At 42.0% G+C, this 218,351-nt stretch overlaps 2 protein-coding genes across 5 annotated transcripts; both read right to left on the bottom strand.

The window, feature by feature from the left end:
- Positions 1 to 4,142: 4,142 nt before the first annotated feature.
- On the bottom strand, positions 4,143 to 66,868 carry LOC125459499 (uncharacterized). Of its 2 annotated transcripts, XM_059652064.1 has the most exons (14): positions 66,600 to 66,868; positions 61,126 to 61,464; positions 60,336 to 60,650; positions 59,119 to 59,223; positions 51,752 to 51,808; positions 44,516 to 44,938; positions 29,927 to 30,034; positions 25,898 to 26,320; positions 20,263 to 20,370; positions 18,321 to 18,428; positions 14,292 to 14,714; positions 11,163 to 11,279; positions 10,513 to 10,620; positions 4,143 to 4,335 (listed from the first exon to the last, which is right to left on the bottom strand). In XM_059652064.1, exons 1-14 carry the CDS (start codon positions 66,649 to 66,651, stop codon positions 4,319 to 4,321), a joined length of 2,703 nt encoding a protein of 900 aa, XP_059508047.1. In that variant the 5' UTR covers positions 66,652 to 66,868; the 3' UTR covers positions 4,143 to 4,318. The 2 variants fall into 2 exon arrangements, with proteins under 2 accessions (XP_059508047.1, XP_059508048.1); XM_059652065.1 differs by lacking the exon at positions 25,898 to 26,320.
- Positions 66,869 to 74,010: 7,142 nt separating this feature from the next.
- Positions 74,011 to 176,910, bottom strand: LOC125459498 (probable serine/threonine-protein kinase MARK-A). 3 transcript variants are annotated; one of them, XM_059651870.1, is made up of 29 exons: positions 176,773 to 176,910; positions 171,605 to 171,940; positions 162,606 to 162,956; positions 157,237 to 157,335; positions 155,174 to 155,269; positions 154,829 to 154,924; positions 147,987 to 148,067; positions 145,553 to 145,630; positions 141,618 to 141,698; positions 139,184 to 139,261; positions 135,250 to 135,330; positions 132,816 to 132,893; positions 128,882 to 128,962; positions 126,448 to 126,525; positions 122,560 to 122,640; positions 120,126 to 120,203; positions 116,192 to 116,272; positions 113,758 to 113,835; positions 109,823 to 109,903; positions 107,389 to 107,466; positions 103,454 to 103,534; positions 101,142 to 101,219; positions 97,207 to 97,287; positions 94,773 to 94,850; positions 92,344 to 92,424; positions 89,625 to 89,705; positions 86,907 to 86,987; positions 84,189 to 84,269; positions 74,011 to 75,905 (listed from the first exon to the last, which is right to left on the bottom strand). In XM_059651870.1, the coding sequence occupies exons 1-29, from the start codon at positions 176,825 to 176,827 to the stop codon at positions 75,889 to 75,891; spliced, it is 2,805 nt and encodes a 934-aa protein (XP_059507853.1). In that variant the 5' UTR covers positions 176,828 to 176,910; the 3' UTR covers positions 74,011 to 75,888. The 3 variants fall into 3 exon arrangements, with proteins under 3 accessions (XP_059507853.1, XP_059507854.1, XP_059507855.1); XM_059651871.1 differs by lacking the exon at positions 89,625 to 89,705; XM_059651872.1 differs by lacking the exon at positions 176,773 to 176,910 and having other exon boundaries at positions 74,013 to 75,905; positions 171,867 to 171,888.
- Positions 176,911 to 218,351: the final 41,441 nt, after the last annotated feature.

Here is a 218,351-nt window from a genome sequence, read left to right as displayed (position 1 = left end):
TCCAGGGAAGACGGACAGGTCAAGGAGGTGGGATGAGGTTAGTCGGTAGCTGGGGGTGCGGCTTGGGGTGGGAGGAAGGGATGGGTGAGAGGAAGAACCGGTTAGGGAGGCAGAGACAGGTTGGACTGGTTTTGGGATGCAGTGGGTTGGGGGGAAGAGCTGGGCTGGTTGTGTGGTGCAGTGGGGGGAGGCGACGAACTAGGCTGGTTTAGGGATGCAGTTGGGGAAGGGGAGATTTTGAAACTGGTGAAGTCCACATTGATACCATTGGGCTGCAGGGTTCCCAGGCGGAATATGAGTTGCTGTTCCTGCAACCTTTGGGTGGCATCATTGTGGCACTGCAGGAGGCCCATGATGGACATGTCATCAAGAGAATGGGAGGGGGAGTGGAAATGGTTTGCGACTGGGAGGTGCAGTTGTTTGTTGCGAACTGAGCGGAGGTGTTCTGCAAAGCGGTCCCCAAGCCTCCGCTTGGTTTCCCCAATGTAGAGGAAGCCGCACCGGGTACAGTGGATGCAGTATACCACATTGGCAGATGTGCAGGTGAACCTCTGCTTAATGTGGAATGTCATCTTGGGGCCTGGGATAGGGGTGAGGGAGGAGGTGTGGGGACAAGTGTAGCATTTCCTGCGGTTGCAGGGGAAGGTGCCGGGTGTGGTGGGGTTGGAGGGCAGTGTGGAGCGAACAAGGGAGTCATGGAGAGAGTGGTCTCTCCGGAAAGCAGACAGGGGAGGGGATGGAAAAATGTCTTGGGTGGTGGGGTCGGATTGTAAATGGCGGAAGTGTCGGAGGATGATGCGTTGTATCCGGAGGTTGGTAGGGTGGTGTGTGAGAATGAGGGGGATCCTCTTAGGGCGGTTGTGGCGGGGGCGGGGTGTGAGGGATGTGTTGCGGGAAATACGGGAGACGCAGTCAAGACTTGTCCCCACACCTCCTGCCCGCCTGCCCCTCTCTCCCTATTTATTCCAGAACCCTCATCCCATCCCCCTCTCTGATGAATGGTCTAGGCCCAAAACGTCAGCTTTTGTGCTCCTGAGATGCTGCTTGGCCTGCTGTGTTCATCCAGCCTCACATTTTGTTGTCTGGGCAATAACTTCCACCTGTAAACACCATTAACATTTTCTGCAAAATCTGCCCGATTTGCTGCGTGCTTTGAGAACTTTATATTTCAGATATCCAGCACCAGCAGTATTTATATACTACCGTTTAGATGTTTCACAGAATATTATAACTCGAAATTTGACACTGAGAATTCATAAGATGATGTAAGAGCGATGGTGAGGTTTGGGAAGACAAGTTGACAGTTCTGTGCCTTAGCATCTGAAAGGCGTGGTTGTATGGTTGAAAGATTTAAAGATGCTCAAGAGACCAGAATTTGGGGTGCTGACATTTAACAGGAAGTTTTATAGTTGGAGGAAATTCAAAGATCAAGCTGTTTTAAGGCCATGGAAACGCTTAACAAGCAAGGATAAGGATTTTAGAACACCGAGCAATTTTAGTGAGTATGGTGGAGATGGTGAATAGGATTTGGAGCACGTTATGGTTCAAGTAGCAGAGTTTGGATATCTTGGATGCTGGTGAGGATTTTCAAATAATGTAAATGCCCGCAGATAATAAAGACATTGATAAGAGTTTCAGAGGCAGATCAACTGAGTTAGGGGTGTAGTCAGAGGATGTTACTGTGGTAGAAATAGAAAGTCTTCATGAACATGCAGATGAGGTTGGATGCTCGTCGTATAGTTAAAAATGAAACTAAGTTTGTAAAAGACACAAGTCAGCCTCAGACAGTTGCTGGGGAAGGAGCTGTGATCAGTGGCTAGGGAATGAACTTTATAGCATGAAAGAAATTTTCATATTTATAAAAATTTATTTTAAAAATTAATTTTTTTTAGCTGTGTCATGTTTATGAAGGGATTTTGCTGTGAAACCTAGTGAGATTTCTTAACACATCTTACCAAAGCTGCCTAATTATCTCAGCAGGTCTGCCAGCAAACAATATTGGCCCCATCTTACTACATGCCATTTCCACAACAAATCACCTCTCTACAGATATCTGCTCAAAGACAACCAATGAATTTACGTTCTTAGCCATCCCATGCACCTGCACCATCTTTGAAAGGCCACTGTGTACCAAAAAACTGTTGGCAATACAGTGTTGTTCCTCACCAGCAATATCATGCCATGTTAATCACAAAGGCACAATGCCCACAGCAGATGGCCAGCATGGCTGACCCTCCCTCATACATGCCACCCCATTCTTTCACCCTACTCACTGTTTAACCACTGCACCACACATTGTTACAATCTGTGTGAACACCTTCTACATCAGCACTACTCTGTTCCCAGTGGCACTGGACATCGACAATTTGTCACTGTCCAGTAGGGAAAAGTCACATCCTGGCAAACAATTGGACAAATCTCAATGTAAGCACTTTCAACTGACAATTATGCTGCCCACCTTGTGATTTTCCAGTAGTATTTCACACCTAAAGGATAGGAAGCAAACCAGGCTTCACCTGGTGATGACAAGCAACTGTCTATATGTCTGCACTAAAGACCACATTAATACAGCAGCTCTGGTTGAAGCATTAATGCACTAACAATGTAAGGCATAGATGGCATGAGCAAATGGGTGGGACTGACTGAGTGCTAAGACATAAGTGAGCGGTCCCAAGATGCAGCCAGGTCCAATCCATAAGTTGGGTGTCTGGCCATGGGTGCAAAGTGTTTCTTTCGCAGCTTATCAATGCTTAATGCCAGTGTGCCCCTGCAGTGTGAGTCTTATGCTTTGTAAGCAGCTTACAAGTGTATTGTAAAGGTGTCATGATGGTCATGAGGATTTGACACATGCCAGGTGCCATTGTCCATGGATGAGGGGCTATTGTGACAGGTGTGCGAGGGTCAAGCCCTGAACTGCAGTTTGTGTGTAAGCAACATGGAGGTTATTTGGAGTAAGTTGTGAGTTAAATCTGCCAGGCACCCCTCGTGTGTTCATGACAAGTTTTCTCAATGTCTAGCTTGTTTATTGAGTTTGGTAAGACAGCAATCTAAATATTAATAAGGCAAGTTGGATTATCAACTAGGTGTTTAAAAATCAGTAGTCCCCTTAATTGACATCTCAGCACCACTCGGTGAGAAACATGCTATATCTATTGTGACTAGCATATTTGGCTCTCAACATTGAGTTGAGTCTCACCAGACTTCTCATCTGATACTGTCACAAATCTCACTGGTACCAACATTGTTCTGGCTCAGATTTTGGCCAATGACTCTGCTTTTCCTAAAACCTACATTCATGGGTGGAGGTTTCTGCTCTGCCTTATGAATCTGACAGCAAACCTTTTGGTAATTGGCGAAAGAAGTATAGTAATGGTGATATTGGAAAACATTTTTCTGCAATGAGTGGTTAGAACCTAGATTACATGGTGAGACTTGTGGTAGGGCCAATGTCAACTAAAATTTCAAGACGAATGCAATCATCATCTAAAGAAAACATTTGGAAGTCTAGAGGGAGTGGCATGTAGTGAATTGTTGCTTCAAAGGGCCAGCAAATAAATCATAGGTGAATTCTGAGCTGCAATCAGTCAATAGTTCCATCTAATACACACAATATTCAGAACACATTAAATTTTAAAATAATTCACTTCCAATTTCAGAATTGTTTCAACAATCTTTACAAATTGGTCAGCAGCTCTCATGAACAAAAACTCCTCCCACTGAAGATGGTGTTACAAACCTTACCTCACAAGGACAGCTGGAGGAAGGCTTATACTGGTGATTGAGGGGTGCTATTGACTTAAAGGTGACGGCTGATCAGGATCAAATTTATTCTGTTGGTGGAACAGTGAGGGTTCTCGGGTGAATGATATGCCCCCTCTCTCATTTTTGTGAAATTCTGCCCTGTAACTGATTTTGCTGCTGCCCAGGGGACATGACTGACCTGATTACTCTGCCTTTAGAGAATAGGAGTAGATCGGTACTGCTTCCCCTCATCATGGCTCCTGACAATCAATTTATGCTCCTTGGAGTGGCCCGTGATGACTTTCATCAAGCACGCAAAATTTTTCACAAGAGGAAACAGCATTAATACTAAACTGATAATTATAAATTTATTGAATTAAATTGTTGAAAATGGCCAGTAACATCTGGCAATGATGATCCATTCACAGTTTCTTTAATAACAGCAGAAGGCTCATACGACTCATTTAGTGTTGTTTGAGATCTCTTCACACCCATGAGTTCAACATGATCTTATGGTAGAAGAACATCTTAATGTGGTCGAAACATCACAGCAAGTGTCCTTACACTTGATGGTTCACTATTGACTTGGATTGTCTATGGAAAGAAAACTAAATTCAATTATTGTTATCTGATAATTCAATTTTAGCATCCATAAAAAAAAACACACCTTCCAGTTATAGAATGGGCATTTAATTATAAGTAAGTTTCTAGCCAATTATCCTTGTCAAGTTAGTCTGAGCAGGAAGGCATGCTGTCATTACTCTCCATGCAGGTTAACAAACTCCACGCTCATGGCAGTATATGTGTTACACTGGAGACCGTGAAAATAAGTCAGCAAGTAATAGAGATGTAAGAGCCGTTTAAAAGAATGAAATTCCACAGTTTGTTTTTGTTTGTTTGCGCATGGGATGTGGCTGCCACAGGCATGGCCAGTATTTATTGCACATTTTTACATGTCTTAACAAGATAATGGTGAGCTAACTTCTTGAAACTGCTGAAGTCAGTTTGGTATAGACACAGCAAGAGTGCTGTTACACAGGGAGCTCCAGGATGTTCACCCAGTTCAGGAACCGTAGTTGTGGTTCCAAGTCAGCATGGCGTATAACTTAAAGGGGAACTTGTTCCACAGGTCCGCTGTTCTTATGCTTTGAAGTAACAGAGGGTATGGGTTTGGAAGAAGCTGCTGAAAGAACCGTAATTGAACTACTGTAGCACATTTTACAGTTAGTACATAGTGCTACCACTGCACGCCAAAGGTGGATATAAATGTTGAAGATGGTGGCTAAGCTAAGTTGAAAACCAAGCAGTTGCTTTGTTCTTGGTGCTGTCAAATTATCAATGTAGTTGGGACTGCACTGGTTCAGGCCTGCAGAGTCTTCCATCTTGTAGGTAATGGAAGGGGTTTGGGGAGTTACGATGTGAGTTACCTGATGACAAATATTAAGCCTCTGAACTGCTCAAACAACCCAAGTTTCTGGATGATGGCAGCACCACAGTTAGGTGATTCAGCAATGGGCGTGCCATTGAATGTCAAGGGAAAGCTGTGGAATTCTCTACTGGAGAAAGCATTGGGATTCAGCCTGAGGTCTCTACAAGGGGCAAGAATTTTTTGTGAAATAAATATATGCAATTTACGTAATTACTGTTTTATAAGCTGTTGCATTGTTTTAGAATTTTGGGGAAAAGAAAGATCAAAACAACGGCAATTTAATAAAGATGGAAGAGAGACAAAGGCAGTGACAGCATGGGAAGTGAATCAAACGGAAAAATAAACCTGCTCTACTGCCTGAACCAGCAGTGAATCTGTACAGCTGACTGCCTCTGCTGTTTGATTTTAAGTAACTCTTGACATTGAAGTTCGTCCAAGAAAAATAAACAAACAGCGAAATTCACAGCTGACCTTGGAGAAATGTGTGTGGGGGGGGGGCTCACAACAGAGGAGCAGCAAAGTGGCTAGTTTTAAAGTGTGATCTCACTTTTGTTTTGTAAATCTACAACAGTGAGTAAATCGGGATTTTTAAAAAATTGTTTATTTTTATTGAGATCTGTCTCTTATTTAACCTTTGAAAGCACAAAAACACAGATACTAAGTTAGCCTGGAGCAGTGTTTTTTAGAGCAGTAAGACTGCTATTTTATGGGTCTGCAGATTGTTAAGGTGCAAAAATAGCATTTAGTAGAGTGAGAGGTAGTAAGAACTGCAGGTGCTGGAGATTCTGAGATAACAAGTTGTAGAGTTGGGTGAACACAGCAGGCCAAGCAGCATTGGAGGAGCAGGAAGGCTGATGTTTCAGGCCTAGACCCTTCTTCAGAAAGACCCAGAAGAGGAGTCTAGGCCCAGAATGTCAACCTTCCTGCTCTTCTGATGCTGTTTGGCCTGCTGTGTTCATCCAGCTCTACACCTTGTTACCTCTGTTATTTAGTAGATTGATGTGCTCTTCCTGTCAGGTGTGGCAGATTAGGAAAAGTTTCTATGCTACTTATGATTATGTCTGCAGGAAATGTGTTTGGTTGTGAATCCTATCGGATCGCATGGATTGGTTGGAGTGGTAGTTAGAAGAAATAAGGAATTTACAGCAGTTAGGAGGTGTGATGGATGACTGTTGCACGAGGGGAGATAAACCAAAAATACACTCAGGTAGATCGGTTACCTGCAGGAAAGGTAGGAGGGGGAGGCAGGTCATGTAGGAGTCTCCCGAAGCTATTCTCTTCTCAAACAAATATGCTGTTTTGGAAAATGTAGGGGATGATGGACTCTCAGGAGAATGTTACACTGACAGCCAGGTTTCTGGTACCAAGACTGGCTCTAATGTAACAAAGGATACGTTTGGTTCTGAGCGATCAATTGTGATAGGGGACTGTCTAGTCAGAGGAACTGACAAACAATTCTGCAACCGACAATGAGACATCAGAATAGTATGTTGCCTCCTTGGTGCCAGGATCAAGGGTATCTAAGAGAGGATGCAGAATATTCTCAAAGGGGAGAAGGACCAGCGGGAGATCGCTGTACACATTGGAACGAACAACATTGCAAAAGAAAAGGACAAAATTATGAGGAGAGAATCTAGGAAGTTAGGCAGGAATTCAACTATCTGAATTACTCCTGGTGCCATGAGCTAGTGAGGGTAGGAACAGGAGGATAGAGGAGATGAAAGTGTGGCTGAGGAGCTGGTGCAAGGGAGAAGGATTCACATTTTTGGATCATTGGAATCTTTTCTGGGGAAGAAATGATCTGTATAAGGAAGGAAGGATTGCACCTGAATTGGAAGGGGACTGTTTGTGTGTGTCCCAGGGAGATAGTTAGGAAAGAGACCTTGGAGTGCAGGTTCATAGTTCCTTGAAATTAAGAGTCCCAAGTAGACAGGATAGTGAAGAAGGCATTTGGTATGCTTGCCTTTATTGGTCTATGCATTGAGTGTAGGAGTTGAGAGGTCATGTTGTGACTGTACAAGACGTTGGTTAGGCCACTTTTGGAATATTGTGTGCAATTCTGGTCCTCCTGCAATAGGAAGGATGTTGTAAAATTTGAAAGGGTTCAGAAAAGGTACACAAGGATGTTGTCAGGGTTGGAGGGTTTGAGTTACAGGGTGGGGCTGAATAGGCTGGGGCTATTCTCTCTAGAACATCAGAGGCTGAGAGGTGACGTTATACAGATTTATAAAATCATGAAGGGCATGGATAGGATAAATAGAGGTCTTTTCCCCAGGATGGGGGAATCCAAAACTAGAAGGCAAAGGTTTAAGGTGAGAGGAGAAAGATATAAAAGGGACCTAAGGGGCAGTGTTTTCATGCAGAGGGTGATGCATGGATGGAATGAGCTGCCACAGGAAGTGGTGCAGACTGATACAATAACAACATATAAGGAGGAATCTGGATGGGTAAATGAATAGGAAGTGTTTAGAGGGATTGGGTCAAATGCGGGCAAACGGGACTAGATTTATTCAGGAGATCTGGGTGGCGTGGATGAGTTGGAACATAGCATCCGTTTCCGTGCTGGATATCTCTCTGACTGTGACTGTGACCAATTTGAACAGAGGTACACTAGGAATGGAAGCACAATGCTACTATTAATGGACTGGTAATCTTGAGGACGCAATCAATGTTCTGGAGACAAGATTTCAGATCTCACCATGGCAGACAGTGAATTTAAATTCAAGTAATGAAATAAAATTTTAAATAAACAATAATGATTGTGAAATTACAGGATTGTTGTTGAAACCCATCTGCAAATCAAAAGTAAATCTATTTCTATGATCCATTCTGGCTTAAATGTGAATTCAACTACTGTGTGAAGGGATTCAGCAATCTATAAAATTCAGTACTTTCAGATTTCTTTTCTTCTCGAGAATCTGAGTTGATGACTGACTATAACTATCTGCGCATTGGCTGCAGAAAGGGAATTCCTCTTAACATTCACTTCTCATTTTCATGCACGCCTTACCAGAAATGAAAGTTTCTTCAGTTTTCATCTTTCCAGTAACCCATGTCAGATTCTTATCACAATTAGTGCGAAGTATATCTCCCTTACAACCAGTGTGACGTTCAGGCTTAACATTTAATAATGCACAAAATGGACTGGTTTGGAGCAAATTACTTGCTCCATTGCTCATTGATCAATGGAGATCATTGATATATGAGACTTACGTAGAACAGTTTTCATTCTAAACAATTCACAAAAAAACTTTGAAAATGTGGAACATTATAATGCGAACAAAGAATCCAGAAGAATTTTAGGCCTAACACATTTCCATTGAAAATCTGTTGGAGGTGCAATAGGCATTTATTTCCTCCTCCCACTGTTGGTTCTCTGTCTCACTGTATCCATTCTCTACTGCCTGATCTCATTGTTGCTGTCCCTGCTGGCCTTCATCCCTTCCTCTTTCACTTCCCCATCTCTTTCATGCTGCCACTGGTCTTTCACACTAGTCTCCCACTTCAGATCTCTTTCATGCTGCCACTGGTCTTTCACACTTGTCTCCCACTTCAAATCTCTTTCATGCTGCCACTGGTCTTTCACACTAGTCTGCCACTTCAAATTCAGCAGTTTATTCTGGAGAATTATTCAAGTGGATTCAGTCAGCACAAGAGTTTAAGAGCAGGGACTGGAGGTGAAGGCATAGTTGGGGAAGAAAGAGAACAAAATTTTCACTTGCTGCTTCAGCAAAAAGCATTTTCATTCGCCCGGATGTACGTTTCAGCTGATCTCAAATTTTAGGCTATTTTTGCATTCAAGACTAAACTTGTTCTCAAAATACAAATTTAATTAAAGTTATAGGATCTACTTTTTGCCTTGTTCAGCGTTATTTATGGCTGTTCAGTGTGTATCAGCACAAAACTAAGTAACAGTGATTCCTTTCTCTAACCAGCAACAACATAGAGGTGAGACATGAAGAACTTGAATTTATAGAGGACCTTAATAAAAACTTGGCATATAAGAGCTCCTCATGATGTTTAGTCAGAGATGTACAGTAGGGAACTGGAACAGGCTATGAGTAAACAAATTAGCGTCTATAAACAGCTTTGAATGAACTACTGACTTTTTAAAAATTGATACTGCAGAAAAATAGATGTGGAATATTCCGTAATCCACTTCAAACTGTGTTGAAGAATCTTAAATCTGTCCTGTAGGCTAGTCAGAGCCTTGTTTCAATGCCTCTTCTGAAAGCGTACATTGATAGCGATGTGTTACTTGAGAGTACAAATTCCAAACAATGGATTGGGAATTGACTCCTCAAGAAGAAGATGCATTTGGAGGTTGTAGAAATGGAGAGGATGATCTGGTGGAACAAACATGCTCCTCTTTTCACTGACAGGATTTCTGCTTGTCTATTCCGTCCTGTTCACCTTTATTGCTTTCCATTTCCCTGCTGTTATCTGATCACATGGTAATCAAAACTCATTTTGAAAGCCATGTCTCCTTCCCCAGGGACTGTCAGCTTGGTTTGTGGAATACCTTGACTCCATCTGCATCTTCCTCGTATGCTCACATTGCAGTCCTCAGTCTGCTAGGATGTTCCAGTGAAGCCCAATGCAAGCCAAAGGAATAGCAGAAATAACAAGGAGTAGAGCTGGATGAACACAGCAGGCCAAGCAGCATCATAGGAGCAGGAAAGCTGATATTTCAGGCACTTCATTATTTGTTTGAGCAATTTACAGCATTCTGGATTCAACATTGAGTTAAACAACTTCAGACCACAAACTCTGTTCTCTATGTTGTCTCTTCAGCATCACATCAACCCCTTTCCATCTCCATGTCACTCACTATGAACCCCCATAACCACGTCTGATCAGCTTGCAGCAGAGATTCGCCATTTTCTGCAATTAACCTCTACTCTGAATCTGTTCTGTGTTATTTGTGACCTCTGATCTCATTTGCCCTCTAATTTTTTTCCTGGCTGTCCCTTCTGTTCTACTTGTCCTCTCTCCCTTTTATACAATATAAAATCATCACTTTTCCACCTCTTGGTTCAATTCTGAAGGAGAGTCTGACTTGACTAACAGCTATCTTTCTCTCTCCCGAGGTGCTGCTAGCCCTCTTATATTTCTCCAACACTTCCGTTCCTTATGTCAGAGTGAGAAGGAATAGTTTACATGTCAGAAACAAGACTAATTTTCTTTCCTCAAATACTTACACAAGCAGATTTTTGAATGACTTTTACTATATATTTCAAAACAATTTAACCTGTCCTTACAAATAGTCATGTTACTCTTCTCCTTTCCTGCATCACTGAATTATATTGTACAAAACATTTAAATTGTCCTGAGATTTTTACCTGCTTGATTAATTCCAGCTTCAGCTTCCTGCTTATTTTCACCTTGCAACCATTCTTGACTGAGGAGATCAGGAACTTCCATTGTCTCCTCTGGCTGGTTTTCATCATCTGCGCAGATTTGCCACATTTCAACATTAATGCAAAGTAAATAACACTGCAACAACATAAACCTCAGTATGGAGAAGAAGGAACAGCAACATTGGTTAATGTTCACAGACAGCACATATTCAGTCGGCCAAAATACAACTTTTACCCAGTTGGAGCCAATCTGCTGTCAGGCTGGAAGATTTCAATGCCAGAAGTGGGTGGGGAATTACATTGGTGCCATAAACCCCACTAGGTATGCTGGGAATGAAAGTTGGGAGAGTTTTGAAATGAGCATTGGAAATCAAAGGGAAAATTACATGGGATTTCAGGTTACATTCCTCGCAGACAGTCTTGGAATGATGAAGATCTTGAAGATCTTAAATACCATGCATAACGAGATTTGAGAGACATTTTCGAAATAAATTTAAATTAATTGGAACGTAACGTATCTCCACTAGACTGTCCTTCCTTTTAGGTTATAAAAGAGTCATGTTACTGTACTCCTTTCCTGTATCTCTCAAGTATATTACACAAAACATATTTAATTGTCCTGAGTTTATTACCTTCTTGATTAATGCCAGTTTCAGCTTCCTGGTTACAATCGTCTTGGTTGTGGTGATCAGTGCCTTGCATGGTCTCAGGCATATGGCTTTCTTGGTCTTTACAGATTTCTTGAGATTCTACATCAATGTAAAGCAAATAACACTGTAAACAATATCAACCTCAGGATGGAGAAAAAGGATGAGCAATAGTGACATCGGCTAATGTTTGTAGATAACACAGACACAGCAGGCAAAAACACAAATTTGTCAATCAATTGCAATAATGTACATTTATACACAACTTTAAAGTGATGAAATGAGCCAAGTTAATGTACAAGGGGAAATGGTAATCATCATTTGAGACCAAGCAGCACATGACATTAGTACAGCAAACTATTGTAAGTGGTATGAAATTTGAACATACAGATAACCCAAGGATGAAGAAATGTGGTTCCTTATGTCATTGGTATCATGCTTTACAAATATGAAAAGAACTTAAGGGTATACAAGGAACTATTTGTAGCATTTTACATCAAAGGAAACCTGTGGGAAAATTCTGGAGGAAGGAATTCATTTGTCTGTCTGCTGATCTTTTTACACCTTACTTTTCCCAGACAGATTCCATTTAACTGCTCCAGGTGCGGTCCCTCACTGTCATGACCTGCTGGTGGAGGATGTCCCAGCAAACTACTTAGCTCCCTGGCTCAGTGCTCCAGCACCATCATCACCTGCTGCTATGTGGCCCATTACATACAGATGTGGGAAATGAGACAGTTCAATAACAGTTCAGAATGAGGGTTGGAGTTAAAGAGGAACATGTTGAAACTTTTAGTCTTCGACAGCTGAATATACAACCATCAGTGACAGAGCAACTTGATAGGTTTTTGTAAGATTCCAAGAATGGAGGAGGGTAGGGATGTGAAATGAACAGGGGGGAGTGACACTATGGAAGGATTTAGAAACAGGTTTTAAAATTGACATGCATGGGGCCAAATGTAAGCCGTGGGGTAATGGGCAAACAGATATTGGTGAGAGTGACAATAGGTTCAGATTTTGAATGAGCTTACATTGCAAAAGCGTGAAAGATTGGATGCTGGATAAACGTGCACAAGAATAGCCAACCCTGTATGTGACAAAAGAATGGATGATTTATGGATTTCTCCAGCTTTCGGTGTCTGTGTTTCAGGATTACCTTGGCTTTGTTTTGTCTGAATTTTATCGTGTCAGGTTGGTTACATGCTGTGCATGCAGACAGTGTGGAGGATGCAAGGAGGCTGCAGAAGGACTTGGACAGGCCGGGGTAGTGGGCGAAGCAGTGGCAGATTGAACACAATGCGGAAAAGTGTGAGGTTATGCACTTTGGTAGTAAGAATAAAGGTATAAATTATTGCCTAAATGGAGAAAGGCTTCAGAAATCTGAAGCACAAAGGCAATTATCTTGAGATAAATTGGCAAGTGGAGCTAGTGATTTGGAAGGCAAATATAATGTTAGAAATCATTTCCAAAGGGTTAGAATACAACAGCAAGGATGTACTGCTGAGGTGAAATAGAGCCCTGGTCAGACTGATTTTGGAATATTCAGAGCAGGTTGGGTCCATGCATCAAAGCAAGGATGTACTAACATTGGAGGAGGCCCACTGGTGGTTTGTAACAATGATTCTGCAGATGAAAAGCATGTCATATGAAGAGTGGTTCACAGCTTGGGGTCTGTACTCAATGAGGTTTAGAAGAATGAGAGGAAATGTGATTGAAGCTTATAGAATTCTGAGAGGTGTGGACAGAGTGGATATGGAAAAGATCTTTCCAGAGTTTAGAAGAATGAGAGGAAATGTGATTGAAGCTTATAGAATTCTGAGAGGTGTGGACAGAGTGGATATGGAAAAGATCTTTCCAGAGTAGGGGAGATGACAGCCAGAAGGCACAGCCTCAGAATGAAGGGAAAAAACCCTTCAGAAATGAGATGAGGAGGAATTTCTTTAACCTGAGGGTGGTTAATTTGTGGCATGTTTATTGCTGCAGAGGCCTGTGGAAGCCAAATCATTCTTTGGATTTAAGACAGAAACACATAGATTCTTCATTGATCAAAGGTTGCGGAGAAATGGCAAAATAATGACGTTGAGAAACACATCAGCCAAGATCAAACGGCAGAGCAGACTTGATGGTCTGAATTGCCTACAAGTGCTCATACATCTTACAGTCTTATAAGAAAACGATGCAAAAGATGTACTAAATCTAATTGCTTGAAATGAAACGGGGGATCTATGGCAGTAATGGGACAACAAAAGGAATCTTCAGAAATGTGTAGTAAAACTGTATCGGAGTAAAGATAGAGAGCGTTCCCTCAGAACCTAGCAGAAATGGAGAGAGGATTCCATACAGTAAAGATAATTCATCCTCAATGAAGACTACTGATGTTTCTGAGCATGTCAATTCATCAAGTGGAATATCGACTTATGGTCTTCTCCAATATCGCACTATGAGCTAAGAATCAGTCTTATCCTTATCCATAACTATCTGAAAAATATTATGGAATTATGATCACTGTTCCCAAAATGTTCTCCCACTAAAACTTCGAACACCAGGCCAGAATCAATCTCCAAAACAAGATCTAGTGCAGCTCCTTCCCTCGTTGGACTATTTAGATCTTGTTTCTCAAGAAACCCTCATGGATGCACCTAACAAATTCTGCCCCATCTCAGCCCTCATTAGAGGGCTCCATTCTGAAGAAGGGTCACAGGACCTGAATTGTTATCTCTGATTTCTCTGCATAGACGCTGTCACATCTGCTGAGATTTTTCAGTTATTTACATTTTTGTTCGAGAGGATTCCAAAGATCTGCACTACTGGAGAACTTGTTTTATTCTTGTTCTCCAATCTCCCTGCTTTCCCAATCACTTCCTGCACTTGCAAAACGGCTGCAAAAAGTGCTTTCAGTTCAATGACATAGTTCTGAGTAAAAAAGCAAATGATCTCTGACCTAAATCCCACATCTATGGTTCCACACCTCAAACTGGTGCACGGTTCATTGTATCTAATCACAGTACGTACGGGAAATAACATTTTCAGATAAGCTTATGCTGGCAACAAGAATATATAGCAGCACATTTTTACCATCATGTGTACAATTATTTCTGGAATGTACAAAATTACCTGCTGTGACTTTTACTTGTATTTGTTTAGTGAGGACTTTGCCAATGGAATCCTGTTCAACTTTGATCGTTACCACAGCACCATCATCCTTGGATACATTGGGATGCATTGTAATTGTGCAGGGAATGAAGAACGTCCCGTCAGAACTGCGGTGTAATTCTGGCTCTTCTGCACAGAAGGAATCATCTTTCTCACATGAGCCTGATAGACTTTTGAGGGGAGAAGTTACTCTCCTTGGTCCTGACTGTGGCGCTTCAGATTGCCAGTGAAATAATTTCTTTTCATCCTTTTCGTGCTTCCTTTTGATCGATGTAACAATAGTCACCACTCCTGGGCTGACTACAGCAACTTTCCAATTCAGACGGCTTTCCACACCATCTCTGATTTCAAACGGTGTCTTGATATCACTAATTATATGCAGAACTATGATATAAAAATAAAACATAAATGTGATATAAACATTTGTCCAAGCTCTCTGCTTTGCTTTCTTGTTTAGACACAAATTATGAACTGAACGCACCATTTATTGTATAATTTGAACAAGATTGTTTGATTCTCAGTTTGTACAATTTAATGTTATGCCTAAATCTACTGAACTTCCACTGGTAAGCTGAGCAACCACTGTTCTGGGCACTTTGAGTGAATACTTTAACACGACCCACTTGTGGGAAGTTTAGAAGCAAAGGCACTTTGTCCTGGAAGGTTTAGTGAACTGCAAGTTCATTGAATGTCAACCCCATGGAAATCACTGTGTAGATACGCACCAAGTGCCGTGTTTTAATGGGCAGGATATTCTGAGCATTAGCAAGTACAATAGGTCTGGCTCCTTTGCTTTTATATAAGAAAGAAGCTCCACATTTCTGAGGTGTGATTCCACTCGAAGCCCCTCAAAATGTAGAGCCATATTTCCATGCTGGCAGTTCTCCTCAAAACAGGACTGTCACAGGAAGGCATATCATGTCCCCTTTTCTCATTGGTCAGCTGCATACTCTGAAATGTCAAGGTCCTGACAGCCACTTTGATCATTGCTGTGAACCGTAAGAACATAAGGTGTGCTATTACAGTTTTATAATGGGAGACCCTGATGCTCGCCAGCATATTAATCATAATGAGGCCAGATGACAGTCAAAATGAGCGAAGAATTAAAATCAATCCAAACATTAATTCCTCATTGAGAAATCATTGCTCTTCCACAGATGTGAACAACGGATTCCTGCTGAAGAGGAACAGGTAAGTGAGCAGAGTTTGACTCACTGAACTGCTATTTAACTTGATTGCTTACTATTATTGCTGTTGTGTCCATTCAGAATTGCATCATCTATCATCTGCAAAGTGATGGAGGTAATGACCAATACTCTACCGCTCAATAACTAGCTCATTGATATTCTGTTTTTGCTAAGGCCATTCAGCTTCTGACCTCAATACGACCTTCATCAAGCATGGAGAAAGGAAGTGAACTCAAGAGGTAATGTGAGAGAGACTGTGTTGACAACATGGCAGCATTTAACCAAGGCCGGTATGAAGGACCCCTACCAAGTATGGACTCATCGTGAATTGGAGAGCAAACCTCCACTGGTTGGAGTCATACCCAGCACAAAGGAGACTAGGTGCTTCTTGGAGGTGAATCATTTCAGCTTTAGGACATCACTGCAGGCTGTTGTCAAGGTAGTGTCCTACATGTGACCACCTTCAGTTGCCTCACCAATGACCTGGCCCCATAATAAAGTCAGAAGTGAGAACGTTTGTTGATGTTTGCTCAATGTTCTGTTCCATTCAGGACTCTGTGATACTGAAGCAGACTACGCCTGTACGTAGCAGCAAGATTGGCACCTCACAAATATCAACTTCCACCTCCAATAACGGGCGATGTAACCTTCTTATCTCGACATCTAATGACATCAGCTGAATCCTCCACTGTCAAAATTGTCAGGCTAACCTGTGGCCAGAAATTGGACTGAACCAAGACTTAGTCACAGGCTGAGAATCGGATTATCTGAAATAGATTAATTCCTCTCCTGACTCCCCAGAGCTGGTTCACCATTATCAAGGCAGAGGTCAGGAGTATGATAGGATAGTCTCCAATTTCCTGAATGAGTGTAATTCTAACAGCACTCAGGAACCATGACAACATCCAGGACAAAGCAGCCACTCAATCGTCGCCTTATCCATGAGCTTAACCTTAAACTCCCTCAACCAAGAGTGAAAGCAGGTTGCACCATGTACAAGATGTACTTCAAGAACTTCCCAAGGCTCCCGTGACAACACTTTGTCTCTTCCATCCTGTTCACCTTCATTGCTTTCCATTTCCCATCTGGTATCTAATCACGTAGTAACCAAAATTCACTTTCAAAGCCATGTCTCCTTGCCCAATGACTGTCTGCTATGTTTCTGGATTCCCTCTGCTCAATCTGCCTCTTGCCTTTCTGCTCATTTCTGATCTTGGTCTGCAGTGATGTTCACGTGAAGCCCAACGCAAGCCGAAGGAATAGCACCTCATTTTCGTTTTAAGCACTTTACAGCCTTTTGGATTCAACATTGAATGAAACAAGTTCAAACCATGAAGTCATTGGGTATTGGTGCTGCCTCCCTTTCTCTCCTGTAAATGGAAAGATTGCTCAATTTCTCTTTCAATTTCCACCCACTCTCACTTTTACCTCGTCCATCTCTGACTCGGCAGCTCCGTTTCCATTTCTGCGGATAAATTGGCCACCAATATCAAGTGGAAATGAGCAGAATGCCACAGTTACCTTGACTATAATCCTCACAGCGCGCTTCCTGGAAAGACACTATTCCATTTTCCCAGTTTTTCTGTCTCCACTGCACCTGTTCTGATGATTCCAACTTTGACAAGGAGGACTTCAAAATGTCCACCTTCTTTGTCAGCCAAGGAGTCCCCAGCAACATAACCGACAGGCCACACTGTCAGGATCTGACCCATCTCCCACATCTCAGTTCTCACTCCCTCTCTTCCCTCCTACAACAGTGATAGGCTTCCCCTTGTCCTCAACTACCATCCCAGCAGGATCTACACCCATAGGCTGCCACGTCCGCCACCTCGAGTAGGATGCCTCGACCCCGCGCATGTACCCCTCCCCTCCTCTATAAGTGTTCATCGAGGACCATTCCCTTCGAGACACCATGTCGACTTCTCCTTCATTGACAGCACACACCCCAAACCCCGGCAGCAGCAGGAAGTGTAACACCTGTTCAATAATTATAGGATTTCAGGCACCTTATCCCATGCCCTTACACCAACCTCCACACACCAGGCCATTGTATCACATGGTCTGCTTTAATAAACAACTCTTTGTTCGCCACTAATAGTCCCCATCAGCAGCTAGTCTTTCTCCCAGGCTGATCGCTATCCAGTCCTTTGTCTTTCCAACTGTTCTTCTCTGTCTTTGGGATGTGACTCCACCTTTCGTTTGCTCCTTACACCCTTTCCCCATTCTATCTTCTGCAATAAAAAAAAACAACCCTTTCCTGGCTACCATTAGTCCCAAGGAAGGGTCACTGGATCAGAAACATGAATTCTGATTTCTCTTGACAGACACTGCTGGACCTGTTGAGTTCTTCCATTAATTTCTGTTTTTGCTTGTGATATCCAGCATCTGTAATTATTTCAGTTTTTATTTTGACTATGAACTCTATTCTCTGTTCTGTCTCCTCAGCTTCGCACCCACCCACTTTCCATCTCCATGTCACTCACCGCCACCTCCCACCCCAGTAAATGTGTCTAATTAACTTCCAACAGAACTTATCCATATTCTACTATTAACGGATATTCTGGAACTATTCTGTGACATTGGTAACCTTGGATCTTGCCCTTTAATCCTCTCCTGGCTTTCTCTTCTGTTCCACTTGCTCCACTTGTTACTTTTCAATATAATTTGAATCAATTTGAACTTCAAGTGCTTCACTCAGACTGTCCTTTACTCTACGTTATAAATTGAATCATGTTATTGTGCACCTTTTCTGCATCTCTGAATTATATTACACAAAATACTAAAACTTTCCTGACATTATTACCTTTTTGACTATTTCCAACTTCAGCTTCCTGCTGATTTTCATTTTGCAAGTGTTCTTGGTTGAGGTGATCAGTGACTTGCTCTCCCTGATCTGTCTGGCTTTCTTCACCTGTGTAGACATTTCAGAATTTCTACATTAATGCAAAGCAAATAACACTGTAAACAATATCAACCTTGCTATGGAGGAGGAAGAACAACAATAGTGCTGTTGGTCATGTTCACAGTGCTATTGGACCAATGCTATTGTAAGAAAATTGATACGTCATCCAAGGTGTATAAAGAGAGAGTTTTTGAAAATCAGTGTGAGAGCAAACCACCATCTGAGAAATTTGCATCTAGCTGTCACAAGAAATTGCTAAGCTCTCAAAAGAATGCACTATCTGCCCATAAAAGGTACCACAGCACTTCTAGCTATAAGTCCTCACAGGCAACCTCACAGAGAAAACATTTCTGACAGATAGATCAGCAGAAGAGAGGCATGTAAACTTTGAAAGACAAAGATTTAATTTATTTTCTTATGACTTAGGTTTATATAAGTGGGATTTGTGTTTATTTGAACAGCACACCAGTAGAATTTAGTTCAGTTTGGGATTAGCTCGCAGTTAAGGGGGAATTGTTTGGCTTCTTCATAATTCTGTTAACTTGTTCACTGTCAGAATTAAATAAATAAACTGTTACTTATTACTTGTAAAGTGAATATCAGGGATTTTCTTTCATTTAACCTCTCTACTGCGTAACACTACTTTGCAGACTATCTACATTCTGTCTGCAAAAAAAAAAACGACACCCTGTGGTTCCAGTTGCTTGCCACTTCCTCACAACGCCCTGCTCCTGGCCATTGTCCTTATCTCAGGCCTGCTGTGGTACTCCAGTGGAGCTCAGTGCAAGTTGGAAGAAGAGTACTACGTTTACTACATGGGAACACTGCAACTTTTTCAACTCAATGTCAAGCTCAATAATTTTAGGGCTTGAGGCTCCTTATCCCAGGCCCTTACACCAACCTCCACACACCAGGCTATTTTATCACACGGTCTGCTTTAATATACAACTCTTGGTTAGTCAGTAATGGTCCCCGTCAGCAGCTAGTCTTCCTCCCAGTCTGATTGTTATCCAGTCCTTTCTCTTTCCAAGATAACAAAGTGTGGAGCTGGATGAACACAGCAGGCCAAGCAGCATCTCAGGAGCACAAAAGCTGACGTTTCAGGCCTAGACCCTTCATCAGAGAGGCACAGCTCCAGCTCCACACTTTGTTCTCTTGGATTCTCCAGCATCTGCAGTTCCTATTATCACTTTGTCTTTCCAACTATCTTCTCTGTTTCTGGGCTCTGTCTCTACCTTCCGTTTGCTCCTTACACCCTTTCCGCATCTGAGATTCTGCATAAAAAACAAATCTTTCCTTGTTACCATTTGTCCCGAGAACGGCTCATTGGACCCGAAACATGAATGCTGATTTCTCTTGACAAATGCTGCTTGACCTTTTCTGTTCTTCCATTAATTTCTGTTTTTGCTTGTGATTTCCAGCATCTGTAATTATTTCAGTTTTTATTCTGACCATGAGCTCTATTCTCTGTTCTGTCTCCTCAGCTTCGCACCCAGCAATTTCCCATCTTCACGTCACTCACCACCACCTCCCACCCCCGTAAATGTGTCTGATTTACTTCCAGCAGATCTTATCCATGTTCACCTATTAATGTCGATGCTGGATCTATTCTGTGACATTTGTGACCTTGGATCTTGCCCTATATTCCTCTGCTGGCTTTCTCTTCTGTTCCACTTGCTCCACTTGTTACTTTTTCGATATGATTAGAAATAATTTGAATTTAAAGTGCTCCCAGCAGATTGTCCTTCCCTCTGAGTTATAAATCAAATCCTGTTATTGTGCTCCTTTTCTGCATCTCTGAATTATATTACACAATATATTTTAACTTTCCTGAGATTATTACCTTTTTGACTATTTCCAACTTCAGCTTCCTGCTGATTTTCATTTTGCAAGTGTTCTTGGTTGAGATGATCATTGACTTGCTCTCCCTGATCTGTCTGGCTTTCTTCACCTGTGTAGACATTTCAGAATTTCTACATTAATGCAAAGCAAATAACACTGTAAACAATATCAACCTTGCTATGGAGGAGGAAGAACAACAATAGTGCTGTTGGTCATGTTCACAGTGCTATTGGACCAATGCTATTGTAAGAAAATTGATACGTCATCCAAGGTGTATAAAGAGAGAGTTTTTGAAAATCAGTGTGAGAGCAAACCACCATCTGAGAAATTTGCATCTAGCTGTCACAAGAAATTGCTAAGCTCTCAAAAGAATGCACTATCTGCCCATAAAAGGTACCACAGCACTTCTAGCTATAAGTCCTCACAGGCAACCTCACAGAGAAAACATTCCTGACAGATAGATCAGCAGAAGAGAGGCATGTAAACTTTGAGAGACAAAGATTTAATTTATTTTCTTATGACTTAGGTTTATATACGTGGGATTTGTGTTTATTTGAACAGCACACCAGTAGAATTTAGTTCAGTTTGGGATTAGCTCGCAGTTAAGGGGGAATTGTTTGTCTTCGTCATAATTCTGTTAACTTGTTCACTGTCAGAATTAAATAAATAAACTGTTACTTATTACTTGTAAAGTGAATATCAGGGATTTTGTTTCATTTAACCTCTCTACTGCGTAACACTACTTTGCAGACTATCTACATTCTGTCTGCAAAAAAAAACGACACCCTGTGGTTCCAGTTGCTTGCCACTTGCTCACAACGCCCTGCTCCTGGCCATTGTCCTTATCTCAGGCCTGCTGTGGTACTCCAGTGGAGCTCAGTGCAAGTTGGAAGAAGAGTACTACGTTTACTACATGGGAACACTGCAACTTTTTCAACTCAATGTCAAGCTCAATAATTTTAGGGCTTGAGGCTCCTTATCCCAGGCCCTTACACCAACCTCCACACACCAGGCTATTTTATCACACGGTCTGCTTTAATATACAACTCTTGGTTAGTCAGTAATGGTCCCCGTCAGCAGCTAGTCTTCCTCCCAGTCTGATTGTTATCCAGTCCTTTCTCTTTCCAAGATAACAAAGTGTGGAGCTGGATGAACACAGCAGGCCAAGCAGCATCTCAGGAGCACAAAAGCTGATGTTTCAGGCCTAGACCCTTCATCAGAGAGGCACAGCTCCAGCTCCACACTTTGTTCTCTTGGATTCTCCAGCATCTGCAGTTCCTATTATCACTTTGTCTTTCCAACTATCTTCTCTGTTTCTGGGCTCTGTCTCTACCTTCCGTTTGCTCCTTACACCCTTTCCGCATCCGAGATTCTGCATAAAAAACAAATCTTTCCTTGTTACCATTTGTCCCGAGAACGGCTCATTGGACCCGAAACATGAATGCTGATTTCTCTTGACAAATGCTGCTTGACCTTTTGTGTTCTTCCATTAATTTCTGTTTTTGCTTGTGATTTCCAGCATCCGGAATTCTTGCAGTTTTATTCTGACCATGAACTCTATTCTCTGTTCTGTCTCCTCAGCTTTGCACCCAGCAATTTCCCATCTTCACGTCACTCACCGCCACCTCCCACACCCGTAAATGTGTCTGATTTACTTCCAGCAGAACTATTCCATGTTCAACTCTTAATGTCGACGCTGGATCTATTCTGTGACATTTGTGACCTTGCATCTTGCGCTATCTTCCTCTGCTGGCTTTCTCTTCCGTTCCACTTGCTCCACTTGAGACTTTTTCAATATGATTCGAAACAATTTGAATTTAAAGTGCTCCTCGCAGATTGTCCTTCCCTTTGAGTTTTCAATCGAATCATGTTATTGTGCACCTTTTCTGCATCTCTGAATTGTATTCTACAAAATATTTTAACTTTCCTGAAATTGTTACCTTTTTGACTCATTCCAACTTCAGCTACCTGCTTGTTTTCATTTTGCAAGTGGTCTTGGTTGAGATGACCAATGATTTGCTTTGCCTGCTCCGTCTGGCTTTCTTCACCTGAGAAGATTTCTAAAAATTTCCACATTAATGCAAAGCCAATAACAAAATCAACAACATAAAGCTGAGTATGGAGAAGAAGGAACAATAACGGTGCTGTGAACTAATGTTCACGGATAGCACGTGCTCAGTCGGCTGAAATACAACTTTACCCAATTGTCACCAATCCGCTGACAGGCTGGAAAGTGTCAGTGCTGGAAGTGGGAGGGGAATTAGATTGGCAGCATTTACCCCACGAGGCATGCTGGGAATGAAAGTTGGGAGAGCCTTGGAATCAGCATTGGAAATACAAAGTGAAAATACCATTGCGTTTCAGGTTGCAATCCTCGCAGATATTCATGGAACCTTGAAGATCTTGACCATCTTAAATACCATGCACAACTAGATTTGAGAGTCTTTTTCTGTATACGTTTGAATCTAATGTATCTCCACCAGACTGTCTTTCCTTTTAGGTTATAAAAGAGTTATGTTACTGAACTCCTTTTCTGTATCCCCCAATTATATGGAACAAATTATTTTTAATTGTTAACTTCTTGATCAATTCCAACTCCAGCTTCCTGGTTATTTTCATCTTGCAACTGATCTTGTTTTTGGTGATCAGTGCCTGGCATATTTGCATCCATATGGTGTTCTTTACCTTTACAGATTAGAGATTCTATTTGAATGCTGAGCAAATTACGCTGCAAACAATATCAGCCTCAGTATGGAGTAAAAAGAATTGGAATTGTGCCGTTGGCTAATGTTTACAGATAACACATAGACAACAGGCCAAAATACAACTTTGTCAATCAATTGCAATAATGTACATTTACACACAACTTTAAAGAGATAAAATGAACCACATTGCGTACAAGGGGAAATGGTAATCATCATTTGAGACCAAGTAGCATGTGACGTTAGTAAGGCAGACCGATATGAAATTTGAACGTACAGATGACCCAAGGATGAAGGAGCAGGGTTCTTTATGTGATTGGTATCAAGCTATTACAGACATGAGAAGAAATTGAGGGTATACAAGAAACTATTGGCAGCATTCTCCATCAAAGAAGCCTGGGGGTTAATTCTGGGCTGAGGAATTCCTTTGTCTGTCTGCTGATGTTTTTACACCTTATTTTTCCCAGAGAGATTCCATTTAACTGCTCCAGGTGATGTCCCTCACTGGCATGGCCTGCTGGTGGAGGATGCCCCAACAAACTACTGAGCTCCCTTGCTCAGCGCTCTCCAACACAATCATCACCTGCTGCTTCGGGGACCATCACATTAAGTTGTGATAAATGAGGCCACTAAGTAACATGTTCAGAATGAGAGTTGCAGGTAAAGAGGAACATGTAGAAAATTTAGGCTTCGACAGCTCAAGGTGCAACCATCAGTGACAGAGCAATTTGATAGGTTTTTGTAAGATTCCAAGATTGGTGGAGGGTGGGGTAACAGTTAATACTGTAGCGAGGAGTGACACTATGGAAGCATTTAGAACCATCTTTTTGAAGGAAGATTTTAAAATTACCAGGCTCGGGGCCAAATGTAAGCCCTGGGGTAATGGGCAAACAGATATTGGTGAGAGTTACAATAGGTTCAGATTTTGAATGAGCTTACATTGCAAAAGCGTGAAAGATTGGATGCTGGATAAACGTGCACAAGAATAGCCAACCCTGTATGTGACAAAAGCATGGATGATTTATGGATTTCTCCAGCTTTCGGTGTCCGTGTTTCAGGATTACCTTGGCTTTGTTTTGTCCGAATTTTATCGTGTCTGGTTTGTTACATGCTGTGCATGCAGACAGTGTGGAGGATGCAAGGAGGCTGCAGAAGGACTTGGACAGGCCGGGGTAGTGGGCGAAGCAGTGGCAGATTGAACACAATGCGGAAAAGTGTGAGGTTATGCACTTTGGTAGTAAGAATAAAGGTATAAATTATTGCCTAAATGGAGAAAGGCTTCAGAAATCTGAAGCACAAAGGCAGTTGTCTTGAGATAAATCGGCAAGTGGAGCTGGTGATTTGGAAGGCAAATATAATGTTAGAAATCATTTCCAAAGGGTTAGAATACAACAGCAAGGATGTACTGCTGAGGTGAAATAGAGCCCTGGTCAGACTGGTTTGGGAATATTCAGAGCAGGTTGGGTCCATGCATCAAAGCAAGGATGTACTAACATTGGAGGAGGCCCACTGGTGGTTTGTAACAATGATTCTGGGGATGAAAAGCATGTCACATGAAGAGTGGTTCACAGCTTGGGGTCTGTACTCAATGAGGTTTAGAAGAATGAGAGGAAATGTGATTGAAGCTTATAGAATTCTGAGAGGTGTGGACAGAGTGGATATGGAAAAGATCTTTCCAGAGTAGGGGAGATGACAGCCAGAAGGCACAGCCTCAGAATGAAGGGAAAAAACCCTTCAGAAATGAGATGAGGAGGAATTTCTTTAACCTGAGGGTGGTTAATTTGTGGCATGTTTATTGCTGCAGAGGCCTGTGGAAGCCAAATCATTCTTTGGATTTAAGACAGAAACACATAGATTCTTCATTGATCAAAGGTTGCGGAGAAATGGCAAAATAATGACGTTGAGAAACACATCAGCCAAGATCAAACGGCAGAGCAGACTTGATGGTCTGAATTGCCTACAAGTGCTCATACATCTTACAGTCTTATAAGAAAACGATGCAAAAGATGTACTAAATCTAATTGCTTGAAATGAAACGGGGGATCTATGGCAGTAATGGGACAACAAAAGGAATCTTCAGAAATGTGTAGTAAAACTGTATCGGAGTAAAGATAGAGAGCGTTCCCTCAGAACCTAGCAGAAATGGAGAGAGGATTCCATACAGTAAAGATAATTCATCCTCAATGAAGACTACTGATGTTTCTGAGCATGTCAATTCATCAAGTGGAATATCGACTTATGGTCTTCTCCAATATCGCACTATGAGCTAAGAATCAGTCTTATCCTTATCCATAACTATCTGAAAAATATTATGGAATTATGATCACTGTTCCCAAAATGTTCTCCCACTAAAACTTCGAACACCAGGCCAGAATCAATCTCCAAAACAAGATCTAGTGCAGCTCCTTCCCTCGTTGGACTATTTAGATCTTGTTTCTCAAGAAACCCTCATGGATGCACCTAACAAATTCTGCCCCATCTCAGCCCTCATTAGAGGGCTCCATTCTGAAGAAGGGTCACAGGACCTGAATTGTTATCTCTGATTTCTCTGCATAGACGCTGTCACATCTGCTGAGATTTTTCAGTTATTTACATTTTTGTTCGAGAGGATTCCAAAGATCTGCACTACTGGAGAACTTGTTTTATTCTTGCTCTCCAATCTCCCTGCTTTCCCAATCACTTCCTGCACTTGCAAAACGGCTGCAAAAAGTGCTTTCAGTTCAATGACATAGTTCTGAGTAAAAAAGCAAATGATCTCTGACCTAAATCCCACATCTATGGTTCCACACCTCAAACTGGTGCACGGTTCATTGTATCTAATCACAGTACGTATGGGAAATAACATTTTCAGATAAGCTTATGCTGGCAACAAGAATATATAGCAGCACATTTTTACCATCATGTGTACAATTATTTCTGGATGGACAAAATTACCTGCTGTGACTTTTAGTTCTATTTGTTTAGTGAGGACTTTGCCAATGGAATCCTGTTCAACTTTGATCGTTACCACAGCACCATCATCCTTGGATACATTGGGATGCATTGTAATTGTGCAGGGAATGAAGAACGTCCCGTCAGAACTGCGGTGTAATTCTGGCTCTTCTGCACAGAAGGAATCATCTTTCTCACATGAGCCTGATAGACTTTTGAGGGGAGAAGTTACTCTCCTTGGTCCTGACTGTGGCGCTTCAGATTGCCAGTGAAATAATTTCTTTTCATCCTTTTCGTGCTTCCTTTTGATCGATGTAACAATAGTCACCACTCCTGGGCTGACTACAGCAACTTTCCAATTCAGACGGCTTTCCACACCATCTCTGATTTCAAACGGTGTCTTGATATCACTAATTATATGCAGAACTATGATATAAAAATAAAACATAAATGTGATATAAACATTTGTCCAAGCTCTCTGCTTTGCTTTCTTGTTTAGACACAAATTATGAACTGAACGCACCATTTATTGTATAATTTGAACAAGATTGTTTGATTCTCAGTTTGTACAATTTAATGTTATGCCTAAATCTACTGAACTTCCACTGGTAAGCTGAGCAACCACTGTTCTGGGCACTTTGAGTGAATACTTTAACACGACCCACTTGTGGGAAGTTTAGAAGCAAAGGCACTTTGTCCTGGAAGGTTTAGTGAACTGCAAGTTCATTGAATGTCAACCCCATGGAAATCACTGTGTAGATACGCACCAAGTGCCGTGTTTTAATGGGCAGGATATTCTGAGCATTAGCAAGTACAATAAGTCTGGCTCCTTTGCTTTTATATAAGAAAGAAGCTCCACATTTCTGAGGTGTGATTCCACTCGAAGCCCCTCAAAATGTAGAGCCATATTTCCATGCTGGCAGTTCTCCTCAAAACAGGACTGTCACAGGAAGGCATATCATGTCCCCTTTTCTCATTGGTCAGCTGCATACTCTGAAATGTCAAGGTCCTGACAGCCACTTTGATCATTGCTGTGAACCGTAAGAACATAAGGTGTGCTATTACAGTTTTATAATGGGAGACCCTGATGCTCGCCAGCATATTAATCATAATGAGGCCAGATGACAGTCAAAATGAGCGAAGAATTAAAATCAATCCAAACATTAATTCCTCATTGAGAAATCATTGCTCTTCCACAGATGTGAACAACAGATTCCTGCTGAAGAGGAACAGGTAAGTGAGCAGAGTTTGACTCACTGAACTGCTATTTAACTTGATTGCTTACTATTATTGCTGTTGTGTCCATTCAGAATTGCATCATCTATCATCTGCAAAGTGATGGAGGTAATGACCAATACTCTACCGCTCAATAACTAGCTCATTGATATTCTGTTTTTGCTAAGGCCATTCAGCTTCTGACCTCAATACGACCTTCATCAAGCATGGAGAAAGCAAGTCAACTCAAGAGGTAATGTGAGAGAGACTGTGTTGACAACATGGCAGCATTTAACCAAGGCTGGTATGAAGGACCCCTACCAAGTATGGACTCATGGTGAATTGGAGAGCAAACCTCCACTGGTTGGAGTCATACCCAGCACAAAGGAGACTAGGTGCTTCTTGGAGGTGAATCATTTCAGCTTTAGGACATCACTGCAGGCTGTTGTCAAGGTAGTGTCCTACATGTGACCACCTTCAGTTGCCTCACCAATGACCTGGCCCCATAATAAAGTCAGAAGTGAGAACGTTTGTTGATGTTTGCTCAATGTTCTGTTCCATTCAGGACTCTGTGATACTGAAGCAGACTACGCCTGTACATAGCAGCAAGATTGGCACCTCACAAATATCAACTTCCACCTCCAATAACGGGCGATGTAACCTTCTTATCTCGACATCTAATGACATCAGCTGAATCCTCCACTGTCAAAATTGTCAGGCTAACCTGTGGCCAGAAATTGGACTGAACCAAGACTTAGTCACAGGCTGAGAATCGGATTATCTGAAATAGATTAATTCCTCTCCTGACTCCCCAGAGCTGGTTCACCATTATCAAGGCAGAGGTCAGGAGTATGATAGGATAGTCTCCAATTTCCTGAATGAGTGTAATTCTAACAGCACTCAGGAACCATGACAACATCCAGGACAAAGCAGCCACTCAATCGTCGCCTTATCCATGAGCTTAACCTTAAACTCCCTCAACCAAGAGTGAAAGCAGGTTGCACCATGTACAAGATGTACTTCAAGAACTTCCCAAGGCTCCCGTGACAACACTTTGTCTCTTCCATCCTGTTCACCTTCATTGCTTTCCATTTCCCATCTGGTATCTAATCACGTAGTAACCAAAATTCACTTTCAAAGCCATGTCTCCTTGCCCAATGACTGTCTGCTATGTTTCTGGATTCCCTCTGCTCAATCTGCCTCTTGCCTTTCTGCTCATTTCTGATCTTGGTCTGCAGTGATGTTCACGTGAAGCCCAACGCAAGCCGAAGGAATAGCACCTCATTTTCGTTTTAAGCACTTTACAGCCTTTTGGATTCAACATTGAATGAAACAAGTTCAAACCATGAAGTCATTGGGTATTGGTGCTGCCTCCCTTTCTCTTCTGTAAATGGAAAGATTGCTCAATTTCTCTTTCAATTTCCACCCACTCTCACTTTTACCTCGTCCATCTCTGACTCGGCAGCTCCGTTTCCATTTCTGCGGATAAATTGGCCACCAATATCAAGTGGAAATGAGCAGAATGCCACAGTTACCTTGACTATAATCCTCACAGCGCGCTTCCTGGAAAGACACTATTCCATTTTCCCAGTTTTTCTGTCTCCACTGCACCTGTTCTGATGATTCCAACTTTGACAAGGAGGACTTCAAAATGTCCACCTTCTTTGTCAGCCAAGGAGTCCCCAGCAACATAACCAACAGGCCACACTGTCAGGATCTGATCCATCTCCCACATCTCAGTTCTCACTCCCGCTCTTCCCTCCTACAACAGTGATAGGCTTCCCCTTGTCCTCAACTACCATCCCAGCAGGATCTACACCCATAGGCTGCCACGTCCGCCACCTCGAGTAGGATGCCTCGACCCCGCGCATGTACCCCTCCCCTCCTCTATAAGTGTTCATCGAGGACCATTCCCTTCGAGACACCATGTCGACTTCTCCTTCATTGACAACACACACCCCAAACCCCGGCAGCAGCAGGAAGTGTAACACCTGTTCAATAATTATAGGATTTCAGGCACCTTATCCCATGCCCTTACACCAACCTCCACACACCAGGCCATTGTATCACATGGTCTGCTTTAATAAACAACTCTTCGTTCGCCACTAATAGTCCCCATCGGCAGCTAGTCTTTCTCCCAGGCTGATCGCTATCCAGTCCTTTGTCTTTCCAACTGTTCTTCTCTGTCTTTGGGATGTGACTCCACCTTTCGTTTGCTCCTTACACCCTTTCCCCATTCTATCTTCTGCAATAAAAAAAAACAACCCTTTCCTGGCTACCATTAGTTCCAAGGAAGGGTCACTGGATCAGAAACATGAATTCTGATTTCTCTTGACAGACACTGCTGGACCTGTTGAGTTCTTCCATTAATTTCTGTTTTTGCTTGTGATATCCAGCATCTGTAATTATTTCAGTTTTTATTTTGACTATGAACTCTATTCTCTGTTCTGTCTCCTCAGCTTCGCACCCACCCACTTTCCATCTCCATGTCACTCACCGCCACCTCCCACCCCCGTAAATGTGTCTAATTAACTTACAAAAGAACTTATCCATATTCTACTATTAACGGATATTCTGGAACTATTCTGTGACATTGGTAACCTTGGATCTTGCCCTTTAATCCACTCCTGGCTTTCTCTTCTGTTCCACTTGCTCCACTTGTTACTTTTCAATTTTATTTGAATCAATTTGAACTTCAAGTGCTTCACTCAGACTGTCCTTTACTCTACGTTATAAATTGAATCATGTTATTGTGCACCTTTTCTGCATCTCTGAATTATATTACACAAAATACTAAAACTTTCCTGACATTATTACCTTTTTGACTATTTCCAACTTCAGCTTCCTGCTGATTTTCATTTTGCAAGTGTTCTTGGTTGAGGTGATCAGTGACTTGCTCTCCCTGATCTGTCTGGCTTTCTTCACCTGTGTAGACATTTCAGAATTTCTACATTAATGCAAAGCAAATAACACTGTAAACAATATCAACCTTGCTATGGAGGAGAAAGAACAACAATAGTGCTGTTGGTCATGTTCACAGTGCTATTGGTCCAATGCTATTGTAAGAAAATTGATACGTCATCCAAGGTGTATAAAGAGAGAGTTTTTGAAAATCAGTGTGAGAGCAAACCACCATCTGAGAAATTTGCATCTAGCTGTCACAAGAAATTGCTAAGCTCTCAAAAGAATGCACTATCTGCCCATAAAAGGTACCACAGCACTTCTAGCTATAAGTCCTCACAGGCAACCTCACAGAGAAAACATTCCTGACAGATAGATCAGCAGAAGAGAGGCATGTAAACTTTGATCTCCTCTTCTGCGTCACACTACTTTGCAGACTATCTACATTCTGTCTGCTAAAAAAACGACACCCTGTGGTTCCAGTTGCTTGCCACTTCCTCACATCGCCCTGCTCCTGGCCATTTTCTCTATGTCAGGCTTGCTGTAGTACTCCAGTGGAGCTCAGTGCAGGCTGGAAGAAGAGTACTACGTTTACTACATGGGAACACTGCAACTTTTTCAACTCAATGTCAAGCTCAATAATTTTAGGGCTTGAGGCTCCTTATCCCAGGTCCTTACACCAACCTCCACACACCAGGCTATTTTATCACACGGTCTGCTTTAATATACAACTCTTGGTTAGTCACTAATAGTCCCCGTCAGCAGCTAGTCTTCCTCCCAGGCTGATGGTTATCCAGTCCTTTGTCTTTCCAACTATCTTCTCGGTTTTTGGGCTCTGTCTCTACCCTCAGTTTGCTCCTTACACCCTTTCCCCATCTGAGATACTGAATAAAAAACAAATCTTTCATGGTTACCACTTGTCCCGAGAACGGCTCATTGGGCCCGAAACATGAATGCTGATTTCTCTTGACAAATGCTGCTTGACCTGTTGTGTTCTTTCATTAATTTCTGTTTTTGCTTGTGAGTTCCAGCATCCGTAATTCTTTCAGCTTTATTCTGACCATGAACTCTTATTCTCTGTTCTGTCTCCTCAGCTTCGCACCCAGCAATTTCCCATCTTCACGTCACTCACCGCCACCTCCCACACCCGTAAATGTGTCTGATTTACTTCCAGCAGAACTATTCCATGTTCACCTATTAATGTCGACGCTGGATCTATTCTATGACATTTGTGACCTTGGATCTTGCCCTATATTCCTCTGCTGGCTTTCTCTTCTGTTCTACTTGCTCCACTTGAGACTTTTTCGAAATGATTCAAAACAATTTGAATTTAAAGTGCTCCTCGCAGATTGTCCTTCCCTCTGAGTTATAAATCGAATCATGTTATTTGCACCTTTTCTGCATCTCTGAATTGTATTCTACAAAATATTTTAACTTTCCTGAAACTGTTACCTTTTTGACTCATTCCAACTTCAGCTACCTGCTTGTTTTCATTTTGCAAGTGGTCTTGGTTGAGATGACCAATGATTTGCTTTGCCTGCTCCGTCTGGCTTTCTTCACCTGAGAAGATTTCTAAAAATTTCCACATTAATGCAAAGCCAATAACAAAATCAACAACATAAAGCTGAGTATGGAGAAGAAGGAACAATAACGGTGCTGTGAACTAATGTTCACGGATAGCACGTGCTCAGTCGGCTGAAATACAACTTTACCCAATTGTCACCAATCCGCTGACAGGCTGGAAAGTGTCAGTGCTGGAAGTGGGAGGGGAATTAGATTGGCAGCATTTACCCCACGAGGCATGCTGGGAATGAAAGTTGGGAGAGCCTTGGAATCAGCATTGGAAATACAAAGTGAAAATACCATTGCGTTTCAGGTTGCAATCCTCGCAGATATTCATGGAACCTTGAAGATCTTGACCATCTTAAATACCATGCACAACTAGATTTGAGAGTCTTTTTCTGTATACGTTTGAATCTAATGTATCTCCACCAGACTGTCTTTCCTTTTAGGTTATAAAAGAGTTATGTTACTGAACTCCTTTTCTGTATCCCCCAATTATATGGAACAAATTATTTTTAATTGTTAACTTCTTGATCAATTCCAACTTCAGCTTCCTGTTTATTTTCATCTTGCAACTGATCTTGTTTTTGGTGATCAGTGCCTGGCATATTTGCATCCATATGGTGTTCTTTACCTTTACAGATTAGAGATTCTATATGAATGCTGAGCAAATTACGCTGCAAACAATATCAGCCTCAGTATGGAGTAAAAAGAATTGGAATAGTGCTGTTGGCTAATGTTTACAGATAACACATAGACAACAGGCCAAAATACAACTTTGTCAATCAATTGCAATAATGTACATTTACACACAACTTTAAAGAGATAAAATGAGCCACATTGCGTACAAGGGGAAATGGTAATCATCATTTTAGACCAAGTAGCATGTGACGTTAGTAAGGCAGACCGATATGAAATTTGAACGTACAGATGACCCAAGGATGAAGGAGCAGGGTTCTTTATGTGATTGGTATCAAGCTATTACAGACATGAGAAGAAATTGAGGGTATACAAGAAACTTTTGGCAGCATTCTTCATCAAAGAAGCCTGGGGGTTAATTCTGGACTGAGGAATTCCTTTGTCGGTCTGCTGAACTTTTTACACCTTACTTTTCCCAGAGAGATTCCATTTAACTGCTCCAGGTGATGTCCCTCACTATCATGACCTACTGGTGGAGGATGCTCCCAACAAACTCCTTCTGCTCCCTTGATAATAAAATGTGAGGCTGCATGAACACAGCAGGCCAAGCAGCATCTCAGGTGCACAAAAGCTGACGTTTCGGGCCTAGACCCTTCCCTGAAGTACTCTCTGATGAAGGGTCTAGGCCCGAAACGTCAGCTTTTGTGCTCCTGAGATGCTGCTTGGCCTGCTGTGTTCATCCAGCCTCACATTTTATTATCTTGGAATTCTCCAGCATCTGCAGTTCCCATTATCTCCTTCTGCTCCCTTGTTCAGTGCTCTCCAACACCATTGTTACCTCCTGCCAGAGGATCCATCATACACAGGTTTGCTAAATAAGGCAGTTAGGAAGCATCTTAAGAGTGAGAGGTAGAGGCAGAGAGAAATATGTGGAAAATTTTGGACCTTAGGGCTGAGGAAGTTGAAGGCGCAACCATTAATGGGAGAGCAATTTGATAGGTTTTTCTAAGATTCCAAGATTGGAGGAGAGTAACGATCTTAAATGGACAGGAACAACATAGAACATAGAACATTACGCACAGTACAGGCCCTTCGGCCCTCGATGTTGTGCCAACCTGTCATACCGATCTCAAGCCCATCTAACCTACACTATTCCATGTACGTCCATATGCTTGTCCAGTGACGACTTAAATGCACCTAAAGTTGGCGAATCTACTACTGTTGCAGGCAAAATAACATAGGGAGGAGAGACACTCTGAAGAATTTGGAAACAAGATTTTGATACAAATTTTAACATTACCAGTGCAGGAGCCAATTACTGCAGATGCCGGAATCTGAAATGAAAACAAAAAAATCGGTGGAGATCACAGCACACCAGGCAGCATGCATGGAGTGAAAGCAAACTAACTTTTCGAGTCTAGGTAACTCTTGATCAGAAGTGGAGTGAAGTGTGGACAGGATAGAATTCATGCAAGCGTGCGAGGGGGTAGGTTTGGAGGTCTAGGGGAAACAGGATGTTGATGAATCAGAATAAGTGATCAGAATGTGAGAATGGCTGACCAAAGGTCTAAATAATTGCCAGATTGAAAATAACAGACAGTCCCACTGGGGTGTGATGGAAGGGAGAGATGATGACAGAGAATGTAACAAGCAAAATTAAATAAGAGGCAAGGAATACCTTCACAATTTGAAGGTGTTGACATCAATCTTGAGCCCAGAGGTTGTAAACTGTCTAGTGTGAAGATGACATGAAGTTCCTTCAGTTTGGTCGGTAATTTTCTGGAACACTGCAACATGCTGAGAACAGACAAGTGGGTATGCTAGCAGGACACTGTGTTAAAATGCCCTGCTTTGGCAATATTGGGCTCATGCTTGTATACAGACTGAAGGTGTTCTGCAAAGTGATCATGCAATCACACAGTCTGCGTTTGGCTTCTCCACTGTGGAGTGGGCCACATTGAGTGCAGCAAATACAATACACAAGATTGGAGGAGGTACAAGGGAAATACTACATCACCTGGAAAGTCTGTTTGAGCCTTTGGATAGTGAGCAGGGAGAAGATGAAGGGGCAGGTGTTGCACCTTCTGTGGTTACATGAGAAGATGCTGTGGGAAGGGATCGGTGTTCGTGGGCGATGAATGGGACCTGGGTGTCCCAGAGGGGATAATCCCTGCAAAGTGCAGACATGGTGAATGAGGGAATGTCTGAAATGCCTCCACACTTCACTTCAGCTCTGATGAAGCGTTATCTAGACTTGAAATGATAGGTTGCTTTCTTTCTGTGGATGCTGCTTGACCTGCTGTAATCTCCAGCATCTTTGTTTTGAGTTTAAAATTACCGGGCTTGTAGCCAAACATAAGCACTGGGGCATTGAGCAAACGGATACTGGTGAGAGTTAAGAACGGAGCAATTTTGCTGAGTTTACATTTCAAGGAGGTGTAAGATTGGAAGCTGGATAAAAATACACTAGAACAGTCAAACGTATCGATGACAAAAACATGGATGAGTGTTAGTTTTCTCCAGCATTCTATGTCTGTGTTTCAGGATTACCTTGGGTCTCTTTTGTCTAAATTATATCTGGTTTATTACGCACTGAGCATGAAATTGACAAATACCCGGGTCAACATGGGTTGGTCAAAACATGTTGGCTGAACCGTAAGTTTTTTTGGTTTATTGTCACTTTCAGTTTCAAGGTGGGGTTCTCGCTATGTGGCCAAGCCTGTCTTCTTGCTGCATCTTACCAAACTCATCTGTTAACTATCTAAATCACTCGTATGGTGACTATCTTGTTCAACAGGTACGAGGTACTTGCTCCCTGTACAGATAAGGTAAAGGAATGTCAGGAGGATGGCCAACCTGATGACTGCACCATGGTACAAGAGGCTATTCAAACAAGAGCAAGAAGTGGTAGTGGCAGTGTATTCTATAACAAGGGGTACAGATAACATCCGTTGTAGGCAAGATACAGTATCACACATGGTGTGTGGCCTGCTTGGTGCCAAAGTAAGAGACTACCCAAAGCATGATATTGAAAGGATACTGGAGTGAGACAGGGAGGATCCAGTTGTCAAGGGATATAACCTCTGGATCATTAGTTGAGCTACGTATAAAATGGTATAGAGATAAAATAATTATGGAAGTAAACGTATGGCTGAAAGAGCAAGACAGGAAACAGGGATTTCATTGCATGGGGCATGGGCCTCAGTATTGGGGTGGGAATGAACTGTACTGGTGGGATGGGCTGCATGTGAACCAGCCTAGGATCAATGTCTTATCCGGCATTATAGCACATGACAGTAGGGGGTGGTGTGTGTGTGTGTGTGTGTGTGTGTGTGTGTGTGTGTGTGTGTGTGTGTGTGTGTGTGTGTGTGTGTGTGTGTGTGTGTGTCACTTTCAAGTAACATGACAGAGAGTAAAGAAACAGTCAGGAATCCTACTTCATGAATGGTAGCTAATGGCAAAACAACAAGAAGTCTGTTGCTTAAACTGGAAGAATGAAATAATATACAGGTGAATTAAGTATCAGTACTGAGGGACAGGTGACAGTGCACCATCCAAATCAGAATTTATTACATGAATGGACAGCGGATAAGGAATAAATTAACCGAGCTGCAAGCACAGTTCAGAAATACAGATTCTGATGTAATGGAGAGAACTAAAACACGGCTGTACGATGGTGGGGAATAGGAACTAAATATACCAGGTCATAAGTTTTATACGACAGATGGGAAAATGGCAGAGATGTAGAGGACCCTTACAGATTAGAAGCAAAATTACTTCAAGTGGGGAGAGAGGAATATTGAGGGAGGAGCATTCAGTGGATATTGTACGGTGGAACTGAGAAAGAGTAAAGAATCTGAACCTTACAGATATTGTGTTCAGACCTTCTTCGGTAGCTCTGAAGTGCTAGATTGTATAAATGCTGAGATTAGTCACATGTGTAGCAAAGCACAGCAATTTTAATGGGGGATTGGGAAAGTCAGAAAAGGACCTGTCAGAATGGTGGTAAATTTCTGGAAATTGACTGGGATAGCTTCCTACAGCGACGTGCCCTGGATGGAATATTAGATTTAGTGACAAGTAATGAGCTGGCTGTAATTAGTACCGTAATTGTGTGTGAACATTTATTAAATAGTGAGCATAACATGATCAGGTTCAATGCAGTGTTTGAAAGTGAAAAGTATGAATCATGAATGTAAATTGGATTTAAGTTTTCAAAGTTATGAGGAAGTCTGACCTGCTTTTGAAAGTAATAGTTGTAATTCCATTTGGAAAAATGACAGCCTTTCCAAGAAATCATGAGACTCAACAATTAGACTTGTAAGCTAAATTCTTCTTCTTGCTGTCCTGAATTTTTATGAACTACAGCAAGACAGATGATCAGGGGCCACAAGCAGGTTGAGGCCACAAGAAAAGATCCATTCCAGCAGAACAGACTTCTTTTTTTTCTGCAAAATATGTTCATACCATCAGAGTGGGAAAGAAATTTTAAGCTACTTTTGCAGCTTCAAGTAGTGAAGTCAGTGCAAAGTCAGTTAACCTGTCCCTGTGTCTTGAAGAGGGATGGAGAGAATAACATCCACTGCATATGTATAAAGACACCAAAAGGTTAACAGAATACCGGCAGTGAGGATAAAGTGATCCGAATCAGGATAGCAGCCAGTCACTAGTCGAGTTCTGCAGTGTTAGTGTTGCGAACACAACTATTCATGTTATACATTAACAATCTAGATGAAAGAATTGAGGGCATTGTTGCTAAGTTTGCAGATGATACAAAGATAGGTGGAGGTGCAGGTAATTTTAAGGAGGCAGGGAGGCTGCAGAAGGACTTGGACAGGCTTGGATAATGAGCAAAGTGGTGGCAGATTGAACACAAAGGGTGAAGTTCATGTGCTTTGGTTCAAAGGATAGAGGCAGGATGTAATTTTCTAAATGGTGAAAAGCTTCAGAAAGCACGATGGGACTTGGGAGTCCTACTTCAGGATTATCTTGACATGAGTGTGCAAGTTGTGCTGTTAGTTTGAAAGGTAAATTTCATGCTGGCACTCATTTCAAGATGGCCAGAATACAAGAGCAGAGACGTACTGCTGACGCTGTATTAGACCCAGGTCAGACTGTATTTGTAATATTGTGAGAAGTTTAAGCCTCAGATCATGTGCTAATGTTGGACGGGGTCCAGAGAAATTGATTTGATTTGATTTTATTATTCTCACATGTATGTGGCGACAGTGAAAAGTTTTGGCTTTGTGTGCAGTGCGGGCAGACCGTACCGTACAAAGATCATAGGGCGATAGAGCAGAATGAGTAATACAAAGTTACAGCTGCAAAGAAGGTGCACAAAAGTAAGATCAACATTTGTCTTGAAATTTGAGAGGTCCATTCAGAAGTCTAACAACAGCAGGGAACCTGTTGGTATGTTTATTTAAGCTTTTGTATCTTCTGCCTGATGGAAGAGGTTCGACAAGTTTATAACCAACGGGCGAGGGGTCTTTGATGATGTTGGCAGCCTTTCTGAGTCAGCAAGAAGTGTAGATGGAGTCAATGGATGGAAGGCTCACTTGCATGATGGACTGGGCTGTGTTCACAACTCTTTGTAGTTTCCTACAGTCCTGTGTAGTTGCCGTAGCAGGCCGTGATACATTCAGATAGAAAGCTCTCTATGGTGCGTCTATAAAAATTGGTGAGAGTCCTTATGGATATATCAAATTTCCTTAGCCTCCTGAGGAAGAAGAGGCATTGTTGTGCCTTCTTGACCAGTGCATCGATGTGGGTGATCCAGGGTAGATTATTGGCAACTGTCACCCATAGGAACTTGATGCTCTTGACCATTTCCACTTCAGCTCCTTTCATGTAGATGCCCTCCTCCATCCTGCTTCCTTAAGCCAATGATCAGCTCTTTAGTTTTGCTGACAGTGAGGGAAAAGTTGTTCTCTCTGCATCTTGCCACCAAGCATTCTATCTCTTTCCTGTATTCTGACTTTGTCATTATTTGATATCTGGCCCACAATTCTGCCGTTGTCAGTAAACTTGTAGATAGAGTTCAGAGAAAGTAGATTTACAAGAATGATCTCAGGGATGAAGGGCTTGTCATGAGAAGTGGTTGAGGATTCTGGGTCTGTACTTGAAGTTCAAAAGAATGATGGGATCTGATTGAAATTTACAGAATATTGAGTGGCCTTGTCCTTATCCATAACCATATGAAAAATTGTGGTATTATATGATCACTGTTCCCAAAATGCTCTCCCACTGAAGCTTCAGTCACCTGGCCGGACTCACTCCCCAATGCAAGTTCTAGTACGGCTCCTTCCCTGGTTCCACATTCTGTTTCTCAAGAAGCCCTCACAGATGCATCTAACAAATTTTGCCATATCTCTGCATCTCTGCACCTCTGCACATGGATTTCTAGTTGCAGCAGCGGCGCAAGAGGGAGCTTGGACCAGGGGCCTGTCGGGAAGCCGGTGAGTCAGAGATTTTGAATCTTTAAAAAGCCTACCTCGAGCGTCGGAGCCTTCCATTTCTGGTTGCAGCAGCAGCAGCGCGAGCGGGAGCTTGGAACAGGGGCCTGTCAGGAATCCGGTGAGTCAGAGATTTTAAATCTTTAAAAAGCTTACCTTGATCAGCAGCACCTTGGAGCAGAGGTTTCTGGGAAGGGAGTGACCTTTTATTTCATCCCTCAGCTATAAGTGATCATTGTGTAAACCCGAGCCCTCGTAGGGCCTCCCACCCATCCACCTCCTCTAACCTTACACACGAGGGACAAATCAAGGTAAGCTTCTCTTGTTTTTTTACTTTCTGTTTAGGGATTAGCAGGGATGGCAGTGCGGGTGGAGGAATGTTCCTCCTGCATGATGTATGAGGTGAGGGACGCCATAAGTGTCCCATCCAAATACATCTGCAGGAAGTGCACCCAACTCTTGCTCCTCCGAGACCGCGTTAGGGAACTGGAGTGGGAGCTGAATGAACTTCGGATCATTCGGGAGGCAGAGTCAGTGATAGACAAGAGTTTCAGGGAAGTAGTTATTCCTAAGCGTGAAGAAAGCTGGGTAACTGTTAGAAGGAGGAAAAAGCAGGGATCCCCTGTGGTCGTTCCCCTGAAAAACAAGTATACCATTTTGGATACTGTTGGGGGGGGGGACTTACCAGGGGCATGCAGTAGGGTGAAGGTCTCTGGCACAGAGTCTGTCCCTCTTGCACAGAAGGGAAGGGGGGATAGGAAGAGAGTGATAGTCATTGGGGACTCAATAGTAAGAGGGACTGATAGAAGGTTTGCCGGGAACAAAAGAGACTCATGGTTGGTGTGTTGCCTCCCAGGTGCCAGGGTCCGTGATGTCTCAGATCGTGTCTTTGGGGTCCTGAAGGGAGAGGGTGACCAGCCCCAAGTCGTGGTCCACATAGACACCAATGACACAGGTAGAAAGAGGGATAGGGATGTCAGGCAGGAATTCAGGGAGCTAGGGTGGAAGCTGAGAGCTAGAACAAACAGAGTGGTTATCTCTGGTTTGTTACCCGTGCCACGTGATAGTGAGGCAAAGAACAGGGAGAGATTTCAGCTGAACGCATGGCTGCAGGGATGGTGCAGGAGGGAGGGCTTCAGGTACATGGACAATTGGGGCTCATTTTGGGGAAGGTGGGACCTCTACAAACAGGACGGTCTCCACTTGAACCAGAGGGGCACTAATATCCTGGGTGGGAAATTTGCTAGTGCTATTCGGGTGGATTTAAACTAGCTCAGAAGGGGGATGGGAAACTGAGATGTAGTCCTAGTACACAGGAGGATGAGTGTAGGGAGGACATGGTCAGGACCTCACTGTCACAGGAGTGTGCTGGCAGACAGCAAGCTGGATTGAAGTGTGTCTACTTTAATGCCAGGAGTATCCGGAATAAGGTAGGTGAGCTTACAGCTTGGATAGGTACCTTGGACTTCGATGTTGTGGCCATTTCGAAGACATGGATAGAGCAGGGTCAGGAATGGATGTTGCAGGTTCCAGGGTTTAGATCTTTCATTAAGGTCAGGGAAGGTGGTAAAAGAGGGGGAGGTGTGGCTTTGTTGGTCAAGGACAGTATAATGGTGGCTGAAAGAACTTTTGATGAGGACTCGTCTTCAGAGGTGGTATGGGCTGAGGTTGCCGAGGAAGGTTTGTCGACTAAGTCAGTATGGGTGGAAGTTAGGAACAGCAAGGGAGCAGTCACCTTACTGGGGGTTTTCTACAGACCCCCAAATAGCATTAGGGAGATCGAAGGACTCATAGGCTGGCAGATTGTTGGAAAGTGCAAACGTAGCAGGGTTGTTGATATGGGTGACTTCAACTTTCCCAATATAGATTGGAACCTCCTTAGTGCAGATGGTTTGGTTGGAGCCGTTTTTGTCAGGTGTGTTCAGGAGGGTTTCCTTACTCAGTATGTGGACAGGCCGATGAGGGGAGAGGCCATTTTGGATTTGGTGCTCGGCAATGAGCCAGGACAGGTGTCAGATCTCGTGGTGGGAGAACACTTTGGCGACAGTGACCACAACAGCCTCACATTTACCATAGCCATAGAAAGGGATAGGAGCAGTTACCAGGGAAAGATATTTAATTGGGGTAAAGGAAACTATGACGCTATCAGACAGGAGTTGGGAAGTACAGATTGGGAGCAATTGTTCCACAGAAAGGGTACGGCAGACATGTGGAGGCTGTTTAAGGAGCAGTTGTTGCGAGTGATATATAAATTTGTTCCTCTGAGACAGGTAAGAAGGGGTAAGATTAAGGAACCTTGGACGATGGGTACAGAGGTGCTTCTTGTCAAAAAGAAAAAGGCAGCGTACGTAAGGTGGAGGAAGCAAGGGTCAACCACAGCTTTCGAGGATTACAGGCTTTCTTGGAAGGAGCTCAAAAGTGGATTGAGGGCGGCCAGGAGGGGGCACAAAAAAAGGAAGGATTAGGGAGAACCCGAAGGCATTTGACTCACACGTGAGGAATAAGAGAATGATCAGGGAGAAGGTAGGGCTGATCAGGGATAGCGTAGGGAACTTGTGTGTGGAGTCTGAGCAGATAGGGGAAGCCCTAAATGAGTTTTTTGCTTCAGTTTTCACTAAGGAAAGGGACCTTGTTGTGAATGAGAACTTTGAGGAGCAGGAAAACAGGCTTGAACAGATAAAGACTGAGGAAGTTGATGTGCTGGAAATTTTGCAAACATTAAGATTGATAAGTCCCCAGGGCCAGACCAGATTTATCCTAGGTTGCTCCAGGAAGTGAGAAAGGAGGTTGCTAAGCCGCTGGTGAAGATCTTTGCTTCCTCACTCTCCACGGGAGTCATACCGGAAGATTCGAGGGAGAGAAATGTTGTTCCTCTTTTCAAGAAAGGGAATAGGGAAATCCCTGGAAAGTACAGACCAGTCAGTCTTACGTCTGTGGTCAGCAAGGTTTTGGAAAGAATTCTGAGGGATAGGATTTATGACTATTTGGAAAAGCATAGCGTGATTAAAGGGAGTCAGCATGGCTTTGTGAGGGGCAGGTCATGCCTTAAAAATCTTGTTGAGTTCTTTGAGGAAGTCATGAGACAGGTTGACAACGGTCGAGCAGTGGATGTGGTGTATATGGACTTCAGCAAAGCATTTGATAATGTTCCCCATGGTAGGGTCATTCATAAAGTCAGGAGGTATGGGATACAGGGTGATTTGGCTGTCTGGATTCAGAATTGCTTGGCTGACAGGAGGCAGAGAATGCTTGTAGATGGTAAGTATTCTGCCTGGAAGTCAGTGCTGAGTGGTGTCCCGCAGGGCTCTGTTCTTGGGCCTCTGCTCTTTGTAGTTTTTATAAATGACTTGGATGAGGAGGTTGAGGGGTGGGTTAGTATGTTTGCTGATGACACAAAGGTTGGAGGTGCCGTTGATAGTATCGAGGGCTATTGTAGGCTTCAGCGAGACATTGACAGAATGCAGAGCTGGGCTGAGAAATGGCAGATGGAGTTCACCCTGGATAAATGCGAAGTGATGCATTTTGGAAGGTCAAACTTAAATGCTGAATACAGGATTAAAGGCAGGATTCTCGGCAGTGTGGAGGAACAGCAGGATCTTGGTGTTCAAGTAGCTCCCTCAAAGTTGCCACCCAGGTGGATAAGGTTGTTAAGAAAGCATATGGTGTTTTGGCTTTCATTAACGGGGGATCGAGTTTAAGAGCCGTGAGGTTATGCTGCAGCTCTACAAAACCCTGGTGAGACCACACTTGGAATATTGTGTCCAGATCTGGTCGCCCTATTATAGGAAAGATGTGGAGGCTTTGGAGAGGGTGCAAAGGAGGTTTACCAGGATGCTGCCTGGGCTAGAGGGCTTGTCTTATGAGGAGAGGTTGACTGAGCTCGGACTTTTCTCTCTGGAGAGAAGGAGGAAGAGAGGTGACCTGATCAAGGTGTACAAGGTAATGAGAGGCATGGATAGAGTTGATAGCCAGAGACTTTTCCCCAGGGCAAGATTGACTGCCAGAGGGGTCATACTTTTAAGGTGTTAGGAGGAAGGTATACAGGAGATGTCAGAGGGAGGTTCTTCACCCAGAGAGTTGTGAGCGCATGGAATAGTTTACCAGTGGTAGTCGTGGAAGCGGAGTCATTAGTGACATTTAAGCGACTGCTGGACATGCACATGGACAGCAGTGAATTGAGGGGAATGTAGATTAGGTTACTTTATTTTTGGATAAGGATTATTCCACGGCACAACATCGTGGGCCGAAGGGCCTGTATTGTGCTGTACTTTTCTATGTTCTATGTTCAATGCTCTATGTTCTATGTTCTAAAAGAGAATTCCATTCTGAAGAGGGGTCACTGGACTCAAAACATTAACTCTGATTTATCTCCACAGATGATGTCAGATCTGCTGGGTTTTTCTTGCAAGTTCTACTTTTCTTTGAGAGGATTCAAAAGATCTGCACAACTAGAGAAGAATTTTCTTAGACACAGCAAGAACTACAGATGCTAGAGTCAGAAATAACACAGTGTGGAGCTGGAGGAAGATAGCAGGCTAAGCTGCATCAGAGGAGCAGGACTGTTGACGTTTCGGGTCGGGACTCCACTTCAGAAAATTCTTATTCTTGTTCTCCCATCTCTGTGCTCTCCTAATTGCCTCCTGTACTTGCAAAAGGGCTACAAAAAGTGTCCAAGACATTTTTCCATCCCCACCCTTGTCTGCCTTCCGGAGAGACCACTCTCTCCGTGACTCCCTTGTTCGCTCCACACTCCCCTCCAACCCCACCACACCCAGCACCTTCCCCTGCAACCGCAGGAAGTGCTACACTTTCCCCCACACCTCCTCCCTCACCCTCGTCCCAGGCCCCAAGATGACTTTCCATATTAAGCAGATGTTCACCTGCAAATGTGCCAATGTGGTATACTGTATCCACTGTACCCAGTGTGGCTTCCTCTACATTGGGGAAACCAAGTGGAGGCTTGGGGACCACTTTGCAGAACACCTCCGCTTGGTTCGCAATAAACAACTGCACGCCCCAGTCGTGAGCCATTTTAACTCCCCCTCCCATTCCTTAGACGACATGTCTATCATAGGCCTCCTGCAGTGCCACAATGATGCCACCCGAAGGTTACAGGAACAGCAACTCATATTCCGCTTGGGAACCCTGCAGCCCAATGGTATCAATGTGGACTTCACAAGCTTCAAAATCTCCCCTTCCCCCACTGCATCCCAAAACCAGCCCAGCTCGTCCCTTCCCCCCAATGCATCTCAAAACCAGCCCAGCTATTCCCACCTCCCTAACCTGTTCTTCCTCTCACCTATCCCCTCCACCCACCTCAAGCCACACCTCCATTTCCCACCTACTAACCTCATCCCGCCTCCTTGACCTGTCCGATCTCCCTGGACTGACCTATCCCCTCCCTACCTCCCCACCTATACTCTCTCCACCTATCTTCTTTTCTCTCCATCTTCGGTCTGCCTCCCTCTCTCTCCCTATTTATTCCAGAACCCTCTCTGATGAAGGGTCTAGGCCCGAAACGTCAGCTTTTGTGCTCCTGAGATGCTGCTTGGCCTGCTGTGTTCATCCAGCTTCACACTTTGTTATCTTGGATCTCCAGCATCTGCAGTTCCCATTATCTCTCTTCAGTTAAATGGAATGGTTCTGATTAAAAACACAAATCATTCTCACTTAAACCCTGTATCCAGTGCAAGTCCATGCCTCAAATCCATACAAGAGTCAACATATTTACCCACAGTAGGTATAGAAAACAACATCTTCTAAGAGCATTTTATGCTGGTATCAAGAGTATCTAGCAGCACATTTTTACCATCATGTGTACAAATATTTTTGGAATGTACAAAATTACCTGCTGTGACTTTTAGTACCGTGCTTTTAGTCAAGGTTTCCTCTATAGAATCCTGTTCAACTTTGATCGTTACCACAGCACCATCATCCTTGGATACATTGGGATGCATTGTAATTGTGCAGGGAATGAAGAACGTCCCGTCAGAACTGCGGTGTAATTCTGGCTCTTCTGCACAGAAGGAATCATCTTTCTCACATGAGCCTGATAGACTTTTGAGGGGAAAAGTTACTCTCCTTGGTCCTGACTGTGGCGCTTTAGATTGCCAGTGAAATAATTTCTTTTCATCCTTTTCGTGCTTCCTTTTGATCGATGTAACAATAGTCACCACTCCTGGGCTGACTACAGCAACTTTCCAATTCAGACGGCTTTCCACACCATCTCTGATTTCAAACGGTGTCTTGATATCACTAATTATACATGGAACTATGATATAAAAATAAAACATAAATGCAATATAAACATTTGTCCCAACTCTCTGCTGTGCATTCTTGTTTAGACACAAATTATGAACTGAAAGCACCATTAATTGCATCATTTAAAAGAGATTATTTGTTCTCAATAGGTGCAATCTCACCTTCTCTACACTGTGCACAAGTTATGCTCAAATTTACTTAAGTCAGAAGTCACAAGTCACCAGGTTATGGTCTAACAGGTTTATTTGAAATCACAAGCTTTCAGAGAATAGCCCCTTTGTCAGGTGAAGTGTGGGTGAAATATACAGACATAGAATTTATAGGCAGTGAGATCAAAAGATCATACAAATAGCCTTAGTGGAGTGTCGAATAACACACCAGCACCCCCAACAATGACGGCCTCAATGCAACAGCCTCTATACTCAATATCAACACCTGCCAATTTCCAGACGTAATCCTCCAGCTCATCTGCGTCATCCTCGACCATTTTTACCTTCGACAACCAGTTCTTTTTCCAGGCGCAAGGAACTGCATGTGGACCGTAATTATTCTCCTGTTCCCCTGAGAAGCAGTGCAAGCAGGAGCTTGGAGCAGGAGCCTGTCGGGAAGCCGGTGAGTCACGGTTTTTGAATCTTTAAAAAGCTTACCTCGTGAATAGGCGGAGGTACGCTGAGCAGGAGCCGACACGGGACTGGTGAGTGAGTGAGGTAATATATTTGCGTGGTTGCGTTACCCGAAACACTACCCAGGTAGTGTCTCCCACCCATCCTCCTCCTCTAACCAAAAAAAAAGGTTCTGTGTGCCTGATTGGTAAGGTAACAAGTGTATTTTTTATGCTTTTTTTAAAGTCTTGGGAGTTTAGAATAATGGGAACGGAGGTCAGGGCAGTTGAATGCTCCTCCTGCAGAATGTGGGAGGTAAGGGTCACCACTAGTGTCCCTGCTGACTACATCTGCAGGAAGTGCACCCAACTCCAGCTCCTTGAAAACCGTGTTAGGGAACTGGAGCTGGAGCTGGATGAACTTCAGATCATTCGGGAGACAGAGGGGGTTATTGAGAGGAGTTACAGGGAGGTAGTCACTCCTCAAGTACAGGATAAAGGCAGATGGGTTACAGTCAGGGGACGGAAAGGGAACCGGCAGGCAGTGCAGGGATCCCCTGTGGCCATTCCCCTCAACAATAAGTATACTGTTTTGGATACTGTTGGGGGGATGACTTACCAGGGGAAAGCAGTGGGGCACAGGTCTCTGGCACAGAGTCTGTCCCTGCTGCTCAGAAGGGAAGGGGGAAGAGGAGCAGAGCAATAGTCATTGGGGACTCCATAGTTAGGGGGACAGATAGGAGGTTCTTTGGGGATGAGAGAGACTCACGGTTGGTATGGTGCCTTCTAGGTGCCAGGGTGCGTGATGTCTCTGATTGTGTTTTTGGATCCTTAAGGGGGAGGGGGAGCAGCCCCAAGTCGTGGTCCACATAAGCACCAACGACATAGGTAGGAAGAGAGATGGGGATTTAAGGCAGAAATTCAGGGAGCTAGGATGGAAGCTGAGAGCTAGGACGAACAGAGTTGTTGTCTCTGGTTTGTTGCCCGTGCTACGTGCTAGTGAGGCGAGGAATAGGGAGAGAGAGGAGTTGAACATGTGGCTACAGGGATGGTGCAGGAGGGAGGGTTTTGGATTCTTGGATAATTGGGGCAGGTGGGACCTCTACAAGCAGGATGGTCTTCACCTGAACCAGAGGGGTACCGATATCCTGGGGGCGAAATTTGCTTAGGCTATTCGGGTGGGTTTAAACTAATTCAGCAGGGGGATGGGCACCAAAATTGTAGTTCGACTATAGAAAAGATTGAGAGTAGGGTGGTCCAAAATAAAGTTTCAGGGAAGCAAGATGGCACTGGCAAGCAAGAAGTTGGATTGAAGTGTGTCTACTTCAATGCCAAGAGCGTCCGGAATAAGGTGGGTGAACTTGCAGCATGGGTTAGTACCTGGGACTTCGATGTTGTGGCCATTTCAGAGACATGGATAGAGCAGGGACAGGAATGGTTGTTGCAGGTTCCGGGATTTAGATGTTTCAGTAAGAACAGAGAAGATGGTAAAAGGGGCGGAGGTGTGGCATTGTTGGTCAAGGACAGTATTACAGTTGCAGAAAGGATGTTTGGGGACTCGTCAACTGAGGTAGTATGGGCTGAGGTTAGAAACAGGAAAGGAGAGGTCACCCTGTTGGGAGTTTTCTATAGGCCTCCGAATAGTTCCAGATATGTAGAGGAAAGGATAGCAAAGATGATTCTCGATAGGAGTGAGAGAGACAGGGTGGTTGTCATGGGGTCTTCAACTTTCCAAATATTGACTGGGAACACTATAGTTCGAGTACTACAGATGGGTCAGTTTTTGTCCAGTTTGTGCAGGAGGGCTTCCTGACACAGTATGTAGATAGGCCAACAAGGGGTGAAGCCACATTAGATTTCATACCGGGTAATGAGCCCAGCCAGGTGTTAGATTTGGAAGTAGGTGAGCACTTTGGTGATAGCGATCATAATTCTGTTATGTTTACTTTAGTGATGGAAAGGGATAAGTGTATACCACTGGGCAAGAGTTATAGCTGGGGGAAAAGGCAATTACGATGAGATTAGGCAAGATTTAGGGAGCATAGAATGGGGAAGGAAACTGCAGGGGATGGGCACGTTAGAAATGTGGAGCTTATTCAAGGAAAGGCTCCTGTGTGTCCTAGATAAGTATGTACCTGTCAGGCAGGGAGGAAGCTGTAGAGTGCAGGAGCCGTGGTTTACGAAGGAGGTGGAATCTCTGGTCAAGAGGAAGGAGAAGGCTTATGTTAGGATGAGATGTGAAGGCTCAGTTAGGGCACTTGAGGGTTACGAGGTAGCCAGGAAAGACCTAAAGAGAGAGCTCAGAAGAGCCAGGAGGAGACATGAGAAGTTGTTGGCAGATAGGATCAGGGTAAACCCTAAGGCTTTCTATAGGTATTTAAGGAATAAAAGAATGACTAAAGAAAGATTAGGCCCAATCAGTGGAGTCAGATGAGATAGGGGAAGCGCTAAATGAATATTTTTCAACAGTATTCACTGTAGAAAACGACAATGTTGTCGAGGAGAATACTGAGATACAGGCTACTAGACTAGGTGGGATTGAAGTTCACAAGGAAGAGGTATTAGAAATCCTTCACAAGGTGAAGATAGAGAAGTCCCTTGGGCCGGATGGGATTTATCCTAGTGTTCTCTGGGAAGCCAGGGAGGAGATTGCCAAGCCTTTGGCATTGATCTTTAACTCGTCATTGTCTACAGGAATAGTGCCAGATGACTGGAGGATAGCAAATGTGGTTCCCCTGTTCAAGAAGGGGAGTAGAGACAACCCTGGTAATTATAGACCAGTGAGCCTTACTTCAGTTGTTGGTAAAGTGTTGGAAAAGGTTATAAGGGATAGGATTTATAATCATCTCGAAAAGAATAAATTGATTAGGGATAGTCAGCACGGTTTTGTGAATGGAAGGTTGTGCCTCACAAACCTTACTGAGTTCTTTGAGAAGGTGACCAAACAGGTAGATGAGAGTAAACCGGTTGATGTGGTGTATATGGATTTCAGCAAGGCGTTCAATAAGGTTCCCCACAGTAGGCTATTGTACAAAAATGCAGAGGAATGGAATTGTGGGAGATATAGCAGTTTGGATCGGAAATTGGCTTGCTGAAAGAAGACAGAGGGTGGTAGTTGATGGGAAATGTTCATCCTGGAGACCAGTTACTAGTGGTGTACCGCAAGGGTCAGTGTTGGGTCCACTGCTGTTTGTCATTTTTATAAATGACCTGGATGAGGGCGTAGAAGGATGGGTTAGTAAATTTGCAGACGACACTAAGGTCAGTGGAGTTGTGGATAGTGACGAAGGATGCTGTAGGTTGCAGAGAGACATAGATAAGCTGCAGAGCTGGGCTGAGAGGTGGCAAATGGAGTCTAATGCAGACAAGTGTGAGGTGATGCACTTTGGTAGGAGTAGTCGGAAGGCAAAGTACAGGGCTAATGGTAAGATTCTTAGCAGTGTAGATGAGCGGAGAGATCTCGGTGTCCATGTACACAGATCCTTGAAAGTTGCCACCCAGGTTGACAGGGCTGTTAAGAAGGCATACAGTGTTTTAGCTTTTATTAATAGAGGGATCGAGTTCCGGAACCAAGAGGTTATGGTGAAGCTGTACAAAACTCTGGTGCGGCCGCACTTGGAGTATTGTGTACAGTTCTGGTCACCGCATTATAAGAAGGATGTGGAAGCTTTGGAAGGGGTGCAGAGGAGATTTACTAGGATGTTGCCTGGTATGGAGGGAAGGTCTTATGAGGAAAGGGTGAGGGACTTGAGGCTGTTTTCATTAGAGAGAAGAAGGTTGAGATGTGACTTAATTGAAACATATAAAATAATCAGAGGGTTAAATAGGGTGGATAGGGAGAGCCTTTTTCCTAGGATGGTGACAGCGAGCACGAGGGGGCATAGCTTTAAATTGAAGGGTGAAAGATATAGGACAGAGGTCAGAGGTAGTTTCTTTACTCAGAGAGTAGTAAGGGAATGGAACGCTTTGCCTGCAACGGTAGTAGATTCGCCAACTTTAAGTACATTTAAGTCGTCATTGGATAAGCATATGGACGTACATGGAATAGTGTAGGTTAGATGGGCTTGAGATCGGTATGACAGGTCGGCACAACATTGAGGGCCGAAGGGCCTGTACTGTGCTGTAATGTTCTGTGTTCTATGTTCTATGTATGCAACATTTTCATACCCAAGCTTGCGCAAGAGCTCTTTGCTGTGCAGGATCTCCAGTCAATGCTATACACCAGATACATCAATGACATTTTCTCCCTTTGGACCCATGGTGAGGAATCACAAATTACTACATAGCAATATTAACAAGTTTCATCTTGCTGTCAGACTTACCATGGACTACACTTCAGAATCAATCTCATTTTTGGGCACACACATCCATATCAAGGACGGAAACCTTAACCCCTCACTCTATTGCAAAGCCTATGGATAACCTCACAATGCTGCTCTTCTCTCGTTTCCACCCTAAACATGTTAAAGAGGCCATCCCCTACAGACAAGGCCTGTGTATGCACAGGATCTGCTCGGATGAGGAGAAATGTAGCAGGCACCCAAACATTTTGAAGGATGCCCTCCTAAGACTGGGATGCAATGCTCAACTCATCAATTGCCAGTTCCGACGCGCCACAGTGAAAAACCGCAAAGACCTCCTCAGAAGACAGACACAGGATGCAACCAATAGAGTACTCCTCCACCGTCCAGCACTTCCCTGGAGCAGAGCAACTACACCACGTTCTTCTTCACAGCCTTCAGCATGTCATTGATGATAATTGAGCATCTCGCCAAGGTCATACTAATGCCTCCCCTTTTCACCTTCAGACAACCACCAAACCTTAAACAGACCATCGTTCACAGGAAACCACCCAGCCTTTAGGACTACATCGACCACAACGCCACTCAACCATGCTATAGCAAGATAGGTCAGATCTTCGCCATGGCCACTACCATCACACATGGGAACACCACCCACCACGTGTATGGCAGATATTCATGTGACTTGGCCAATGTTGTCTATCTCATACACCACAGGCAAGGATGCCCTGAGGCATGGTACATTGGCGAGACCATGCAGATGCTACAACAAGGGATGAATGAACAGTGCACAACAGTCACCAGATACAAATGTTCCTTCCCAGTCAGGGAACACTTCAGCGGTCAAGGGCATTCAGCCTCCAATCTTCGGGTAAGTGTCCTCCAAGGTAGCCTTCAAGATACACAACACAGAATTGCTGAGCAGGGACTGATCGTCAAGTTCTGTATCCATGAAGACGGCCTCAACCGTGATCTTGGATTCATGTTGCTCTAAATGTGACCCCACCACATTGTTCTGTATCTGTAAAACTTTCCTTACTGTCCTACTTGACACGATCACTTGGATAAATTGTTATGATTTCTCAACCTTAAATATGTTGTGCAGTTTTGGACTTCTTTTTGCTTTGGTTAGATCCTCAGCATAACTGTCATGTTATTCCAGTCACTTAGTTTTTCTCCAGCACCAACTTTTTTTTTTGTAATTATCTCCCCACCTCATTTAATCAGATTATAGGTTATCCCTTCGCTTGTTATTCAGCTGTGAACACTTTACTCTCACCGTCTGATACCTTTGATCTCCAGCAGAGACTTATTATTCAACACTTCCCTCACATCATTTGTATGATATTTGATCTCTTTGCCTATAAATTCTATATCTATGTGCTCCTCCCTCTCTTCACCTGACATTGGGGCTGTGCTCCAAAAGCTTGTGATTTCAAATAAAGCTGTTGGACTACAATCTGGTGACATGAGACTTCTGACTTTGTCCACCCCAGTCCGATACCAGCACCTCTACATCAAATTTACTTAAGTTATGATGTTCCATATGTAAGCTAAACAACCACTGTTAAAGGCTCTTTGAGTGATCGCTTTAACAGTGCCCAGTTGGTGGAAACTTTGAAAGTTAAGGCAGTTTGACCTTGCAGGTTTAGTGAACTTAAAGTTTACTTGAATGTCAGCCCCATGGAAATCTGTGTGGATACGCACCAGGTGCCGTGCTTTAATGGGCAGGATTTTCTGAGCAGTGGCAATGGCCCTTTGCTTTTATATAAGAAAGAAGCTCCTCATTTCTGAGAGGAGATTTCACTCGAGGCACCCTCAGAAATGTGGAGCCTTATTTCCATTCTGGCTGTTCTCTTCCAATGCAGGGCTGTCAGTGAAGCAGCAAAAATCAACATTATATACTTGGCATAGTATTTACCTTTTGCAAGTAACGACCTTTCAGATTCATGTTTAGCTTCATCTGCTTCTTGTTGTCCTTAAAAACAATGAAGTCAAAATATATCAGCCTTGTGTACAAAATACATTGACTTGTATCAATGGTATTTGCTTCTTGTCACCCTTAAAATCAATGCCATCAAAATACTTAGCCATGAAATAGAGTCAGAGTCATGGCGTTGTACAGCACAGAAACAGACCATTTGATTCAACTCATCCATGCCCGCCAGATATCCCAAATTAATTTAGTCCCATCTACAACCATTTGGGCCATAACCTTCTAAACCCTTCCTGTTCATGTACTAACGCAGATGCCTTTTAAATGTTTTAATTCTAACAGCCTCCACCATGTTCTGTAGTAGCTCATTCTGTACATGCTCCAGCTCTGTATGAAAAAGTTGCCTCTTGGGTTCTTTATTAATCTCACCCCACTCACCCGTCATATCAATGGCATTTGAACCCTGAATGGGGCAGTATTACAAGTGCACCATTAGCTCAGTTCTTCAGCCGACTTCTATTCAGACATTTGGAAACCAATTCAACAAGACATTTGTCTCAATCCTTTCACTGCCCAAGATGAACATAGCAGTAACAAATACCTGGTTATGGATTTATTACGAATGAATCTGTTCAAAGATACAAAACTCTGCAGCAGGTGGGGCGTCAAATCAGGCCTCCTTGCTTGGAGATAAGAACACTACCAATATGCCAAATGAGCCCAGTGTCTGGTCATAGTGAACAACCAAAACAAAACCGTCACAATTAGATAAAGTAGGATTTCAGCAATATTCACACTTACGATGCCAGTAAATAGCGGGCAAAATTGTTGCTGGAGAATGAAAGTCCACTTGTGAATTTTGTTCGCTCATTAAAATGTGATTTCCACATTTGTGAACAGTAAACTGAAGCTGGAGAGCAGCAGAAAATTCAGAGATAATGTGAACTGCAGATGCTGGAGAATCCAAGATAACAAAGTGTGGGGCTCGATGAACACAGCAGGTCAAGCAGCATTTCAGGAGCACAAAAGCTGACGTATCGGGCCTAGACCCTTCATCAGAGAGGGGGATGGGGAGAGGGAACTGGAATAAATAGGGAGAGAGGGGGAGGCGGACCGAAGATGGATAGAGGAGAAGACAGGTGGAGAGGAGAGTATAGGTGGGGAGGTGGGGAGTGGATAGGTCAGTCCAGGGAGGATGGACAGGTCAAGGAGGCAGGATGAGGTTGGTAGGTGGGAAATGGAGGCTTTTGTGCTCCTGGGATACTGCTTGGGCTGCTGTGTTCATCCAGCTTCACACTTTGTTATCTTTAGCAGAAAATTCAGATCTGTTTTTCACCCATTCACTAAGTTAACTGATGGATTGACAACTTATTATCATGTGTGCTGCATTTTAAATATTTTAATTTTCCAATTGGACTTTAACTGACCAGTTCTGAATCTTACTGATGAGTGGTGACTACTTTATTCCATACATTTGCATTTCATTTGTAGATTTACTCACTTCTATACAGCTTTGAATTGTCGAATCCTTTCCCAGGAAACTAGGTGGTGCCAGTTTCAGTGAGAGGCCTCAAGCCCCAACCTGTACAGTTTGTTAATGCAAAAGGCCACCAATCCATTAATGTTGAACTTATCTGTGATCATCGATGCCAGATCTTGGAGCTCAGTGCGATATATCCTGGGAGTTGCTGGGAGAACACAAAGGTTCCTACTTCTTTCCAAGTTCCTTGGGCTATGCAGGGATGGCTACTGAGAGACAAGACCTAACCCCTTTCAAATACAGCTCATAAAACCTTTACAAAACCCTCAGAGTGATACAAATGGAGATACAGCACAGTCCATACTTCCAACAGTGTCACAGTGGAACAGACCACAGGCTTGTTATGATAAGGTTTTAATGCCTGGAGAAGTTTTACAGTGTAGGCAAGAAAGGGTATGTTACATGATTATGGCATACTGCACCCTTCACAACTGGAAATGACAAAATCCTGAATGTGGAGATAATTAGTGGTCAACAGCAATCTTCAGAGGAAGATGATGAGGATCAGGACAGTGACTAGGATGGAGTGTAATGTTGGTGGCAGTCAGGCAGCACTACAACATGGCACAATAAGCGCATGGCGTTGGTTGCTCATGAAGCCCCAGTGAGTGGCTGTGGTCTTCTCCAGCCAAGTGCAACCTTTTCTTTGTTTCTGAGGTGGGAGCCTTTTGTCCACCATCACCCGCTGCCTAGTCTTCGCCCTCTCAGACTCGTTGAGGTTCATTTTTTCATGCAATAAGACATAAGGTGGGTTGGGTGTAATGGAAGTGGATGGAAGGGCAGCCAGCAATGATGCATGAGCAGGACAGCAGGTGAGGTGTCCCCAGTGAGTAAATAGGAACCAATAGTAATTTGCTGAGAAGGTGACTGCAGCTACATGTTTTATACAATAATCTACACATCGTCATGAGAGGACTGCATGGTGGTAGAGTTCAAATAAGTGGTGACCTTGAATGTGTAAGGTAGCATACAGAAGGTGGTAGCACTAATCCTTGTGAAGTGGAGGAAATCGTTGCTGGGCCTCCTGTTTCACCTGAGACACAGCACTGACTCAGCCACATCTCAGTCCAAGCTAGACGAGCCTGAACAAAGAACACATAACAGCACAGCACAGAAACTGGCCCTTCAGCCCACCATGATTGCGTCAACCATGATGCCAATCTAAACTAATCTCATGTGCATGCACACGCTCTGTATCCCTCTGTTCCCTGCTTGTTCTTGTGACTGTCTGAATGCCACTTAAACATTGCTACTATATCTGTTTCTACCACTTCCCTTGGCAGTACAGTCAAGGCACCTAAACACTTTGTGTAAAACAAAAGGCTTTCCTCGCACATTTCCTTCAAACTTTTCCCCTCTTACTTTAAATCAATGCCCCCTATTATTTGACATTTTCACCCTGGAAAAAGGATTTTATGACCTGCCTTGTCCATGCTTCTCAATTTTATATACTTTTATCAGGCTGCCCCTCAGTCTCTGACACTCGAGCAAAAACAATCCAGCTTTGTTCAACCTCTCCTTATGGCTAACACACTCCAATCCAGGCAACATCCTAGTAAAGGGAGAGGGAACTCGTCCTCACCTCAAGAACTTCTCTTTCAATTCCTCCCACTTCCTACAGACAAAGAGAGTGGCCATGGGTACCCGCATGGGCCCAAGATACGCCTACCTCTTTGTAGGTTACGTGGAACAATCCCTCTTCCATAGCTACACTGGCCCCATCCCCCACCTCTTCCTCCGTTACGTCAACAACTGTATCGGTGCCGCCTCGTGCTCCCATGAGGAGCTTGAACAGTTCATCCACTTCACCAACGCCTTAGGCTCACCAGGACCATTGCTGATACCTCTCTCTCATTCCTGGACACCTCTGTTTCCATCTCTGGCAACCACCTGGAAACCGATTTCCATTTCAAGCCCACTGACTCCCACAACTACCTAGAATACACCTCCTCCCACCCACCCTCCTGCAAAAATGCCATCCCCTATTCCCAATTCCTTTGCTTCAACTGTTTCTGCTCCCAGGATGAGGCATTCCACTCCTGTAACATCTCAGATGCTCTCATTTTTCAAGGACTGCAACTTCCCCCCCTCATTGGTCAAGAACGACCTCGACAGTTTCTCCTGCATTTCCTGCAACTCATCCCTCAAACCCCCTCCCCGCAGCAACCAAAACAGAATCCCTCTCCTCCTCACGTACCACCCCACCAACCGCCAGATCCAAAGCATCATCCTCCGACACTTCCACCATCTGCAATCTGACCCCACCATCGCCAGTCGCAAGCCATTTCAACTCCCACTCCCACTCCTCAGACAACATGTCCATCCTGGGCCTCCTGCAGTGCCACAGCGATGCCACCCAAAGGTGGCAGGAACAGCACCTCATATTTTGCTTGGGAACCCTGCAGCCCAATGGTATCCATGTGGATTTCACCAGCTTCAAAATCTCCCTTCCCCCTACCGCATCCCAAAACCAGCCCAGCTTGTCCCCGCCTCCCTAACCTGTTCTTCCTCCCACCGATCCCCTCCTCCCATCTCAAACCCCACCCCTGTCTCCTACCTACTATCCTCATCCCACCCCCTTGAGCTGTCTGCCCTCCCTAGACTGACCTATCTCCTCCCTAACTCCCCACCTACACTTACCTTTACTGGCTCCATCCCCGCCACTTCAACCTGTCTGTCTCCTCTCCACCTATTTTCTCCTCCATCCATCTTCTATCCACTCCCCCTCCCTATTCATTTCAGAACCCCCTTCCCCTCCCCCATTTCTGAAGCAGTGTCTAGGCCCGAAACATCAGCGTTCCTGCTCCTCTGATGCTGCTTGGCCTGCTGTGTTCATTCAGCTCTACACCTTGTTGTCTAACATCTTAGTAAACCTCTTTTGTACCCCCTCAGAAGCCTCCACAACCTTCCTATGGTGTGGCAAACAGAACTACATACAGTACTCCAAATGTGGCGTAACTAAAGTTATATGCTGATGCAACTTAACTTGCCAACTTCTGTATTCAATGCCCTGATTGATGAAGGCAACAGTCATATGCCCTCATTACTACTTTATCCACTTGTGTTGCTACTTTCAGGGGTCATGGACTTGCACTCTAAGATCCTTCTGTATATTCATATTCCCAGGTGTACTGCCATTTACAGTATACCTTCCTCTTTTATTTGACCTCCTAAAATGCATCACTTCTCACTTGTTCAGATTAAGCTCCACCTGCCATTTCTTCACTTGACTTTTCAATCTTGAAAGTGGAGTCGCAGGTAGATAGAACAGTGAAGGTGGCATTTGGTATGCTTGCCTTTTATTGGTCAGTGCATCGAGTATCCGAGTTGGGAGGACATGTTGTGGCTGTAAAGGACATTGATTAGGCCACTATTGGAATACTGCATGCAATGTTGCTCCCCCTGCTGTTGGAACGATGTTGTGAAACTTGAAAGGGTTCAGAAAAGATTTACAAGGATGTTGCTAAGGTTGCAGGGTTTGACCAATATGGAGACACTGATTAGACTGGGCCTATTTTCCCTGGAGCGTTGGAGGCTGAGGGGTGACCTCAGAGGTTTATAAAATCATGAGGGGCATGGTTAGGGTAAATAAACAAGGTCTTTGCCGAGCGTAGGGGAGTCCAAAACGAGAGGGCATAGGTGTAAAGTGAGAGGGGAAAGATTTAAGAGGGATTTAAGTGGCAAATTTTTCATGCAGCAGGTGGTGTGTGTATGGAATGAGCTGCTGGGGAACTGGTGGAGGCTGGTACAATTCCAACATCTGAAAGACATCTGAATGTGTATATGAATGTGTATATGAATAGGAAGGTTTAGAGGGGTATGGGCCAAATGTTGGCAAGTGGGACTAGATTTATTTCGGATATCTGGTCAGCATGGTCGAGTTGTACCATATTCCGTGTTGTATGTGTCTGTGACTCTATGACCTATGTCCTTTTGCATCCTTTGACAACCTTCCTTACTATCCACAAGTCTATCAATTTTCGTGTTGCCTGCAAACCTACCACCGACATTTTCATCCAAGTCATTTGGCTATCTTAGAACCAAAGGAGGTCCCAGTACTGATCCTCACAGAACATCACTGATCACAGGCCTCCAGTCAGAAAATCACCCCTCCATAACTAAGCAATTGTGTGTCCAACTTATAAACACACCATGGATGTCATGTGACTTAACCTTCTGGATCAATCACCATGAGGGAAACATCATCAAGTGCTTTAGTAAAATCCATGTAGAAAACATCCTCTGCCTTACACTCATCAACCACTTGTTACTTTCTCAAAAATCTCTAAAATTCATGAGACAAAACCTCCCTGCGTTAAACCGTGCTGACTTTTCCTCATAAATCCATTCTTCTCCAAATGCAAAAAAATCTTCTCCAATAATTTCCCTACCACTAATATATAGCTCACCAGCCTATAATTTCACGTTGCTTTTATATCATTCCATGGTCTTCTGGCCTATCTGTTCCATTATCTACCATTGGCTATTGGGAGACTGATGGCGTTATTGCATCACAGTGATTGTGCCTTTCTTAATTCTGAGTTCTACCCACGTGGCCTTGCTGGATGTACCCTCCAAGATGTCCCCTCTTAGTCCAGTTGTGATATTCTCCTTAATCTGTGTTGAAACTCCCCCATCCCTTTTACATTCCTCTTTATCTCACCTGAAATATCTGAACGTGGAACATGGTGCTGCCAGTTCTGCCCTTCTTTCAACCAAGTTTCTATAATGGCAACCACATCATAATCCTGCGTACAACCTAGGTTTTAAACTCATTTGCCTTACCTGTTATACTCCTTGCATTAAAACAAATACACTTCGGACAACTAGTCCCACCGTGTTCATTAACATCACCCTGCCTGTTCTTCCTATTAGACTTACTTAACCTAACAATGACCTTTTCCTCAATTACACCACATGCTGACTGACTGCTCAGTTTCCCACTGCTCTGCCACTGTAGTTTAAATTCACCCAAGTGACAGTAGCAAATCTCCCTGCAAAGATATTGGTGCTCCTCCACTTTAGATCATAATTATCGGATTTGAGTTGAAAACTAAGAATGTTATGTTTAATTGTGAAATTGCAATAGAATAAAGAAAACTTGATTGCACAAGGACTAGATAACAGAGATAATGGGAACTGCAGATGCTGGAGAATCCAAGATAACAAAGAGTGAAACTGGATGAACACAGCAGGCCAAGCAGCATCTCAGGAACTCAAAAGCTTCATCAGAGGGGGGTCCAGGACCGAAATGTCAGCTTTTGTGCTCCTGAGATGCTGCTTGGCCTGCTGTGTTCATCCAGCTTCACACTTTGTTATCCTAGATAACAGAGACTTCAGGTTTCAGTAGGAGATACAGCGAAGATGAAGAAAGGAATTGTTTTGTGCAATGAGTAACAAATGGCCTGGAATTTACCCCTAGCAGTCTGATGGAAGTGGAGGTAATCAATGATTTTAACAAGTAATATAATGTGTACAGGGAAATAAATCTATAGGGATCTAGCAGGTGAATGGGACCAACGGGATTGCTCCACATGTACAAAGTAACCTGTGTGACTCTGTAACTTGTAATGAAACAGCGTTGCGGTGAAACCAATAATGATCACAATCGGGACCAAACAATATTAGTCAAAACCACTGTCAGAACAATAAAGCTGCCCACAGATGGTAACTTGTCAAAAAACAATTCCCTTTCCACCATTATGACAAATATTCAGCATTTTCAGGCAAGGTGCCATGCAACGTTCTAATAACAAAATAGTTCTTAGAATATATAGTCAGTCAGTCTCAATGAATATAAAAATGACTTTACCTTTCGATTTTTTGTACCAGATACAAATTCCTGCACAAACTCCTATACATAGTGCACAGAAGCCAGCAATGCCTCCAATAATTTGGTATACAGTCAGTATTTTATCTGTTGAAGTAGAAAACATGCACAACTCTTTCTAAAATTGACAACGAATAGATTGCAACATTTGTACATATTCATTAGAAGCTTTATTGTCCCGTTCTGTTAATCGGATCAACTTACTTTCAAGAAAATATGATTGAACTGAAATAATTTATGTAAACATGTGATATGTGCTCAACATTGTGCAGAGCTTGAAACTAATTTTTTATGCATTTAGCCTTATGCTAAATTAACGAGGCTTGTTTTTCAGTCATCCCAGTCAGATACCTAAAACAGGAATCTGGGCTTTTGGGTATGTTGCTTAGGGTCTAGTCTTGTCTGGAAGAGCCCACACTGGAAAATGAGTGAAGTAGGTTGCAGCTATGTCCTGCTTAAGAATTCTTCAGGAACCCCAACAATAAAAATTTACATTTTCAAAGAAAACTTTCCAATAAAATGAGGCGTAGCATCAATGCAGTTTGAATTCCAAACACAACATTGATCAATGATCAAAGTTGATACAATATAGGTGCACGTCTGCTCGACACTCCCTATCTTTGCTTTGGTGTATTGTGCTGTGGCATGCGGGCGTCTTCTGCTATGTAAAGAACAGGGACCTATATAGGGATGATACTAATCTGTGAAGAGCTGGGCATGGCAAGTAGAAAGATAGAAATTCAAATTTAGGGGAATGCAATGACAAAGTGATAATTTCACTGCAGATCCTTAAACTAAAGTTGAGGGGACATATATTCAAATCCTACCATGTGGATGGTGAAATTTGAACTTAATAAAAATCTGGAATCCAAAGGTCACCAAATGGCAACCATTGCCAATTTTGCAAAAAAAAACCCTTCTGGTTCACTAATGTCCACTAGAGGAGGAAATCTGCCATCCTTACCCAGTCTGTCCTACATTTGATTCCAGACCCACAGTGACATGTTGCCTCTTAACTGCACTCAGGGCAATTAGGGATTGGCAATGAATGCTGGCCTGGTCAATAATGCCCACATCCCACGAGTGAATAAAAGAAAGGGAGCAATTACAAAACTGGAAAGGCCATCTAAACAACTCAATGCTACAAGGTTATAAAATTATAAATTATAAGCAAACTCTGTACTCTCACTAGGTCTTACCTGCAGCACTGTCAGCATCCAGTGTAAAATTGTCGAAAATGGTTTTATGTTCCACTACACATCTGTAGTCAGTTTGTTCATTCAACATTGGTTCAGTTCTCACTTTAGTGGAGACAGTGAATGTTCCATCACTGTTCATAATGATATCCTTAGTTGAATGGTTTGTTGAAACATATTCCATTTTTCCATTTGATAACTTGAACCAACTAACATTGATCAGTTTAGGATAAAATTCTTTAACATCACACTCCAAGAAGTGCTCTATACCATTTTCAGTTTTGATTTCTTGTTTAGACATGCTGACTTTTGGTTGGACTGTGTAAAATAGAATAGAATATGAAAGTTGTTAATATATCACTGTGGATTTTACTAATTCTTGCTCTGAGAACGTAGCTTTGCTTCAGTTCTTTACTCCCTTTGCTATTTTCATTTGTTTTTACCTGCAGGATGATCAGTTGAATGTGGACACTGGTGGAATGGAAAGTTGAAGATGACAGGATCCTATCATAGTTGTGGAGCGATTTTTGTGTGATTTTGATGTGCAATGTTTCTCTTCACACATTTTTTCTTATACCTCTTACTATTGCTGCCCCAAGCATGGTCAGCTAGCTTTGTGAAGACTGCAATTTTGATGGTTGTTATTAACTGGTATGCTCACTTAGTCATCAGCAGAGTTGGGAGTCTGATGTTGTTAAGATTGAAATAAACATTTTTGCATATAGCAGTAAATACCCAGCACTGTAAGTAAAATTGCATGTTATGGGGCTGAAATTGATGTTCTCTCTCCTACCTGATACTCGCATCATTGAACTCTTTTCTTCTCTATGGGGAGTGACAAAAACAGTGCAGGTGTATGTTCCTTCTTCATAAAGTTTCACATTTGGAAGGTAAAGGGAAGCATTTCCTTTCCGTAAATCATTGTCAAAAATCTTTGCTCCATTTCTGATTGGTTGATGATTTCCTCCATTGAATACATACACATCTTTCTGGATGGTTTGTGATGTTAAAGCCCATCGAACAGCTACATGTGAGAGGTCAGGTTCTGGTTCTTTATATTCACATTTTAAAAGAGCATCCTCATTTGCTAAAACTTCCAGTGGTGAGGGAAATATCTCCACTTCTAAAGCTCCTACAAAATAATTTAGCATTTTAAAACGGTAATATGCATAAACATTTCTCAGTATCTCAAATACATAGAGAATTATTGTTACAATCTTAGTAGGGAGCAGTATCAATTTTCTAAAAAGACCCCTGAAATTTTCAAAACACACAGATTCACGAGAGTTCATGGTTAAAACAGAAGCATTTTTACTATACAGGAGTCAAACAAAGTATACACCAAATCCTTTGATTAACCCTTACACTCTATATCCAGAATCAGTATCAGTTCAATGTGAAGTAACAGACAACTTATGGCTGGTTATAAACTATAAATTATATATTAAAGACAGTGTCAGAAGTTAGGAATTGGTTTGGCAATCCACTCAGCATAAGTCTAATCAGTTTCAATCAACAAGCGTTTTTGAAACTATGTCTTTCTCACAAGATTTCCAGGTATTCTCCTCCTAGGCTTTCAACACTATAATTCCAACCAGACTAATATTCAAACTCAGAGCTAGGTCTCTGTTTTGCCCTCTGCAACTGGATCCTTAACTCCTGATTCACATAGAAATAGGCAACAACACCTCCTCCATGATAATCCTCAGAACCAGCTCCCTGCAAGGCTGCATACTCAGCACCATACTATATTCCCTGTACGCTCATTAATGTCTATCCAAATTTCATCTTGATTCCATCTACAAGTTTGGTGATGACACAACCATTGCAGACCAGATCACAAACAACAACGAGACAGAACACAGGAAAGAGATTAAGTGCTTGGTGGTGCATTGTAAAAATAACAATCTCTCCCGCAACATCAGCAAAATAAAACTGCTGGTCATTGACTTCAGGATGCAAAGTGAAGGGCACGGCCTGTCTACATCAATGGTGCTGAGGTGGAAATGGTCAAGAGCATTATGCTCCGAGGAGTGATGATCACCAATAACCTGTCCAGGATAGTCCACGTTGATGCGACAGTCAAGAAAAGACGACAACGTCTCTACTTCCAGATAGTAGGAACTGAGAATCTGAGTGAACAAGGTGTGGAGCTGGATGAACACAGCAGGCCAGGCAGCATCAGAGGAGCAGGAAAGCTGACGTTTTGGGTCGGGACCCTTCTTCAGAAATGGTGGAGGGGAAGGGGACTCAAATAAATAGAGAGAGAGGGTGGCGAAGATGGAAGATAGATAAAGGAATAGATAGGTGGAGGGAAGACTGGCAGGTCTAGGAGGTGGGGATGGAGCCAGTAAAGGTGATTGGAAGAAGGGAGTTGGATTGGGGGTTGGTCATTTGAGGGAAGACAGACAGGTCAAGGAGATTGGGAAGAGGCTAATAGGTAGGAAGTGGGGGTGGGGGTTGGTCAGTGAGTTGGGAGGAGTGGATAGGTCGGAGAAAAGACGGACAGGTCAAGGAGGCGGGGACGAGCTGGGCTGGTTTTGGGATAAGTTTGGGGAAGGGGAGATTTTGAAGCTTGTGAAGTCCACATTGAGACCATTGGGCTGCAGGGTTCCCAAAACGGAATATGAGGTGCTGTTCCTGCAGCCGTTGGGTGGGCATCATTGTGGCATTGGAGGAGGCCCAGGATGGACATGTTGTCCAAGGAGTGGGAGGGGAAGTTGAAGTGGCTCGCGACTGGGAGGTGCAGTCGTTTGTCATGAACCAAACGTAGATTAGATTCCCTACAGCGTGGAAACAGGCCTTTTGGCCCAACAAGTCCACAACGCCCCTTGGAGCATCCCACCCAGACCCATGCCCCTATAACCCACACACCCCTGAACACTATGGGCAATTTAGCATGGCTGATCCACCTAGCCTGCACATTTTTGGACTGTGGGAGGAAACCAGAGCACCCGGATGTTCCACAAAACAGTCTCCAAGCCTCCTGCTTGGTTTTCCCAGTGTAGAGAAGGCCACATCGGGAACAGTGGATGCAATATACAACATTAGCAGATGTGCAGATGAACATCTGTTTAATGTGGAAGGTTTTCTTGGGGCCTGGGATGTGGGTGAGGGGGGGAGGTGTAGGGGCAGGTGTAGCACTTCCTGCGGTTGCACGGAGAAGTGTCAGGGGTGGTGGGGGTAGTGGGGAGTGTGGAGCAGACAAGGCAGTCAGGGAGAAGCGGTCCCTCTGGAAGGCAGATAAGGGTGGGTAGGGAAAAATGTCCTTGGTAGTGGGGGCAGATTGCAGGTGGCGGAAGTGGCAGAGGATGATGTGTTGAATCCGGAGGTTGGTGGGGATGAGGGAGATTCTGTTTTTGTTGCTATTGCATGGAGGGGGTGTGAGGGATGAGTTGCGGGAAACATGAGAGATGCAGTCCGCAGTTCTGAGGAAGGGCCACTGGACCCGAAACGTTAACTCTGTTTTCTCCTTCACAGGTACTGCCAGACCTGTAATATGATTGAATGTTATTTTCAGTTTGAAGGGGATAAGAGGTGGTCCAAGGCAAATACGTTAAACATGGTTAGGAGCAACTACGAGGGCATGAAATTAGAGGTAGTTAATATAACGATGGCATGGAGGCTCAGTGGTTATCACTGATGCCTCACAGCATCAGGGACCTGGGTTTGATTCAAGCCCAGTCTAACGATGTGCATGTTAGGTGAATTGGCCATCCAAAATTGCCCTCAGTGTCCAGGAAAAAGTCAACTAGGTGGATTAGCCATGGGGTTTGCTGGGATGGGGTTAGGATGTGCTTGGGTGGGAGCCTCTTTGAAGGGCTGAACGGCCTGCTTCTTCACTGGAGTGATTCTAACCTAAACTGGCAAAATAGGTTAAGCGATATGGCAATTGAAATGCAGTGACAAACATTTAAGAGAATACATCCAGAGGATAGTTACATTCAACATGATGGACAAATTTCAAACGAAGACACACCATCCTTGGTTAACTGAAAAAAAACAAACATTAAGTAAAAGCATACAACTGCTCAAAGTTGATTGGCAAATCAGATGCACAGGCAGAATATTTTAAAAAATGCAAAGAATGATTGAGAAGTTAGTAAGGAAGGGGAAAGTAGAGTCCATGAGAAAGTTAGGTTAAACATTACAATACAAGAGAAAATTAGAAATGGAAAGAAAGTGATCAAGAATTAACGATAGATACCAATACTTTACAGATATTTTCAAAAGTAAAAAGTTAACAAAGTGAACATTGATCTGAGATAAAGTAAATCCGGTGAATTAATAATGGATAATAAAAGAGATGATAGATTAACCCAAGAGCTATTTTGCAATTGGTCTTCATTGCACAGCACATGAGCAACACCCAGAAATATCTGCAGATCAGCAAATGGAAAGGAGCAAAGGTGCTCAAGAAAACTACAGTTGCCAGGGAAATGGTACTCAGCAAATTGTTGAAACTGGGGGCTGAAATGCCCCGGTCTCCTTAGTACGTCAAACTTTGGCCTTAAGCAGCTAGTGATATTGATGATATGATATGATATATTGAAATGCTGAGACTTCCTAACTTAAGGATATATTCCATTAGACTGGGAATGCAAATGTAACTCCTTTATTAAAAGAGAGTAAGACGGAAAATTACCGGGCAATTGGTTTAACATCTATGATGGGGAAGATAATAAGGTATTACTGAAGTTACAGCAGGATCCTTTAGGAAAGTTCAAGTCAATCAGACAGGGTCAACAAGAGAGAGAGATAATAGGAACTGCAGATGCTGGAGAATCCGAGATAACAAAGTGTGGAGCTGGATGAACGTAGGTGCTCCTAAGATGCTGCTTGGCCTGCTGTGTTCATCCAGCTCCACGCTTTGTTATCTCGGATTCTCCAGCATCTGCAGTTTCCATTATCTCTGATACAATTTTAACTTCACTGCGAAGCCTCTTCCAGGGATGCCTAATCTTAAGAAGTTACCCTCCTTCCTCCAGACAAACCTCAGGGGATCTCTCTCCCACTTCAACTCTTTTGTCCATCTCCTCTCCACCTATCTTCTCCTCTATCCATCTTCGGTCCGCCTCCCCCTCTCCCCATCCCTCTTTTCTGATGAAGGGTCTAGGCCCGAAGCGTCAGCTTTTGTGCTCCTGAGATGCTGCTTGGCCTGCTGCGTTCATCCAGCTCTACACTTTGTTATCTCGGAGTCAACAAGATTTCGTGAACGAGAATTCGTGTTTAACAAATGTATTGGGCTTCTGTGAAGAAGTTCTACTGCAGATAGAAGAAAACCTGGATATATTCTCATTATATTTCAAGAAAGCAGCAATCAGTTCAACCTTGAAGGTATTAAACGGTGAAGAAGTCTCAAAGGGCTGCTCCTAGCTGGTCATTTTCAAATTTGTAGAACGAGTACAACACGTCCGGAAATCACGGAGCCACAGAGTCAATGCAAAAAATAAGATAAACAATTTAACATCGTTTCTTCCCCAAAATTCAACTGACTTTGAATCATTGCATTTGCGTCTTCGGTTTGTCAAACGGGATATTAGGATAAATCACTGCAGTGATGTCCCTCGAAAGAAAATCAGTTCTGAGGACTCACACCTGACTTGAACTCGGGGTTGTCGCTTCACAAATGCTGCTACACTGCTAACCAGCGCGCTTTGTGTTTGTTTCAGGGATATGTACAGATGGACACATTGAAAGCAAGGTGACCGCACACAAAGCTGAAACTTCCGTTTTGGAAGCTGAACCGCCTTCACCTCAATACGTTTTTCTAGGAAGATACACCCCTCTGAAGAGATTTACCAACAAAACCAGTTAATAAAACGTGAGGGTGGATGAACACAGCAGGCCCAGCAGCATCTCAGGAGCACAAAAGCTGACATTTCGGGCCTAGACCCTTCATCAGAGGGCCTCCAGCATCTGCAGTTCCCATTATCACTCACCCAACAAAACCAGTTACTGGTTTTATCACTTCTCTCACACACAGCCAAGTATTTATTCTGATACAGAAAGGTCAGTTAAGAATCAAGCTGCACAACCTTTTCACAGTTGGCATTCAAATAAATATCACGACTACAAATATTTTGAAAAGCGTTGTAAAACATCGTCATTAAAGGCTAAATCCACGCAATACAGCAGAATGTTTTTAAAAACCCTCCCCGCCTATTGGCCTGAAGCAGAATTAAAGTTGGAGGTTTGACCTGACATGTACGTGTTTAGGGTTTCCAACGCTTAAGGACCAGGAGACACCAAAACTCATATTCTTACCTATTAATGAAGTGAAAAGTACGATGACGACACAGAAAAGTGATATTCCCATCCTTTTAAACTAGAAAGTTTCCTTTTAAATCCAGGGAATAGATTCTTCAGACTTCCAAACTAGACGATTAATTTCACTTTCGCTTAATCGATTCACGCCCAGTTTTATGGAATCAAAGGACAACTTTCCAGCAATATCAGATTAAAACACTGGATCGCCACACACTGACACAGATTTTATTCGAAAACAGAGGTTTTTTTTTAAAAAAGGTGTTTATACCTAAGCGGAGAGACTGTTCAGAATTTTACACGACTTTTTTTGCGCATGAACAACCAATCGAAATTTTGAACTCATTCGATAAGCAACTAGCCGGTAAACAGGGTTTTAAAAATCGATTTCTAAATACAGCCTTAAACGAACGACAGCAGCCCACTTTCGCCCAGGAGGTCATATATTTGGAGAGTCACACAGGTTCCATAGACTTTGCACGGAGAGCTGTGCAATGTACCCCACACTGTTCAAACTGCAGTGTTAGTGAATAAAACTATAACTCCAATTTAAATCCACGTTTTATTTTCACCTTGTACGTACAGTCGTGTAGCTATTTCTCGTGTATACCCCTATCTCCTTGCTCAGTTGATGGTGATGAATATGCTGTAATCATGGCAGGAATCAGTGTGGTCACTTCTCGTAGAACCTTAATTGAAATGCTCTGCTCCACTTGAATTGCCAGGGTAACACTTCAATTTGGGATAACACGGGGTGGAGCTGGGGGATCGGCAGTTCTTACTATCTCTGAATATTTTAATTTGGGTGGCTTCGCTAAGGAAAGACTACAAATCAGCTGAGGTTTTTAATGGTCTGCTGTTCAGAGAAGACCTACATTTCTTGGTCACTAAGGTACGACAGAGTTAATGAAATGCTGTGGCCAGTGCAGAGAGAAAATTAATAAAAGTAGGATCATGAGTATCAGGGAAAATAAAACCAAACCAAATGTGGGAATATATCAAGAAATCATTCATTACTCAAGGTGCTTCACATTACCTTGATCAGCATTTTTATCTTGTTTTTTTCAATAAGAAAGACAAATAGCGAGGGAAGGAGGGTGAGCATCATTCATAGATCCACACAACATAACCGGCAGCTTCCCGGCTGCTAAAACACAGATAGATACTAACTTGACCAAACAGCAAGGGTTGCTGGGCACGTTGGACAAGTAAAACTCTGAAACAATGAAACCCACACAACAGACACGGAACAAACACCACAGCCAGCTGCTAGTGTCATTAGCATATTGTAAAAGGAAAAGTATCCTGGACTGACATATCCACAACTTATCTGCTAACCAAAGGACAGCCCAGACAAAGGCAGTTGGTCCTGCTACATAATGAAATAAACAGTAGCATTCCATGCAAATGATTGACATTATTTCAAACTATTGAGTCTCCCTGATTGTCCTCAATGATAGAAAGTTCCAGGAAAACCATGTAAAAAGGTGTCATAAAAGGCTCATCCAAAGACCACATTCTTGAATCTTCTGGAGGCCATCTGAGGAGACCACATGGCAAGAAGCAGAGACTAGTTGACCATTCAGAGAGAGAGAAAGAGAGAGAGGGGGAGAAAGGAAGCATTTTCATGGGCCCAGTACAGAGGCAGAGAGAAAGTGACTGTGCAAATCCACAAGAGACTTGGGGAGTATTGTAAGATTAAGGGGGTGAATAAGATTAGAGTGCATATGTTTAGTGTTATGGACTATTGGAACATTTGCTAATAGAGTTTGGACTGTTTTACATTGGTACCAGCTTGTGTTCGTAGTGATTTGACCACTTTGGTATTGTGAGGCACCTAGGTGAATATATTCACAACGTGCTGGTTGGAATTGTCTAATCTCAGGAGGAACTTGACAACATTTGGCATCCCTGGATGCTTTAGATAAGTGACTGTCAGGTCCTCCAAAGTCGAACTCATGTTTGAAGTCAATACCATCCTTGTATCCTCAGAATTTAGCATGAGCTGCATTAAGAGGGTAAATAACCCACATGAACACCAGGATTCAAGTGAGTATCTGAGGATACAGGTAGCCGACCAGAAATTGACCAACCAGCCAAGTTTTCTCTAGCCAGACTGACTAAAGCAGGAACTGGAAAAGGGTAGTAGAGTGTAGAGGGACTGTAAGGATGTCAGCCTGAGGGGGGACAGGTGTTTGCCTCTTGAGTGGAAACCCTGGGGTCTTTTTGGACACCTTGAAAAAACCAAGGCAGCTTTTATTTTAACCACCTCCTGTCCTTGTCCCCAATGTGGTTAAGGGATCAGTGTGAAGGGAGCTTTATTTTATTCATTTTCAGCTCCAATAAGTAGAAGAAATATTCTTTTTAATTTTAAATCCTTGTTGTCCCTGTATCTGGAGCATTCAATGGCGTTGGAGCTGAGGGGATTTGATTTTTAGTTTACTGTGAGTTCAAATGAGTAGAAGAAAGGTAGTTCTGTATTTCAACAACAAATTGTCCCCTCCCCAAGAGTGTTTGGTGGAGATAGAGTTGAGGGAAAGTCATTCTTTGTTTTCAGAGTCAAAGGAACTTGATTTCGAGAGAGTTGAGGGACCTTTGAGTTCCAAAGAGTTGAGGAAATGTTACTTTTCTGTTTCAGAGTAGAAGAGATGTTGGCTGCTGTTGGCACCCTTACATAGCCTACTACCCTAATCAAACTGACTGCTAGGTGTTTTAAAGAGTACCTGGAACATGGAGCCTGAGATTGGGTTGGGGTCCGGAGTAAAAGAAGTTGGGTAGAGAACCAGGGACCTGTAGCTCAGCAAGGAGCCAGAGACTGAGTTGAGGACCCAGGGTCAGAGCTGTAACACGGGTGTGAGGAATTCTACTTCAGGACAAGAGAAAGAGTTAAGACCTAGTTTTGCATAGTGTTAGAAGAGGTCACTGTGCTTTAGTTCTGTACATCTACGAATTTGAGATGCTGCAATAACAATTTAGCCGAAGCCTTACCCCCAACTACAGCTGTTTCCCATGAAAGTGAAATCCAGTAAAGGACACTAACACACTTCCTAGCAACATGGGACGAGTAGACCACCTCCCCCCACCCCACCCCCCCGACCTCCATCTGACTCACTCAGACAGTGTCTTTTTATAAAATGGCTCAAATGGACTGAAATTTGTAGGAGCCGGACTGGCCCTGGACCATGGGCTCTGTGGCTTAAGGCATATGTCAACAAACACGTAACAAATGACGAAAGAAAGCGACTAAGATAACCACAGCAACAGCAATTGTATGTAGCCTAGAAGATTCCCCACAGCTGACCACCTGAGATTAGATCACTGCAGGAGCATTTAGAAATCACTACTGATGAATTGAAAACTTGTAGTTAAACAGCGGGATACCAGAAAACAGGAAAACACGATCCATATCGGATTGTTCCAGTCACAAATTGAAACAGCATGTTCTAGTGACATTTGAGTCATTGGGTGACAGGAAGCAGCCTCATCATACATTGACAGGCTAGAATAGTAGTATGAGAGTTTCAAGTAGCTGTGCAGTTTCTCTTAGCCCGCAATGCATAGCAATGCACATCTCGCCTCCCAGTATGGAGCATTCAAAGTGCCAGGAACAAATACAAGCATTAGTGAACCAGGCCTCTGCCCAGAATGGGATAATGTGCCCTTTTGCAGTCGTACCTCCTCAGGGAGTTAATGAGGAGACCCTCACTGACGCATCCACACCCAATCTGCCTCCGCCCCATAAACCTGCCACCTTTCTCCCTGGTGATGGCATCTTCAACTGCATCCCCAGCCCACAGCCGAAACCAGAGCCCACACACATATGCACGCTCTGGAGTCCAACTGGGAAGGATGAACGAAGGGCCAGTAATACACTCAGGGGCCCCAGACAGACTCACCCCTCCATATTAATCCCCTGTGCCCAGAAGAAGCGAATTCCCACAAACAAACTCCAAGCCCAATCTGCATTACAACTGCAGAAGAACCAGCCATTTCATTTGGAAGTTTGGAAAAAGGGGCCAACACCAGGGTACCATCCTGGCAGCAACAACTGGAGTGAAAACGGGCTGTGGCTTATACAATGACAATGACAGGAGCAACCCCGTAATGGAAATAGCTTTAAAGCTCTCCAGCCACATGAGTGCACAAGCTGCCATGTGGCAGCTAGTCAGGAACACCTTCCTCCACTGCCAAAAATCCATTTGCACACTGGGTGACAATACACTCCTCCACACTACATCCTGCTTCAGGGCACATTTTTTCTATCACTCCTCTTGTGTTCTCCTTTTTCTCTCACAGGGAATCAGACTACCCACCAATTAGTGACCATACTAGAGGCTCACACCAAGATGATTAACCAGGTCATGCAGGGCAAAATCAAGGATATCAGTGAGCAGCAAACTCATACCCTATGCAGTATCTACAGTAACTGGTTGATTGAACAGCTGAGGGAGGACCTCAGGCAGGCTATCCAAGAGAAGGTTCCATCCTGGGTCAAAGATGAACAGCTCGAACATTTGTTCCAGGAGAGAACCAACACTAATGTCTCTTGCTGCCACTTGTGGCAGTTCACCAAGGTATGATATAATGGTAGCCAGACATTGAACCTAGATACTTACAGCTAATTGTCCTGGTTGTTTTCTAGAAAATGCACTGGAGTAGCCACTCCAAGACAACGATAGAATGCTTATAAAGCATTAATTGTGTATTATGGATGATTATAATGACAGTATGGAAAAATGTAGTGCATGCAGACGGGAAAACAATGTACTCAGGATACCTGTGGTACAACACACCAGAAGCTGGAGTGTGTAGATGGGATCCTCTAGGTTCATCCTGTAAAATCCGTGGTATTTGGGTGGAAGCATTAGTTGGTGGTGTACAGGAAACTAGGTGGGAGTTTCGCATTGTGTTATGTGAGCGTGGTGATTATAGATAATTAGTGTAATGTTTCTCAGAATGGGTGCATGATAGTGTGTTGCTGAGCATATAGGCCAGTCAAGGGGTCAGAGTTAGGACGGCAATGCCCCAGTAAACCCCACCAGGGAGAATCCCTTGAGTCCTAATTTAGAAACAGCCTAAGACCAGTAGTGAAAGTGCCTCCCACAGCTTCTCCCACACAAATACCAGGCTGTCATAATGGATTAGTAATTAGACCCACAGGTAACATCTTGTTCGACACACCACAGTCTGATGCCAGTCATAATTGATGTATCGGGGATTCAGTTAATGGAGCAGTCTCCTTCCACATTAAAACAATCATACTTCCCCTTGACCTGCAGAATAATGGGATGAGGGACAAGGAAATATGAAAGGAAACCCAGGCCAGTAGTTACTCAATGGAAGAGATGGGAGCTCCTTAATGATTAGCCCTTCATTTGACTAGTTTAGACAATAAACTCAGGAGCTTGACCCAACAGGCCAAACAAGCCTGAGACAGACTGAAATTAGACAATCAACTGGAGACCACAGGACAACTAGTGGAGAATAAGGCTAACCACCACTTTGTGACCTTACTAGAGGGTCACACCAAGCTGATTAACCAGATTGTCCAGAGCAAAATCAGGGATGTCGGTAAGCAGCAAAACCATACCCTGTGCAGCTACAGAAACTGGATGATTGAACAGCTGAGCGAGGACCTCAGGCAAGCTAGCCAAGGAAAAGTCCCAACCTGGATCAGTGATGAACAGCTTGAATATTTGTTCCAGAACAGAATCTGCACTAATGTCTCATTTGCAGCTGCTCACCAATGTGTGGTTTATTGATAACTGCAAGGACATTCTCAGTGAGGCGCTGGGCTTGGTACCAGGAATTCCAATTATTCCTGGTGACAAAGCTGGGTTGAGGACTTTTGAAGTTGAAAATATTGGAATTATGAAAAACAGGGTATTTGGAGGTATTACCATGAAACCTTCCCATATGCGGTGGAGAGACAGGGGACATTGACAGGGACCACTCTTAGTAAATGTGAACAAACAGGCCATACCATCGCGCCTATAACATATCATCCATGAATTCAACTCCTCTCATATCTAGCTGCTGTCGTAATTGCACTTACCTTGATATACCTCAGGATATTGGTGGTTCAGATTGCAGTCTGGGAAAGAAAGTTATCCCAAGATAACTGAATAATCCTGTATATGCACACAGGGGCTATAAAACAGATGGAATTCCCAGGGTTATCAGTATTGTCAATTCTATGTGTTCTGTTTACTGAATGTTTTCTATGCACCACAATCCTGTATGGATTATCATGACAGGAGTTTTCCTTTCTATACATATATTTAAATGATAGGCTTGACCAAAAGTATACAATGGCTTTCACACCAACACGTGAGGTCCCCTGACAACAAACATAACCAACTTTTACAACTAGGTTTGAACTTCATTTGCATGAGCTTCTTTCCGTTCAGAAGTGGTGGTGGTGGGGGAGGGGGAATTGTAGCAGGGTCCTTGCTGCTAAAACACAGATTGCTAACTTGGCCAAACAGTGAGGAATGTTGGGTATATTGGTCAAACACCACAGCTGGGTGCTAATCATATTAGCATAATGTAAAAGGAAAGTTATCCTCGACACATAGCTCCAACAATTTATCTACCAAAGCAAGGAGGTCCCAGACAGAAAGGCACTGGGTCCTGTTACACAGAGAAACTAACAATAGTGTGCCATCCAAATGATTGAAATTATCAAGTGAGTCACTGTTATTGGCCAGAACTATAGGAAGTTCTGGAAAAACATCCAAAAAGGTAGAAAAATAGGGTTCACCCACAGAATGATCTCTTAAAACTTCTGGATGCTTTCTGAGGAGATCAACATGGCAAAACACCAGCTGACTACCCAGAGAGAGATATCGAAAGAGAGAGAGAGGAAGGAGGGAAGATTAAAAACAGCTTTGCAGAGACAGGGCCAGAGAGATGGTAACTATGTTAATTTACAAAAATTTAAGTGACCACTAGGATTAAAGACAGTATGTTTAGTGTTAAAAGTTATTGCAACTTGTTTCCTAATAAAGGTGGGATTACTTTACATTGGTACCTGCTTGTGTTTGTCCTGATTTGACCTTTTTGGTATCGTGGAACATCTGGTCAAATACATTCATACATTCTGGTCAGAGTTGTATAATTTGTTACAGGAGGAACTAGGCAACATTAGACATAAAACAATGTGCTGACAAGGGCAGGTTAGTGTGAGGAAATTGTCATGAATAACTCACCTCCTGACCATCTACAAGGACCAGCCCAGTGGTGTGATTGAATACTCCCCAGTTGCCTAGATGAGTGCAACTCCAACAACACGCAAGAAGCTTGACACCATTCATGCCAAAGCACCACATTTTATTGGCATCACATCGAGAAACATTCACTTCCGCCATTACTGAAGCTCAGTAGCAGCAGTGCTCAGTGGATACAGCGCACAAATTCACCACAGCCTCAGAGACAGCATCTTCCAAGCCCATGACAATTCCCATCTAAAAGATCAAGGAATCAGATACAGAGAAATGCCATCATCTGCAAGTCCCTCCCCATTCACTATCCTGACTTGGAAATATATCACCTTTCTTCAGGCCGGCTTGGATTCCCACCCCCACTGCCCCATAGTATTGTGGGTATACTTACACGAAATGGACTACAGCAGTTTAAGACATTAACTTGCCGCAACCTTCTCAAGGACAACTGCAGATAGAAAATAAATGCTAGCCCGGACAGCCCACACCTCATGAATGGGAAATATCCTTTTATTGCTAAATACAATGGGATTTTCATGTTTAAGAATGTCATTAATTCTTCTCTTCCAATTTTTAAAATAGTTGTGTGTGACTCCACTAATTAGTTATATATATTTGTTTTTTTCAAATCCATATTTCTAACCAGCCATCATTGCAATCTGAGCAGAAATGTAAGAATTCAGCTATAAGTTCAGAACAATTGCCTTCAATGATTCACTAAAACAGAAGTTAGAAAAATAGTTACGGCAAAACACATTTAAATTCCTTTTAATCAGACATTGCCCAAAACATCATGCCCTGAGTTATCATTTCTATCAGATTGTATATTCTAGTGAGATTACGTGGATGAACCAAACATCAACATCCAGTTGAATTCTTTTCAAAGTTTGAGAAAATTCTGCACTCAATGATCACTGTGATTAACCCCATTATTCCAAAACTTCCTCAATAGCCACAGCAGAAACTCATAATAAAATTAAAAATTATGATCGGATACATACAATATTAAGGTTAGCAAAACTGACATCTTAGCACAAAGCTTACAATTAGCTATAGTCATATGTAAGTGGAACAATTCATCTCTAAAAAGGAATATTATACAATCATGAACATTATTGTAAAATGCATGTACAATTTCCGATATTTATTATTTTAATACATTAAAATACACAACTCATAAGATGATTTATTTTTCACAAAATTCAATGCTTTTCCTTGTAAAGATTGTCAATACATAGACACATGAGAGTGCCTAGTTTTTGCAGTACAAAAAATGTACATTTCTGTTTAGATGAAAACAAGTAGGAACACAAAGTAAAATAGCCTCATAATTCTTCTTTAGCAGCATGCACAGATTCTCAATGCTTCATTTCAATTAAAAAAAAAGGTTTGTCAAGGTTTACCATGCTAGAAGATTGAAGTTCAATCTTTTCCAAAGAGCAGGTCACAATCCTCTGAGGGGTCACGACACAAGATTCTGGTGTCACATGTGTGAAGGCAGCAATGACCACCGGATAGCACTGGCTGAGTATTAAAAGGTGAGGCCCCTTTAAACGGCTGTATCCAAAGTGGTGGACGTGCTCTCATTGATGGACCTTTGAGCCATGATTTCTGCTCCAAAGGAATCAGAAAAATCCTTGAAGTTAAAGCGATTTGTCTCCTGCATTTCACAGGTTCTTTCACCCAACATCGCTGTCAGGGCTCTGGCCTTGCTCTCAGTTTCATTGAAGGATCATGGCAACTTTTGAACTTGAAATGTGTTACAATGGGGGAAAAAAAATTGGGAAGCATTACTCTAGTTTGACGGTCCTGGTACAGATAGGCTGGATGAACCAAACATCAACATCCAGTTGAATTCTTTTCAAAGTTTGAGATAATTCTCCACTCAGTGATCACTGTGATTAACCCCATTATTCCAAAACTTCCTCAATAGCCACAGCAGAAACTCATAATAAAATAAATGATTGAAGTGCAAGCAATAACATAAATAAAAATATACAGTCTGTGGATGTTATCCACCACATTTCTTCATATTCAAGTGTCTTGCTTCTGCAGCACATCTGACCTTAACTTGAATCATTCCCTGTATGGAGAAACAAAATATGAACAGGCATCCTCAAATTTTAACATGAACAGATTTTATTGAAAGTTTGTAATTAATTTTAGTATCTTTGACTAAGTTGTTACGAAACTAAACAGAAGTGGTATGGCTTACACAATGCTGAGCAGTCTTTGAAAAGCTAAAAACAATTTTAATGAATGAACCTGTATTAAAAACAGTGATAATGGGAACTGCAGATGCTGGAGAATCCAAGATAACAAAGTGTGGAGCTGGATGAACACAGCAGGCCAAGCAGCATCTCAGGAGCACAAAAGCTGACGTTTCGGGCCTAGACCCTTCATCAGAAAAAGGGTCTGATGAAGGGTCTAGGCCCGAAACGTCAGCTTTTGTGCTCCTAAGAGCTTGGCCTGCTGTGTTCATCCAGCTCCATGCTTTGTTATCCTGTATTAAAGGCACTTCATTTGAACAGAACATTTAAATTAACAGGAGACTGTAGCAATTTGGGAATTTGACAAATTTCCTGTCAGATCATGAGGCTGGAATGAAGAAGCCCTTGTTTTATTTTTTTCAAAAAAGCTGAATCGACATCAAAGTTAGTAACGTGCTAATGAAAAAGGAGTATTTGTGGTGTTAGCTGTTCAACACTGACAGTAGAATCGAAAAGAATAGAATAGAATAGAACATCCTTTGCTGTCACTTTCAAAGTTTATATTCAACATTGGAAGTTTAAAACTGAACAGATTATGATCTATTAACGTTTGAGGAATGACTTTAAAATAAGACTGCAAGATCATTAAGCTGGTGTGTGGAACTACAACCATTTAACAAAAAAAAGTGTACATATTGCCAGGAAGGAAAAAGTAATTGCTGATGCTTTATTCTGAATATAAACTGTTGCAAATTTGAGTTTGTGACCAGGCACTTTGAATAGTGATGAAAAGTAAGTTGGGAGGAAGAATGAAGTGCTGAGAGTTTGTGTTTGTTTGAGTGTTTAAGTGGGATTAACCTGGGCGAGAAATACATTTTTAAAGAAATGATACTTCACGTTTTGATGGTGGAGGTATGCTAAAACAATCACTAATTTTTCATTACTTTTGTTTTATTCTTTTATCAATCTTAGATTCTCTAGTGTGGAAGCAGGCTGTTCAGCCCATCAGGTCCGCACCAATCCTCTGAATAGCATCCCACCTAGACCCACACCTCTACTCTAGGCCTGTAACCCAGCATTTTCCATGGTTGATCCACCTAACAAGCATGTCACCGCACACTATGGGCAAGTCTGATCCACCTAACTTGCACATCTCTGGACTGTGGGAGGAAAGTGAAGCACTGGTGGAAACCCTTACAGACACACGGAGAAGATGCAAACTCCACGCCATCGCCCAAGGATAGAATTAAACCTGAGTCCTGGTGCTATGAGGCAGCAATGCTAATCACTGAGCCACCATAACACCCCTTTTTATCGACACTCTTACCAGGATTCTTCACTGTAGGACACTCCTCCCAAACTGCTTCACTGTGATGCTGCCTGCAGGGCACACTTCGATTTTGGTTCGGAGATGTAAAAACTGGGAACTATGTCTTTTGAACTGCGGGTAACAACTTGTGTTAAAAGGAAAATATGCCAGACTTTGAAGATAATTTATGTTGAAGTTGAACTCAGGCACATTGACGATATGAGTGAGATTGTTAAATGTCTTCCTATACAGCATTCATGATCTTGGAACAAAACTCTGACATTCACCTGCTCTGCTTCCACCTGCTTCTAAACATCTGTTTGGATTCCATGTTCACCCCTCAAAACACAGCAGATTTCTCGTTTTTAAGTCATTTACCTCGACCTCAAATTCTCTGCCTAATCAATAATGCGGTGTACGGTGGCTAACATATTTCAATCATTGTTCTACGTGTCAGAACACAACTTTATTTTCGAAATATGTGCCCCATTTTGGCACTGGCAAAATAAGGGCATTACAGGATTTGGGCAATGTCTTGAAGTAGCTGTTCCCTCTCAAAATATAAGGACCTGCTGATGCATGCAGCAAATGAACAACATGAATTTCAGCACACTGAAATCAAGTAGTGTAGCTGGTAGCAAAAACATATTGTGCCCCTCTGATGCACAGGCAAGGATTATATGCACTGTTATTTCAATACCAGGTTACCAGGTCTTGACCAAATTCCACAGTCAGAGTTTTGCATTAGATCAGGTTTTGCACCCAATTACATTTTAATTTTTCATATTTTTACATTGTGGCAACTCAGCTTTCTCTGTCAAGTGATCCACTGCATTTTCTTTTCCGTTCCCAACAGTATCTTGATGATTTTCAGAATCTTCCTGTAATTCTGCATCATCATAAAATAACAAAATAGATTGTGAAAACAGTGGGGATTCTGGTTTTGATCAGTAATTTGCTGATTTTTAGGTGGTTCGAATCATCCCCAGATCCCTAGTTCTGATACCAGACATAATTTAGGGAATGTGAAGTGAGGAAGGCAGTAGCCAGGTGTTTCAAGGCAAAGAATCTCTGCATCAATTAAATGCAAAGGTGAGCATATCCAGGAAATTTAAAAAAGGCAGAAGTAACACACAGAGAAATAGAAAAAAGGTGAATAAAATTCAAGCATTAAAAAAAGGCAAATTCAAAGCAGTGAAACTTTTGCTATCAGTTATTAACTTGACAGGCTAATTACTATAAGAAACTGAGTAGAAGTTTGAAACACAGACATTTTTATCAGACTTCCTGGCCTCGGGGTTCCCTGCACTGTCACTAACACACCTCCCCCTCCCTACTAGGTCAGTTGGACAATTTGGGTCTTGAGGAAATAGGCTCACCACTAGGGATAAACACAATTTTGAAATACAGCTGGCCATTCCCACTTGTGGTAACTGGTGCTTCACTGAAGACTTTGGACGGCATTCAGTCTGGTTTGAGAACTTGGGTTTTCTTAATTTGTGGTGGCTTTATGAGCTGGTTTTCACCGCACGATGTGTCTGAGGCCTTATCAGTCATGTCGGTGGCTTTCAAAGTTCATAGGTCGCCAGATCTACTGGCCATGGTTGGTTGCCGTTGGATCCCCTGGTCTGGGGAAGCCCTGTGTCAGTCGGTTTCTGGGAGATACTATGCAGATAGTTCTCGGGAAGAGTAGCTGTCTGGGATCCCTCTTCTGTTGGTATCTGTGGGAACGATTCTTCCTTTCTCTCAGATCGGGGGCCAGCAGTTATATGGACTGAGTGCTCCATTACCATCTCGCAAATTTGTGTTATCCATTGTGTTTTTGTTATGCCCTTTGTGCTGAAGTGGCTTCTGGATAGGTGTAGAGCTGGATGTCACAGCGGGCCAAGCAGCATCAGAGGAGCAAGAAGACTGATGTTTTGGGCCTAGACCCTTTTCTGAAGATTGTTGTGTGATGAACAACAGCTGGTTCCAGACAGCTATCCCTATGATTAAGTATTTCAGAGCATAGCCCAGCTGCCATTTCATTGTTTTAAAAGATCTGTTAAAAATCTGGGGTTTTTACCCAGTATTCCAAATGACAGGGAGTTTTGCTCTCTCCTACAAAACCCAGCACCATAAGGAAGTAGAAACTGCCATTACAGTGCTTTTACGCAAAAATCACATACACAGGCATTAATTGGAGCTCACTGTAATGAATTTGATAAATTGGGGAAATGATCTTGCAATACACTCGCTAAATATCTGAAAGTGGTCAAATCATTGTACAAATCATGCAGTTTGCTACTGGAACAGATCAGTGGACTTCTCAGCTTAAAATGCAATCATTTCTTGAATTTGAGACATCTGAACAGTCAACGTGCCTGAATGTGTTGGATTCTATGAAAATGGCTCCTTTTAATGATGATGTTCTACAGTTTCAAGGTGGAATTTGCTCAATAAATGTGAGTTCATCACACAACAATCTGAATGGCTCAGAGACAAAGGTGTGGAATGACATCCATACTGTCTGCACCAAACTTGCAATTTTGTCAAGAACTGGAATGGGAGATCAACCCTCAACAACCTGACAGAGAGAAAACATGCTGGCTAATTACATAAGATTTCCTCCAGTACTACAAAGGAGCCAGAAGGTGAGATGATTTTTGAAGTGTTTTTCGGGTTGAATATTCAGGGCAATAGAGAGGTTCTCCAACAGCTCCAACATGGTAAGGAAACCTGCTTGGTGCAATGTCAGACCCAGTGATGCTAATTTCTGAATCTATCACTTCACAAGTAGACAAATCTGTCGCCCAGGTGTCATCAGTGATTTTGGTGGGCTGAGGTTCCCCTGAGTAATGATGCTATCAGTGCAACATGGATGGCTCTTGCATCACGAATCAGGCAGTGGGTCAGGGAGAAATTACAATATTTCCGAATGAGTCCAAAGATCTTGAATGGCAAAGACTTCAACACCAAGTGCATTCATCTTTCAAAGCTAACTATAGCTCTGGGAAATCTCTGTACTTTAGCCAATTATATTAAATCATAAACGGTTGTTTAAAAGGGGAGGATTACTTGGTTGAACAGCTTGCAGTGTTTAGGAGCATGAAACGATAACTCTGATTTCAATTCACCGACGCCACCGGACCCGCTGAGCTTTTCCAGCAATTCTCTTTTCGTTTAAGGACTTGTTGTGTGTGCAAGTTTTGTTTAATGAGTGATTCAGGAGTTAATGACACAAGTTTGTATTTGAAGACTGATTGTTGGGAATTAGATGATGGGGATGTGGTGAATGGGCTGAATGGTGTAGTTGGCATGGATGCCCTCTATACATGAACTCATTCACAAAGACAACTTGAGTGAGAATGTTAAAGTTCTTCCTGAACAGCATCCATGGCCTTGGAACAACATTCTGAAATTCACTGCTCTCTTTCAATGAGCTTCTAAACACCTGTCTCAATACCACGTGCTCCTCTCAGAACACAGCACAATGCTCCTTTTTAATTTTTCCACCTGGATCTCTAGTTCCATGCCTCGTGAAAAACTTAGTGCATTCTACCTCACACATTTTAACCATTGGTCAAAATATCAGAGCACAGATTTATTTTAGGAATGTGTGTACCAAGTACTTGTGCTACTCACAATGTCAGGACCTACTCCTGCAAGGAGCCAATGTACAAGTCGTATGTCAATGAAGCACACTGAAATCAAATAATGTAGCAGGTAGCAAGAATGCACAATGTGCAGTCAAACAAGTTCTGCCATTTCATTTACCTCAATTCACTAAGGTCTCCGCCAAATTCGATTATCAGAGATTTGCATGAGTTCAGTTCTGGCACCCCAATAACTACATTTTAGTTGGTCACATTTTTAAATCGTCGCAAAATACCTATCTCTTTTTATTCTTCATCTACACCTTCTTTTCTATCCCCAGAAGAAACTTAATGAGTTTCACAGACTTCCTGTAATTCTGCATCATCACAAAAATACAAGAAGTACAGATTAAGCCCGGCAAAATAAAAGAGTAGAAACGGCCTGAACAGTGCTTTTGTGCAAGAATGAAGTTCACACATGTTAATCTCAGCTCAACAAAATGAATGAAAGAATTTGGTGATTCAAACGTCCTGGAATGAAAGTGCTCAATACCTGAAGGTGACAAAATCATTGTGCAAACTACATCATTTTCTGGGGGGAACAGAACAGTGGATTTCTCAGATTACATGCAATCAGTTCGTGAATTTGACAAATCTGAAATGTCATCTTGCCCGACTGGGATGGTATCTACGAAAATATATCTTTTCAAATTTGATGCAGTGGAGTTTTCAAAACTGAATTTGCTCAAGCACTGGAATGGAACTTTATCACACAAGAATCTGACTGACAGAGAGAGAAAGGTGCGGAATGATGTCTATAATAGTTGTAGCAATTCTGCAAAGGACCAAAAGAGGTAATATTCTCTGAACTGTACTTATGTCCTGCAATTTTGATTAACAGAATTGTTGTTTATAAGGTCAGAGCAGAATTTTATTTTTGAACGTAATTCTCCAATCTGTGCAGTAACAAGATGATGGCACTGTACGAGTTAGGGATTGTGTTTTGGTAACATTTACTTCATTCGATATAACGTCCTACTGATGCAAGAAGCCAATGAGCAGAATGCATCTCATTGACAGAAATGTGAGGTCTGTGTGTCAGCAGGGGAAGAAAAATTGCACAGTGTGTCTTATCGTGAAAAAGCAATGATTAAAACACACAGTTGTGTCAATAATAACTTTCCAGGAGTTGATCAAATTCAAACGTGATAGTTCAGCAGCAGATCAGGTGCATCACTGAGATAATTATTCATACTTGTTGCTTATAACTGGTCACAGTTTAAAATCGTAATGTGTAGCTTGTTCAAATCATCCTCTTCAGCTTGGTTTGTATTCATGGCATTACTTTGTGTATTCATGGCATCATCCACAGAGCCTATATCATCGCCAAAATAGAAGTTGGACAGCTAAAGCACAGGTGCATAAGAAAGTAGAAACTGCGGTGATGATGCTTCTGTTTGACCATAAATTGCACACATGTTCAGTTAAGCTCAGGCCAACAATATCTATGAAACAGTGAGACCTATTTTCAGACAGGTGCTGCATTAATGTTCTCACAGTTATTGCAGAGCTGCTGCTGCTCACTGTGTGTATCACGTCCCATTCTTCATTGGACACCATGCATTTAAATGTGGCAACTATTCATTGAGCAATTCAAACAACTTGGTGATTCAAATGGTCCCGGCATGCATTTATAAAATATATTAAAGTGGCCAAATCATTTTACAAACCACGCAGTTGGGTGTAAAGATTGAATTGGTGAAACATGGAAATTTACCTTGTCTGAAAGAATTTCAACTGTGAAACTGCATCTGTTTAATTGAAATATTCTGGCACTTACAAGCGGCAATTTGCTCGAGGTCTGGGATGAGAAGTCAGCATACAACCATCCGACTGAGAGAGAATGTGCTGATGATGGACGTAAGATTTTCACCAGTTGCGCAAAGGACATAAAGGAGAAATGCCGTCTGAAGCGCGTTTCGCTTTGAATGTTCTGGAGAATAGGGAGGTCATCCACCAGCTCCAAAGTGGTAAGTAAACCTGCCTTGGTGTAACGTAGGAACCATTATTGCTGATGGCTAATGCTGTCATTTTGCAAGGAGACCAACCTGTCACCCAATCGACTCTGTTCATGAGTGGCATCAGGATGGTTTTTACACTGGGAATCTGGTCGTTGCTCAGGGAGGTATTCTATATCATCTCCTGTTGTCTCCGTTGATCTTGAACGGCACTGATTTCTGGACCAAACGCATTGATCTTTTCCGAGTTAGCCACAGCTCTGGGAAATCTCTCTACTTTGACCAATTGTATCAAATCATCAAATATTCATACATGGATGAAAAACGTAGTGTTTAATCACATGACAAAATTCAAAAGCACTGCAGCTGCATCAAAGCAGAAACTAAATCAGAAGATGCTTGAAATGCCCGCCGGATCTGAAATCTTAACTCTGATGTCTCTTCACCGATGTTACCAGATCTGGTGATCTTGTCCAGCAACATCTCTTTTCGTTTACGGGCTGGATGTTGTGTGTGCAAATTCTGTTCAATGATGATTCAGGAGTTCATGATACAAGTTTGTATTTGATGGCTGATTGCTGCGCATCAGATGATGTGGATGTGGTGAATGGGATGAATGGTGTAGTTGGCATCGATGAACTCTCGACATGAATCCAGTCACATGGACAGATGAACAATCTCACTCAATGTTCTCCCTGAACATTATTCATGGCCTTGGTACAACCTTCTGAAATTCATCTGCTCTCTTTCTATTAGCTTCTAAACACCTGTGTGAATACTTCGCGCTCCACTCACAACACAGTACATTGCTCCTTTTCAATTTCTCTACCTGGACCTTTAATTCTGTGTCGAGTGAAAAGGTTAGTACATTCTACGTCATACATTTTAACCACTGGTCGAAAACTCAGAGCACAAGATTATTTCAGGAACGTGTGCACCAATTTTTGCAGGAACAATGTAAGGCCATTTAGGAGCTGGAGATTGCCTTTAAGTAACTTGTGCTTCTCTAGTTTTACGACCTATTCCTGCAATGACCTAATGAACAATTTGGATTTTGTTGAAGCACACTGAAGTCAAATAATGCAGCAGGTAGTGAAAAGCCACAACATGACATGAAATACATACGGTCATCTCAATTTACATCAATTTAAAAGAGCTTTGCCGAATTGCGTTGTCAGAGCTTTGCTTTGGTTCTGGTCTTGCACACAAAAATTACCGATTAATTGGCCGCATTTTTAAATAATGATAACGCACCGTTCTGTTCCGATTCAAGCTGTTCACTTTCTTCTGTATGTGGAGCAGAATATTGATGATTTTCAGTCGGCGCCGGTGGTTCTACATCATAACAAAAATAAAAGATGTGCAGAGTAAGCTCCGTAATATATGGGAGTAAAAACAGCCCGAACAGCAATTTTGTGCAAGAATGAACTTCACATGTTAACTTGAGCTCAGTACAATGAATGCAATCATTTGGTGATTCAAGTGTCCCGGAATGAACTTGCTGCATATCGTATCGTAGTCAAATCATTGTACAATTCATGCTGTTTTCTGGATATAAGGGACAGTGGATTTTTCAGGTTAAATTGCAACCAGTTCTTGATGTTCACAAACGTGAAATGACGTCTTGCCTGACTGTGTGTGATCGATGAAAATACATCTTTTCAACAGTGATGTTCTGAAGTTTCCAAAACCAAATTTGCTCAAGGACGGGAATGCAACGTCATCACACAACCAACAATCTATCTCTGACACACAGAGAAAAGTGCGGAATGATGTCTATAATACTTGTAGCAATTGTGCAAAGCACCAAAAAAGGTAATATTCTCTGAACTGTACTTATGTCTTGCATTTTGTGAAAAACAGGATGGTCGTCAACAGGTCAGAGTAGAATTTCAATTTCAAAAGAATTTCTCCACAATTTGACATCATTGGTCAAAGTACAGCGATTTCCCAGAGCTGTGGATAACTTAGCAGTAACAATATGATGCCACTGTACCAGTTGGGGATTGTGTTTTGCTAACTTTTACTCCTTGCAATATAAGGTCCTGCTGCTTCATGAAACCAATGAACAGAATGCATTTCATTGACAGAAAACTGTGGTCTGCTGTGTGTCAGCAGGGGGCAAAAATGCACAGTGTGTCTTACCATGAAAAAGCAACGATTAAAACATACAGCCGTGTCAATAATTTTCCAGGGCTTGATCAAATTCAATCGTTATCGTTTTGCACTAGATCAGCTGCTTCACTCAGATAAATATTTATAATACCAGCTTATAATTATTCACACTTTTAAATCAGAGCATCTAACCTTGCTTGTTTGAATCATCCTCTTCAGAGTGGTTTGTTTGGTCCTGGCACGCATTTGTAAAATATCTTAATGTGTTTGACTCATTGTACAAACCATGTAGTTGCGTGTCAAGATTGATCAGTGGAATTCTCAGGTGAAAATGAAAGCAGTTCTTCAATTTACAAAATAAGGAATTTTACCTTCCCAAATGATTTCAACTGTGAAACTGCATCTGTTTAATCATGATGTTCCGGTATGTCAAAGGTGAAATTTGCTCTGGGATAAGAAAACACCATACAACCATCCGACTGAGAGAGAATGTGCTGATGATGGACGTAAGATTTTCACCAGTTGCGCAAAGGACATAAAGGAGAAATGCCGTCTGAAGCGCGTTTCGCTTTGAATGTTCTGGAGAATAGGGAGGAAATCCACCAGCTCCAAAGTGGTAAGTAAACCTGCCTTGGTGTAACGTAGGAACCATTATTGCTGATGGCTAATGCTGTCATTTAGCAAGGACACCAACCTGTCACCCAATCGACTCTGTTCATGAGTGGCATCAGGATGGTTTTTACACTGGGAATCTGGTCGTTGCTCAGGGAGGTATTCTATATCATCTCCTGTTGTCTCCGTTGATCTTGAACGGCACTGATTTCCGGACCAAACGCATTGATCTTTTCCGAGTTAGCCACAGCTCTGGGAAATCTCTCTACTTTGACCAATTGTATCAAATCATCAAATATTCATACATGGATGAAAAACGTAGTGTTTAATCACATGACAAAATTCAAAAGCACTGCAGCTGCATCAAAGCAGAAACTAAATCAGAAGATGCTTGAAATGCCCGCCGGATCTGAAATCTTAACTCTGATGTCTCTTCACCGATGTTACCAGATCTGGTGATCTTGTCCAGCAACATCTCTTTTCGTTTACGGGCTGGATGTTGTGTGTGCAAATTCTGTTCAGTAATGATTCAGGAGTTCATGATACAAGTTTGTATTTGATGGCTGATTGCTGCGCATCAGATGATGTGGATGTGGTGAATGAGATGAATGGTGTAGTTGGCATCGATGAACTCTCGACATGAATCCAGTCACATGGACAGATGAACAATCTCACTCAATGTTCTCCCTGAACATTATTCATGGCCTTGGTACAACCTTCTGAAATTCATCTGCTCGTTTTCTATTAACTTCTAAACACCTGTGTGAATACTTCGCGCTCCACTCACAACACAATACATTGCTCCTTTTCAATTTCTCTACCTGGACCTTTAATTCTGTGTCGAGTGAAAAGGTTAGTACATTCTACGTCATACATTTTAACCACTGGTCGAAAACTCAGAGCACAAGATTATTTCAGGAACGTGTGCACCAATTTTTGCAGGAACAATGTAAGACCATTTAGGAGCTGGAGATTGCCTTTAATAACTTGTGCTTCTCTAGTTTTACGACCTATTCCTGCAAGGACCGAATGAACAATTTGGATTTTGTTGAAGCACACTGAAGTCAAATAATGCAGCAGGTAGTGAAAAGCCACAACATGACATGAAATACATACGGTCATCTCAATTTACATCAATTTAAAAGAGCTTTGCCGAATTGCGTTGTCAGAGCTTTGCTTTGGTTCTGGTCTTGCACACAAAAATTACCGATTAATTGGCCGCATTTTTAAATAATGATAACGCACCGTTCTGTTCCGATTCAAGCTGTTCACTTTCTTCTGTATGCGGAGCAGAATTTTGATGATTTTCAGTCGGCGCCGGTGGTTCTACATCATAACAAAAATAAAAGATGTGCAGAGTAAGCTCCGTAATATATGGGAGTAAAAACAGCCCGAACAGCAATTTTGTGCAAGAATGAACTTCACATGTTAACTTGAGCTCAGTACAATGAATGCAATCATTTGGTGATTCAAGTGTCCCGGAATGAACTTGCTGCATATCGTATCGTAGTCAAATCATTGTACAATTCATGCTGTTTTCTGGATATAAGGGACAGTGGATTTCTCAGGTTAAATTGCAACCAGTTCTTGATGTTCACAAACGTGAAATGACGTCTTGCCTGACTGTGTGTGATCGATGAAAATACATCTTTTCAACAGTGATGTTCTGAAGTTTCCAAAACCAAATTTGCTCAAGGACGGGAATGCAACGTCATCACACAACCAACAATCTATCTCTGACACACAGAGAAAAGTGCGGAATGATGTCTATAATACTTGTCGCAATTGTGCAAAGCACCAAAAGAGGTAATATTCTCTGAACTGTACTTATGTCTTGCATTTTGTGAAAAACAGGATGGTCGTCAACAGGTCAGAGTAGAATTTCAATTTCAAAAGAATTTCTCCACAATTTGACATCATTGGTCAAAGTACAGTGATTTCCCAGAGCTGTGGATAACTTAGCAGTAACAATATGATGCCACCGTACCAGTTGGGGATTGTGTTTTGCTAACTTTTACTCCTTGCAATATAAGGTCCTGCTGCTTCATGAAGCCAATGAACAGAATGCATTTCATTGACAGAAAACTGTGGTCTGCTGTGTGTCAGCAGGGAGCAAAAATGCACAGTGTGTCTTACCATGAAAAAGCAACGATTAAAACATACAGCCGTGTCAATAATTTTCCAGGGCTTGATCAAATTCAATCGTTATCATTTTGCACTAGATCAGCTGCTTCACTCAGATAAATATTTATAATACCAGCTTATAATTATTCACACTTTTAAATCAGAGCATCTAACCTTGCTTGTTTGAATCATCCTCTTCAGATTGGTTTGTTTGGTCCTGGCACGCATTTGTAAAATATCTTAATGTGTTTGACTCATTGTACAAACCATGTAGTTGCGTGTCAAGATTGATCAGTGGAATTCTCAGGTGAAAATGAAAGCAGTTCTTCAATTTACAAAATAAGGAATTTTACCTTCCCAAATGATTTCAACTGTGAAACTGCATCCGTTTAATCATGATGTTCCGGTATTTCAAAGGTGAAATTTGCTCTGGGATAAGAAAACACCATACAACCATCCGACTGAGAGAGAATGTGCTGATGATGGACGTAAGATTTTCACCAGTTGCGCAAAGGACATAAAGGAGAAATGCTGTCTGAAGCGCGTTCCGCTTTGAATGTTCTGGAGAATAGGGAGGAAATCCACCAGCTCCAAAGTGGTAAGTAAACCTGCCTTGGTGTAACGTAGGAACCATTATTGCTGATGGCTAATGCTGTCATTTTGCAAGGAGACCAACCTGTCACCCAATCGACTCTGTTCATGAGTGGCATCAGGATGGTTTTTACACTGGGAATCTGGTCGTTGCTCAGGGAGGTACTCTATATCATCTCCTGTTGTCTCCGTTGATCTTGAACGGCACTGATTTCTGGACCAAACGCATTGATCTTTTCCGAGTTAGCCACAGCTCTGGGAAATCTCTCTACTTTGACCAATTGTATCAAATCATCAAATATTCATACATGGATGAAAAACGTAGTGTTTAATCACATGACAAAATTCAAAAGCACTGCAGCTGCATCAAAGCAGAAACTAAATCAGAAGATGCTTGAAATGCCCGCCGGATCTGAAATCTTAACTCTGATGTCTCTTCACCGATGTTACCAGATCTGGTGATCTTGTCCAGCAACATCTCTTTTCGTTTACGGGCTGGATGTTGTGTGTGCAAATTCTGTTCAGTGATGATTCAGGAGTTCATGATACAAGTTTGTATTTGATGGCTGATTGCTGCGCATCAGATGATGTGGATGTGGTGAATGAGATGAATGGTGTAGTTGGCATCGATGAACTCTCGACATGAATCCAGTCACATGGACAGATGAACAATCTCACTCAATGTTGTCTCTGAACATTATTCATGGCCTTGGTACAACCTTCTGAAATTCATCTGCTCTCTTTCTATTAGCTTCTAAACACCTGTGTGAATACTTCGCGCTCCACTCACAACACAGTACATTGCTCCTTTTCAATTTCTCTACCTGATCTTTAAATCTGTGTCGCGTGAAAAGCTTAGTACATTCTACGTCATACATTTTAACCACTGGTCGAAAACTCAGAGCACAAGATTATTTCAGGAACTTGTTCACCAATTTTTGCAGGAACAATGTAAGGCCATTTAGGAGCTGGAGATTGCCTTTAAGTAACTTGTGCTTCTCTAATTTTACGACCTATTCCTGCAAGGACCTAATGAACAATTTGGATTTTGTTGAAGCACACTGAAGTCAAATAATGCAGCAGGTAGTGAAAAGCCACAACATGACATGAAACACATACGGTCATCTCAATTTACATCAATTTAAAAGAGCTTTGCCGAATTGCGTTGTCAGAGCTTTGCTTTGGTTCTGGTCTTGCACACAAAAATTACCGATTAATTGGCCGCATTTTTAAATAATGGTAATGCACCGTTCTGTTCCGATTCAAGCTGTTCACTTTCTCCTGTATGCGGAGCAGAATTTTGATGATTTTCAGTCGGCGCCGGTGGTTCTACATCATAACAAAAATAAAAGATGTGCAGAGTAAGCTCCGTAATATATGGGAGTAAAAACAGCCCGAACAGCAATTTTGTGCAAGAATGAACTTCACATGTTAACTTGAGCTCAGTACAATGAATGCAATCATTTGGTGATTCAAGTGTCCCGGAATGAACTTGCTGCATATCGTATCGTAGTCAAATCATTGTACAATTCATGCTGTTTTCTGGATATAAGGGACAGTGGATTTCTCAGGTTAAATTGCAACCAGTTCTTGATGTTCACAAACGTGAAATGACGTCTTGCCTGACTGTGTGTGATCGATGAAAATACATCTTTTCAACAGTGATGTTCTGAAGTTTCCAAAACCAAATTTGCTCAAGGACGGGAATGCAACGTCATCACACAACCAACAATCTATCTCTGACACACAGAGAAAAGTGCGGAATGATGTCTATAATACTTGTCGCAATTGTGCAAAGCACCAAAAGAGGTAATATTCTCTGAACTGTACTTATGTCTTGCATTTTGTGAAAAACAGGATGGTCGTCAACAGGTCAGAGTAGAATTTCAATTTCAAAAGAATTTCTCCACAATTTGACATCATTGGTCAAAGTACAGTGATTTCCCAGAGCTGTGGATAACTTAGCAGTAACAATATGATGCCACTGTACCAGTTGGGGATTGTGTTTTGCTAACTTTTACTCCTTGCAATATAAGGTCCTGCTGCTTCATGAAGCCAATGAACAGAATGCATTTCATTGACAGAAAACTGTGGTCTGCTGTGTGTCAGCAGGGAGCAAAAATGCACAGTGTGTCTTACCATGAAAAAGCAACGATTAAAACATACAGCCGTGTCAATAATTTTCCAGGGCTTGATCAAATTCAATCGTTATCGTTTTGCACTAGATCAGCTGCTTCACTCAGATAAATATTTATAATACCAGCTTATAATTATTCACACTTTTAAATCAGAGCATCTAACCTTGCTTGTTTGAATCATCCTCTTCAGATTGGTTTGTTTGGTCCTGGCACGCATTTGTAAAATATCTTAATGTGTTTGACTCATTGTACAAACCATGTAGTTGCGTGTCAAGATTGATCAGTGGAATTCTCAGGTGAAAATGAAAGCAGTTCTTCAATTTACAAAATAAGGAATTTTACCTTCCCAAATGATTTCAACTGTGAAACTGCATCTGTTTAATCATGATGTTCCGGTATTTCAAAGGTGAAATTTGCTCTGGGATAAGAAAACACCATACAACCATCCGACTGAGAGAGAATGTGCTGATGATGGACGTAAGATTTTCACCAGTTGCGCAAAGGACATAAAGGAGAAATGCTGTCTGAAGCGCGTTTCGCTTTGAATGTTCTGGAGAATAGGGAGGAAATCCACCAGCTCCAAAGTGGTAAGTAAACCTGCCTTGGTGTAACGTAGGAACCATTATTGCTGATGGCTAATGCTGTCATTTTGCAAGGACACCAACCTGTCACCCAATCGACTCTGTTCATGAGTGGCATCAGGATGGTTTTTACACTGGGAATCTGGTCGTTGCTCAGGGAGGTATTCTATATCATCTCCTGTTGTCTCCGTTGATCTTGAACGGCACTGATTTCTGGACCAAACGCATTGATCTTTTCCGAGTTAGCCACAGCTCTGGGAAATCTCTCTACTTTGACCAATTGTATCAAATCATCAAATATTCATACATGGATGAAAAACGTAGTGTTTAATCACATGACAAAATTCAAAAGCACTGCAGCTGCATCAAAGCAGAAACTAAATCAGAAGATGCTTGAAATGCCCGCCGGATCTGAAATCTTAACTCTGATGTCTCTTCACCGATGTTACCAGATCTGGTGATCTTGTCCAGCAACATCTCTTTTCGTTTACGGGCTGGATGTTGTGTGTGCAAATTCTGTTCAGTGATGATTCAGGAGTTCATGATACAAGTTTGTATTTGATGGCTGATTGCTGCGCATCAGATGATGTGGATGCGGTGAATGAGATGAATGGTGTAGTTGGCATCGATGAACTCTCGACATGAATACTGTCACATGGACAGATGAACAATCTCACTCAATGTTGTCCCTGAACATTATTCATGGCCTTGGTACAACCTTCTGAAATTCATCTGCTCGTTTTCTATTAGCTTCTAAACACCTGTGTGAATACTTCGCGCTCCACTCACAACACAGTACATTGCTCCTTTTCAATTTCTCTACCTGGACCTTTAAATCTGTGTCGAGTGAAAAGGTGAGTACATTCTATGTCTTACATTTTAACCACTGGTCGAAAACTCAGAGCACAAGATTATTTCAGGAACGTGTGCACCAATTTTTGCAGGAACAATGTAAGGCCATTTAGGAGCTGGAGATTGCCTTTAAGTAACTTGTGCTTCTCTAGTTTTACGACCTATTCCTGCAAGGACCGAATGAACAATTTGGATTTTGTTGAAGCACACTGAAGTCAAATAATGCAGCAGGTAGTGAAAAGCCACAACATGACATGAAATACATACGGTCATCTCAATTTACATCAAATTAAAGGGGCTTTGCCGAATTGCGTTGTCAGAGCTTTGCTTTGGTTCTGGTCTTGCACACAAAAATTACCGATTAATTGGCCGCATTTTTAAATAATGATAACGCACCGTTCTGTTCCGATTCAAGCTGTTCACTTTCTTCTGTATGCGGAGCAGAATTTTGATGATTTTCAGTCGGCGCCGGTGGTTCTACATCATAACAAAAATAAAAGATGTGCAGAGTAAGCTCCGTAATATATGGGAGTAAAAACAGCCCGAACAGCAATTTTGTGCAAGAATGAACTTCACATGTTAACTTGAGCTCAGTACAATGAATGCAATCATTTGGTGATTCAAGTGTCCCGGAATGAACTTGCTGCATATCGTATCGTAGTCAAATCATTGTACAATTCATGCTGTTTTCTGGATATAAGGGACAGTGGATTTCTCAGGTTAAATTGCAACCAGTTCTTGATGTTCACAAACGTGAAATGACGTCTTGCCTGACTGTGTGTGATCGATGAAAATACATCTTTTCAACAGTGATGTTCTGAAGTTTCCAAAACCAAATTTGCTCAAGGACGGGAATGCAACGTCATCACACAACCAACAATCTATCTCTGACACACAGAGAAAAGTGCGGAATGATGTCTATAATACTTGTCGCAATTGTGCAAAGCACCAAAAGAGGTAATATTCTCTGAACTGTACTTATGTCTTGCATTTTGTGAAAAACAGGATGGTCGTCAACAGGTCAGAGTAGAATTTCAATTTCAAAAGAATTTCTCCACAATTTGACATCATTGGTCAAAGTACAGTGATTTCCCAGAGCTGTGGATAACTTAGCAGTAACAATATGATGCCACCGTACCAGTTGGGGATTGTGTTTTGCTAACTTTTACTCCTTGCAATATAAGGTCCTGCTGCTTCATGAAGCCAATGAACAGAATGCATTTCATTGACAGAAAACTGTGGTCTGCTGTGTGTCAGCAGGGAGCAAAAATGCAGTGTGTCTTACCATGAAAAAGCAACGATTAAAGGGATAGGGTGCTGGTGGGTGTAGGGTGATGATGGTAGGTGTGTGAGGGGATGGGAAACTGGTGTGCATGGGGTGATGATGGGAGGTGTATGAGGAGATAGAGTGCTGGTGGGTGAAATGGTAGGCTGGCAGGTATGTGGAAAAGAGATTAGGATAGATGAGGGGTTGAGTTGGGCATTGTGGTATCAAGTTAGAATTTTAATGTCTTCAGGGCTTGATCAAATTCAATCGTTATCGTTTTGTACTAGATCAGGTACTTCACTCAGATAAATATTTATAATACCAGTACATTGCTCCTTTTCAATTTCTCTACCTGGACCTTTAATTCTGTGTCGAGTGAAAAGGTTAGTACATTCTACGTCATACATTTTAACCACTGGTCGAAAAGTCAGAGCACAAGATTATTTCAAAAATGTGTGCACCAACCTTTTAGAGGAACAATGTAAGGCCATCTAGGAGATGGAGATTGTCTTAAAAAATTTGTGCTTCTCAAATTTTATGACCTATTCCTGCAAGGACCTAATGAACAATTTGGATTTTGTTGAAGCACACTGAAGTCAAATAATGCAGCAGGTAGTGAAAAGCCACAACGTGCCATGAAATAAAACTATTGAAAGCACTGCAGGTGCTTCAAAGCAGAAACAAAAACAGAGGATGCTCGGATTGGCCACCAGACCTAAAACGTTAACTCTGATTTCTCTTCATCGATGCTACCAGATCTGGTGAGCTTCTCCAGCAATTTCTCTTTTCTTTTAACGGCTTAATGTTGTGTGTGCAAATTGTGTTCAGTGAGTGATTCAGGAGTTCATGACATTAGTTTGTATTTGAAGGCTGGCTGTTGGGAATTAGATGTTGGAGATGTGGTGAATGGGCTGAATGGTGTAGTTGGCATGGATGCCCTCTCTATATGAACTCATTCATATGGTCAAATTGAGTCAGATTTTTAAAGTTCTTCCTGAACAGCATCCATGGGCTTGGAGCAACATTCTGAAATTCACCTGCTCTCTTTCTATTAGCTTCTGAATACCTGCATGAATACGTCGTGCTCCCCTCAGAACACAGCACAATGCTCCTTTTTAATTTTTCCACCTGGATCTCTAATTTTGCACCTAGTGAAAAGCTTAGTGCTTTATATCTCACACATGTTAACCATTGGTTGAAATGTCAGAGCAAAAGTTTATTTTCGGAATGTGTGTGTGTACCCCATTTTGAGGTAACAATGTAAGTCAGTTTAGGAGCTGGATGTTGTCTTTGAGTAACTTGTGCTACTCACAATATAAGGACCTACTCATGCAAGAAGCCAATGTACAAGTTGGATGTCGTTAAAGCTCACTGAAGTTAAATGATGTAGCAGGTACCGAAAATGCATAATGCACCATTAAATATGTACAGTCAACTCGATTTACTTAGTTTAAAAGGGCTTTGTCAAATTCCATTGTCAGAGTTTTGCATTAGTTCTGGCCTTGCACCCAAATAATTACTTATTAATTAGTCACATTTTTATATCATGATAACGCACCGTTCTGTTTTGATTGATCCTCTGCACCTTCTTTATTCGTAGCAGCATTTTGATGAGATTCAGTTGTTACTGGTGATTCTACATCATAATAAAAAATACAAGATGTGCAGAGTAAGCCCAGTAATATAAGAGAGTAGTGCTTTTGTGCAAGAATGACATTCACACATGTTACCTTGAGATCAGTACAATGAATGCAATAGTTTGGTGATTCAAATAACCTGGAATGAACTTGCACAATATTGGAAAGTGGTCAAATCATTGTACAACCCATGTTGTTTTCTGGAGGGACAGAACTCAGGTTAAAAAGTAAGCAGTTCTTGATGTTGACAAATCGGAAATGTCATCTTGCCTGATTGTGATGTTATCTATGAAAATGTATCTTTTCAACATTGATGTTCTGGAGGTTACTAAACCAAATTTGCTCAAGCACTGGAATGCAAGTGCATCACCCAACAATTTGACTCTGCCACAGAGAGAAACGAGTGGAATGATGTCCGTAACAGTTGTACCAATTGTGCAAAGGATCAAAAGGGGAAATATTCTCTGAACTGTACTTGTATCCTGCATGTTTTGAATAACGTGGCGGATGTTAATCAGGCCAGAGCAGAATTTTATTTTCAAAAGGATTTCTCCAGTCTGTGCAGTAACTATACGAGGCCACTGTATGAAATGGAGATTTGGTTTTGGTAACTTCTCCTTCTGGCAATATAAGGCCCTGCTGATACTTGAATTCAATTAACAGAATGCATTTCATTGGCAGAAAAGTGAAGTTAGCAGCCAAGAAAAATGTGCAGTGTGTCTGTCATGCAAAGTCAGGAATTAAATCACACTGTCATCTCCATCCAAATTTTCCAGGGCTTCAACAGATTCAATCATTACAGTTTTGTATTAGATCACCTGTTTCATTCAGATAATTATTTTTAATTGCACTTAGTTTTAAATAATTGCATCTATCTTTCCCTTTTGAGTGATCCTCTGTGTCTTTTTTTTGTATTTGTAGCAATGCTTTGTTCATGCTCAGCAATGATCAGTGTTTCTATATCATCACAAAAATACAAGATAGCATAAACTCAGCTACATAAGCAAGTAGAAACCGCAGTGAAAATGATTTTGTGCGTTCACGTAGTTCGCACGTTCATTTGAGCTCAGTCCAAATACATCTATGCACAGATGAGGCAAATCTTCTTATGAGTGCTGCGTTAATTTTCTCTGAAGTATTGCAGAGCTGCTGCTCACTGTGTGTCATTTGTCCTGTGCTTCTGTTGATGCTATACATTTACCTCGGACAATTATTCTTTGAAGAATTCTATGTATCAGTGATTCAAATGGTCCTGGTGTGCACATGTGAAATGTCTTGAAGTGGTCAAATCATTGTACAAATCATACAGTTAGTTGCAAGGATTGATCATTGCATTTTTGTCAGAAAACGCCAATCAAGTCTTGAATTTGAGAAGACAGAAATTTTACTTTCCCCAAGTGATTTCAACTGCCAAACTGTATCTTTTCAATCATGGTGTACTGGAGGTTCCATGATGGAATTTGCCTTAGAACTGAGAATGGAGATCAGCACAGAATGATCTGACACATAGGACAAGTGCTGAATGGTGGACATTAGATTCGCATCAGTAGTGCAAACGAATCAAATAGGAGATCCTTTCCAAAGGATATTTGGGTTTGAATATTCTGATGAGTAGGGAGGTCATCCCCCAGCTGCAACGTTATAAATAAATCTACTTTGGTGCAATGTAGGACCCAGTGTTGCTCATGGTCGAGGCCATCATTTCGCAAGGAGACAACCTTTCTCCCATTTGACCGTGGTGATCTTAAAGGGCTGAGGTTGCCCAGAATGCTGATGCTGTCACTGCCTTCGGGATGCCTTTAGCTACTAAACAGCCTGTTCATGGGCTAGATAGAATCTATTCATATATCCAATTGAGTTCACGTATGTTCAATGGCACTGACTTCTGGCCGAAGGGCTTTCTTCTTTCATAGCTGACCCTAGTTCTCTAGTTCTGAGCCTCCTGAAAGACTTCACTGGATGCTACCTCACACAGTTAACTTTTGGTCAAAGCATCAGAGCATAAGTTTATTTTGCAACTGAGTGCACTAATTTTTGCAATAACAACTCCTCCTATCAGAGCTGGAGATTGTCTTTAAGTAACTTTAGCCTCGCACAATAAAAGGTTCTGCTAATGCATGCATCCAATGAACAACATGGATATCATTGGCAGCATCCTGAAATCAAGTAAGTCAGCAGGTAGCAAATGGTACAGCACAGCCTGTGATCCAGAGACAAGAATTAAACACATACTGTCAGACCTGTACCAATTTAGCAGGCAATGATTCAATTCCAGTGTGAGAGTATTGCATTAGATCAGGTATTGCACCCAGACAATTTCTTAATCGGTCACACTTTTAAATTGTAGCAACTTACGTTTCTCTAATGACTGATTCTCTGTATCTTGTTTTGTATCCCAAGTATGACTTTGTTGACTTTCAGAGACCTCTTGTGATTCTACATCATCATAAAGATACAAGATAGTCAGGGTAAACCTAGTAACATAAGATCTTTACAAATTTACCTCAAGATATATTATACCAGTTTTCAGATTAATGCTGCATTAATATTGTCTCTATCTTTGCAGAGCTGCTACTCACTGTGCATATACACCCCATTCTTCTTTTACCTCAGTCAATGCAAAGTAGCTATTTTTTGAAGAACTCGATAACTTGGTGATTCAAATAGTCCTGTACTGCAGTTGCAAAATGTCTCAAAGTGATCAAATCATTGAACAAATCAAATGTTTTTCTACAAGATAGATTACTGGAGTTCTCAGATGAAAATGTCATCAATTCTTGAATTTGAGTTACCAGGAATTATAACTTACCCAAATGATGTCAACTATGAAAATGTGTCTTTCCAATAATGATGTTCTGGAGTTTCCAAGATGGAATTTGCTCAAGCACTGGGATGGGACATTCACGACACAACAATCTGACATAATGAGAATGTGCTGAATGATGGATACTAGAATGGCACCAATAGTGCCAAGGACAAAAAGGGTAATGCTTGCTGAAGTGTGTTTATGGTTGATATTCCAGAGAATAAGGAGGTCCCCCACAGGTACAATTCAGTAACCAATCAGCTTTGGTGTAATTTCTCACCCAGGTTGCTGATGGCTGAGGCTGCCATCTTGCAAATAGAATGACCTGTCCATCTAGATCCATGTGTCCTATTAGACAGCCATCAATATTGGCAGTCTCAGCAGTCCCATCATCAGTGGTAACTATTGCTGAACCTGCACCTGCAGGAAGTATCTATGCTTATGCCTGAGGTCAGTAGGTTTGGGGCAAGAAGATAGGCAGACAGACCCCAGTGATCTTGGTGGGCAGAGTTTCCTAAGTGCTGATGCTGTCACTACCAGAAGGACAGCTATTGTTGTCAGGAACCTGGTCATGGTTCGGGTCAGGTATGTACACATTTCATTGAAGGTCATGCATGTTGAATGGCACTGTATTCATGACCAACTGCTTTCATCTTTCACAGGTAAGCACAGCTCTGGGAAATCTCTGTTTCTTGTGCAATCATCTTAGATGATAAAAGATTTTGGAAAAGTGTACAATCATTGAATTCTACATCATTGAAAAGCTGCCACTATTTGTGCGTTGAGTTATGGATGTAAGTTTTGACACAGCGTTCAATGTGAGATTAATGAGTTCAGCAGGTAAATTGAGATTTGAGAACTGATTATTGGCAGTTAGATGATGGAGATGTAGTAAATATGGTTTGTGGTGCAGTTGGCAGGAAATGCCTTTTGTAAATGAACTCAGGCACAATCAGGTTATTAAAGGTCTTCCAGAACAGCATTCATGGTCTTGGCGCAAAATTCTGAAATTCACCTGTTTTGCTTCCTCCAAATGTAGGAATACATCATTCCATCAAAAGTGTTCTCTGTATTTGTCAAAGTACTTGCTCAATTTCTAGATTGGAAATTTAACAGGCAGGTCTAAAATTTGTGATCGGGGCGGGGGATACCATTGCCAAAAAGATCAAAAACAAATTAATCACTGACACTTTTCAAGCTTCTCAACTGGATTTCCCTGGACAGAAACATACCGTCACAAAAAAGCCTGTCCAGGAAACACCGGAGGCTGCACTGGGGAAAAGCATTATGAGTTGCAAGCCAGTATAATAAAGTGTGAGGCTGGACGAACACAGCAGGCCCAGCAGCATCTCAGGAGCACAAAAGCTGACGTTTCAGGCCTACACCCTTCATCAGACAGTCTCCACGCAAGCCTCCATTGACAGCAGTCAGTGCTATATGCTGTGGTGTAAATATCCAGCAGCCAGTCTGACACATTGCGTGGAAGTGTAAGTGCTCAAAGTATGTACAGGAATGAGTTGGAGAGAGTTGCAGAAGTTTGGCAGATGTTTGGAGGATACGAATGAAGGGTGGAGATCAATACGGGGACAGTTACCGTGTCAGAATTAAGGTGTTTCTTGAGGGCAGAGTGGTATAGGGTTTACAGTGTCAGAAGTTGAGGGTTAGGGCATGATGTGTGTGAGGAGATAGTGTGCTGGTGGGTGTAGGGTGAAGATGGGAGGTGTGTGAGGGGATAGGGTGCTGGTGGATGTAGGGTGATGATGGGAGGCGTGTGAGGGGATATGGGTGCTGGTGGGTGTAGGGTGATGATGGGAGGCGTGTGAGGGGATAGGGTGCTGGTGGATGTAGGGTGATGATGGGAGGCGTGTGAGGGGATAGGGTGCTGGTGGGTGTAGGGTGAAGATGGGAGGTGTGTGAGGGGATAGGGTGCTGGTGGGTGTAGGGTGATGATGGGAGGTGTGTGAGGGGATAGGGTGCTGGTCGGTGTAGGGTGATGATGGTAGGTGTGTGAGGAGATGGGAAACTGGTGTGCATGGGGTGATGATGGGAGGTGTATGAGGAGATAGAGTGCTGGTGGGTGAAATGGTAGGCTGGCAGGTATGTGGAAAAGAGATTAGGATAGATGAGGGGTTGAGTTGGGCATTGTGGTATCAAGTTAGAATTTTAATGTCTTCAGGGCTTGATCAAATTCAATCGTTATCGTTTTGTACTAGATCAGGTACTTCACTCAGATAAATATTTATAATACCAGTACATTGCTCCTTTTCAATTTCTCTACCTGGACCTTTAATTCTGTGTCGAGTGAAAAGGTTAGTACATTCTACGTCATATATTTTAACCACTGGTCGAAAAGTCAGAGCACAAGATTATTTCAAAAATGTGTGCACCAACCTTTTAGAGGAACAATGTAAGGCCATCTAGGAGATGGAGATTGTCTTAAAAAATTTGTGCTTCTCAAATTTTATGACCTGTTCCTGCAAGGACCTAATGAACAATTTGGATTTTGTTGAAGCACACTGAAGTCAAATAATGCAGCAGGTAGTGAAAAGCCACAACGTGCCATGAAATAAAACTATTGAAAGCACTGCAGGTGCTTCAAAGCAGAAACAAAAACAGAGGATGCTCGGATTGGCCACCAGACCTAAAACGTTAACTCTGATTTCTCTTCATCGATGCTACCAGATCTGGTGAGCTTCTCCAGCAATTTCTCTTTTCTTTTAACGGCTTAATGTTGTGTGTGCAAATTGTGTTCAGTGAGTGATTCAGGAGTTCATGACATTAGTTTGTATTTGAAGGCTGGCTGTTGGGAATTAGATGTTGGAGATGTGGTGAATGGGCTGAATGGTGTAGTTGGCATGGATGCCCTCTCTATATGAACTCATTCATATGGTCAAATTGAGTCAGATTTTTAAAGTTCTTCCTGAACAGCATCCATGGGCTTGGAGCAACATTCTGAAATTCACCTGCTCTCTTTCTATTAGCTTCTGAATACCTGCATGAATACGTCGTGCTCCCCTCAGAACACAGCACAATGCTCCTTTTTAATTTTTCCACCTGGATCTCTAATTTTGCACCTAGTGAAAAGCTTAGTGCTTTATATCTCACACATGTTAACCATTGGTTGAAATGTCAGAGCAAAAGTTTATTTTCGGAATGTGTGTGTGTACCCCATTTTGAGGTAACAATGTAAGTCAGTTTAGGAGCTGGATGTTGTCTTTGAGTAACTTGTGCTACTCACAATATAAGGACCTACTCATGCAAGAAGCCAATGTACAAGTTGGATGTCGTTAAAGCTCACTGAAGTTAAATGATGTAGCAGGTACCGAAAATGCATAATGCACCATTAAATATGTACAGTCAACTCGATTTACTTAGTTTAAAAGGGCTTTGTCAAATTCCTTTGTCAGAGTTTTGCATTAGTTCTGGCCTTGCACCCAAATAATTACTTATTAATTAGTCACATTTTTATATCATGATAACGCACCGTTCTGTTTTGATTGATCCTCTGCACCTTCTTTATTCGTAGCAGCATTTTGATGAGATTCAGTTGTTACTGGTGATTCTACATCATAATAAAAAATACAAGATGTGCAGAGTAAGCCCAGTAATATAAGAGAGTAGTGCTTTTGTGCAAGAATGACATTCACACATGTTACCTTGAGATCAGTACAATGAATGCAATAGTTTGGTGATTCAAATAACCTGGAATGAACTTGCACAATATTGGAAAGTGGTCAAATCATTGTACAACCCATGTTGTTTTCTGGAGGGACAGAACTCAGGTTAAAAAGTAAGCAGTTCTTGATGTTGACAAATCGGAAATGTCATCTTGCCTGATTGTGATGTTATCTATGAAAATGTATCTTTTCAACATTGATGTTCTGGAGGTTACTAAACCAAATTTGCTCAAGCACTGGAATGCAAGTGCATCACCCAACAATTTGACTCTGCCACAGAGAGAAACGAGTGGAATGATGTCCGTAACAGTTGTACCAATTGTGCAAAGGATCAAAAGGGGAAATATTCTCTGAACTGTACTTGTATCCTGCATGTTTTGAATAACGTGGCGGATGTTAATCAGGCCAGAGCAGAATTTTATTTTCAAAAGGATTTCTCCAGTCTGTGCAGTAACTATACGAGGCCACTGTATGAAATGGAGATTTGGTTTTGGTAACTTCTCCTTCTGGCAATATAAGGCCCTGCTGATACTTGAATTCAATTAACAGAATGCATTTCATTGGCAGAAAAGTGAAGTTAGCAGCCAAGAAAAATGTGCAGTGTGTCTGTCATGCAAAGTCAGGAATTAAATCACACTGTCATCTCCATCCAAATTTTCCAGGGCTTCAACAGATTCAATCATTACAGTTTTGTATTAGATCACCTGTTTCATTCAGATAATTATTTTTAATTGCACTTAGTTTTAAATAATTGCATCTATCTTTCCCTTTTGAGTGATCCTCTGTGTCTTTTTTTTGTATTTGTAGCAATGCTTTGTTCATGCTCAGCAATGATCAGTGTTTCTATATCATCACAAAAATACAAGATAGCATAAACTCAGCTACATAAGCAAGTAGAAACCGCAGTGAAAATGATTTTGTGCGTTCACGTAGTTCGCACGTTCATTTGAGCTCAGTCCAAATACATCTATGCACAGATGAGGCAAATCTTCTTATGAGTGCTGCGTTAATTTTCTCTGAAGTATTGCAGAGCTGCTGCTCACTGTGTGTCATTTGTCCTGTGCTTCTGTTGATGCTATACATTTACCTCGGACAATTATTCTTTGAAGAATTCTATGTATCAGTGATTCAAATGGTCCTGGTGTGCACATGTGAAATGTCTTGAAGTGGTCAAATCATTGTACAAATCATACAGTTAGTTGCAAGGATTGATCATTGCATTTGTTGCCTTAGAACTGAGAATGGAGATCAGCACAGAATGATCTGACACATAGGACAAGTGCTGAATGGTGGACATTAGATTCGCATCAGTAGTGCAAACAAATCAAATAGGAGATCCTTTCCAAAGGATATTTGGGTTTGAATATTCTGATGAGTAGGGAGGTCATCCCCCAGCTGCAACGTTATAAATAAATCTACTTTGGTGCAATGTAGGACCCAGTGTTGCTCATGGTCGAGGCCATCATTTCGCAAGGAGACAACCTTTCTCCCATTTGACCGTGGTGATCTTAAAGGGCTGAGGTTGCCCAGAATGCTGATGCTGTCACTGCCTTCGGGATGCCTTTAGCTACTAAACAGCCTGTTCATGGGCTAGATAGAATCTATTCATATATCCAACTGAGTTCACGTATGTTCAATGGCACTGACTTCTGGCCGAAGGGCTTTCTTCTTTCATAGCTGACCCTAGTTCTCTAGTTCTGAGCCTCCTGAAAGACTTCACTGGATGCTACCTCACACAGTTAACTTTTGGTCAAAGCATCAGAGCATAAGTTTATTTTGCAACTGAGTGCACTAATTTTTGCAATAACAACTCCTCCTATCAGAGCTGGAGATTGTCTTTAAGTAACTTTAGCCTCGCACAATAAAAGGTTCTGCTAATGCATGCATCCAATGAACAACATGGATATCATTGGCAGCATCCTGAAATCAAGTAAGTCAGCAGGTAGCAAATGGTACAGCACAGCCTGTGATCCAGAGACAAGAATTAAACACATACTGTCAGACCTGTACCAATTTAGCAGGCAATGATTCAATTCCAGTGTGAGAGTATTGCATTAGATCAGGTATTGCACCCAGACAATTTCTTAATCGGTCACACTTTTAAATTGTAGCAACTTACGTTTCTCTAATGACTGATTCTCTGTATCTTGTTTTGTATCCCAAGTATGACTTTGTTGACTTTCAGAGACCTCTTGTGATTCTACATCATCATAAAGATACAAGATAGTCAGGGTAAACCTAGTAACATAAGATCTTTACAAATTTACCTCAAGATATATTATACCAGTTTTCAGATTAATGCTGCATTAATATTGTCTCTATCTTTGCAGAGCTGCTACTCACTGTGCATATACACCCCATTCTTCTTTTACCTCAGTCAATGCAAAGTAGCTATTTTTTGAAGAACTCGATAACTTGGTGATTCAAATAGTCCTGTACTGCAGTTGCAAAATGTCTCAAAGTGATCAAATCATTGAACAAATCAAATGTTTTTCTACAAGATAGATTACTGGAGTTCTCAGATGAAAATGTCATCAATTCTTGAATTTGAGTTACCAGGAATTATAACTTACCCAAATGATGTCAACTATGAAAATGTGTCTTTCCAATAATGATGTTCTGGAGTTTCCAAGATGGAATTTGCTCAAGCACTGGGATGGGACATTCACGACACAACAATCTGACATAATGAGAATGTGCTGAATGATGGATACTAGAATGGCACCAATAGTGCCAAGGACAAAAAGGGTAATGCTTGCTGAAGTGTGTTTATGGTTGATATTCCAGAGAATAAGGAGGTCCCCCACAGGTACAATTCAGTAACCAATCAGCTTTGGTGTAATTTCTCACCCAGGTTGCTGATGGCTGAGGCTGCCATCTTGCAAATAGAATGACCTGTCCATCTAGATCCATGTGTCCTATTAGACAGCCATCAATATTGGCAGTCTCAGCAGTCCCATCATCAGTGGTAACTATTGCTGAACCTGCACCTGCAGGAAGTATCTATGCTTATGCCTGAGGTCAGTAGGTTTGGGGCAAGAAGATAGGCAGACAGACCCCAGTGATCTTGGTGGGCAGAGTTTCCTAAGTGCTGATGCTGTCACTACCAGAAGGACAGCTATTGTTGTCAGGAACCTGGTCATGGTTCGGGTCAGGTATGTACACATTTCATTGAAGGTCATGCATGTTGAATGGCACTGTATTCATGACCAACTGCTTTCATCTTTCACAGGTAAGCACAGCTCTGGGAAATCTCTGTTTCTTGTGCAATCATCTTAGATGATAAAAGATTTTGGAAAAGTGTACAATCATTGAATTCTACATCATTGAAAAGCTGCCACTATTTGTGCGTTGAGTTATGGATGTAAGTTTTGACACAGCGTTCAATGTGAGATTAATGAGTTCAGCAGGTAAATTGAGATTTGAGAACTGATTATTGGCAGTTAGATGATGGAGATGTAGTAAATATGGTTTGTGGTGCAGTTGGCAGGAAATGCCTTTTGTAAATGAACTCAGGCACAATCAGGTTATTAAAGGTCTTCCAGAACAGCATTCATGGTCTTGGCGCAAAATTCTGAAATTCACCTGTTTTGCTTCCTCCAAATGTAGGAATACATCATTCCATCAAAAGTGTTCTCTGTATTTGTCAAAGTACTTGCTCAATTTCTAGATTGGAAATTTAACAGGCAGGTCTAAAATTTGTGATCGGGGCGGGGGATACCATTGCCAAAAAGATCAAAAACAAATTAATCACTGACACTTTTCAAGCTTCTCAACTGGATTTCCCTGGACAGAAACATACCGTCACAAAAAAGCCTGTCCAGGAAACACCGGAGGCTGCACTGGGGAAAAGCATTATGAGTTGCAAGCCAGTATAATAAAGTGTGAGGCTGGACGAACACAGCAGGCCCAGCAGCATCTCAGGAGCACAAAAGCTGACGTTTCAGGCCTACACCCTTCATCAGACAGTCTCCACGCAAGCCTCCATTGACAGCAGTCAGTGCTATATGCTGTGGTGTAAATATCCAGCAGCCAGTCTGACACATTGCGTGGAAGTGTAGGTGCTCAAAGTATGTACAGGAATGAGTTGGAGAGAGTTGCAGAAGTTTGGCAGATGTTTGGAGGATACGAATGAAGGGTGGAGATCAATACAGGGACAGTTACTGTGTCAGAATTAAGGTGTTTCTTGAGGGCAGAGTGGTATAGGGTTTACAGTGTCAGAAGTTGAGGGTTAGGGCATGAGGTGTGTGAGGAGATAGTGTGCTGGTGGGTGTAGGGTGAAGATGGGAGGTGTGTGAGGGGATAGGGTGCTGGTGGATGTAGGGTGATGATGGGAGGCGTGTGAGGGGATATGGGTGCTGGTGGGTGTAGGGTGATGATGGGAGGCGTGTGAGGGGATAGGGTGCTGGTGGATGTAGGGTGATGATGGGAGGCGTGTGAGGAGATAGGGTGCTGGTGGGTGTAGGGTGATGATGGGAGGTGTGTGAGGGGATAGGGTGCTGGTGGGTGTAGGGTGATGATGGGAGGTGTGTGAGGGGATAGGGTGCTGGTCGGTGTAGGGTGATGATGGTAGGTGTGTGAGGAGATGGGAAACTGGTGTGCATGGGGTGATGATGGGAGGTGTATGAGGAGATAGAGTGCTGGTGGGTGAAATGGTAGGCTGGCAGGTATGTGGAAAAGAGATTAGGATAGATGAGGGGTTGAGTTGGGCATTGTGGTATCAAGTTAGAATTTTAATGTCTTCAGGGCTTGATCAAATTCAATCGTTATCGTTTTGTACTAGATCAGGTACTTCACTCAGATAAATATTTATAATACCAGTACATTGCTCCTTTTCAATTTCTCTACCTGGACCTTTAATTCTGTGTCGAGTGAAAAGGTTAGTACATTCTACGTCATACATTTTAACCACTGGTCGAAAAGTCAGAGCACAAGATTATTTCAAAAATGTGTGCACCAACCTTTTAGAGGAACAATGTAAGGCCATCTAGGAGATGGAGATTGTCTTAAAAAATTTGTGCTTCTCAAATTTTATGACCTATTCCTGCAAGGACCTAATGAACAATTTGGATTTTGTTGAAGCACACTGAAGTCAAATAATGCAGCAGGTAGTGAAAAGCCACAACGTGCCATGAAATAAAACTATTGAAAGCACTGCAGGTGCTTCAAAGCAGAAACAAAAACAGAGGATGCTCGGATTGGCCACCAGACCTAAAACGTTAACTCTGATTTCTCTTCATCGATGCTACCAGATCTGGTGAGCTTCTCCAGCAATTTCTCTTTTCTTTTAACGGCTTAATGTTGTGTGTGCAAATTGTGTTCAGTGAGTGATTCAGGAGTTCATGACATTAGTTTGTATTTGAAGGCTGGCTGTTGGGAATTAGATGTTGGAGATGTGGTGAATGGGCTGAATGGTGTAGTTGGCATGGATGCCCTCTCTATATGAACTCATTCATATGGTCAAATTGAGTCAGATTTTTAAAGTTCTTCCTGAACAGCATCCATGGGCTTGGAGCAACATTCTGAAATTCACCTGCTCTCTTTCTATTAGCTTCTGAATACCTGCATGAATACGTCGTGCTCCCCTCAGAACACAGCACAATGCTCCTTTTTAATTTTTCCACCTGGATCTCTAATTTTGCACCTAGTGAAAAGCTTAGTGCTTTATATCTCACACATGTTAACCATTGGTTGAAATGTCAGAGCAAAAGTTTATTTTCGGAATGTGTGTGTGTACCCCATTTTGAGGTAACAATGTAAGTCAGTTTAGGAGCTGGATGTTGTCTTTGAGTAACTTGTGCTACTCACAATATAAGGACCTACTCATGCAAGAAGCCAATGTACAAGTTGGATGTCGTTAAAGCTCACTGAAGTTAAATGATGTAGCAGGTACCGAAAATGCATAATGCACCATTAAATATGTACAGTCAACTCGATTTACTTAGTTTAAAAGGGCTTTGTCAAATTCCTTTGTCAGAGTTTTGCATTAGTTCTGGCCTTGCACCCAAATAATTACTTATTAATTAGTCACATTTTTATATCATGATAACGCACCGTTCTGTTTTGATTGATCCTCTGCACCTTCTTTATTCGTAGCAGCATTTTGATGAGATTCAGTTGTTACTGGTGATTCTACATCATAATAAAAAATACAAGATGTGCAGAGTAAGCCCAGTAATATAAGAGAGTAGTGCTTTTGTGCAAGAATGACATTCACACATGTTACCTTGAGATCAGTACAATGAATGCAATAGTTTGGTGATTCAAATAACCTGGAATGAACTTGCACAATATTGGAAAGTGGTCAAATCATTGTACAACCCATGTTGTTTTCTGGAGGGACAGAACTCAGGTTAAAAAGTAAGCAGTTCTTGATGTTGACAAATCGGAAATGTCATCTTGCCTGATTGTGATGTTATCTATGAAAATGTATCTTTTCAACATTGATGTTCTGGAGGTTACTAAACCAAATTTGCTCAAGCACTGGAATGCAAGTGCATCACCCAACAATTTGACTCTGCCACAGAGAGAAACGAGTGGAATGATGTCCGTAACAGTTGTACCAATTGTGCAAAGGATCAAAAGGGGAAATATTCTCTGAACTGTACTTGTATCCTGCATGTTTTGAATAACGTGGCGGATGTTAATCAGGCCAGAGCAGAATTTTATTTTCAAAAGGATTTCTCCAGTCTGTGCAGTAACTATACGAGGCCACTGTATGAAATGGAGATTTGGTTTTGGTAACTTCTCCTTCTGGCAATATAAGGCCCTGCTGATACTTGAATTCAATTAACAGAATGCATTTCATTGGCAGAAAAGTGAAGTTAGCAGCCAAGAAAAATGTGCAGTGTGTCTGTCATGCAAAGTCAGGAATTAAATCACACTGTCATCTCCATCCAAATTTTCCAGGGCTTCAACAGATTCAATCATTACAGTTTTGTATTAGAGCACCTGTTTCATTCAGATAATTATTTTTAATTGCACTTAGTTTTAAATAATTGCATCTATCTTTCCCTTTTGAGTGATCCTCTGTGTCTTTTTTTTGTATTTGTAGCAATGCTTTGTTCATGCTCAGCAATGATCAGTGTTTCTATATCATCACAAAAATACAAGATAGCATAAACTCAGCTACATAAGCAAGTAGAAACCGCAGTGAAAATGATTTTGTGCGTTCACGTAGTTCGCACGTTCATTTGAGCTCAGTCCAAATACATCTATGCACAGATGAGGCAAATCTTCTTATGAGTGCTGCGTTAATTTTCTCTGAAGTATTGCAGAGCTGCTGCTCACTGTGTGTCATTTGTCCTGTGCTTCTGTTGATGCTATACATTTACCTCGGACAATTATTCTTTGAAGAATTCTATGTATCAGTGATTCAAATGGTCCTGGTGTGCACATGTGAAATGTCTTGAAGTGGTCAAATCATTGTACAAATCATACAGTTAGTTGCAAGGATTGATCATTGCATTTTTGTCAGAAAACGCCAATCAAGTCTTGAATTTGAGAAGACAGAAATTTTACTTTCCCCAAGTGATTTCAACTGCCAAACTGTATCTTTTCAATCATGGTGTACTGGAGGTTCCATGATGGAATTTGCCTTAGAACTGAGAATGGAGATCAGCACAGAATGATCTGACACATAGGACAAGTGCTGAATGGTGGACATTAGATTCGCATCAGTAGTGCAAACGAATCAAATAGGAGATCCTTTCCAAAGGATATTTGGGTTTGAATATTCTGATGAGTAGGGAGGTCATCCCCCAGCTGCAACGTTATAAATAAATCTACTTTGGTGCAATGTAGGACCCAGTGTTGCTCATGGTCGAGGCCATCATTTCGCAAGGAGACAACCTTTCTCCCATTTGACCGTGGTGATCTTAAAGGGCTGAGGTTGCCCAGAATGCTGATGCTGTCACTGCCTTCGGGATGCCTTTAGCTACTAAACAGCCTGTTCATGGGCTAGATAGAATCTATTCATATATCCAACTGAGTTCACGTATGTTCAATGGCACTGACTTCTGGCCGAAGGGCTTTCTTCTTTCATAGCTGACCCTAGTTCTCTAGTTCTGAGCCTCCTGAAAGACTTCACTGGATGCTACCTCACACAGTTAACTTTTGGTCAAAGCATCAGAGCATAAGTTTATTTTGCAACTGAGTGCACTAATTTTTGCAATAACAACTCCTCCTATCAGAGCTGGAGATTGTCTTTAAGTAACTTTAGCCTCGCACAATAAAAGGTTCTGCTAATGCATGCATCCAATGAACAACATGGATATCATTGGCAGCATCCTGAAATCAAGTAAGTCAGCAGGTAGCAAATGGTACAGCACAGCCTGTGATCCAGAGACAAGAATTAAACACATACTGTCAGACCTGTACCAATTTAGCAGGCAATGATTCAATTCCAGTGTGAGAGTATTGCATTAGATCAGGTATTGCACCCAGACAATTTCTTAATCGGTCACACTTTTAAATTGTAGCAACTTACGTTTCTCTAATGACTGATTCTCTGTATCTTGTTTTGTATCCCAAGTATGACTTTGTTGACTTTCAGAGACCTCTTGTGATTCTACATCATCATAAAGATACAAGATAGTCAGGGTAAACCTAGTAACATAAGATCTTTACAAATTTACCTCAAGATATATTATACCAGTTTTCAGATTAATGCTGCATTAATATTGTCTCTATCTTTGCAGAGCTGCTACTCACTGTGCATATACACCCCATTCTTCTTTTACCTCAGTCAATGCAAAGTAGCTATTTTTTGAAGAACTCGATAACTTGGTGATTCAAATAGTCCTGTACTGCAGTTGCAAAATGTCTCAAAGTGATCAAATCATTGAACAAATCAAATGTTTTTCTACAAGATAGATTACTGGAGTTCTCAGATGAAAATGTCATCAATTCTTGAATTTGAGTTACCAGGAATTATAACTTACCCAAATGATGTCAACTATGAAAATGTGTCTTTCCAATAATGATGTTCTGGAGTTTCCAAGATGGAATTTGCTCAAGAACTGGGATGGGACATTCACGACACAACAATCTGACATAATGAGAATGTGCTGAATGATGGATACTAGAATGGCACCAATAGTGCCAAGGACAAAAAGGGTAATGCTTGCTGAAGTGTGTTTATGGTTGATATTCCAGAGAATAAGGAGGTCCCCCACAGGTACAATTCAGTAACCAATCAGCTTTGGTGTAATTTCTCACCCAGGTTGCTGATGGCTGAGGCTGCCATCTTGCAAATAGAATGACCTGTCCATCTAGATCCATGTGTCCTATTAGACAGCCATCAATATTGGCAGTCTCAGCAGTCCCATCATCAGTGGTAACTATTGCTGAACCTGCACCTGCAGGAAGTATCTATGCTTATGCCTGAGGTCAGTAGGTTTGGGGCAAGAAGATAGGCAGACAGACCCCAGTGATCTTGGTGGGCAGAGTTTCCTAAGTGCTGATGCTGTCACTACCAGAAGGACAGCTATTGTTGTCAGGAACCTGGTCATGGTTCGGGTCAGGTATGTACACATTTCATTGAAGGTCATGCATGTTGAATGGCACTGTATTCATGACCAACTGCTTTCATCTTTCACAGGTAAGCACAGCTCTGGGAAATCTTTGTTTCTTGTGCAATCATCTTAGATGATAAAAGATTTTGGAAAAGTGTACAATCATTGAATTCTACATCATTGAAAAGCTGCCACTATTTGTGCGTTGAGTTATGGATGTAAGTTTTGACACAGCGTTCAATGTGAGATTAATGAGTTCAGCAGGTAAATTGAGATTTGAGAACTGATTATTGGCAGTTAGATGATGGAGATGTAGTAAATATGGTTTGTGGTGCAGTTGGCAGGAAATGCCTTTTGTAAATGAACTCAGGCACAATCAGGTTATTAAAGGTCTTCCAGAACAGCATTCATGGTCTTGGCGCAAAATTCTGAAATTCACCTGTTTTGCTTCCTCCAAATGTAGGAATACATCATTCCATCAAAAGTGTTCTCTGTATTTGTCAAAGTACTTGCTCAATTTCTAGATTGGAAATTTAACAGGCAGGTCTAAAATTTGTGATCGGGGCGGGGGATACCATTGCCAAAAAGATCAAAAACAAATTAATCACTGACACTTTTCAAGCTTCTCAACTGGATTTCCCTGGACAGAAACATACCGTCACAAAAAAGCCTGTCCAGGAAACACCGGAGGCTGCACTGGGGAAAAGCATTATGAGTTGCAAGCCAGTATAATAAAGTGTGAGGCTGGACGAACACAGCAGGCCCAGCAGCATCTCAGGAGCACAAAAGCTGACGTTTCAGGCCTACACCCTTCATCAGACAGTCTCCACGCAAGCCTCCATTGACAGCAGTCAGTGCTATATGCTGTGGTGTAAATATCCAGCAGCCAGTCTGACACATTGCGTGGAAGTGTAAGTGCTCAAAGTATGTACAGGAATGAGTTGGAGAGAGTTGCAGAAGTTTGGCAGATGTTTGGAGGATGCGAATGAAGGGTGGAGATCAATACAGGGACAGTTACTGTGTCAGAATTAAGGTGTTTCTTGAGGGCAGAGTGGTATAGGGTTTACAGTGTCAGAAGTTGAGGGTTAGGGCATGAGGTGTGTGAGGAGATAGTGTGCTGGTGGGTGTAGGGTGAAGATGGGAGGTGTGTGAGGGGATAGGGTGCTGGTGGATGTAGGGTGATGATGGGAGGCGTGTGAGGGGATATGGGTGCTGGTGGGTGTAGGGTGATGATGGAAGGCGTGTGAGGGGATAGGGTGCTGGTGGATGTAGGGTGATGATGGGAGGCGTGTGAGGGGATAGGGTGCTGGTGGGTGTAGGGTGATGATGGGAGGTGTGTGAGGGGATAGGGTGCTGGTGGGTGTAGGGTGATGATGGGAGGTGTGTGAGGGGATAGGGTGCTGGTCGGTGTAGGGTGATGATGGTAGGTGTGTGAGGAGATGGGAAACTGGTGTGCATGGGGTGATGATGGGAGGTGTATGAGGAGATAGAGTGCTGGTGGGTGAAATGGTAGGCTGGCAGGTATGTGGAAAAGAGATTAGGATAGATGAGGGGTTGAGTTGGGCATTGTGGTATCAAGTTAGAATTTTAATGTCTTCAGGGCTTGATCAAATTCAATCGTTATCGTTTTGTACTAGATCAGGTACTTCACTCAGATAAATATTTATAATACCAGTACATTGCTCCTTTTCAATTTCTCTACCTGGACCTTTAATTCTGCGTCGAGTGAAAAGGTTAGTACATTCTACGTCATACATTTTAACCACTGGTCGAAAAGTCAGAGCACAAGATTATTTCAAAAATGTGTGCACCAACCTTTTAGAGGAACAATGTAAGGCCATCTAGGAGATGGAGATTGTCTTAAAAAATTTGTGCTTCTCAAATTTTATGACCTATTCCTGCAAGGACCTAATGAACAATTTGGATTTTGTTGAAGCACACTGAAGTCAAATAATGCAGCAGGTAGTGAAAAGCCACAACGTGCCATGAAATAAAACTATTGAAAGCACTGCAGGTGCTTCAAAGCAGAAACAAAAACAGAGGATGCTCGGATTGGCCACCAGACCTAAAACGTTAACTCTGATTTCTCTTCATCGATGCTACCAGACCTGGTGAGCTTCTCCAGCAATTTCTCTTTTCTTTTAACGGCTTAATGTTGTGTGTGCAAATTGTGTTCAGTGAGTGATTCAGGAGTTCATGACATTAGTTTGTATTTGAAGGCTGGCTGTTGGGAATTAGATGTTGGAGATGTGGTGAATGGGCTGAATGGTGTAGTTGGCATGGATGCCCTCTCTATATGAACTCATTCATATGGTCAAATTGAGTCAGATTTTTAAAGTTCTTCCTGAACAGCATCCATGGGCTTGGAGCAACATTCTGAAATTCACCTGCTCTCTTTCTATTAGCTTCTGAATACCTGCATGAATACGTCGTGCTCCCCTCAGAACACAGCACAATGCTCCTTTTTAATTTTTCCACCTGGATCTCTAATTTTGCACCTAGTGAAAAGCTTAGTGCTTTATATCTCACACATGTTAACCATTGGTTGAAATGTCAGAGCAAAAGTTTATTTTCGGAATGTGTGTGTGTACCCCATTTTGAGGTAACAATGTAAGTCAGTTTAGGAGCTGGATGTTGTCTTTGAGTAACTTGTGCTACTCACAATATAAGGACCTACTCATGCAAGAAGCCAATGTACAAGTTGGATGTCGTTAAAGCTCACTGAAGTTAAATGATGTAGCAGGTACCGAAAATGCATAATGCACCATTAAATATGTACAGTCAACTCGATTTACTTAGTTTAAAAGGGCTTTGTCAAATTCCATTGTCAGAGTTTTGCATTAGTTCTGGCCTTGCACCCAAATAATTACTTATTAATTAGTCACATTTTTATATCATGATAACGCACCGTTCTGTTTTGATTGATCCTCTGCACCTTCTTTATTCGTAGCAGCATTTTGATGAGATTCAGTTGTTACTGGTGATTCTACATCATAATAAAAAATACAAGATGTGCAGAGTAAGCCCAGTAATATAAGAGAGTAGTGCTTTTGTGCAAGAATGACATTCACACATGTTACCTTGAGATCAGTACAATGAATGCAATAGTTTGGTGATTCAAATAACCTGGAATGAACTTGCACAATATTGGAAAGTGGTCAAATCATTGTACAACCCATGTTGTTTTCTGGAGGGACAGAACTCAGGTTAAAAAGTAAGCAGTTCTTGATGTTGACAAATCGGAAATGTCATCTTGCCTGATTGTGATGTTATCTATGAAAATGTATCTTTTCAACATTGATGTTCTGGAGGTTACTAAACCAAATTTGCTCAAGCACTGGAATGCAAGTGCATCACCCAACAATTTGACTCTGCCACAGAGAGAAACGAGTGGAATGATGTCCGTAACAGTTGTACCAATTGTGCAAAGGATCAAAAGGGGAAATATTCTCTGAACTGTACTTGTATCCTGCATGTTTTGAATAACGTGGCGGATGTTAATCAGGCCAGAGCAGAATTTTATTTTCAAAAGGATTTCTCCAGTCTGTGCAGTAACTATACGAGGCCACTGTATGAAATGGAGATTTGGTTTTGGTAACTTCTCCTTCTGGCAATATAAGGCCCTGCTGATACTTGAATTCAATTAACAGAATGCATTTCATTGGCAGAAAAGTGAAGTTAGCAGCCAAGAAAAATGTGCAGTGTGTCTGTCATGCAAAGTCAGGAATTAAATCACACTGTCATCTCCATCCAAATTTTCCAGGGCTTCAACAGATTCAATCATTACAGTTTTGTATTAGATCACCTGTTTCATTCAGATAATTATTTTTAATTGCACTTAGTTTTAAATAATTGCATCTATCTTTCCCTTTTGAGTGATCCTCTGTGTCTTTTTTTTGTATTTGTAGCAATGCTTTGTTCATGCTCAGCAATGATCAGTGTTTCTATATCATCACAAAAATACAAGATAGCATAAACTCAGCTACATAAGCAAGTAGAAACCGCAGTGAAAATGATTTTGTGCGTTCACGTAGTTCGCACGTTCATTTGAGCTCAGTCCAAATACATCTATGCACAGATGAGGCAAATCTTCTTATGAGTGCTGCGTTAATTTTCTCTGAAGTATTGCAGAGCTGCTGCTCACTGTGTGTCATTTGTCCTGTGCTTCTGTTGATGCTATACATTTACCTCGGACAATTATTCTTTGAAGAATTCTATGTATCAGTGATTCAAATGGTCCTGGTGTGCACATGTGAAATGTCTTGAAGTGGTCAAATCATTGTACAAATCATACAGTTAGTTGCAAGGATTGATCATTGCATTTTTGTCAGAAAACGCCAATCAAGTCTTGAATTTGAGAAGACAGAAATTTTACTTTCCCCAAGTGATTTCAACTGCCAAACTGTATCTTTTCAATCATGGTGTACTGGAGGTTCCATGATGGAATTTGCCTTAGAACTGAGAATGGAGATCAGCACAGAATGATCTGACACATAGGACAAGTGCTGAATGGTGGACATTAGATTCGCATCAGTAGTGCAAACAAATCAAATAGGAGATCCTTTCCAAAGGATATTTGGGTTTGAATATTCTGATGAGTAGGGAGGTCATCCCCCAGCTGCAACGTTATAAATAAATCTACTTTGGTGCAATGTAGGACCCAGTGTTGCTCATGGTCGAGGCCATCATTTCGCAAGGAGACAACCTTTCTCCCATTTGACCGTGGTGATCTTAAAGGGCTGAGGTTGCCCAGAATGCTGATGCTGTCACTGCCTTCGGGATGCCTTTAGCTACTAAACAGCCTGTTCATGGGCTAGATAGAATCTATTCATATATCCAACTGAGTTCACGTATGTTCAATGGCACTGACTTCTGGCCGAAGGGCTTTCTTCTTTCATAGCTGACCCTAGTTCTCTAGTTCTGAGCCTCCTGAAAGACTTCACTGGATGCTACCTCACACAGTTAACTTTTGGTCAAAGCATCAGAGCATAAGTTTATTTTGCAACTGAGTGCACTAATTTTTGCAATAACAACTCCTCCTATCAGAGCTGGAGATTGTCTTTAAGTAACTTTAGCCTCGCACAATAAAAGGTTCTGCTAATGCATGCATCCAATGAACAACATGGATATCATTGGCAGCATCCTGAAATCAAGTAAGTCAGCAGGTAGCAAATGGTACAGCACAGCCTGTGATCCAGAGACAAGAATTAAACACATACTGTCAGACCTGTACCAATTTAGCAGGCAATGATTCAATTCCAGTGTGAGAGTATTGCATTAGATCAGGTATTGCACCCAGACAATTTCTTAATCGGTCACACTTTTAAATTGTAGCAACTTACGTTTCTCTAATGACTGATTCTCTGTATCTTGTTTTGTATCCCAAGTATGACTTTGTTGACTTTCAGAGACCTCTTGTGATTCTACATCATCATAAAGATACAAGATAGTCAGGGTAAACCTAGTAACATAAGATCTTTACAAATTTACCTCAAGATATATTATACCAGTTTTCAGATTAATGCTGCATTAATATTGTCTCTATCTTTGCAGAGCTGCTACTCACTGTGCATATACACCCCATTCTTCTTTTACCTCAGTCAATGCAAAGTAGCTATTTTTTGAAGAACTCGATAACTTGGTGATTCAAATAGTCCTGTACTGCAGTTGCAAAATGTCTCAAAGTGATCAAATCATTGAACAAATCAAATGTTTTTCTACAAGATAGATTACTGGAGTTCTCAGATGAAAATGTCATCAATTCTTGAATTTGAGTTACCAGGAATTATAACTTACCCAAATGATGTCAACTATGAAAATGTGTCTTTCCAATAATGATGTTCTGGAGTTTCCAAGATGGAATTTGCTCAAGCACTGGGATGGGACATTCACGACACAACAATCTGACATAATGAGAATGTGCTGAATGATGGATACTAGAATGGCACCAATAGTGCCAAGGACAAAAAGGGTAATGCTTGCTGAAGTGTGTTTATGGTTGATATTCCAGAGAATAAGGAGGTCCCCCACAGGTACAATTCAGTAACCAATCAGCTTTGGTGTAATTTCTCACCCAGGTTGCTGATGGCTGAGGCTGCCATCTTGCAAATAGAATGACCTGTCCATCTAGATCCATGTGTCCTATTAGACAGCCATCAATATTGGCAGTCTCAGCAGTCCCATCATCAGTGGTAACTATTGCTGAACCTGCACCTGCAGGAAGTATCTATGCTTATGCCTGAGGTCAGTAGGTTTGGGGCAAGAAGATAGGCAGACAGACCCCAGTGATCTTGGTGGGCAGAGTTTCCTAAGTGCTGATGCTGTCACTACCAGAAGGACAGCTATTGTTGTCAGGAACCTGGTCATGGTTCGGGTCAGGTATGTACACATTTCATTGAAGGTCATGCATGTTGAATGGCACTGTATTCATGACCAACTGCTTTCATCTTTCACAGGTAAGCACAGCTCTGGGAAATCTCTGTTTCTTGTGCAATCATCTTAGATGATAAAAGATTTTGGAAAAGTGTACAATCATTGAATTCTACATCATTGAAAAGCTGCCACTATTTGTGCGTTGAGTTATGGATGTAAGTTTTGACACAGCGTTCAATGTGAGATTAATGAGTTCAGCAGGTAAATTGAGATTTGAGAACTGATTATTGGCAGTTAGATGATGGAGATGTAGTAAATATGGTTTGTGGTGCAGTTGGCAGGAAATGCCTTTTGTAAATGAACTCAGGCACAATCAGGTTATTAAAGGTCTTCCAGAACAGCAGTCATGGTCTTGGCGCAAAATTCTGAAATTCACCTGTTTTGCTTCCTCCAAATGTAGGAATACATCATTCCATCAAAAGTGTTCTCTGTATTTGTCAAAGTACTTGCTCAATTTCTAGATTGGAAATTTAACAGGCAGGTCTAAAATTTGTGATCGGGGCGGGGGATACCATTGCCAAAAAGATCAAAAACAAATTAATCACTGACACTTTTCAAGCTTCTCCTCTGGATTTCCCTGGACAGAAACATACCGTCACAAAAAAGCCTGTCCAGGAACCACCGGAGGCTGCACTGGGGAAAAGCATTATGAGTTGCAAGCCAGTATAATAAAGTGTGAGGCTGGACGAACACAGCAGGCCCAGCTGCATCTCAGGAGCACAAAAGCTGACGTTTCAGGCCTACACCCTTCATCAGACAGTCTCCACGCAAGCCTCCATTGACAGCAGTCAGTGCTATATGCTGTGGTGTAAATATCCAGCAGCCAGTCTGACACATTGCGTGGAAGTGTAAGTGCTCAAAGTATGTACAGGAATGAGTTGGAGAGAGTTGCAGAAGTTTGGCAGATGTTTGGAGGATACGAATGAAGGGTGGAGATCAATACAGGGACAGTTACTGTGTCAGAATTAAGGTGTTTCTTGAGGGCAGAGTGGTATAGGGTTTACAGTGTCAGAAGTTGAGGGTTAGGGCATGAGGTGTGTGAGGAGATAGTGTGCTGGTGGGTGTAGGGTGAAGATGGGAGGTGTGTGAGGGGATAGGGTGCTGGTGGATGTAGGGTGATGATGGGAGGCGTGTGAGGGGATATGGGTGCTGGTGGGTGTAGGGTGATGATGGGAGGCGTGTGAGGGGATAGGGTGCTGGTGGATGTAGGGTGATGATGGGAGGCGTGTGAGGGGATAGGGTGCTGGTGGGTGTAGGGTGATGATGGGAGGTGTGTGAGGGGATAGGGTGCTGGTGGGTGTAGGGTGATGATGGGAGGTGTGTGAGGGGATAGGGTGCTGGTCGGTGTAGGGTGATGATGGTAGGTGTGTGAGGAGATGGGAAACTGGTGTGCATGGGGTGATGATGGGAGGTGTATGAGGAGATAGAGTGCTGGTGGGTGAAATGGTAGGCTGGCAGGTATGTGGAAAAGAGATTAGGATAGATGAGGGGTTGAGTTGGGCATTGTGGTATCAAGTTAGAATTTTAATGTCTTCAGGGCTTGATCAAATTCAATCGTTATCGTTTTGTACTAGATCAGGTACTTCACTCAGATAAATATTTATAATACCAGTACATTGCTCCTTTTCAATTTCTCTACCTGGACCTTTAATTCTGTGTCGAGTGAAAAGGTTAGTACATTCTACGTCATACATTTTAACCACTGGTCGAAAAGTCAGAGCACAAGATTATTTCAAAAATGTGTGCACCAACCTTTTAGAGGAACAATGTAAGGCCATCTAGGAGATGGAGATTGTCTTAAAAAATTTGTGCTTCTCAAATTTTATGACCTATTCCTGCAAGGACCTAATGAACAATTTGGATTTTGTTGAAGCACACTGAAGTCAAATAATGCAGCAGGTAGTGAAAAGCCACAACGTGCCATGAAATAAAACTATTGAAAGCACTGCAGGTGCTTCAAAGCAGAAACAAAAACAGAGGATGCTCGGATTGGCCACCAGACCTAAAACGTTAACTCTGATTTCTCTTCATCGATGCTACCAGATCTGGTGAGCTTCTCCAGCAATTTCTCTTTTCTTTTAACGGCTTAATGTTGTGTGTGCAAATTGTGTTCAGTGAGTGATTCAGGAGTTCATGACATTAGTTTGTATTTGAAGGCTGGCTGTTGGGAATTAGATGTTGGAGATGTGGTGAATGGGCTGAATGGTGTAGTTGGCATGGATGCCCTCTCTATATGAACTCATTCATATGGTCAAATTGAGTCAGATTTTTAAAGTTCTTCCTGAACAGCATCCATGGGCTTGGAGCAACATTCTGAAATTCACCTGCTCTCTTTCTATTAGCTTCTGAATACCTGCATGAATACGTCGTGCTCCCCTCAGAACACAGCACAATGCTCCTTTTTAATTTTTCCACCTGGATCTCTAATTTTGCACCTAGTGAAAAGCTTAGTGCTTTATATCTCACACATGTTAACCATTGGTTGAAATGTCAGAGCAAAAGTTTATTTTCGGAATGTGTGTGTGTACCCCATTTTGAGGTAACAATGTAAGTCAGTTTAGGAGCTGGATGTTGTCTTTGAGTAACTTGTGCTACTCACAATATAAGGACCTACTCATGCAAGAAGCCAATGTACAAGTTGGATGTCGTTAAAGCTCACTGAAGTTAAATGATGTAGCAGGTACCGAAAATGCATAATGCACCATTAAATATGTACAGTCAACTCGATTTACTTAGTTTAAAAGGGCTTTGTCAAATTCCTTTGTCAGAGTTTTGCATTAGTTCTGGCCTTGCACCCAAATAATTACTTATTAATTAGTCACATTTTATATCATGATAACGCACCGTTCTGTTTTGATTGATCCTCTGCACCTTCTTTATTCGTAGCAGCATTTTGATGAGATTCAGTTGTTACTGGTGATTCTACATCATAATAAAAAATACAAGATGTGCAGAGTAAGCCCAGTAATATAAGAGAGTAGTGCTTTTGTGCAAGAATGACATTCACACATGTTACCTTGAGATCAGTACAATGAATGCAATAGTTTGGTGATTCAAATAACCTGGAATGAACTTGCACAATATTGGAAAGTGGTCAAATCATTGTACAACCCATGTTGTTTTCTGGAGGGACAGAACTCAGGTTAAAAAGTAAGCAGTTCTTGATGTTGACAAATCGGAAATGTCATCTTGCCTGATTGTGATGTTATCTATGAAAATGTATCTTTTCAACATTGATGTTCTGGAGGTTACTAAACCAAATTTGCTCAAGCACTGGAATGCAAGTGCATCACCCAACAATTTGACTCTGCCACAGAGAGAAACGAGTGGAATGATGTCCGTAACAGTTGTACCAATTGTGCAAAGGATCAAAAGGGGAAATATTCTCTGAACTGTACTTGTATCCTGCATGTTTTGAATAACGTGGCGGATGTTAATCAGGCCAGAGCAGAATTTTATTTTCAAAAGGATTTCTCCAGTCTGTGCAGTAACTATACGAGGCCACTGTATGAAATGGAGATTTGGTTTTGGTAACTTCTCCTTCTGGCAATATAAGGCCCTGCTGATACTTGAATTCAATTAACAGAATGCATTTCATTGGCAGAAAAGTGAAGTTAGCAGCCAAGAAAAATGTGCAGTGTGTCTGTCATGCAAAGTCAGGAATTAAATCACACTGTCATCTCCATCCAAATTTTCCAGGGCTTCAACAGATTCAATCATTACAGTTTTGTATTAGATCACCTGTTTCATTCAGATAATTATTTTTAATTGCACTTAGTTTTAAATAATTGCATCTATCTTTCCCTTTTGAGTGATCCTCTGTGTCTTTTTTTTGTATTTGTAGCAATGCTTTGTTCATGCTCAGCAATGATCAGTGTTTCTATATCATCACAAAAATACAAGATAGCATAAACTCAGCTACATAAGCAAGTAGAAACCGCAGTGAAAATGATTTTGTGCGTTCACGTAGTTCGCACGTTCATTTGAGCTCAGTCCAAATACATCTATGCACAGATGAGGCAAATCTTCTTATGAGTGCTGCGTTAATTTTCTCTGAAGTATTGCAGAGCTGCTGCTCACTGTGTGTCATTTGTCCTGTGCTTCTGTTGATGCTATACATTTACCTCGGACAATTATTCTTTGAAGAATTCTATGTATCAGTGATTCAAATGGTCCTGGTGTGCACATGTGAAATGTCTTGAAGTGGTCAAATCATTGTACAAATCATACAGTTAGTTGCAAGGATTGATCATTGCATTTTTGTCAGAAAACGCCAATCAAGTCTTGAATTTGAGAAGACAGAAATTTTACTTTCCCCAAGTGATTTCAACTGCCAAACTGTATCTTTTCAATCATGGTGTACTGGAGGTTCCATGATGGAATTTGCCTTAGAACTGAGAATGGAGATCAGCACAGAATGATCTGACACATAGGACAAGTGCTGAATGGTGGACATTAGATTCGCATCAGTAGTGCAAACGAATCAAATAGGAGATCCTTTCCAAAGGATATTTGGGTTTGAATATTCTGATGAGTAGGGAGGTCATCCCCCAGCTGCAACGTTATAAATAAATCTACTTTGGTGCAATGTAGGACCCAGTGTTGCTCATGGTCGAGGCCATCATTTCGCAAGGAGACAACCTTTCTCCCATTTGACCGTGGTGATCTTAAAGGGCTGAGGTTGCCCAGAATGCTGATGCTGTCACTGCCTTCGGGATGCCTTTAGCTACTAAACAGCCTGTTCATGGGCTAGATAGAATCTATTCATATATCCAACTGAGTTCACGTATGTTCAATGGCACTGACTTCTGGCCGAAGGGCTTTCTTCTTTCATAGCTGACCCTAGTTCTCTAGTTCTGAGCCTCCTGAAAGACTTCACTGGATGCTACCTCACACAGTTAACTTTTGGTCAAAGCATCAGAGCATAAGTTTATTTTGCAACTGAGTGCACTAATTTTTGCAATAACAACTCCTCCTATCAGAGCTGGAGATTGTCTTTAAGTAACTTTAGCCTCGCACAATAAAAGGTTCTGCTAATGCATGCATCCAATGAACAACATGGATATCATTGGCAGCATCCTGAAATCAAGTAAGTCAGCAGGTAGCAAATGGTACAGCACAGCCTGTGATCCAGAGACAAGAATTAAACACATACTGTCAGACCTGTACCAATTTAGCAGGCAATGATTCAATTCCAGTGTGAGAGTATTGCATTAGATCAGGTATTGCACCCAGACAATTTCTTAATCGGTCACACTTTTAAATTGTAGCAACTTACGTTTCTCTAATGACTGATTCTCTGTATCTTGTTTTGTATCCCAAGTATGACTTTGTTGACTTTCAGAGACCTCTTGTGATTCTACATCATCATAAAGATACAAGATAGTCAGGGTAAACCTAGTAACATAAGATCTTTACAAATTTACCTCAAGATATATTATACCAGTTTTCAGATTAATGCTGCATTAATATTGTCTCTATCTTTGCAGAGCTGCTACTCACTGTGCATATACACCCCATTCTTCTTTTACCTCAGTCAATGCAAAGTAGCTATTTTTTGAAGAACTCGATAACTTGGTGATTCAAATAGTCCTGTACTGCAGTTGCAAAATGTCTCAAAGTGATCAAATCATTGAACAAATCAAATGTTTTTCTACAAGATAGATTACTGGAGTTCTCAGATGAAAATGTCATCAATTCTTGAATTTGAGTTACCAGGAATTATAACTTACCCAAATGATGTCAACTATGAAAATGTGTCTTTCCAATAATGATGTTCTGGAGTTTCCAAGATGGAATTTGCTCAAGCACTGGGATGGGACATTCACGACACAACAATCTGACATAATGAGAATGTGCTGAATGATGGATACTAGAATGGCACCAATAGTGCCAAGGACAAAAAGGGTAATGCTTGCTGAAGTGTGTTTATGGTTGATATTCCAGAGAATAAGGAGGTCCCCCACAGGTACAATTCAGTAACCAATCAGCTTTGGTGTAATTTCTCACCCAGGTTGCTGATGGCTGAGGCTGCCATCTTGCAAATAGAATGACCTGTCCATCTAGATCCATGTGTCCTATTAGACAGCCATCAATATTGGCAGTCTCAGCAGTCCCATCATCAGTGGTAACTATTGCTGAACCTGCACCTGCAGGAAGTATCTATGCTTATGCCTGAGGTCAGTAGGTTTGGGGCAAGAAGATAGGCAGACAGACCCCAGTGATCTTGGTGGGCAGAGTTTCCTAAGTGCTGATGCTGTCACTACCAGAAGGACAGCTATTGTTGTCAGGAACCTGGTCATGGTTCGGGTCAGGTATGTACACATTTCATTGAAGGTCATGCATGTTGAATGGCACTGTATTCATGACCAACTGCTTTCATCTTTCACAGGTAAGCACAGCTCTGGGAAATCTTTGTTTCTTGTGCAATCATCTTAGATGATAAAAGATTTTGGAAAAGTGTACAATCATTGAATTCTACATCATTGAAAAGCTGCCACTATTTGTGCGTTGAGTTATGGATGTAAGTTTTGACACAGCGTTCAATGTGAGATTAATGAGTTCAGCAGGTAAATTGAGATTTGAGAACTGATTATTGGCAGTTAGATGATGGAGATGTAGTAAATATGGTTTGTGGTGCAGTTGGCAGGAAATGCCTTTTGTAAATGAACTCAGGCACAATCAGGTTATTAAAGGTCTTCCAGAACAGCATTCATGGTCTTGGCGCAAAATTCTGAAATTCACCTGTTTTGCTTCCTCCAAATGTAGGAATACATCATTCCATCAAAAGTGTTCTCTGTATTTGTCAAAGTACTTGCTCAATTTCTAGATTGGAAATTTAACAGGCAGGTCTAAAATTTGTGATCGGGGCGGGGGATACCATTGCCAAAAAGATCAAAAACAAATTAATCACTGACACTTTTCAAGCTTCTCCTCTGGATTTCCCTGGACAGAAACATACCGTCACAAAAAAGCCTGTCCAGGAACCACCGGAGGCTGCACTGGGGAAAAGCATTATGAGTTGCAAGCCAGTATAATAAAGTGTGAGGCTGGACGAACACAGCAGGCCCAGCTGCATCTCAGGAGCACAAAAGCTGACGTTTCAGGCCTACACCCTTCATCAGACAGTCTCCACGCAAGCCTCCATTGACAGCAGTCAGTGCTATATGCTGTGGTGTAAATATCCAGCAGCCAGTCTGACACATTGCGTGGAAGTGTAAGTGCTCAAAGTATGTACAGGAATGAGTTGGAGAGAGTTGCAGAAGTTTGGCAGATGTTTGGAGGATACGAATGAAGGGTGGAGATCAATACAGGGACAGTTACTGTGTCAGAATTAAGGTGTTTCTTGAGGGCAGAGTGGTATAGGGTTTACAGTGTCAGAAGTTGAGGGTTAGGGTATGAGGTGTGTGAGGAGATAGTGTGCTGGTGGGTGTAGGGTGAAGATGGGAGGTGTGTGAGGGGATAGGGTGCTGGTGGATGTAGGGTGATGATGGGAGGCGTGTGAGGGGATATGGGTGCTGGTGGGTGTAGGGTGATGATGGGAGGCGTGTGAGGGGATAGGGTGCTGGTGGATGTAGGGTGATGATGGGAGGCGTGTGAGGGGATAGGGTGCTGGTGGGTGTAGGGTGATGATGGGAGGTGTGTGAGGGGATAGGGTGCTGGTCGGTGTAGGGTGATGATGGTAGGTGTGTGAGGAGATGGGAAACTGGTGTGCATGGGGTGATGATGGGAGGTGTATGAGGAGATAGAGTGCTGGTGGGTGAAATGGTAGGCTGGCAGGTATGTGGAAAAGAGATTAGGATAGATGAGGGGTTGAGTTGGGCATTGTGGTATCAAGTTAGAATTTTAATGTCTTCAGGGCTTGATCAAATTCAATCGTTATCGTTTTGTACTAGATCAGGTACTTCACTCAGATAAATATTTATAATACCAGTACATTGCTCCTTTTCAATTTCTCTACCTGGACCTTTAATTCTGTGTCGAGTGAAAAGGTTAGTACATTCTACGTCATACATTTTAACCACTGGTCGAAAAGTCAGAGCACAAGATTATTTCAAAAATGTGTGCACCAACCTTTTAGAGGAACAATGTAAGGCCATCTAGGAGATGGAGATTGTCTTAAAAAATTTGTGCTTCTCAAATTTTATGACCTATTCCTGCAAGGACCTAATGAACAATTTGGATTTTGTTGAAGCACACTGAAGTCAAATAATGCAGCAGGTAGTGAAAAGCCACAACGTGCCATGAAATAAAACTATTGAAAGCACTGCAGGTGCTTCAAAGCAGAAACAAAAACAGAGGATGCTCGGATTGGCCACCAGACCTAAAACGTTAACTCTGATTTCTCTTCATCGATGCTACCAGATCTGGTGAGCTTCTCCAGCAATTTCTCTTTTCTTTTAACGGCTTAATGTTGTGTGTGCAAATTGTGTTCAGTGAGTGATTCAGGAGTTCATGACATTAGTTTGTATTTGAAGGCTGGCTGTTGGGAATTAGATGTTGGAGATGTGGTGAATGGGCTGAATGGTGTAGTTGGCATGGATGCCCTCTCTATATGAACTCATTCATATGGTCAAATTGAGTCAGATTTTTAAAGTTCTTCCTGAACAGCATCCATGGGCTTGGAGCAACATTCTGAAATTCACCTGCTCTCTTTCTATTAGCTTCTGAATACCTGCATGAATACGTCGTGCTCCCCTCAGAACACAGCACAATGCTCCTTTTTAATTTTTCCACCTGGATCTCTAATTTTGCACCTAGTGAAAAGCTTAGTGCTTTATATCTCACACATGTTAACCATTGGTTGAAATGTCAGAGCAAAAGTTTATTTTCGGAATGTGTGTGTGTACCCCATTTTGAGGTAACAATGTAAGTCAGTTTAGGAGCTGGATGTTGTCTTTGAGTAACTTGTGCTACTCACAATATAAGGACCTACTCATGCAAGAAGCCAATGTACAAGTTGGATGTCGTTAAAGCTCACTGAAGTTAAATGATGTAGCAGGTACCGAAAATGCATAATGCACCATTAAATATGTACAGTCAACTCGATTTACTTAGTTTAAAAGGGCTTTGTCAAATTCCTTTGTCAGAGTTTTGCATTAGTTCTGGCCTTGCACCCAAATAATTACTTATTAATTAGTCACATTTTTATATCATGATAACGCACCGTTCTGTTTTGATTGATCCTCTGCACCTTCTTTATTCGTAGCAGCATTTTGATGAGATTCAGTTGTTACTGGTGATTCTACATCATAATAAAAAATACAAGATGTGCAGAGTAAGCCCAGTAATATAAGAGAGTAGTGCTTTTGTGCAAGAATGACATTCACACATGTTACCTTGAGATCAGTACAATGAATGCAATAGTTTGGTGATTCAAATAACCTGGAATGAACTTGCACAATATTGGAAAGTGGTCAAATCATTGTACAACCCATGTTGTTTTCTGGAGGGACAGAACTCAGGTTAAAAAGTAAGCAGTTCTTGATGTTGACAAATCGGAAATGTCATCTTGCCTGATTGTGATGTTATCTATGAAAATGTATCTTTTCAACATTGATGTTCTGGAGGTTACTAAACCAAATTTGCTCAAGCACTGGAATGCAAGTGCATCACCCAACAATTTGACTCTGCCACAGAGAGAAACGAGTGGAATGATGTCCGTAACAGTTGTACCAATTGTGCAAAGGATCAAAAGGGGAAATATTCTCTGAACTGTACTTGTATCCTGCATGTTTTGAATAACGTGGCGGATGTTAATCAGGCCAGAGCAGAATTTTATTTTCAAAAGGATTTCTCCAGTCTGTGCAGTAACTATACGAGGCCACTGTATGAAATGGAGATTTGGTTTTGGTAACTTCTCCTTCTGGCAATATAAGGCCCTGCTGATACTTGAATTCAATTAACAGAATGCATTTCATTGGCAGAAAAGTGAAGTTAGCAGCCAAGAAAAATGTGCAGTGTGTCTGTCATGCAAAGTCAGGAATTAAATCACACTGTCATCTCCATCCAAATTTTCCAGGGCTTCAACAGATTCAATCATTACAGTTTTGTATTAGATCACCTGTTTCATTCAGATAATTATTTTTAATTGCACTTAGTTTTAAATAATTGCATCTATCTTTCCCTTTTGAGTGATCCTCTGTGTCTTTTTTTTGTATTTGTAGCAATGCTTTGTTCATGCTCAGCAATGATCAGTGTTTCTATATCATCACAAAAATACAAGATAGCATAAACTCAGCTACATAAGCAAGTAGAAACCGCAGTGAAAATGATTTTGTGCGTTCACGTAGTTCGCACGTTCATTTGAGCTCAGTCCAAATACATCTATGCACAGATGAGGCAAATCTTCTTATGAGTGCTGCGTTAATTTTCTCTGAAGTATTGCAGAGCTGCTGCTCACTGTGTGTCATTTGTCCTGTGCTTCTGTTGATGCTATACATTTACCTCGGACAATTATTCTTTGAAGAATTCTATGTATCAGTGATTCAAATGGTCCTGGTGTGCACATGTGAAATGTCTTGAAGTGGTCAAATCATTGTACAAATCATACAGTTAGTTGCAAGGATTGATCATTGCATTTTTGTCAGAAAACGCCAATCAAGTCTTGAATTTGAGAAGACAGAAATTTTACTTTCCCCAAGTGATTTCAACTGCCAAACTGTATCTTTTCAATCATGGTGTACTGGAGGTTCCATGATGGAATTTGCCTTAGAACTGAGAATGGAGATCAGCACAGAATGATCTGACACATAGGACAAGTGCTGAATGGTGGACATTAGATTCGCATCAGTAGTGCAAACAAATCAAATAGGAGATCCTTTCCAAAGGATATTTGGGTTTGAATATTCTGATGAGTAGGGAGGTCATCCCCCAGCTGCAACGTTATAAATAAATCTACTTTGGTGCAATGTAGGACCCAGTGTTGCTCATGGTCGAGGCCATCATTTCGCAAGGAGACAACCTTTCTCCCATTTGACCGTGGTGATCTTAAAGGGCTGAGGTTGCCCAGAATGCTGATGCTGTCACTGCCTTCGGGATGCCTTTAGCTACTAAACAGCCTGTTCATGGGCTAGATAGAATCTATTCATATATCCAATTGAGTTCACGTATGTTCAATGGCACTGACTTCTGGCCGAAGGGCTTTCTTCTTTCATAGCTGACCCTAGTTCTCTAGTTCTGAGCCTCCTGAAAGACTTCACTGGATGCTACCTCACACAGTTAACTTTTGGTCAAAGCATCAGAGCATAAGTTTATTTTGCAACTGAGTGCACTAATTTTTGCAATAACAACTCCTCCTATCAGAGCTGGAGATTGTCTTTAAGTAACTTTAGCCTCGCACAATAAAAGGTTCTGCTAATGCATGCATCCAATGAACAACATGGATATCATTGGCAGCATCCTGAAATCAAGTAAGTCAGCAGGTAGCAAATGGTACAGCACAGCCTGTGATCCAGAGACAAGAATTAAACACATACTGTCAGACCTGTACCAATTTAGCAGGCAATGATTCAATTCCAGTGTGAGAGTATTGCATTAGATCAGGTATTGCACCCAGACAATTTCTTAATTGGTCACACTTTTAAATTGTAGCAACTTACGTTTCTCTAATGACTGATTCTCTGTATCTTGTTTTGTATCCCAAGTATGACTTTGTTGACTTTCAGAGACCTCTTGTGATTCTACATCATCATAAAGATACAAGATAGTCAGGGTAAACCTAGTAACATAAGATCTTTACAAATTTACCTCAAGATATATTATACCAGTTTTCAGATTAATGCTGCATTAATATTGTCTCTATCTTTGCAGAGCTGCTACTCACTGTGCATATACACCCCATTCTTCTTTTACCTCAGTCAATGCAAAGTAGCTATTTTTTGAAGAACTCGATAACTTGGTGATTCAAATAGTCCTGTACTGCAGTTGCAAAATGTCTCAAAGTGATCAAATCATTGAACAAATCAAATGTTTTTCTACAAGATAGATTACTGGAGTTCTCAGATGAAAATGTCATCAATTCTTGAATTTGAGTTACCAGGAATTATAACTTACCCAAATGATGTCAACTATGAAAATGTGTCTTTCCAATAATGATGTTCTGGAGTTTCCAAGATGGAATTTGCTCAAGCACTGGGATGGGACATTCACGACACAACAATCTGACATAATGAGAATGTGCTGAATGATGGATACTAGAATGGCACCAATAGTGCCAAGGACAAAAAGGGTAATGCTTGCTGAAGTGTGTTTATGGTTGATATTCCAGAGAATAAGGAGGTCCCCCACAGGTACAATTCAGTAACCAATCAGCTTTGGTGTAATTTCTCACCCAGGTTGCTGATGGCTGAGGCTGCCATCTTGCAAATAGAATGACCTGTCCATCTAGATCCATGTGTCCTATTAGACAGCCATCAATATTGGCAGTCTCAGCAGTCCCATCATCAGTGGTAACTATTGCTGAACCTGCACCTGCAGGAAGTATCTATGCTTATGCCTGAGGTCAGTAGGTTTGGGGCAAGAAGATAGGCAGACAGACCCCAGTGATCTTGGTGGGCAGAGTTTCCTAAGTGCTGATGCTGTCACTACCAGAAGGACAGCTATTGTTGTCAGGAACCTGGTCATGGTTCGGGTCAGGTATGTACACATTTCATTGAAGGTCATGCATGTTGAATGGCACTGTATTCATGACCAACTGCTTTCATCTTTCACAGGTAAGCACAGCTCTGGGAAATCTCTGTTTCTTGTGCAATCATCTTAGATGATAAAAGATTTTGGAAAAGTGTACAATCATTGAATTCTACATCATTGAAAAGCTGCCACTATTTGTGCGTTGAGTTATGGATGTAAGTTTTGACACAGCGTTCAATGTGAGATTAATGAGTTCAGCAGGTAAATTGAGATTTGAGAACTGATTATTGGCAGTTAGATGATGGAGATGTAGTAAATATGGTTTGTGGTGCAGTTGGCAGGAAATGCCTTTTGTAAATGAACTCAGGCACAATCAGGTTATTAAAGGTCTTCCAGAACAGCATTCATAGTCTTGGCGCAAAATTCTGAAATTCACCTGTTTTGCTTCCTCCAAATGTAGGAATACATCATTCCATCAAAAGTGTTCTCTGTATTTGTCAAAGTACTTGCTCAATTTCTAGATTGGAAATTTAACAGGCAGGTCTAAAATTTGTGATCGGGGCGGGGGATACCATTGCCAAAAAGATCAAAAACAAATTAATCACTGACACTTTTCAAGCTTCTCCTCTGGATTTCCCTGGACAGAAACATACCGTCACAAAAAAGCCTGTCCAGGAACCACCGGAGGCTGCACTGGGGAAAAGCATTATGAGTTGCAAGCCAGTATAATAAAGTGTGAGGCTGGACGAACACAGCAGGCCCAGCTGCATCTCAGGAGCACAAAAGCTGACGTTTCAGGCCTACACCCTTCATCAGACAGTCTCCACGCAAGCCTCCATTGACAGCAGTCAGTGCTATATGCTGTGGTGTAAATATCCAGCAGCCAGTCTGACACATTGCGTGGAAGTGTAAGTGCTCAAAGTATGTACAGGAATGAGTTGGAGAGAGTTGCAGAAGTTTGGCAGATGTTTGGAGGATACGAATGAAGGGTGGAGATCAATACAGGGACAGTTACTGTGTCAGAATTAAGGTGTTTCTTGAGGGCAGAGTGGTATAGGGTTTACAGTGTCAGAAGTTGAGGGTTAGGGCATGAGGTGTGTGAGGAGATAGTGTGCTGGTGGGTGTAGGGTGAAGATGGGAGGTGTGTGAGGGGATAGGGTGCTGGTGGATGTAGGGTGATGATGGGAGGCGTGTGAGGGGATATGGGTGCTGGTGGGTGTAGGGTGATGATGGGAGGCGTGTGAGGGGATAGGGTGCTGGTGGATGTAGGGTGATGATGGGAGGCGTGTGAGGGGATAGGGTGCTGGTGGGTGTAGGGTGATGATGGGAGGTGTGTGAGGGGATAGGGTGCTGGTGGGTGTAGGGTGATGATGGGAGGTGTGTGAGGGGATAGGGTGCTGGTCGGTGTAGGGTGATGATGGTAGGTGTGTGAGGAGATGGGAAACTGGTGTGCATGGGGTGATGATGGGAGGTGTATGAGGAGATAGAGTGCTGGTGGGTGAAATGGTAGGCTGGCAGGTATGTGGAAAAGAGATTAGGATAGATGAGGGGTTGAGTTGGGCATTGTGGTATCAAGTTAGAATTTTAATGTCTTCAGGGCTTGATCAAATTCAATCGTTATCGTTTTGTACTAGATCAGGTACTTCACTCAGATAAATATTTATAATACCAGTACATTGCTCCTTTTCAATTTCTCTACCTGGACCTTTAATTCTGTGTCGAGTGAAAAGGTTAGTACATTCTACGTCATACATTTTAACCACTGGTCGAAAAGTCAGAGCACAAGATTATTTCAAAAATGTGTGCACCAACCTTTTAGAGGAACAATGTAAGGCCATCTAGGAGATGGAGATTGTCTTAAAAAATTTGTGCTTCTCAAATTTTATGACCTATTCCTGCAAGGACCTAATGAACAATTTGGATTTTGTTGAAGCACACTGAAGTCAAATAATGCAGCAGGTAGTGAAAAGCCACAACGTGCCATGAAATAAAACTATTGAAAGCACTGCAGGTGCTTCAAAGCAGAAACAAAAACAGAGGATGCTCGGATTGGCCACCAGACCTAAAACGTTAACTCTGATTTCTCTTCATCGATGCTACCAGATCTGGTGAGCTTCTCCAGCAATTTCTCTTTTCTTTTAACGGCTTAATGTTGTGTGTGCAAATTGTGTTCAGTGAGTGATTCAGGAGTTCATGACATTAGTTTGTATTTGAAGGCTGGCTGTTGGGAATTAGATGTTGGAGATGTGGTGAATGGGCTGAATGGTGTAGTTGGCATGGATGCCCTCTCTATATGAACTCATTCATATGGTCAAATTGAGTCAGATTTTTAAAGTTCTTCCTGAACAGCATCCATGGGCTTGGAGCAACATTCTGAAATTCACCTGCTCTCTTTCTATTAGCTTCTGAATACCTGCATGAATACGTCGTGCTCCCCTCAGAACACAGCACAATGCTCCTTTTTAATTTTTCCACCTGGATCTCTAATTTTGCACCTAGTGAAAAGCTTAGTGCTTTATATCTCACACATGTTAACCATTGGTTGAAATGTCAGAGCAAAAGTTTATTTTCGGAATGTGTGTGTGTACCCCATTTTGAGGTAACAATGTAAGTCAGTTTAGGAGCTGGATGTTGTCTTTGAGTAACTTGTGCTACTCACAATATAAGGACCTACTCATGCAAGAAGCCAATGTACAAGTTGGATGTCGTTAAAGCTCACTGAAGTTAAATGATGTAGCAGGTACCGAAAATGCATAATGCACCATTAAATATGTACAGTCAACTCGATTTACTTAGTTTAAAAGGGCTTTGTCAAATTCCATTGTCAGAGTTTTGCATTAGTTCTGGCCTTGCACCCAAATAATTACTTATTAATTAGTCACATTTTATATCATGATAACGCACCGTTCTGTTTTGATTGATCCTCTGCACCTTCTTTATTCGTAGCAGCATTTTGATGAGATTCAGTTGTTACTGGTGATTCTACATCATAATAAAAAATACAAGATGTGCAGAGTAAGCCCAGTAATATAAGAGAGTAGTGCTTTTGTGCAAGAATGACATTCACACATGTTACCTTGAGATCAGTACAATGAATGCAATAGTTTGGTGATTCAAATAACCTGGAATGAACTTGCACAATATTGGAAAGTGGTCAAATCATTGTACAACCCATGTTGTTTTCTGGAGGGACAGAACTCAGGTTAAAAAGTAAGCAGTTCTTGATGTTGACAAATCGGAAATGTCATCTTGCCTGATTGTGATGTTATCTATGAAAATGTATCTTTTCAACATTGATGTTCTGGAGGTTACTAAACCAAATTTGCTCAAGCACTGGAATGCAAGTGCATCACCCAACAATTTGACTCTGCCACAGAGAGAAACGAGTGGAATGATGTCCGTAACAGTTGTACCAATTGTGCAAAGGATCAAAAGGGGAAATATTCTCTGAACTGTACTTGTATCCTGCATGTTTTGAATAACGTGGCGGATGTTAATCAGGCCAGAGCAGAATTTTATTTTCAAAAGGATTTCTCCAGTCTGTGCAGTAACTATACGAGGCCACTGTATGAAATGGAGATTTGGTTTTGGTAACTTCTCCTTCTGGCAATATAAGGCCCTGCTGATACTTGAATTCAATTAACAGAATGCATTTCATTGGCAGAAAAGTGAAGTTAGCAGCCAAGAAAAATGTGCAGTGTGTCTGTCATGCAAAGTCAGGAATTAAATCACACTGTCATCTCCATCCAAATTTTCCAGGGCTTCAACAGATTCAATCATTACAGTTTTGTATTAGATCACCTGTTTCATTCAGATAATTATTTTTAATTGCACTTAGTTTTAAATAATTGCATCTATCTTTCCCTTTTGAGTGATCCTCTGTGTCTTTTTTTTGTATTTGTAGCAATGCTTTGTTCATGCTCAGCAATGATCAGTGTTTCTATATCATCACAAAAATACAAGATAGCATAAACTCAGCTACATAAGCAAGTAGAAACCGCAGTGAAAATGATTTTGTGCGTTCACGTAGTTCGCACGTTCATTTGAGCTCAGTCCAAATACATCTATGCACAGATGAGGCAAATCTTCTTATGAGTGCTGCGTTAATTTTCTCTGAAGTATTGCAGAGCTGCTGCTCACTGTGTGTCATTTGTCCTGTGCTTCTGTTGATGCTATACATTTACCTCGGACAATTATTCTTTGAAGAATTCTATGTATCAGTGATTCAAATGGTCCTGGTGTGCACATGTGAAATGTCTTGAAGTGGTCAAATCATTGTACAAATCATACAGTTAGTTGCAAGGATTGATCATTGCATTTTTGTCAGAAAACGCCAATCAAGTCTTGAATTTGAGAAGACAGAAATTTTACTTTCCCCAAGTGATTTCAACTGCCAAACTGTATCTTTTCAATCATGGTGTACTGGAGGTTCCATGATGGAATTTGCCTTAGAACTGAGAATGGAGATCAGCACAGAATGATCTGACACATAGGACAAGTGCTGAATGGTGGACATTAGATTCGCATCAGTAGTGCAAACGAATCAAATAGGAGATCCTTTCCAAAGGATATTTGGGTTTGAATATTCTGATGAGTAGGGAGGTCATCCCCCAGCTGCAACGTTATAAATAAATCTACTTTGGTGCAATGTAGGACCCAGTGTTGCTCATGGTCGAGGCCATCATTTCGCAAGGAGACAACCTTTCTCCCATTTGACCGTGGTGATCTTAAAGGGCTGAGGTTGCCCAGAATGCTGATGCTGTCACTGCCTTCGGGATGCCTTTAGCTACTAAACAGCCTGTTCATGGGCTAGATAGAATCTATTCATATATCCAATTGAGTTCACGTATGTTCAATGGCACTGACTTCTGGCCGAAGGGCTTTCTTCTTTCATAGCTGACCCTAGTTCTCTAGTTCTGAGCCTCCTGAAAGACTTCACTGGATGCTACCTCACACAGTTAACTTTTGGTCAAAGCATCAGAGCATAAGTTTATTTTGCAACTGAGTGCACTAATTTTTGCAATAACAACTCCTCCTATCAGAGCTGGAGATTGTCTTTAAGTAACTTTAGCCTCGCACAATAAAAGGTTCTGCTAATGCATGCATCCAATGAACAACATGGATATCATTGGCAGCATCCTGAAATCAAGTAAGTCAGCAGGTAGCAAATGGTACAGCACAGCCTGTGATCCAGAGACAAGAATTAAACACATACTGTCAGACCTGTACCAATTTAGCAGGCAATGATTCAATTCCAGTGTGAGAGTATTGCATTAGATCAGGTATTGCACCCAGACAATTTCTTAATTGGTCACACTTTTAAATTGTAGCAACTTACGTTTCTCTAATGACTGATTCTCTGTATCTTGTTTTGTATCCCAAGTATGACTTTGTTGACTTTCAGAGACCTCTTGTGATTCTACATCATCATAAAGATACAAGATAGTCAGGGTAAACCTAGTAACATAAGATCTTTACAAATTTACCTCAAGATATATTATACCAGTTTTCAGATTAATGCTGCATTAATATTGTCTCTATCTTTGCAGAGCTGCTACTCACTGTGCATATACACCCCATTCTTCTTTTACCTCAGTCAATGCAAAGTAGCTATTTTTTGAAGAACTCGATAACTTGGTGATTCAAATAGTCCTGTACTGCAGTTGCAAAATGTCTCAAAGTGATCAAATCATTGAACAAATCAAATGTTTTTCTACAAGATAGATTACTGGAGTTCTCAGATGAAAATGTCATCAATTCTTGAATTTGAGTTACCAGGAATTATAACTTACCCAAATGATGTCAACTATGAAAATGTGTCTTTCCAATAATGATGTTCTGGAGTTTCCAAGATGGAATTTGCTCAAGCACTGGGATGGGACATTCACGACACAACAATCTGACATAATGAGAATGTGCTGAATGATGGATACTAGAATGGCACCAATAGTGCCAAGGACAAAAAGGGTAATGCTTGCTGAAGTGTGTTTATGGTTGATATTCCAGAGAATAAGGAGGTCCCCCACAGGTACAATTCAGTAACCAATCAGCTTTGGTGTAATTTCTCACCCAGGTTGCTGATGGCTGAGGCTGCCATCTTGCAAATAGAATGACCTGTCCATCTAGATCCATGTGTCCTATTAGACAGCCATCAATATTGGCAGTCTCAGCAGTCCCATCATCAGTGGTAACTATTGCTGAACCTGCACCTGCAGGAAGTATCTATGCTTATGCCTGAGGTCAGTAGGTTTGGGGCAAGAAGATAGGCAGACAGACCCCAGTGATCTTGGTGGGCAGAGTTTCCTAAGTGCTGATGCTGTCACTACCAGAAGGACAGCTATTGTTGTCAGGAACCTGATCATGGTTCGGGTCAGGTATGTACACATTTCATTGAAGGTCATGCATGTTGAATGGCACTGTATTCATGACCAACTGCTTTCATCTTTCACAGGTAAGCACAGCTCTGGGAAATCTCTGTTTCTTGTGCAATCATCTTAGATGATAAAAGATTTTGGAAAAGTGTACAATCATTGAATTCTACATCATTGAAAAGCTGCCACTATTTGTGCGTTGAGTTATGGATGTAAGTTTTGACACAGCGTTCAATGTGAGATTAATGAGTTCAGCAGGTAAATTGAGATTTGAGAACTGATTATTGGCAGTTAGATGATGGAGATGTAGTAAATATGGTTTGTGGTGCAGTTGGCAGGAAATGCCTTTTGTAAATGAACTCAGGCACAATCAGGTTATTAAAGGTCTTCCAGAACAGCATTCATGGTCTTGGCGCAAAATTCTGAAATTCACCTGTTTTGCTTCCTCCAAATGTAGGAATACATCATTCCATCAAAACTGTTCTCTGTATTTGTCAAAGTACTTGCTCAATTTCTAGATTGGAAATTTAACAGGCAGGTCTAAAATTTGTGATCGGGGCGGGGGATACCATTGCCAAAAAGATCAAAAACAAATTAATCACTGACACTTTTCAAGCTTCTCCTCTGGATTTCCCTGGACAGAAACATACCGTCACAAAAAAGCCTGTCCAGGAACCACCGGAGGCTGCACTGGGGAAAAGCATTATGAGTTGCAAGCCAGTATAATAAAGTGTGAGGCTGGACGAACACAGCAGGCCCAGCTGCATCTCAGGAGCACAAAAGCTGACGTTTCAGGCCTACACCCTTCATCAGACAGTCTCCACGCAAGCCTCCATTGACAGCAGTCAGTGCTATATGCTGTGGTGTAAATATCCAGCAGCCAGTCTGACACATTGCGTGGAAGTGTAAGTGCTCAAAGTATGTACAGGAATGAGTTGGAGAGAGTTGCAGAAGTTTGGCAGATGTTTGGAGGATACGAATGAAGGGTGGAGATCAATACAGGGACAGTTACTGTGTCAGAATTAAGGTGTTTCTTGAGGGCAGAGTGGTATAGGGTTTACAGCGTCAGAAGTTGAGGGTTAGGGCATGAGGTGTGTGAGGAGATAGTGTGCTGGTGGGTGTAGGGTGAAGATGGGAGGTGTGTGAGGGGATAGGGTGCTGGTGGATGTAGGGTGATGATGGGAGGCGTGTGAGGGGATATGGGTGCTGGTGGGTGTAGGGTGATGATGGGAGGCGTGTGAGGGGATAGGGTGCTGGTGGATGTAGGGTGATGATGGGAGGCGTGTGAGGGGATAGGGTGCTGGTGGGTGTAGGGTGATGATGGGAGGTGTGTGAGGGGATAGGGTGCTGGTGGGTGTAGGGTGATGATGGGAGGTGTGTGAGGGGATAGGGTGCTGGTCGGTGTAGGGTGATGATGGTAGGTGTGTGAGGAGATGGGAAACTGGTGTGCATGGGGTGATGATGGGAGGTGTATGAGGAGATAGAGTGCTGGTGGGTGAAATGGTAGGCTGGCAGGTATGTGGAAAAGAGATTAGGATAGATGAGGGGTTGAGTTGGGCATTGTGGTATCAAGTTAGAATTTTAATGTCTTCAGGGCTTGATCAAATTCAATCGTTATCGTTTTGTACTAGATCAGGTACTTCACTCAGATAAATATTTATAATACCAGTACATTGCTCCTTTTCAATTTCTCTACCTGGACCTTTAATTCTGTGTCGAGTGAAAAGGTTAGTACATTCTACGTCATACATTTTAACCACTGGTCGAAAAGTCAGAGCACAAGATTATTTCAAAAATGTGTGCACCAACCTTTTAGAGGAACAATGTAAGGCCATCTAGGAGATGGAGATTGTCTTAAAAAATTTGTGCTTCTCAAATTTTATGACCTATTCCTGCAAGGACCTAATGAACAATTTGGATTTTGTTGAAGCACACTGAAGTCAAATAATGCAGCAGGTAGTGAAAAGCCACAACGTGCCATGAAATAAAACTATTGAAAGCACTGCAGGTGCTTCAAAGCAGAAACAAAAACAGAGGATGCTCGGATTGGCCACCAGACCTAAAACGTTAACTCTGATTTCTCTTCATCGATGCTACCAGATCTGGTGAGCTTCTCCAGCAATTTCTCTTTTCTTTTAACGGCTTAATGTTGTGTGTGCAAATTGTGTTCAGTGAGTGATTCAGGAGTTCATGACATTAGTTTGTATTTGAAGGCTGGCTGTTGGGAATTAGATGTTGGAGATGTGGTGAATGGGCTGAATGGTGTAGTTGGCATGGATGCCCTCTCTATATGAACTCATTCATATGGTCAAATTGAGTCAGATTTTTAAAGTTCTTCCTGAACAGCATCCATGGGCTTGGAGCAACATTCTGAAATTCACCTGCTCTCTTTCTATTAGCTTCTGAATACCTGCATGAATACGTCGTGCTCCCCTCAGAACACAGCACAATGCTCCTTTTTAATTTTTCCACCTGGATCTCTAATTTTGCACCTAGTGAAAAGCTTAGTGCTTTATATCTCACACATGTTAACCATTGGTTGAAATGTCAGAGCAAAAGTTTATTTTCGGAATGTGTGTGTGTACCCCATTTTGAGGTAACAATGTAAGTCAGTTTAGGAGCTGGATGTTGTCTTTGAGTAACTTGTGCTACTCACAATATAAGGACCTACTCATGCAAGAAGCCAATGTACAAGTTGGATGTCGTTAAAGCTCACTGAAGTTAAATGATGTAGCAGGTACCGAAAATGCATAATGCACCATTAAATATGTACAGTCAACTCGATTTACTTAGTTTAAAAGGGCTTTGTCAAATTCCATTGTCAGAGTTTTGCATTAGTTCTGGCCTTGCACCCAAATAATTACTTATTAATTAGTCACATTTTATATCATGATAACGCACCGTTCTGTTTTGATTGATCCTCTGCACCTTCTTTATTCGTAGCAGCATTTTGATGAGATTCAGTTGTTACTGGTGATTCTACATCATAATAAAAAATACAAGATGTGCAGAGTAAGCCCAGTAATATAAGAGAGTAGTGCTTTTGTGCAAGAATGACATTCACACATGTTACCTTGAGATCAGTACAATGAATGCAATAGTTTGGTGATTCAAATAACCTGGAATGAACTTGCACAATATTGGAAAGTGGTCAAATCATTGTACAACCCATGTTGTTTTCTGGAGGGACAGAACTCAGGTTAAAAAGTAAGCAGTTCTTGATGTTGACAAATCGGAAATGTCATCTTGCCTGATTGTGATGTTATCTATGAAAATGTATCTTTTCAACATTGATGTTCTGGAGGTTACTAAACCAAATTTGCTCAAGCACTGGAATGCAAGTGCATCACCCAACAATTTGACTCTGCCACAGAGAGAAACGAGTGGAATGATGTCCGTAACAGTTGTACCAATTGTGCAAAGGATCAAAAGGGGAAATATTCTCTGAACTGTACTTGTATCCTGCATGTTTTGAATAACGTGGCGGATGTTAATCAGGCCAGAGCAGAATTTTATTTTCAAAAGGATTTCTCCAGTCTGTGCAGTAACTATACGAGGCCACTGTATGAAATGGAGATTTGGTTTTGGTAACTTCTCCTTCTGGCAATATAAGGCCCTGCTGATACTTGAATTCAATTAACAGAATGCATTTCATTGGCAGAAAAGTGAAGTTAGCAGCCAAGAAAAATGTGCAGTGTGTCTGTCATGCAAAGTCAGGAATTAAATCACACTGTCATCTCCATCCAAATTTTCCAGGGCTTCAACAGATTCAATCATTACAGTTTTGTATTAGATCACCTGTTTCATTCAGATAATTATTTTTAATTGCACTTAGTTTTAAATAATTGCATCTATCTTTCCCTTTTGAGTGATCCTCTGTGTCTTTTTTTTGTATTTGTAGCAATGCTTTGTTCATGCTCAGCAATGATCAGTGTTTCTATATCATCACAAAAATACAAGATAGCATAAACTCAGCTACATAAGCAAGTAGAAACCGCAGTGAAAATGATTTTGTGCGTTCACGTAGTTCGCACGTTCATTTGAGCTCAGTCCAAATACATCTATGCACAGATGAGGCAAATCTTCTTATGAGTGCTGCGTTAATTTTCTCTGAAGTATTGCAGAGCTGCTGCTCACTGTGTGTCATTTGTCCTGTGCTTCTGTTGATGCTATACATTTACCTCGGACAATTATTCTTTGAAGAATTCTATGTATCAGTGATTCAAATGGTCCTGGTGTGCACATGTGAAATGTCTTGAAGTGGTCAAATCATTGTACAAATCATACAGTTAGTTGCAAGGATTGATCATTGCATTTTTGTCAGAAAACGCCAATCAAGTCTTGAATTTGAGAAGACAGAAATTTTACTTTCCCCAAGTGATTTCAACTGCCAAACTGTATCTTTTCAATCATGGTGTACTGGAGGTTCCATGATGGAATTTGCCTTAGAACTGAGAATGGAGATCAGCACAGAATGATCTGACACATAGGACAAGTGCTGAATGGTGGACATTAGATTCGCATCAGTAGTGCAAACGAATCAAATAGGAGATCCTTTCCAAAGGATATTTGGGTTTGAATATTCTGATGAGTAGGGAGGTCATCCCCCAGCTGCAACGTTATAAATAAATCTACTTTGGTGCAATGTAGGACCCAGTGTTGCTCATGGTCGAGGCCATCATTTCGCAAGGAGACAACCTTTCTCCCATTTGACCGTGGTGATCTTAAAGGGCTGAGGTTGCCCAGAATGCTGATGCTGTCACTGCCTTCGGGATGCCTTTAGCTACTAAACAGCCTGTTCATGGGCTAGATAGAATCTATTCATATATCCAATTGAGTTCACGTATGTTCAATGGCACTGACTTCTGGCCGAAGGGCTTTCTTCTTTCATAGCTGACCCTAGTTCTCTAGTTCTGAGCCTCCTGAAAGACTTCACTGGATGCTACCTCACACAGTTAACTTTTGGTCAAAGCATCAGAGCATAAGTTTATTTTGCAACTGAGTGCACTAATTTTTGCAATAACAACTCCTCCTATCAGAGCTGGAGATTGTCTTTAAGTAACTTTAGCCTCGCACAATAAAAGGTTCTGCTAATGCATGCATCCAATGAACAACATGGATATCATTGGCAGCATCCTGAAATCAAGTAAGTCAGCAGGTAGCAAATGGTACAGCACAGCCTGTGATCCAGAGACAAGAATTAAACACATACTGTCAGACCTGTACCAATTTAGCAGGCAATGATTCAATTCCAGTGTGAGAGTATTGCATTAGATCAGGTATTGCACCCAGACAATTTCTTAATTGGTCACACTTTTAAATTGTAGCAACTTACGTTTCTCTAATGACTGATTCTCTGTATCTTGTTTTGTATCCCAAGTATGACTTTGTTGACTTTCAGAGACCTCTTGTGATTCTACATCATCATAAAGATACAAGATAGTCAGGGTAAACCTAGTAACATAAGATCTTTACAAATTTACCTCAAGATATATTATACCAGTTTTCAGATTAATGCTGCATTAATATTGTCTCTATCTTTGCAGAGCTGCTACTCACTGTGCATATACACCCCATTCTTCTTTTACCTCAGTCAATGCAAAGTAGCTATTTTTTGAAGAACTCGATAACTTGGTGATTCAAATAGTCCTGTACTGCAGTTGCAAAATGTCTCAAAGTGATCAAATCATTGAACAAATCAAATGTTTTTCTACAAGATAGATTACTGGAGTTCTCAGATGAAAATGTCATCAATTCTTGAATTTGAGTTACCAGGAATTATAACTTACCCAAATGATGTCAACTATGAAAATGTGTCTTTCCAATAATGATGTTCTGGAGTTTCCAAGATGGAATTTGCTCAAGCACTGGGATGGGACATTCACGACACAACAATCTGACATAATGAGAATGTGCTGAATGATGGATACTAGAATGGCACCAATAGTGCCAAGGACAAAAAGGGTAATGCTTGCTGAAGTGTGTTTATGGTTGATATTCCAGAGAATAAGGAGGTCCCCCACAGGTACAATTCAGTAACCAATCAGCTTTGGTGTAATTTCTCACCCAGGTTGCTGATGGCTGAGGCTGCCATCTTGCAAATAGAATGACCTGTCCATCTAGATCCATGTGTCCTATTAGACAGCCATCAATATTGGCAGTCTCAGCAGTCCCATCATCAGTGGTAACTATTGCTGAACCTGCACCTGCAGGAAGTATCTATGCTTATGCCTGAGGTCAGTAGGTTTGGGGCAAGAAGATAGGCAGACAGACCCCAGTGATCTTGGTGGGCAGAGTTTCCTAAGTGCTGATGCTGTCACTACCAGAAGGACAGCTATTGTTGTCAGGAACCTGGTCATGGTTCGGGTCAGGTATGTACACATTTCATTGAAGGTCATGCATGTTGAATGGCACTGTATTCATGACCAACTGCTTTCATCTTTCACAGGTAAGCACAGCTCTGGGAAATCTCTGTTTCTTGTGCAATCATCTTAGATGATAAAAGATTTTGGAAAAGTGTACAATCATTGAATTCTACATCATTGAAAAGCTGCCACTATTTGTGCGTTGAGTTATGGATGTAAGTTTTGACACAGCGTTCAATGTGAGATTAATGAGTTCAGCAGGTAAATTGAGATTTGAGAACTGATTATTGGCAGTTAGATGATGGAGATGTAGTAAATATGGTTTGTGGTGCAGTTGGCAGGAAATGCCTTTTGTAAATGAACTCAGGCACAATCAGGTTATTAAAGGTCTTCCAGAACAGCATTCATGGTCTTGGCGCAAAATTCTGAAATTCACCTGTTTTGCTTCCTCCAAATGTAGGAATACATCATTCCATCAAAAGTGTTCTCTGTATTTGTCAAAGTACTTGCTCAATTTCTAGATTGGAAATTTAACAGGCAGGTCTAAAATTTGTGATCGGGGCGGGGGATACCATTGCCAAAAAGATCAAAAACAAATTAATCACTGACACTTTTCAAGCTTCTCCTCTGGATTTCCCTGGACAGAAACATACCGTCACAAAAAAGCCTGTCCAGGAACCACCGGAGGCTGCACTGGGGAAAAGCATTATGAGTTGCAAGCCAGTATAATAAAGTGTGAGGCTGGACGAACACAGCAGGCCCAGCTGCATCTCAGGAGCACAAAAGCTGACGTTTCAGGCCTACACCCTTCATCAGACAGTCTCCACGCAAGCCTCCATTGACAGCAGTCAGTGCTATATGCTGTGGTGTAAATATCCAGCAGCCAGTCTGACACATTGCGTGGAAGTGTAAGTGCTCAAAGTATGTACAGGAATGAGTTGGAGAGAGTTGCAGAAGTTTGGCAGATGTTTGGAGGATACGAATGAAGGGTGGAGATCAATACAGGGACAGTTACTGTGTCAGAATTAAGGTGTTTCTTGAGGGCAGAGTGGTATAGGGTTTACAGCGTCAGAAGTTGAGGGTTAGGGCATGAGGTGTGTGAGGAGATAGTGTGCTGGTGGGTGTAGGGTGAAGATGGGAGGTGTGTGAGGGGATAGGGTGCTGGTGGATGTAGGGTGATGATGGGAGGCGTGTGAGGGGATATGGGTGCTGGTGGGTGTAGGGTGATGATGGGAGGCGTGTGAGGGGATAGGGTGCTGGTGGATGTAGGGTGATGATGGGAGGCGTGTGAGGGGATAGGGTGCTGGTGGGTGTAGGGTGATGATGGGAGGTGTGTGAGGGGATAGGGTGCTGGTGGGTGTAGGGTGATGATGGGAGGTGTGTGAGGGGATAGGGTGCTGGTCGGTGTAGGGTGATGATGGTAGGTGTGTGAGGAGATGGGAAACTGGTGTGCATGGGGTGATGATGGGAGGTGTATGAGGAGATAGAGTGCTGGTGGGTGAAATGGTAGGCTGGCAGGTATGTGGAAAAGAGATTAGGATAGATGAGGGGTTGAGTTGGGCATTGTGGTATCAAGTTAGAATTTTAATGTCTTCAGGGCTTGATCAAATTCAATCGTTATCGTTTTGTACTAGATCAGGTACTTCACTCAGATAAATATTTATAATACCAGTACATTGCTCCTTTTCAATTTCTCTACCTGGACCTTTAATTCTGTGTCGAGTGAAAAGGTTAGTACATTCTACGTCATACATTTTAACCACTGGTCGAAAAGTCAGAGCACAAGATTATTTCAAAAATGTGTGCACCAACCTTTTAGAGGAACAATGTAAGGCCATCTAGGAGATGGAGATTGTCTTAAAAAATTTGTGCTTCTCAAATTTTATGACCTATTCCTGCAAGGACCTAATGAACAATTTGGATTTTGTTGAAGCACACTGAAGTCAAATAATGCAGCAGGTAGTGAAAAGCCACAAAGTGCCATGAAATAAAACTATTGAAAGCACTGCAGGTGCTTCAAAGCAGAAACAAAAACAGAGGATGCTCGGATTGGCCACCAGACCTAAAATGTTAACTCTGATTTCTCTTCATCGATGCTACCAGATCTGGTGAGCTTCTCCAGCAATTTCTCTTTTCTTTTAACGGCTTAATGTTGTGTGTGCAAATTGTGTTCAGTGAGTGATTCAGGAGTTCATGACATTAGTTTGTATTTGAAGGCTGGCTGTTGGGAATTAGATGTTGGAGATGTGGTGAATGGGCTGAATGGTGTAGTTGGCATGGATGCCCTCTCTATATGAACTCATTCATATGGTCAAATTGAGTCAGATTTTTAAAGTTCTTCCTGAACAGCATCCATGGGCTTGGAGCAACATTCTGAAATTCACCTGCTCTCTTTCTATTAGCTTCTGAATACCTGCATGAATACGTCGTGCTCCCCTCAGAACACAGCACAATGCTCCTTTTTAATTTTTCCACCTGGATCTCTAATTTTGCACCTAGTGAAAAGCTTAGTGCTTTATATCTCACACATGTTAACCATTGGTTGAAATGTCAGAGCAAAAGTTTATTTTCGGAATGTGTGTGTGTACCCCATTTTGAGGTAACAATGTAAGTCAGTTTAGGAGCTGGATGTTGTCTTTGAGTAACTTGTGCTACTCACAATATAAGGACCTACTCATGCAAGAAGCCAATGTACAAGTTGGATGTCGTTAAAGCTCACTGAAGTTAAATGATGTAGCAGGTACCGAAAATGCATAATGCACCATTAAATATGTACAGTCAACTCGATTTACTTAGTTTAAAAGGGCTTTGTCAAATTCCATTGTCAGAGTTTTGCATTAGTTCTGGCCTTGCACCCAAATAATTACTTATTAATTAGTCACATTTTTATATCATGATAACGCACCGTTCTGTTTTGATTGATCCTCTGCACCTTCTTTATTCGTAGCAGCATTTTGATGAGATTCAGTTGTTACTGGTGATTCTACATCATAATAAAAAATACAAGATGTGCAGAGTAAGCCCAGTAATATAAGAGAGTAGTGCTTTTGTGCAAGAATGACATTCACACATGTTACCTTGAGATCAGTACAATGAATGCAATAGTTTGGTGATTCAAATAACCTGGAATGAACTTGCACAATATTGGAAAGTGGTCAAATCATTGTACAACCCATGTTGTTTTCTGGAGGGACAGAACTCAGGTTAAAAAGTAAGCAGTTCTTGATGTTGACAAATCGGAAATGTCATCTTGCCTGATTGTGATGTTATCTATGAAAATGTATCTTTTCAACATTGATGTTCTGGAGGTTACTAAACCAAATTTGCTCAAGCACTGGAATGCAAGTGCATCACCCAACAATTTGACTCTGCCACAGAGAGAAACGAGTGGAATGATGTCCGTAACAGTTGTACCAATTGTGCAAAGGATCAAAAGGGGAAATATTCTCTGAACTGTACTTGTATCCTGCATGTTTTGAATAACGTGGCGGATGTTAATCAGGCCAGAGCAGAATTTTATTTTCAAAAGGATTTCTCCAGTCTGTGCAGTAACTATACGAGGCCACTGTATGAAATGGAGATTTGGTTTTGGTAACTTCTCCTTCTGGCAATATAAGGCCCTGCTGATACTTGAATTCAATTAACAGAATGCATTTCATTGGCAGAAAAGTGAAGTTAGCAGCCAAGAAAAATGTGCAGTGTGTCTGTCATGCAAAGTCAGGAATTAAATCACACTGTCATCTCCATCCAAATTTTCCAGGGCTTCAACAGATTCAATCATTACAGTTTTGTATTAGATCACCTGTTTCATTCAGATAATTATTTTTAATTGCACTTAGTTTTAAATAATTGCATCTATCTTTCCCTTTTGAGTGATCCTCTGTGTCTTTTTTTTGTATTTGTAGCAATGCTTTGTTCATGCTCAGCAATGATCAGTGTTTCTATATCATCACAAAAATACAAGATAGCATAAACTCAGCTACATAAGCAAGTAGAAACCGCAGTGAAAATGATTTTGTGCGTTCACGTAGTTCGCACGTTCATTTGAGCTCAGTCCAAATACATCTATGCACAGATGAGGCAAATCTTCTTATGAGTGCTGCGTTAATTTTCTCTGAAGTATTGCAGAGCTGCTGCTCACTGTGTGTCATTTGTCCTGTGCTTCTGTTGATGCTATACATTTACCTCGGACAATTATTCTTTGAAGAATTCTATGTATCAGTGATTCAAATGGTCCTGGTGTGCACATGTGAAATGTCTTGAAGTGGTCAAATCATTGTACAAATCATACAGTTAGTTGCAAGGATTGATCATTGCATTTTTGTCAGAAAACGCCAATCAAGTCTTGAATTTGAGAAGACAGAAATTTTACTTTCCCCAAGTGATTTCAACTGCCAAACTGTATCTTTTCAATCATGGTGTACTGGAGGTTCCATGATGGAATTTGCCTTAGAACTGAGAATGGAGATCAGCACAGAATGATCTGACACATAGGACAAGTGCTGAATGGTGGACATTAGATTCGCATCAGTAGTGCAAACGAATCAAATAGGAGATCCTTTCCAAAGGATATTTGGGTTTGAATATTCTGATGAGTAGGGAGGTCATCCCCCAGCTGCAACGTTATAAATAAATCTACTTTGGTGCAATGTAGGACCCAGTGTTGCTCATGGTCGAGGCCATCATTTCGCAAGGAGACAACCTTTCTCCCATTTGACCGTGGTGATCTTAAAGGGCTGAGGTTGCCCAGAATGCTGATGCTGTCACTGCCTTCGGGATGCCTTTAGCTACTAAACAGCCTGTTCATGGGCTAGATAGAATCTATTCATATATCCAATTGAGTTCACGTATGTTCAATGGCACTGACTTCTGGCCGAAGGGCTTTCTTCTTTCATAGCTGACCCTAGTTCTCTAGTTCTGAGCCTCCTGAAAGACTTCACTGGATGCTACCTCACACAGTTAACTTTTGGTCAAAGCATCAGAGCATAAGTTTATTTTGCAACTGAGTGCACTAATTTTTGCAATAACAACTCCTCCTATCAGATCTGGAGATTGTCTTTAAGTAACTTTAGCCTCGCACAATAAAAGGTTCTGCTAATGCATGCATCCAATGAACAACATGGATATCATTGGCAGCATCCTGAAATCAAGTAAGTCAGCAGGTAGCAAATGGTACAGCACAGCCTGTGATCCAGAGACAAGAATTAAACACATACTGTCAGACCTGTACCAATTTAGCAGGCAATGATTCAATTCCAGTGTGAGAGTATTGCATTAGATCAGGTATTGCACCCAGACAATTTCTTAATCGGTCACACTTTTAAATTGTAGCAACTTACGTTTCTCTAATGACTGATTCTCTGTATCTTGTTTTGTATCCCAAGTATGACTTTGTTGACTTTCAGAGACCTCTTGTGATTCTACATCATCATAAAGATACAAGATAGTCAGGGTAAACCTAGTAACATAAGATCTTTACAAATTTACCTCAAGATATATTATACCAGTTTTCAGATTAATGCTGCATTAATATTGTCTCTATCTTTGCAGAGCTGCTACTCACTGTGCATATACACCCCATTCTTCTTTTACCTCAGTCAATGCAAAGTAGCTATTTTTTGAAGAACTCGATAACTTGGTGATTCAAATAGTCCTGTACTGCAGTTGCAAAATGTCTCAAAGTGATCAAATCATTGAACAAATCAAATGTTTTTCTACAAGATAGATTACTGGAGTTCTCAGATGAAAATGTCATCAATTCTTGAATTTGAGTTACCAGGAATTATAACTTACCCAAATGATGTCAACTATGAAAATGTGTCTTTCCAATAATGATGTTCTGGAGTTTCCAAGATGGAATTTGCTCAAGCACTGGGATGGGACATTCACGACACAACAATCTGACATAATGAGAATGTGCTGAATGATGGATACTAGAATGGCACCAATAGTGCCAAGGACAAAAAGGGTAATGCTTGCTGAAGTGTGTTTATGGTTGATATTCCAGAGAATAAGGAGGTCCCCCACAGGTACAATTCAGTAACCAATCAGCTTTGGTGTAATTTCTCACCCAGGTTGCTGATGGCTGAGGCTGCCATCTTGCAAATAGAATGACCTGTCCATCTAGATCCATGTGTCCTATTAGACAGCCATCAATATTGGCAGTCTCAGCAGTCCCATCATCAGTGGTAACTATTGCTGAACCTGCACCTGCAGGAAGTATCTATGCTTATGCCTGAGGTCAGTAGGTTTGGGGCAAGAAGATAGGCAGACAGACCCCAGTGATCTTGGTGGGCAGAGTTTCCTAAGTGCTGATGCTGTCACTACCAGAAGGATAGCTATTGTTGTCAGGAACCTGGTCATGGTTCGGGTCAGGTATGTACACATTTCATTGAAGGTCATGCATGTTGAATGGCACTGTATTCATGGCCAACTGCTTTCATCTTTCACAGGTAAGCACAGCTCTGGGAAATCTCTGTTTCATGCGCAATCATCTTAGATGATAAAAGATTTTGGAAAAGTGTACAATCATTGAATTCTACATCATTGAAAAGCTGCCACTATTTGTGCGTTGAGTTATGGATGTAAGTTTTGACACAGCGTTCAATGTGAGATTAATGAGTTCAGCAGGTAAATTGAGATTTGAGAACTGATTATTGGCAGTTAGATGATGGAGATGTAGTAAATATGGTTTGTGGTGCAGTTGGCAGGAAATGCCTTTTGTAAATGAACTCAGGCACAATCAGGTTATTAAAGGTCTTCCAGAACAGCAGTCATGGTCTTGGCGCAAAATTCTGAAATTCACCTGTTTTGCTTCCTCCAAATGTAGGAATACATCATTCCATCAAAAGTGTTCTCTGTATTTGTCAAAGTACTTGCTCAATTTCTAGATTGGAAATTTAACAGGCAGGTCTAAAATTTGTGATCGGGGCGGGGGATACCATTGCCAAAAAGATCAAAAACAAATTAATCACTGACACTTTTCAAGCTTCTCCTCTGGATTTCCCTGGACAGAAACATACCGTCACAAAAAAGCCTGTCCAGGAACCACCGGAGGCTGCACTGGGGAAAAGCATTACGAGTTGCAAGCCAGTATAATAAAGTGTGAGGCTGGACGAACACAGCAGGCCCAGCTGCATCTCAGGAGCACAAAAGCTGACGTTTCAGGCCTACACCCTTCATCAGACAGTCTCCACGCAAGCCTCCATTGACAGCAGTCAGTGCTATATGCTGTGGTGTAAATATCCAGCAGCCAGTCTGACACATTGCGTGGAAGTGTAAGTGCTCAAAGTATGTACAGGAATGAGTTGGAGGGAGTTGCAGAAGTTTGGCAGATGTTTGGAGGATACGAATGAAGGGTGGAGATCAATACAGGGACAGTTACTGTGTCAGAATTAAGGTGTTTCTTGAGGGCAGAGTGGTATAGGGTTTAGAGTGTCAGAAGTTGAGGGTTAGGGCATGAGGTGTGTGAGGAGATAGTCTGCTGGTGGGTGTAGGGTGAAGATGGGAGGCGTGTGAGGGGATAGGGTGCTGGTGGATGTAGGGTGATGATGGGAGGTGTGTGAGGGGATAGGGTGCTGGTGGATGTAGGGTGATGATGGGAGGTGTGTGAGGGGATAGGGTGCTGGTGGATGTAGGGTGATGATGGGAGGTGTGTGAGGGGATAGGGTGCTGGTGGATGTAGGGTGATGATGGGAGGTGTGTGAGGGGATAGGGTGCTGGTGGATGTAGGGTGATGATGGGAGGTGTGTGAGGGGATAGGGTGCTGGTGGATGTAGGGTGATGATGGGAGGTGTGTGAGGGGATAGGGTGCTGGTGGATGTAGGGTGATGATGGGAGGTGTGTGAGGGGATAGGGTGTTGGTGGGTGTAGGGTGATGATGGTAGGTGTGTGAGGGGATGGGAAACTGGTGTGTGTGGGGTGATGATGGGAGGTGTATGAGGAGATAATGTGCTGGTGGGTGAAATGGTAGGCAGGCAGGTATGTGGAAAAGAGATTAGGATAGATGATGGGTTGAGTTGGGCATTGTGGTGTCAAGTTAGAATCTTAAAGTCTTCAAGATCTACAGGGCAGAAAAAAAGCCTTTGGCCCATTGAGTACGTGCTGTTCAAAACTAAAACATCTAACCATTCTAACATAATAAAATGTGAGGCTGGATGAACACAGCAGGCCAAGCAGCATCTCAGGAGCTCAAAAGCTGACGTTTCAGGCCTAGACCCTTCATCAGAGAGCGATGATGAAGGGTCTAGGCCCGAAATGTCAGCTTTTGTGCTCCTGAGATGCTGCTTGGCCTGCTGTGTTCATCCAGCCTCACATTTTATTATCTTGGAATTCTCCAGCATCTGCAGTTCCCATTATCTCTGATACTATTTTAACCTCACTGCGAAGCCTCTTCCAGGGATGCCTAACCTGAAGAAGTTACCCTCCTCCCTCCGGACCAACCTCAGGGAATTTCTCTCCCATTGCAACTCTTTTGTAATCGCTTCGGCCTTGAAACTGCTCGACCATGTCCTGAAGCAGACCAGGTACCACAGCCACATCACCTTCCTCAGCACCTGCCTACGGAACCAGATCATCCCCAAGCTCTCTGATGAAGGGTCTAGGCCCGAAACGTTGGAAGTGTCCGCCATTTACAATGCGACCCCACCACCCAAGACATTTTTCCATCCCCACCCCTGTCTGCTTTCCGGAGAGACCACTCTCTCCGTGACTCCCTTGTTCGCTCCACACTGCCCTCCAACCCCACCACACCCGGCACCTTCCCATGCAACCGCAGGAAATGCTACACTTGTCCCCACACCTCCTCCCTCACCCCTATCCCAGGCCCCAAGATGACATTCCACATTAAGCAGAGGTTCACCTGCACATCTGCCAATGTGGTATACTGCATCCACTGTACCCGGTGCGGCTTCCTCTACATTGGGGAAACCAAGCGGAGGCTTGGGGACTGCTTTGCAGAACACCTCCGCTCAGTTCGCAACAAACAACTGCACCTCCCAGTCTTCCGCTCAGTTCGCAACAAACAACTGCACCTCCCAGTCGCAAACCATTTCCACTCCCCCTCCCATTCTCTAGATGACATGTCCATCATGGGCCTCCTGCACTGCCACAATGATGCCACTCGAAGGTTGCAGGAACAGCAACTCATATTCCGCCTGGGAACCCTGCAGCCATATGGTATCAATGTGGACTTCACCAGTTTCAAAATCTCCCCTTCCCCTACTGCATCCCTAAACCAGCCCAGTTCGTCCCCTCCCCCCACTGCACCACACAACCAGCCCAGCTCTTCCCCCCCACCCACTGCATCCCAAAACCAGTCCAACCTGTCTCTGCCTCCCTAACTGGTTCTTCCTCTCACCCATCCCTTCCTCCCACCCCAAGCCGCACCGCCATCTACCTACTAACCTCATGCCACCTCCTTGACCTGTCCGTCTTCCCTGGACTGACCTATCCCCTCCCTACCTCCCCACCTATACTCTCTCCACCTATCTTCTTTACTCTCCATCTTCGGTCCGCCTCCCCCTCTCTCCCCATTTATTCCAGTTCCCTCTCCCCATCCCCCTCTCTGATGAAGGGTCTAGGCCCGAAACGTCAGCTTTTGTGCTCCTGAGATGCTGCTTGGCCTGCTGTGTTCATCCAGCCTCACATTTTATCACATTTTATTATCTTGGAATTCTCCAGCATCTGCAGTTCCCATTATCTCTGATACTATCCTAACCATTCTAACACCTTTTCAAGCATCTGTCTATAGACTTGTTGGCCTTGGCATCATAATAGCACATTTAAATCAGATGAGGATTTCTGCCTTTTCCACTCTTATTGGCTGTGAGTTCCATATTCCCATGACCCTCTGGATTAAAAATAAATTTCCTCACATCCCCTCTAGACCTGCTGCTCCTGACCTTAAAATCTGTTCATTGATCCTTCCAGCAAAGAGTTCTTTACTATCTTAGAATAGGGCATCATATTGGGGCAGGAAGGTTACAGATCCAGTGGCTGGGGTTGGCGGCTGTTGTTGTTTGAGAGTGAGCTTGCTGATTTGTTGCGGACAAGCGTGAGGTCCTGTGGGGTCACATCAGCTGTTAGGAGACACTGGGGTTGGAAATCAGATCCTGATCAAGTGTTTCAGGGCTTGGAGGGGGTAGTTTGTGGTGTCACTCCAGGAAAGGGCTGAGGGGTCAGTGGAAATAGAGTAGGTTTTGATCCTCAAACTTTTCCGGGGTAGCTACTGATCAGTTGAGTCAGATCCCTCCAAAATCATCAACTTTAAATATATTCTGTAGAATGTTCCAGGTGCTGGAGAATTGCCAAATGGAATTTTCAGTTTCATGGGAAATTTCCTCGGTCAGTTGGTTTAGGATTTCTACATAGTTCCAACTTGAAACCCCAATCAATACATTCCAAGGACATCTCTCCGTTAGCTCACAGACAGGATTTCTCAATGACATTGTGATTTCAACTGTTTATGGAAATATTAACCATGTGCAGATTCAATTCCTGAATGGGTGAATCATGATTTTTTTCACCACTTTAAATCTCACAGAATGCATTTTATCACGTTTATTGCCTCCATCATCTTTTGAACATTATTTTCCTTTCTCAGTAGGGTTTCTCATGTGCAATTACTGACGGTAAATAATGACTTGCCAGATCTCATGACAGTTCATGGTCTTTTCATGACAGTTGATTCCTGTCCAGAAATGTCCACAGTGGAGTCAATTAAGTGTACGTGTGTATTTTATGAAATGCCTGGAGTTCTAGGCCTGTCTGTTAAAGCTGCAGTCACAAAGCTGAGCAAATATCTTGACTCAAGCATGGAATAATTGTGATGCAATAATACATTCATACGGTTATCATCACATTTGGAAATTACTTGAACACTGAAATTTATTGTAAGAAATTCCACATATCCTTCCATTAAAGTAGAATTATTTGAGCAATGATTGAACACCACAAAGATAATTTTGGAATAAATTCCATGGTATCTTGAAGAACCAAATATTGAATGCCAATGTATGAAACTTGCTGCTTCAGGAATATTCAGGCCAGCACAATTAGAAGTCTACCTACAATTAATGTCAATAGTAGATAACAACTCTGCATTGTCTGTAAGTTCATTAATGCAACATTTAACTGGAAATGGTAGCACCGATATGCAGACAGAAGTGTATTATGTTCAAACATATCCATATGTGTTCTTTTAATTTAAGCCAAAAGCATGATCACTGAATTCCTGCACCTTTACACCATCTGTTTACATGGTTTATTGTCATTTTATTCAGGAAGATTCACTGATAGCTTCTCCAAAGGATGGAAGCAAAATTATGGAGGTAAGAATTGAATGATGACCATGAAACTGTTGCCAGTTGTGAGGGGAAATACCTATTTGGTTCACTAATGTCTTTTAGGGAAGGAAATCTACCATCCTCACCTGGAGTCTGGCCTACATGTGACTCCAGACCCTCAGCAGTGTAAGTGACTCTCAACTGCTCTCTGGGGAATTAGGGATGGGTAATAAATCCTGGCCTAGTCAATGATTTCTACATCCCATGAATAAATAAAACAATAGGGAAGATCATCATTGAAATTAAACCTTCTCTTACATCAGCAAGTATTGTATTCTTTGGGTTAAACAAACAACAGCTACTTTGACAGCGACGGTGAAAGGATAAACATGTAGGTGTGGGGATTTGGTGGCAGTCAGTAGCAGGTTATGTGCCAGTTGTGTGTAGGAGCGGACTGTTAGTTGGTACAGGGTTGAGTAGTATGTGTGTGGGTGTTGGATACCACTGGGTGAGGGTCTAGGTTTCCAGCTGGGTGAGGTGGTGGGGTTGATGTGTGTGAGATTATGGGTTCAGGTGGGCAAGGCAGTCGGGTGCAAGAGTGAGAGTTTGGCGCCCAGATAAACAGACAGGTGTTTAAGGTATGTCAAACCTTGAGATCAGCATCTGCTGGATTCAGCAGCGGCAATTGGTTTCTGGGCCAGGTGGAATTGAGTCATGGGGGAGCGTCTGGGAGATTAGATTCAGGTAGTGTTGGGACAGAGGTGGTAATGGTCAGAGTTAGAGGATATTTGGATCGTAAGCCTTGGATAAATTAAATAGTTATCCACAGGTTAGAGTAGATATTAATTAGCTTACTTTCGTGGAGTAACTTTTAACTGAAGTGTGTCCAAACCTACCCTCATTTTCTATTCCAATCAGATTTTGCGTTTCATCCGAAAGTTCCACTTGTTCGTCAATCCCGACTTTATCTTTTGAGAGAGTGTTCTGTGATTCTACAAAAGCACAAAAATACACAAGAAATGTTGTAAACATGTAGTATGATGGAAACTATAGCAACAATATCTTTGTCATTGAAAAATGCCTACATATTTAATTCAGCTCAATGATCATAGCAGGGAAGTAGTTAGATGTTCAGTAGTCAAGTCAAGGGGTGAATTGAATAGTTACATACAGGTTAGAGTAGGTTGTTAATTGGCTAACTTTCCTTGAGTAACATTTAACATGAGTGAGTCCAAGCCTACCTTCAGGTTCTGTCCCCATCAGATTTTGACACTCATCAGAACGTTTCACTTGATTGTTAGTACCGGCTTCAGCCTTTGAGGGGGTGTTCTGTAATTCTACATAAGCACAAAGATACACAAGAAATATTATAAACATACAGTATGTATTTAGTTGAGCTCAGTGGTCATAGCTGGTAGGTAGTTACAAGTTCAGTGGTAAGTCAAGGGGCAAATTAATTGATTGACCACAGGTCAGAATAGATTGTCTAAGTTGCTCTGAGTAACTTATAAGCTTAAGTAACACGAAACACTCTGAAACACCAACTTCAAGGGACTTTTCTGGAGTGGTCACTCTGTTTTAACACACAGTAACAGTTTCTGAATGACACAGCTATTATTTCCGTGAATATCTGAAGTCGTATTTTGTGGTTTCAATGCCTGAGTGACAAACAATGTTTTTATTTCCACTTTAAATAGTACAAAAACATTTCATCACATTTGTTGCCTCTACCATCTGTTTCCCCCATTAGCATTTTCTTTTCTGAGCACTTCTCTAGCAATGGCTTATTTGTATGTCCTTTTCTCTGGCACTGCTATCTTATGTGCTGTCTGGGTTTGACACAGCACTCAAGCAAAGGAAAGATATTTCACTTGTAAAGATTACAGGCTTTTCTGACCCAAGTCTTCCAAACAAAGCATGACATCATGGCAACACCCCTGTTCTTAGACGTTGGCACTTACTTTACTACGTTATCACTGATGGCACACAAGGATAGTTGCATCAGCCCATGCCATGAGAGGACCTAATAACTTACAGACCATATGTTCCCTATTCTGGTCTACTATCTCCAACACAGTGGCCCAGTTAGTATCCACTTTCTCCTTTTCTTCTGTTGCAGCATCAGTACTTGACTTGTGGGAACAAACATTTATCTTGTTGGGTCTCATCAAAGTATAAAAGATGATTTTTTTTAATATCACACGTATCAGAAAACCGATTGACGTTTTAATCATATTATTGAAATCACTCAATAATGTATGGGGTTTCGGTGAAGTCATTTTATGTATGAATATTATCTTTTTGTTCATTATTAACACAAAAATAAATTAGGAAGAAAGACTTGCATTTTTATAACAATCTCAGTATATCTAAAGATGCTTTAAAGGCAATGAAGTATTTTCAAAGTGTGGTCTTATTAGTAATGCTGGAAGTGTGGCATTTAGCTTCATTTCAACAAGCTTCCACAAACATCAATATGATAGGGTATCCAAAATCCATCCAAGTTGGTTAAGCAATAATCATTGTCCACAGCATCAGGGAAAATTCTGTGTTTACAATCCCCTACCCTGACACAAGTACCCTCCCAATATGACCCAACTGCCTCCAATCAGCCAACTGCATCGCTAACACACCCCCAACTGTTTGACAATTCCTCTAATGTGGCCCAACCCTGACTCACTCACAACCTGAGTACCCATTCACCCAGCTAACCACTTACCCACACAATCAACCTCATGCAACTAACCATTCACTTACCCAATCACTCACTCACCCTGTTAACCAATTAACCACTCATCTATTCACTCATTCATTTAATAATGTTAAAAGACTGGACCTATAAAGTTGCTATGTGATAATTGGTGTATAAACGGGGCCTGTCCTGTGCTCTCCCTAATCCATTCTCACAGTTACCCAAGGAACGCTGTGCTGTATGCAATTCAGTGTAACATCCCAAAAGCAATGTGCAGCAGCCTTAAGCTGGGGAGTTTCCAAGTAAAGCCTTAATCCACTCAACAATGTTAGTGCTCAGAGATTCAGGCCTGTGATTCAAACATAGATCACATTGCTTCATCATCATTGTCTCAAAATTCTAGTGCACCCTAGCCAGGAGCAATGTGGGAATACCTTCATCATGCAGAGTACAGAATTCAACCTGAAAACCCACCAGCACATTTTCAGGGGCAACAAGGGATGGATTGTAAATGATGGCCTTGCTAATAACTTCCATTGACCAAAATGAACAAAAGAAAACAAATTAATAAAATATTGTTTCATTTGTTTGTAAGATTAAGGATTTTCTTACCTTCTGACCGTTTTGTCCAAAGGTATATTCCAACAAGTATCATAAGTAATAATACCGCACAAATTATAACCAAGGCACGGGCTAAATAATCACGGGATTCTGAAAATTATAAAATACAAGAATAAATAGCGGTTTAAATTAAATCAAAACTTTAGGTAAATTGGTAATGATCCATGATGTTTGACAAATTGCTCAAGCTGCTTTCATTTTAACATTCAGGTCCTCAGAACAGCAAACCTTAGAAAATGAACAACTGGTATCATAAATAAAAAGGAGAAAATCAATGTCAATACTATAAGTGATTCTATCCTTGGGGTATTTACAAGGGAACATCAGAATATATCTCAACGAAAGGTACCACACAGAAAGCTGCTAAATAAGAGCCCATGATGTTAGTGAGAAAGGTATTGGCATGAATAGAGGATTGGCTGACTGGCAGGAGGCAGAGAATGGGGATAAAGGGGCTATTTTCAGGATGGCAAGCGTTGAGTATGGAGTCTCACAGGAATCGGTATTGGGTCGGCAATATTCATGTTATACATTATATGTATGAACGAACTGAGGGCATTGTTGCTTAGCCTGCAGGTAACACGAACATAGGTAGAGGGACAGGTAGTATTGAGGAAAACAGAGATGCTGCAGAAGGACTTGGACAGGCTGGGAGACGGGGAAAATAAGTGACAAATGGAATACAATGTCGGAAAGTGTGAGGTCCTACAGTTTGGTATGAAGAATAGAGGTGTAGAGGTGTGAGGAAAGGATCTGGAAATCTGAAGCAAAAAGTGGCTTTGGAGGCACAGTTCAAAATTCTCTTAAAACGTTCAGTTGGCAGTTAGGAAAGCAAATGCAATGTTAGTATTCATTTCAAGAGAATAGAATACAAGAGTAGAATATGTACTGCTGAGACTGTATATGGCTCTGGTCAGGCTGCATTAGAATACTGTGAACAGCTTTGGGCCCTGTATCTAAGGAAGGAGGTGCTGTGTCAGAGGAGGTTCATCTACAGTTACATCAAGTGGGCATCTGGTCATCAATGTTGTACAACTGATCACCCTATTTTTCATTGTGAACAGAGTAGTGGCAGTCTATACAATGTGTTTGCTGCCACTTGTATTCACTGCATCAAATGATAGGATCATCAATACAATCTGCAAGAATGGAAAGAATATATACTATGTTGTGGTAGTTTCTGGCCTCAAAGCAGCAACAATAATGAAACAGCATAATGGTAATTGGTATTTTACATGCTTGAAAGAAAATCTTAAGATTTTGTACACCTTATAAAGAGATCAATTATAATTTCATTGTATAAGAAGAAATATTGTTCCATGTCACTTGCTGATCCTTGACTGGAAAGCAAATAATGTACAGAAGCCAGAATGAAGACCTAGAGGAATAAGGGAGCCAGTATAGACATGCAGATCGAGAAAAAGAAGCAGAAACACCAAAAGAGAAGTTGAGAAGATTATGGAATGATCAATCAAACACCAGACAGTGAACAATGGTACAGTGAAGACCTGTACAGCTAGGTACTGTTGCTGCCTGGAGAGAATCAACGAAGTGCTTGAAAGAAAGGAATGGAATTTGATTTAGAAGAGTTGTGAAGCTACAAATTTGACCTACAAATAATGTGGGCTGTCATCTCAATAACTGGGATCTTCATTGTAATATCTGCTATTCCATGTCTAAGTTATAGATTTTATTCACAATGCTTTGCCTATTATGTCAAAACAAATTCGATGTTCAAGTACAAGTGAAAGAAGGCAATATACTTCCAAGTCAGGATGGTGAGTGGCTTGGAGGGCAAGTTGGAGCTAGTGGTATTCCCATATATCTACCACTCTTGACTTTCCAGAGAGAAGTAATCGAGCATCTATAAGGTACTGTCTAAGGATCTTTGGTGACTTTCAGCAGTTCATCTTGTAGATAGTATACACTGCTGCTAATGAGTGTCAGTGTTGGGGTGAGTGGATATGTGTGGATGTGATGTCAGTCAAGTAGTCTGCTTTTTCCTGGATGGTGTCAAACTTCTTGAGTGTTAGAGCTGCACCATCCAGGCAAGCGGGGAGTATTCCATCACACTCCTGACTTGTGCCTTGTAGATGGTTGACAGGCTTTGGGGAGAGAGATGGTGAGTTACTCATCGCAGTATTTCTCACCTCTGACCTGCTTTTGTAGCATTGTCTTTATGTGGTGAGTTCAGTTGAGTTTCTGTCAATGGTAAACGCTGGTAGTGGTGGATTCAGTAATGGTAACATCATAGAATGTCAAGAGGCGGTCGGTAGATAGTAATTGCATGGCATTTGTGTAAAATGAAAGTTTCTTGCAACTTGTCAGTCCAAGCCTAGATATTGTTCAGATTTTGTTGCATTTCAACATTCTTCAGTATCTGAGGAGTCATATATGGTGCTAACCATTGTTTGATACTGGATCGTCATCCTGTGACCCCTGGTTCTGGACACACCCACCATCAGGAATATCCTCTCTACCTCTGTCCAGTCCTGTTGGAATTTTATAGGTCTCAATGAGACTCCCTCATTTTCTTTTTCCTTATTCATTCATGGAATGCAGGCGTTGCTGGCTAGGCAGCATTTATCGCCCATCCCTAATTACACACCGGGCAGTTGAGAATCAACTACATTGCTGTGGGGCTGGGGTCACATGTAGGCCAGACCAGGTAAGGATGGCAGTTTCTTTCCCTAAAGGGCATCGGTGAACCAGATGGGTTTTTCCAACAATTGACAATGGATTCACGGTCATCATTAGACTTTTAATCCTGCCATGGCGGGATTCGAACACCAGGTCTCAGAATTTTATTTGGGTCTCTGGATTAACAGTCCAGCGATATTACCACTAGGCCATTGCCTCTCCTATATGTCTGTACTCTTGCAAAAACAATCCCAACCTAGTCAATCTCTCCTCATATGTCAGACCTACCATCCCTGGAATCAGCCTGGTAATCCTTAGCTGCACTCCCTTTCTCAGAAGAGGAAACCAAAATTGGACAAAATATTCCAGGTATGGTCTCACCAAGGCCATGTACAACTGCAACATCCTTGCTTCTGTCCTCAAAATCTCTTGCAATGAAAGCCAACACACAATTTGCCTTCTCTACCACCTGCTGCGCCTGCACGCTTACCTTCAGTGACTGATGCACAAGGACACCCAGGTCCCGCTGCACACTCCTCTCTCCAAATTAACAGCCGTTCAGGTAATCTGCCTTCTTGTTTTTACTCCTGAATTGAATAACCTCACGTTTATCCAAATTATACAGTATCTGCCATTGATTTGCCCACTCACCCAACTTGTTTACATCATGCTAAAGGATCTCTGCATCCTCGTCACAGTTCACCCTCCCACCCAATTTGGTATCATCTGCAAACCTGGAGATGTTACGTTTTGTTCCCTCATCCAAATCGTTAATATATATTGCGAATAGTTTGGGTCCCAGGATTGATCCCTGTGGCATCCCACTCGTTACTGCCTGCCAATTTGAAAAGGACCCATTAATGCTTATTCTTTGTTTCCTCTCTGCCGACCAGTTTCCTTTCCCAGTCTTAATAAAAACCAAAGTTACTGAGAATGCTGTAAATCAGAAACATGAACAAAGATGCTGGAAAAGCTCAGCAGGTCTGACAGCTTCTGTGAAGAAAAAATCAAAGTTAACCTTTTGGGTTAACATTTCAGAACTGAGAATGTTAACTCTGATTTTTTCTTCACAGATGCTGCCAGACCCTGCTGAGTTTTTCCAGCAACTTTGTTTTTGTTCCTATCCCAGTGTTGATGGCCCAGTCTTGAGTTGCTCGATCTGTTTAAAGTCTGTCCCATGTAGCATGGTGATAGTGCCATGCAATTTAATAAAGGATATTCTCAGTGTGAAGACAGGACATCCTCTCCACAAGGTCTGTGCTGTGGTCACTCTTATCAATACTGTCACAGATAGATTGATAAGGATGAGATCAAGTATATTTTTCCCTCGTTAGTTCCTTCACCCTTGCAACAGACTCTATCTAGCAGTTATCTCCTTTAAGACTCAACCATCTCAATCAGTAGAACTGCTGCTGAACTACTCCTGCTGGTGAACATTGAAATCTCCCACCTAGAGTACATATTGCAACCTTGCTGTTGTTCAACATTGAAGAGTATTGATTCATCAGCTGAGGAGGGATGGTACATGGTCACCAGCTGGCTGTTTCCTTGCCTGTGTTTAGCCTGAAGGCATGAGACTTCGGGAATCTGAAGTCAATGTTGAGGACTCCCAGGGCAGCTACTTCCTGACTGTTTACCACTGAGCCCGCCGCCTCTGCTGGGTCTGTCCTGCCGGTGAGACAGGACATATCCAGGGATGGTGACAGTGGTATCTGGTCAGATTTGTTTGTCAGGTATGACTTAGTGAGTTTGAATATGACAAACTGTTGCTTAACGTGTCTGTGACAGAGCTCTCCCAGTTTGGCACTAGCCCCCAGATGTTAGTGAGGTGGACTTTGCAGGATTTATGGGGCTGTTCCTGCCATTGTCTTTTCCGGTGCCTAGATCACTGCCAGGTGGTTCTTCCAGTTTCATTTCTTTGAGAATTTGTACCAGTTGATAGAAATGAGTGGCTTGCCAGGCCAGTCCAGGGGGCTACTGAAAGTCAATCACATTGCTGTCGCCAGACCAGGTGAGGAAGGCAGATTTCCTTTCCTGAAGGGCATTAGTGAGCCAGGTGGCTTCTGACTATCGTCAATCATAGAATCATAGAATCCCTACAGTTCAGATGTAGGCCATTCAGCCCATCAAGACCACAACAGCCCTTCAAAGAGCATCCTACCCAAATCCACCCTATCTCTGTAATCCTGCATTTTCCCATCGCTAATCCACCTAGCCTGTACATCCCTGGACACTATGGACAATGTAGCATGGCCAATCCACCTTAACCTGAAAATCTGTGAACTGTAGAAGGAAATGTGAGCACCCAGAGGAAACCCACACAAAGACAGGAAGAATGTGCAAACTCCATTGCCTGAGGGTGGAACTAAATCCTGGCACTGCGAGGCATCAGTGCTAATTACTAAGCCATTGTGCCATCTCAGGGTTTCATGGATATCAGTAGACTTTGATATTTTTTATTGAATTCAAATTCCACTATCTGCTGTGACAGGATTTGAACAAAGGTCCCCAGAACGTTTGCCAAATTTCTGGATTAATAATCTTTCAACACTATCATCAGGTCATTAACCCAACCCTGCTTGTGTAGCATTTTGAATTTGTTGTCAATATTGAGACGTTAGTGCAATACCAGCCACTTTCTCTTTCCCTGCCATGTAACCACCTTCCCATCCTGCTCCCCATCACTTCTCTGACTCACTCTTTTCCTTCCTTCTACTCACCATTCAGAGTTCTGTTAATAGCGGACTCAACTTGTACAGTGAGTGCACATTCCATTGTCAGTCCATTAGGAAATGTTGAATGCTCCACGACACATCTGTATCTGTCACCATCATCCTTTATTGTTGGTTTAATGTTCAGTTGACTGGATTTATAAAACGTTTTATCACTTTTCCTGCCAAACTTCTTTCTGTAACTTAGGAATGTAATATTTTCTGTTCTCTGTTTTGATACTTTGATCCAGCTGATCTTTAATAGTTCAGGATAAAATCCAGTCACGTCACAGCTCACAGAGTCCTCTGAACCATTCAAAATTGTAAGAGATTGTGTGGATAAACTAACGTTTGGCTGAGCTGTGTGGAAAGAAAACATAAACTTCATTAGATGCTGGCTTGTGTAGCTCATCAACAGTAAAGCAAGATGCTGGTAAGACTGTACAGATAAGTTACTATAAAACTAGAAAATTAATCTGATCAAATACCTTATTTTTCTTGTTTAACGTTTCAAAACAGACCTTTTCAAATCTGAATACAATTAGCCTTTGTAATGCAATCCTACATGTTTCTGTTTAATTTTTTTTTCCTCTGGCATGTATTTTGAAATTAGACTAGAACAAAGAGACACATGGTCATAATCTCATTTGAAAAAACTCTCAATGTTGATCATTTCTGATTCCTGTCCCCATCCAGCAGCGAGTGCATATGGTGGAAAAAGGAAAGCAAATATACTGAATGCTGTTGAGTGAAACATGCTTTTCTGGAGAGGAGCAAATCCCCAGTCAGCATCACAGACAGGTGCATGCAGTGTGGGGGCCCTGTGACAAGCAGTCAGCAATCACTGAGAGGATAGTGTGAAGTGAGGACCCTGGGACCAGGAAATGAGTACCATGGAGAGTAGCTAGTGAAATGGGACCCTTGCAGAGGGGCAGGAAGACCAGCACGTGGCACAGGTCTGGCCATTCCCAAAACTTATCTTTTTCGTCACACGAGCCATCTTGCACTTCAGCTGGAGGTCTTAGATGGACCGAATTTGCAGGAACTCCTTGTACAAAACTCTGGATATGGGGGAAGAACATACCCAACATCACCCTCATCCTGATGGCCACCTTTGTGTGCAGCTGCATCAAACACCAAGTATCACTATGTGCTAAGGTTCTACCTGGCCCTGGTGTTGTGACGGATGGGACTAGCCTCATTGCCGTGGAATGCTCCCAGTACTTGGACCATTCTGTACCACCTGCCTTTTGTGGAGAAATTTGCAAAGGGAAACACCTTTGAGCACAAGTCCATCAGGAAGTGGTAAGCACAGAGCATCCTCGAGACACAGAGAAAAGGAGGGTGGATCCTGTTGTATGGCTCCCTGAGCAGACTGCCAAAGTCATCTGGGAGGATGCTTCATCACCAGAATTTGCCAACAAGCACCAACACATCACTTGGCTGGTGGTGAGAAGGGCACCACCTGTCAGATCCCTCATGCACCCCTTGTCAGCCTGTGCCACCACATGCTGCCCTCTAAGTGGCTGTGGGAAAATTGACACTGTCACACATCTCCTCTTGGAATGTGACTTTGCAAAGGATATCTAGAGAGAGATGCAACAGTTTTTGTTAAAGTTTGTCCTGAGCAGCCCTGAGACGCAGGACCCTCTACTCTACAGTCTGATCCCCAGGACACGCATCAAGGCAAACATCGATTGCTCCTGGAGGACCATCAACTCAGTGAAAGATGCTCTTTGCTCTGCCCGGAACTCGTAGGTCTTCCAGAACAAGGAGTTGACACCGACTGAGTGTTGCAGACTGGCACAGTCCAAGGTGCAGGACTACATGCTGAGGGACACAGTAAAGCCTGGGGCAACTGCTGCCAGTGTGCAGTGGAAATACCACTGTGTGAAGTCTTTCTGCTGAAAGTAAGAGGGAGTTCATTCAGTTATCGGACCATCCTAATGCCTTAATGCAACAAAATATAATCTTGTTTTTTGGGATAGAGTCAAACTCAAATGTTTATTTGTCCACTTGATATGTTAATGTACAAAACCAAACTGCATTTGTGACAATATATGTATTTTTAATGAATAAAAAATATTTTTAAAATGAAAACTATTGAGGCAGGATATATTGGATGTTAGTGGAACTCATGGTGCAGAAAATATCAGATTTTTCTAGGCTATACTAAATTAGGGGCAATGATAAAATGAAAGAAAGGGTCTATCTTCTTTTAAGATAAAGGTATATCTGGGAAAAGCACTATCTGTGATTAACACGTCCGAACTACGTGGAAAATCCTAGGTATTTACATAGAACATTAGAGCACAGTACAGGCCCTTCGGCCCTCAATGTTGTGCCGACCTGTCATACCGATCTCAAGCCCATCTAACCTACACTATTCCATGTACGTCCATATGCTTATCCAATGATGACTTAAATGTACCTAAAGTTGGCAAATCTACTACCGTTGCAGGGAAAGCGTTCCATTCCCTTACTACTCTGAGTAAAGAAACTACCTCTGACATCTGTCCTATATCTTTCACCCCTCAATTTAAAGCTATGCCCCCTCGTGCTCGCTGTCACCATCCTAGGAAAAAGGCTCTCCCTATCCACCCTATTTAACCCTCTGATTATTTTATATGTTTCAATTAAGTCACCTCTCAACTTTCTTCTCTCTAACGAAAACAGCCTCAAGTCCCTCAGCCTTTCCTCGTAAGACCTTCCCTCCATACCAGGCAACATCCTAGTAAATCTCCTCTGCACCCTTTCCAAAGCTTCCACATCCTTCTTATAATGCGGTGACCAGAACTGTACACAATACTCCAAGTGCGGCCGCACCAGAGTTTTGTACAGCTTCACCATAACCTCTTGGTTCCGGAACTCGATCCTTCTATTAATAAAAGCTAAAACACTGTATGCCTTCTTAACAGCCCTGTCAACCTGGGTGGCAACTTTCAAGGATCTGTGTACATGGACACCGAGATCTCTCCGCTCATCTACACTGCTAAGAATCTTACCATTAGCCCTGTACTTTGCCTTCCGACTACTCCTACCAAAGTGCATCACCTCACACTTGTCTGCATTAGACTCCATTTGCCACCTCTCAGCCCAGCTCTGCAGCTTATCTATGTCTCTCTGCAACCTACAGCATCCTTTGTCACTATCCACAACTCCACCGACCTTAGTGTCGTCTGCAAATTTACTAACCCATCCTTCTATGCCCTCATCCAGGTCATTTATAAAAATGACAAACAGCAGTGGATCCAACATCGACCCTTGCGGTACACCACTAGTAACTGGTCTCCAGGATGAACATTTCCCATCAACTACCACCCTCTGTCTTCTTTCAGCAAGCTAATTTCCGATCGAAACTGCTATATCTCCCACAATTCCATTCCTCTGCATTTTGTACAATAGCCTACTGTGGGGAACCTTATCGAACGCCTTGCTGAAATCCATCTACACCACATCAACCGGTTTACTCTTATCTACCTTTTTGGTCACCTTCTCAAAGAACTCAGTAAGGTTTGTGAGGCACAACCTTCCATTCACAAAACCGTGCTGACTATCCCTAATCAATTTATTCTTTTCTAGATGATTATAAATCCTATCCCTTATAACCTTTTCCAACACTTTACCAACAACTGAGGTAAGGCTCACTGGTCTATAATTACCAGGGTTGTCTCTACTCCCCTTCTTGAACAGGGGAACCACATTTGCTATCCTCCAGTCATCTGGCACTATTCCTGTAGACAATGACGAGTTAAAGATCAATGCCAAAGGCTCGGCAATCTCCTCCCTGGCTTCCCAGAGGATCCAAGGATAAATCCCATCCGGCCCAGGGGACTTATCTATCTTCACCTTCTGAAGGATTTCTAATACCTCTTCCTTGTGAACCTCAATCCCACCTAGTCTCGTAGCCTGTATCTCAGTATTCTCCTCGACAACATTGTCGTTTTCTAGAGTGAATACTGTTGAAAAATATTCATTTAGCGCTTCCCCTATCTCATCTGACTCCACACACAACTTACCACTACTATCCTTGATTGGGCCTAATCTTACTTTCATCATTCTTTTATTCCTTAAATACCTATAGAAAGCCTTAGGGTTTACCCTGATCCTGTCCGCCAACAACTTCTCATGTCTCCTCCTGGCTCTTCTGAGCTCTCTCTTTAGGTCTTTCCTCGCTACCTCGTAGCCCTCAAGTGCCCTAACTGAGCCTTCACATCTCATCCTAACATAAGCCTTCTTCTTCCTCTTGACCAGAGATTCCACCTCCTTCATAAACCACCGCTCCCGCACTCTACAGCTTCCTCCCTGCCTGACAGGTACATATTTATCTAGGACACACAGGAGCTTTTCCTTGAATAAGCTCCACATTTCTAATGTGCCCATCCCCTGCAGTTTCCTTCCCCATTCTATGCTCCCTAAATCTTGCCTAATCTCATCGTAATTGCCTTTCCCCCAGCTACAACTCTTGCCCAGTGGTATATACCTATCCCTTTCCATCACTAAAGTAAACATAACAGAATTATGATCGCTATCACCGAAGTGCTCACCTACTTCCAAATCTAACACGTAGCCGGGCTCATTACCCAGTACCAAATCTAATGTGGCTTTGCCCCTTGTTGGCCTATCTACATACTGCGTCAGGAAGCCCTCCTGCACACACTGGATAAAAACTGACCCATCTATAGTACTCGAACTATAGTGTTCCCAGTCAATATTTGGAAAGTTGAAGTCCCCCATGACAACTACCCTGTCTCTCTCACTCCTACCGAGAATCATCTTTGCTATCCTTTCCTCTACATCTCTGGAACTATTCAGAGGCCTATAGAAAACTCCCAACAGGGTGACCTCTCCTTTCCTGTTTCTAACCTCAGCCCATACTACCTCAGTTGAAGAGTCCCCAAACATCCTGTCTGCAACTGTAATACTGTCCTTGACCAACAATGCCACACCTCCGCCCCTTTTACCATCTTCTCTGTTCTTACTGAAACACCTAAATCCCGGAACCTGCAACAGCCATTCCTGTCCCTGCTGTATCCATGTCTCCGAAATGGCCACAACATCGATGTCCCAGGTACTAACCCATGCTGCAAGTTCACCCACCTTATTATGGACGCTCCTGGCATTGAAGTAGACACACTTCAATCCGACTTCTTGCTTGCCGGTGCCATCTTGCTTGCCTGAAACTTTATTGCGGACCATGCTACTGTCAACCTTTTCTATAGTCGAACTACAATTTTGGTGCCCATCCCTCTGCTGAATTAGTTTAAACCCACTCGAACAGTCTTAGCAAATTTCCCCCCCAGGATATCGGTACCCCTCTGGTTCAGGTGAAGACCATCTTGTTTAAACCCAGTAGATTAGATTAGATTCCCTACAGCGTGTAAACAGGCCCTTCAGCCCAACAAGTCCACACAGCCCCTTGCAACATCCCACCCAGACCCACACCCTATAACCCACACATTCCTGAACACTACCGGTAATTTAGCATGGCCAATCCACCCAGCCTGCACATCTTTTGGACTGTGGGAGGAAACCGGAGCAAACCCACGCAGACAAGGGGAGAATGTGCAAACTCCACACAGACAGTCGCCTGAGGCTGGAATTGAACCTGGGTCCCTGGCGCTGTGAGGCTGCAGTGCTAACCACTGAGCCACCGTGCTAGTAAGAGTAAATGCAGGCAGCAAGCCAGCTGTACCCGGTTTATGATAAGTTTTGGCTAGATAACCACCCCATAAGTGATAGGCACCACTAGGATTTGAACACAGAATCTCCTGTTTATTGGGCAGGTACTTTAACCAACTAAGCCACAGCAACAACTTAGTATTTCTGATAGTCTGGATGACAAAGTCGACAGGAGGTGTCTCCAGTTGGAGTTCTGGATTATGGAGATTGAGTGGCAGCCTGGGGATACCATGGCACAACCACCCTCACCCACCTCCACAACAGCCTACCGACACAAAAGAAGGGGACCTGATAGGTAGCAAGGAGCTCCCCAGAGTGCAGCTTGCTCACAGAATATTTCTTGGCCTCAGAAGATGGTGATAGTGACAATTTCTATGTGGAGGCCACTTAGAGCTAAGACCATCTTACTAAGGGTGACCCAGCTGCTCAAGATGGGGATGGGTAAGTATTGAAGGGGTTTTGTCAGTGAAGCGAAAAAACAGGTGCTTTTGCCACTATAACAGTTACTCCATGAAGGTACGCAGCCTCTCTTGACGTCAAGGCTGCAAGGCATTCTGCACAAGAAGGGTGAACTGCCAGAGGTTGTAGTCTATATTTGGACCAATGACACAGGACAAAAGAGAACTGTGGCTTTGAAAGTAGAATGAGGGAGTAAGGTAGGAAATTCTAAAGCAGGGCTTCAAAGGTCGTAACTTTCGGATCACTCCCGGTGCCACACAGCAATGAGTATAAGAATAGAAGGACAAAGCTTGCATGAATATGCAGCTGGAGAGATAGTGCAGGAAGGAGAGCTTTACATTCTGAGGCTTTGCAACTGTTTGTGAGGAAGGTGGGACCTGTACAGGATGGTCAGGTTCTATACAAACAGGAATGGGAACAATTTTCATGTGGTGAGGTTTGCTAATGCTGTTGCGGTGGATTTAAACCAGATTGGCAGGGAATGGAATCCTGACAAGTACTGCAGAGGGGTCAAAGGCTGTGATAGAATTAGAAGTCAGAATACAAGTCAGTGAGTCTGGAAGGTAGAGGAAACATAGGCTACATAACAAAAGAAGTGACATAAGCATGATTAAATTGAATGTTTTTCAACAGCAGGATCGTGAGGAATGACACAGATAGGCACAAGAATGTTTGATACCTTAGCTATGACGAGACTTCCTGAAAGATGGCAAGATTGGCAGCTCGACATTCCTGGTTATCAGGTAATCACACAAGATAAAGAGAGGTTATTGGAGGATGAGGGAGGGTTGCAATTGTTGCTGCAACCTTTGCTGTTTGTAGTATATATATCAATGATCTGGAGAAAAATGTAGGTAATTTGAGTATTAAGTTTGGTGACAACACCAAAACTGATGGAGTTGCAGATAGTGAGGAGGATTGTCAAAGGATACAGCAGGAAATAGACGGATTGCAGATTTGGGCAGAGAAATGGCAGCTGGAGTTTAAACTGGAAAAAAATGTGAGAGTGATGCATTTTGGAAGATCGAATTCTGGTGCAAATTTCCAACAAGTGGTAGAAACCTTAGGAGCAAAAAACAGAAGTTGCTGGAAAAGCTCAGCAGGCCTGGCAACATCTGTGGGGAGAAATCAGAGTTAATCAGGATTGAGCGACTCTTCCTCAGAACTCAGTTCTGACCTGAAACGTTAACTGATTTTTCTACACAGGTGCTGCCACACCTGCTGAGCTTTTCCAGCAATTTACATTGTTGTTTGATTTACAGCATCTGCAGTGTTCTCAGTTTTTATTTAGAAACATTTGGACTATTGATATACACAGGGATCTGGGTATACAGGTCCACAGATCCCTGAAAGTGTCAACACATGTGGATTGTGGATAAGGTGGTCAAGAAGGTATATGGCATACTTGCCTTCATTATCATCAAGACATCAAATGTAAAAGTTGGCAAGTTATGTTACAGATGTACAAAATTTTAATTAGGCCACATTTAGAATATTGTGTGCAGTTATGGTCACCACACTATCAGAAGGATATGGATGCTTTGGATTGGGTGCGGAGAAAGTTAACCAGGATGTTATTTATGAGGAGACATTGGATAAGCTTAGATTGTTTTCACTGGAAAGATGGAAACCAAGGGGAGATCTGATTGAGGCCTACAAAATTATGAGAGGCGTTGACAGGGTGGATAGTCAGAGGCTTTTTACAAGGGTGGAAAAGTCAACTTCAAGAGGGCACAGGTTCGAAGTGTGAGGGTAAAAGTTTAGGCGGGAAGAGCAATGAAAGTTTTATCGCTCAGAGAGTGGTAGGAGCCCGGAATTCACTGCCAGTGGAGTTGGTGGAAGCAAGCAGGTTAGCAACATTGAAGGCGTATCTTGATAGATGCGTAAATGGAGTCAAACAAAGGGATAGAAACCATGTATGGGCAAAAGTAGTGGATCTAAATAACGGACAGGAATTGGCACATGTTGGTGGGCCGAAGGGCCTGTTCCTGTGCTGTATTGTCAACGATGGATCAACAGTAAAAATTCTAAACTGGGAAAAGGCTAATTTCACTAAGATACAATTTGGTCCAAGTGGACTAAGAGCAGCTCGTGCAAATAAACTGTCATACAAACAGAAAATTAGTGCAGAGACATAGGCCATTTGGCTCTTTGATGCTGCTCTGCCATTCAATTTGATCATGACAGACCATCCAATCCATTACCTTGTACCCACTTTCTCCCTACACCCTTTGATCCCTTTAACGCTCAGTACTGTATCTAGCTCGTTCCTGAAAACATTCAGAGTCTTAACATCAAACACATTCCATGGAAGAGAATTCCACAGGCTCACCTTTCTCAGTCACAGCAGTGGGACACATTCAAGCTAGGAAAAATCAAGAGTACACGGCTAATATTTTCTCATAAAGACAAAGGAGGGACCAAGACCAGAGAACCATGGATGCCAAGGAGCATAATGTTTAGGATTTAAAAAGAAACTCATGAATAATGCACTATTGTTTCTAGAAAACAATGACATCAATCACCTAAATCCAGATCTCTAGCTGTATCAACATGCAACCTCATGCTCAATAAGGGCACCTGAGATATCTTCAGAGTGATGTAAGCACAGGCTAAACACATATAGGCTTTTTGACCCAGCTACAACATCCCATGATTGATGGGAGTCAGTAGTAGACAGCCATGTTTGACACAATCACAGCAATGCCATATCACTTCACAAGCTTAATTTCAGCAGAAGTACTACTTAGCTGTATAAACAGGTTGACAGGATTTATGTTGCAGAAGTCATCCATATGTGTTGACTTGCACATTTTCTTGCATAATTTAACACAGGAGGAAGACAGATACATTTCTGCGATGCTTACCTAATACTTGTATTTCTGAGGTCCGTTCTGCACTTTCGGGTGTTATGAACACAGTGCAAGTGTAAATTCCTTCATCTGCAATCTGTACTCGTGGAAGGAAAAGTGAGACGTCTCCCTTCAGTAGACTGCTATCATTAATTAATGCTCCTGGTCGCTTTGCATCATGTTGACCACCCGAGAAAGAATACACTTCTTTTTGATTGAGCTTCCACTGAACTCCTACCCACTTTGCGTCAATGGGACCACCAGTATAGCCCATTACCTTGCATGTCAGGTGAATATTTTCATTTAATGATACTATCAGTGGGCTTTGAAATATCTCCAGATCCATTGTGTCTTTAAAAGAAGAAAAAAAAATTATGGAATCATCTCTCGTGTACTACCACAATGTCATAATAATGACACATATGTGTATTTCTTTCAAGTTTAAATAACAATTTACATCGCTCTGCCATGCTGAATTTAAAACAATTATTGTGGAAATTATAAAGCTTTCGCAGCAAAATTTTCTGAGGCCAGAACAGATCAGCAAGTGTGCTGCTTAAAACAACTTCACTCAACCAGGTTTTCTGAGGGGTAGTGAATCTGAGGAATTCTTTGCTGCAGTGGGCTGTCAAGGCTGGGTTTGTTGGCAGGAGTTTAATCTGAAATGGAAGTCTTGCTAAAATTACACAAGAGGCATGGAATACCATAAACAGTTCTGCTCCCTTTATCCACAGAAACATATGTTGGCATTGCAGGCAGTCCAGAAAAGGTTCACGAGTTTGATTCCTTGGTGTGGCGGGATTTTCCTATGAGGAGAGGTTGGGTCTGGACGCCTTACAGTGTCGAAAAATAAGAGGGGACCATATTGAAACATACAAGGCGCTGAGGAGGGCTTAAGAGAGGAGATGCTGAGAGGTTATTTTCCACAGTTTGAGATGATGTCCTCTGATCCTAGACTCTCTGAGTAAGAGGTTTGCATTTTAAAGCAGATGAAGGGGATATTTTTCTGTTAAAATGTAACCAAATTGAGGAATATTTTATTGTAGGTGGCTGTTGAAATTGTGTCATTGAACACATTCAAACTTGAGGCACAGGTTTTTAAATCAGTGAGGGAATCAATGATCATGGATTAAGACAGAAATGCAGAGTTAAGGATTATCAAATGAGCCATGCTGTTATTTAATGGTGAAGAAGCGTTGATGGGATGAATGGCCAACTCCTGTTCCTATATCTTATAGTCCTAGAGATGGCCAGAAAAGCTTTTTGCAACACTGATGTGAGTTGAGGAGCGGGACCCTGTGGAAACCCCATTGGAGCAGACTCCAAAAGGAATTGTTGGGGAAATTGAGGATCCCGATGGCCAATCTCCCTACACTTGGAACCTCAGAAAGTATCCATTTAAATCAGAGAATTTGGAAAGTTGTGCTGAAGCCAAGTAAGTTATTGAAGAAATATTAGACTATTCAATACATTGCCTGAGTAACTATTAATCAGACCCTTTAATTTATCTCAAACATTGCCAACTGAACCTCCATCTGATGCTATATTTCCCCAAACCAGACGGCTCTTTTCCCTCTGAGGTTTGACCCCCACTTCCTCCACGTGTGGACCCAATAAACACCAATCCCACCTCCCCCCCACCCATTCTCTGGACCAGCTACTCCTGCTGTGTCATCAGATCACTCCTACTTGGCCCTCTCAGGACTACCCATTACTTCTGACAGAGTCAATACTCTCCTTCCCCCACTGCTGGACCTGAATCACTTGTATCAGGATGCATTCCGCCTGACTCAGGGCCTGGTACCCCTTCCCCAAGGCTGGATCTGACTGCGCCATTTACCATTTTGCTATTGTTCACAGCTTAACAAATTTTTTTTTTTGCATAATATAAATAGAGGATTCTCAACCCTGAATATCTGCCTGCGACAGCAAAATTCTGCTGTATGGAGAAAGCATGTTCATTCTAAACAGGAAGGCACCACTTGGCTGTATTACTGTTTTTATGTAAGTGTCAGCTAACCAGAGTCCATTAAGGTGCAAAACCAGGAAACTCACATTGGAGGTGCTACTGACTCAGGTACTCAAATTAACAGCTAGGCATTTGATAGACAAGTCATGGTCAAATACCAGAAGGTGATAGAAACTCTTTAAAAGATGTACTAACAGAAGAGATCACTTCCATGGGAGTTTTCTCATTTGATGATCCAATGCACAGAAAGCAACATGTAGACACATGATCTTTGATTTTATCTCTTATTGGAAATATAATTTATAACACACTTTTATTACCTTGAGATACTGATGTAGTCATAAACTTTAGTATGTTGCTTAACATTTGCTTTTGCTGTTATTTCTTCTATCGTTGTAATCAAACACAGTTTTTGGCAAAATGATTAGAATCTCCTGAGAATTTCAAAGAACTTGCACAAGTGTAAAATGAAAATCTCAATTTATTAAAGTTTAGTTTTCACATATCTGGTGTCCTTTGTACATGGCAACTCTCCATACAATTCAAGGGGATATTTCTAGTCACCTTCGCTCTCCTCAGCTGTACCTGATTGTTCTTTTATTGCAGTTAAATGTCTCTAATCTGGAGTGCATTTAAATTCTTTCTCTCCCACACTATCTCATCACCTCATTTGAATATTGCCTTCTACACATAGTAGTAACAACACTAGAGTCAATGTAGAGTCCATTCCAGACAAATACATATTGCCATCTTCAATCTACAATCTAAAACTGTTGAATATGTTTTTCCTGGTCAGTGATAGAAGCAATGAGAAATTGAACTACTTCCAATGTACACTGGAGTCTGAGTGTAGCCTCAAATTCAAAATTGTCCTCAAAGTTCATCAGCCAGCTTCATATAGCTTACTCTGGCAAAGACAACAGCTCAAGAAGCAGTTAGAAGCCATCACACAATTTTACTTAATCATTTCCTTAATCATTGTAGAAGATTTTAATTTTTTAATGAGTTTATTTAGAAATAGCTAAGAGCAGGAATAACTCTGCCCAAAAACTATTCTGTAGGTGCATTCCTGACCTGATTGTTTACCTGATTACAAAGCAAAGGTATTTCTATTTTCAAAATAAAATTCACTGCAGGATCTACTAAATTGTCTTTCTACAAGACTCACTGGAAGTGTAAGCTTACAAATTATTAGCATAGTAGGTTTAAGGTGAGAGGGGAAAGATTTAAAAAGAACCTGGCAGGTAACCTGGGATAATGGGAACTGCAGATGCTGGAGAATTCCAAGATAATAAAATGTGAGGCTGGATGAACACAGCAGGCCAAGCAGCATCTCAGGAGCACAAAAGCTGACGTTTCGGGCCTAGACCGATGAAGGGTCTAGGCCCGAAATGTCAGCTTTTGTGCTCCTGAGATGCTGCTTGGCCTGCTGTGTTCATCCAGCCTCACATTTTATTATCCTGGCAGGTAACCTTTTCACTCAGAGGGTTGTGTGTCAATGGAACAAGCTGCCAGATGGAGTGGTGGAGGTGGGTGCAATGACAACATTTAAAAAGCATCTGGATGGGCATATGAATAGGAAAGGTTTAGTAGATATGGACCAAATGCTGGTAAATGGGATTTCTGGTCAGCATGGAAAAATAGAACAAAGGGTCTGTTTCCATGCTGTATGACTCAATGATTCCATAAATACTGCAAAGTTCAAAAACTCCATCTAACTAAATTATGCTAATGTTTAATTTCAGAGTATGACCTTTACTAGTAATTCAGCAATCCCTTTCCATAATGGTCCTGGCTGGTATTTTGTGAAAACAGGAATAAACCAAGCTGTGAATCCAGCTGTTGGTATGTACTATCCTGCCATACTTTCTGTTCAAAATACAATGTAATAGTTACTACAGTCCATTTGTGTCTTATTGTGCAACAGAGTGTGGATTTTACAATTTAGCTGAAAAAGCTGGAGATACTCATCAGATAATGAGAAATAGAGTTTTGAGAAGATTTGTAGCTCAGGTTGAGTTTCTGGATGCGAGTTTGCTCGTTGAGCTGGAAGGTTAATTTTCAGATATTTCGTCACCATTCTAGGTAAAATCATCAGTGAGCCTCCGATGAAGCGCTGGTGTTATGTCCCACGGGACATAACACCAGCGCTTCATCAGAGGCTCACTGATGATGTTACCTAGAATGGTGACGAAACGTCTGAAAACTAACCTTCCAGCTCAGCGAGCAAACTCACATCCATGAGAAATAGAGTTAACAACAAAACCAAATACATAGTCTCCACCCTACTTTCCCCAAGAATTGGATTCAATTCTCCTAGTTTCTTCAACTCTCTAGTATCTGTTCTAATAATACCTTGTTCCACTGCCTCAATTTGCATCCATTTTTCCTCAACCAAAGTATTCATTCAATTTTCTACACTCAGCTCCCGCTTGCATTTCTCATCGGAATCACAGTAGGACTCCCCTGTTCCTACACTGCAACCCACCAGACTTCATATTGAACAAATTATCCTACATCTGTTTCATCACATCTTGTCTCATACCATCATTACACAGACCTTTCCTTCCCTGCTCCTTTTACTATTCCCTCTAGTTTCTTCCCTGGGGAGGAATGTGCAGTGGGGCAAAAATATAGGAAAATAGTTTATTTGTACTACTTTCAATTTAATGACTTTAGTTACTAATGTAATTCAGTGTAAGACAGAGAAAGCACTTCAACCTTTTGATAAGACACTTTGCAATCTTCTGGGTTCAACACTGAATTCAGTAATTGTCCAATCTTTTCAGAGAATAGCCAATGGTGATGATTTTGCTATTCTTATTTACACATTTTCTAGGCCTATTTATTTAATGCCTCGTCGAATAATCATTTTCTTTTATGTTACTGCACTACAAACACTAATCTTTAAATCAATCTTTCCACAGTATCAGTGACTTACACTGTGGTTTCTCTACTATATTTTCTCCCCGATTCCCTGCCTACATATTTGCTTAAAATCGGTTACGTTGCTCATTTTTTCACAGTCAATCTGAAAACATAACTATGCTTCTTTATCCTACCGATGCTGCCACTTTTGAATTCCATGAATTTTATGTTTTCACTTGCGGGTATTGGCTGCAACGGAAGAAAACACTCTCCAGTCATTTTTATTACCAAAGGCATATCATCATTGTAGAAATGCGAAAACAAACTTAGATCAGTAATACTTTACCTGATGTCGAAATTAATGATATAATACTGCAAAGAGTCCAAATTTTCATCTTCATTTTGAGAACTTAAAGCTTCGAAAGCATTTTCCAACAATACCCATGAACTACTGAGCACTTGCTGCCGAACAGATGTTTCACTTTCGTCGTTATTCATCCAATGCGTCATTATCAGATAAAATTTCTTTCAGGGCAAAATTCGAGGATAACTAATTAATCATTCACTCATACTTAAGGCAGCAGCATTTAAATTTATAAAGAAGATTGGAAGCAAGACTTTTTTTTCAAACTTACAGTGTGTGAAATTTACTTTAAGTCATACACCATTTCGCTATTGTTCACAACTTAACAAAATGTTACATTTTCAATAGTATATCGCTTCTTGAGCTTTTGGCTAAGATCCAGTGATCGGACGTTAGAGCTGGCCTACTATTGGTGGATCTATATGCTGGCTTCAGCCGAACGCCAATTAGGAAAAAGCCAACCAGCAGCTAAGACTTCAGCAAGTATCCGCACCCCAGGCCAAGGGATCCGGAACACAGTCAGGGTGACTATGAAGAAGGTGGAAGAAGATGCGTTGGGCGATCGGACCGTTCTTTTTGTGCGGAGGGTTGTGGTTTTTTGGTTAAGATCGTGTGTGTTATACCAATTGTGTGCTGAGGCTCGGCTTCAGTGACGGTGATGTCTGGGATCGTTTTTAACGGTCTCAGTGTGGAGGCAACACGACAGAAAAAGCAGTAGATGTTTGCTGTGTGCAGGATTTCCTCAGTAGTGGATATTTTGACGTGACTTTCAAGTGTGACAAGCAATGTGAGGGGCTGTTGAAGGCTTTCAAGGAGGAAAAGAGATGAGGGTTCCCGCTCTGTCCTGGATGCTGTGCCACCGTTTGTGCTGCCTGTACAGAGGAGCCGGATGGTCACCATCCATATGTACAACCTGCATGTGCCAGCAGCAGATGTTATGACCTTCCTGGGAAGGTAATGTGAAAGTGGAGAGCAGCAGCAGTGATGTGACAGACCCCTGAGGGATCTGAACCAGCTGTTGGCACATCAAGGTAACCCTGAGGGCAGGTGCAGATTGGAACATCCTCCACCCACCATCCAGCTTTGTGCTTGGTGGGAGCTAAGACTACCTGATGTACATGGGGCAACCCAAGGTGTGTCGTATCTGCGGGAGGGCAGGGCATGTGGCAGCAGAATACAAGGTGACCCTGTGCAGGAACGGTATGGAGGACGGACTCCTGTCAAAGAACTGCCAAAAGACAAAGGACTACAACCTTTGTGGAGAAGCAGGCCACCTCTATAGGATATGCCCACGATGGGGGGGGGGCGGCACATGCACTCAAATGGTGAGCGGGAGCAACATGCGGGCCAAACCGGCCCAAAGGACAGTAAGGTGCCACCCGCCAGGCCTCCTCGACAAGACATACCCACAATGGGGGCAGCAGGGGTCACATATGCCTCCTCCTGGCAGACATTGTGAGCAGGAATGGTCCCCTGAGACTAATTAATGTGTACGCCCCAATGATAAAGAGTGAGCGGTTGGCCGTTCTACAGCAGCTCCCACTGCTGCTGGCTAAGTCCAGCCTGGCTGGTCATTCTGACCGGAGATTTCAACTGCATCATCAATGGGGATGTTCGTTCTGGAATGGGGGAGGGGTGTGATAGTAAACTGGACCCACATCCAGATTCCTGATGGAAACGGTAAAAGACACCAAGCTGCACAACATCTTCGTTAGCCCTGAGTTGGAGCATGGCGCAGATACACCTGGTCAAACCAGATGCTCAAGGATAGATTTCCAGTTTGTGTCCCGAGCGTTCTTGGTCAGATCCACTGACATCCCCCCGGTGTTCTTCTCTGACCACTGCCTCCTGCTGGCCAGCTGTCACATACAAGATGACCAGCAGGCTGGCAAGGGAATGTGGAAGTGAAATGTGAAACTATTGACCTCAGAAAACTTTGAGGAGCTCAAAGGGGATTACACAGGTTGGAGAACCATGAAACCCCTCTTTCAGTCTCCAGGGGACTGGTGAGAAACAGTCAAAGGGAACTTCAAGAGTTTCTTCATCCTCAAAGGTGTTTAGAAGGTGAGAGAGAGGCAGGGAAAACTGTCACAACTCCAGAAAAGGATGCAGAACCTGCTCCTACTGCAGACGATGGGAGTCGATGTTACAGAGGATCTCCAGGAGGTGAAGAGCCAGCAAGCCTCACTGTTGGCCACTGAGGCCTCGAAGACAATATTCTCTTCCAGGGTTTGCTCTGTGGAACAGGATGAGACGTGCTTACATTTCCTCTTCTGGAAGGTGCACAAGGAGAGCTCTGTGCTCAGCAGCCTGAAGAAAGAAGATGGCTCGGTAATGTCTTCTCAGTCTATCCTGAGGATCAGCAAATCCTTTTATATCAGACTGTGTATGACATGAAGCCCGCAGACAGCATGGCCTCCCAGTCATTCCTGTCCTCTATCATGTAGGTCTTAGACATGAGCACGCAGGAGAGGCTGGACCAGCCACTATCTCTGGATGAGCTGACCAAGGCTTTGAGTCCTTAGAAAGGAATACAGCTCCCGGGAGTGATGTCTTACCGGCTGTGTTGTATTGGGCTTTGTGAGATTTGATTGGCCAGGAGCTGCTGGAGGTGTATGATAGTATGCTTCGGGCAGGTAATATGTGTGAATCCACGAGGAAAGGTATCATCACCCTTATCCACAAGCAGAAGTGGGAGAGGGAAGAAATTAGAAATTGGTGACCAATTTCACTGTTGAATGTAAATTACAAAATCCTGTCTAAGTTCATTGCCAACTGGATCAGGTCTGCTCTGGGATCGGTAATTTAGCCAACCAATCCTGTGCCTTACTGGGTAGGAAGATCACTGAGAGCCTCGCACAGGCCGGGGGCCGGGGTTGGCGGGGGTGGTGGGTGGGGTGGAAACCTGCCTTATCAGCCAGGACCAGGAGACGGCCTTTGATAGGATATCACACACCTACATGAGAGATGTTCTCTCCAAATTGGGCTTTAGGGAGGGAATCTGCAATTGGACCCGACTGTTCTACACCAACATTGTTGGTGCAATCTCAGTCAATGGGTAGGAATCAGAAAGCTTCCCAATCAGATCTGGAGTCAGGCAGGGCTGCCCACTCTCTCCTGTCTTGTTTGTGTTCTGCATAGACCCTTTTGCCAAGTCCATCAAGAAGGGTGTGAGCCTGAGAGGTGTGGCTATTCCAGGCAGAGGAGGCCTGCAGGTCAAAGCCTCCCTGTACATGGATGCCATTTTTGACTTGGATCCGCTGTCAGTGAGCAGACTCTTTATCATCTGCGATCAGTTTGAAAGGCCTCGGGTGCCAAGATTAATAGGGGTAAGAGCAAGACTGAGCTCTTTGGGAATTGGGCCAACAGATCCTTCATTCCCTTCACCATCAAAACTCACTACCTGAAGGTGCTGGGTGTTTGGTTCGGAGAGCCTGTGGTGTGTACCTAAACTTGGGAAAAGCGTGTCACCAAAGTGAGGCAGAGACCAGGTAGATGGGAGAGGACCGGTCCCTCTCCATTGCAGGAAAAAGTCTGGGAATCAGGTGTGAGGTACTCTCAGTGTTGTTGTACATGGTGCAGGTCTGGCTTATTCCCCGAACCTGCACCGTTGCGGTCACCTGGGCCATCTTCCACCTAATTTAGAATCAAAGAAGGACTGAATCCGCAGGGACATTATGTCAAAAGAACTGGACAAAAAGGGGAGAAACATACCAAATGCTCCGTCACCCTGATGGCCTCCTTTGTGTGTGGATGCATCAAGCTGTGCATAGACCCTCAGTACGCAAACACCAAGTGTCACTACTTACAGAGGTTCTACCTGTCCCTGGTGTTACGAAGGTTAGGTCTGACCTTATTGACACAGAATGCTCCAAGTACTTGGACTGTCCCATATCACCTGTCGTTCATGGAGAAATTTGCAAAGAAAAATACCTTTGACTACAATTTCATCAGGCAGAGGTCAGCACGTGGCGTCCTTAAGACCCCTCAGGAAATGGATGGGGTGGATTGTGTTGAGTGGCTCCCTGTGCAGACTGTCAAAGTCATTTGGCAGAATACCTCATCACCAATGCTTTCAAACAAGCACAAGCACATTGCTTGGCTAGTGATGAGAAGGGCTGTGTCCGTGAGATCCTTCACACATGCTTGGACTCTCTACATCACTACACACTGCTCTCAAAGTGGCTGCGGAGGATTTGAGACTATCAAACACCTCCTTCTGGGATGTGCCTATGCACAGGAAGTCTGGAGGGAAATGCAGTGGATTTTTTTGAGGGTCATCCCAAATGCTTTATGATCCTTTTCCCAGGATGCACACCAAGACCAACATCACCTGCGGCTAGAGGACCATCAATGTGGTGAAGGACATGCTTTGATCTTCCCAAAACTTGCTGGTGTTCCAGTGGAAAGAGTTGACACCAGCTGAATGTTGCAGACGGGGACATTGCCAGGCCCAGGACTCCATGCTGAGGGGCGCATTAAAGTTTAGGGCAGCTGTTAAATCTTTAATCAGTTAGAAAGGAAATGCAGATTTTGATTGATTAATGTGCAAATCCCAGAATTTCTTTCAAGTTACTGCTCCGAGATAACTAAAGGTTTCAGCAGTATTCCAGACGGGACATCTCAGGTCAGACAATTCATTGACTGGGGGAGGGTATTTGCAGATAAAGGAGCAGTTGGGAAGTGGCAGGCCTTTAAAAATGAGCTAGCAAGAGTTCAGAAACAGTATATTCCTGTTCATGTAAAGGGCAGTGCTGGTAGATGTAGGGAATGTTGGATGACTAGAGAAATTAAAGCTCTTGTCAAGAAAACAGGAGGCATCTGTCAGGTATGGATAGTTTGAATCAAGTGAATCCTACAGGAGTACAACAGCAATAGGAGTATACTTCAGTGGGAAATTAGGATGGCAAAAGGGGGATGTGAGATGGTCTTGACAAATAGAGTTACGGAGAATCCAAAGAGATTCTGAAAGCATATTAAAAGCAAAAAAGTAACTGAAGAGAGAATGGGACTCCTAAAAGACCAACGTGGCTGTTTATGTGTGGAACCACAAGAGATGGGTGAGATATTGAATGAAGAATTTACTAAGTTTGTAGATGATATCAAAATTGGTGGTGTAGTGGATAGTGAAGAAGGTTATTTCAGAGTACAACAGGACTATGATCTGATGGACCATTGGATCAAGGAATGGCAGGTGGAGTTTAATTCAGATAACTGTGAGGTGTTACATTTTGGTAAGGCAAATCAGGGCAGGACTTGTACATTTAATGGTGGGGCCCTGGCAGGTGTTTTCAAACTATCACTGAACACTTCAGTGTAAACACATGAGAGAAACCAAATTTGGCCAGTGTGAGTACTGTGGCTAAAAGTGCAGGGCAAGGACCAGAACTTCTGTGGCAATTAAACCTCCTCACTCCCCAGTGCCTACCCAACATCTATAAGACGCGTGAGGAGTGTGATGGAATATTTGCCGAGATAGGTGCAGCTCCAACACCACGCAAGAAGCTCAAAACTATGCAGGACAAAGCAATCTATTTGATTGGCAACCTATCCAGGACCCTCAATATTTACTCCCTTCACCTCTGATGTGCGGTGACGGCAGTGTGCACCATCTACAAGATGCAGTGCAGTAACTTATTATGATTTCTTTGACTGCAACTTCTAAACCTGTGACTCTCACCACCTGTAAGCATAAGGGCAGCAGATACACAGAAACATCACCAGCTACATGTTTCCCTCATGGCACACAATGTCCTGTCACCCATTCTTCATTGCCAATGATTGAATCCTGAAGCTTCTTTTCTAACAGCACTGTGCATGCTGATATGTTCTAATGACAGCACGTGTTCGAGAAATCAGCTCCCCACCATTTTCACGAAGGCAGTTAGTAATGAACAATAAATGTTACTCACATTCTATGCTCAAATAAAAGCCAACATAAATTTTCGTTAAAAACTTATTAAATTTTTTTTTATTTTCGCAGCTTTGATCTTAAAGCCTTGTAATCAAGTTCACAAGAATAGAGCAATTTGAGCATTGCCTGTCAGAATGTTACTGATAGGTTTCTCTGAATTACTTATTTTGTGGATCCAGAAACAAACTTGTGGTTATTTTGCAAGTATTTTTGTCTAATTTTGTACTTTTTGTGAAATTCACTGTAAGGTAAATAAAAATACTAATGACAATAGGATTCATTGCACATAAAAAAATGGAAAATTCTTCCCGAACTATCACTTTTGGTAGATACTTTTTTAACCTACTTCACCATCCCCAACAACACATCACCACTTAAATAAAATCCCTAATTGATTTCAGAGTCAACACTTCAGATGGATATTTTTGAACTATTCCCAGGAGATTCCATGAATAGATGGGAATGGTGAGAACTTAATTTATTTCCAGGTTTTTTTTCTTTCTGTTGATTAACATAAACAAGACCTTTATCCTGAAATGGGCGATGAATTTTGTCTTGTGGCTTCTTGGTTATTTTAGCCCTGCTGGTGACAGCAGTCCAGGCTGCAATGGTGCCAATAGTTGGAGTATCTTTGGGCATGCTCAGTATTATCTAAAGAAATGCTTATTCCTGGCTCCTGGAACGTGGCAGCGATACAAGCAGTATGTATGATGTATATGTAAAACCAGTCACCACCTGGTTCTGTATTGATCATCAGCACATAAACTATGAGTTTATGCTATTTATGTGACTGAGCCGAGAAATGACTAGATAATGTCATACAAAGGAAGCTACAAAATAGCAATCACGTGAATGGGGGAGCATTAGGCTTTGGAAATCTGAAGCACAAGGGACTTGTGAGCCCTAGTTCAGGATTCTCTTAAGATTAACATGCAAGTTCAGTTGGCAGTTATGAAGGCAAATGCAATGTAAGCATTAATTTTGAGAGGGTGAGAATACAAGAGCAGAAATGTGCTCCTGAGGGTTAATAATGCTCTGGTCAGACTTCATTTGCAATATTGTGAGCTCCCACTTTTGGGTGCTGGATGTAAGGAAGGATATACTAGCCTTGGAGGGGATCCCAGGCATGAAGAGTTTGTCATGTGAGGAGTGGTTGAGGATTTCTAGGACTGTACTCCATGAAGTTTAGAAGGATGAAGGGGGATCTGATTGAAACTTACAGAATACTGAGAAAGCTGGATAGAGTTGATGTGGAGAAGAATTTTCCATTAGTAGGAAAGACTCGGACCTGAGGACACAGCCTTAGAGTGAAGGGATGACTCCTTTGAACTGCCATGAGGAGGAATTTCAGCCAGGGGGTGGTTAATCTGTGGAACTCATTGCCGCAGAAGGCTGTGGAGGCCAAGTAATTGACTGTCTTTAAGACAGAGATGGACAGATTCTTGACTAGTAAGGGATTAAAGGTTACAGGTAGAAGGCAGGAAAATGGGATTGACAAACATATTAGTCATGACTAAACACCTGAGGCAAACTCAATGGACCACATGGCCTAATTCTGCTCCCATATCTGATGGTTTTTGTGGGCGAAGAGTTGTTGTAGAGTTTCCCTGTCCTATGAGTTGAAATCCCAATGTTTGCCATGGAGCAGAGACCAAATGCTAGTGAATGTGGAGCCATTTTGATCAATTACAATTTATTTTAATTATGGACAGACCAAGAAGAGTTGCACTAGGAAGCATTGCCAGACAGTACAGGAGTCCTGTGAGGCATTCCCCTCTCAAACAGATGTACCGTTTTGGATACTGTTAAAGAGAATGTCTTCTCATGGGAAAGTAGCAGCAGCAGCTAGATCAGTAGCACCACAGTTGGCACTGTTGTACAGCAGGGAGTGTTGAAGTGTAGGTGAGCAATAGTTTTAGACACTCTATAGTTAGGGTCACAGATAGGTGCCACACCAAAGGCTGCTACATAAGATAAAGTTGCATGGTATTACAGGTAATGTATTGGCATGGATAGAGGATTGGTTGACCAGTAGAAAGCAAAGTGTAGGGGTAAATGGGTGTTTTTTGGGTTGGCGGTCAGTGGCTAGCGATGTGCATCAGGGATCAGTGTTGGGACCACAATTGTTTACAATTTACATAGTTGATTTGGAGTTGGAGACTAAGTGTGGTGTGTCAAAATTTGCAGATGACACCAAGGTGAGTGGTAGAGCAAAGTGTGCAGAAGACACAAAGTCTGCAGAGGGATATGGATAGTCTAAGTGAGTGGGTAAAGATCTGGTAGATGGAGTACAACGTTAATAAGTGTGAAGTCATCCATTTTGGTAGGAATAACAGCAAAATGCACTATGTTTTGAATGGTAAAAAATTGCAGCACACTGCTGTGCAGAGGGACTTGGGTGTTCTGTGTCTGAATCGCTAAAAGTACGATTGCAGGTGCAGCAGGTAATTAAAAAGACAAATGGAATTGTGCCTGCCATTGCTAGAGGGATGGAGGTTAAAAACAGGGAGGCTATGCTGCAGCTGTACAGCATCCTGGTGAGGCCATACTTGGAGTACTGTGTGCAGTTTTGGTCTCCTTACTTGAGAAGAGATATACTAGCATTGGACAGGGTGCAGAAGGGACTCATTCAGTTGATTCCAGAGTTGAAAGTGTTGGATTATGAGGAGAGACTGAGTAGACTGGGATTATACTCATTGGAATTCAGAAGAATGAAGGGAGATCTTATAGAAACATATAAGGTTATGAAGGGAATAGATACAGTGGAGGCAGGGAGGTTTTTTCCGCTAGCAGGTGAAACTAGGACTAGAGGGCATCGCCTCAAAATAAAGGGAAGCAGATTTAGGACTGAGGTCAGGAGGAACTTCTTCATCCAAAGGGTTGTGAATCTGTGGAATTCCCTCCCCAGTGAAGCGGTTGAAGCTACCTCGCTGAATGTTTTTAAGGCAAGGCTAGATAAATTTTTGAACTGTAAAGGAATTAAGAGTTATGGTGAGTGGGCGGGTAATTAGAGCTGAGTCTCAAAAAGATCAGCCGTGATCTTATTAAATGGCGGGGCAGGCTCGAGGGGCAAAATGGCCTACTCCTGCTCCTAGTTCTTATGCTGTAGTTATATGCCCCACAGCAATGATTGCCCCAACATTTTGACTGTTGATCCTGTTAGGGATTTCAACCCACAGCATTGAGAAGCTCTACAATTAATCTTGGACCAAAAGACATTGGAGCAGAATTATGCCATGTGGCCCATCAAGTCTACTCCATCATTTGATCATAGCCGATATGTTTCTCAATCCAATTTTCCTGCCTTCTCCCTATAATCTTTAATCACCTTACTAATCAAGAACTTTTTTTTTATCCTTGTCTTAAAATCAAGCAATGATTTGGCCTCCATAGCTTTCTGCAGCAATGGGTTCCACAGATTAACCACACTTCGGCTGAAAAAATAGCCATTACACAGATTTGGTTGAGACAGGGAAAGCTTAACATTTGAGATTGAGGTGGTTCAGATGACATAGAGGTGGGTGAGTTGATTACTGATTTAGGAAAATATCACATCATACTAAGGAAGGACACCTTGTAGGGCTTATCCAGTGAAGCCATATGGTTAGAGCTCAGAAATAGGAAGGATATAATCACACTGATGAAATTTTATTACAGGCCTTCCAATAGCCAATGGACAATAGAGGAACATATATGTGGACAGTTTATGAAAAAAATGTGAAAATAACAGTGTTGTTGTGATGGTTGATTTTCACCTCCCTTATATTAACTGGACTCGCTATATATATATATATGTGTGTGTGTGTGTGTGTGTGTTTGTTACTCTCATGAGATTCCTCTAATTTAAATTAGTTGGTTTCATGGACCTAGTTTCAAAAGTCAAGAGGATTTTTGGTATGTGTCGACAGTTAATGCGTTTTACTGCAGTGGTTCTCCATTTCTTTTATCTTCTTGCGGTTGATGGCTTGAGACTGCGTTTTCACATTGGTGACCCTGATTTCAATCCCCATTACACTTGTAATTCAGCTGGTTACCTACCCATTATGACCAATGACTGAAGAGAACAGAACCAGGCACCAGAGTTGAAAGATATGAGATGAGCCATTTAGGACTGAGATAAGAAGACATTTCTTTACCCAAAGAGTCGTGACCCGATAGAATTCTCTGCGACTGAAAGTGGTTGAGGTAAAAACATTGAATGTTACCAAAGAAAGAGTTAGAGATAGTCCGTAGGGCTAAAGGGATCAATGGGTATGGGGGAAAAAGTTAGGAGCATGATGTTGTATTGAATGATCAGCTGTGATCATATTGAATAGCAGATCAGGCTGGAAGGGGCTTCTCCTCCTTCCTATTTTCTGCGTTTACATGTTACATCCCATCATTCCCACACAATTTCTGTGAGCCGTAATTCAAACCTGCAGTTATTTGTGCGGCAGTTCTCTTTTTTTAAAAAAAAGACATTTTGGAGTTAAGGGTTTAAAAAACCATAGTATTTTAAGCCTTCAGACTGATCATTGTAACATCAGGAAGTCTGTTCTTGTGGCGTTGACTGAGGGATAATACCTGACCTGGACCCCAGAGATACCTGTGAAATACGCAGAAATGCTAGCACTATCAACAGCTGTGGAGAGAGAACAGCATTGACTTTTCCAAATTGAATGTGATTATTCTACAGTTGTACAGAGATAACCCCTTGTTCTTCAAGCACATGCCATGGAAATTTACATCCACACAAGAATTAGGCCTTTTTTTTGTCCAGTGACAGAGATTTTATGACACATCTCTTGGGCAGATGTCTGGAGTTCCAGTGCACGATCGCTGCACATCAGAACTATAGGAGACCATTGTTTAAAATCAAATTGGAAAGAGAAAACCTGCAGCAGTGTAGCATTCCTGCAGATCATCAGCCTTAATGATGTGTTCAAGTTCTAGGGTGCAACATTATTTTGTATTCATTTGTGGGGTGTGGGTATCACTGGCTGGCCAGCATTTCTTGCCAATCCCTAGTTGCCCTTGAGAAGGTGGCGGTGAACTGCTTTCTTGACCGACTGCAGTCCACCTGCTGTGAGTTGACCCAAAATGCCATTAGGGAGGGAATTCCAGGTGCTTGACCAGTGACAGTGTGGGAATGCCAACCTATTTCCTAGCCAGGATGGTGCGTGGCTTGCAGGGGAACTTGAAGGTTGTGGTGTTCCTGTATATCAGCTGCTGTTATCCTTTTAGGTGGAAGTGATTGTGGGTTTAGAAGGAACTGTCTGAGAATCTTTGGTGAATTTCTGCAGTGCATCTTGTAGATAGTATGTACACACTTCATCTATTGAGCATTGCTGGTGGAGGGAGTGGATGCTTATGGATGTGGTGCCAATCAAGCGGGCTGTTTTGTCCCGGATGGCGTCAAGCTTCTTGAATGTTGTCGGGGCTGTACTCATCCAGGCAAGTGGGAAGTATTCTATCACATGCCACAGCATTGCCCATTCACCTAATTTATAAATATCTTGTCGGAATTTTATGCTGGCATGAACACTGTCACTAATACTGTCCAGTTTTATGTTGTCAGCAAATTTGGAAAGTTAACTCACAAAACTTACAAAATACCTAAAAGGATGGACAGGGTAGATGCAGGTAAGAAGTTGCCCCTGGTTAGGGATTTGAGAAGTAGGTGACACACAATACTCCAGTTGCTGCTTCACCAAGGCCCTGTAGAACTGTTGTAAGACATCCTCGCTTCTGAACTCAAACGTTCTTGCAATGAAAGCCAATATACAATTTAGTTCTGAGGAACAGTCACCAGACCTGAAACATTAACTCCGATTTTTCTTCACAGACATTGCTAGACCTGCTGAGCTTTTCCAGCAACTTGGGTCTGTTCACATCGGAGAGAAGGAGGCTAAGACGTGATTTAATAGAGACATGCAAGATGATCAGAGGATTAGATAGGGTGGACAGTGAGAGTCTTTTTCCGAAGATGATGACTTCAGCTTGTACAAAGGGGCATAGCTACAAATTGAGGGGTGATATATTTAAGACCGATGTCAGAGGCAGGTTCTTTACTCAGAGAGTGGTAAGGGCGTGGAATGCCCTGCCTGCCAATGTAGTTAACTCAGCCACATCAGGGGCATTTAAACAGTCCTTGGATAAGCATATGGATAATGATGGGATAGTGTAGGGGGAGGGGCTTAGATTAATTCACAGGTCGGCGCAACATCGAGGGCCGAAGGGCCTGTTCTGCGCTGTATTGTTCTATGTTCTATTCCTGACTTGTGCTTTGTAAACGTTGGACAGAGAGTCAAGAGATGTGTTACTCAACACAGTATTCCTAACCTCTGACCTGCCGTTGCAGCTACAGTTGAGTTTTTGGTCATTGATAACTCCCAGAATGTTGATAGTAGGGGATTCAGTGATGGTAACACTGTTGAATATCATGGGACGGTTTTTAGATAGTTAATAAAAAGCAAAAGAAATGTGGATGCTATACATCAGGAACAAAAACAAAGTTGCTGGAAAAGCTCAGCAGGTCTGGCAGCATCTGTGAAAGAGAAAACAGAGTGAATGTTTTGGGTCCAGTGACCCTTCCTCAGAACGGTTAGGTAGTTATTGCCTGGCATGTGTGTCGTATGAATGTTTCTTGCCACTTATCAGGCCATGCCTGGATATTGTCCAGCTCTTGTTGCATTTGAACAGGGTCTGCTTCAGTACCTGAGGAGTCACCAATGGTGCTGATCATTGTGCAATCACAGCAAAATCACCACTTATGATAGCAGGAAGGTGATTGATGAAGTAGCTGAAGATGGATGGGCTTAGGACACTATCCTGAGGAACTCCTGCAGAGATGTCCTGGAATACAGATGAACTGACCTACAACAACCATGACCATCTTCCTATATGTCAGATATGACTGTAATCACCAGAGAGTTTGCCCCTGGATTCCCATTAATTCCAGTTCTCTGAGGGCTCCTTGATGCCTAACCTGGTTGAATGTGGCCTTGATGTCAAGGGCTGTCACTTTCACCTCGCCTCTGGAATTTAGCTCTTTTGTCCATGGTTGAACCAAGGCTGTAATGAGGTCAGCAGCTGAGTAGCCCTGGGGGAACCCAAACTGGGTATCACCAAACAGGTTGTTGCTGAGCAGATGTTGCTTGATAACGCTGTTGATGACACCTTCCAACATGTTACTGATGATTGAGAGCAGGCTGATGAGGTGCTATGTGGCCAGGTTTGATTTGTCCTGCTTTTTTGCGTACAGGACATGCTTGGGCAATTTTCCACATTGTCGGGTAGATACCAGAGTTGTAACTGTACTGGAGCAGCTTGGCTAGTGGTGTGGCGAGTTGTGGAGCACAGGTCTTCAGTGCTACTGCTGGAATGTTGTCAGGGCCGGTAACTTTTACATTATTCAGTGTCTCCAAACATTTCCTGACATCGCATGGAATGAATCAAATTGGATGAAGACTGCTATGTGTAATTCTGGGGACCACTGGAGGAGGCTGAGATGGATCATCTACTCAGCACTTCTGGCTGAAGATTACTGTGAATACTTCACCCATTTCCTTTGCACTGATGTGCTGGGCTCTTCCATAATTGAGGATGACGATATTTATGGACCTTCCTCCTCCAGTGAGTTGTCCACTTGTCCACCACCTTCATGACTGGATGTGGTAAGACTGCAGAACTTAGATCTGATCCATTGGTTGTGGGATCATTTAGCTCTATCACTTGCTGTTTGGTGTGCAGATCGTCCTGTTTGGTGGATCCACCAGGTTGACACCTCATTTTCAGGTATGCCTGGTGCTGCTTCTGGCATGCCCTCCTGCCCTCTCCATTGAACCAGGGTTGATCCCCTGGCTTGATGGTAATGGTTGAGTGGTGGATATGCTGGGCCAGGAGTTTGCAAATTGTGTTGGAGTACAATTCTGCTGCTTCTCATGGCCCACTGTGCCTCATGGATGCCCAGTCTTGAGTTGCTAGATCTGTTTGAAGTCTGCCCTATTTAGCATGGTAATAGTGCCACACAACATGATGGAGGTTATGGAGGTGGGACTTTGTCTCCACAAGGACTGTGCAGTGGTCACTCTTAATGATACTGTCAAGGACAGATGCGATTGCAGTCAGTAGATTGGATGAGATCAAGTATGTTTTTCCATTTTTGTTGGTTCCCTCATCACCTGCCACAGACCCAGTCTAGCAGCTATGTCCTTTAGGACCCGACCAGCTCAATCAGTAATACTGCTGCTGAGCCATTCTTGGTGGTAGACATTGAAATCCCCCACCCAGAATACACTTTAAGCCCTTGCTATCCTCAGGTTCCTCTAAGTGGTGTTCAACATGAAGGAGTACCAATTCATCAACTGAGGGAGTACTTGGTAATCAGCCAGAGGTTTCCTTGACCATGCTTAACCTGAAGCCATGAGACTTTCTAAGATCCAGAGTCAATGTTGAGGATTCCCAGGCAGCTCCCTCCCAAATGTATACCACTATGCTGCCACCTTTGCTGGCTGGGTCTGTCCTGCTGTTAGGAAAGGAGATATCCAGGGATGGTGATTGTGTTGCCTAGGACTTTGTCTGTTAGGGATGATTCTGTGAGGACCATTATGTCAGGCTGTTGCTTGACTAGTCTGTGAGACAGGTCTCCCAATTTTGGCACTAGCCCCAGATGTTAGTGAGGAGGACTTTGCAGGGTCAACAGGGCTGTTTCTGCCATTGTTTATTCTGGTGCTTACATTGATGTCAGGTGATCTATTTGGTTTCATTTCATTGAGACTTTGTAGCGATTGGCATAACTGAATGGCTTGCTAGGCCATTTCAGAGGGCAGTTGAGAGTCAGTGACACTGCTGTGTAAGCCACACCAGGTGAAGATGGTAGATTTCCTTCCCTGAAGGGCGAAGGGCATTTGTGAACCTGATGGGTTTTCCAACAATAGACAAGGCTTTATGGTCACCAGTAGATTTCTAATTCCAGATTTCTTTTAGTTTAAATTCCACTCTGGTGGGATTTGAACCGGGGTGCCCAGAACAGTACCTGGCTCTCTGGATTAATAGTCTTGCAATAATACCACTTAGTAATGTCTTATGATAAGAGACAAGTCAGCTACTATCTGAATGCAACTAACTCAACTTCTCAATAAAAGGCAAAGCATGAATAATTATATTCCACCTTTTTATGTCACCAGGATGTCTCACAAATTTCAAAGTCGATGAGTTTTGTTTCAGATGTTACTATGTGCACATAAAGCATGACTCTACAAACACCAATTTGTCCATGCTCAAGTTCAAGTCCAATCTGCTTCAAAAGTGTGCAGTAAAATGTCTGAGCAGGTTGATCACAAAAATTGGTTAAATAAAAGCTTTAATCTGACATTTCAATCCAATGTCAGCATTTTCATACATTGAAATGAATTTCAAAATCAAAGAGAACACAAGATGGCTGTTTGCAAAATAATATATGATGCCACTCAATATACATATGGAGTTTCTTGAAAGTAGAGACGCAGGTAGATAGGGTAGTGAGGAAGGTGTTTGGTATGCTTGCCTTTATCAGTCAGTGCAATGAGTCTGGGAGTTGGGAGGTCATGTTGTGACTGTACAGGACATTGATTCACCACTTTGGGAGTATTGAATGCCAATCTGGTCTCCCTCCTTATAGGAATGATGTTGTGAAACTAGAAAGGGTTCAGAAAAGAGTTACAAGGTTGTTGCCAAGGTTGGAGGGTTGAGCTATAGGAAGAGTCTGAATAGGCTTGGGCTCTTTTCCCTGGAGCATTGCAGGCTGAGGGGTGATCTTCTAGAGGTTTGTAAAATCATTCAGGGCATGGATAAGGTAAATAGGCAGGGTTTTTTTACCTGGTGTGGATGTGTCCAAAACTAAAGGGCATAGGTTTAAGGTCAGAGGGGAAAGGTATAAAAGGGACCTTTTCACACAAAACATTTTCACACAAAAAGGGATGCCTATATGGAATGAGCTGCTAGAGGAAATGGTGGAGGCTGGTACAATTACAATATTTAAAAGGCATCGGGATGGGTATATGATTAGGAAGGGTTTACAGGGATATGAACCAAATGCTGGCAAATGGGACTCGATTAATATAGGGTATCTGGCCAGCATGGATGAGTTGGATTAAAGGGTCTGTTTCCATCCTGTACACCTCTATGACTCTATGATCTCTCTTATGGGACAGAAAAATATGCATCAGTGATGTACTCCACCTACAGCTGCTTATGTTCAGTACTCAATATTATTTTCTTCAATAATATTTCTCTTCCTCATCAGCTTAATAAAACAACAAAATGTGTATTTCCAATTACTGTTATCTTTACGTCCATATCAGGTGGCCTTAAAGGTCATGTTGTCTAAGCAAATTAGTACAGAACAATATTTGGTCATTTGTAGTATCTGCCTTCTCAGCATTACAGTTGTAAGGAGTAATGGTTTCATTTTGAAGTACGTACAACAAACTGGTAAGTCCCTGAAATCTAAAGGTTTGAACGTAACTTTATATAGTTTCAACATTAAATACTGGTGAAGAAAATTCATAAGAAGTTGTAAGAAGTTCAAAAACCTTACAAGTAAGTACTTAGACCAGCTCTTTGAGTCACTCGCTGTTGGAGTGAGACCCAGAAAAACAGAAAAGGGTCCATGTCAAGGCGCCTCCCCAATGCTCTCCAACCTCGAGGCAAGTTACCCAGGGTTGGTGAGCAGACAATCTTAAGATTGAAGATCCAAACTAAGGGTTTGGTTTCTCCCCCAACTCCAACGCTAATGGAACTTGACAACTGGCGCAAGGGCCACCCACAGAGTCCACAGCCAACCCTATGTAAAGGGGCTCTGTACTAAGTGCCCCTGTTCGCACCACTGTCTCTGCCATTGCCCACCTTTCCTAGCAGAGCTGCTGTCTAGCTCAACTTGTAGGCCCCGTCATTGAATCTCTTGTGTCTCTCCCACCCACATTCCCTGATAGATAGCTGCGGTGGAATGCACATGCCTGGGATTTACAAATGCTCTTCGTATTAAAAGAAAACTAAATATATGACTGAGATAAGAAGGTGTAGTGCTGGATGAACACAGCAGGCCAAGCAGCAGCAGAGGACCAGGAAAGCTGACGTTTTGGGTCTCTCAGATTCTCCAGCATCGGCAGTTCCTACTATCTCTAAATATATGACCTATCCTTTTTCTTCTTTACACCAGGGGTAAATTTCCAGCACCTAATCTCCTGGATTTCTTGATGTTTCTTTGTATCATCGATTGTTTTCTCTTCTATTGCTTTCTAGGTCTGTTGCTGTTTATCTCTGACTTGTATTTTTTTCCTTCTATTCTACTTTCAATTTCTCTTTGACTGTTTTCATTCTCCAGATTTTGAAGTTCCTTCCACTCTGCTATCCACTTGCTACATGTCATTCTCTATTTCTCTTCAAGTAATTTCTTTTTACCGTCTACCCACCCACCCACACACACACACACACACGCTACAACCTACTCCAGCTTGTTTGTTTCTTAAGGAATATAAAAAAGTAGATGGGGAAGGAAAGGGTTACTGAGAGATGAGATTGCGATAAAGACCGGATGGAAGCAGAAGGAAAAGGAGTGTAGAAAGGGAAAGAGTGTTGAAATATCAGACAGGAAAGAAAGAAACAGGAGAATTCCTTATTTCACTTGAAGTGGTTATTTCAATTGAAATGGTTGACTTTGGCACATTTGACTTTGGAACAGATTAACCTTCAGCCACCAAAAATCCACCGAGGATCATCAGGGCTTTATTAGACTTTTGATTTGTGCATCTGAAATACACTGGGATCAAAGATCAGAAGGGCTGTCCTTTAAAGTCTCAACAAATTTACTAACAGTTCTTTGTTATCATTGTGAATGCATGCTTCGGGAAACTTTGTTTGGGTTTTTGTTCTTTTGTGATAAAGCAATGTTAATATAAATACAAATCAGTTCAACAATTCAATAATAAATTATGTATCAACTCAAGAAACAATTTACAAGTAATTGTTAGTGACATCTGTGTCCAGAAAACACCTTTCCAATCTTTGAATATATTCGATCTGTATTTTCCATTACAGGTCTTCATGTGAAGAAAATCCTTTTAGATATTGGAAAGTATTTATGTGAATGCATTTTTGGACGCTTCCCAACGCCTTTCTGTATGCTGTCTTCATATTTCTTTTCTATTCAGCTGCTCACACAGGCCGTCTCAATACCTGTGTGTAATTTCTGGGCTATTCCCATTGTTTTGTGAGTGGTAACATGAGCTGCTAACCCGTTGAAATTGCTTCTCATAACATGTTGCTGTAAACAGTCTGACCTACCATTCCTTCAGTACTCTGTGTGATATTTTGAACTGATGCCCAACATGCTCTCATATAATATATCTCAAATCTTTCTTCTTCTCTGCTTTATTGGATCGGGCTTAACTATGAAAAAATGTACAACTGCACATTCTTTCACAGCTAAAAGTCTTGTCTTCACTAGGCTAACTGTTGCTGGCCTAGTCAGCAATGCCTGCATGCTATGAACAAATAAAAAGAAACATTTTGAGAAACACTCTCCTTTTCATATTGTAAAACCTACTCATGATTTATGCAGTCTTTCAAAACAGATTATGGATAATAAACAGAAACAAAACAGAGCAGAAAGGATCTGTTGATTAAAACCAAATGGACATCAATGTTAATACATCTAAGGTGGAAGACATCTTTCATAAATAGTTTTTTTTGTGAGGCAGGGTCTAGGCCCGAAACGTCATCCCCTGATGCTGCTTGACCTGCTGTGTTCATCCAGCTCTACAGCTTGTTCACGCAAGACATATTTCATCATAGTTGAAACGTAATTCTTCCTTAGATATTTGAAGTGATGGACATCTGCAAGAAGTTCTTGTGCTTCCAGGTAACATTAAACAACATGCCCATATGACAGACTCTGAATCTCTAAATCATGACTGTGTTGCAGCAGATACAGAAAGGTATAAAATATACAAAATTTGGCAGAATTATGTTCTGTGATAATGAGACATGTTGAAAGAACAGAAATAAAGGCATTGGGCACAAAATCAAAGAATTTGTATTAGGTCTTTCATTGGCAAGGTCTCAGCTGAGGTATCTTAGCTAGCGTTGGTGATATAGAGAGAGAAAAACTTTACTCAAAACAGTAACCTGGAAGGACTAGAGATTAATTTTCACTGCTGTAAAGAGAACAAAACAATATTCAAATGACATGTTCAAAAATATAAAGATGGCGAGGGTTCAGAAAAGATTTGCTGGGATGTTGCGGGTGTGGAAGGTTTGAGTTATAAAGAAAGGCTAGATAGACTGGGACGTTTTTCGCTGGAGTATAGGAGGTTGAGAGGTGACCTTATAGAAGTTATAAAATCAATAGGGGTATAGATAATTTTAAAGGTAGGTGTCTTTTCCCAAGGATGGGGGATTTCAACACTCGGGGGCATATTTTTAAGGTGAGAGGAGAAAGATTTTTAAAAAAAGACGTGAGGAGCAAAGTTTGTACACAGAGGATGGGGGTTTTGCATGTGGAAGGAGCTATCTGAGGAAGTGGTGGATGTGGGCACAATTACAACATTTAAAAGACATTTGGATAAGTACATGAATAGGAAAGTTTTGGAGGGAAATGAGCTGGGCGCAGGCAGGACTAGTTTGGTTGGATTGAAGGGTTTGTTTCCTTGCTGTATGATTGTATTAGGATGAACGGGGTTGCGGGGGTGGGGGGGGGGGGAATAAAATTGCAATCAGCAAGAAACTGTTTCTATTGGTACCAGGGCCCATTACCAAAGGTCAAATATTAAACCAATTTGCAAAAGGACCAGAAAAAAAAGAGATGGAGAAAAAAATGCAATTAATTAGGATAAACTGTTGTACATTAACTGGATGAGTGGTAGAATTAAGTTAAATAGCAAATTTTCAAAAGGAACAGCAACAGTATTTGTGGGAAAAATCACAGTGTGTCATGAGTGAAGAGCTGGTGAGTGTACTAATTGGATACCTCACAGGAGCTATTGGTACATGTGCATTTGGTCAAATGGCCACTTTCTCTTCTGTGGTTCAATATTGTACTCTGCTCTGCCAAAGATAGCACAATATTGAAATGATCTGAACATCATGATACCAACAGTTATCATTTCGAGTCCAGAACTGAAGATGAATTTTAAAAAATGAAAGAACTGTGGATGCTGTAAATCAGGAACAAAAACAGAAGTTTCTGGAAGCTGAGCTGGCCTGGCACCATCTCTGAAGAAAAAAAAAAATCAGTGTTAATGCTTCGGGTCCGGTGACCCTTCCTTCGAACTGATTGTAGCTGGGAAAATGTTGGTTTATATGCAGAAAATAGGGAGGGGTGTTGGGGTAGGGAGTAAAATATAGGATAGAGGTCAAAGAGAGAGAGAAGAGCAGTTGGATAGACAAAGCAGTTGCTAATGAACTGGCTAGGAGAGTGAATTGTTAATGGGGACTGTTAGTGATTAACGATAGGTAATGTGCAATGTCAGGCTATGTGATAACAAGGCCTGGTGTGTGGGGTAGGGGGCTAGGAAATGGGAGAGTTTAGGCCCTAAAATTATTGAATTCAATATTGAGTCCAGAGGGCTACAGGGTCCCCAAGTACAAAATGAGGTGCTGTTTTTCCACATTGCACTGAGTTTTGCTGTAACACAGCAGCATGCCAGAGACAGAGATGTTGGCCAGGGAACAGGGTGATGTGTTAAAGTGTTAAACAGGACTTGAAATGATAATTCCATTTTCTCATCTGAGATTTGTGCAGATCACAGCAAAAATCATTGGTGTTGCAATTAATCTTAGTCATCAAATCAACTATGTTCAACCATTGACTATCAGTGTGAACAAGGCCTTTGAGGATCATGGAACCCTGAATGGCTGGATGATTTGAGGAAAGAAGACATTGACCAAGGGAAGCAGCATTCAGGCCTGGAATAAAATGAAGATGGAGGCTGTTGGCAAATAATTCAAGAACTGTTGGATATCCAGTGCACTGGTTGCTTATAGAAGGATATCAGGGATGTTCTGGAGTTAGAAAGTCATATCCTGGAAGCAGATGCTGCAGATGAAGAGGAATTGGAAGTATGGGATAGCATTTTTGCAGGGGGCGGGTGGTGAGAGGAGGTATAGTCGAGGTATTGGTGGGAGTCAATAGGTTTGTAAAGAATGTCGGTGGTGAGTCTCTTTCCAGAGATAGAGATGGAGATGTCCAGGATCCCAGATATCCTCCCACTTTAGGGTCCATAATTTCCCCTCTTCTGTAATTAAGGATGTCCTAAACTGCATCTCCTCCAGTTCCCATGGTTCTGCCCTCAAACCCCCCTCCCCACAATAATAATTAAAATACAGTCCCCTTAGTCCTCATGTACCACCCCAACAACCTCCGAATCCAATGCATCATCCACTGACATTTTCCGCCACCTACAATCAGACCCCCATCACCAAAAAGATAAAGATAGTTCCCTCCCCACCCCTGTCTACTTTCCACAGGTACCGTTTACTCTGCACCTCCTTTGTCAACTCTACACTCCTCACCAACTCAACACTCCTCGCCAATTTCTCCACCACACCCGGTACCTTTCCCTACAACTGCAAGAGTTGCAACACCTGCTCTCTCACCTCCGTCCAAGGCCCCAAACAATCCTCCCAGATCCAGCAGAGATTCATCAACACTTCATCCAACCTGATCTATTGCATCCATTGCTCCTGATGTGGTCTCCTATATATTGGGGCGACCAAATGCAGACTCGAGGACCAGTTCATGGAGCATCTGCACTCTTCATACGTCAACTAATCTGACTTTCCGGATGCCATCGGTTTTAATTCCCCCTCCTGCTCTCCTGATGACATGTCCATATTTTGTCTCCTCCACTGTCAAAGAGAGGGCAAACGTAAACTGGAGGAACAACACCTGACATTTGGCCTTGGGAGCTTACAGCCCAATGGCATCAACATTGACTTCACCTGCTTCAAAATCCCCCCAAGTCCAGCCTTTCCCCTTCCTCTCATCTCTCTGACCTGACCTAACCTGTCCATCTTCCTGCTGATCTGTCTGTTCCACCCTTCTCATGGACCAATCATGATCACGCCCTACCTGTATCTGCCTATCACCATCTCTTCCAGCCTTCCCCCAAACCCACCGCTCTCCCTCTATTAGTTTCTGGGCTCCCCAACCCCCGGCCTTCTGTGCTGACAAAGGATTTTGGACTGAAATGTTGACTTGCTGCTCCTCGGATGCTGTCTGACCTGCTGTGCTTTTCCAGCTTCAAGTCAATAGACACTGTAAATAGACTGTTGTACTTGAAAACACTTTCAAAGTAATTCACATCTTTAAGAGTGGCACAATGATATTGATCATCAGAAAAGCATTTGACAGGGACAGTGTGAAATACATGGGTCAGAGGAAGCCCCAATGATGGGCTAAGTATGGGTGAGCTCTAAGCTTGTTGAGTCTTAAATGTGAAATATCAAAGAGCTGACTTGACAGGAAAGCAATGCAATCATAGTATGATTGTTTAACAATGGCATGAATGGGTGTTAAAGTTACAAGAATTAATTGTACAAACACAAGAGCAACCTGCCCACACTGGGGAACTAAAACCTTTCATTAATTTATTTCTGTTCAAGTCTCTCTGACTGATTGATGAATCTTTCATGAATCCTTCAACAGCACATACAGCCCTTCGCCACTCATCACTAAACCAACACTGTGATTTTCAGTTTACCGAGGACAATGGCATTAGATATTTACATTATTTTTAGAGTCAAGTAAAGATAACATTGCATTTGTTATTTCAATAAGTAAAATGTCATCCTGCTGTTTCTAATTGCAAATGTCCCTACAAAATAGCCTGTCATAAACAACAATCCTGAGGTTAGGAAATATGTGGAATTATTCTTCAAAACCTACTAGCTAGCAGCTGTCACTAAAAGTTCATGATTACTTGACATGGCCACTATCTCTCAATGAATCCTGAGCAAATTGTGATTTAATCTCTCAGACCTTCTCTTCTGAAAAAGTGCTCTCCTTGGCTTATCATCAGCTGATGCTTCATCCTGTGCCATTTTCCTCAAAACTTTGTTAGTGGAGGATTGCTATTCATTTCCACACTCAGGGGCATGGCGAGCAGCTCCTAAGTCTATCTCAGTCAGGAAAGGTATTTTACACTATTTGCAGCATATTGAACTAAGTACTAGTCATCTGGAAATTGAGCTCATAGCCTTCTGTGTCGACATTAGATGATGACAAGCCTGATAGGAAGTTTGCCGAGCTGAAACTGTGTCACAGATGTTTATGCCTGCCCATTGAAACCAGTCAGTAGGTCTTCAAATTCAACCAAATTACATGCTCACTTCATGCTCCTGAGACCAGACCATTTGTGCTTTTCAATTTGCTCAACTGTGCACCTTGCAAAAAGTCCCGCATAAAACTGGTGTGTTCACTTTTTACATATACAAGTCAGGCCCTGTATGTCGAACATGACTTAGATCCATGCAGTCAGAGAGATGTACAGCACAGAAACAGACCCTTCGGTCCAAATCATCCATGCCGACGGATATCCTAAATGAATCTAGCCCAGCAGTTGGTCCATATCCTTCTAAACCCTTCCTCTTCATTGTCATTCAGATGCCCTCTTCATGCTGTAATTGTAGCAGTCTCCACCACAGGCTCTGGCAGCTCATTCCATACATGCACCACCCTCAACATGAAAAAGTTGCCCCTTGGGTCCCTTTTAAATTTCTCCCCTCTCACCTTAAACCAATGCTGTCTAGTTTTATACACCCTATCCTAGGTAAAGAAAAACCATGTCTATTTACCCTATCCACACCCCTTATGATGTTATAAACTTGTATAAGGTCAACCCTAAGCCTCTGATTCTCTAAGGAAAATAGCCCCAGCCTATTCAGCCTCTCCCTTGCCAACGTTCTTGCAAATCTTTTCTGAACCCTTTTAAGTTTCACAACATTGTTCCCATAGCACAGAGACCAGATTGCACACGTTACTCCAAAAGTGCCTAGCCAATGTCCTATAAGCCACAACATGACTTCCCAATTCCTGCTCTCAATATCAAATGACGTTTTCACTATCCTATCTACCAATGACTCCACTTTCAAGGAAGTATGAACCAGCACTTCAAGGTTTTTCTGTTCAGCAACACTCCCCAGGACCTTACCGTGAAATGTATAAGTCCTACTCTGATTTGCCTTAACAAAATGCAGCGCCTCACATTTACCTTAACTAAATGCCATCTGCCACTGCTCGGCCCATTGGCCCATCTGATCAAGATCCTGTTGTACTCGGAGGTAACTTTCTTTGCTGTCCACTACACCTCCAATTTTGGTGTCATCTGCAAACTTACTAACCATTCCTCCTATGTTCACATCCAAAATTATTTATTAAAATGATGAAAAACAGTGGACAGAGCACCGATCCTTGTGACACACACTGACTCCAGTCTGAAAAGCAACCCTCCACCCTTTAATCTGATCCTGAGCTGTAGCTGACAGTGACTTTACCATCAAATGACAGTGAAAAGGTTATTCCAATCCAGAACGGTTTTTTCAGTATGTTTTGCCTTTATTGTGTATTCAGGAGGAAATCATTGACCTTCCCACAGTTCAATCGATGGATCCTCCAAGCAATATGACTTTCCACCACAGGAGGGAGTATTACCAGGATTTTGATGAAACCCAGCAGTTTAGAGAGAACTCAAATACTCCCCCTCGCAGCAAGTTACTTTTTAAACTTGCACTGCTATTTGCTTCAAACAGATGAGGAATGGCAATTCGAATCCTCTGTTTTTAATCCCTGTTGATTGGTTGGAACAAATATTTTCATTTCCTTTTAGTGTGTAGCTTTCTCCACATCAATAAAAATGTTGTTAAGTCAATCGGAAGGAGCCTATTCTTGGACTTAGGAAAAAGGGATTTTAATCACTCTCCAACTCTGAAACTCTCTAAGCATCAGACACAGACAATAAGTTTCTTTAAGGAATGAGTGGAACTGATACACACAGGAAGAATAATAATCATTTGAAACCTTGATAATCAGGAATGTCTAAAGTAATAGATTTACTTCTATACTTCTTTCACATTTTCGCTTCACTCATACCATAGAAATCCATTAATTGAACAGAACAGTATGGAGATATCCTTCACAAAGTTTTTCATCTGATATCTGCAGAAATGGAAAAAATGGAACAAATAAATAGTTTATTCATTATGTTCAATGTAAAATATTTTGAATTCCTTAAAGACAAATCAAATGCTATTACCCTTCGAGCTCTGTGTTATCCAACAGTGCAGAACTCCTCTGTGAAAGATCAGATATGAAATGGAGAGCATTGCAATTATGAAACATACACTTTGCTCTCCCAACATAAGAATGGATGGTTATAGGTAAGTGTAAATAATTGCAATGTGATTTCAGATTTGATTGTTTCTATACATGAGATAAGATATTAAAGCATCTTATGAAACCTCATGAACACACATGAATAAAGCATTTTTCTATGCTATTTTCTTTGCATTTACTCTATTTACCAAATGTTTCTAAGGTTCAAAATTCTACATTTTATGAATGATTCTTTGAGGACAGCTAACATCAAACATTTATGCAGTAACTTTTTGTTTTCTCTTTGCATCAAATTTGTTTCTAAGAAGCAGGTACTGATGTAGCAGTAGCAGCAAAGCATGTATCCAGATGAATGAGAGAGACCAGCAAGATCGCAGATTCTATTCTTCGTCTGTGCTGAGTTAACTGATTGATTGGTCGTAAGTGTAGAATTTAAGCTCGGAACACTGAATGAGAAAAGGATAATGTTTTCTGCCCCTGATCATACCCAGTTACATGCATGTGTATGCTAGATCATGACTGAACAAAACAAAATATTGAATATTTTCAGTCATTTCCTACAACAGGACTCACTTAAGTTCTGATATCTGAAAGGTTGCCACTTTGAGGAAGTAACCAGAGGGCTGTCAGTAAGTTATAAGACAGTATGGAGCTGGAAGAACACAGCAGGCTAGGCAGCAGAGGAGCAGAAAAGTTGACGTTTTGGGTCAGGACCCTTCTAGTCCCAATTTGAAATGTCAACTTTTGGACTCCTCTGATGCTGCCTGGTCTGCTGTGTTCCTCCAGCTCCCCACTGTGTTGTCTCTGACTCCAGCATCAGTAGTTCTTACAAGCTCTCAGTAACTTGGTAGCTTCAAGAGAAATGGTCAATTGAAAAGGAAACACTGTGCGTATTTCAACTCAACTGAATAAGTATCTGTGATTCATTGATTTTTTTTTCCCCCTCATGCTTTGGTCACAGTCAACCTGCCTGCTTTGCAATTTGGCTGTTCAGAGTCCATCATCATTAACGGTTTCACCCTGTAGGAAATGCTTTCAGCAAACAAAAGCCACTTGCTAATCAATTAGCACTCCCCTTTTACTGTATAATTATTACCTTTTCCCTTTGGTTTGGTATTATTGTGAATTATTCTGTTGAGTGCAAGTTGAAAAGATTCAGAAAAATTTACTTTCAGCAGTACTTAAGTTCTATATCGCCAGATAGCCTATGTTATTTGTAACTTTGTACAAATGTGGAGTGTAGCAGCAGAATAAGTTTCCAACAGGCTACAAGGCATCAGGTACAGTGTAAAAGCCGTGTTTGTACAAGTAAGAAATACCTTTGGTTTGTCTCCTGGATAGAGTCAATCTCCAAAGTTTGCTTTGTTTCTTCATGTGCTACTGTACATGAAAATGCTTCAGTGACTGTGTTTGTATAAGGATATTTTTATGAATAAGGTATTATTAAAATTAAAAAAGAAAGATAACCTGAGCGAAAAGCAGAGTGCCACAAAGACACAAATTATCTGCATTTTACTGAATTCCTTTGCTATTTAGCTTCAACAGAAGATGTGTAACTCATTCTTTGATTGGTTACCAGCTGCAATTCCCCATTCCTGGTTTGGTTTCAAAAACAAAGTTGCTGGAGAAGCACTGCATGTCTGGCAGCATCTGTGAAGGGAAAAACAGTTAATGTTTCGGGTCTGGTGACCGTTCCTCAGTTGCTGATAAGACTACACAGTCAGGTGATTCGGCTTTACAATTGTAATGGCTGCCCATATTTGAAAAAGGCAAAGTGGCCGACAAGCCTTAACCAGCTTGCTCCAGCATAAAGTGAAATATTGTGGTATCTTTGAACAGGGCTACTCCAAGGTGAATGGGAAGCCTCATAGTAACGGCCGTCCGAGACAGTTTGAAAAGAGGATGTCTAAGGAGAGACACAACTTCATTAAAATATGACAAGTGATTGATTCCAGCCTTATTAATGAAAGGATGTTATCACATTGGATAAACAGTGTCTGTTAGAACAAGGGGTGTAAATCTCAGTCCTAGAGATAATCATCCTAACTCATTATGCTGCTGTGAAAACTAAAGTTATTTTGTAGTAATCCGTTGTTTCTTTGAAGTTATTCACAATCTTAAGAAATGAGTACTAGTTAAAGATTCTTCAGATAATCAGAGATGTTATGATTTCAATATAATTACAGTCACACATATATAACCAAAAGTATAATAGAAACATTAGGGGGAAACATTCAAACAAAGTTGTAAAAAAGTTAAATTGGACTTGGGCAATGCTTTCCTTATCTCTACAAAGATGCCTGAATGAAATAGGTTGTTCACAACTTATTAGTTAAAAAGGTACAAACAGTAAAAGTAGCTGTGAAACTTTACATATAATTAACTTTATTATAGGAAGTAATACTATGAAGCTTATAGCAGTTAGTTAGAACCAGCTTGTTTTTTTTTACATATATATATGTAACTGGGGTAGTGGAAAATATGAGAACTAATGGTATGTGAGAGAGATAGTACATGGAATACAATGAATAAAAGAATTCAAGCAGTCCTTAGAGATAACAAGGTGTAGAGCTATATGAACCCAGCGGGCCAAGCAGCATCAGAGGAGGAGGAAGGCTGACATTTCGGGCCTAGGCCCTTCTTCAGACCCTTTCTGAAGAAGGGTCCAGGCCCAAAATGTCAGCCTTCCTGCTCCTCTGATGCTGCTTGGCCTGCTGTATTCCTCCAGCTCTACACCTTGTTATCTCAGATTCTCCAGCATCTGCAGTTCCTCATGTCTCTAGTCTTAGAGATAAGCAATTCTGGAACAGGTCCAAAAGAGTGCAACCAGTAACTTTGGAATGCAAATTGATTAGGATGTATAGAAAGATCCCAAGGCCTGGAAATTACAATGTCTGTTAAACACCATGACGTCATGGGAACCTGAGGCTGTCCATAGTTGTGCCCATCGCTTATTAGGTGCTTCATAGGATTGGATGTCCTCAGTTAGGGGAAGGACAAAGTGATCACGTTCTATGTGATTATGGTAACAGAAAATGTATAAAAATGCTGTAAAAAGTTAGAGCATCAGTGACATCTCTTCCGATCTGAACTGAAGACGTAGTGAACAACTGCATTCTCATGTTGAGGCCAGATGTGAGGGGAGACTTTGGGCCTTTCTTGGAATAGACTGGTCACTGCTTGACTGAAGACTGTCACTTGCCTGGATCCTGCCTGTCTTTGTCCCTGGTCAGGGGTGGGGGTAATGCTGCTACAACACAGCCAGACTTTATAAAAGATCTTAAAGTAAGGGAACACATAGGAGGCAGCGATCATAATTTGGTAGAGTTCAGTCTGCAGTTTGCAAGAAAGAAGGCAAAATCGGATGTAATGGTGTTACAGTTAAATAAAGGTAATTACAGGGGCATGAGAGAGGAAGTGATGAAAATTGACTGGAAGCAGAGCCTAGCGGGGAAGACAGTAGAGTGACAATGGCAGGAGTTTCTGGGTGTAATTGAGGACACAGTACAAAGGTTCATCCCAAAGAAAAGAAAGATTATCCGGGGTGGGATTAGACAGCCATGGCTGACAAAGGAAGTCAGGAAATATATCAAAGAAAAAGAGACAGCCTATAAAGTGGCCAAGAGCACTGGGAAATCAGAGGATTGGGAAGGCTACAAAAACAAAAAATTAAAGAGGAAGACAAAGAGAGCAATAAGGAAGGAGAGGGTCAAATATGAAGGTAGGCTAGCTAGTAATATTAGAAATGATAGTAAAAGCTTCTTTCAATACATAAGAAACAAACGAGAGGCAAAAGTAGACATTGGGCCGCTCCAAATTGATGCTGGAAGGCTAGTGATGGGAGATAAGGAAACAGCTGAAGAACTTATTCAGTACTTTGCATCAGTATTCAGTGGAAGACATGAGTAGTATCCCAACAATTAAGGAGAGTCAGGGGGCAGAGTTAAGTGTGGTAAGCGTTACAAAAGAGATAGTGCTAGAAAAGCTAAAAAGGCCTAAAAATTGATAAATCTCCTGGCCCCGATGGGTTACATACAAGAGTTCTGAGGCAGGTGGCTGAGGAAATAGCGGAGGCGTTGCTTGTAATCTTTCAAAGTCACTGGAGTCGGGGAAAGTCCCAGATGATTGGAAAATCGCTGTTGTAACTCCCTTGTTTAAGAAAGGATCAAAACAAAAGATGGACAATTATAGCCGATCAGCCTAACCTCGGTAGTTGATAAAATTCAAGAATCCATCGTTAAGGATGAGATTTCTAAATTCTTGGAAGTGCAGGGTCGGATTAGAACAAGTCAGCATGGATTTAGTAAGGGGAGGTTATGCCTGACAAACCTGTTAGAATTCTTTGAAGAGGTAACAAATAGGTTAGAGCAAGGAAACCCAATGGATGTTATCTTTCTAGACTTCCAAAAGGCCTTTGATAAGGTGTCTCATGGGAGGCTGCTGAGTAAGGTGAGGGCCCATGGTGTTCGAGGTGAGCTACTGGCTTGGATTGAGGATTGATTGTCTGACAGAAGGCAGAGAGTTGGGATAAAAGGCTCTTTTCGGAATGGCAACCAGTGACAAGTGGTGTCCCGCAGGGTTCAGTGTTGGGGCCACAGCTGTTCACCTTATATATTAATGATCTGGAAGAAGGTACTGGGGACATTCTGGTGGACCGATGATACGAAGTTAGGTGGACAGGCAGGTAGCACCGAGGAAGTGGGGAGGCTGCAGAAAGATTTGGACAGTTTAGGAGAGTGGTCCAAGAAATGGCTGATGAAATACAAAGTGAACTAATGTGAGGTCTTGCACTTTGGAAGAAAAAGAATACAGGCATGGACTGTTTTCTGAATGGTGAGAAAATTCATAAAGCGGAAGTACAAGGGGATCTGGGAGTACTAGTCGAGGATTCTCTAAACATTAACTTGCAGGTTGAGTCCGTGATTAAGAAAGCGAATGTAATGTTGTCACTTATTTCAAGAGGGTTGGAATATAAAAGCAGTGATGTGCTTCTGAAACTTTATAAAGCTCTAGTTAGGCCCCCTTTTGAATACTGTGTTGAATACTATTTTGGGCCCAACTCCTCAGGAAGGACATACTGGCACTGGAGCGTGTCCAGCGGAGATTCACACGGATGATCCCTGGAATGGTAAGTTTAATGTACGATGAACGGCTGAGGATCCTGGGATTGTATTCAGAGTTTAGAAGGTTGAGGGGAGATCTAATAGAAACTTACAAGATAATGCATGACTTAGTAAGGGTGGACGCTGGGAAGTTGTTTCCATTAGGCGGGGAGACTAGGACCTGTAGGCACAGCCTTAGAATTAGAGGGAATCAATTTAGAACAGAATGAGGAGACATTTCTTCAGCCAGAGAGAGGTGGGCTTGTGGAATTCATTGCCACGGAGCGCAGTGGAGGCCAGGACGTTAAATGTCTTCAAGGCAGAGATTGACAAATTCTTGATCTCGCAAGGAATTAAGGGCGGGTAAGTGGAGTAGAAATGCCCATCAGCCATGGGGTGGACTCGATGGGCTGAATGGCCTTACTTCCACTTCTATGTCTTATGGTCCTATGTTCTAACAATTTACAATTTAATTTGGGGTGAATATTTTCTCTTTTGTCATCGGTTCACCGAGTCCTTCTTCGAAAGTCTGATGACAAGATGTGCAGACCTAGACAACCATTGCTTCTCTTTGTTCTTCCAGATAGTGATGTGATGGTCACATGCTGTAATAAACGTCAGAAGTATCCACCCCACCAGGCTCTGCATTACATACAGGAGTGTATGAATTCTTCACTATGTAACATAATCCTGATCCAATGAGTGAACGAATTGGCAATTTTAAGGAGAGGCTTCAACTATATAGGAATCACAAAATAAGAAGAGGTGATTTGATGTTTGATAAACCATTATAATCTGGTCAGTTAAACTATGATTTCTGAAGGTCATTTGGCGGCATGAATTCCTGATCCCATATTGAAACTTTGGTCTCTTAGTTCAGAGAGCTCTGCGTCTCATCCAAAATTCTGTGGATGAAGAGGCATTGATTGCTATAGATGAAGGAAGTAGACAGTTTGTCCCTTGAATTTCCTGCTTGTTGGCTCCAGTTTAGGAAGACCAAGAGCTTGGCTGGAGGGACAAGTATTTAAGTCAAGTATATGGGAAGATAAAAATGCAGTAAATTAGAATGTAAAGCCCATTGATACAAAGAGAAAAGCAAATTGCTATTCAGCATTTCCAACAATTTGTAATTAAAAAGTACATGTTCAGTTGTTTGATAATGCCCCCAATATGTTTCAGATCAAAATGTGACTTTGTCAACTTTTCTTGAGTTTATCTCCTCTCCACCATACCATTTACAGAACTGTTTTTGCCTGTTAATAATTTGCTTAGAAAGGAGAGTGCCTTGACCGTTTTGTGGTTTGATTTTGCGTATATGTCCTGAACATCTGAGCTAGTTACATATTCTACAGATGGTACACCAGTTTGTCAGAGAAGCAGAGTCCTATTTGTATTTTGCATTAAGGTCCAAACCTTTTTTGAACACTTCATCTGTCTAGCTGCCTTCTCAAATGAGGTAAAATATTTTTCCAACCTTTCTTCTAGTTTTTGAGTTCAGATGCTCATACCTGGAGGTAGACTATCAAATACTGTAATAGGGAATGGTAATAGGGAACAGGGTCAAATATTCTCATTGGCATAATACACACTTTAAATCAATGTAAAGAAATCAAAGCTTGTTTAAATGATGTATGAGGTCAATTCAATGGAGAATAGACATATGTACAGCTCAATAAGCAGGCTTCTTAGATTGAACTGTTATCATGATCATTTTAAAACATTTATTTTATATATCTTCTGAGTATCCAACCGTCGTATTTAGGAAATGCAGCAAAACATTAAACTTCTTTAGTGCAGCTATGTTGGGCCTCCTTTTGCACACCAACAATTCGATATGTATCCTTTATCCTTTAGTTTTAGGTAACTAGAGAGGACTTTGAAGTTGTAAACAAAGATGATTTGCAGGTCATAACTCTGAGTTAAACCGTGCTGGTTAGATTAGCAATTAAGTAAAATAAACATTACATATCAAAAATATACAGTAAATATACAAAAATGTTCAACTGTCAGCAATGCTAAGCTAATTATTTATCTCCCTTTTGAACAGCGTGCTCCCCACTCGGTGTGATTTAGAATGGAAGCGTACACGTGCTAACATAATGTCAGACTCTTTTAAAGGTGAAATTTCTGCTGACTTAGACTAACAGTAGCAATGGTTACTGAGGATGATTAGAACATGCATAATCTAACAGTTTTCTAACACACGGAATGTACATCTTATGTAACTGCTAGTCATTGAAAAGTCTAAAGGAAGCATATTTCTCCTTTAAAGCTTCAGTAGGCAAGTCTGAACAGCCATATCTGGTGATGTTTTTTTCTGTAAATCACCATGTATATTTTCTTAAATATTAAAAACAAATAATCTTTACTTTGCAGGACCTTATATGTACTCATTAACATAAAAACTAAGAGCAGCAGGAGGCAATTCAGCCCCTTAAACCGACTCCATCATTTAACATGATCGTGACTGATCTCATCTCCGCCTCAATTCCACTTTCCTGCGTGCTAAACAGGAATCACTGTCTGTCTTTATTTAAAAAAAAGGGCTGTATTTTTACGAGAGATGGGCTTGTATCTGGGAGGTACCAACACACTTTGGAGAAGAAAGTGAGGTTGGAAATTGGACAGGAGTTTGCAAATTTGGAGGAGTCAAGTATTGTCTTTTGAGAGGGGCGATGGCATGTAATTCAAGGGATAAAGGGATAACATTTGAAGAGAGAAAGCTGTTTGCATTATGGGCAAACAGGACGTTCAGAGTGAAGTTTGGCAGTCAGCAGTTTATTGGGAAAATGATTGAGGGAAATGATTGAAGAATGTAAAACAGACATTTGAGTCTAGAGAGGGCTTAAGCAAAGCTGGAGAAGAAACTTAAGAAAAATGTGAATCGAGGGACAGGTTAAAGAGAGGCAATGAAGGAAGTTTGGCCAGGCAATCTACAGCAGTTTTTAGGAAGCAACAATTAAGGTTAATGGGATGTTATCCCTTTTTATAAGAGAAATTAGATGAAGTTTCACTTGAATTGTACAGGAGCTTGTTTAGGCTGCACCAGGAATACGACGTGCACTTTTGGTGTCCTTTTCTCAGGAAAGATATTCCTGCAATAGAGGGAGTGCAACAAGACTTGGTCCTGAGATGGTAAGGCTTTCCTATGACGAGAGACTGGGCAAACCAGGCCTGTATTCTCTCGAGTTTTGAAGAATGAGAGGTGATCTCATTGAAACATACAAAGTACTTAAAGGGATAGACAGGGTAGATTCAGTGTAGACCCTTGGTGAGGGAGCCTAAAACCAGGGAGCAGTGTTTAAAAATAAGGGGGTCAGAGATGAAGAGAAATTATTTTACTTGGAGGAGTGTGAACCTTTAAAATTTTTTACCCGCAAAGGTACCCGCTGACTCAGACTTTGGGTATGGTCAAGTTGGGATTGATAAATTTCTGATCACTCATGGTATTCAAGGTTATGTGGATGGGGTGAGTGAGAGGCATTGAAGTGTTCAAGGCAGCCATGATCATATTGAATACTCAATGGGCTGAATGACCAACTCCTATGCTTCTGTTCTAGTGTTCCTAACCCATTTAATGTGCTAAAACATCCTTATGGACCTGACATAAATCTAATCAAACAAGATAATACATTGAACCAAAGAGCAATCTAAAAAGACGACAGCTGATAGCTTATGACACAGGTAGGTTTTAAAGGGAGAACAGCGAGGTGGGTAGGTGGCCAAGTTTAGGAACTGTTAGCGTTCAGGCGCTTGGCAGCTTAAGGCACAGCTACTAATGAAAGAATGGAAAGAGACTATATAATTGGCAATTGTTGGAGCAATTGAGATTTCTGAGATTTGACTGGATTCTAAGGCAGAGAGAGATTTCAGAGAAAGGAATGGATGAAGCTGTGAAGGGATTTGCACATGACATTAGAAACTTTAAATTGCAGACAATGGGAGGAGGTGGGGACAGAGAACTGTCAATCATTACTTCAACTTTTGCGCATCCACTTCATTTCATTTGCACCTCCTCCTCTAAAGCAAGCTCATTCTTTCTTCTTCCTTCTTTCATTTCTTCATTCATTTCCTGTCTTCTCCTTTTTCTCCTCGGCCTTACCCCTTCTATGTTAATTTTCTCCACTGTTCGCTCTTCCCCCATCTGTTCAAGATCATTTCCCAATCCAGTTATCACCACCCCAATCATACCCTGCCATTGAGCTTGTTTGACATTAAAATCAACATCTGCCCTTGTGCAACATTTGGTCAGTTAATAGATCTAACTATGCACTTTGTTCAAGGACATTTGGAATGAATAAACCAAAATGTCTGTTGTTCTTAGTCATTTGAAATATTTGCTGAGATGCAATGATGGAACAGATGAAAGGGATTTTTTATTTAATAAAGAAATCTTGACTGTGTTGTTACTCTGTTTGGATGTGATTGTTAAGCCTAATGTTTTTGAAAGCATTTTTTAAAAATACTGGAATAAAAATATTATTTTGTAAAATGTGTTGTCTTAAGTATATTTTTAATTATATGGCTAGTAGAGTCATTCTATTCCACAGAATCCCTACATTGTGGAAACAAGACCTTCAGCCCAATAAGTCCACACCGACCCTCAGAACATTCCAACCTGACCCATTTCCCCAAACCACCCAATCTACACATCCCTGAACACTATGGGCAACTTAGCATGGCCAATCCACTTAACCTGCATGTCTTTGGATTGTGGGAGGAAACCGGAGCACCTGGAGGAAACCCACGCAGACACAAGAACATGCAAACTCGACACAGAGCATGGGTTGAGGAGGAATTGAATCCAAGCCGCTGGCACTGTGAGGCAGCAGCGCTAACCATTGAGCCACCATGCCGCCCTTCTGTACAAAATGAGGCCATTTGATCATAAAATCCATGCTACTTCTTTGTAGAGTATCTTTGCCCTGCTATATTCCCATAGCCCTGCAAATCTATTTCACTCAAGTACATACTCAATTGTCTTTTGAATTGATTGTCTCCACCTCTACCATTGTCATGGACAACAAATTCAAGATTATGGCCACTCATCATGAGTTCTTCACGTTCCTCCATTGTACCTCTTCCTGTATCTTTAAAAGTGTGCTCTACAGGCCTTGTGCCATCAGTGATGGAAATGGCCTCACTTTTCTCTGTCTCATATAAATCTGTCAGATCTCCCTTTAAGCTGATTTGTTTCCAGTCCTTGCTTTTCTGACTTGAGCTTGTAAATTCCCTCCTCCCTGTAACCATTCTAGAAAATCTTATCTGCACTCTCTCAAGGACTTCCTAAATTGTAGTGACCATATTTTGTTAAATACTCTAAATGAAGTCTAATCAAAGCTGACTAATGATTCATCAGAACTCCCCAGTTTTTGCACTTAATGTATGAAGATCTAAATCCCAAATGGTCTGTTAACTACGTCATGATTTCAAACATAGGACATAGAACAGTACAGCACAGTACAGGCCCTTCAACGCATGATGTTGTGCAGAAATTTTACCCTAATCCTAAGGTCTATCTAACCTCCAATCCTACTTTATATTATCATCCATATGCCTATCCAATAGCCACTTAAATGCCCCGAATGAGGCTGACTCCACTACCCTCTCTGGCAATACATTTCACACCCCTACCTCTCTGAGTAAAGAACCTACCTCTGACATCTCCCCTATATCTACCTCCACTCACTTTAAAACTATGCCCCATCATAATAGCTATCTCCACCTGAGGAAAAAGTCTCTGGCCATCTACTGTCTATACCTGTGATCATTTTTCACACCTCTATCAAGTCATCTCTCATCCTTTGTCGTTCTAAGAGAAAAGCCCTAGTGCTCTCCACCTTTCCTAATAAGACCTTCCCTTTGTTCCAGGCAACATCCTGGTAAATCTCCTCTGCATCTTTTCCAATGCTTCCACATCATTTCTGAAATGAGGCAACCAAAACTGGACACAATACTCCAGATATGGCCGAACCAGGGTTTTGTATAGCTGGAGCATAAGTTCACAGCTCTTGAACTCAATCCCTCTATTAATGAAAGCTAACACACCATATGCCTTCTTAACAACTCTATCCACCTGGGTGGCAGCTTTCACAGAACTGTGGACATGAACCCCAAGAACCCTCTGCTCCTCCACACTGCCAAGAATCTTTCTGTTAACCCTGTATTCTGCTTTCAAGTTTTTCTTTCCAAAATGAATCACTTCACACTTTGCCGGGTTAAACTCTATCTGCCACTTCTCAGCCCAGCTCTGCACCCTATCAATGTCCCTTTGTAACCTAGAATAGCCCTCCACAACTCAACCCCCCTTTGTATTATCAGCGAACTTACTAATCCACCCTTCCACTCCTACATCCAAGTCATTTACAAAAATCACAAATAGAAGAGGACCCAGAATAGATCCTTGTGGTACACCACTCGTAACTGAGCACCATATTGAATATTTTCCATCCACTACCACCCTTTGTCTTCCAAGGGTCAGCCAAATCTGATTCCAATCTGCCACATTTCCCCCTATCCCAAGCCCCCTTACTTTCTGCATGAAACTACCTTGGAGAACTTATCAAATGCCTTACTTAAATCCACGTATACCGCATCCACTGCTCTACCTTCAACCATGTGTTTGGTCACCTCTTCAATGAATTCAACAAGGTTTGTGAAGCATGATCTACCCCTCGCAAATCAAACTGTGCCTTTCCAAGTGATCATAAATCCTATCTCCGAGAGCCCTTTCCAATAATTCGCCCACCACTGACAGAAGACTAACTGGCCTGTAATTTCCAGAGTTATCCCTAATCCCTTTTTTGAACAAGGGAATGATATTTGCCACTCTCTAATCTTCCGGCACTGTACCCATGGATAGTGAGGATGCAGAGATCATTGCCAAAGGCCCTGCAAACTCTTCCCTTGCTTCCCGTAGGATCCTTGGATAAATCTCAACAGGCTCGGGGGTCTTATTTATCTTCAATTTCCTCAAAATTCCTAATACATCTTCCTTACTAACGTTGACTTCCTCTAGCCCACCAGCCTGTTTCACACTGTCCTCCTCTACAACCAGGTCCCTCTCAGTTGTGAATACCAAAGAAAAATAATCATTAAGGACCTCTCCTATCTCTTTAAAGCTCCGTGCACAAATTCCCTTTACAATCCTTGATCAGTCCTACCCTTTCTCTGGTCATTCACTTATTCCTCACGTACATAAAAGCCTTGGAGTTTTCCTTGATCCTATCTGCCAAGGTTTTCTCATGCCCCCTTATAGCTCCCCTAAGCCCTTTCTTCAGCTCCTTCCTAGCTAACTTGTGTCCTTCTAGAACCTTTTCCAATCCTTGTTTCCTAAGCCTCATATAAACATCTTTCTTCCGCTAAGTCGTTCGACCTCTCTCAAGAATGCAGGCTCCGTCACTTGACCGCATCTTCCCTGCCTGTTAGGGACAAACATGTCGATCATACGCAGTATGCATTCCTTAAACAATCTCCAGCTTTCTATGGTGCTCTTTCCTGACAGCATGTGTTCCCATTTTATGTTACCCAGTACTTGCCTTACAGAATTATAATTACTGTTCCCCCAATTATAAACCTTACCCTGCTGTATGTACCTATCCTTTTCTATGACTATTCTAAAAGTAACAGTGTTACAATCACTATTGCCAAAATGCTGTCCTATCAACAGGTCTAACATTTGGCCCAGTTCATTGCCAAGCACCAAATCCAAAGTGGCCTCTCCTCATGTTGGTCTATCTACATACTATCTTCCTAATGCACTGGACAAAATCCGCTCCAACTAAACTATTACAACTAAGAAGTTTACGATCAATATTTGGAAAGTTGAAGTCACTCATGACTACAACCCTGTGGCTCTGCACCTTTCCAGTATCTGCCTCCCAATCTGCTCCTCCACTTCTCTGCAACTTTAATGGGGTCTGTAAAAAAAAACCCCAAAGTAATTGCTCCTTTCTTGTTCCTGACCTCAACCCAAACTGAATCTGTAGATATGTCAAAGATTTATGCACATGAACCCATAGATCTCCAGACCCTGCATACACTTTAAAACTACACCCCTAATTTACATTGCCTCTCCTATTCATTTCACCAAAATGCATCACTTGATATGCCCGTGTGTTAAATTCCATCTGATAATTGTCTATCGATTTTACTGGCTTATCCATGTCCTGTTGCAGTCAGTTGGTGTCATCCTCACTCATTTCCATAAATCCAAACTTTTCATTGTACTCCAACATCTATGTTATTTATACAGGAAGTATGGAATCTCCAGCAGCTAGTGGCAGGAAGAGTTTGGAAAATGGAGATCTTTGGGGGAAGGAGGTTTCATGGGAAGCAGACACAAACAGACAAAGATTCCATGTTCCAGGGTAAACCACAGGTTTCATTACATGTAAAAACTGAAAATATTTTCTTGTTTAACCTTCACCTTTGTGATGACCTGATTCCAGCGGAATAAAGAATCTCTGTTTCCTGGTCTTTTGGCCACTAAGGCCTCAACTATAGCCAGAGTATTGGTACATGATTTTTTTTTCCATTTTGGTGTTACGTGTCAGAATCTCAGTCATCAGGGGTACAACTTCAAGTGCAAGATCCTACTGGAGATTTGCAAGGTATATGGCATAGCCAAGATCTGCATCACCTGCCTACAATCCAAAGGGAAATGGACAGTGTGCATGAGCGCATCTGTCCACCTTGCCTACTGAGATGGAACAAAAATCTTCCAGAGCTGGATTATGCCTAGAATAGCAGCCCTATCAAGAGTGTAGGAATAGGCACACTCCCTCTTCTTTGGGCAAGACCCGGTCCTTCCTGTGGACCATTTCTTTAGACTTACCACTCCTGCTGGGAAAAATGACCAGGTCAATGAATGGATAGTTGAGCATCACACAAGGCTGAGTCACACATTCAAAATGACATCCATGATAATTAGGAAAGAAATGCTGAGAAGAAAAGCATTGAACAAATGGAAGACTGGCAGGACTGACCTTCCAGTCAGCATAAGGCTATTCTTCCAAAAAAAATCAAATATCAAAATCAGGTTGGAATAAGATACAGGATGTCTCAGACCCTGAATCCCACAGAGTTGTCAATTGGCTGCCCACAGATGGTCACACCTATGTTGTTGAAACAATAGCTGGAGGCAGCCTCATAAAATGACTCTCAGAGGGAAATTGCTTGAGGCCAGACATCTATAGACAATGGGAAGAAAAACAACTCATTCTACAGTATTGCAGAACATGCGGTGTTGGTGGATAATGGCTTAAGCAAAGTGGAGACAGATAGCGATATAGAACTCTGGAGCAGTCAGAATGTTATGAATCTAGGAAGTGCACCCAGTGTGTGGAGCCCCACTCCCACCCTGAAAATAATCATAGAGGGCAGCTGCTGGGAGACAGCAATTTAAAGTAATGCATGTTGTTGACCGTACACTCCAGGGTACTTGACTGACCTAGACCCCAGTGTGGGTGATCCCTTGGAAGGTATCAATACAGGTAAGAGGAGGAGAATGTCTTCACCCCAATTCTTGCAATTTGTCCAGTTTAGTGATGCAAGAAGAGAATGTAGCCAATAATGTGGTCTTGAAAATCTTAGCCATTATGAAGTAATTGAACATACTAATCATAGAACTGCTTAGCATATGGTTGATATGTGCTTTGTGTAGCTGTCAAACTGGCATGTTTCAAACAGGAAGAGTGCAATAGATCTCCAGCAGCAGATGGTGATGGTGAGGGAGGGCATCGAGTAAAGGAGCTCAAGCAACTGTGCCATAATGTCAACTACCATGCAGCAATGGTTAGGCATGGCAGGTCGTGCAGTCAAACTGGAAAAAAGGTGTCTTTTTGAAACAGAGAACTCACGGTAAGAAGGAATAGAGAGACAAAGATTCCTCACCCAATTTAGGTTTCATTCCTTGTCAATACTGAAAGTACTACCTTGCTTAACTTTCATTTGCCTTTTTGTTTGTAAATGACCTAATGTCAGTGGAGCAAGGATTCCATGTTTCATGATCTTTGAGCTATCTATGTTTTCAAATCTCATGTTACACATATATAAAAAAGTGTCAAAACCTCTGCCAAACTTTAGTGACTACAGTTATTCCAGTGTTAAAAACGACCATTTAACACCACTCATTGCTTTCTGTTTTTAAACCAATTTCTAATATATTCCGACACTGACCCATCCATTCAATAAGCCTGAACTAAATTTACCAGCTTTTTATATACTGCCTCGTCAAACACTTCCTTAAAATCCATATAGATATTCATTCACTGCACTGTGTTCATAAATTTCTCAACCAAAACATTCAATTAAATTAAATTGGCCAAACAGAACTTGCCTTTTACAAATTCATGCACTCTCTCCTTAATTAACACAGACTTCTCTAACTTCCTCTACTCTTTTACAAAATCAGAAAATGCTGGAGAAACTCAGCGGTCGGGTAGCAGCTGTGAGAGAAAGCAGAGTTAACATTTTAAGTCCAGTTACCCTCCTTTGAAACAGATACTGCTGGATGTGCTCAGTTCCTCTGCCAATTCCTGCTTCTGTTTCAAGTTTCCAGCATTCCACTGTGGTTGTTTTATTTTACCTATTATTCTTTTCACTGGTTATGATTGTAAAACCATACATGTAAAACTGACCAGCTTATACCTACAAAAAATGTCATTTTCTTGAACAAGGTGTCACATTTGCCACTTTCTGATCCACTTGATATTTCCTTCCTATCTAAAAAGCAATCAAAGATTATGACAAGTCATTCTGTTAGCCCTGCCTGCAACATTTGGACCAGTAGCTTAGTCACTCACCGTAGGCTTAGCCAGCCTTTCTCATAGATCCCTACTATCTATTTTAACCAAATCCATTTCCTTTACTACTCCACTTTTACTGATAATTTTCCAATATCCTTTGCTTTGTAAAATCTGATACAAACCACTGACGTAAGTGTCCCAGCACTGCCTGAACCGCTTTGCACTTTTTGTCACTTATGAATTCCATCTGCCATCTTTCAGCCCACTTACTATTTAGATGCCAGGAGATCATGTTTGGGTTACCAATTATATTTTATTGACATTTTATTTTCATCTTCCCTTTTTGACTGTTCACTTATCATCTCAAATTATTTAGCATGGTCTGCTTGAAAAACTCTCCCGGCACCCGGTCAAATTTTGGTTCCATTTCATTGATTAAATGCCTT

The sequence above is a fragment of the Stegostoma tigrinum genome, chromosome 17, assembly GCF_030684315.1.
Source record: "Stegostoma tigrinum isolate sSteTig4 chromosome 17, sSteTig4.hap1, whole genome shotgun sequence".
In the NCBI taxonomy this organism is placed as follows: Eukaryota; Metazoa; Chordata; class Chondrichthyes; order Orectolobiformes; family Stegostomatidae; genus Stegostoma; species Stegostoma tigrinum.
This window is presented reverse-complemented; position numbering and strand designations above follow the sequence as displayed.

Excerpts from the sequence above, each read along its gene's own strand:
- LOC125459499 (XM_059652064.1), bottom strand. The coding sequence starts at position 66,651 with ATGGGAATATCACTTTTCTGTGTCGTCATCGTACTTTTCACTTCATTA. Across the intron at positions 44,939-51,751 it reads AAGGTCGTTACTTGCAAAAG|TTCCATGTATAATTAGTGAT; the intron begins GTAAATACTATG and ends TTTATATCATAG. Across the intron at positions 30,035-44,515 it reads GGTACTAAAAGTCACAGCAG|GTGAAGAAAGCCAGACAGAT; the intron begins GTAATTTTGTAC and ends ATGTCTACACAG.
- LOC125459498 (XM_059651870.1), bottom strand. The coding sequence starts at position 176,827 with ATGAAGATGAAAATTTGGACTCTTTGCAGTATTATATCATTAATTTCG. Across the intron at positions 171,941-176,772 it reads ATCATTAATTTCGACATCAG|ACACAATGGATCTGGAGATA; the intron begins GTAAAGTATTAC and ends CTTCTTTTAAAG. Across the intron at positions 145,631-147,986 it reads GAATCAGTCATTAGAGAAAC|AATCACCAGTAACAACTGAA; the intron begins GTAAGTTGCTAC and ends ATTATGATGTAG.